This window comes from Anomaloglossus baeobatrachus, chromosome 5 (genome assembly GCF_048569485.1).
Source record: "Anomaloglossus baeobatrachus isolate aAnoBae1 chromosome 5, aAnoBae1.hap1, whole genome shotgun sequence".
NCBI classification, from domain to species: domain Eukaryota; kingdom Metazoa; phylum Chordata; class Amphibia; order Anura; family Aromobatidae; genus Anomaloglossus; species Anomaloglossus baeobatrachus.
In genome coordinates, this window is record NC_134357.1 from 110,213,406 (window position 1) to 110,501,763 (window position 288,358).

The window sequence follows — 288,358 nt, forward strand, 5'->3', positions numbered from 1 at the left end:
TGTCTGTTAGTGATGGCCATCATGCAACACAGCCACATGTCCTGGAGGAGCTGGACGGAAACAGGCGGGGGAGGTGAGTGATGCTGCTTGTGACTTCTCCATATTAACACCTGTAATGCGTCTGTGTCTGCATGTGTGTCAGTGTATATGACTGTGCATATATTTGTCTGTTTAAATGTATTTTTGTGAATTTGTCTTCAAATATGTATATGTACGTATGCCTGTATGTGTATGTGCGTGTCTGTGTGTGGATGGGGCCCACTGAGACTCAACCGGGGACCACAAAAACTTGGAGCCGGCCCTGGCTGCCTTAACATTGGGATCAATTAAAAATATGTGAGTAACTCTACTTTCTGTGTATAAGTGACGGCTGTGAGTGATCCTGGACTGTGTCTGTATTGTACTGTGTGTATAAGTGACTGCTGTGAGTGATCCTGGACTGTATCTGTATTGTACTGTGTGTATAAGTGACGGCTGTGAGTGATCCTGGACTGTGTCTGTATTGTACTGTGTGTATAAGTGACGGCTGTGAGTGATCCTGGACTGTGTCTGTATTGTAGTCCTGTAAATCTGAATGTGGCAGAACAGGAGAAGATAAATGTTCATTAAATTTATATCTAAATGCTACAGTTCGTGCTCTACTGTTATGGCTAAAAATGTTAACGTTTATGGGGCCCCCACCAGATTTTCTGCCCAGGGGCCCCCACCAACCTTAATCCGGCCCTGCCTCCAGGTATCAGTGATGTAGCAGCGTGGGTGGGCAGGGAGAGTAAGTGGAAGAGGAGAGAGATAAGGGAAAGAGACAGGAAGGAGTGAGGAGTGTGGGACTGCAAAAGATGGAGTAGGAGTGTAGCACCCCTAAGGTCATCAGGGAGCTACAAGGTACTGCATCCCCACCAGGATGCAGGGCCTACCCCCAGGAACCCAGAAGACCAGTGTCGGTAACAACACAAACATTCCAGATAATCCCTATTTTTCCCCAAATCCCCCATAGAATGGTACCAAGCTAGGGTTGGATAAATGGATGGCCACCTAGAGGTGGAGCCAATCCAGTCCACTAGACCACCAGGTGAGAGGGGCAGACAGTGGACAGTCAGACAGTAGTCGGCAGGAGTCGGTGACAGAGTGAGGAAGCGAGCAGACACACTGACAGGAGTGAAACAGTGACCTGAGGGCCCAGGCGGATGGTTGCCGGAGGAGTACGGCGGAGTAGTCCCGGCACCACAGCACCGACGGGGTACAGATTCCTAGGTCAGGCAAACGCTCCAGGCAGACCTGATAAAATCCACACAGTGAGGGGACCATCAAGGACCTCACTGACCTTGAAAATCGGGACACAGTAGCAACGGGAGAACCGGGGAAAAGGACAAGAGACTCCTACCCCACAGGGTTCACGCTAACGTCATACGGACTGCCGTTAAGAGACTACCAGGAGGGGACCCCCAGCCGCTCGAAGCCACGGGCCCCCACCAACCAAAGAAATGTGCAGGGGAAAGAAGCCACCAGGTCACTAAACCGGCACTGGAACTAAGGGGACCTGTGGTGAATACCAGTCTTCCTCAGGTGACCAGTTTAGATCTTGCCGTGAGTAAAGGAACCAGTTACACTGCAACCTCTTGTGTGGCCTATCTTCTTTCAACACCCATCTATATCACCTATCCTCTGGGGCCTGGCCCTGCTTGCGGAGGGCCTAACATCCAGGCTTCCACTAACACCAACCCCAGTAGTGAAAACTGTGCAGCGGCGGCTCCATCCACATAGCCGCAAACCGCAAGTGGCGTCACGTGATAAACTCTTATTTAATTCCCTTGTAAATATTCCCTTTTTCAAAGAGCACCCAGGGCACGGAAACGGGCAACAGCCACCAAGTGACATTCCCCAGTTATACACCGCCTGAGACCGAGTACCCCATAACTCTGGGCGACACAGGAGCATGTCCCTGAAGAGGGTTCCTGACCCTATGGGTCACCCTTGCAACACACGTTTTCCGAAATGGATTGTGGAGCCGTGTACCCTGGGAATGGGCTTTTAGTGTGGCAGTCTGAAGTTCAGGGCCTGCTGGCGGTGACAGACGAAGACCCTCACCCAATGGAAACGTAAGTGCGCCCCCCCCTGGAGAGTGGGGTGGGTATGACTGGATGGCCTGCCACCTAGGGGAGACCTCTGCACAGAAGCGGACCCCGGGTGACCCTGCGGCGGAGTGAGGGCACTGAAAGGCCTTAAGACAAGTATGTAGCATCCTGGTGCCAGAGGACTGACTGTGATAGCTGAGACGTGCTAGAAGTGTTCCCCTTTAAGAATGCCGGTACCGTGAAGTGCAGATCGAGGCTTGTGACGCTGATATGGAAGAAAATAAAGTTGGAATATTGTGCAAGAATTGTGACTGTTGCTGAACTTTATTACCTTGAGAAATGTGCCCACCAGAGACCTTAGCGGAGTCCGTCCTGTGAGTGGTCTGGTGAAGGCGAGGAGTTAACTGCAGGGTGTGCTGAGCCCTGTAGTTACCCGAGCTGCCATGACTACACCTGAGGCCTGCCCTGTATCAACCACAACAGACGGCTGCAATTTCTACTCTGCATATTTCTTTTACCTCTCAGATCAGTGCTTCAAAATCCTTTTTACTTAGTAGATGTTTAAAATGAACCTGTCAGGTGCAATATGCACCCACAACCATGAGTGTGGCACCCCTGACCTGGTCAGGCACCACTAAGTACTGCACCCATGCTGGGACAGTGCTTCCAGGTAATTCCAAAAGGCCAGAATGAGAGGTGTGTACGCACAGACACAGCAACCAGGTCTCCCACACCTTTAGAGGGGCCCCTTGGGTAGCCTCTGGAAGAGGTTAGCTTTCAATTCTCAGCAACGGGTGTAGTGGAGGGGCTCGAAGCTAGGTTGCAGTGGCAGTCAGAATAGGAGGAGGAGCAAGCCAGTCTGGAGCAGTGTACAGAAGTTGCTGAAAGAGGCAGACGTACAGCCACGCTAGTCAGACCCTGTATGTGTAGTAGCTGTTAGCGGGAGAGAACAGTTACCGTAAAGTCAGTCTGAAAGACACCTGAAGAGAGGCAGTCGAGTACGGGGACTGCTGGTGACTGGACACTCACAGGGAACAGGTCCCTAGAGCCAGACATCCATTTACTGATCTGCTAAACCTGCCAGTGAGGGGACTAGAGGTTCCTCACCAAAGATACAGAGTTAGAGCCTCAGCAGCAACAGGGGGACCCATAAGGAGATAGGGCCAGAAGCTATCTCACCTGGTCCACATTACCGGCAAACGAGCCAGAAAGGGGAGAAAAGGCAGTAGCGACTTCCCTGGATAAATCCCACGATACTGCAAGTAAGTGGTTATCCGAAACAAAAGGAGTGCTAGGAAGGCGAGTTAACGGCTACCCTCAGTTCGGCCTGAAGGGGTTCCTGTTTCCACCTTGTTGAATCTCAACATCGCCCGGGCTCCTCACAACAAAACATCCAACAGTGAATAAACAAGTTGAAAGACACTTTGGACTGCGACTGAGTTATTCTGCGACCTGTTGTTCCACACACCCGAGCCCCTGGGTCCAGCCTCACTCTCGGGAGGCCACACCATCCGACTGCAGATTCCATCAGCCCCAGACGCTCATTAAACTGCAGTGGCGGTCACCTATAACCCTGACCGCAAACCGAGAGTGGTGTCACAACTCAGAAGTAAATAACCTGACATACCTGTTGCCAGCGGTAATCAAGTAGAGCCCCTGTGTCGTGCCAGAAGGTGGAGTAACGTCCCTGAGGCGACCACTACAGGTGGGCGACACACGAGCAGTTCTGTGTGCATATGACATGCCCAAGGGGTCGGGGGCTACTCCTTACCGGCCCACGGTGCTTCTACTGGGACGCCGCGGTGGCCTTGCCCGGTTCCGTGACCCAGGGTGTCGATAAAGGCTTTGGGATGGGGATGATGGGGGTAGTTGTTTATGACGCTGCCTGTGGAGCGTGGCCAATATGAGCCGCCATTGCGGGTGCTTTTTGTGTTGGGGCGGATGACTACGCAGCTCGGATGTTGTAGCTCTCCACAGGTAGAGCTTGGCCCCAGGGAGGATGATGGGGTGGTAATCTCTCAGACACTGATAGCGCTGGTGGCACGATCGTGGGGCGCCGGCAGTAACAGTGATGCACTTCAAGATCTCTTTACTCACTGCTCACACATTCAGCCATTGGAAAGTGCCAATCCCCGGTGTGATGGGCTCCAGGCGATCCCGGATACTTCGGAGGTCATGACCGGTGGTCCCTTCCATTATTCTCCTTTCAATGGTCTCCCTCCACCCCAGCTCCTGGGCCGTGGAACGGGTCATAGGTGCCTGCTGCACTCTCCGCGAACCCTGTGATTCCCCTTCTTTTCCTAAGAACCCGGGTCGAGCCTCCAGCTTCAGACTACGGGCCCCGAACCGTTCATTGTCTCCTGCTACTCCCAAGTGCGACCTCACACTGACACTGTCAGGTGCAGACTGCCTATTGTGTGTAGGATGGCTCCTAACTTCCCCCTGTGGGTGCCCCGCCTCCTGGGTTCCTGACTAGTTGGCATGAGGTCCCATACCTCGTGATGGCTGCCCCAGCACCTACCCTAGCCCGGTCCCAGTGACAGAACCCCCGTGTTATGTGTTGGTTTGAATGTGATTGTGGTTGTTACCGGTGATGACCTCCTCCGTATCCAAGATGAATACTGCATTTTAAGTGAGGTACAGTACCATGTGGCACCTGAACCCACAGGGGCACCACACATATTGCTAATTCCTGCATAACTGTCCCTGTATACACTAGCATAGATAAAGAGATCTTTAGAAAAACTATTTCTAAAGATCTTTTATCTTATGCTAATAAGCGAAGGGACTAGTCCCCTGGGCATTATATCCCCCGACTAGCTGCCCTCTAATCATATTAGTATACCCAAAGGGGTGTGCTAATATGCTATTCAATGCAGCGTCACCAGCGGTGACGCTGTGTACCTGTGTTCGATGTGATCACGCTTCTGAATGCCGGGCACTTGCGGTCATGACCGCATGACCAAAAGCCTGGGACTTTCAGCTTTGCGTTCACCGCCGACACAGGTACACGCGTTACTGCTGGTGACACTGCATTGATTAGGATGTTAGTACGCCCTGTGGGGCATTCTCACCGGAGTCCACTCCAGCGACTTCTACTTTGATCACCAGGCGACGCCGTGTTCCTGCTGTGGATAGTGCTGGTGATGAGAGAGAAGTCGATGCCAGTGGCGCTGGTGGGCGCAGGCTCCGCTCATCCACTGGACTGGGTTTCCATGGGATCTGCAGTACCACTGGCTGACTGTAGGTGGCGTGTGTCTTCCAGCTGAAGTTACCATCATTCAGCTACAACTAATGGGAAGACACCACACCCTTCTTAATTTTCTTTCTTTCTGCTGACCACTGCCAGAGATAGTTCTGTATTCCTGTTCCTTTCCCGCCCTGTTCTGTTTAGTGATTCTGATGTTCTGACTTCTGCTTGTTTCCTGACTACCCTCCTGCCTGCTATTTATGTACCTCACTGCCTGATCCGGATTTGACCTCTGCTTTATTTTCTGATTACGTCCTTGCCTGCCGATTCTGTCCCTACTTTGCATTTCCCGATTCAACCCTACTTGACTACTACTCTCATCGGACTGCAGCCTTCCACAGGTAGTGATCACCTTGGGCCCTGGGTAATTCCAAATCCCTGTATAGGGGTTAAAGGGTTTCAGGTTTCTAGGGGTCCTGCTTGGTGAGTGGTTCCCCTCTAGTCCAGGGGTCTCAAAATCAGCTGGGGGAATGGGCCACACATAGAAAAAAAATTGAGCGGGGCCACATTCTTTGCAGGACAAAGTGACATTTTTCATGATTTCATGTTTTTTTTCTATATACCTTTGGATCACTATTTTGAACATTTTTTGTTTGATTATAACAAACCTGCACTTTTTTGTTTAGTTAAGTATGTATATATATATATATATATATATATATATATATATATATATATATATATATATATATATATATATATATATATATATATACATACACATATATATATATATATATATATATATATATATATATATATATATATATATATAAAAAACATTTTTAATGGCAAAAAAAGTTATGCTTTATTTTGAATGTTTTTTTACATTTTATCCCCTTTTAATATTGGTTTACAATTAACAGCATCATACAGTCATCTTAGCAAACCTCTTGTAGTAATGTCCCCCATCATGTAGTAATGTCCCCCTTGTGTCCTGTATAATGTGCACATCCTCGTGTTCTGTAGTTATGTCCCCCATACTGTAGCAATGTCCCCATCCTTGTGCCCTGTAGTAATGTCCCCCATATTTGTCCCCCGTAGTAATGTCCCCATCTTGTCCTCTGTAGTAATGTCCCCCATCCTTGTGCCCTATAGTAATGTGCCTCTTCCTTGTATCCTGAGTAATGTGCCCATCTTTGTACCCTGTAGTATTGTGCCCATCTGTCACGCTCTCTGGCTCCCCTGTCATGCTCCCCGGCTCCCCTGCCACGCTCCCCGGCTCCCCTGCCACGCTCCCCGACTCCCCTGCCTCGCTTCCCGGCTCCTCTGCCAGGCGTCCCCCGCTCCACAGCCTCCATGCCCCATCACCTGCGGTCCCCAGGCAGCCCGGGGTCCACTCCCGGCGCCCGTCGGCAACTCTGCTCCAGCCCAGCTCTCCTGCCTCCTGTTCACCGCTCCCTGCTCTGGCTTCTCGCACCCGGGCCTCGCGCATGCGCATTAGGGCGCGCGCGCGGTCATTGACCCTCTCTTAAAGGCCCAGTGTCCTCCAACAGGATATTGAAGAATCAGGTACAGGGTATATAGGGAGATCCTTTCCAAGTGGGCGGGGCCTGTTCTTCGTGTTTTGCTAAGCTAGGAGTCAGGTCTCCTTGTGTCTTGTGGTATACTTACCTATCTCTCTCCTAGAGCCGCTCCTGCCTCGCCAACCGGTCCTGACGATACCCGAACCCCGAACGGTGACGGTCTGCCATCCCGTCTTCTCGCTCCGTCGGTTCCGGACTCTGCCTGACGTCATCTCGGACTCCGAACCTGAGCTCCGTCACCCGGACTACCTTCAGTGACTCCGTGGTCCCAGGGACTTCTACACTCCACTACTCTGAACGGACTGTTCTGCTACCCGTTGTGCTCCGGCTACCGGGCACCTTGCCTTCGGTGAGGTGTTCAGCCCAGTGGATCCACCTCCTGGGTCTGCCCATCCACCTGGCCCTAACACCATCCTTGTAGTATTGTCCATACTTGTGCCCTGTAGTATTGTGCTCATCCTTGTGCCCTGTAGTATTGTGCCCATCCTTGTAGTATTGTGTCTATCCTTGTGACTTGTAGTACTGTACCCATCCTTGTAGTATTGTACCCATCTTTGTAGTATTGTGCCCATCCTTGTAGTATTGTGCCCAATAGTATTGTGCTCATCCTTGTAGTATTGTGCCCATCCTTCTAGTATTGTGCTTACCCATGTAGTATTGTGCCCATCCTTGTAGTATTGTGCCCAGTACCTTGTAATATTGTGTCCATCCTTGTAGTATTGTGTCCAGTACCTTATAGTATTGTGCTCATCCTTGTAGTATTGTGCCCATCCTTGTAGTATTGTGCCCATCCTTGTAGTATTGTGCCCATCCTTCTACTATTGTGCCCATCCTTTTACTATTTTGCTCATCCTTGTAGTATTGTGCCCCCATCCTTGTAGTATTGTGTCCCCATCCTTGTAGTATTGTGCCCATCCTTGTAGTATTGTGCCTATCCTTGTAATATTGTGCCTATCCTTGTAGTATTGTTCACATTCTTGTAGTATTATGCCCATTCTTCTAGCATTGTGCATAGCCTTCTAGTGTGGTGCCTATGCTTGTGCCCTCATCCTTGTCCCCTATTATGCCGCTGTTCACAAACGCAAAAAAAAAAAATTCTCACCTTTCCTCCGTTCCCTCAGGGCTGCGTGCTGATCAGTGTTTGCAGCGTTTTGGAGGCAGCATGTTTCAGCTGAGTCCAGAGCGCTGGGTTGTACACTACAAGCAGAGTGGATGGGATTTCTAGAAATCCAATCCACTGTGCATGTGCGGCCCACAGCAAACACTGACCTGCAGCTTTCAGAGTCACAAGTGTCCTCCGTACTGAGAATACAGCGAGGAGACCGCAGCGGCCCAACCCTGATCGTTGGGATGAGCTGCTACAGTCTCCTGCATTCTCCAGCGTAGGAGACTCATGGCCCCGGAGTCAGGACCTGCAGCATGCAGGACACAGCGGGTCCTGATCATGAGCACATACCTGCTTTTTGCAGCCGCAAACCCTGTGACGATCGCAGCTCCATTGCCGCTGTCGGCAGGTAGGGTTTTACTACAGTTGAATCATTTGTGGTGCCGCGCCAAGGAGCTCTGAGCACTATAGCAATAGCTGCCGCCGGCCAATCAGATGCAAGGAGGTGACGTCATACAGCGACATCACCTTCTTACATCTGATTGGCCACGTCATCCATTGGTGTAGTGCTCAAGGCTCCTTTGCGCGACACCGCAAATAATTCAACTGTAGTAAGACCCTGCCTGCCGGTGCCGGCTCCTGGCATAGAGCTGCAATCGTCACTGGGTCTGCGGGCCGCAAAAAGCAGCCTCAGGGGTTGCATGTGGCCTGCGGGCCACGTGTTTGAGACCTCTGCTCTAGCCTGTCCATTACAGCCCTTCTGAGTCTGTGGATCCAGGCAGGTGTTACAATTAGAAGGCAGACTAAGATCATTAGCATAAGATAAAAGATCTTTAGAAATACTTTTTCTAAAGATCCCTTAATCTATGCTAGTGTATACAGGAACGGTTAGGCAGGGATTAGAAATACGCACCCAGAAATGCTCGTGGTTCTGGGTGCATATTGCACCTGACAGGTTCCCTTTAAGGTAATGTTTCCACTGACAGCATTTAGGAATCACATCTATGGCTGATTTAGGAGCATCTGCAAATGATTTAGAGGAGGAGTCCCTTGGTGGTTGAAAAGATGCTATATTTGATAGTACAGTGGGTGCTTATCAAGTCAGTACTTAGAGTTAAGTCCATGCAGTGAGTTTAAACTGGGATGAGGAATAGGCTTTTTCGATAATTGAAGAGGCTTCCACATTTTGGTATGGCATTATATAACAGGAAACCAATATGAGCTTTATAATAGCACTGAAAAAAGGGAAGCTGGTTTTTATTTCTGCTTTCTAACCTCTTGCCAAAGATGTATTAAGCAGTGATGGGCGATCCCGAACTGTAAAGATTGGGGATCGTACCGATCACATAGTGATCGTGTACATGATCCCGATCACGACTCGACCTTTCCGGGGAAGCTCGTGTTACAGATCAGGTCCAGATCGGGTCCAGGGGCTGTAAAAAAAAAAGCATATTATTAAAAAACATTGTTATTATACTTACAGGTCCCGCGACAGGTCCTGCAGACTCTACCTCCCAGACGATTCTGCCTCGAGTCTGATCATTGCTGTGCCCCCGGGTTAAAGGACCTTCTGTGACGTCATGGCTATGTGACCAGTCAGGTGTGAATGTTGTATTACCTCGTTGGTTACAGACTGGTCAAATGACTATGACGTCATCAAAGGTCCTGTTGTTAACTGAGCGACTGTGTCTGTACAAAGTGATGAAGCTGACATTGCTGTCCCTGTGGATTACATCGGACTAAGGATTTTTTTATAATAAAGATGGAGTCTATAAATGTTTTTTTTGTTTTATTTCTAATAAAAAAAATGTTCTCTGTGTTGTGTTTTCTTTTTTACTGTTTACTAGAAATTCATGGTGGCCATGTCTAATTTGACGTGACACCACGAATTTCGGTCTGAGAATACAAAGCTGGAATTAATCTCTTTATTACCCTTTATGCCACCGCATTAGGGCCACTGGACGAGCCGGATAAAGCGCCTGGAAATGACGCTAAGAAACAATGCGCCATTTCCATGGGCAGCTGTCTAGTTTTATCTGACTGGTGATCAAAATACGGCGGGAGCCTATGCATTTTTTTTATTTTTTTTTTTTTTAAATTAAAAAAAAAATACTTAATGGCTTCCCTGTATTTTGATTGCCAGCCAAGGGTAAAGCCAGGCAGATGGGGGTGGCAGCCCGTAGCTGTCCGCTTTATCTCCACTAAGAATCAAAAATACCGCAGAGTGCTATGTCATTTTCTTTTTAATGATTTATTTATTTTTACAGTACTGTGATGTCAAGCAATCACAGACCCGGCACAGAGAATGTGCGTCTGTGATTGTCTGTTGGAGCAACCTGAAAACAGAAAAAATGAAAATTTTGCAGTGGTCTTTTAATTTTTGCAAGAGCTGTGTATATATATATATATATACATATATATATATATATATATATATATATATATATATGTATATATATATATATATATAATGTACACAATATATAGTTGTATAAAAAATAAATAATTTAACATTGAAGTGCTTGAAAAATGCTTCAATTCCAAAAAATGTGACGCTGATCTCCAAATATATTATAACAGAAGAAATCCAACTACTGTGTCTGGAAAGGGCAGGGGCTCAGTTTCAATGTGTGGTAAGCATGCATGAGCGTGATGCCCCCTGCTGAAGAGAAGAGAAGACTGCAAAGATAAGGTTACAATAAATTATTTACATAATAGGATTGGTTGGCACTTCGGAAAAAAAATGGGTTTAGGGCTACAGTTTGGGCACTCGGCCTGTGAAAGGTTCGCCATGACTGGACTATATGTTATGTTTTTTTTTCCACTTTGAATAGTGGGCGCTACGAAAATCAAGGTAACCATTTGTGTCAACTTTCTTGAAGTGTGTTTTTGTCACTATATTCTTCTGCTCGTGACTAATCTCCAAATCCAAATATATTATTTTTTCTTTATTAATATTTGACACAAAACATATCCCCCAGTCATTTTTATTGAGTGACTCCACAAAAAAACATGCTTTTTCGGACCCTTTCCAGATGATTATTAAATCATCGATTAAACGTTTGTACAATTGGATTTCATTCATATATTGTGGCCCCTGCAGTGGCGAAGATGACTCAAACCACCCCATGAATAAGTTTGCGAGACTTGGGGGCGACCCTCGTCCCCATTGCGGTGCCAAGTCGCTGAAGGTATAGATCCCCCTGAAATTCAAATAGATTATGTTTTAAAATAAAGTTCAGACCTTCCAGCAAAAAGCAAATTCATGCACATTTCTTAATCATTATTTACGCATTTAAACTACTACATTTAGAGTGGTGCTGCATGTGTCCCTTTTTATTTTAAACCCCTCAAGGTTTACCCTCGTACATAATTTAAAAAAATGACGTAGCACTCCGCAATATTTTTAATTCTCAGCGCAGATAAAGCGGACAGCTACAGTCTGCCACCCCCATCTGCCTGGCTTTACCTTGGCTGGCAATCAAAATACATGGAAGCCCATTATTTTTTTAATTATTTAAAAAAATAATTAAAAAAAATGTGTGGGCTCCCGCTGTATTTTGATTACCAGTCAGGTACAACTAGGCAGCTGAGGACTGGGATTCTCGGCAGCCCGCAGCTGCCCCTGGAAATGGCGCATTGTTTCTTAGCGCCATTTCCAGGTGCTTTACCCGGCTCATCTAGTGGCCCTAATGCGGTGGCACGCCGAGTAATAAAGAGGTGAATTCTAACTTTGCATTCTCAGATGGTACTAAGCCCAAAATTCATGGTGTCATGCCAAATTAGACATGGCCACCATGAATTTCTAGTAAACAGTAAAAAGGAAGGGCCGTCCACCTGGCCCTAACATGATGCAATATGATATTCCACAGTGACAATCAAAGTTCAGTTAACAGCAGGACCTTTGATGACATCATAGTCATGCGACCAGTCTGAAACCAACGAAGTAATACAACATTCACACCTGACTGGTCACATGGCCATGATGTCACGGAAGTTCCTTTAACCCGGGGGCACAGCAATGATCAAGCAGAAGTGGCAGAAGAGTCTGCAGGATGCATCACGGGACCTGTAAGTGTAATGACAATGTTTATTATTAACTATATTCTTTATTTTACAGCCCCCCCGCCCCATCCCATAACTGTAAAGCCCGAGATCGGTGATCAGACGCAAGTTCATGTTATCTCAATCCCGATCCCAAGCTTTACAAAACGATCGGGCGACTCTCCAGATTCCGACCTTCGGGGGGATCGCCCATCACTAGTATTAAGGGCTTCTGTATCTTGATACACATCAGAAAATCAGGCATTGCTCCCGACCGTTCCAGATTCAGAGACACTGTCCCGATTTGGAGGAGCTGTCCCACTGTCCCAGAAGATCAGGGGTATTTCCCACCTTTCACTTGTGTTGTCTGCACTGTCTCCTGTGCTGAAGGCTACACTCGTCTTCACTACAAGTGTTCCTCCTCAGTGGACTCTAGGGGTGAGGGCGGCATCTCTCTGCTCTGCTTATACTTACAGTCATCTAAATAAATAAGTCTTCTTTTTTCATGAATTCTGGTCCCCCCGGGTATCAAATCTACCACCTTTATCAGTGAAGGTACTAGCAAAACCCAAAACCTAAAAATCACAAGCTGCAATGTAGAAATAGGAGAATTTACTGTACTTCAAAGTGCAATGTATTCTGCAGCACTATAAGCTCACTGTACTGGTGTATAGAGAGATAAATATTCATATACCGGTGCATTACTATAAAAAAAATTAATTACAATAATATGACATTTTTAATGCACATTTTTAAAGAGTGTGATGGTGTGATATTGTGGGTTGTGTTTCATTTTGTGTATATTTGGCGCCCCTGACCTGGTCAGGCGCCACTGAGTACTGCACTCATGCTGGGTGAGTGCAAACAGGTAATCCTGAAGGCTGAATAGGGTGTGTACGCACAGACACATAGTGACCAGGTCTCACACACACTTTAGAGGGGACCCCTTTGCAGACCCAGGAGGGGGCGTGGCCTCCACATCTCAGCTAGTGGTGAAGGGAGGGACTGGAAGCTAGAGTGTTGCAGTGGCAGTCAGAGAGAAAGGAGTAAGAGAGGAGCAAGCCGAGTCTGAAGCAGTCAGCGGGCATGCAGACACGCTAGTCAGACCCTGCAAGTGTAGTGGCTGTTGGCGGGGGAGAATAGGTCTCCAGAAGTTAGACAGAAAGATGCTGAGGAAGCCAGTTGGTCTGGAGGACACTGAGGGAATCAGCTGGTCGTGTACGGAGACTTCTGGAGGGCTAGGCACGCACGGGGAACAGGTCCCTAGAGCCAGACATCCATTTAGTGGTCTGCTAAACCTGCTGGTGGGGTGGACAACAAGTCCCACACCAACCAACACAGAGTCCGAAAATCAGCAGCAATGAGGAGGCCCATAAGGAGGATCGAGCCTGAAGCTATCCACCTTGGTCCACGCTGCCAGCAAACGGGCCAGAAAGGGGAGAAAAGGCAGCTGCGACTTCCCTGGATGAATCCCACGGTACTTTAAGTCAGGGGTTGTCCGAAACAAGAAGTGCTAGGAAGGCGAGCTTACAGTCACCCCTACATCAGCCTGACGGATTCCTGGTTCTCACCTGGTGTATCTCAGCATCGGCCGGGTTACCTCACAATGCCAACTGAAAATGAGTAAACAAGTTGAAAGACACCTTGGACTGTGCTTCAGTTATTCTGCGACCTGTCATTCCACACACACACACCCGAGCCCCTGGGGCCAGCCTCACTCTCGGGAGGCCATACCACCAGACTGCAGATACCATCAGCCCCAGACGCTCGTTAAATTGCAGTGGCGGTCACCACCCTGACCGTAAACCAAGAGTGGCATCACGAATCTTAAGCAAGTGAACCTGACATACCTGTTGCCAGAGAAGATCCCAAAGAGAAGTCCCTGCGGCGTCCCTAGAGGTGGAGCGGAGTCCCTGAGGTGACCGCCGTGGCATGGGGCAACACATTCTAGCATCACAAACAGGATAAGGACTAGACCTGCTAAGACAGGTGACCATGCGCCTTGGCGGTCCGATTGAAAAGTTTGAAACGCCGCCATATTGCCACCGCAGAAAGCGCACCAAAGAAACAACAGCAGCCCGTGCAAATAGAAGTAACCACCCACGAAGGGGCGTGGCTGACCTAGAACCACTGGAGCACTCTGGACCCGTGAGAGAAGAAGATGGGGTGGAACTGACTCTAGATGGCGGGAACGTCCCAGTCTGGGGGAAGAAACGAAACTGAGCAGTGTGTGAGCAGAACCTGGCGAACAGTGAGCAAGGCAAGATGGCATCTGCAAGAGGTGACCAGGACGAGTATGGTTGGACCAGGCCAATGACCGCCGCTGAGCTAAAGGCTGAAGTCGGGAGAATGGCCTACAGGATGCAGGAGCGGAGCAGGCGGGAGATAGCCGTGTGAAGGAAGGAGATGGTGCTTGCCATAAGAAACCTGCAGAGATCGGTGCAGCGAGGCCCGCGTGGAGGTGCCGCCCATGCCCATCTGGAATCACCACCGGCGATAGCGACCCTGCTGCGGAATATCTCCAGCCTAACCCTGGGTGAGTCCCACACTGCCCTTGCCCATCCGGGTGCGCTGGCTCCACCGGCATTGCTACCAGAGGCCGAAGCGATCCCTGATGCGATCCCTGAAGCGATCCTTGCTGCGATCCCGGATGTGGTCCCTAATGCGACGTCCGGAGCGATGCCTACGGCCAGACCAGGCCGCAATGCCTCCTGGCCAGGCCAGACCAGGTCACAACGCATCCTGTCCCAGCCAGACCAGACCAGGCCGCAATGCCTTTAGTCCCGCCAGACCAGACCAGGCCATAATGCCTCCTGTTCCAGCCAGACCAGACCAGGCCGCAATGCCTCTTGTCCCGGCCAGACCAGACCAGGCCGCAACGCCTCCTGTCACGGCCAGACCAGACCAGGCCGCAACACCTCCTGTCCCGGCCAGATCAGACCAGGCCGCAACGCCTTCTGTCACGGCCAGACCAGACCAGGCCGCAACACCTCTTATCCCTGTGCCCCGGCATGAAGCGGACAGAGAAATGATGCGGATAAGGAGAGAGCTGGAGGTTCAGTTCCCCAGGCACCTGGTAAACATGTACCTGGTTCCTAAGCTGCCATGCCGACCTGAAGCAGTCCCAGCACCCTCTCCGCTGGAGAGGGATTCACCGTCCTGCCAGAGTGATGAGAGCTCGTCCCCGGAGCCGCTGCCAGACCAACCGGAGGAAGATTCAGCACTCTCAAAGAGAGGGAGAGGTTTGGATGCCGAGCCAATGCTTCCCAAGTGACCGGAGGAGGTGAGAGCATTTCTTGCCGAGGAGGAAGAGTTAACTGCCTATATGCCCAGCATGTATGTGACCTGGGAGCCTACAGACGACCAAGTGATAGTGATGCAGCGACCAGCCCGCAGAGGACAGTGGCGTGTGAGGACAAGACACTCCCTTGTGCAAGCTACCCCTGAGAAAGAGCGAGTGGAGGCCAGGGACCTGAAGGAGAAGCAGTCCCTGCAGCAGACCGGGATTCAGGCCAGAGGTCCTCTCCACCGTGGGTTAGTGGAGGAATTTAACCATCGTACAGGATATGGCTTCATCGTAGAGTCCGGAATAAAAGAGGGCATCTTTGTCTCAAGAAGGGATGTACAGTCTCACCTCCAGCGAGGACACCCCGATCGAGACCTCTATGCGGGAGATGTTGTCAGTACACTAGGCACATGGGTGAAAGAGGCTGGTATGCCTTAGATGTCACGCAGTGCCCTAAGAACACCATGGCAAGTCCAAGCTTCATCCCCACTGCTGCTACCACGTCCCCAAAGTCACCACCACCAGGGGACACTCCACAGCACACCCAACAAGCCCAAAATGCTACAAAGCCAATCTCCAGGTTCCAGAGCACTGAGAGTGTCAGCCCTCGTCTTGAAAGAAGAAACTCCATTTAAATGTCTTCATAGTAAAAGTACTGTTAACCTGTTTTAAAGTTAAAGCAACATTCAAGTGAATTGTACCCACAAGAACTTTTGTGAGAACTGTTTTAGCATCCACCTGTTTACGCACCTGGTTTTTGTGAACTTTAAAATACGGACCATAAGGCTATGAACTGGCTATAGCCACAAATTCTCGCAGTGTATAAAGTTACCCCAGCGGTACCAACTCAGAGCACGCCTGTTTATGGGGCCTGGCTCTGCACCACCAGGAAGCACGCCTGTTAATGGGGCCTGCTGTCCAAAAGCTCAGAGTACGCCTGTTTATGGGGCTTGGCTCTGCACCACCAGGAAGCACACTTGTTGATGGGGCCTGCTGTCCAAAAGCCCAGAGCACGCCTGTTTATGGGGCCTGGCTCGACAACGACAAGGGATCACGCCAGTTTATGGGGCCTGCTCTCCAACACACGGAAGCTGGTACGCCTGTTTATGGGGCCTACCCTGCACCACCATCCTCAGGAGAGAAAGAGTGGAGCAAAGGTCTGGGATAGAGCTGGCCCAGACCTGGTCACTAAAAGGGACTGGTGACCTACCTCCTGAGAGGTTTTTGGGTGGGTTCAGGACTTGTGGGTGGTGCGTGGTGAAGAATGGTACCTGGTATGTTTTAAGTGTTTTATGTGAATGCCTCCCCTGTGTGGGAACAGTTGTATTAAAATGTTTTATTGTCTTTGCAGCCCGCGGACGTGCTGATGATAACCAAGGGGGAATGTGGCGCCCCTGACCTGGTCAGGTGCCACTGATTACTGCACCCATGCTGGGTGAGTGCAAACAGGTAATCCTCAAGGCTGAATAGGGGGTGTACGCACAAACACATAACACATAACACATAACATAACAGTCACCCCTACATCAGCCTGACAGTTACCTGGTTCCCACCTGGTGTATCTCAGCATCGGCCGGGTTACCTCACAACGCCAACTGAAAGTGAGTAAACAAGTTGAAAGACACCTTGGACTGTGCTTGAGTTATTCTGTGACCTGTCGTTCCACACACACACACACACACCCGAGCCCCAGCCTCCCTCTCAGAAGGCGATACCACTAGACTGCAGATACCATCAGCCCCAGATGCTCGTTAAATTGCAGTGGCAGTCACCACCCTGACCGCAAACCGAGAGTGGCATCACGAATCCTATGCAAGGGAACCTGACATACCTGTTGCCAGAGAAAATCCCAAAGAGAAGTCCCTGCGGCGTCCCTAGAGGTGGAGCGGAGTCCCTGAGGTGACTGCCGTGGCATGGGGCGACACATTCATTCATATTTTAGGAGCATTGCTTCATACATTCTGTGTATTCCTTGTCTTGTCTGCAAGTTAATTAACTTAGCTCAGTTACCATTTGCTTTCCTTTTGTTAAACCCTAAAGGATATTTCCTGACTGTCCATTGTTTACTCCCCAGTTCTCCAAATACTGGGGATCACCCCTTACAGTGCTTCTGTCCCTAAGTCTGGGGGAGAGCGGCCTGGAATTCATTCAAACTCTCGGCTTACCTGGGGGATTATTCAGTCTATCTGAGAAGGAGAAGAGAGAAGAAGGAAGGTTTATCCTCTGTGGGAGAAGTGGAGGCTCCCCAGAGAGACCTGGACATATTTTGCTTACTGGACTGTATCTGTGTTCCTGGACTATTTTACCCTCTGTGTGGTGGATTATTTTATGGACTGTTTGATTTTGCTTGGAAAAAATGTTCTTTGGATTGTTCGTCCATCTCTCGCTCTGTTAATTGTGTGATATCAGAGAAGGACCCATGACAAAGAGAAACATGACAAACGGCAAATAACAAATATTTTGCTTCCCTGTAATTTAACAACCTGTACAATATTAAACCTTTATGAGTATTGCATTTTTAATGCCTTTTCACCATTATTTGATATGATTTTGATGCTGATTTGAAGCAGGATTTTTAATGATTTGTTACATGTGAAAAAAGTGAAAGAAAAGGACCAAAACCGCACATTTCAGCAGCATCTTTAGAGGAAACAGTGGGCAGTTTGTATGAAATCATATCCACTTTGCTTAGACAGTTAGTCCATGTTCACATGTAGTGTAAATTCTGTTTTTTTTCTGCTGCATTTTTTGCACAAAAAAATCTGCTACATTTAGCTGTCCAAGCAAAATGATTTCATGAAAACTGCACCCACTGTGCTTCTAAAGACGCTGCTAAACTGCGTTGTTTTTTTTTTTAAAACAGATCATTTTTTATTGTGAACAGAAAGATACCAATCACTAAAATTTTCCATTTTAAACCAAAGACAAAATTAAAATACATCATATTACCAAACAAATACCAGTGTACGTTATTTTGGTTTACATATGCCAGAATGTCCTATGTTATATGCTTAGGATTACGAATGTCCAAAAAGCTAAATGTGAGAAAATGGACAAGTATCCAGGTAGGAGATATTTTCTGTATCATGAAAAAAGTAGAGCATCAAAACGACAACACGCTCACTACCCATTCCTAGAAGAAGGGAATTTTGTTTACTTACCGTAAATTCCTTTTCTTCTAGCTCTAATTGGGAGACCCAGACAATTGGGTGTATAGGCTATGCCTCCGGAGGCCGCACAAAGTATTACACTCAAAAGTGTTAAGCCCCTCCCCTTCTGCCTATACACCCCCCGTGCTCCCACGGGCTCCTCAGTTTTGGTGCAAAAGCAAGAAGGAGGAAAAAGAATTATAAACTGGTTAAAAGTAACTTCAATCCGAAGGAATATCGGAGAACTGAAACCATTCAACATGAACAACATGTGTACACAAAAAAACAGGGGCGGGCGCTGGGTCTCCCAATTAGAGCTAGAAGAAAAGGAATTTACGGTAAGTAAACAAAATTCCCTTCTTCTTTGTCGCTCTATTGGGAGACCCAGACAATTGGGACGTCCAAAAGCAGTCCCTGGGTGGGTAAAATAATACCTCATAATAGAGCCGTAAAACGGCCTCTTCCTACAGGTGGGCAACCGCCGCCTGAAGGACTCGTCTACCTAGGCTGGCATCCGCCGAAGCATAGGTATGCACCTGATAGTGCTTCGTGAAAGTGTGCAGGCTCGACCAGGTAGCCGCCTGACACACCTGCTGAGCCGTAGCCTGGTGCCTCAAAGCCCAGGACGCGCCCACGGCTCTGGTAGAATGGGCCTTCAGCCCTGAGGGAACCGGAAGCCCAGCAGAACGGTAGGCTTTGATAATTGGCTCCTTGATCCACCGAGCCAGGGTTGATTTGGAAGCCTGTGACCCTTTACGCTGGCCAGCGACAAGGACAAAGAGTGCATCCGAGCGGCGCAGGGGCGCCGTACGAGAAATGTAGAGTCTGAGTGCTCTCACCCAATCTAACAAGTGCCAATCCTTTTCACATTGGTGAACTGGATGAGGATAAAAAGAAGGTAAGGAGATATCCTGATTAAGATGAAAGGAGGATACCACCTTAGGGAGAAAATCCGGAACCGGACGTAGAACCACCTTGTCCTGGTGAAACACCAGGAAAGGGGCTTTGCACGACAATGCTGCTAGCTCAGACACTCTCCGAAGAGAAGTGACTGCTACTAGAAAAACCACTTTCTGCGAAAGTCGTGAGAGGGAAATATCTCTCATTGGCTCGAATGGTGGTTTCTGAAGAACCATCAGAACCCTGTTTAGATCCCAGGGTTCTAACGGCCGCTTGTAAGGAGGAACGATGTGACAAACCCCCTGCAGGAACGTGCGTACCCGTGGAAGCCTGGCTAGGCGCTTCTGGAAAAACACAGAGAGCGCTGAGACTTGTCCCTTAAGGGAGCCGAGCGACAAACCCTTTTCCAGTCCAGATTGAAGGAAGGACAGAAAAGTGGTCAAGTCAAAAGGCCAGGGAGAAAAACCCTGAGCAGAGCACCACGACAGGAAAATTTTCCACGTCCTGTGGTAGATCTTGGCGGACGTTGGTTTCCTAGCCTGTCTCATAGTGGCAATGACGTCTTGAGATAACCCAGAAGACGCTAGGGTCCAGGACTCAATAGCCACACAGTCAGGTTGAGGGCCGCAGAATTCAGATGGAAAAAACGGCCCTCGAGATAGCAAGTCTGTTCGGTCTGGTAGTGTCCACGGTTGGCCGACCGTGAGATGCCACAGATCCGGGTATCACGACCTCCTTGGCCAGCCTGGAGCGACGAGGATGGCGCGGCGGCAGTCGGTCCTGATCTTGCGTAACACTCTGGGCAACAGTGCCAGCGGAGGAAACACATAAGGGAGCTGAAACTGCGACCATCCTGAACTAAGGCGTCTGCCGCCAGAGCTCTGGGATCTTGAGACCGTGCCATGAACATTGGTACCTTGTTGTTGTGCCGGGACGCCATGAGGTCGACGTCCGGCACCCCCCAGCAGCAACGGATCTCCTGAAACACGTCCGTGTGAAGGGACCATTCCCCTGCGTCCATGCCCTGGCAACTGAGATAATCTGCTTCCCAGTTTTCCACGCCTGGGATGTGAACTGCGGATATGGTGGATGCCGTGGCTTCCACCCACATCAAAATCCGCCGGACTTCCTGGAAGGCTTGCCGGCTGCGTGTGCCGCCTTGGTGGTTGATGTATGCCACCGCTGTGGAAATGTCCGACTGAATTCGGATCTGCTTGCCCTCCAGCCACTGCTGGAACGCTTTCTGGGCAAGATACACTGCCCGTATTTCCAGAACATTGATCTGAAGCGAGGACTCTTGCTGGGTCCACGTACCCTGAGCCCTGTGGTGGGGAAAAAACCGCTCCCCACCCTGACAGACTCGCGTCCATCGTGACTACTTCCCAGGATGGGGGTAGGAAGGATTTCCCCTTCGATAACGAAGTGGGAAGAAGCCACCACCGAAGGGAAGCTTTGGTCGCCTGAGAGAGGGAGACGGTCCTGTCGAGGGACGTCGGCTTCCTGTCCCATTTGCGTAGGATGTCCCATTGAAGGGGACGCAGGTGAAACTGCGCGAAAGGGACTGCCTCCATTGCTGCCACCATCTTCCCCAGGAAGTGCATGAGGCGCCTCAAGGGGTGTGACTGGCCTTGAAGGAGAGATTGTACCCCTTTCTGTAGTGCCTACTGCTTGAACAGCGGAAGCTTCACTATCGCTGAGAGGGTATGAAACTCCATGCCAAGATATGTCAGCGATTGGGCCGGTGTCAGATTTGACTTTGGAAAATTGATGATCCACCCGACACCCTGGAGAGTCTCCAGGGAAGCGTCGAGGATGCGTTGGCATGCCTCTTGAGAGGGTGCCTTGATCAGCATCCAAGTACGGGATCACCGAGTGACCCTGCGAGTGTAGGAGCGCTACTACAGTAGCCATAACCTTGGTAAAAACCCGTGGGGCTGTTGCCAGGCCGAACGGCAGTGCCACGAATTGCAGGTGTTCGTTTCCTATGTCGAAGCGCAAGAAGCGCTGGGCTCTGGAGCAATCGGTACGTGGAGATAAGCATCTTTGATATCGATCGATGCAAGGAAATCTCCTTGGTACATTGAGGCGATGACGGAGCGGAGGGATTCCATCCTGAACCGTCTGGTTTTACATGTTTGTTGAGCAGTTTCAGGTCCAGGACCGGGCGGAAAGACCCGTCCTCCTTTGGGACCACAAACAAGATGGAGTAAAAACCGTGGCTCAGTTGCTGAAGAGGAACCGGGATCACCACTCCTTCTGCCTTCAGAGTGCACAGCGCCTGCAGAAGAGCCTCGGCTCGCTAGGGAGGCGGGAATGACCTGAAGAATCGAGTCGGGGGACGAGAGGTGAACTCAATCTTGTAACCGTGAGACAGAATGTCTCTCACCCAGCGGTCTTTTATTTGTGGCAGCCAGGTGTCGCAAAAGCGGGAGAGCCTGCCACCGACCGAGGATGCTACTAGAGGAGGTCGAAGTCATGAGGAAGCCGCTTTGTTAGCGGCGCCTCCGGTGGCCTTTTAAGGACGTGACTTAGACCGCCATGCATCAGAGTTCCTTTGTTCTTTCTGAGACCTTTTGGACGAGGAGAATTGGGACCTGCCCCGCCCTGAAAGGACCGAAACCTCGACTGCCCTCTCCTCTTGTGTGGGCGCCATGCTATTGTTTTCCCTGAGTAACACACTAGGGTATATAGCCAGAATGAACTGTGCTCATACAGTGTAAAATATATACTATAAACAATGTATCAATACACTACAGCACCATGGGGCTAGCACCACAGGTGCTGCTTACCATCCGCCTAAAGCGGTTATGAGGCCACCAGAGACCGTGTCTGGGTCTCCCAGGGTTAATCCCTCTCTGCAGCGTCGGAGGAGCTGACAGGAATGGCTGCGGCGTCCTGACGAGAGGAGGGAGCCGTGGGCGTGGCCGAGGTGCTCACACTGTGCACAGTGAGGGGGGTGGAGTATGGAAATCATACTCCAGCCCTCAGTGCTGCTCGTTCCGTGCAGCGTCCCGCCCTTCCCCTGCCTGTCAGGGCTGAGGGCGGGAGAAAGGGAAACTAGGCCGCAAGCAAGCCGGGGACTCGAGTATATGCGTGGCCGCCGTAAAAGCGCGGCCGACGCCGAAGTCCCCGGCGAACTACAAGTCCCAGCCGCGCCGCAGTTTCCCATGGCAGCGGCGGTTAGCGCGGTAGCCCCTACATATAAACACACTCAGCGACGCTGAGTGTGTAATGGCACAGTTTAACCCGGTCAGCGCCGCGGTCCCCGGTGCACTAGCACACCCAGCAAAGCTGAGGTGTTGCCGTGCGCGGTCCCCACAGGGATACAGAGTACCTTCACGTAGCAGGGCCATGTCCCTGAACTGTACCCGGCTCCTATCCAGCAGGCTCCACAGGAGTTGTGGATGAAGCACGGTCTCAGTGCCTGGAGACCGATAGGATCCCACTTCACCCAGAGCCCTGAGGGGGATGGGGAAGGAAAGCAGCATGTGGGCTCCAGCCTCTGTACCCGCAATGGATACCTCAACCTTAACAACACCGCCGACAAGAGTGGGGTGAGAAGGGAGCATGCTGGGGGCCCTATATGGGCCCACTTTTCTTCCAACCGACATAGTCAGCAGCTGCTGCTGACTAATCTGTGGAGCTGTGCTGTGCGTGTCTGACCTCCTTCGCACAAAGCAAAAAACTGGGGAGCCCGTGGGAGCACGGGGGTGTATAGGCAGAAGGGGAGGGGCTTAACACTTTTGAGTGTAATACTTTGTGCGGCCTCCGGAGGCATAGCCTATACACCCAATTGTCTGGGTCTCCCAATAGAGCGACAAAGAAAGATGCTTTTTTTCAGCATTCTCTATCCTGTATGCCCATATTAACAGTTTAAAAAGGTCAAAGTGGTGACAGATTTCCTTTAATGATGTTGGTTACAGTACTGCACTGAAAGATTATACAATAGGATAAAGAGTTGCACACTAGTCACAATGTATAGGGGAATGTATAGGGGAATAATGAAAAGCAGAACTGCTATGAGAATACTAGAATGAAAAATACAATGAACTATCTGCAAAAATGAAAAACATGAAAATGGAATATGCATAACTGCTATGAATAATAGGAATATAAGAGATGTTTAGCCATTGTATTGATCAATGCAAAAGAGCCCCAAAACCAAACGCCAAGGTAATGGTCCCTAACCTATGTGTAACCTCACCTGCAGTTAAAAACTTGCTCTGAATGGGAAGCAAAGGACCAAGCTATATATGTGCAACTCTTTATCCTATTGTATAGTTATATGTTTTTTGAGTCTTGCATCTTGTTCACAACATTGGAGTTCCAGACATATACTCTTTAATTAGTATGCACATTCTGTCTGAGAACCCTGCCCCACCCAAGCTATATATGTGTCTTATTTCACATATATAGCTTTTTCCTTTGCTTCCCATACAGAGCAAGTTTTTTTAACTGCAGATGAGGTTACACATAGGTTAGGGACCCCAAAAATAGAGATTACCTTGGCGTGGTTTTGGGGCTCTTTTGCATTGATCAATGCAATAGCTAAACATCTCTTATATTCCTATTATTCATAGCAGTTATGCATATTCCATTTTCATGTTTTTCATTTTTGCAGATAGTTCATTGTATTTTTTATTCTAGTATTCCCATAGGAGTTCTGCTTTTCATTATTCCCCTATACATTATGACTAGTGTGCAACTCTTTATCCTATTGTATAGTTATATGTTTTTTGAGTCTTGCACTTAAAGATTATGTTATGGAAAAAAACCAGCCGGTCTGTTATAGTCATTCTCAGGCGGGCTTTGCACGTTGCGACATCGCAAGCCGATGCTGCTATGTCGCACGCGATAGTCCCCACCCCAGTCGCAGGTACAATATCTTGTGAAAGCTGGCGTAGCGAAAATTATCCCTACGCCGGCTTCACATGCACTCACCTGCCCTGCGACCGTCGCTCTGGCCGGCGACCCGCCTCCTTATTAAGGGGGCGGGTCGTGCGGCGTCACTGCGACGTCACATGGCAGGCGGCCAATAGGAGCAGAGGGGCGGAGATGAGCGGGATGTAAACATCCCGCCCACCTCCTTCCTTCCGCATATCCTATGGAAGCCGCGGTGACGCCGGTAGGAGATGTTCCTCGCTCCTGCGGCTTCACACACAGCGATGTGTGCTGCCGCAGGAGCGAGGAACAACATCGGACCGTCGCGTCAGCGTAATTATGGATTCCGCCGACGCTGCACCGATGATACGATTACGACGCCTTTGCGCTCATTAATCGTATCATCTAGGCTTTACACACTGCGATGTCGCATGCGATGTCGTATGTGCGTCACTTTCAATTTGACCCCACCGACATCGCACCTGCGATGTCGTAGTGTGCAAAGCCCGCCTTAGAAATCAGGATGCATCAAGGAAACTGCATAGGTATGGAGCAAAAATGCAATATTCAATGAAGATTTGTATTGCTTTGGTGCCAACAGCTGCAAAACAGTGGCAATAAAAAGCAGCAGAAAAAAGCAGCATTTACACTGTGTGAGCACGGCCTTACGGACACATTTTGCAAAATGGAACTTAAAAAAACTAGTTCTCATCTTGCACAAAAAAGCAAGAGCTCATATAGTGAAGTGTACATAAAAAGGAAAAGGTTTGACTTGTCTCTCACTTCTGTAAAAGTTCAAAGGTATGAATAAAATCAATCTTGGTACCATGCTTCCTAGTGGATTTAAAAGCTATGTTGTATTTCAGAGTTTCACACGTATGTAGGATTGATAAGCTCCAATAGATGGCAGTATGATATCAAATAAATGCAGTTTTAAATACAAAATTGTATTAAAAAAAGGAAAATCTGCAGCTTCGGGTTGCCAGCAGCTCCTTTGTCATCTGGAGCACGGTGGGCCCCGACTGGTGATTGGGATATTTACCACCTTATCCTGATCTGCCAGTTACCCCATAACACCCCCATAACTCCTCTTTGGTCAGACCTCATCTGGAATATTGTGTCTAGTTCTGGGCACCACATTTTAAAAAAGACATCAATAAACTGGAGCAAGTTCAGAGAAGAGTGACCAGAATGGTGACTGGTCTGCAAACCATATCCTATGAAGAACAGTTACAGGATTTAGGATTGTTTAGCTTGCAAAAAAGAAGACTGAGAGGAGACTTAATAGCTGTCTACAAATACCTTAAAGGCTGTCACACTGTAGAGGGATCAGTTTTATTCTCATTTTCACAAGGAAAGATTAGATGTAATGGGATGAAACTGATGGGGAGGAGACACAGATTAGATATTAGAAAAAAAATTTGACAGTGAGGGTGATCAACGAGTGGAACAGGTTGCCACAAGAGGTAGTGAGTTCTCTTTCAATGGAAGTCTTTAAAAAGAGGTTGGATGGACATCTGTCTGGGATGATTTAGTGAATCCTGCTTTGATCAGGGGGTTGGACTAGATGAACCAGGAAGTCCATTCCAACTCTATCATTCTCTGTTTCTATGATGGTCTCATCTATCCACAAGATTCTTTTCCAGAAGGATTTTGGCTTACTCATATACATGTTGGCAAACTGCAGTCTGTCATTTTTATGTCTCTGTGTCAGCAAAGAGGTCCTGGGTCTCCTCCCATAGTGTTTCAAATATCGAGAGATAGTTTGGGCTGACACATTAATGCTCTCTGAGCCTGCAGGACAGATTGAATTTCTTTGGAATTTAAATGAAGCTGCTTATCTACCATTCGTACTATCCTGTGTTGCAACCTTTCATCAATTTTTTTCTTGATTATGTTATCCAATGTGGACAAAGGAACATCAAGATCTCTGGAGATGGACTTGTAACCTTGAGATTGTTGATATTTTTCAACAATTTTGGTTCTCAAGTCCTCAGACAAATTTCTTTTCCTCTTTCTGATCTCTATGCTTAGTGTGGCATACACAGAAAGACTAAAGGCCGCTTTACACACTGCGACATCGCTCAAGCGATTTCGTTGGGGTCACGGAATTTTTGACGCACATCCAGTCGCTTTAGCGATGCCTTTGCGTGTGACACCTATGAGCGATTTTGAATCGTCACAAAAACGGTCAAAATCGCTCATCGGTGACATGCCCCCCTATTCTCGAATATTGCTGCTGCTCGGTGTACGAAGTAGTTTGTCGCTCCTACGGCAGCACACATCGCTATGTGTGATACCACAGGAACGAGGAACTTCACCTTACCTGCGGCCGGCCGCAATGAGGAAGGAAGAAGGTGGGCGGGATGTTACGTCCCGCTCATTTCCGCCCCTCCGCTTCTGTTGGGCGGCGGTTCGGTGACGCTGCTGTGATGTCGCTGTGACACTGAACAAAACACCCCCTTAGAAAGGAGGAGGTTCGCCGGTCACAGCGACGTCGCAGAGCAGGTATGTGTGTGTGACCCTGCCGTAGTGATAATGTTCTTTTTATGCTGTTTTTATAGTACTGGAAAGAATTGATATCTGGCCAGGAGAATACTAAGGCATGGGACTTCAGTTTCTGCATCATCAGGGTTAATTCGGAGGTTGGGAATAGCTTACGGTCCCCTAGCATGAGGGGACATTGTGACAGGTAAAATATGAAATGCAATAAAAACAATTAAATAGCTGTTTCTTAAATATTTCAGTCAAACATTTTTATTTAAGTGTAAATTTCAAAAATACATAGAAATATGATGGTAAAGAAGCACAAGATGTTCTTAACAGTAATATAAAACATTGCACAACTTGTGAAACCATATAAAAAAATTGGACAATAAGTAAGTAATTAAGTAAAAGTTAAGTAAATGTTCCAAAATTAACAAGCAAACCTACTAAAAAAAAGTAACAAAGGGTTGCAGGGCATTGCATTTAAGAGCAAAAAGCCAGCACTACGTTCCTTAAAATCTGGAGCTTTAGTATAACCATAAACACTGTATAATCTCTGATGCAATGCATCTATTTAAAAAAAAATATTATACATGATGATTACAAAAGCATTAAAATTGTGTTTCTCACCAGCATGAATATGGATGTGACTGTGGAAACAATGGTGGAATGACATTTTTCATGTTTTAAATAATTCTATAAAATTCATAAACTGAAAGCTAGATACTTATACAGATTTCGTTCCTAATATGGACCCTGTGAGTTACCAAACAGATTTAACTGTATTCAGAAATTTATTAGGTTTTTTTTTTATCTTTATACCATCACTGGACTGAATTTTGGCTTTCAATTGATAACTAAATTTACATCAGTCCAAATTGACATTATAATAAATGACTGCTCTCTAGGGCACATACCACCGACAAAAATTGTTTTTTTTTTAGTTGATGTCCCCATTATACAGAAAATTGCATTTAATAATTCCACCTACAGGTTTTGCATGCTGTTATTTCCCTCATAGGTGGTAGAAACTAAAAATTGGAGTAAATGAAAGCATATACAGTATATATATTGAACTTATTTAAGTACTACTATTTTGGCATAGACTAAGAGGTCCAGCAGCTGAGTGCAGGGAACAGCAGCCTCTCCCATCCACATCACAAGTATCAGGCCAAGTGGGAATTTTTTCTTTCTCAGCCAGTGTAGCGTATTATTTTCTTGTCTGTTCAGCTCACTGACTGAGCAGGTTTCCAACTTGACTTTATATTTTATCTGGATAGCTTATCAAAAAATCATAGACAGGCAATACTTTTTACAGACACATTGTAAGTTATCAGAAGTCAAAATAATTTTTTATAAGTTTCTTCAGCTTAAAAAAAAATCACTGATGCCTTAATTTTTTTTACAGACAGGGCAACAAAATGTGCTATTTATACAAACTGTCCTGGAATTTATGGATGGTTGGTACCCCAGTAACTGAGTGTTCCATGACATGTGGGGCTATAACACCTCTATGTACAGCACAGTAGCCCAGATTTTACTAACATGCTACTAAAACGCTATTGTAGTCTAGCTATAGTGTAGTGTTACTAATAACTATTCTCAGTGTGGCCCAAAAGTGCTGCTGCCCATCTGCATCTTTTGGCCACTTTAAGTAGGTTTTCTTGTCTAAGATCTTGGTGAGCTTATGGTAATGCTGAAGTTCTTCTCTAGGGATGTCATCCAGGAACACCAGGATAAGGGAATCCTTACTCTCTGCTACAAGTCTGTAAGTTGCCATTCTTATCTCCAGGGAGCACCAGTTACTCTGGAGGTAACTACGCGTGATAACACAGATGGTCCACCGGCTGCTAGATATACTGTCCACAATGTTCTCTACAATGTCTCTGCCGATCTCAAAGTCTCGGTTATGGATACACGCTTTAAAGAAAGGAGGACCGTTCTGCTCCAAGTTAGGGAGAAGCTGCTCTGTTACCCATTGTTCATCGTGGGCATTATATGATACAAATACATCGTAATCATAGTGGTCCCTTTTTTTGTGCCTATTATTCAGCCAACATTTGATTGTATAAAACATGTACAGTATATACCACCAGATACTTTCATATAAGATAGAAATAAACATAATTATCAAGGTACTGACAAGTGTAACTAAGAATAAAATGAAACCTAGCTCAGTATTGCAGTTCTGTTCTAAGAAGGAGATTAAGTAGGAATACTGTTCTTGAGTATTAACAAAACAATGTTGATTATAAAAGTCAAGGAAAAAAGCTTGTGTTTCATATTTTACCCACTGATCCAGCCATGAAAACTCACAGTTGCAAAAAAAACTTGTACCTGGAAGAAAAACATATTTTAGACTTGTCATATTAGCCAATACATTGTCTGGAAACCCGTAAATATTTTCATTTTCTATCATTAAAAATCTGACTGATTTTAAATCTCGGAACAACACATTAGAACCATAGTCCTTTATTCCTGAATTTACTAAATGCAAAATTTGTAGGTTTTTCAACCCCAGAAAGAGTTTTTTCACATCTAATGCTGGGAAATCATCCAATTTATTAGAAATTTCAAAGTGAAAAAAAGAAAGTTTTGTTAAGTTTTGTAAATTAGAATGAAAGATGTCTGTGTTTGGTCCCGGACGTACTTCCGTGATCAAATAGATCTTCTCCAAATTTGTAAATTTTTCCAGTGCCGTTCCAAATTTTGCATTAAAACAGAGAAGAGCATAGATATTTGTTAAATGCAATTCTTTTACTTTGTAAAATGGAAATTCATCACAATTATCTATTAACACGTGAGGAGATTCAATGCTCAAACTTTCAAAGTTACTAAAAATATTGAAATATTCAGATTGAATTGTCAGCATTGTGTCAAGTGTTTTCAGGGACATTTTTTTCAGTGACTCCATATTCTGTGACCATGACATTCTCATGATCTCTGTATTTTTAAATGCAAGCGCAATCTCTTCAAGTTTTCTTAGATCCTTAAAGGCCAAGTCATTAACTTTTTCTAAGAAATTTTCATTTATGAGTAATTGTTTTAATGAAAATAGACTTGCAAATGTATATTCAGCTAAATTGTATACATAATTATTCTGTAGATGCAGAACTTCCAGAGTCTTCAAACCACGAAAGGAATATTTACTGATTGTCACAATCTTATTGTCATTCAGTGAAAGTGATTTCAGTTTTTCAAGGCATTTAAATCCATCTTCTGTTAGGGAAGGTAAGTAGTTAAATGACAAGTTAAGGTGAACAAGCTCCATGGAAATATTCTCAGAACAAATTTTAGTTGTGGTAATTATATTGTTTGACAAGTTTAGCTCCTTCAGGTTTTGTAAGTTCTTCATTTGAGATGCGGCCACACTTTTTATCAAGTTGCGTGATAAATCTAGAATGCGCAGTAAGTTGCAGGACCCATTGGATGTATGGATATATGTAATGAAGTTTTTTGCCAGTTGGAGTTCTTGGATCTTAAAAAGTGATACATACATACAGATGTTGAAAATAGGAAATGCAGAATTGGAAAATGAAAATGAGTCGACTTCTTGGATCCCAGAATTTTTCAAAGCTGTTACAGCTGAATAATGTAGATCAAGTTTAAAAAAGGATAACTTTGGAAAATTACATAACGAACTGTTTTGCAGTTTATTAATTTGTATTCCATCTATTTTCAAGTAGGTAACATTAAAGTGAATGAAACTGTTATTACCTGTTGGGTTTTCATTCACCAGACAGTCTGTTTCTTTGAGTTCTGTTAAATTGTAACTAATTAGAATTAATCTTTGCAGATTTTCTAGTTTAGGAAGATACCGCGTTACTGATGAAAAAGTTTCAATGCTGTTGTCATCCAGAATAAGATGTTTCAGTTGATGAAGATTGTCAAATATTGATTTGTTCAGTGATGAAAAGGGGAATCCTTTTAATTTAAGCTCTTGTAGCGTATAAAGTCCTTGTAAATCAAGTTCATTAATAGTTGACTGTGCATGATAGAGCCATAAAACAGAGAGTTTCTCAAGTCCCCAAAAGGCCATTCGTGACATCGCAATATCGCCATATATAAAGATATAAATTTATTTTGTAAGATTGGAAAAACCTTGTGGCTTAATGGTGACATTAAATATCTCCAGAAACAGCCAGTCTGAAGTCACAGGAACTTCTTCTAATTCTTCTATAGAAGTGTTATAGAACGTACAGACCGATGCAAGGATGAAGTTTCGTTGGTCAAATCCGGCAAAGCCAAAGTACTTTCTAGTACTGTAAGTATCAAAATATTCATGCTCTATAATGTCACAGTGCTTCTTTATCATACCAAGACATGAAGAATAAATAGATATGAAGAAGGCTAAGCAAACCAGGCGGAGAATAGTATCCATGTCATCAGATCTCTTCATGAAGTAAAATGAGCTGAACATGTTATTTTCACTCGAGTTTTACTCTTACAGATTTTTGTTTCACATTTCCTGCAACTGTGCCTCAGATTTTACTTCCGATGCCTCAGGCTTTGTGTCAAACAATGCTGCTTACTTCATGTTTATTAAATGCTCAGGTTTCCTTTTATATTGGTAGTCAGTGGATAATTCCATCCAGGGAGGTATGTTACCACTGAGGGCTCTCTTTAGTCAAGGATATAATACGCAGGTGGACTTGGATCATTAAAAAAGATAAGCAACAATCTTGGCATTGCATGTAGTATCACAAAGCAGAAAAATGTAGTCTAAGGGTATGTGCACGCGATCAGGACCACTGCATTCTTGACGCGGCAGGTCCTAACCTGTGGGGCACAAGTGCTGTCCACAGGAGACTGCAGCTGCCCATGCCCACGATCCCGGCTCGGATAGTTGTGGTCTCTCTCTTCTGTTCTTCCTGTGGAGAACGATTGCGTGTCCGCACCAAACAATTGACATAATGCGGCTCGGAAAGCCACACCACAGGTCAGTTTACACTACGTGCTGCACACATAGTGGGCATGGGATTTCTAGAAATCCCATCCACGGTGCTTGTACTGTACATCGCAGCATTTTGGACGCAGTTAAAACATGCTTCATCCAAAACGCAGTGAACACTGATCGTGGGCACACAGCCTAAATGTTCATGTAGATTAAGTGCAAAGGGATGTCCTCACAGCAACTCTGTTGGTTTCCACATAGTAGTCCTAATGCACAGCAATCTCTGCCCCAGTAAGATTGGGCTGGCGAGTTCTGCTGTTTAGCATCATCTGTATCATTATTACTGTGGTTCTTCTCCCTGCAGCAGTGCTCTATTCTCTCTCTCCGATGTGGTCAAAACTGCTTCAGCCTTTTTTCTGTGCTCACAGCAAGTAGACTTTAGATCTTCAAAACCATGGGACGAAATTACATTGCATTCCCCTTCAACTACTCTTTAAGAGATACACTATATTTCTTGAATTGCAGTCTATTTGTTTTTTCTTGCTGTACTGCATATTAAGTTACTGGATCCTTGTAAAACTTGAAAAACTGTGCTCTGCAATGTTTTTGTTTTACAGGTTTTGCAGGATTAACAAGGAAAAACATTGTATGGCGCATTTATGTTTTTCAAATTGTCTATCTGCCTGTCTACCAGGGACGCCACTAGGCACTTAGATCCGGGGCTCCAGGTTTTATGAGTAATGCCCCAAATCTCCAGCGACTTTTTAAAACTGAAAAAAATGTATTGCTCAAGGAGAACTTGATGACAGCCAGCCTGAGTTTGGCCGACGTAGCCCTGCATAGTGCTTCCCACGTGGCTCCTTCCCCTGGCTCCACAGTCCCTCTATAAGATGCTATGGTACTAAACTGAGTTTTTTAAATAGGGACAGACAAACTGTACAATGAAGGGAGGTGAGGTGTGGGGGCTGATGAAGCCTTAGAATACACTAATCCAGTCTGGACTCTCCTGCATCACCTATATAGTGCAGACAATGAATATAAAAACAATTTTCACATTTTTTACAAGAAAGAGTTTCATGCAACATGTTTTTGAACTAATAACATTAAAGTTAGGTTAATAATATAACTTTCATTACAAAATCTTGTTTTACTCAAATTAATTGAACGAAAAAATGAACACACCGCCAATCAAAAACTACTACATCTAGTATTTTGTATGACCACCATAATATTTCTCACAATTCCATTGTGCAGAACAGTGTGTATTGTTCTGGCATGCTCTCCTGCAGAGTCGGTATATTTTGCCTATGGTGCAGAGCGTTCTGCAGGATGAAAGCTCTGCTGGTTGTTTCACAGAACTGGGTTCAATGCTGGTCTGGGAGATGCTCTCGCAAATGCTTCTCGTTCCCGGTGATTGCTCTACTTCTTTAGGGAGTGTGTTAAGGCAGGACACTACCAGTCGTACTTCCTGTTTGCAGTTGTGCTATTGGCTCCCATGGTGCTCAGTGTTCAGAACATGGCATCTCGACTCCAGACTGCTGTTTACCCATCTCTGCCTCTCCTCCCCTGTTTCTGTTGTGACTTCCCGGCTTCTTACCTCGGACTTCATCATGACCGCGTCTTCGCCTGCTCCCTGTATTTCGTATGTACTCTCCTGGAACCCTGACCTTCAGCTTGTACTTTGACCTCATCTCTGTCTGCCCCCGTGTACTGTCATGCCCTCCTGGCTTATGATACCTCTCCATTTACTGTATACTAGTAGTGTTTAGCGCCACCTTGTGACAGTCATCACAATATGTATGGACGGCACCAGGTTTTCTAGGCATGGAATGAACAAGTTGGTGACATTGCAACATGTATCTTTTCCACTCTTCAAGAACAACCTCATTTAGAGCCTGGATGCTGGATGGAGAGTGAAGACAACTTGTCTCTTCAGAATTTCCCATAGGAGTCTGGTTGGGTTTAGATCAGGAGACACTTGGCCATGGAATCACTTTCACCCTGTTCTTCAAAAATCGCAACAGATGTGTGTTTTGTATTATTTTCATGTTGGAAAAGAGCATATCTACCAACGGTATGGACTGATGGTAGAATATTTTCTATTAAAATATTACAAAAATGCATTCAGAAGAATGCATGGTGCTTACCCGTGAAATATGGTGATAGCAATGTCCTTATGTGTGGCTGCATGAGAGCTGCTGGTGTCGAGGACAGACATTTCATTGATGGTTTCATGAATTCACAGATGTATTTGTATTTTAACAGAATAGTTTGAAAATTTTTTGTAACATACGGCATTTTTACTCTTCGGGTCCCACAATCACAATCTTTTTACAACAGAAATGCCTGGAAAAGAAGCAGAATTGAACCCCAGCTCACGACTGGAGCACACTTTCTTATTTTGGCATACAAGCGGCTCAAAACTGTGCCAAATTCATTAAGAGGAGAGCACTTCTTAATGAATTTGGCACACCTTCCTCCAGAATACTTTTCATCAAACCTGAAATATAAAATGCCAGTTCTCTCATAGTTTTTTTTAACCCCTTAATGGTCTTGCACCATTGGTTTTCAGTGGCCATGCTAATATAAAGCAGTACAAACACAAAAATGTATGCCGCCGCTGGTGCCCATGTTTTAGACAGCTCAGCACCCAAGAGTCTACGGTTTTGAATCGGTGTCCTTGATCTATGTATATATAGAGCACAGTGAATACTAAGATGACAGCAATCACCTAGATAGCAGTCATGTATGACACCTGTTGGGTTTAATAGTCTGTGTACAGCCCAGGAGATTATCAGATGGTTTCCAGTATATATAGGACTGCTATAGAAAAATCACATATGAATATTTCATATGCGATTTGTCATTACTGCATAAAAAATGTAAAGTGCTTACTTAAAAGTTTTGCCACAGAACAAATATTTCATAGATATCCAGGGGAGGTGATATGTACCTTGGCGACCCCCAAGTGTGGACCCTTCACCGTTACAATGAATTGGAATTTTCTGTTCTGTTTGACTATACACTGGAGATTAAAATTAGAGGACAATGTATGATCAGTTGCTTTTTTCCAAAATAATGTAATCTACATTGATCAACATTTGAAGGTTTTTTGTAAGGTGTGCACTATACCAGTAGAACAGTGTTTTACAAAAGGTTCAAAGTTTATCAATTTAAAACCTTTATTTTGCTCAATCATGATGATGATAATTAGAGAACAGTAATGATTGTGGCACAGAAAAAGATTATAACTAAATTTTCTTAAGGTAACAACATTTACCAATCAGTAGGACGTGTAAAGGCCTTTGCTTTGAATGGCTTCAGCACCTCTGCGGTCACAGGACATCACTAGTCTCTCACACTGCTCTGGTGTGATTTTGGTCCACTCTTCTTCCTGTCTCTTCCACAATTCTTTGACTGTTATGGCTTTGTTAGCCATACGTTTGTCACCAAGGATTTTCCACAGGTTTTCTATTGGCCTTAGATCAGGACTCTGGGCTGGTCATTTCATTGTTTCCATGTTCCATCTTTCAAGGAACAGTTATACCCATTTTGCTGTGTGACAGGGGGCATTGTCCTGCATGAAAATTGCCGACTGATTGAGTGATGAACCCAAGTAAGGAACACGTGTTGTTTAAGAAGGTTCTGATACACACTTGTATTCACTCTGCCATGTAGGTGTATGAGAGGTCAAACTCCTACTGTAGAAAACATTCCCCAAACCATGACACTTCCTCCACCATCTTCCACTGACTTCTTAACACACTTTGGGTTCAGTCTTTCCCCTGTTTTCGAAGAACATAATGTTTCCCATCAAAACTAAATAAATTAAACTTGTTTTCATCACTTAAATGAACTGAGGACTAGAGATGAGCGGTGTTGGAATCGAACCGTTCGCCAATTTCAAATTCGAGTTGTTTTGGGCGATGTTCGAGTGGTTCAACGAACTCAAACGATTTACTTCACGTTTGACAGTTCGAGTTAACGTTCGATAATAGTTTGAACACCAAAAGCGTGGCTTTTCACAGTAAGGCTATGTGCACACGTTGCGTATTTGCATGCATCCTGCGTCTCCAGCACAATCCCTCTCTCTTTCCTACTCACCAATCAGCTGCACGGCTGTCACAAAGCTGCGGCGACTTTTCCTCTTTTGAAAATGGCTGCTGCTCATTATTCAATCTCGTGTTCCCTGCTTTCCCCGCCAACCGGTGCCCATGATTGGTTGCAGTCAGACACGCCCCCACGCTTTGTGACAGCTGTCTCACTGCAACCAATCACAGCTGCCTGTGGGCGGGTCTATATCGTGCAGTAAAATAAATAAATAATAAAATAAAAACTGCGGTCCCCCCCCAATTTTGATACCAGCCAAGATAAAGCCACACGGCTGGAGGCTGGTATTGTCAGGATGGGGAGCACCACGTTATGGGGAGCCCACCACCCTAATAATATCAGCCAGTAGCCACCCGGAATTGCCACATCCATTAGATACGACAGTCCTGGGACTCTACCCGGCTCATCCCGAATTGCCCTGGTGCAGTGGCAATCAGGGTAATAAGGAGTTAAATGGCAGCTTATAGCTGCCACTAAGTCCCAGGTTAATCATGGCAGGCGTCTCCCCGAGATACCTTCCATGATTAATCTGTAAGTGAAAGTAAATAAACACACACAATGAAAAATTCTTTATTTGGAATAAAAGACAAAAAAAACCCTCATTTACCACTTTATTAATCCCCAAACACCCATCCAGGTCCGAAGTAATCCACACAACGCTTTCATCTCTGCTACATGAAGCTGACAGGGAGTGCCGTAGAACACGACCGCTCTGTGTCAGCTCCACGCAGCAACTGAAGTGAGCCGCGCTGTCACCGGAGACTTCACTCAGATAGTGCCGGTGTGTGAGGGGATGATGGAGGCCGGTGTGTGCGGGGATAATGGAGGCATTGTCTGCTGGAATGATGGAGGCCGGTGTGTGCAGGGATGATGGGGGCCGGTGTGTGCGGGGATGATGGAGGCCAGTGTGTGCGGGGATGACGGGGGCCAGTGTGTGCGGTGATGATGAAAGGCGCGGTAGTGCTTGCATGTGTGCGGTGATGATGAGTGTGGTAGTGCCGGGGTGTGTGCGGTGATGATCAGTGTGGTAGTGCCAGGGTGTGTGCAGTGATGATGATGGGGCGGTAGTGTCGGTATGTGCGGTGGTGATGATGATGGGGGCGGTAGTGCCGGTGTGTGCGGTGATGATGAGTGCGGTAGTGCCGGGGTGTGTGCAGTGATGATGATGGGTGCGGTAGTAGGAATCCGTTGCCTTTATATCACACTATTTACAACGCATCCGTCACATGTGTCACACAACGCATTGTGACGGATGCCGTTCAACGTAAGTGTGAAAGTACCTTCTGCTGTCAGCGGGCATGGAGCTGAGCTGAATGGCAGAGCAAGCATCCAGCGCGCATACATTCTGCATCAATTCTGCAGTCACAGTACATTCACATGTGCTGGCAAATCACTGCAGAATTATAAAAAAGTTTGTTTAAAAGAACTGAGAGTCCTCAGTGGTTGATACCTTTTAATGGCTAACTGAAAAGATGATAATAATTGCAAGCTTTCAAGACTACTCAGGTCTCTTCATCAGGCATGGTATAACACAAAATCTGAAGAGTGTTATACCATGTGTTATACCATGCCTGATGAAGAGACCTGAGTAGTCTCGAAAGCTTGCTATTATTATCATCTTTTCAGTTAGCCATTAAAAGGTATCAACCACTGAGGACTCTCAGTTCTTTTAACCCCTTAACGACCTTGGACGTACTGAGTACGTCATGGTGACATGGTGCTAAACGACCCATGACGTACTCAGTACGTCATGGCGAAATCGCGGTCCCGGAGCCCCGGGGAGTGAAATTTATTTACTTAAACGGTAGATTCGGGAAGGAGGGGACCTCTGCCTGACCTCAGGAGGGGTGGTGCCTCCTCCCCGAACCTACAGAGGCTGTGATTGGCTGACGAACGCCGCTCAGCCAATTACAGCCACTGTAATGTTCCAGCCATTGAAAATGGCTGGAACATTGAAATCCAGCCCTGATCAGTGCTGCTGTAGCACTGGCCATTGGCTGGAGCTGGGTGATCGATGCTTCACCCGCCCCCAGCTCTGATTGGAGAGACCGGTCTTGTGACCGCTCTCTCCAATCAATGTGGATCTGCGGCCTGTGATCGTCCCTAGAAGCCGAGGAGAGCGGTTAGTTGTTGTCCCCGCCGCCCGCCCCTGTCCCCGATCGCCCCGCTGCTCGCCCCTGTCCCCGATCGCCCCGCCGCTGCTCCCGCTTCACCGCTGTCCCCGCCGCTGCTCCCGCTTCACCGCCGCTGTCTCCGATCGCCCCGCCGCTGCTGCCGCTTCACCGCTGTCCCCGCCGCCATGCTCCCGATGCACCGCTGTCCCCGCCGCCATGCTCCCGCTGCACCGCTGTCCCCGCCGCCACTCCCGATCCACCGCCGTCCCCGCCGCCATGCTCCCGCTGCACCGCTGTCTCCGCCGCCATGCTCCCGCTCCACCGCTGTCCCCGCCGCCGCTCCCGATCCACCGCCGTCCCCGCCGCCATGCTCCCGCTGCACCGCTGTCTCCGCCGCCATGCTCCCGCTCCACCGCTGTCCCCGCCGCCGCTCCCGATCCACCGCCGTCCCCGCCGCCATGCTCCCGCTGCACCGCTGTCTCCGCCGCCATGCTCCCGCTGCACCGCTGTCCCCGCCGCCGCTCCCGATCCACCGCCGTCCCCGCCGCCATGCTCCCGCTGCACCGCTGTCTCCGCCGCCATGCTCCCGCTGCACCGCTGTCCCCGCCGCCGCTCCCGATCCACCGCCGTCCCCGCCGCCATGCTCCCGCTGCACCGCTGTCTCCGCCGCCATGCTCCCGCTCCACCGCTGTCCCCGCCGCCGCTCCCGATCCACCGCCGTCCCCGCCGCCATGCTCCCGCTGCACCGCTGTCTCCGCCGCCATGCTCCCGCTGCACCGCTGTCCCCGCCGCCGCTCCCGATCCCCCGCCGTCCCCGCCGCCATGCTCCCGCTGCACCGCTGTCTCCGCCGCCATGCTCCCGCTGCACCGCTGTCCCCGCCGCCGCTCCCGATCCACCGCCGTCCCCGCCGCCATGCTCCCGCTGCACCGCTGTCTCCGCCGCCATGCTCCCGCTGCACCGCTGTCCCCGCCGCCACTCCCGATCCACAGCCGTCCCCGCCGCCATGCTCCCGCTGCACCGCTGTCTCCGCCGCCATGCTCCCGCTCCACCGCTGTCCCCGCCGCCGCTCCCGATCCACCGCCGTCCCCGCCGCCGCTCCCGATCCACCGCCGTCCCTGCCGCCATGCTCCCGCTTCACCGCTGTCCCCGCCGCCGCTCCCGATCCACCGCCGTCCCCGCCGCCATGCTCGCCACTGTCCCCGCCGCCGTCGCACCCACCTATTTCAGCCGCTGCTGCCCCTGATCGGCGGCGGCCGCCGCCGCCTCCTTCATCGGCTGCTCCTTCTCCATCGCCACACCACCTATCCCTCCATGTGCTGCAAGCCACCCTCCCCCCACGTGGGGGGAGGGTGGCTGGCTTGCAGCACATGTGGGGGGAGGGTGGCTGGCTTGCAGCACATGTGGGGGGAGGGTGGCTGGCTTGCAGCACATGTGGGGGGAGGGTGGCTGGCTTGCAGCACATGTGGGGGGAGGGTGGCTGGCTTGCAGCACATGTGCTGCAAGCCACCCTCCCCCTACATGTGCTGCAAGCCAGCCACCCTCCCCCTACATGTGCTGCAAGCCCCCCTCCCTCCCCCTACATGTGCTGCAAGCCCCCCTCCCTTCCCCTACATGTGCCATCTCTCTCTCGCATCAGACTCTGCCCCCCTCCCCGATCTGCTGCCTGCTCTCTCCCATTTTCCATCTACTGCCCCCTCTCACCCTCCTCGATCTGTTGCCTCCTTCATCTGCTGCCTCTTCTGTCTGCTGTGATCCTGCTGCCTAGATCCATCCTGTAAGGTAGGTATCCCCATCTCACCCCCCCCCATCCTCTGCCGCTCCTCCATCCGCTGCGCCATTTCCCATCCATCCGCTGCGCCATTTCCCATCATCCATCCGCTGCGCCCTTTCGCATCCTCTGCCGCTCCTCCATCCGCTGCGCCCTTTCCCATCTTCCATCCGCTGCGCCCTTTCTCATCTGCCGCCCCGCCCTCTCGCATCGCATTATCCAGCGCAGTTGCTCGCTTCCAGACTGCAGTGGATGATGCGATGCGAGACTCGTGCATTGCTCTCACGTTTGGCACTGGTCTTCGTGGCAGGCGCTCTTTTTTTTTTTTTTTTTTTACTGATGTCTGTATTTTTTATTTCGCCAAACTAATTTTTTTTGTATGGGGGGGGTCTAGTTTCCAAAATGGGATCACATGTGGGGGAGCTCCATTGTTTAGGCACCTCAGGGGGTCTCCAAATGAAACATGGCGTCTGCTAATAATTCCAATCAATTTTACTGTGAAATGGCGCTCCTTCTCTTTTGAGCCCCGCCGTACGCCCAAACAATTGATTTCCACCACATATGAGGTATCGTCGTACTCAGGAGAAATTGCACAATACATTTTATGGTGCATTTTTTTCTGATACCCTTGTGGAAAAAAAAGCTACCTGTTTGAAAAAACAATTTTGTGGTAAAAAAAAGAATAAAATATTTTCACGGCTGAACATTACAAACGTTTGTGAAGCCTCCAGGGGTTCAAAGTGCTCACTAAACAGCTAGATAAATTCCATGAGGGGTCTAGTTTCCAAAATGGGGTCAATTGTGGGGGAGCTCCATTGTTTAGGCACTTCAGGGGGGTCTCCAAATGAAACATGGCGTCCGCTAATAATTCCAACCAATTTTGCTGTGAAATGGCGCTCCTTGCCTTCCGAGTCCTGCCGTGCGCCCAAACATTTGATTTCCACCACATATGGAGTATCTGCGTACTCAGGAGAAAATGCACCATAAATTTTATGGTGCATTTTTCCTGATACCCTTGTGAAAATACTAATTTTTATGGCTAAAGTAACATTTTTGTGTTAAAAAAGTAAAATTTTCATTTTTTCGTCTACATTGCTTTGGTTGCTGTGAAGCTCCTAAAGGGTTAATAAACTTCTTGGATGTGGTTTTGAGCAGAGTGAGGGGTGCAGATTTTAGAATTGGGTCACTTTTGGGTATTTTCTGTCTCCTAGGTTTCTCAAATCACTCCAAATGTGATGTGGTACCTAAACAATTTTTTTTTGTAAATTTTGTTGGAAAAATGAGAAATTGGTGATGAACTTTGAACCCTTCTAACTTCCTAACGGAAATTTTTTTTTTTTTCAAAAATTGCGCTGGTGTAAAGTAGACATGTGGGAAATGTTATTTAGTAACTTTTTTGTGTGACATATCTCTCAGATTTATGGGCATAAAATTTTAAATTTTGAAAATTGCAAAATTTTCAAAATTTTCGCTAAATTTCCGAAATTTTCACAAATAAACGCAAAACATATCGGCCTAAATTTACCACTGACATGAAGTACAATATGTCACGAAAAAACAGTCTCAGAATCGCCAGGATCCGTTGAAGTGTTCCAGAGTTATAACCTGTCAAAGTGACACTGGTCAGAATTGCAAAAAATGGCCGGGTCTTTAAGGTGAAAACAGGCTGGGGGCTGAAGGGGTTAAACAAACTTTTTTTATCTCTACTGGCTAACACGGTATAAAGATATATTTTACCTATATGCAGAATTATATGCATGGACACTACGCAATGTGCGCAATGTTAATAATAATATCCAAATTCAGTGTATAGCGTGCGGGGAGGGGGGCGGGGGGGTTCCTGAAATAATGGCGATCTCCATTTTTTTTTTCCTAACCGCGCGTACAGTGGGGCGGTGCAGGCTGTCAGCCAATCACACACACACACAGCAAAGTGCATTTTTTGCACACAAGCAAGGGCATGTGTCGTTGGCTGTGTATGTCACATGTCCTTGCCCTATAAGGACTTTTGAGTAGTTTCACTTTTGGACACCGTAGAAGGAGTTTACTCTGTGTATATGTACTTCATACCAGAACTGGCTCATCTGGATCGATCCATGCACCTCCGGATTTGTCCTGTGGCTTCTACGCTGGTAAGCTGAAACTTTTTTTTGTGTTTTCTATGTGTTTGTATGTGTTTGCCTGCCATTGTTTTCAATGGGGTTCAAAGGTGTTTGTCGAACGTTCGTCGAACGTTCGACGAATACACCCGGCGTTCGACGAACCGAAATCGAACACTGGGGGGGTGGCTCATCTCCACTGAGGACCACTTCTCCTCTGTCCACACAACACGTTCCTCACCAAAGGTGAGTCTAGCCTTTTGATTCTTTCTGCTAATGAGAGGTTTGGTCACTGCAGAGTGGGCTTTCAGTCAAAATGCTCTTAAACATCGTGACAATGTATGGCGAAACAGATCCTTACCCTGTTCAGTGCTGAACTGGCGAGCAATTCCAGCTGCAGTGTTCAAACGATTACCCACGGAGAGGTGACCAGCCTTCTTGGGGGACTTGAAAGAGTTTGTGATGTTGTAAAAATGCAATATTCTCAAAATCACAGACAACCAACTTGTCTTGCTATAGCTGATAGGGTCACCCCCTTGGCCCTCTTCTGGACACCCTGCTGCCAGAGTGTTTCAGTCATTTTGGAACGGCACACCATTTTGCTAACTGGAAAGCTGGGCTGCTAGTTTACTCATGTTAGGATATAATCACATAGGACTACACAATGATCTTAACATTTAGGAAATTGTGTGTTATTCTCTAATTTTGATCTCCAGTGTAGCTGTGGTTACACATGCGCATTATGATCCAATTAATAACCAAGGGACTGATAAAGATAAATGAGCACACAGTCTTTGTGAAATAACAAGCCTTTCTTCATAATATATACAGTACAGTATTTAGACTAGAAATCGGAGGAAAGAATATGTACATCGTGACACATGCTTATAATGGACATCATCGCTGACCACCACAGCGGGGATTTAGAATGACAGTTGTTGTTAATATTTTATTTGATTGCATTTGCTGATGTTTGTAAAGAGTTGAAAAATCTTGAACAACCAAATGACATGCCTGATAACAGTGTTTTCCTCCAAATGATATAATAAGGGAATTTACTAAGCATAGCGTATCCTACACCAGTCCAAGGTTACATTGACACATCCTTAAGCTTTCCGTTTTTAAACAGACGGCACATTGTCTCAGGGTTTCATTGAACCATACACACATCTGTTTTAAAAATAGATCCATGAGCCCCAACCGGGACACCCAGAGCTCATTCTATTCTCATGCGTTTTGCAGATCAGATTCAGCCATCATAGGCTACATAATCTGCTAAAAAACGGATCAAAAATGTCACATATTTCAGCGTTCCATCCGTGTTTCATCTGTTTTTGAAGTTTTGAAGAGTACCTATCATCAAGAATGATTGTTATTTTTGATTATTTTAATAAATTACAAGCAAAAAACTATAAGCTTTAAAAAGAAATATAATTTTTTTTACATTTGCTAAGTTAAGTCATATGCACATCAGCAAATTGTGCATATATGACTATCTGCTGAATGTCACTGCCAACTGTTAGCATTCACAGCAGCAATGTATCACTTTAAGGCCTCCGCCACACATCCGTCAAAACCACGTCTGTGTAAAACGGGCCGTTTTTCGGGTCCGTTTTCCGTTTTTTAGGTCCGTTTTTATGGTATGTGTGGCCTGCGTGTGTATCCCGTATGCTAGCCGTATGTGCGTGTGGAATATCCGTGTGTGCGTGAGTGAAATAACTGACATGTGTGTGTGTTGTCCGTGTGAAATGTACGTGTGTGATGCAAAATGTCTTTACTAGTACATGTCGGAAGACAGAGTAGCGGGATGAGAATGAACTCGGGAGAACTTCACCCGACTTCATTGTCATGCCGCGGCTCTATCTTTGTGCCGTGTACTGATTAGCGGTCACCTGTGAATGATTCACCGGTGACCGCTAATCCCCTGAGTGACTGAAGTGTCCCCCCCCTCTCTCATACTCACCGATCCCCGATCAACGGCGCTGCACGGCATTCACACTGCTCCGGCGGCATTTTCTAATTTGAAAAAGCCGGCCGCTCATTAAACAATCTCGTATTCCCTGCTTTCTCTCCCCACCGGCGCCTGAGATTGGTTGCAGTGAGACACGCCCACCACGCTGAGTGACAGGTGTCTCACTGCACCCAATCACAGCAGCCAGTGGGCGTGTCTATACTGTGCAGTGAAATAAATAAATAATTTAAAAAAATGGCGTGCAGTCCCCCCCCCATTTTAATACCAGCCAGATAAAGCCATACGGCTGAAAGCTGGTATTCTCAGGATGGGGAGCTCCACGTTATGGGGAGCCCCCCAGCCTAAAAATATCAGTCAGCAGCCGCCCAGAATTGCCGCATACATTATATGCGACAGCTCTGGGACTGTACCCGGCTCTTCCCGATTTGCCCTGGTGCGTTGGCAAGTCGGGGTAATAAGGAGGATGCATCAAGCACATTCAAAAATACGTCAGCCTTAACTGCCCCCTGGATGACACCGGGGTAGCAAAGTCCTTGCTGAACCAAGACTTGTTCATCTTGGATCATTTTTAAAAACACAGCAAGGGGACTCCAAGCAGAGTCTCCCTTTTTTCCAAAAATTGGGCCACACACACCACTTCAATGGCATCACTTGTACCCCAGTTGCAAACTTGACATGTTGATTTGCATCAAGCACATTCAAAAATACGCCAGACTTCACTCTCCCCAAGATGACACCGGGGTAGCAAAGTCCTTGCTGATCCATGACTTGTTCATCTTGATGAACGTTAGTCTGTCCACATTGTCACTGGACAGTTGCGTGCGCTTATCTGTCAGCACACACCCAGCAGCACTGAAGACACGTTCAGAGACAATGCTAGCTACGGGATAGGACAAGATCTCCAAGGCGTAAGTGGTGAGTGTGGAGACATGGGGCTCAGTGGGTGCTCTCGTCCACTAAAACCCACCGCCTTTAAAAAGACAGCGTGGCTCGGGGCTCATCCCAACTGAACGCCGGCCTCCTTAATCATGGGCGTAACACTACTCAGACAACACAGGGTGAGGGAACCACAATAATTAGACTTTATTGGATCCCCAAACAATTAACGGCACATAACACATAACCAGCAAAACACACAAATGTAACAGGCAACAGAGTCTCACCCTTCCGCTGGCTCACCAGGGATTTAGAATGTCCATGCCTCACAGGTTCCAGGGCCACTTACTCCAATCCAGCAGCACCCCGCTTTCGGCGGGCACCCACGGTGACTGGAATAACGCCAGATTTAGGAAGCTGGCTGAGGTCTGCAAAGTCTGTAGCCAGGTGACCAAATTGTCCTAACCTGGGTTTCTTCCTTAAGTAGTCCTTGGTATGATGATACAATCCTGGCAGCCGGGGTCGAAATCCCTAGACTGTGGATATGGTCTCCAACCGGAACCGGAGTCAGTAGATTGAAGCCATAAGAAATCCTGATCCTCTAGTCAGCTCCGAAGAGCTTAGACTGGATCCATCAGCATCCATCAACCTTCATCAATCTGGTGGCTTAACGAAGTCCCTTTTATAGCCACAGCCTTCCACTTAGATACACTGCGTCCTCATCGATTGGTTGGACAAGATTGCTTCTCCCATTGGATGAATTTCAAGCTGCATGGATAATGTTCATTTAAATGATGTGCATAGAAAGACTCAGTATATCTACATGGAGTCTGCAAGTAATCGACTAGACAATGGCTACTAAGGTAATTACATTATCAATTCACAACTACAATACAATGAATACTCTGAAGGGTCTGGTCCCAAACAATAGTTAAGCAAACATGAGTTACCACACAGTAGAACAATACGTCTGGCTGAATTTTAAGAAACTTTAACCCCTGAGAGTCCATGTCGTCACAGTGAGCCCAGGCCATTTTTCAAGATTGGAAGCCCAAAATGAACAAAGTTCCAGTTGCACAGTGATAGCATCGATGTTTATTTGGAGATACTCCTGTATCATCCTCTCCAGCCATTGACTATGTGTCAGACTTCTTGTCTCTTGTGTGGCCTTGCAAAGGATGGTCTAAAAAAATTATGAAACGATTCCATAAAACTGCTGTTACCACCAGATACGGTGTTGCTGGTACGGTTTGACTGATGATGACGAGACAGTCCCATGCTTGGCAAGTTAAAACTGGGAGATTCACTCTGTGCACCACTGGTGTTTGGTGGAAAAGCCGAGCTAAGATTGCATAACAGCTTCTGCTGATACTCCTGCATATGTGCGTCCCTTTCTATGGCTGGAATTATTTTGCTAAATTTGGACTTGTACCGGGGATCTAAGAGTATGTCAACCCAGTAGTCATCATTACTTCTAATTCGGACAATCCGAGGGTCATGTTGTAGGTAGTGCAGCAAGAAGGCGCTCATGTGTCATGCACATCCATGCGGACCAAGTCCTTGCTGTGTTTGTGGTGGCGAGGTGATAACCGTGCTTCCTTCCTCTGACATCTCCCCCTAACCTCGAACAACCGAAATTTGACCAAGGTCTCCCTCATCTGCTGAGTCTTCCATGCCCATCGCCAGTTCGTCCTCCATTTCTTCCTGGGCTCCTGCACCTTCCTCAACAGTTTGGCTTCTACCATGCACCCTTGTTAATCCATCTCCACCACCGTCCCATGACTGCCACCTTGGTGATGCTAAACGTCTGGACCTTGTAGATCTTGGTATCCCTTCCGCATATGAATCCTCCTGTACTTCCTCCCCTTCCTCTTGTCCCACCTCCTGACTCCAAATAGTGTTTAGAGTGTGCTCCAGTATTCTAATGACTGGAATTGTCATGTCAATCCAGCAGCGTGATCTGCCCCACCTCTGCATCTCGTTGAGCCAGGCTATATGTCATAACGTATTGCACCAGGGCTCGGCGGTGCTGCCACAGACGCTGCAACATGTGGAGAGTCGAAATTCAAGCGTGTCGCCACATCGCATTTCAGGCGGTGCACCAACAGGCCGAAGACTCCTGGAGCGATGCAAGTTGGTCAGCTGCGCTAGGTGAACGGCGGAAGTGAGCAGAGAGTGACCGTGCCCTGTGCAGAAGCCCATCTAGGCCGGGATAGTGGGTTAAAAATTGCTGGACAACAAGGTTCAACACGTGAGCCATACAAGGCACGTTTGTCACCTTGCCCCGGCGAAGGGCCACACCCAGGTTTGCAGCATTGTCGCACACGGCCTTCCCTCGCTGCAGGTTGAGTGGAGACAACCATTTACTAAACTCGCTCCCCAGAGCTGACCACAACTCCTCAGCTGTGTGACTCTTATTTCCCAGACATTTCAAGGTAAAGACCACGGTCCACGGTCCCCTGAGGAAGTCACACGAAACACGTGTTGGGACTTGTCCCCATGTGTGTCCACATGCAAGGTGTTTTATCCTGGTAAGCTCCCTCACTTTAAGTGTAGTGCTGTGGTGATACTCATGCTTTACTGTCTTGCAGCATGCAGCTCTCTGACTTTGTTCAGTGTATGTAGTAAGGTGCTTTGCTGCAAATGGCTTTCTTACTTGTATATGTGATTTTCTCACTCAGCACTTTATCAGGGAGCAAGTACATACATTATCTTGACATGTGGCCCCACATGGGGTGTTTTTCACCTTTTTGTGTCATTTTCTTGGTCATTATATATTTCTCTGTACTTTTATATCCCATGTACTCTATGTTCAAATAAATTTCTATGTTCATTATAGAGTTTTTTCCTGTTTTACTTTGTGATCATGGGATGTATGGATATATTTAGGCAAATTTAAAGACTTCTGTCTTTTCTTATAAATGCAAGGTAAAGACCGCCTGATGCCGTTGAGCTCTGCTGCCAGCATAGTAAGGAGGTGTGCAGGATTCCTTGTGCGCAGTTACAACACGGGTGGCCTGACCAGACAGGCTTTGGGTGGAGGTGGAGGACCCAGACGAGGTTGAGGAGGCAGAAGCAGTGGAGGAACTTCGACATACAGAGGATTGACGTAAAACTCGTGGGGTCGGCAAGACTTGTACAGCAGACCCTTCTCCATCTCTCACCATAGTTACCCAGTGCCCAGTCAGCAACATGTAACGCCCCTGTCCATACTTACTGGTCCAAGTATCGGTGGTGAAATGCACCCTGTCACACACAGAGTTTCTCAAGGAAGCGGTGATGTTGTGTGCGACATGCTGGTGTAGCGCAGGCACGCCTTTCTTGGAGAAGTAGTGGCGACTGGGCATCTGGTACTGGGGCACAGCGACGGACATAAGGTCTCGAAAATCCTCTGTGTCCACCAGGCGGAAAGGCAGCATTTCTGTAGCCAACAGCTTGCAGAGGGTGAAAGTCAACCTCTTAGCTGTGTCATGGCTAGGAGGAAATGGTCTTTTAATTGTCCACATGTGAGGGACCAAGATCTGGCTGCTGTGCAGAGACGGCGTTGAGTATGGTGTCCCTGAAAAACTGCTGGTCTGTGAGGAAAGTGCAGGCGGAGACATGATGTTGCCTTCATCCAAAGTTGGTGCTCTCGATGTCTGAGAGAGATCTACACCAGCACCTGTTTCCCCTTCCAAAACAACTGAAAACCTGCCAATCAAACTGCGGTTAAAGAGGTGGAAGGTCTGCGTCGAAAAACATGTGTGACAGCTGTCCCCACAGTCATAGAGGATGAAGAGCGCGCGGATGCACTTGAAAGGGCAGACGGTGGTTGGCCTGCTCCGCTAGGCCGCATTGTAGCACAGTGAACTTTTCACTGGGACTTATGCTTGTTATTCATGTGACGGTTCATGGACGAAGTAGTCAAACTAGTGAGTTTTTGGCCTCTACTTAGAGATTGGCGACAAATCTTACAGATTACGTGAGTTGGGTGATCCTTTGCGATGTCAAAAAAGGACCAGGCTAGGCAACTATTAGAGCACATGTGACCTGCAGAGCCACCCCGACTTGTGCTCAGAGGCAGAGTTGTGGCTGAGGATGCAGTTGTTGACATGCTTCCAGTACTCCTTCTTTGTCCAGGAAGGCGCAAGCTAACCTCGTTATCAGTCATATCCTCCTCCATCGCCTCTGCTGACCTCCTCGAGTGCCTGACTGTGGGTTGACAGTAAGTGGGATCTACAACCTCATCATCAACCTGTGTGTTTGCACTCCCCTCGCCCTCAGATCTAACCTCTTCCTGCCCTGACTGAATAGTTAAGTTGTCATTCCAATCAGGTATCTGAGTCTCATCGCCATCAGCCTGTTTCTCATTGTCGCCACCAAGAGGAGTTACAGTTTGGGAATGAGGATCTACATTATGCTCAGAAACTTGGTCAGCAGGGCCTGAATCTGACTCACAAAGCTTCTGGGCATCACTGCAGATCATTTCCTGGTCTGTACTCACTGTAGCATGGGAGCAGACCTCTGATTCCCAGGCTAGAGTGTGACTAAACAGCTCTGCAGACTCACCCATCTCTGTTACACCATACTCTGCAGGGCGGGTGGAGACTTGAGAGCTGGTAGAAAGCAAGTGCGATTGGGGTGACAACTCAGAGGACTGTTATTTTTTGGATGTTGAAGTTGAAGTGGAGCAGAGGCCACTTGTTGGAGCACTTGAGATCCATTCAAGCATGTTCTTTTTTTGTGCATCATCTACCTTTGTTAGAGTTGTTCGGTTCCGTAAAAAAGGGATTACATCAGATTGTCCACGGAAAGTAGTAGACATCTTACTTTTGCTGGAAGATGGCCTTTCTTCAGCAGATGTTACTGTAGCTTTACCACCTTCCCCACGGACACAAACTTTTTTTTCCCTTTCCAACACGTCTGTTCCCCTTTCCACCATCATCTGTACTTTTGCCACTCATTTTGTTTGTGACAAGATTGGACACTTAAAATGTAGCAAAAATGGAGAGGTGGTGTACAATGAAGAGGTGGTCTAACTTTATTGACAGCTGAAGAACCAACACTGACTATCTCTGACAATGAAACTATGGCCTTAAAAGTGGCAGCACTTTTTGCAAATTAAATTAGCGTAGCACAAATGGACAGGTGCTGTACAAAGCCGTAAAATGCTCGGGTGCTCGATGTTGATTTTTTTTAAAAAAAATCATTAAAAAATAAAAAAATTAAAAAACCCAAACACATAACCCTAACGTTAGGGGTAAAAAAAATGATGTGGGCTTTGCCCAATTTTTGTGTCCAGCCAGGTACAACTAGGCAAATAAGGAATAACGTTTAGAACTCCATTCTATTTCTGAACTGGGTGCAAAAACCTAAAAAAACATCACTATATGGAGATAAGGTATGCACACCAGTGACTAGGCAAGGGGAATACATGTAATAGCAGAAACTGCTGTGTGAATACTGACATGAAAAATTCAATAGCTATATGCAAGAATGAAATGTGAAAAATGGAACCTGCATTACTGCCATGAATATATGAATAAAGAGAAATTTAGCTACTGAATTGATCAATGCAATAGAGCCCCAATACTACGCCAAAGTATTTCTCTACGTTGGGGTCCCTAGCTTGTGTGTGTCCTCTCATGCAGTTAAAAAATTTACCGTGTATGGGAAGCTGAGACCCAGGCTATATATACGTATCATGTGGATTGGCAATAGGTGTGAGTGGGGTGGGTTGACAAACTAAAAACTACTAACAAATAAGGAATAAAGTTTAGAACTCCATTCTATGTCTGAACTGGGTGCAAAAACCTAAAAAACATCACTATATGGAGATAAGGTATGCACACCAGTGACTATGCACTATAAAGAGAAATTTAGCTACTGAATTGATAGTGAACCCACCCCACTCACACCTATTGCCAATCCACATGATACGTATATATAGCCTGGGTCTCAGCTTCCCATACACGGTAAGTTTTTTAACTGCATGAGAGGACACACACAAGCTAGGGACCCCAACGTAGAGAAATACTTTGGCGTAGTGTTGGGGCTCTATTGCATTGATCAATTCAGTAGCTAAATTTCTCTTTATTCATATATTCATGGCAGTAATGCAGGTTCCATTTTTCACATTTCATTCTTGCATATAGCTATTGAATTTTTCATGTCAGTATTCACACAGCAGTTTCTGCTATTACATGTATTCCCCTTGCCTAGTCACTGGTGTGCATACCTTATCTCCATATAGTGATTTTTTTTAGGTTTTTGCACCCAGTTCAGACATAGAATGGAGTTCTAAATGTTATTCCTTATTTGTTAGTAGTTTTTCGTTTGTGAACCCACCCCACTCACACCTATTGCCAATCCACATGATACGTATATATAGCCTGGGTCTCAGCTTCCCATACACGGTAAGTTTTTTAACTGCATGAGAGGACATACACAAGCTAGGGACCCCAACGTAGAGAAATACTTTGGCGTAGTGTTGGGGCTCTATTGCATTGATCAATTCAGTAGCTAAATTTCTCTTTATTCATATATTCATGGCAGTAATGCAGGTTCCATTTTTCACATTTCATTCTTTCATATAGCTATTGAATTTTTCATGTCAGTATTCACACAGCAGTTTCTGCTATTACATGTATTCCCCTTGCATAGTCACTGGTGTGCATACCTTATCTCTATATATGTACAACTAGGCAGCTGGAGATTGCAAGTCGCAGAACAGGGTGGCCCAAGCTCTCTGGGCCCCCTCGCTGCGAATTGCAGTCTGCAGCCACCCCAGAAAATGACGCGTTCATAGAAGCGAAATCTTCTGGTGCTGTATCCAACTCTTCCAGTGGCCCTGGAAGGGGTTAATACCAGCTTTGTTTTGCCAGCTGATATTAACCCCTTCACGACCGCGGGCAGTAAAATGACGTCCTATTTTAACGTGACTTAACGACCAGGGACGTAATTTTACGGCTTAAAGTTCATTTGATTGCCGTGGCCATAGCAACGGCTTTCAAATGATGTCCCCTGCTGTTTCTTACAGCAGGGGACCTTTGCTTCACCCCAGGGGGGGTGGCATCGCCACCCCCCATCGATGATCGATGTGATTGGCTGTTCAAATCTGAACCGCCAACCACATCTTTCGCACTGATTTTGGTAAAAATAATGCCGGAAATAGTGCGATACTGTGAGATCCGGCTATGATGTGCTGTAGCAGGTACAGCAGATCATAGGTGGATCTCAAACATGCCGCCCCAAGCCCCTGCAGCACTGATTGGAGCGATCGTGCTATGACGCACAATCGCTCCAATCAGTGTGCAGTGGGGCGGTCTGATCTGCCGGTGGCCGCCCTCCCCAGGCCTGTGCTGGTCTAGGGACCCTCCCCCAACATGTCTGCAGCGTGCAGCACTGGCTGGTATTAGTGGTACCACGCCACCGCTGCTGCTGCCACGTCACGGAGCAGGAGCGGTGAGTATTGTGCTCACCTTGCAGCCCCTGCGCGCTTCCGTAATGGCCCCTGCTCGTGCCCCCCTGCGATCTGCCCCCCCGACATCCCGATCTGCCACCCCGACATCCCGATCTGCCCCCCGCCATCTCTATTCTGCAGCTCCTCCGGTATCTCCCTCCTCCTCTGCTCTCCTTGCAGCCCCTGTGCGCTCTTGTGATTGCTCCTGCGCGCTCCCGCAATGGCCCCTGCCCGTGCCCCCCTGCGATCTGCCCCCCCGACATCCCGATCTGCCCCCCCGACATCCCGATCTGCCCCCCGCCATCTCTATTCTGCAGCTCCTCCGGTATCCCTCCTCCTCTGCTCTCCTTGCAGCCCCTGCGCGCGCTTGTGATTTGCTCCTGCGCGCTCCCGTAATGGCCCCTGCCCGTGCCCCCCTGCGATCTGCCCCCCCGACATCCCGATCTGCCCCCCCGACATCCCGATCTGCCCCCCCGACATCCCGATCTGCCCCCCGCCATCTCTATTCTGCAGCTCCTCCGGTATCTCCCTCCTCTGCTCTCCTTGCAGCCCCTGCGCGCTCTTGTGATTGCTCCTGCGCGCTCCCGTAATGGCCCCTGCCCGTGCACCCCTGCGATCTGCCCCCCCCGACATCCCGATCTGCCCCCCGACATCCCGATCTGCCCCCCGACATCCCAATCTGCCGGCCTCCGACGTGATCTCTATTCTGCAGCTCCTCCGGTATCTCCCTCCCCCTCTGCTGTCCCCCTCCCCCTCTGCTGTCCCCCTCCCCTCTGCTGTCCCCCACCCCCCTCTGCTGCCCCCCCCCCTCTGCTGTCCCCCCGACGTCCTCTTACCTGTCTTCACCGGCCGATCACATCTGCCTCCATCCCTGGGTCCTTCTTCCTGGGTCTTCTGCTGAGCTGTCCAATTTCCTGCCTGCGGCTCCTGTACAGCTGTCTATCTCGCTTGCCTTCTGTTCCTCCTGCTACTCCTCTGGGTACTGTGAGTATAACTTTTTTTTTTTTCTTTTTTTCCTCTATCCCCTGTCCATTTTTACACCTCGTGCGTCCCGCCGAGCGCTATTCAGGGATGCAGATAACGTATCTGCATCCGTGGTCAGTTTTCGGCGGGACTTTTTTTTTCCCGTATCCCCGACGCTTTCTGTATCGCATCAGTCCGTGCGTCGCGCCGAGCGCTGATCAGGGATGCACATAACGGATCGGCATCCCTGCTCAATTTTTGGCGTGACAAAAAGCATCGGGGATACGGAAAAAAAAGTAACGCCAAAAATTGAGCAGGGATGCCGATCCGTTATGTGCATCCCTGATCAGCGCTCGGCGGGACGCACGGACTGATGCGATACAAAAAGCGTCGGGGATACGGAAAAAAAAAGTATCGCATCAGTCCGTGCGTCCCGCCGAGCGCTGATCAGGGATGCACATAACGGATCGGCATCCCTGCTCAATTTTTGGCGTGACTTTCTTTTCCGTATCCCCGATGCTTTTTGTCAAGCCAAAAATTGAGCAGGGATGCCGATCCGTTATGTGCATCCCTGATCAGCGCTCGGCGGGACGCACGGACTGATGCGATACAAAAAGCGTCGGGGATACGGAAAAAAAAGTATCGCATCTGTCCGTGCGTCCCGCTGAGCGCGGATCAGCATCCCTGCTCAATTTTTGGCGTAACTTTTGTTTTTTTACCGTATCCCAGCGCTTTTTGTATCTCATCCGACCGTGCCTCCTGCAGCGGCCGATCAGTGCACTGCGTCTGTGCGTTTGAAAAGTCAAATGGTGTTCCTTGTCTTCTGAGCCCCGCCATGCGCCCAAACAATTGATTTCCACCACATATGAGGTATCTGCGTACTCGGGAAAAATTGCACGATACGTTTTATGGTGCATTTTTTCCTGATACCCTTGTGAAAAAAAAGCTACCTGGTTCAAGTAACAGTTCTGTGGTAAAACAAAAGAAAATTGTATTCATGGCTCAACATTATCGACTTCTGTGGAGCCCCTTGGGGCTCACCAAACATCTAGATAAACTCCTTGAGGGGTCTAGTTTCCAAAATGGGGTCACTTGTGGGGGAGCTCCACTGTTTAGGCACCTCAGGGGTTCTCCAAACGTGACATGGTATCCGCTAATGATTCAAACATATTTTGCTGTCAAATGGTGCTCCTTCTCTTCTGAGCCCCGCCATGCGCCCAAACAATTACTTTCCACCCCATATGAGGTATCGTCGTACTCAGGAAAAAATGCACTATAAATTTCATGGTGTATTTTTTCCTGATACCCTTGTGGAAAAAAAAGCTGCTTAGTTGAAGCAACAGTTTTGTGGTAAAAAAAAAAAAAATCTTTTCACAGCTCAACTTTATAAACTTTTGTGAAGCCCCCAGGTGTTCAAAGTGCTCACCAAACATCTAGAAAAATTATTTGAGGGCTCTAGTTTCCAAAATGGGGTCACTTGTGGGGGAGCTCCATTGTTTAGGCACCTCAGGGGGTCTTCAAACCTGACATGGCGTCCGCTAATGAGTGCAGCTAATTTTGCGTTCAAAAATTCAAATGGCGCTCCTTCCCTTTCGAGCTCTGCCGTGTGCCCAAACATTTGATTTCCACCACATATGAGGTATCTGCGTACTCAGGAGAAAATGGACAATACATTTTATGTTGCATTTTTTCCCGATACCCTTGTGAAAAAAAAAGCTACCTAGTTGAAGCAACAGTTTTGTGGTAATTTTTTTTTTTTCTTTTCACGGCTCAACGTTATAAACTTCTGTGAAGACCCCAGGTGTTCAAAGTGCTCACCAAACATCTAGAAAAATTATTTGAGGGCTCTAGTTTCCAAAATGGGGTCACTTGTGGGGGAGCTCCATTGTTTAGGCACCTCAGGGGGTCTTCAAACCCAACATGGCGTCCGCTAATGAGTGCAGCTAATTTTGCGTTCAAAAATTCAAATGGCGCTCCTTCCCTTTCGAGCTCTGCCGTGTGCCCAAACATTTGATTTCCACCACATATGAGGTATCTGCGTACTCAGGAGAAAATGGACAATACATTTTATGTTGCATTTTTTCTTGATACCCTTGTGAAAAAAAAGCTACCTAGTTGAAGCAACAGTTTTGTGGTAAAAAAAATTGTTTTTCTCTTCACGGCTCAACGTTATAAACTTCTGTGAAGCCCCCAGGTATTCAAAGTGCTCACCAAACATCTAGAAAAATTATTTGAGGGCTCTAGTTTCAAAAATGGGGTCACTTGTGGGGGAGCTCCATTGTTTAGGCACCTCAGGGGGTCTTCAAACCCAACATGGCGTCCGCTAATGAGTGCAGCTAATTGTGCGTTCAAAAATTCAAATGGCGCTCCTTGCCTTTCGACCTCTGCCGTGCACCCAAACAATTGATTTTTACCCCATATGGGGTATCAGCGTACTCAGGAGAAAATGCACAATAAATTGTAGGGTGCACTTTCTCTTTTCTCCCTTGTAAAAATGAAAATTTTATGGCTAAAGTAACATTTTTGTGTTAAAAAGTAAAATTTTCATTTTTTCCTTCCACATTGCTTTGGTTCCTGTGAAGCACCTAAAGGGTTAATAAACTTCTTGGATGTGGTTTTGAGCAGTGTGAGGGGTGCAGTTTTTAGAATGGGGTGACTTTTGGGTATTTTCTGTCACCTCGGCCTCTCAAAGTCACTTCAAATGTGATGTGGTCCCTAAAAAAATTATTTTGTAAATTTTGTTGGAAAAATTAGAAATTGCTGATGAACTTTGACCCCTTCTAACTTCCTAACGAAAAAAAAAATTCTTTCGAAAATTGCGCTGATGTAAAGTAGACAAGTGGGAAATGTTATTTCGTAACTATTTTGTGTGACATATCTCTCAGATTTATGGGCATAAATTTTCAAAGTTTGAAAATTGCGAAATTTTCAACATTTTCGCAAAATTTCCTAAATTTTCACAAATAAACGCAAAAAGTATCGGCCTAAATTTACAACTGACATGAAGTACAATATGTCACGAAAAAACATTCTCAGAATCGCCAGGATCCGTTGAAGCGTTCCAGAGTTATAACCTCTCAAAGTGACACTGGTCAGAATTGCAAAAAATGGCCCGGTCATTAGGGTGTTTTAGTGGCCGGGGGTGAAGGGGTTAAGCCAGAGATTCTCAATGTCAGGCCAAGTTATACCCAGCCATTAAGAATCTCCAATAAAGGGTTAAAAAAAGACAACACACAGAGAAAAAATACTTTATTAGAAATAAATACACAGACACACTTAGAGACTCCAGCTTTATTACCCCCTTTCACCCCTCCACGATCCTGGTCTTGAGATATATATATATATATATATATATATATATATATATATATATATATATAAGAGAGAGGGAGAGAGAGAGAGAGAGAGAGAGAGAAAAGAGAGAGATCAGCTGATCGCTCTTAAAAGCCGTCCGCCGGCTGATCAGCTGATCGCTCATAAAAGACGGCCGCCGGCTGATCATCTGATCGCTCATAAAAGCCGGCCGCCAGCTGGTCAGCTGGTGGCCTGCTTTTATGAGCGATCAGCTGATCAGCCGGTGGCTGGCTTTTATGAGCGATCAGTTGAGACTCTGTTCACGCCAGGCAGCTTCAGAGCATGCTCTGTAGGACAAACTGGATCCGTTCGTGATGGATGCAACCGCATTTGAAAAGCGTGATCCGGCACCCATTCACATACATTACAGCTCCAGCCGCAAGCTGCAGGATCCGTTCAGATGCAGTCTTTTGACCAAGGTCAAAAGCGCAATATGTTGCGTTTTGGGACCTAGGTAAAAAAACGCTAAACAACGGATCCGGTGTGTGCCTCACCCAACTGCATGCAACCGCATCTTACCGCAATTCCATTGAAAATGCATTGAAATCAGGGCAGGATCCAGTCACATGCAGTTTGCGTTTTTTTGCCAGTAGGCAAAAAAACGCTGATGTGAAACCAGAGTTTAAAAGGATTCAGCTAGTCAGTTTTTAATCACTGAACTGATATCATAGAGCTAATAGAAAAGAAAATAATTAACTGCATAGAAGGGTAAAATAAGCAAATATAAGTACAGAGTGCTATATAATGTGATGCAATATTAGGAAAAAAAATGATGGTAGTGCTTCTTTAAACCTATAAAAAAAAGTTATAAAATAGTAACGCTGAGGCCGTATTTAAGTGTAGCGTAAATGATGTGTTTTTTCAACTGCTTTTTTTTCTGCATGTGTCCACACCACACAACATAATAATCTTCTTTGATTATTGCTTTTTCCCCTTTATTTCATGAGGTTTTCGTGCGGATCTGAAGAAGTCCTTTGAATGCTTTTAAATAGTACAGAAAAGCTGATATTCTAGTCAGAGGTGTTGTCCCCTGAACGAAGTACATTCTAATCAATAGATCTTATTTTTATTATGCTTTGCTTATATAGCACCATCATATCCAGCAGCACTTTACAGACTTCATCAACACTTTCTTATAATTTACATTCCATATTAGTATGACTCTAGAGTGTGAGAGGAAACCGGAGTATATGGAGAAAACCCACACAAACATGGGGAGAACATACAAACCCCTTGCAGATGTGGTGGGATTTGAACCCAGGACCTCAGTGCTGTAAAGAGATCACTGAACCACTGTGCTTCCCCAATCTTAGAATAATAAATAATAGGTTTAAAAGCAAAGCCTCAGGAAAAGGAATAAAAATTACTCTAAGAAAACTAAAAATATAACACAATAAAGAAATGACAACCTTATTTACCTGTTAAGGTCACAGAGACGAATGCACTATTGAGGATGCAGCAGGCCACCTTGAGAAAGATGGAGGCACACAGATGCAAAATAGTCATCAAGAAAAACACAACATATCTAGTATTTAGGTTGCACACAAATAAGGCTTGTATAGGTGTCATCCCTCAGGTTCGATCCGGTGATCTTGTGCTACATAGTCAGTTTTTTTTCCTGCTAAGCCACACACAGGTCAGACCCTGTCCAAGCGCTGATGGTCTTTTACCTTCGCTTCTGTCTTTTTGGATTGCAGTTATAAGGTGTTCTCATTTGCTCATTTTCTCTGTCCTAATACATCCCAGGTGGGGCTATTTGTACTTTCCTGATACTAGCCTTGTCTGCTGGGTATATTCCTATGTGGATTCTTCCAAGGAGTTCTAGACCTGCTGCTAGGGATTTTCCAGTTAGGGTGCAGTCACATGGCAGTATAATACAGATGATAATCACATCGCAATGCATGGCTTGGATGGCGGCTCTCCTGACCTGAGCGTGAGACCTGTCTACAAATACATGCTGCCATGCTCAGGTCAGGAGAGCTGCCAGCCTGGCCATACATTGTGATGTAGCGCCCCTGAAAGCCTCATGGCACTACAAGGAGCTGCATCCTCTTGAGGATGCAGGACCTACCCCCTGGGACCTGGAGTAGCCGTGCCGATTCCACCAACACACATCTAAAATCCTAGTTCTCTTCTCCACACTGGGCATAAAGGGTTAGCCATGTAAGGGGATGGTCGCCATGGGAATGAGTCCCTGGCTATAGCCAGCCTGGTGGGAGGGGTCAGGCAGTGAGTCAGAGGGCAGTCTAGAAGAAGGGAGCACACAGGAGAGGTGTGCGGACATGCCTGAGCTGGATCCGTGTAATGGTGACCCCGGGGGCATAGGAGAGAGGTCGCCAGGATGGGTACCGAGATACCGCTGGGACCTGAGCATGCACGGGGCACAGGGCCCTAGGTCAAATGTCAAGTTTCAAACTGTTTGGCAAATATCTGCACGGTAAGGACACCTTCACAGACTTCATCGAACTAAATAATCCGGGGGCATCAGCAGTAAACTAGGATCGGGGTTCGGACACTTACCTCACTGCAGGGTCCGCACTGCCTGCCGTACGGAGAAGGAGACTGTACCCCAAAAGGGACAGTCGGGGTTCCCAAACGCTCCACGCTACGGGGACTCAATCTACAGAAAGTGCCCAGGATAGAGCAACCTGAGTCACTACATTGCCACTGATACTCCTGGGACCGGAACCAGCAAGCCGAGGGTCCATGTGAGTAGAGACTGTTAAAGTTAACCTGGTGTGGTCTCCATCATTATACACTATAGATCTCCCAGGCACAGCCCTACCTGCGGAGGGTCTACCATCATAGCTGCCACTATCACCATCCCTGGGAGTACCCACGTTGAGCAGCGGTGGTTCTCCATTCTTAACTGCAACACGCAGGTGGCGTCACGAACATTAACTCTATTATCTCCTGTAAATACTCCCCTTTTATTAAGCGTCCCCAGGGCCCAGGACCGGGCAACGGCCACCTGAAGTGACATTCCTGTTTGCAACCGCCCAGGACCGAATACCCCCTTCCCTGGGCGACACATAATCGTTGTAAGTGTTATACAGCATGTTACTGCACCCTTAGACAAAGACCAGTGTGTTATTTGCTCTGTGCTTTCTCATTTATCTAAGGGTACTTTCACACTTGCGTTGCTTTCCTTCAGTTGCAATCCGTCGTTTTGGAAAACAGCGGAATCCGTTAATGGATTCCACTGTTTCCCATAGACATAGACATAGTGCCAAAAGTACCTGCAGTGCTTCCGCTGGCCGACGCTGCGTTGCTTCTGCCGAGCAGAAGGAATGCCGCATGTAACGTTAATTGCTTGCGTTAAAATGAAGTCGAGCGGCGGATTCCGTTACATCCGTCAATAGTTATAATGGATCCCTATGGTGGCGGATTCTGTTGCGAAGTGCTTTACAATGGAATCCGCCGCTGGATTCTGCTAATTTCTACTGAGCATGCCCAGAATGAAAAAAATGGAAAAAGAAAACAAAAACGGAGCCGATGCATTCCGTTAGAGGGACGCCTAACGGACTCCAAACGGATGCAACGGATGCATCGGGTCCGTTATTTCACAGGAATCAGCTAACGGATTCCTGTGAAATAATGGACCTGTTGCATCCGTTGACAACACAAAGATAACGGATGCGTCAAAACGACGCAGCAACGGACCCAGCGGATTCAACCCAACGCAAGTGTGAAACTAGCCTCACCTACACATTTCTCCTGTTTGCTGTTAAGTTGTAGGAGGCTACCCTAGCCTGCATTTACTATTTCACCTTTTTCACTTGTGCTCGTCTTTTATGTTCCCTCACTTTGAGTACCCTGCTTATCTCTACACTTTTCTGATCTTAGTTTGTAGTGCATAGCAGCCTCCCTTCTACTTCCTTAGGAGGCATGAGGAACAACTTGCCTTTTATGCAGACTGGTCTGAGTTGTGGGATTCTAGTGTTGCAGGTAGGGTTAATTCAGCCTGTGCAGGAGCCATTAGGAGCTGTGCAGCTAGGGATACTAGTCTGTACAGAAACCAGAAGAGTGCAGAAGCTGCTGCATTGACATGCTTTATTTCCTCTTTTACCCATGTCGGAATACATAAGTGCATAACAATAGTGTGCTGTTCACACACATGTAGTGTTCAGAGTCTGGCTCACAGCCTATTACTGACATCAATACTTTTAGATTAGGTGGGCTGAACAGCATTATACAAGTGCACTCCAACAGGACAGACACTCTAGTTTACAATGCCAACATAGCCGCACCTCGGTGCAACCTGCATAACAATAACAGTACAAAATTATATATATATATCTACACATACACACAATATATGAAGTATCAGTCGCTATTTTGGCCAAACTACGCAAGTTCGCAACCCACGTCAAGGGTCCTCACTTTTCTTGACAGTCCCTACCCTAACATGAAAAGCAAAGCAACTGAAAAAAAAGTTAAAATTCCTCAAAAAAATTAAAACTATAACACAGCAAGAAAAAAAAAAAAAGGTAAAAATATTTACCTGACCAGGTCAAAGAAACTTATGCATTGGCAGTATATAAGTATATAGCAGCCCAACTTCATAAAGTAGGTAACATAGGTGCAAAATACTGATGAGACAACCGCTCACATCCTCAAAACCCTTCCAAACACTGCACCCTATACAAGCCTTATCTGTGTACAATCTCTATATTAAGCAATCACTTTCTTCATGAACTGGAAGGCTGTGAGGGGTTGTCTCAATCTTTATCAAGGACGCAGAAAAATTGCAACCACCGAGTGCTGGCAGGGACAGATCCAGCAACCCGACCAGTGGTCACCATCCAGCTGAGACTAAAGCCTGCTTTACATGGTACGACCGATTGTGCGATTTCACAATCGATCGTACCCGCCCCCGTCCTTTTTGCGTCACGGGCAAATCGCTGCCCGTGTCGCACAAAGTCAGTAACCCCCGTCACACATACTTACCTCTCGTGCGACCTCGCTGTGGGCGGCGAATGTCCACTTCCTGGAGTGGGAGGGACATGCGGCGTCACAGCGACGTCACACGGTCGCCGGCCAATAGAAGCGGAGGGGCGGAGATGAGCGGGACGTAAACATCCCGCCCACCTCCTTCCTTCCACATAGAGCCGGCGGCGGCCGCGGGAGGCAGGTGAGCTGCTCATCGTTCCCGTGGTGTCACACGGAGCGGCGTGTGCTACCACGGAAACGATGGTCAACTAAAATAAACGATATTATGGAACCTAGCGAGCAGTACACGACTCACGATTTGTGAGCGATACTGCGTCGCTAGGAGGTGTCACACAGGCCGGCATCGCCAGCGATGCCGGATGTGCGTCACAAAAACCGTGACCCCGACGATCTATCGCATGATAGATTGTCTGGTGTAAAGCAGCCTTTACACACTGACCCAATCAGTCTATCCGGGTCCCAGTGGGGTGCAGTGCTGGCAGATTTATCGCCTGGAACCTCATGATGGGACTGCGGGTGAGATAGTAATGCTCTTATCCTTGAAACCAGGGGTTCTGGGAGGTCGCTTGAGCACTGTTCCGGAGGGGACCCTGTTGCTGACCCTGCCGGTTTAGTGATCACGCCAAGCCAGGGGGTCGGGACCGGCCCTCTGGAAACACGTGCAACCAAGCAAGAATAATTGTTAGGGTATGTGCGCACGTGTGCGTATTACATGCAGTTACGCTGCGTTCTGCACCGCAGCGTAACTGCATGCGTCCTGCGTCCCCTGCACAATCTATGGAGACTGTGCAGGAGCCGTGCGCATGTGGCATGTTAGAACGCAGCGATTCGGCTGCTTGCCGAATCGCTGCGTTCTAAGAAGTGACATGTCACTTCTTTCGTGCGTTCTGCATGCTGTCTATAGGGAGAGGCAGCATGCAGAGCGCACGAATCTGCCGGCACCATGCGCTTCAGAACGCAGCTTTTCAGCTGCGCTCTGAAGCGCACATTTTCGGTGCGGTGCAGAGCGCACACGTGCGCACATAGCCTTAATGTTTTTCATATGCAGAATGTTTTCTCATTGCTGATATTTTCTGACTTGAAATGTTTTGATGACCTGTGACCGGTACGGTTGAACATGTTTGAAACGTTTTGAAAGTATTGCTACCTCCCAAAAAGGGAAAGATGTTTTTCTTGTTAACCTGTTACATGCATATATAAAAATTGCGGTGTTATCTGTGTTTTGTTGCAGCCCGGGAGTGCTGCCATTTGCTGTGGGGAAATGTGGCGCCCCTAAGGCTCTGGTCGCCACAGGGTACTGGACCTCAATTAAGGTGCGGTATCTATCTCAGGTAAGGAGGGGGTGAATCACCGGTGTTCCACATTCACACACTACACACAGCTCAGGAGCCTTCACACAAAGTGGGTTGGCTCAGGGTAGGCAGGGGGGTGGCCCATACGAACATGGACTTCCCGGTCACTGAAGCCATTCACCTGGGGGGTGGGTTCCACTGGGAGTACAAATAGGCACAACACATGCACATCGAGAGCAGACCCGTCAGGACCATAGTTCTGCCACGACTTTACTTGGACTTGGACTTTACTGAGCCCAGGGGCTTGGAGCGGGAGCTCAGCCAGGGTACCTAACTGCGGAGGGGGACACCCTAGAAATAGGACTCTCACTCCTTCTCTCTCTCAAAACACAGGTGGTGACCCCTTACCAGATCTGGGATTGACCTGAGCCTATCACGGCAGTGACCAGTGTGACCGGGCTGGCAGCTGAAGTTGTGAGTAAACTACACCCTGAACCCGCAGAGACTGTGTTGGCTCGTACTTACCGGTGCCGCCACCCAGCACTTAGGCTCCAACGGCCATTACTACCCTCCTCATCCACCCGGGGCCCGCTCCACCTGTGGGGAGCGACACCATCCCGGCTGCCTTAACACCTGAACCGGAGAGGAACCCGGCAGCGGCAGCTATTCCCTGGCCGCATACCACTGGTGGCGTCACTACAAACTTTCCCCAATACCCCGCTTTCCCCACCATTCACTGTACGCCTCGGCGCAACGGAATCGGACAAGACCACCCCGTGACATCGCCTGACCCAACCCGAAACAGCCCAGCAACGAGTAGGTTAAACACCTGCCCCGTGGGGTGCTACAAGTACATGATATTTATATGCCTTTATGATGTATTATGTTAGGCTATAGTTTGTACTTTTTATGTCATTTGATCGAAATACTGCCATGAAGGGGTTAATGGGAGTGGGATTCCTCTGTTTGGAATTTTTCCTCATTTTAAAGGGAACCTGTCACCAGATTTTTACCTATTAAACTAAAAGAATCCCCTTCTGCAGCTTCTGGGCTGCTTTCTATGAAGGTGCACCTTGGCCCTGACTCCCCTTCCAGACCCCAAAAATAGCTTTATAAAACTTGGCCGTTAGGTATGCCAATTACCTGTGTTGGCCAGAGGGGCAGGCTCATTTTCTGCTCCTTTATCCCCCTCCTGCCGCTGATGGCCGTCCTCCTTCCTTGATTGATGGGATGACGCCCTCCATCATCCTCGTCGCATTTTCAAATCTCGAGCCTGTGCAGTTAGGTCTGCTCGCGCAGTTCGCTCTACCATAAGGCGGCCAGAGCAGAAAACAGCTGCCCTTGCTTGCGCCGGTGAGCTAAATGCTCAGGCGCGAGATTATGGGCGGGTCCAAGCATGGTGCTGGTGAGGTCATGCATAGCGCCGACCTCACCAGCGCCATGCTCGTACCCGCCCATAATCTCGCGCCTGCGCATTTAGCTCACCAGCGCAAGCGAGGGCAGCTGTTTTGTTCTCTGGCCGCCTTATGGCAGAGTGAACTGCACCTGCGCCAGCAGACCAAACTGCACAGGCGCGAGATTTGAAAATGCGACGAGGAGGATGTCGGAGGGCATCATCCCATCAATAAAGAAAGGAGGACGGCGATCAGCAGCAGGAGGGGGGAAAGGAACAGAAAATGAGCCCGCCCATCTGGCCAACACAGGTAATTAGCATAACGGTCAGGTTTTATGTTATTTTTGGGGTCTGGAAGGGGAGTCAGGGCCAAGGTGCACCTTCATAGAAAGCAGCCCAGGAGCTGCAGAAGGGGAGACTTTTAGTTTAATAGGTAAAAATCTGGTGACAGGTTCCCTTTAACGTTTTACCTTTACACCATTAAATGATTGCACTTTTTTGACACAGTGTGTTGTACCCTTTTCATATTTAATGACATTATTGTATTGTTATTTTGGATGGCAGTGCAGGTACAGCAGGTTTCGTCACTATGGCGGCCCCGCCGTGACTCTCCCGCCCCCGCCTGCACATTGGCCGCGGAAACGGCAGGAGGAAGCCACAGCGTGTGACCACCTGGTCTCCAGGGGGAACATCACACTTCCGGAAGTCAGCCAGGGGGCGGGGCGGGGCTGCGAGCGACGTGCGCGTGCAATGTGATGGTATGCGCTGGCGTGGGCGCGCACAGCCTGTGTTTTCAGCGTTACGTCACGTGACAGCTCTTGCCTGCCTCCGCTTGTCCCGTCCCCGCTCCGTGTCGGTGCAGAGTCCTGTCCCGGGGCGGAGGGGCCGCTTGGCAGAGAAAAGGTTACGGAAGGGGATGGAGCGCAGTCACTGCTGAGAGACGGCCCATACCGTGGGACGACACGGCGACACGCGGGGGCCAGGTGCGGGCAGACTCCCCCGGTGATGGCCTCCGGGTGTCGGTGACGCGCCCGGGAGTCGGTAAGGGGGTCTGCGGCCTGGGAGCTCAGGCTCTGCACGGTACTCCGGCTCCTCCTTCCTCCGTGCACACAGGCGGGGACTGCTGCTGGTGGAGGATGTCAGGCCGCCGCTGTGCCGGGGCCTCTGGCTCTGCTGCCGCCCACGGAGACACCGGAGGAAGCGGGGAGCCGGCCCGGGAGCTGTTCGAAGCCTGCAGGAACGGGGACGTGGAGCGGGTGAGGAAGCTGGTGACGGCCGACAACGTGAACAGCAGGGACACGGCGGGCAGGAAATCCACCCCGCTACACTTCGCTGCAGGTGAGAGGCCGGGGAGGGCACAGTGCGAGGGGGTGGGGGAGAATGTATATAAGGGGGGATGGAGTATAAGTGGTGGGGGGCACAGTGCGAGGGGGTGGGGGAGAATGTATATAAGGGGGATGGAGTTGAAGTGGTGGGGGGCACAGTGTGAGGGGGTGGAGTATAAGAGGGGTGGCACAGTGCAAGGGGTGTATGTGGGGAGAAAGTATATAAGGGGGGATGTAGTAGAAGTGGTGGGGGGCACAGTGTGAGGGGGGGGTATAGGTGGGGGCACAGTCCGAGGGGGTGGGGGAGTATGTGGAGAGAATGTATATAAGGGGGGGATGGAGTATAAGTGGGGGGGCACAGTGTGAGGGGGCGGGGAGTATAGGTGGGGGGCACAGTGCGAGGGGGTGGGGTGGGGAGTATGTGGAGAGAATGTATATAAGGGGGGATGGAGAATAAGTGGTGGGGGGCACAGTGTGAGGGGGTGGGTGGAATAAGTGAGGGGGAGAGTATAGGTGGAGGGCACAGTATGAGGGGGGAGTATAGGTGGGGGGAACAGTGCGAGGGGGTGGAGTATGTGGGGAGAATGTATATAAGGGGGGATGGAGTATAAGTGGTGGGGGGCACAGTGAGGGGGTGGGTGGAATGTGTGAGGGGGGGGAGTATAGGTGGGGGGGCACAGTGCGAGGTGGTGGTGGGGAGAATGTATATAAGGGGGATGGAGTATAAGTGGTGGGGGGCACAGTGTGTGGGGGGAGGGCACAGTGTGAAGGGTGGAGTATAGGTGGGGAGCACATTGTGAGGGGGTGGAGTATAGGGGGTGGGGGTACAGTGCGAGGGGGTGGGGGGGGGGAGTATGTGGGCAAAATGTATATAGGGGGTAAAGTATAAGTGGTGGGGGCACAGTATGAGGGGGTGGAGTATAAATGAGGGGGCACAGTGTGAGGGGGTGGGGGAATATGTGGGGGTGAAGTATAAGTAGGGGTGGGCACAGTGCGAGGAGGTAGGGTTGCAGTATGAGTGGGAGCACAGTGCAAGGGGGTGTGGGTGGAGTGTATGGGGGTGGAATGTATATAGTGGGGGGGCAGTGTGAGTGGGTAGTGGAATGTTTATAAGTGGGGGAATGTTTAATGTGGGGGGTGGAGTATATGTGGAGGGATTTATATATTGGGGGTGGAGTATAAGTGGGGGCATGTAAATAATGGGAGTGGAGTATATATGGGGTTTGGGGGGCATGTATATAGTGAGGGTGGAGTATATGTGATAGTGGGGGAGTGTATATAAGTAGGAGTGGAGTGTATGGTGGTGCAGTGTGGGGGGAGTATGGGGTTGGAGTATGTTGGTGGGGGAGGTGGACACACTGTTCACAGTTGAGAAGAGACGTTTGGGGTCAGGACTTGTCCCTTCCTGCAGCTTCGCCTCTCCGTTACGCCTGGGCTGCACTCTGTAGCAGTGTCCTTTCTCCTCTGTAGCAGTCCTCAGTAGCAGCCAGACATGTCAGTCTGTCCGGACAAATATCTGCTGTCCTTGTGCAGCAGCATAAAGTGAAGCTGTGTGTGGATCCATTCACTGATGTTCTCCGCCAGATCTCCTCCAGGGACGCGGGCGATTTCTGTACTGCACGTTCCTGTTTGTGTTTGGACTCATCCTGACATCGGGCTTCTGGTGAGCCTGCTGTGTGATACTTTGCTGTGTCAGTGAGACATACTGCCCATTCAGCGCTAATGAAGCTGGGAGACCTGCAGATGTAAGGGCCGCTGTGTGCTTGTCTCATCGTCTGTGACAGCAGTAATGTATCCCGCAGCTCCTACTGTTACAATAAATGGGATGACGTCAAATCCAACGTGAAAACAGACCTTTAGAGATTTCACTTTCCAGGCGGAAATCATTTTGCCAATAAAGTAAAAATTGTCAGCTGCTTGTTGTAGCAGTGTTTTGTCATTGCCATGTACAGTAGGTTTTAATTACATTGCAAAATTCATCTGTAAATGAAATGTTTCTCAGGGCCCAACTGATTGGGGGCATTTATTACACAGTGGGGTGGTCTATGGCCATAGACATCGGACTGGTCCAAAGTGCCTGAGAGGCCACTAGTGATCACTGGAGCTAACGTTTACAAGGGCATATGATTGGCAGTCATCAGCCCACGTAAATGGGCCTTTGTATATGAATCTTATCACTAGGAAGTAGCTGTGGCCTCCACCTCTAGTTTTCAGCTGCTTTATTTCAGAGGGTGTTATTTTACAATTTTAGGTTAATGCTTCCTTAAAATTTGCTGTGAAGACTTTAGTGATTCGGAGTATGATGGATTAGACTCCGATGTGAATCATGAGACATAATAGGCTCCTTATGCCCATCACAAGGTATTGCCCCAGGTTTTGGTTTTTAACCGTTCCAGACTTCTGGAACATTTTTAATAACGAAAGTGTTCATCTTCAACTGCATTGGCATTTTTTTGTCTTGCTATAAAGAAGGCTAGGAAAGGAATGAGATTTATACTCCCATGAACCCCTTTATGACATTTGATGTACATTTGTCATGGTCGGGAAGGGTTACCCACAAAATTACATAAATGCACGCCACTAGGATCGTGCGGGCATGGGCTGTAGCCGCATGATCGTTGCTGGTCACTCAGTATTAGTTATAGCAGAGCTCCGGCTGTCACTGCCAGGGAAGGTCCCCGCACCGCCCTTGGATGTTTAACCTCATAAATGCTGCGATCAATAGCGATGGGTCACGACAGCCTCCTGGTCTGCCATATGAGGCTACATGCGCACGCTGCTTTTTTGGCTGCAGTTTTGTTGTCAGAACTTTCTGACATTTGACTTCCCAGCAAAGTCTATGAGAAGTCAGATTTGCTATGCGCACGTTGCAGTTTATTTATCAGCGTTTTATTTGTCAAAAGTTTGTGACAAATAAAATGCAGCATGTTCATTCTTTCTGCGTTTTTGTCAACATTTGTCACAAAAACGCAGCAAAAACGCAGGGTGTGAAAAACGCACCGAAAACGCACCTAAAATTACATGCATTTTTTGTGACATTTCCAGGCTCTCTGACAAGGTGCAGTTTTGGCTGCAGTTTGTGAACACAAAAAGATGCAGCGTGCACATGTAGCCTAAGGCATGCCTGGTAGATCATGCCAGGAGCATGGTCAATGAGGCTTCTGTCAGTACAGTCAGAGTAATAAACAGTAATGTCCCAAATGGGGAATAAGTAGAAAAGTTAAATTGTAAAAATATTTTTTTATAAAATCAGAAAAGGACAAAAAGAAAAAAATATATTATACCAATAAATGCTTATTTTGTTATTTAAAAACAAAAAAAGTACACATTTGTTAGCGTCGCGTCCGGAACAACCCAATCTGTAAGGCCTAAGCCACACGGCGAGAAAAACGGTGCAAGTGGAGTGCGATAAAAAATCGCATTCCACTCGGACCAATATTAGCCTGTCAGCACACATGAGCAATTATTTTCTCAGCCCTAATCGAGCCGAGAAAACAATAACAGCATGCTGCGAGTGCAATGCGATCCTTGTTTCTCTCGCACCCATTCAAGTCAATGGGGCGAGAGAAAAATCACACTGCACTCGCAGAACACCGGTGTACCGCGAGTGCAGGGCGAGAATGGCAATAGCCGGCTACGGAGTAGAGAGGGAGATAAATCCCTCCCGCCCCTCCTCAGTGCCGGCCCGCCTCCCCCCCGCATCTGAGGTCTGCTCGCACTAACGGACCTCAGTCGCAGGGACACTTGCATGACACTCGGCTCTGCTGTACTGCCAGCGTGAGCCGAGTGTCATGCGAGGGGCTCGCAGTAATCCCCGTGTGGCCCCAGCCTTAAACTCACACTAGTTAACCCCTTCTGTGAACACCGCAAAAAATAAAAAGTTAGCAAAAGCGGTTTTCATCATACCGCTGAAAAAAGGTGGAATAAAACACGATCAAAAAGTCATATGTAAATAAAAATGGTACTGCTGAAAACGTCATCTTATCCCCCAAAGAAAAGCCACCATACAGCTCGCTCAGCGAAAAAATAAAAAAGCTATAGCTCCCAGAGTACAGCAATACAAAAACAATTTTGTTTTCTATAAAATGTTCATGGCTTATAAGCGGCAAAACATAAAAACAATGGTATCATTATAATCGTATTGCTCTGAAGAATAAAGCTGTCTTATCACTTTGAACACGCAGTTTCTTCTTGGTTCTGCCTCATAAAAAGCAGAATAGAAAACGATCAAAATATATTATGTGCCGCGAAATGGTACCAATAAAATCTCCAACTTGTTCTGCAAAAAACAAGCCCTCACATGACTGTCAGCAGAAAAATACATAAAAAACAGTAGCCTTTAAAATTTGGTGACTTATAGAGCGCTATTAATTCCACAGTGCTTTGCAGACACCATCATCACTGTCCCCATTGGGGCTCACAATCTAAATTCCCTCTCAGTATGTCTGTGTAGTGTGGCAGGAAACAGGAGAACCTTGAGGAAACCCATGCAACATCTGCAAGGAGTTTGTATGTTTTCCCCGTGTTTGTGTGACTTTCCTCCCACACTACAAAAGCGTACTGATTGGGAATTTACATTGTGTGCACCAATAGGGATAGTGATGTAAAGTGCTGCAGAAAATGATGGCTATATAAAAAAAATATATACATACACAGTGGGTGAAATAAGTATTTAACATGTCACCAAGGTTCTAAGTAAATCTATTTCTAAAGGTGCATCCCATTCAATTCACACCTTAGATGTCCATAAATTACCGGAGTAATGAGAAATGACTATGAACAGGTAAAGAGTATGGAACATGCTTACTGAAATGTGTTCAATACTTTGTACAAATGTTTGTTGGTAATGACCGCTTCAAAACTCCTCAGGTATGGAGAAACTAGTCATATGGATTGCTCTGGTGTGAGTTTGGCCCATTCTTCCAACACACTCTTCAAATCCTGAAGGTTCTATGGGCTCCATCCGTGACCTCTGAGCTTTAGTTCCTTCCATAAATTTTCTATTGGATTCTGGTCCGGTGATTGGTTCGGCCTTTCTAGTAGCTTTCGGCCTAAGCCACACGGCGAGAAAAACGGTGCGAGTGGACTGCGATAAAAAAAATTGCATTCCACTCGGACCAATATTAGCCTGTGTGTCAGCACCCATGAGCGATTATTCTCTCAGCCCTAATCGAACCAGCATGCTGTGATTGTAATGTGTCTTGTTTTTCTCGCACCCATTCAAGTCAATGGGGTGAGAGAAAAATCGCACTGCACTCGCGGTACATCGGTATACCACGAGTGCAGTGCGAGAATGGCAGTAGCCGGCTACGGTACGGAGGAGAGGGAGATAAATCCCTCCCTCCCCTCCTCCGTGCCGGCCCGCCCCTCCTCAGTGTCTGCCCGCCCCTTGCAGCTGAGGTGTGCTCACACAAACGGACCTCAGTCGCAGGGACACACGCATGACACTCGGCTCCTGCTGTGCTGCCAGCGTGAGCCGAGTGTCATGCGAGGGGATCGCACTAGTGCCCCGTGTGGTCCTGGCCTTATTTTCTTTGTCTGAAACCAATTTCGTTAGCTGGGTGTTTGGCATCATTGTCTTGCTGACATGTTCACCCTTGTTTCATCTTCATCATCCTGGTAAATGGCAGCAGATTTTTATCAAACATGTCATGATACATTTGTCCATTCAACCTTCCTTCAATTAGATGAAGTTTGCCAGTGCCGTATGCTGAAAAACTGCCCCATACCTTGATGTTCCCATTTCCAAACTTCACTGTTGTATGGTATTTTTGGGGTGATTTTACCTTTTGGCCTCCAAAGATGGTGTGGCATCCAAAGAGTTCAGTTTTGGTCTCATCTGATCAGATTCTACAGTGGAACCTTGCTTAACGAGAACAACCCGTTCTGGGAGTGCGCTTGTTAACCAAGTTACTCGTTCAGCAAAGCAAGATTTCCCATAGGAAATCATTGCAATGCAGACAATTCCTTCCACAACTAGTTAAATGTCCCATCCTGGTCCCCTTTTCTCCATTCCATACACGCACACGCACATATTATATGCTCACCTTACCTTCCGTTCCATCTCTGGTCTCCTGGGATTTGCTGTTCTCTGGTACGGGCCGTGTATCGGGTTACCATAACGATGAGGGAGGAACTTCCTGCCAGAGTGCTGACGTCAAAGGCAGAGCCGCTTGCTTCTGATTGGCCAGCGCGCTGCCTTTGAGTAGTGGTGACAGGAAGTTTCTGCCTCGTCGCTATGGATGCCGATGCACAGCCTGGAGTGGAGCAGAGCGGCGAACTACAGGATCCAGGAGGCAGGCGTTGAAATGGAAGGTACACATATTATATGCTCACCTTACCTTCCGTTCCACCTCCGGCCTCATGGTACTTGTAGTTCGCCGCGAGCATGTCGCGATGTACCCGGGAACTACAAAAACCATGAGACCGGCGGTGGAACCGAAGTTAAGGTGAGGATAATACTGTGTTGTTGTTTGTGTGGACTGCAAGTGCGGGTCAGAGCGCGGTGGATGTACGGAACCGGAAGTGTGTGCGGTGAGGATTTTGCTCGCACAGCAAAGCTTTCTCGTAAACCGGGTTACAAATTTACAGAAAGCTTTGCTTGTTAAGCGAAATTCTCGTTAAGTGGGTTACTCGTTAAGCGAGGTTCCACTGTATTCTCCCAGTATTTCAGTTTTGTCTAAATGTTGTTGAGCAAACTTTAAACACACTTGAATATTTTTTGTTCAGCAATGGAGTCTTGTGTGGTGTGTACACACAGGCCAATGGAAGCTGATCTGCATAACTTATTGTTTTCTTTGAAACAAATGTAGCTGCTGACTCCAGGCCTTTCTGCATCTCTGCACAGGTGGTCATTGGCTCTTGGAGAACTATTCTGCGAATTCTTTTTGCTCCTGTGTCTAAAATGTTGTGAGGTAATTATGTAATATAGCTCCGGCATACTCCAAGAAATGTAGAGAAAAAATGTGATGCTTCAGTGTATTTTATTTTATTTGTGCATAGGCAAAAGTCCCAACATTTCAACCATAAAGCTGGTCTATATGGTTGAAATGTTGGGACATCTATCACAATCTATCACAATCTATGGTTTATAACTTACGTTATCTTCTGTAAGTCAAGTGAGGTATAGATCTGTGTTCATTTACTCAAAGGCACCTAAAATCGATAGCCGTGATTTTTTTCCATTGATCAAAAGAACATTTCAGTTTATGGTTTCACATTGATTTTTCCAGTTTTTTTTTTTTTATATTCCCTTTTGCTTTTACAATGTTCTGTACAAGTAACCAGTCTAGTATGTGATTAGAGTACAAGATTGTATTACCGTAAACGACATTGTATGTGTTCATATAGACATGGAAAACTGGCACTTTACATCTAAGCCCCCTGTCATGTACTTGACTTCCGGTACCTTCACCTCTTACAGACGCCACGCCGGTCTCGTGGTGCCATCTTATGCTGGTAACTTCTGATCGTCCAGAAGTTGTCACAAGCGCTAAAGGCATCTCTTTGAGGCCAGAGCGAGGCTCTCATAGACTTGTATTGAGTTTCGACCTCCAGCACACTCCATGAAACACTGAAGCCATTCAGCAAGACGCAAATTGCCAGACACCGACCGCAGCAACACTGGAAACAGATGATGATACTGTAAGGCTACTTTCACACCTCCGGTTTTTGCTCTGCGGCACAATACGGCGCTCTGCAGAAAAACCGCAACCGTTTTTTTTGCCGCCGGTTGCGTTTTTTTTTTTTGCATAGACTTACATTAGTGCCGTATTGTGCCGCATGGGCTTGCGTGCGGTCCGGTTTTTGCCGCATGCGGCAGATTTAGCCGATGCCGCGGCCGGATGGAACGTTGCCTGCAACGTTTTTTACTCCGGCAAAAAAACCCGCATCGCGCCGCATCCGGCCGCTGTGGCGCATTTTTTCAATGCATGCCTATGGACGCCGGATGCGGCACGATGCGGAAAAAACCGCATCCGGCCGCCGCATGCGGTTTCTTCCACTGCGCATGCTCAGTAGCGTGCCGCAACCGGAAAACAACGGACAGGCCGCATGTAATAACTTATGCAAAGGATGCGGTGTTTTCGTTGCATAGGTTTCACAGCCGGATTGAGCCGCAGTGCTCAAACCGGATGTGTGAAAGTAGCCTAAGTGAGTTTAAGACGGGGGCAGGGGATTTAGATAGAAAGCTTCACTGCAGCAGTCCAATAAATATACACACTGGAGTGGTGCTATAATATTGATTATTTATTAATTTTCTTTGTTTAGTATCTAATGAAGGTGAAAGCTTTGGGTTCAAAACATATTGATTTTCTTGTCTGCCTAAAATAAAATTCTGCAAGTGCTTTCTTTTCGAGTGCCAAGTGCTTTAATTTACTTATAACTAGTGATGGGCAGACCCACACTATAAAAGTCCAGATCCGCACAGGTTCAAAAGAACCTGAACACCGACCCCAGGCCCAGAGTTCTCGGGCAACTCCGGATAATGATCTGGGTCTGGCCACCCGAGTAATTTAAAAAAAACTAGCTAAGAATGAAGCAAGAGCTTTATACTTACCGGTCTCCGTGCGGCTGTAACTCTATTTCCAGGCCGCGCACTCTACTTCCAGGGCCGCTCAGTATCTTCAGGCATATGCACTACTTTCCCGCACTGCTTTCCTGCCCGCTGGCAGTTCCAACATCTCTGCTTGCAGTCAGACAGCACTTCCAGCCTGTGTGACAGCGTGTCTGACTGCAACCAATCAGAGGCGCTGTGTGTGTCTAGATAAATGTAAAAATAAATAAAAATTGGCGTAAGGTCCCCCCATATTATGATACCCAGTGCAGATAAAGCATATGGCTACAGGCTGCAGCCCTCAGCCGTATGCTTATCTTGGCTGTGTATCAAAATAAGAGGGACTTCATATGGCTTTTTTTTTTTTTTTTTTTTAAATAATAAAAAATGAAATGACGGGTTGTCCCCACCCCCCTTCCCCAATTTTGATAGCCAGCCATTATAAAGCTGGGAGCTGGTATTATCAGGCTGAGGAGGCCCATGGTTATTGCAGCGAGCCTCAAAATAGCAGCCTGCAGCTGCCAAGGATTGTCGCATCCATTTAGATGCGACAATCCTGGCACTTTACCCAGCTCATACCGATTGCCCTGGTGCGTTGGCAATCAGGGTAATAAGGGGTTAAATCAGCTGACAGCTGCCACTGAACCCTAGATTAGTAATGGGAGGCGTCTGAGACCCCCCCCATTGCTAATCTGTAAGTGAAAAGAAATAAATACAAACAACAAAAAATACTTTATTTGAAATAAAATACAAAAAACCCCACAACCTCTTTCAACCCTTTAATAACCCCCAAAACACCCAGGTCCGACTAAGCCACATGAGGTGTCATGACAATTCTAGCTCTGCCATGTCTGAATTGTCAGCGCACAGGCATAGGACATGACCGCCCACTGTGAGCTTTAGGCAAAGACTGAGGTGCAGCTATGAATAGTGACTCACTCATTTTATTTGCGGTCACAACTGAGGTTCCCATGGTCCTCTACCTGGGATTGCAAACAACCTGAGGGACGTCACCGCTCATCGCCGTGGCTAAGTCATTCTCTGCTTGAAGCTCACAGTGGGTGGTCATTTTCTGTACCCACGCTGTCGCCTCAGATGTAGCAGAGCTGGAATAATCATGGGAGCTTGTGTAGATTACATTGGACCTGGGTGTTTTGGGGGTTAAAGGGAACCTGTCAGCAGAAATTTTGCCCAAAACCTAAAAGATTCCCCCTCTGCAGCTCCTGGGCTGCATTCTAGCAAGGTTCCTGTTATTATTGTGCCCCCTGTGAGACCAAAATAAGACTTTATAAAGTCTTACCTTTTTGTATGGCAATCTTTTTTTATAGTCACGGGGGCGGGCATTCTGGCGTCCGTTATTCTCCCTCCTGGTCCTTATTGTCGTGCCCCATCGCTCCTTTGCATAGCTAATGACGCCGCCCACTGCTCCTGCGGTCCCCGCGCATGCCCAGTGCCAGTCTCACGGGACTGAGCACAGTGTGCCGCTGGTGAGGTGTGCGCGGGCACGACATTATGGGCGGCACTGTGATTGTCATCAGCAAGTACCCGCCCATAATGTCGTGCCCGCGCTTTCCCCTCTGACTCCACCGTTCTGCGCAAGCGCTAGCCATATGGCCCCACATCACCTCCCATCTATTTTCTGCTCCAGGGAAAGATGGGTAAGAGGTGACGTGGGGACATATGGCCAGCGCTTGCGCAGAACGGTGGAGGCAGAGGGGAAAGCGCAGGCATGACATTATGGGCGGGTACTTGCTGATAAAAATCACCGCCCATAATCTCTTGCCTGCGCACACGTCACCAGCGGTCACACTATGCTCAGTCCCGTGAGACTGGCACTGGGCATGCGCGGGGACCGCTGGAGCAGTGGGCAGCGTCATCAGCTATGCAAAGGAGCGATGGGGGACAGCAATAAGGACCAGGAGGGAGAATAACGGACGCCAGAAAGCCCGCCCCCGTGACTATAAAAAAAGATTGCCATACAAAAAGGTAAGACTTTATAAAGTCTTTATTTTGGTCTCACAGGGGGCACAATAGCAACAGGAACCTTTCCAGAATGCAGCCCAGGATCTGCAGAGGGGGAATCTTTTAGGTTTTGGGCGATATTTCTGCTGACAGGTTCCCTTTAATAAAGGGGTGAAAGAGGGTGTTTTTGTTTTATTTTTTCAAATAAAGAATTTTTTTCCGTGTTTGTGTTAATTTCTTTTCACTTACAGATTAGTAATGCAGGGGTCTCTTAGACCTCATTCCAGCCTGAGAATACCAGCTGTCAGCTTTATCGTGACTGGGTATCAAAATTGGGGGGAGGGGGAGAACGCATACTATTTTTTAAAATTATTTAAATTAAAAAAACAACGCATGTGGTTCCTCTTATTTTGATACACAGCCACGATAAGCGCATGGCTGGGAGCTGAACCTGTAGCCATATGCTTTATCTGTGCTGGGTATCATAATATGGGGGGACCCATACACCATTTTTTTTTTTATTTTTACACCAATCTAGACACACAGTGTCTGTGTGCAGTCAGACACACTGTGACACCGGTTGGGGGCGCAGTCTGACTGCAACAAGTCAGATGCTGGGACTGTCGATGGGCGGGGGAAGCAGTATGAAAGATGGGTGGCCTCGGAAGTAGAGAGAGTCCTGGAAGCAGTTTCAGCCGCACAAAAGCTGGTAAGTATAAAGCGCTTGCTCTATTCTCCCTATCCCTTCTACCACCATTTGGGACCCCACAGACTTATCTGGCCGGGCGCCGATCCCTTTATATCTGGGATCAATTCCGGGCCTGAACAGAGGTTTTTTTTTACCCGGTTGGAACCGCTGATCTGGGGTATTTGCGAGTCCACCCATCACTACCATATAATTGAGTGGAATCCTTTTTGAGCAATAGAAAAGAAAAAAAAAATATCAGAAAAATAACACAATAACTCTAATACCTCCCGGCAATGTTGAATAATTCTACACAGACCATATCTTTATATAGTGTACGTCACATTACAAGGGTTACAAATACATAAATTGTATATTGAGATTCCGAGGAGCCAGGTAACTCTTCCTGGCAGTTTTCTGCACTAGGCTTGATCAATACTGGATTTTCAGGTAAGTTCATTTAGATCCTAGTAGTACTGTACATATAAATAACAAGAAAAGTCAACAAATGGGAGTCATTCTTATACACTGTACTACTGCGATCTTGGTATAATTACCTGAGAATCCAGCATTGATCTTCAATTATGCATAAGGCAGAAATTGCCAGGAAGAGTTACCTGACTCCTCTGTATCTCAATGTGCAATGAATGCATTTTCTCTGAAACCCTTGTAATGTGACCTGAGCTATATAAAAATATTGTAGGTTACACAATTATGTCATAGCATGCACTATGGCCAGGAGGTGTTACCCAAGCATATGCTTTCCTTCTAATATTTAAAAAAAAATTGTTTAAAAGAACAGAGTCCTCAGTGGTTGATATCTTTTAATGGCTAACTGAAAAGATGGTAATAATAGCAGCTTTCGAGACTACTCAGGTCTCTTCATCAGGCATGGTATAACACAAAATCTGAAGTCACATATTTATACACAACAGGACATAGAATGGGGCAGTAAAAAAGAAAAAAAAGAAAAACCAACCACCAAGTTATATAAAACAGAACTATCACTATGGCAGGGGGCAAACTGTTGTGGCCATAAATTTTGCTGCAGTTCAGTGTGAAAGTTTTATTGTCCTCTGATAAGGGTCTGGTCCGGGCTGTGACACGCTCGGATGGTCTCAGGAGCACATCTTTTAACTGATGTAAAAAGACATGAATCCATGAGACACATTCATTCCTGCTCTGAATGTGTCAAAGGTCATCATAAGTTTGTACTCCCATAGTCTTCTGTCTCTGGGACTTGAAATTTCCTTTCAATACCAGCAATTTCATGTCCATGATGCTGTGGTCTGAGTTACAGAAATGTTTGGCCACAGGTAGATCCATCCTTTTTTCTCTAATTGTGTGGCGGTGAGAATTCATCCTTGTCCTGAGCTGTTGTCCGGTCTCCCCTACATACAGACCCCCAGTTGGACATTTGGTACATATAATTAAGTACACCACATTGGTTGTGGTGCAGCTTGAAGGTACCTGGGATCTTGTAGTCCTGATGTGATCTGGGAATCTTTATCTTGTCCGTTGTCAATATTAATGGACAGGTCTTACATTTTTTCTGGTTTCTGGTTCTGATGGATACACGCTACTATAAAAAATTGGAGTCTGACCCTACACAGAACTATTACAAGGAACTTAACAAGTTGGCCTCTTGTCTGCCTGACATATCCATAAGAACTGATGAACTGATACCGGTGAGTTCAAGAATAGGCACATTCTACATGCTTCCCAAAATTCACAAATCTGGAAACCCAGGAAGACCCATCATTTCATGTGTGGGCACCCTCACTGAACAAGTCTCTGGATGGGTAGAGGGGGGTATCCTTAAACCCTTGGTGAGGGATACCACCAGCTACATCCAGGACACTACTGACCTATTGAAAAAACTATCAGCAATAGGTCCTCTTCCAGAGGGAACCATCCTTGCCACCATGGATGTGGAATCCTTGTACTCGAACATTCCACACCAGGTTGGATTAAATGCCTGCAAAATTTTCCTGGAAAATACAGGAACTGATGCCGATTCTGTGGTGAAGCTTACAAAATTCATCCTCACCCATAATTACTTTGCATTTGACAATGTCTTATATCTACAGGAGACTGGGACTGCAATGGGAAGCAAAATGGCACCACAATATGCTAATCTTTTCATGGCCAAGCTTGAGAGTGACTTTTTATCCTCTTGTCCTATCAGGCCTCTGGCCTACTACCGTTACATTGCCGATATTTTAATCATCTGGACAGAGTCTGAGGAGCAGCTGAAGACCTTCCATGAACACTTTAATCAGTTTCATCCCACCATCAACCTAACACTTAGCTACTCCTGCACTGAAATCAACTTCTTGGACACCATCATTAAACTACGGAACAATGAAATAGAGACATCCCTGTACAACAGGGGTCAGGAACCTTTTTGGCTAAGAGAGCCGTAAACGCCACATATTTTGAAATCTAATTCTGCGAGAGCCGTACAATATGTTTAAAGGGCCATTGACAGATCAATCGCTCCAATGTTCACTTAGTACAGCAAGGAATGCTCCTCCCTGCTGTATAAAGCCACAACTGGACTGAAACAATGGTAATTAGCAGTAAAAAAATCAAATAAATAACTTACATTGTGAACTTGCGATGCATGACATCAGTCCAGCAAGTCTGGCTTCTTCTTTTTCCTGCGCATGACTGGAAGCTGGCATTCTTCCCACCTGATGTTGAGAGAATGCCAGCTTTGAGGCATTCGCAGAAGAAAGAAGCTGGAATATTGGACATGTCACACAACGCATTGTCAGTTATGTCACTTATCTATTTTATTATTTTACAGCGAATTATTGTTTAGGTCCAGCGGTGGCTTAGTGCAGCAGAGAGGAACACTCCTTTGTCTACTAAGTGACCGCTGGAGCAATTGTATCTGTCAGTGGCCCAGACACCCTGCTTCCCATACAGCCTGCACCCCCCCATATCACACACACACACTGCTCCCCATACAGCCTGCACCCCCCATATCCCACACACTACACCCCCATATGTCGCATACCCTGCTCCCCATACAGCAGGAACCCCCATATCACACACACTACACCCCCATATCTCACACACCCTGCTTCCCATACAGCCTACACCCCCATATCACACACATTACACCCCCATATCTCACACACCCTGCTTCCCATACAGCCTACACCCCCATATCTCGCACACCCTGCTTCCCATACAGCCTGCACCCCCCATATCACACACACACACTGCTCCCCATACAGCCTGCACCCCCCATATCCCACACACTACACCCCCATATCTCTCACACCCTGCTTCCCATACAGCCTGCACCCCCCAGATCTCACACACTACACCCCCATATGTCACATACCCTGCTTCCCATACAGCCTGCACCCCCCATATCACACACAATACACCCCCATATGTCACACACCCTGCTCACATATCTCACCCTGCCTGTACCCCAACTTACCCCTCTCAAACACTCTGCACCCCTTCACATGCTTCTGTCACAGTCTGCAGCCCTCATATGCCCCTCACCCTGCAGCCCCCCTCACCCTCATGTCCCCTCTTTTCTTATTACCAGTCATGTGTCCAAATCTCCTTCAGGATTCAGTTCTCTTGCTTTCTGCCTGGCATCCTGTGTCTCCTCCCACACAGTCACATGGGCGTGACATCATCGCAGGTCCTGCAGGATGGAGATTCCGTCTGCTGTGCAGGTCAGGACTAGCACTCCTGCAGCTCAGACATGGCTGGTGGCCTCTCCAGGTCAGGGGCCCCTCTACTGACACTGGGCTCCCCTGACTCACAGTTCGGCCACTACACAGCAGCACTACACATAGACGCAGAGCGGCTGCCGGGCCCCTATGTGTACTAGTGCCGCTGTGTAGTGGCCGGCCTGTGAGTCAGGGGAGCCCAGTGTCAGTAGAGGGGCGGCTCACTTCTCGTTCCCCCGCTGATCCGGTCTCCTCGGCGCATCGTCCATTGCTGTCGCTCGCTGACCTCTCAGCAGGCGCGCAGTGATGACGTCACCGCGCTCGCTGCAGAGCTGTCAGAAGAACGCCGACAGTCACAGCGGGGAGAATGATAAGAGAGAGAGCGCGCCGCTCACTCTCTCATCATTGCTCTCAATTGTATCGGCACCTGCGATGCCGATGCAATTGAAAGCTCGATCCTCGGCGGGGGGCGGTGACAGCGCGGCCACCGGGCCCCCCTGAGTAGCGGTGCGCCACTCCTGCCACCGCGAGTGGGCCCCCCCGGCAGCTGACCGGGTTTGCCGGGTGCTGGCGCCGGCCCTGATCCTTCCCATAGACAGGTAGGAGCCCTGTCTGCGAGCCAGATACGGCCATCAAAAGAGCCATATCTGGCTCGCGAGCCATAGGTTCCCGACCCCTGCTGTACAAGAAGCCAATTGACCGTCCAACATACCTGAAATGGGACAGTTTTCATCCAAAACACATAAAAATCTCTATTGTATACAGCCAGGCTATCAGGTACAATCTGATATGTTCTATATCTCCTACATTATAAAACTAAATCCACATCTGGAGGTGTTAAGAGGAGCTGCACAGAAACTACAACCATTACTGCAAAAAGATGCATGGTTAAAATCTATTTTTCCAGACCCCCCACTTCTGTGTTTTAGGCAGCCCCCAAATCTAAGAAGCATCATTGTCAGAAGCTCCCTGTCCTCTCCAACACCAACAGGAACATCTCCCTGCAACCAGAAAAAATGTAAGACCTGTCCATTTATATTGACAACGAACAAGATAAAGATTCCCAGATCACATCAGGACTACAAGATCCCAGGTACCTTCAGCTGCACCACAACCAATGTGGTGTACTTAATTATATGCACCAAATGTCCAACTGGGGATCTGTATGTAGGGGAGACCGGACAACAGCTCAGGACAAGGATGAATTCTCACCCCACACAATTAGAGAAAAAAGGATGGATCTACCTGTGGCCAAACATTTTTGTAACTCAGACCACAGCATCATGGACATGAAATTGCTGGTATTGAAAGGGAATTTCAAGTCCCAGAGACAGAAGACTATGGGAATACAAACTTATGATGACCTTTGACACATTAAGAGAAGGAATGAATGTGTCTCATGGATTCATGTTTTTTTACATCAGTTAAAAGATGTGCTCCTCTGACCATCCGAGCGTGTCACAGCCCGGACCAGACCCTTATCAGAGGACAATAAAACTTTCACACTGAACTGCAGCAAAATTTATGGCCACATCAGTTTGCCCCCCTGCCATAGTGATAGTTCTGTTTTATATAACTTGGTTGTTGTTTTTTTTTTTCTTTTTTACTGCCCCATTTTATGTCCTGTTGTGTATAAATATGTGACTCTTCAGATTTTGTGTTATACTGAGCCTGATGAAGAGACCTGAGTAGTCTGGAAAGCTTGCAATTATTACAATCTTTTCAGTTGTCCATTAAAAGGTATCAACCACTGAGGACTTGAGTTCTTTTAAACATTTTTTTTTTTATCTCTACTGGCTAACACGGTACAAAGATATATTTTACTTGTATTCTAATATTTATTCATTTTTCTGTGTAGTATCTGATTATGGTCGAGTCTTTGGGCTCAATACATTATATTTGTTTTCTGGATTGCCTACTATAAAATTCTGCATGTAATTTCTTTTTGGGTGCCAAGCACTTTGATTTACTTATAAGAGTGGCCTCCTCCTTGAGCAAATATATCTGCAGAGCTAAAAGTAAACCGCGCCCGACCAATTCTACTTGTATTCTTAGAGCATTAGTTCATGGCTGCGCTTCATACAGAAATCCAGCTTTTTTTGTTCAGAATAATCACTATTTTTCAGACCTAAAAATCCCCCTTTAAAATAAAATTCTTTTAGTTTCTCCGCACTTGAAGCAGTTTAATTGATTTAGTGATCTGGTAAAAGTAGCAATGCCCTGCCTAATAAACCTAAAATAAAACTTTTTTTTTTTCTCCTTTAATCATTTGATCAAATTGCCCTTTTCTTCAAAAATGTTCAATGGTTTCTTATGTCTTACTTTGGTGGCCTAACATCTTGTGGTGTTATATACAAGGTGGAAGCAAAGCCGAACTTTGGGATCTGAAAAAACGCAGCAAAAACTGCGTATTGGCTGCAGCTTTTGTACTGCCAGACAGAAAAAAAGCGACAAACAAGCAATGTGTGAATATAGCCTAATATCTGGAGGAGGCTGCAGATTGTTTTTAATTTTTGCATTGCTATGCTATGGCCTATGCAGGAGAGCTGTGTGTTCGTATGGCTTTTTTTTAGGCTACGGTGTACTGAATACCTCAATGGAGGGGTCAGATAAAGGCAAAAAGCAATATTGCAATTGTGTTTTGGATGTAATGAAGATTACAGTGGGACCACATTTTGATAGTTTATATGATGGATGATGATGATGATGATGGTGGTGGATGATGATGATGGTGGTGGATGATGATGATGGTGGTGGTGGATGATGATGATGATGGTGATGGTGGTGGATGATGATGATGGTGGTGGATGATGATGATGGTGGTGGATGATGATGATGATGGTGGTGGCTGATGATGGTGGATGGTGGTGGTGGATGATGATGATGGTGGTGGTGGTGGTGGATGATGCTGGTGGTGGTGGTGGATGTTGATGATGATGGTGGTGGTGGATGTTGATGATGATGGTGGTGGTGGTGGTGGTGTTGGTGGATGAGGATGGCGGTGGATGAGGATGGCGGTGGATGAGGATGGCGGTGGATGAGGATGGCGGATGATGATTGAATAAAAACTGTTGTAGCTTATTATTTACAGCTATACCATATATTTTTCTGTTACCGAAGACCTTGTTGTGTGAGGTCTTGCTTGCAAGATATGCAATAGTTTTCATTGTACCCAATGTGACTTTAACACTAGAACTACTGGACTCGTGACACCTATATAGAAGTACATGGTGCAAAGTAGTCAAAATGACTACCTCAGTAGTTCTAGTGTTAAGGCCTTTTTCAGATATCTGTTTTTTCCACACACAAAGAAAAACAGATTTTTCTTTCTTTTTTTCTTTCTTTTTTTTTTTTTTCTTTTTCTCTTTTTTTTTTTCTTATCAGTGTGGCTTAGTGTCGTCAGTTTTTAATCATACGTTGAGAAAAGCGTTTCTGCACCCTTGCCTTTTTAGCAGTCCATGAAAATTGGCGGATTGCACTCAGATGTCATTTGAAAGCAGTTTATTTTTTTTCCCCGTTATCCCATTGACTTGTATTCCTGATTTTGATCCGACCCTCAGATCAAAATTGGAGATACCTCTGCGATTTTCATGGACATGTGTATGGTACCATAGATGAGTGATATCCGTGATAACCATAAATGGTTCTTGGATGGGATAAACTGGCGTGTGAATTGGGCCTATCTGGGGATAGTTCTCATCCTGGCCGTGTATGTTTGACTCCAGCTTTTGCCGCAGAGTGACAGGTGTGCAATACACATCCAGCACCCGCTTACACCGGGGCAGACATGGTGTCTGCTGCACCTTCTCCACACCATACATTTTCTGTGTTTGTCATTAACCACATAGTGTCAATGACTTAAATGCACTGTATATTGTGTGAATGTGTTAAAGCACCAGTCCGCTTTTTTTTTAATTCGAAGTCTCCCGCCCTGTCTTATTCTTACCCTTCAGCATCTTTATCTGTTTCCAGCGTCGTTTCGATTTGTCTCCAAAAGTTTCTGACCTGCCTGCTGCTACTATGTTTCCTGGAGTACTCCAGAGGTCATTCTTCAATACAAGTCTATGAAAGCTTTGTTCTGGCTCTCATAGACACTTGTGACGTAACTTCTGACTTCCGGCCAGTCAGACATTATGGGGACAAGATGGCGCTGATTGACCGGAGTGGCACCAAATAACGTGAAAAGACCGGGGCAGGGGGCTTAAATTAAAAGTGCCATACCAGTGTTGAAAAACGCTGGCGTGGTTCTTTAATAGACCACAGATTGGCTCTTTTATTATCCTCTTTGGGTGCCCTCACTGTGTAGACGCATTGCAAGCTATGTTGAGAGAAGCTGATATCACCGGGTACAAATGTAAAGCGCTGGCTGGAGTGGCGTATAGTGCGTCATCGCTTAATCACTTCACTCTCTGGCAAATCAATCTGGGTTTGGTAGTTACCAATGTGATGCAAGTGCCAATGTATAGTTTGATGGGGAGGAATAATGGCCTGGAGCAGATTAATAGTTGGCATGGGTCGATGATCCCTCGTTACTGGAAAACGCAGTGTTACTGTATACAGTGATAGGTTTGGCCGCGCTCACATCAGCGGTATTTTGCTGCAGAACCGGATTTGACATAATGCTTTTCAGTTCCATTCATTTACAGCCCTGGCTGCCGGCAGTGTTTTCTCTGGCTGGTCTCCCCGAGATCAGTGATTGTTTTGTCTTGCTGGTCTACTAGGCATTGCTCCCAGCTAGCCAGAATCCTACTCCACACTGATGAGGGGCAATACCCCGAAACAGTTGTCTGTGCATGGATCCCTGGCCTTAGTATTTCCCTTGTCATATCTTTAAACTCGTCAAAGAGTTGGATATTGACTAAAAGCACACTTAATATGGTGGTTATGGTGGTCTCCTAAAAAGAGCCACTCCTTGGCTAGGTCCTTCCTGGAGGGATATCTGGCTATTTTCCGTGTCGAGACTCCTAATAGAGGCTCCACGGACCTTTTTTGATTAGCATTCATTTACAGTGAACTCGTGGCAAGATGCGGTGACATGCGGTTGCATGCGGCATACACAAGAGCACGTCACCGCATCTTGCCGCGATTCCATTGTATGGAACTGATGTGGTTTTGCGGCCAAATACCGCTGATGAGAGCGCTGCCTAAGAGAGGTTTGTGGCATTTTTTTGGTAGGGGTTCACCATTCTGTATTGGGGCATAGTGGATTTGTAAACGTTGGATATAAGCGGAGCGCTGGTCCTGAGGGTCAGAGGTTTGTCCTGTGTCTACATGAGATTGGTTCTGCACAGCGGAGGCTCCTTGTGAGGCCTTCTGTTTTCATGTCTGTACAACATAGGCGAACAATGTATTTGTAACGTTCCAGAACTTTCCTGTTAATCATCCTGCAACCGCATTTCATAATTAAAACACAGGCAAATATTGAGTGTTTTTTTTATTTCTTTTTCTCTTTTGTCTCCAAGGATTTGGCCGTAAGGACGTTGTGGAGTATTTACTGCAGAGTGGTGCCAATGTCCATGCTCGTGATGACGGCGGTCTTATTCCTCTACACAATGCCTGCTCCTTTGGTCACGCTGAAGTTGTCAATCTCCTACTGAGACATGGCGCTGATCCAAATGCCCGTGACAATTGGAATTATACCCCTCTCCATGAGGCCGCCATTAAAGGCAAAATAGACGTCTGCATAGGTATGCCAATCTGAGAAATGGCAAATACCCGCCACAGATTTTACCATAACTACCTAATGGGTATTTTGATTTTCCTTTTATACTATAACATCTATATTTTACACTGTATTTGAGTTAGACTAGTTTTGTATTGTTATAAAACCTGGGCAGAATGTACATAGTTTGGGATAGCAGATGTTGTAATAATCCACAAATATATGTAGGATTCTATAATTTAGTATAATCCCGGCCAGCTCATTATACAGATTTTCTTTTCATTTTCATAGTGCTGCTTCAGCATGGAGCAGATCCATTGATCCGAAATACAGACAACCGGACAGCTTTGGACTTGTCGGATCCATCGGCAAAAGCCGTGCTGACAGGTAGTGGTCTCAAGGGTTGTGAGGGTCTTCATTTTGCAGTGTGTGTCTGCAGATCTTCAGTCTTGCAAGTCAGGTTATTTGTAATCTGTTTAGAGCACTTAAGGCAACCTGCCAGCTGCTTCTCCACCCCTAAAGTGCCACCACCTTGGCCGGCAGCTTCTCACCCAACTTCCCCATACAGCGGAGCAACTGCTTATGCGTTCTCTGAGAGTGCCGCTGCCAGAGCAAAGGAATCTGCACTCCGAAAATGGACATCATGGATCCTGATCTCCCCCTGTCATCAGCTGCTTTCCCAATACATGTTAAACTGTCAGCTGGATCTGATATCTGCAAGTCATGAGAAATCTACTCTAGAAGTCCTATGTAAATTGGCCTGGTGGCTTCTTCCAGGCACAGTGACGCCCCCTGTGCACTCACTACTCGATTCGCATATGGCTTTTATGCTAGATTCCTCTTTGCTGACACATCCGATCTCTTCAGATTTATGTTTAATGGGTGACAAGCGCCATACCACGATTTCCATATGTGGAAGGTCACGGGTTACCTTTTATGTTGGACTGTCCTATAATTTATTGATTATAACATTTTTCATATCTTTGTATGTTGGCTAATTTTTTTTTTTTTTTTGTTTTATTTTTCTTAGGGGAATACAAGAAGGATGAGCTGTTGGAAAGTGCTAGGTGTGTATGATCCACTCAGTATGAATAACACATATATATAGAGAGAGAGAGAGAGAGAGAGAGAGAGAGATATAATATATTACACACACCTATGAAAATATAATAGAAAGGGTTCCTCTCTGGACTATAGGGCTGAGCCACCAGGTAGCCGCTCTATATGAATGGCTGCCTGCAGGCACCACTACAAGCTCCGTTCTGGACAAACTCCAAGAAAAAGATACAAGTCTGGGCCCAACCGCCGGTCTAATGAACCGTATCATAAAGATTTGCAAATCTGTCATTAGAGCCACCATAATGCTTGAATAAGAGCTGTAACACAGGTACAAACAAACATGCCGTCTTAAAGGGGTGGTCCAAATGCTGGACAAATTTCATTCTAAGGGTGCGTGCCCACAACCAGTATTTGCAGCGGTTTGGACGCAGCATACGTCGGTATACGTCCAAACCACTGCGTTGTACAGTACAAGCATAGTGGACAGGATTTCTATAAATCCCGTGCCCACTGTGCTTGTTTTTCTGCAGCAAACACTGACCTGCGGAGCGGCTTTCCAGACCGCAGCATGTCAATTGTTTGCTGCAGAATTGCCTGCGTCCTCCGTAGGGCAAACACAAGTGAAAGACCGCAGCGCACAGAACCCTGATTGTGGGTACTGATAGCTGCGGTCTCCTGCGGAGGAGACGCGTGGCCCCGCAGGTCAGGACTCGCTGCGTTCTGAACACATAGAGTCCTGATCGTGGGCACATATCCCTAAGTGTCTATTTATTGCCCCAATCTAAACTAATTCTAATGAGTGTATTAAAAATTCCCTCTTTTTCCGTGACTACTATTGATTCCCCCCCTTATTCTTGTTTGACGCTTCACGTGAGAATCCCATCACATGCTAGGATACTCAAATCCTCATCAGAGCAGGGGTCAGGGGCTGTGTTCACTGTTACAACCTCTGCTTTCTTCCTAAAATGAAATGTCATCAGTGACTCTTGTATCGGGGGCTGCTCTGTCCATTCTCTGTCCATCCTTGCTCCCTGTGCATTTTGCGTTATGCACAGTGACAGCGTCCGCTCTGTTGCTGGCTCAGATCAGAACAGTTGACAACACAGATCAGCGTGCACTGTCAGTGTGCTCAGAGTACCCAGCGGTGTTCAGAGAACAGTGCTGTCCCCTCAAATTATGTAATTGGGGCTGCGCTGGTGTCTGTGCACTGTTGGGTACTCTGAGCACACTGATAGTGCATGCTGATCTGTGTTATAAGCCCCTGAAACTAGTGTCACTAATGATGCTTTGTTTCAGAGAGGGGGCAGCGGCTCTGACAGCAGCCTTAGCCCCTTGCTCTCATGATGCTTTAAGTATCCCAGCATGCACTGGGATTCTCAAACAAAGCGTCATCATGGAGTAGAGAAACAAAAAATCAATAATACTTAGATGATGTAGTGAGGGAAGGGTAGGAAATATTTAATATATATTAGAAATGAGTTTAGATTGGGATTTAGATTGAAATTTCAGCTCAAATTCTCTTTGCTAATTTATCTTTTTTACTGAGGTCTTTGTAGCTAGTGACACCTTGTGTTCCCTTGTTAAAAGAGTTGTTTGTGACTGTTTTTTCTTTTTTTTTCCATCAACCTTTTTCCTAAATCTTTTGTATTTTTTTTAGAAGTGGAAATGAGGACAAAATGATGGCTCTGCTAACGCCCCTTAATGTTAACTCCCATGCCAGTGATGGAAGAAAGGTAACCACTCATACATTACTGATGTCTCTAGTTATTGTACAGGTATCTGCATCCAAATCGCTGGATGTTTCATGCATGCAATCACTTCAACTTATGTCACGGGTAGACAATTTCCTTTTCAGACTGATCTCACAGCTGCTTTACTTTTTCAGTTCTTGCTGAATCTTTAGTTTTAGCAAAAAAAAAAAAAATTAGCAGAAGCAAATAGGTTCCATCAATGACGAGCAGAAAAACCCATACATGTCAGACACTATGGATTTTACACCAACTGAAAAGGCAGCTGTCTGCATGGGCAGGAGTGACCTCTGTATCTGTAGATTTACCCTAGTCGCACCCATATCTTGGGTTGGAAGTTACAGGAACAAATTACCATAAGTTAGTTTTGATCAAAATTAAGTGTGTGTGTGTGTGTGTCTGTGTGTGTGTGTCTGTGTGTGTGTGTGTGTCTGTGTGTGTGTGTCTGTGAAATATGTCCATGTAATTAAACACATGCACTCAGATTAAGATATCATGAGATATATATAATATATATTTTTTTTTTTATCTTTTATCTACAGTCAACCCCACTTCACTTAGCTGCTGGCTATAATCGTGTCAAAATCGTACAGCTGCTACTTCAACATGGAGCTGATGTACATGCCAAGGATAAAGGGTAGGGGTGCACTCATTTTTAATTGCTCTTATCCAAGAACAATAGTAGGATAGTTATTATCTGTGATTTGTTAGCAGATGTTGCTTCTTTATTACTTTTTTTGATTATAAGACGCACTTTTCCTCCCACAAATTTGGGAGGAAAATGAGGGGTGCGTCTTATAATCCGAATGTTGTTTACTGGGGATGGTGGAAAGGGGTCGCAGGAGTAATGGCGCTGTGCTGGGGCTGTGGGTCGTGACTGCTGTGCTGGGGGTGCGTGCTCTCAGCTCAAGATCTCATTTACGCACGCCCATTGATTTCTCAGCAGCGGATTTAAGGAAAACGGCGCCCAGAGGTGGCGCATGCGCAGATGATCTCTTGAGCTGGGAGCTCCCTCTGCGCACGCACTGACTCCAGGCGCCATTTCTTTGAAACCTGCACCGCCGACAGTTTCTGGAAGTTGCCTGCCTCACTGCGTCCGCAGTGAGCACCTGGGACACTTGCCGCACCGCCCGCGGCATCGCTCTGCTCCACCACCGCCACTGCTACAAAATGGTATTAAAATGGTTATTCTACCAAACTATTACTAATGTCAAATCATTTGAAGACAAGTAATTTTTTGATTGAAATTTTTTATAAGTATTGTCTCTTAAATGAATGTGTGGAGCTGTGGTAGGCACGCCTGCGCGGCTCGTCTTGGTCTGCTGGCTCTTTGGTGTGCACGGTGTCTGATGATGCAGGAATATAATTTGCCGTGCGCTCTGTTTCGGGAGGTGCAGCTGCGCTCTACCCTCTGACCAGGACACATCTCACGTTGGTGCTGCCGGCCTTTCAAAGCTTTTTTTTTTGGCAAAATAGCACAATTTTGTTGTTATCATGGCAATGTTTTGTTTCTTTATCGTTCCTATGGGAGACCCAGACAATGGGTGTATAGCTTCTGCCTCCGGAGGACACACAAAGTACTACACTTAAAAGTGTAGCTCCTCCCTCTGAGCTTATACACCCCCTGGAGAACCAGACCTAGCCAGTTTATCGCTTTGTGTTCAGGAGGCATACATCCACACATGCATTCTCATCTGTTTTGTGATTTTTGGAAAGAGTTTGAAGAAAAGCGGGTCCAAGTCTGGACCCCCGGCATGTCCCTTCTCACCCCACTGTGTCGGCGGTGCTGTTAAGGTTGATTCCAAGGCTGGAGCCTTACATGCCGTGCTCCTTCACCATCCCTCCTGGGCTCTGGCTTGAAGTGGGAGCCAGCACTGTTTTCCATGCTTGGCAGGAAACCGGTCTCCATCCGCAGCCCTTTAGGATCCTGCTGGACCGGAGCACTCATCCCTAGGGACTTGGAACCCTGCGTCTCGGCAAGCGAAGTACCTCAGACGTTTATATTGGGGGGGTCCCTGTACTTTATTGTTGTGGGAGAGTGTGCTGAGTGTATTTTCTGACATTTCCGGCGGGTTCTCTGGCTGTCGCCTGAGAAACGCGCCGATGGTGCCTGCGCGCTGGCCGCAACGCTCAAATTTAGGCCCCGGCTTCGCCGGAGGCCTAGTTTCGTTTTCACTGCCCTCGCGTGTCATTCATGCAGAGGGACAGCGCGGCTCCGCCCAGCGGCCGTTCTGCACAGGGGAGGGACACTCCTCACTGAGTATATGTCTCCTCCCCTGTAGGTCTCTATGGCCCTCCAGATCCCGCTCTCAGAGTAAGTCCCGCCCCCTCTCTTCACTCCGGCGGCCATTTTCTCAGCGTTTTTCCCTGGATCAGCGCTGGTCTGCAGCATCCCTGCTGAGGTGCTTGGGGGTCCGGGCTTCGGTATCTGGAGGGCACACAACACCGCTCCAGCGGTCTGGTAAGCCACAACCTCTGGTTGTGGGCCTCTGTGTATACTCTCTGGGGGTCATTCTCTGGCAGAGTCCCCACTCCCGCAGCATGTCTCACACGAGGAGCAAGGCTCCAAAGCTGTATTCAGTATGCACTGCATGTAAGGTCGTGCTGCCTGAACCGAGCACATATCCACATTGTGATGCCTGCTCTAACCTGACGGTGCCTCAGCCTGGGGTCTCACCCCCAGTGGTCTCTCAGGCTGCTCTTGCTCCTGTGGCTGAACCCCCGGCTTGGGTAGAATCCTTTTCTAGGTCTATCTCCCAGTCTTTTGCCGATTCCATGGAACTTCTGTCCAGGACTTTACTGAACATGCATCAGCCCCCGTCGCAGTGTGCCTCTGCTGCTAAGGCTCTCTCAGGACCGGAGCTCACAGAGGATTCATCATCTGGTCCCAGACCCCGTCCTTCTAAGAAGAGACGCAGGGTTCCCTCTCCCTTTTCCTCCCGTGGCTCTGATTCCAGAGCTGACTCGCAGGATGAGGAAGATGCCTTTACAGGGGGCTTGGAGGCTAACTCCATGTGCCCCATTGATCTGTCCGAAAGTGACTCAGATGTTAGTGATTTGATTGCATCCATTAATTCTGTACTGGATCTCAATCTGCCAGTATCTGAGGAACAACCCTCTCTGGCAGAAAAGCACCAGTTTACCTCGCCTAAGAGGGCAAGGAGTGTGCTCTTTAACCACTCCAGTTTTCAGGCCGCTGTGACCAAGCCTAGGGCCTGTCCTGACAAACGCTTCCCAAAGCGTGGTTCTGATGACCGTTTTCCCTTTCCACCTGAGGTGGTCAAAGAGTGGGCTCATTCCCCAAAGGTAGACCCTCCGGTGTCTAGACTCTCAGCCCAGACCGTTGTATCAGTGGCTGATGGCACCTCTCTTAAGGATTCCACCGACCGCCAAATCTGTATACGAGGCGGCAGGGGCCTCGTTCTCCCCGACTTTTGCAGCAGTGTGGGCTCTCAAAGCCATCTCTGTTTCTCTAGAGGCCAGGGAATCTATGCCCGAAATGGTTTCCTTAACTTCCCAAGCTTCAGCTTTTTCGTCCTATGCCATGTCTGCCATGCTGGAGGCTTCTCACCGCACTGCGGTGGCTTCGGCTAATTCCCTCGCTATCCGCAGGATCTTGTGGCTCCGAGAGTGGAAGGCAGATGCTTCTTCAAAGAAGTACCTTGCGGGACTCCCTTTTGCTGGGTCCCGGCTGTTTGGTGGACAGCTGGATGAAATTATTAAGGAAGCTACTGGCGGGAAGAGTACTTCCATGCCACAAACCAAAACCAGGAAACCTGTCCAGGGCAGGAATCAGTCGAGGTTTCGTTCCTTTCGTTCCTCCAACTGGTCGTCCTCTAAGCCCTCGGCCTCGTCCACTAACTCAGCCAAGGACCAGAAATCCAGCTGGCGCCCAAAAGCGCGTCCACAAAAGACCGCAGGAGGTGCTGCCGCCAAGGCAGCCTCCTCTTGACTATCTGTCCGCGCCAGCAACGTCCTTAGTCGGTGGCAGGCTCTCCCACTTTGGCGACGCGTGGTTTCAACACGTCTCCGATCAGTGGGTGCGGGATATCATCTCCCACGGCTACAGGATAGAATTCTCTTCCAACCCTCCAGACAGATTTTTTTCTGTCAACTCCCCCCTGCTCCAAGGCTGCCGCCTTCTCTCAGGCCGTGGCATCATTGCAGGCCAACGGAGTAATTGTACCGGTTCCCACCCGGGAACGGTTCAGAGGTTTCTACTCAAATCTCTTCCTAGTCCCCAAAAAGGACGGTTCCTTCCGACCCATCCTGGATCTCAAGCTTCTCAACAAGCATGTTCAGGTGCGGCATTTTCGCATGAGTCTCTGCGATCAGTCATTGCTTCAATGACCCAAGGGGATTTCCTGGCATCCATCGACATCAGAGATGCCTATCTGCATGTGCCTATTGCAATTTCACACCAGCGTTGGCTACGTTTTGCAATCAGAGAGGAACATTTCCAATTCGTGGCTCTCCCATTCGGGTTAGCCACGGCCCCTCGGGTATTCACCAAGGTCATGGCAGCAGTGGTTGCGGTTCTGCACCTCCCGGGGTTGGCAGTGATTCCTTACCTGGACGACCTTCTAGTCAAGGCTTCATCCAGCGCAGACTGTCAGCGGAGTGTCTCGCTCACTCTCACCACTCTAGCCCAATTCGGGTGGCTTGTCAATCTGCCCAAATCCACTCTGACTCCGACCCAGAGGCTCACGTACCTAGGGATGCAGTTCGAGACTCTGCCGGCACTTGTGAAGTTGCCCTTAATCAAACAGCAGTCCCTCCAACTGGCGGTGCGCTCTCTGCTGAGGCCCCGCCGTTATTCCATCAGGCACCTGATGCAGGTGCTGGGTCAGATGGTGGCGTCAATGGAGGCTGTTCCCTTCGCCCAGTTCCATCTGCGTTCACTGCAGCTGGACATTCTCCGCTGTTGGGACAAGCGGCCTTCCTCCTTGCACAGGTTAGTGGCTCTGTCGCCACAGACCAGGAGCTCTCTTCAGTGGTGGCTTCGGCCCCTCTCTCTGTCCCAGGGGCGCTCCTTCCTGGCCCCGTCCTGGGTGATCCTCACCACGGATGCCAGTCTATCCGGCTGGGGAGCGGTATGTCTCCACCACCGAGCGCAGGGCACTTGGACTCCGGCCGAGTCAGCACTCTCGATCAATGTGCTGGAAACCAGAGCCGTGCTTCTGGCTCTCCTAGCTTTTCACCACCTATTGGCGGGCAAGCACATTCGAGTCCAGTCAGACAACGCGACAGCGGTTGCCTACATCAATCACCAAGGCGGGACACGCAGCCGCCTGGCAATGTTGGAGGTACAACGCATCCTTCAATGGGCGGAGGACTCAAAGTCCATCGTATCCGCAGTCCACATCCCAGGCGTGGAAAACTGGGAGGCAGATTATCTCAGCCGTCAAACCGTGGACAGTGGCGAGTGGTCCCTGCACCCGGCAGTGTTTCAGTCAATCTGCCGCAAGTGGGGCACTCCGGACGTGGACCTAATGGCATCCCGTCACAACAACAAGGTTCCGATTTACGTGGCTCACTCCCACGATCCTCAGGCATTCGCCGCGGACGCTCTGGTTCAAGACTGGTCCCAGTTTCGTCTGTCCTACGTGTTTCCCCCTCTAGCTCTCTTGCCCAGAGTCCTGCGCAAGATCAGAATGGAGGGCCGTCGAGTCATCCTCATTGCTCCGCACTGGCCCAGGCGAGCTTGGTACCCAGACCTGCTCCATCTGTCCGTAGAGGTGCCGTGGCATCTTCCGGACCGTCCAGACCTTCTCTCACAAGGTCCGTTTTTCCGCCAGAATTCTGCGGCTCTCAGATTGACAGCGTGGCTCTTGAGTCCTGGATCTTGACGGCTTCTGGTATTCCTCCTGAAGTCATCTCCACTATGACTCGGGCCCGTAAGTCTTCCTCTGCCAAGATCTATCACAGGACTTGGAAAATTTTCCTGTCCTGGTGTCGCTCTTCCGGCCATTCTCCTTGGCCTTTTTCCTTGCCGACCCTTCTGTCCTTTCTACAGTCCGGTCTGCAGCTAGGACTGTCCCTCAACTCTCTCAAGGGACAAGTCTCGGCTCTGTCAGTGCTGTTCCAGCGGCGTATCGCCCGGCTGGCTCAGGTCCGCACCTTCATGCAGGGCGCGTCTCACATCATTCCGCCTTACCGGCGGCCCTTGGATCCCTGGGACCTCAATTTGGTCCTCACGGTATTGCAGAAACCCCCCTTTGAGCCTCTTAGGGAGGTTTCTTTGTTTCGTCTTTCACAGAAAGTGGTCTTTCTAGTGGCCATAACTTCCCTCAGGAGAGTCTCTGATTTGGCTGCGCTCTCTTCGGAGTCACCTTTTTTGGTTTTTCATCAAGACAAGGTGGTTCTCCGTCCGACTCCGGACTTTCTTCCTAAGGTGGTCTCTCCTTTCCACCTTAACCAGGACATTACCCTACCTTCCTTTTGTCCGGCTCCTGTTCATCGCTTTGAAAAAGCATTGCATACTCTGGATCTGGTGCGGGCGCTCCGGATCTATGTGTCTCGCACCGCTGTTCTTAGGCGGTGCACCTCTCTTTTTGTGCTAACCACAGGTCGGCGTAAGGGCCTCTCTGCTTCTAAGCCGACCTTAGCCCGTTGGATTAGGTCGACCATTTCGGATGCCTACCAGTGTTCTCAGGTGCCTCCCCCGCCGGGGATAAAGGCACACTCGACCAGAGCTGTCGGTGCCTCTTGGGCTTTCAGGCACCAGGCTAGGGCTCAGCAAGTCTGTCAGGCTGCCACTTGGACTAGCCTGCATACCTTTTCAAAGCACTACCAAGTGCATGCTCATGCTTCGGCAGATGCGAGCTTGGGCAGACGCATCCTTCAGGCGGCTGTCGCCCATTTGTGAAGTTAGGCCCCGCCTACTTCTTAGTTTTTTTCTGTTTATTCCCACCCATGGACTGCTTTGAGACGTCCCATTGTCTGGGTCTCCCATAGGAACGATAAAGAAAGAGAATTTTGTTTACTTACCGTAAATTCTTTTTCTTATAGTTCCGTATTGGGAGACCCAGCACCCTCCCTGTTGCCTGTTGGCAATTTCTTGTTCCGCGTGTTATCACCGGCTGTTGTCGTGGACAGAGTCTCCGGTTGTTCCGGTTCTTGCTCTGTTTTTACTTGTGGGTGGCTATTCTCCTTCAGCTTTTGCACTAAACTGGCTAGATCTGGTTCTCCCGGGGGTGTATAAGCTCAGTGGGAGGGGCTACACTTTTTAGTGTAGTACTTTGTGTGTCCTCCGGAGGCAGAAGCTATACACCCATTGTCTGGGTCTCCCAATACGGAACTATAAGAAAAAGAATTTACGGTAAGTAAACAAAATTCTCTTTTTTCCATTGGACCATGTGAGTTCTTAGTGGCTGCATGTGGGAGGCCCAATGGCTTTTTGAGTGATCAGATGTTTTGCCAACCGTAATAATGGGAAGATCTGCAAAACCATCAAGAATCATCTGTATACAGGATGCCATGGGAAGCAGATCAGTCAAGGCTCAGTCGTTTTTTGCTAAATATGCTTGAAAAATTACTGTCTAGACCAGAAGATTTCTTGGCAGAACTAGTATCACAATCTCCTTTTTTTTTTTTTCCTTTAATTCTCATGGTTAAGATTCCCATATTTAAGTTCAAGTCCCTTTATGCAGTGTTGCTGCGGCCAAAAGTGTCCTATACTTGTGCTATAATCTGTTATCATATATGCTGTCAAGTGCCTGCACGGAGCAATGGCCGGAGCGATCAATATTCTGCCATAATTGTTTACACATTCTGTCACAAACCACCGGGGGGGGTCACTCAGAAATCCCCCGCGCTGGCTACCAGTACGTCACAATCGGGGGGTAACAAGTGGGGGTCACCCCTCCTTTATACCTCCCGACCGACAGACAGAGCACGTGACGCGCTCTCTAGCGCCCCTCTTATAGTCAGGCCAATTATGGAATTGCCCGACCATAAGCAAGGAGGCCGCTATACTACTTATGCCGATTATTGAAGGGTCCCCGGTGAGAGTAAGGTATATATTCCCCCGACCTCCGCGGGCGGAATATATAAAATCTCCCCGAATCTCACTGGCCTCCCCCCAATAATCCTTGGCACAATTCGCTGCCACCAACCGATTTACGGTAACTATTAGCCGAACACACAGACGTGGGATTCAAGATCGAGATAACAGAACAGCCCAAGATTAATTATATAATTTAATCAGCCTAAAGCACACTAGAAACTACAATATATACAATAGGGAATCTACAGAATATACATATGTCAGAGTACAGTTACAATCAAAGCATGGGTTACAAACAGGCATACACAGTTCAATCAGTTACCTTGTGCGTCTGGCCACAGGGGGGCGCTGTAGACCAGGTTTCCAGGAACTCCCTCACAGGTCTTTCCCAACCAGGCCCCCGAGCAGAAGAACCCTGGAAAATGGCCGAAGTAGGGTTATCAACCTGGGCAGATCCAGGTCCCCTCCTACCTTAGTGACCTCACAGGGAAGCACTGCCACTCCCCCTGCATGGATCAGAATTATCCAGCAAAGGGGATATTGGCCATAACTTTGCCTGGGAGCGTCGTAGGCGGACGCCAATGCTCTCATTGTGACAGTTATGAATTTAGCTACAGAACGAGGGGACTCATGACCTGTCTACGAGTTCCCATATGGCTGATATCACGCCTGGGGTATTTCCCAAGCTCCCCCTTCCATAAAAAAGGTGTGCCAGCATCGTCCGCCTGCGCAAACACCATTTTTATGGTTGCCATATTTATCGGAGATATGGCTTGCGAGATATGAACCATTTTTTACTGGAGTCGTTCTGTCTGGCTACTTCCAAGCCTTGCTAATGAGATACAACTCTTGTTACAGGGTGACGGCAGGGAGTCATCCTGTGTCCATTGTCCTCACATCATCTCATCTCCATATCAGAGGAGATGGCTGTTGGAGGTGTAAGTGGGATGTGACACCTCCACAGATGCTGGACATTTGAGAACAAGAAGGGAGGGGGGGCACTGCCAGGGAGTGATGAGAGCAATTATGACTTCTAGTCATAATTCCTCTTCATATCCCAGGATTTACCTCACACCTCCCCCCTTTTGAGGGCGCTAGGGGGCAGCACACTCCGGTGTTCCCCCGTGCGCCCGTCCGCGACCTCTCCTTGTCGGGACAGCCCGTCTGCGTTACCGTGGTCACGGCCCCTTTTGTGGCGAATGGTGAAGTCGTATTGCTGGAGCGCAAGGCTCCATCGCAACAATCGCCCATTCGTCCCAGAGACGGTGTGCAACCAGCTGAGGGGATTGTGGTCCGTCTCCACGATGAAGTGGCGCCCGTATAGATAGGGTTGCAGACGCTGCAGGGCCCACACTATGGCCAGGCACTCCTTCTCCATTGTAGAATAGGCCACTTCCCTTGGTAACAGCTTCCTGCTCAGGTACAAGACTGGGTGCTCTTGGCTCGCAGAGTCCACCTGGCTGAGCACCGCACCGAGGCCGAAGTCACTGGCGTCGGTCTGTACTACAAACGGCCGCGTGAAGTCGGCTGCCTGTAGCACGGGCGGGCTGGACAGGGCGTCCTTTAGGGCCCGGAAGGCTGTCTCGCAGTCCACTGTCCAATCGACTGCAGAGGGCAGCTTCTTCTTGGTGAGGTCCGTCAAGGGCTTTGCCAGGCTACTATAGCATGGAACAAACCTCCTATAGTACCCAGCGGTCCCCAAGAAGGACATCACCTGCTTCTTGGTCCTGGGGGTGGGCCAGGATGCGATGGCCTCCACTTTCTCAGGCTCGGGCTTCAGCGTTCCCCCACCTACCCGGTGACCGAGGTACTGGACCTCGCTCATGGCCAGCTGACACTTTCCCGGCTTGATGGTCAAACCTGCCCGGTGGATCCGCCTGAGCACCTGTGCTAGATGCTCTAGGTGGTCCTCCCAGGTGGGACTGAAGACGGCAATGTCATCCAGGTACGCGGCCGCGTACCCTTCAAGTCCCTTGAGCAGGGTGTTGACCATCCGCTGGAAAGTGGCAGGGGCATTCCTCATCCCGAATGGCATCACCGTGGACTCGTACAGTCCAAATGGGGTAATAAAGGCAGAGCGTTCCCTGGCCTTGCGAGTCAGGGGGATCTGCCAATATCCCCGGCTCAGGTCCATGATGGTCAGGTACTGAGCCCCGGCCAACTGATCGAGCAGGTCATCGATGCGTGGCATTGGGTACGCATCGGCGACCGTGACAGCATTGAGCCCCCTGTAGTCCACGCAGAACCGAGTGGTTCGGTCCTTCTTAGGGACGAGGACTACAGGCGAGGCCCAAGCGCTGTTGGATGCCTGGATCACCCCCAGCTCCAGCATCTCGTCAATCTCCTGGCGCATGTGTTGCTGCACCTCCAGGGAGACCCGATATGCTGAACGCCGGATCGGGGGATGATCCCCAGTGTCCACGTGATGGACAGCCAAGTCAGTCCTTCCGGGCTGGTTGGTAAACAACCCCCGGAAGGGGAGGAGGGTGGCCCACAGCTGGGACCGTTGGTCCTCCAAGAGCTGGTGGCCAACCTCCACATCCTCAATGGATCCGCCTGCCCTAACCTGGGCTAGCATATCCAAGAGGGTTTCCGCTTCTCCCTCCTCGGGCAGGTTGCACACGGGGAGCGCACATGCCTCCCGCTCATGATGTGCCTTCATCATGTTCACATGGAAGGGCTTTCGCCTTCCACGGGCGGGGTCCAGGGTGACCAGGTACGTTACAGGGTTGAGCTGCTGGTACACGAGGTATGGGCCTTCCCAGGCTGCCTGAAGCTTGTCCTGTGGTACGGGGACCAGTACCCACACCTTTTGACCCACTTGGTAGGTCCTCTCACAAGCGTTCTGGTCGTACCAACGCTTCTGATCGGCCTGGGCTTGAGCCATATTGTCGTGTACCAGTTGCGTCAAGGCCTGCATTTTGTCCCGGAAGCGCATGACATACTCGATGACCGACACTCCAGGGGTGGCCAAATCCCCTTCCCAAGCCTCTTTCACCAGAGCCAGGGGGCCCCGCACACGTCGCCCGTACAGGAGCTCAAACGGTGAGAATCCTGTTGAGGCCTGTGGAACCTCCCGGTAAGCAAATAACAGGTGTGGGAGATACCGCTCCCAGTCACGCCCATGGGAGTCGACCAACATCTTAAGCATCTGCTTTAAGGTGCCATTGAACCGCTCGCACAGGCCATTAGTCTGTGGATGGTACGGGCTGGCCACCAGATGTCGCACCTGGACTTGCTTACAGAGGGTCTCCATCAGCTGGGACATGAATTGGGTCCCCCGGTCGGTGAGCATTTCCTGGGGAAAACCCACTCGGGAGAAAATCTCCAGCAATGCGGTGGCCACCTTGTCAGCCCGAATGGACGACAAGGCCACTGCTTCTGGGTACCGGGTGGCATAGTCAACTACCGTCAGTATGAAGCGTTTCCCGGAGCTGCTGGGGATGGCCAGCGGGCCGACCAGATCCACAGCCACCCTCCTGAAAGGCTCATCGATGATTGGCAGAGATACTAGTGGGGCTTTGGGGTGTGGCCCCGCCTTCCCCACTCTCTGACAGGTTTCACACGAACGGCAGTAGGCAGCCACATCGGCCCCCATTTTTGGCCAGTAGAAATGCTGGTTTAACCTGGCCTTGGTCTTAGCGATCCCTAGGTGTCCGGCCATCGGAATCTCATGTGCGATCCGCAACAACTCCGTCCGGAACGGATAGGGTACCACCAACTGTCGGTCCCTGGGCCACGCCTCCGGTGAACCCTGCTGGACCGTGGCCCGGTACAGCCGTCCTTGGTCCCAGACCACTCGCTCCGGGTCCGAGTCCGAGGGAGGCTGTGCCGCCTGCTCCTTTAGAGCTTTCAGGCTGTCGTCAGCTTCTAACGCTGCCTGAAACCCCTGACCAGATGTGGCCAGAATCGACGAGACTGTCACATCTTCGGTCAGTACCCCGGGACCTGTGTCCTGGCCTCCACCTGACTCGGCTGCCACTTGGTCAGAAGGGGAAGAGCTATCGGACCTCCGGGAGGCCCCTTGGCTTCCAGCACTCCCACTGCGGGTGACAGCGGCCACAGCCGCTGCGACCGTGGGTCGTGCCTGCTCCTCCTCCGTTCCTGACCAAGTCGCCGGTTCAGGCAGACCTACCTGGCTTCCTGACACCCCGGTTGTGGGGGAACCATGCACCGAGATCTTACCTGGGAGCACTTCCGCTCCTGGACCGGCCCCAATCTCACCTGCCTGTTCCCCTCCTGCAGCAACAGAACCCCGCTGTGAAATCTCTGGGGACCCCACATTTGCTGTGGTAGCCCCCACCCCACACACTGGTCCTCCCCCTGCAGCACCCTGCTCTCTGTTTATCCCTGCAGAGGGCAACAGATCCCAGCTCACAGGCTGGTTACTTGTAGAGGCATCGTCACACCTTTCTCTGACCCCCTCCCCTCCTGTCACAGCTGCAGCTGCGAGTGTGTCTATGGTGTCTGTGCAAGCAGAAATATCAGAGTTCACTCCCTCCTCCCTTACATCATTCATAGATAACACATTAACATTGTCAGGAGTCATGTCAGTACTGGCTGAAGGTTCAGCCCTTGGTTGGGGCCCAAACTGGGAGGTTATCTGCCCCAAATCTGTCCCAAGTAGCACGTTTGCGGGGATCCGATCAGTTACCCCCACCTCCCTCACCCCTCGCCCTGCGCCCCAGTCCACATAAATGTCAGCAACAGGCAGCGCCGGGTCAATGCCTCCAATCCCGGAGACAGCGAGGGTTTTTCCAGGGATCAAGTCTTGGGGGGACACCATCTCAGGCCGCACCAGAGTCACCTCCGAGGCGCTGTCTCGCAGTCCTATGGTCACAGACCGGCCGACGGTGACAGGTTGGAAGCTGTCCAGGGACCTACCACCACCCCCACCCACACAATACACCTTGGGCGGCCCTTGGGACGGGGACGGAGCCGGGGCCTTGGGACGCTGAGGGCACATGGCCTTGAAGTGTCCAGGTAGGTTGCACTGGTGGCACCGTCTTGGTTCTGCCACGGGCCTGGAGAGGGGAGTTGAGGGGGACACCCCCTGCAGTCTAGGGGCAGGTGGGGCAGTCGTAGAATTCATCTTACCCCCTCTCCAGGTGCTGCTGGTGGCTGCTCTCCTGGCCTCAGGAGCACGATTGTTGGTGTAGTCATCGGCCAGGGCAGCTGTAGCCGTGGACCCCTTTGGCTTCTGGTCTCGGATGAACTGGCGGAGATCCTCAGGGCAGTTCCACAAGAGTTGCTCCGTGATGAACAAGTCCAGGATCTCCGGTCCGGTGGAAAGCTGCAGGCCTTGGGTCCAGTGGTCGGCAGCTCGGGCAAGTGCCCGCCTGTGGTCAGCCCAGGAGTCCTTTGGTCCCTTCTGTAGGCTCCGGAACTTCTTGCGGTAGGACTCCGGGGTGAGGTTGTACTGTTGGATCAGGGCCCGCTTGATGGTGTCGTAGCCCTGATCTGCCTCAGCAGGCAAGTCCCCAAGGATATCCAGGGCCTTACCCCTTAAACGGGGGGTCAGGTATTTGGCCCACTGGTCCTTGTTCAGATGGTGCTGCAAGCAAGTCCGTTCAAAAGCAGTCAAGAAAGAGTCCAAGTCTCCATCCTTCTCCAGCACTGGGAAGTCCTCAACACGGACCTTTGGAAGTTTGGTGTCTTGAAGGTCACGTGTGGCTGATGAGGGCCGGAGCTGAGCTAGCTGCAGCTGGTAGTCACGCTCTGCCTGGCGCTCTTCACGCGCTGCCTGCCGCTCCGCAGCCTCAGCCTCACGCGCTGCTTGCCGCTCTGCCCTGCGCTCTGCCAGGAGTCCCTTGTAGCCCTCCTGGTCTCCAGCCTGGAGAAGGGCCATAGCCATTTGAAGAAGGCTATCCGAGCCTCCCAGGCTCGGTGGAATGGCACGTGGTGATCTGCGGCCCGCTGCGGAGCCTGGTGATTCACTGTCCATTGCAGAGCGGAGGGCTGGCATCTGGCTCGTTGAGGACCCTTGGGTGAGCTGCTCCTCATCTTGTCCATAATTGCCAGCTTGTGCGCTGTTCTCTGCAGAACGGTTTTCTGGCGTCGAGCTCCTGGAGGACTCGTGGGCAACCTCCTCATTACTGCCCACAGCACCGTCCTCCCTCTCTTCGGCTCCTGCTTTAGCATTGGCCAGTTGCATAGCTCTGCTCCTGGTGCCATCAGCCATTCTTGCAGACTTTTGGTCACTGACACAGAACTGACACCTGATGCCTCCACACACCTTACAGTATCTGCACTCTGACACTCTAGTGTTGAGCTAGTCTGAAGACCCCAGCAGCCACAGCTGCTGCAGGCAGTCTTTAGTGTCTGGGAGTATGGGTCTCACACTCACACACACTATTATCTCGATCCCACCGCTATGCCACCAATATGTCACAAACCACCGGGGGGGGTCACTCAGAAATCCCCCGCGCTGGCTACCAGTACGTCACAATCGGGGGGTAACAAGTGGGGGTCACCCCTCCTTTATACCTCCCGACCGACAGACAGAGCACGTGACGCGCTCTCTAGCGCCCCTCTTATAGTCAGGCCAATTATGGAATTGCCCGACCATAAGCAAGGAGGCCGCTATACTACTTATGCCGATTATTGAAGGGTCCCCGGTGAGAGTAAGGTATATATTCCCCCGACCTCCGCGGGCGGAATATATAAAATCTCCCCGAATCTCACTGGCCTCCCCCCAATAATCCTTGGCACAATTCGCTGCCACCAACCGATTTACGGTAACTATTAGCCGAACACACAGACGTGGGATTCAAGATCGAGATAACAGAACAGCCCAAGATTAATTATATAATTTAATCAGCCTAAAGCACACTAGAAACTACAATATATACAATAGGGAATCTACAGAATATACATATGTCAGAGTACAGTTACAATCAAAGCATGGGTTACAAACAGGCATACACAGTTCAATCAGTTACCTTGTGCGTCTGGCCACAGGGGGGCGCTGTAGACCAGGTTTCCAGGAACTCCCTCACAGGTCTTTCCCAACCAGGCCCCCGAGCAGAAGAACCCTGGAAAATGGCCGAAGTAGGGTTATCAACCTGGGCAGATCCAGGTCCCCTCCTACCTTAGTGACCTCACAGGGAAGCACTGCCACTCCCCCTGCATGGATCAGAATTATCCAGCAAAGGGGATATTGGCCATAACTTTGCCTGGGAGCGTCGTAGGCGGACGCCAATGCTCTCATTGTGACAGTTATGAATTTAGCTACAGAACGAGGGGACTCATGACCTGTCTACGAGTTCCCATATGGCTGATATCACGCCTGGGGTATTTCCCAAGCTCCCCCTTCCATAAAAAAGGTGTGCCAGCATCGTCCGCCTGCGCAAACACCATTTTTATGGTTGCCATATTTATCGGAGATATGGCTTGCGAGATATGAACCATTTTTTACTGGAGTCGTTCTGTCTGGCTACTTCCAAGCCTTGCTAATGAGATACAACTCTTGTTACAGGGTGACGGCAGGGAGTCATCCTGTGTCCATTGTCCTCACATCATCTCATCTCCATATCAGAGGAGATGGCTGTTGGAGGTGTAAGTGGGATGTGACACCTCCACAGATGCTGGACATTTGAGAACAAGAAGGGAGGGGGGGCACTGCCAGGGAGTGATGAGAGCAATTATGACTTCTAGTCATAATTCCTCTTCATATCCCAGGATTTACCTCACACATTCCCTATGTTTTCTGACGTTTTTTTCAATATAAATATCTCCAGTTTCTTGATTGCTTGTGGTCATGGCTGCCATAGGATGGCAGAATATAATTGACAGCCAGCACTGCTGCCACATGTCAATCAGCTGGTGTAGGACGGAGCTAGGCTGCGGATGGCACTGGTAGCAAGGCAGTGCATGTTCTCCATCCTGCCCAGACCACTGCACACTCCTTTACATAGTGGTGCAGGGTTTTTATTTTTTAAAAACTATGGATTCATTTTTAGTTTTCTAACCTATGCAATGGTGTAATTGGTTTGAGTGGGTAGATTGAGCTGATGGATTCCCTATAGTATTTAATGATGGAAACCCTGTAATATTATAACAAAGCTGCATCATATTTTTCATCTGAAATCTTGTCTCACGGCTATGAAGCTTCAGGAAAATATCCCGTATGTTAAGATGTAGACCCAAATAGTATACAAAAACGGATGCGGTTCTGCACCACCGCGTTACACCTTGAAATGGTATGGGGAAGGACTAGGTAATGCTCGGGTCTTTATCCAATAGCACACTTGTCACTCACGGGTGCACATTGAAGAGGGAATATAATGCCAATATGAGTCCCAGGAGATCAGAAGACAACGGCACAATCCATTCGGTAGCCAAAACGTGCTTTATTTAATCGAAAAAGTCCATTAAAAAGCGGGGAGAGAGCCGGGTGCAGGCCTGTGGAAGCACTAGGAGGTGCGAAACGGCCGTCGTCCCCTGGGGGCCTGCACCCCGCTCTCCCCGCTTTTTAATGGACTTCTTGGATTAAATAAAGCACGTTTTGGATATCTGATGGATTGTGCCGTTGTCTTCTGATCTCCGGGGACTCGTATTAAGATGTAGACCCAGATTGAGCATCTTGTAGTGAGCACGATGTGTATGGATAATAATGTGCTGCGCATCGTGCTGATTACCTGGATACAGATTCCCCTCCCCCCGTATTCCTAGGGGAGCTCAGATTTAGGTCAGCTGTAAATGTGTGATGTCCCCGTAGAAATGGAGACCACAGCACATTTCTCCATCTGTTTATTTCAGCATTTTCTGAAATTATTGTAGTTTAACACTGACTTTACCCACAAGGATTAGGGCTTTGTGGTTATAAAATAGCCGGGAATAATTGTAGCGTTACTGACAACTATTACTGTAAGAGATTCCATCATAGAGCTGGAAAGTGCTGCATTGCTATGTTGGGTGCATGAATTGTGCTGTACGGAGATCAGTGCTTATTCCCTTTGCTTTTTCTAGGGATTTGGTGCCTCTTCACAATGCTTGTTCTTACGGCCACTATGAAGTGACAGAACTTCTTGTTAAGGTAACTGTGATTTATTGTTTGTCACTTATTGAGAACCTGCCATGGTGAGAATGTTATCTGATCCGCAGGCAGGGTGATATAGAGGGTGAGCACGGGGCACTACTGCGATCCTCGCATGACACTCGGCTGACGCTGGCAGCACAGCGGGAGACGAGTGCCATGCAAGTGAGGTCTGATCATGCGATCGGACCACAGCTGTGGGGGGCGGGCCGGCAGTTGAGAGGGAGGGATTTATCTCTTTTCTCCGTTACCGGCTATTGCCATTCTCGTCCTGCACTCGCATTACACTGGTGTACTGCGAGTGCAGTGCAATTTTTCTCTCGCCCCATAGACTTAAATGGGTGCGGCAGAAACAAGGATCGCATTGCACCCCCAGTATGCTGCGACTGTTTTCTCGGTCCGATTAGGGCTGAGAAAATAATCGCTCATTGGTGCTGGCTCATAGAGTAATATTGGTCCAAGTGGATTGTAATATTTTATCGCATTCCACTCGCTCCGATTTTCATCCCGTGAGTCTTAGGCCTTATACATCAATACAGACATTGTTCTAACTCAGAGCTGCGCTCCCCGGACCCCAGTGACCAGCATGTTGTCCACTATCCAGGGGCGAGGTAATAGCTTAAGTTCAGACCACCGGTTTAACAGTACTGAATGATGAAGGGGATTTCAGAGTCTATGAAATAAACTAAGTGTAGGAATACAGAATACAACTTGTAAAATCCCTTACTTTTCTAGAGGTAAAGTGCTCTGATGCCTTTGCTTACTTTCCTTGAGTGATGGCATGCTGTATATCCTTGTAGCCTCTCTGCAGCCAATCACCAGTCTCATTGGGGTACTGTTGTGTATGGCTTGGGACAGCTAAGACCAGTGACTGGCTGCAGGGGTTGCATGGATGTACAGCCATACATTATATATAACTAGTCATGCATTTTGTCTTTCAGCATGGTGCCTGTGTGAATGCAATGGACCTGTGGCAGTTCACTCCTCTGCATGAAGCGTCCTCTAAGAACCGTGTGGAGGTCTGCTCCCTCCTGCTCAGTTATGGCGCGGACCCCCACATGATTAACTGTCACAATAAAAGTGCTGTTGATTTGGCCCCAACACCACAGTTAAAGGAGCGATTAGCATGTGAGTTCTGACGTTTCCATCGTTCTCTCACCATATATACTGTATATACCCTATAGATTTTATAGGGTTAGCGGACTGTAGGTTATTTCTGGGGCTAGTGTGTTTGCTTAAATTTCCTACCGTAGAAGAATTTCTAGTTGTTAAAGGGGTTGTTACAAAAATCAATAAGCTTGTACTCCCTCCGGTGCGGCCATGGTTCCAATGATGTCTGAAGCCACGTTCCTGGGGTCCACGTGACGTTATGAGACGTAGGCCCCGCTACCAATCAGCGCCGGCTTCTCCCCACCTTTGGATGTTTGAGCAGGAAGTCAGTGCGGCGCTCACATCCTGCTCAAATGTCCAGAGGCGGGGGGGATACAGAAGCGCTGATTGGTAGTGGAGCCCACGAATCATAATGTCACGTGGACCCCGGGAATGCGGCTTCAGACATCACTGAAACTGCGGCTGCACCAGAGGCTTTTTTCTTTTTCTGTTTCAGAATATGGGGAATGAGTAGGGGTGTTCAAGTAGTGGACAACCCCTTTAACTTGTAAGTGGATGATTTGTTCTGGCAATCGTTCGTGGCACAAAACTACTAGGTTACTATAAGCTATAAGAAATGTGTATGTATTACGATGAAGGTGCTACCTCTTGGCCATATCCTCTAAGTACACCACTATTACCCTCTTCAGCACTTACTGTCCATCACAGCATTGAGTTATGGCAGATCTGTCATCAAACTTGTAGTAAGGAAGCCTAATGCTGGGTGGGATAGCTACAGAGACGATGTTCAACGCTCAGCCATTATTGTTCCTTGGTTCTATACTGCAGTGAGCCCTCCACACCGGATGTTAGACAGTGGAAGAGTTTACCTGGACGGATGCTTAATACCCTGCTACATAAAGCATATACTGCTCATCTTGTTGGCTCGGTATATCCGGTTGCTCACACTTTTATTTAATCTATTCTTCTTTCACCGTAGATGAATTTAAGGGTCATTCTTTGCTACTGGCAGCAAGGGAAGCAGATGTTGCCCGCATGAAGAAGCATCTATCATTGGAAATAGTAAACTTCAAACATCCCCAGACCCATGAGACTGCACTGGTAAGTCCATCAATATGTTGTTATAAGTGAGCAGAACACATATAAAAATGAATCTCCGTACTTCTTGTTGTACATTGCTTCTAGTAAATGCAGACTGTTTTAATGTTTATTTTCTGATACCTATTATACAATCAGTTTTAAAGAAATTCATTATATATTTATATGTATGTGTGTGCGTATATATATATATATATATATATATATATATATATATATATATATATATATATATATATATATATATATATATATATATATATATATATATACTCTATCTCTCTCGATCAGTAAGAAATGGTGACTAGTTTGGCTTAAATACTTTCTTCAAAGATAGCTGTGTGACTTTTTTAAAAGTATAATACAGATGGAGAACCTTTTTGTTTTTTGTGAGAGAATCACAATCTAGGGGTAGAAAGCCTGATTACAGGGATGTCACTTAAAGTGCACCAATCACCTGGATTTTCCTATATAACCTAATGCCAGTGCTATACTGGCACTATCAGGCTGATACTATACATAACTTTAGTTGTCAGCTAGGATGTATACATTTTGAAACACAAGCAAGTAAAGTTTGTAAAATGAGCAACTTTTGGAATGACAGCAGCTGCCAATCAGCTGATAGCTGGGGTGGGTGTTCATAGTGATTCTCGCCCCCCCGCCTATCCATCGTCCCCCCTGTTATTTATCCTTATTCTATTATAGAATCGTTTTACGAACTGAATAGAAGGACCTGTGCTGATGTCATAGCCATGTGACCAAAAGGGGCGGGGCCTCAGCCAACATAGCTGATTCCAGGAAGCAACATTGTTACTGTTGGCTGAGGCCCCGCCCCTTCTGGTCACATGGTTATGACATCTCAGGTCCTTCTAGTTAGTAAAACAATTTTACAATAGAAAGAGCATAAATAAATAACTGGGAGGATGGACAGGCAGGGTTGTGGGAATCACTATGAATACCCCACCCCAGCTATCAGCTAATCGGCAGCTGCTGTCATTCAAAATGCTGCTCATTTTACAAACTTTAATTGTTTGTGTTTCAAAACCTAAACATCTGAGCTGACAACAAAAGGTATGTATAGAATCAGCCTGATAGCGCCTGTATATCACTGGCTTCAGGTTATATAGGAAAATCCTAGTGATTTGGTGCACTTTACATATCAGGAAATTGTCATTTCTGAAACTCTCTGTATTTAGAACATGACATCACACAACACTGTCTCAATGAGGAAACAGGTGGGATACATAGTTTTTCATCCTGCGAACGAGCCGTATTGGCTGGGGCGCCATTCATACTGGACTCCATATTTCTGACTTGGGTTCCCTAAAGGTACCCCGCCGGCTGACACTGAACTGTGGTACGTTACATGCGGTAATACACAATCAAACTTTGTGCTGCATGTTAATTAGTGAACATGATCTGTGATTTGTTTAATCCAAGTACCCTCTAGGTTTGATCAGATGTTGCAAAGATGTATCTTTTATATGTGTTTTAAGTTCTTTTAAGAGAATATTTTGAAGGGTTTAAGAAGATTTATCTGCAAGTTAAGAGGCTGTCATACATACCCATTATTTCTAGTACTACAATATAAGCACACTTGGTTCAGTAACTCTTTGGCGCAAATGATTCATCCTTTTGGATTCGTCACTTATTAGACTGCTTGGTGTTTCAGTACAATCAGTGTTTTATTAGCAGGAGATTATAACTGCCAGACTAGGTGTTTTGTGTCTCCTAGCCAACTGTTGCGTATAATACCGCCCCCACCATTGATTGACAGCTTGCGGACTATGTACAGTGTACACAGCTGCCGATAAGGGGTGCTGGTGGCGTTATACAGGGTTCCACATTCTGAGAACTGCTACATCTACAGCAGGGAACATAGGGATTTTATCAGAACTGCACCAAGCAGTCCAGTAAGTGTCAATCGCTGGAATCAGGCTCTTTGTTCCTACATCATGCTGCTCTTAGATTACATATCAAAAGCCTGCTGACAGATTCCTTTAAATCTGTAAGTGGAGTAGCAGATGTATCTGCATTGCAGTTATTTATCATATTTGCATACCCATCCTGCTGTAGGTTGTTTTTTTTGTTTTGCATCTGTATGGAGCATTTTCTGTCACATAGTGATAATCGCTTGAGTTTATTAGAACTGTTGTTTGTTTGATAAGTAAGGAGAAACATTTTTAATCTTCAGTCTGACAAGTAGTTAAATGTTCCCCTTAAAGCACCTCAATTGAATTTTTTTTTTAACTTTCCCATGAGAGAATTCCACAACGCCTCCACTAAGCCTGGAAAATCGATGTGTGTCATAGTCTGTAAAATGAAAAAACCCAGATTCCACATTTTTCTACAGTAAGCTATTCACAGGTCATCGGTCTGACCTCACTTCCCAGTAAAATGAGACTCCGGGGAAAACATGCTTATCTTCAGTCATTTCCATCAAAAAAGCCATGTAAAAACTGTCCATAAAGGAACCTTTTAGGATACAATTTATTTCTTCATTTTTGCAGGTTTGCACTCAATTCTACATTCTATAATCACTGTATATACGACCTCTCTTCTGGCATAAAAATACTGCTGAGTGAGGCGGCACGGTGGCTCAGTGGTTACCACTGTTGCTTCGCAGCGCTAGGGTCCTGTGTTCAAATCCCACCAAGGACACCCTCTGCAAGGAGTTTGTATGTTCTCCCAATGTTTGCGTGGGTTTCCTCCGGGTTCTCCGGTTTCCTCCCACACTCCAAAGACATACAGATAGGGACTCTAGATTGTGAGCCCCAATGGGGACAGTGTTCCTGATGTATGTAAAGCGCTGTGGAATCAATAACGCAATATAAATGAATAAAATTATTATTATTAGTGATGTATTTGCCTTCCTCTCACTAACACTGTCCATCCTCATCAGCCAGTACTAAATAGACAAAAAAGTTGTAAGGCTGCTTTCACACTACGTTTTTTTTTTAGCATGCGTCATGAACGTTTTTTTGCTGCAGAAGCGGATCCTGTTTTTGCAGAGAAAAACGCATGTGTTATTTTGCAGGATACTGTCACTTGAAGTTTATGGGCGGGCATTGGAGTCGTGATCGGGAGTGAGGGTAACTGAACGTGAGACTGGGAGCCGGCATTTGACAGCTGCAGAGGCTCGTAACCAAGGTAAACAACGGGTAACTTGCTTGGATACCCGATGTTTACCTTGGTTACAAGCGTCTGCAGCTGCTAGGAGCCGGGCTCCCTGCACACGGTACCAAGGTAAACATCGGGTAACTTGCTTGGTACCCGATATTTACCTTGGTTACGAGCTCTCAGGTGGGGGGGATAGAGGGAGGGGGAGAGAGAGAGAGAGAGACTGATCACACCAGGCTGGTTTCTGGGCATGCTCAGTAGAGCAAGCAGGATCCTGTCTATCAGCATGCCAGCGTTCACATACGTTTGCATGCAGTATAGTCAGGATCCAGCAATTTGCAGTATTTGGTAGCGTTTTTGAAAAAATTAAAAAACTGCAAATCACTGGATCTTCACTATAACGCACGCAAATGCAGGTGAACGCATGTTGACGCAAGTCCATTGCAAATGCATTGAAATGAAAACGCATTTGCACTGGATCCGTTTTTGCGTTAAACCGTTCAGGACGCATGTTAAAAAAACGTGTGAAAGCAGCCTAAGGTCCTCTTTTCATTCAATTGATTGACACTCTAAGATTTTTTTTTTTCTTCATTCGTGAGTTGAAGCTTCCATTTCTCTCGGCCTATTGTCAGCTTTCTTCATGATAAAATAATAGAGGAAACTGTCAGTCATTGTCAGCATGGCCCACTATTCATGAATATCTTGGGGTCCAAAGTTAACAATACTCCCAGTGTGTCATCTAGATTATTGGGGTTTCTTGCATTAATCTTGAAAAAGACACCGTACTTAGATGCACCAAATTCCTTAAACAGAAGCTTATCTGATTCACGCTTCTGGCCACCGGCTGTATATCAATCTTGCTGCAGTCATAAATGTTTTACTCCAAAACTTTGCCCTTACGTCTCACGGAGACTGGCAAGTCCCTCCCTATTCACTCACATACAGAAAGACTTGTCAGTCATAGGGAGGAGCTGTTGGGTTCTTTCCTTGGACAAGTCATCCGAGAGACCCAGTCCCTGACCAGCTTTTCAAAGTATGTGCTTTGCACATAGTTCAAGCAGCATGAATCTGCTGAAAGGTTGCATTTTAAAGGGAAGTTGTCTTCAAAAAAATTTTTTCAACAAGAACTATTTAAAGTTTTATTGTTTTGAAAAAAAAAACCCAAACATTTGTTTTTAATAGAGTAAAATATGAAAAATAATTTAATAAGATTTGATTTTTTCCACTTTTAAACATTCGAGGCAGTAGCTGCTGAAATTTGCCATCAAAAACCTAGTGTACTGCTAATTCTCATAACGACTGCAGTAAAAATGTCTCACGTGTCTGACATCACTCCTCTCTTCCCCTTCTGGATGTTTGCAAAAGGTTAAAGGAGTTGTCCAACATCAGCTTAAAATTTTTTTTAGCGTTCATCTGTGCTGTATTGTCATATAAAACACCCTAAGGCTATGTTCACACTAGAAAAATGATTTTTCTTAAGAAATTTCTTAAGAAATTTCTTAAGAGTGCACCTGTGTTAAAAAACGCACCAAAAACGCACCTGCGTTTTTGCCGCGTTTTCGGTGCGTTTTTGGTGCGTTTTCGGTCCGTTTTTGGTGCGTTTTTACCGCTGGTTGCTCCCTGCGTTATTGTGCCAATTATCTATGGCAAAAAACGCAGTTAGCTGCAGAAAAGAAGTGACATGCTCATTCTTTTTCTTAAGAAAATCTACTGAAAGAATTTTCTTAAGAAAAAAACGCAGTGTGTGCACAGCTAATTTTTTTTGCCATAGGTTTTGCTGGGGAATGTCTGCAGAAAGGTTACAAGAATTTCTCAAGAAATTTCTGCAGCAAAAACGGACCCAAAACGCAGGTAAAAAACGCAGTGTGTGAACATAGCCTTAAGGCTACATGCGCACGCTGCTTTTTTTCCTGCTTTTTTGCTGCTTTTTTGGCTGCAGTTTTGTCAGCTGAACTTTCTGACATCTGACTTCCCAGCAAAGTCTATGAGAAGTCAGATTTGTCATGCGCACACTGCAGTTTATTTGTCAGCGTTTTTTTTGTCAAAAGTTTGTGACAAAAAAAATGCAGCATGTTCATTCTTCCTGCGTTTTTGTCAACATTTGTCACCCATTAAAATCAATGAGGGCATCAAAAACGCAGGAAAAATGCATGCTAATCACAAGTGGTGCATTTTACCTGCCTTTTACCTGCGTTTTTGCTAGCAAAAACGCAGGTGATTTGTCAGGAAGTGAGGTCAGGCAAGTGGTCCCGTCCCGTCCTCCATGTGTTCCCCGAAGTACCGCTGTCCCCAGGGGAGATGATGTGGAGGACGGGACTATCAGCAGCGGCAGCGAGAGGGGGATGGACATTGGCAGCTGAAAACATTGATTTTTCCCTCTCGCTGCTGCCGCCGCTGATAGTCCCCGTCCTCCACGTGTTCCCCGAAGTACCACTGTCCCCAGCGTGCACGCACAGGGGAGATGATGTGGAGGACGGGACTATCAGCAGCGGCGGCAGCGAGAGGGAAAAATCAATGTTTTTAGCTGCCAATGTCCATCCCCCTCTCGCTGCCGCCGCCGCTGATAGTCCCGTCCTCCGTGTTCCCCGAAATACCGCTGTCCCCAGCGTGCACGCACAGGGGAGATGGACCCCTCTCACTGCCACCGCCGCCGCCGCTGAAAGTCCCGGGCTCCACGCTCCTGCCGGCTCCACGCTCCTGCCGCCGGCTCCACGCTCCTGCCGCCGGCTCCATGCAGTAGCGCGATCAGCTGAGCTGTCACTGAGGTGGCCGCGGGTAACCTCGGTGACAGCTCAGCTGATCGCGCGGCTGCCTTCATTAGCTGCATGGAGGTGACCGGAGCGGCGGTGTCTGCTGCTTCTCCGGTCACCTGCATGCAGCAGAGCTGGATGCGACGCTGGAGCATGCTGGATTACGCCGGACATGGAGGGTTTGTCGGGGTTAATAAATTGGTAATGAGGGAATGTGTTTGTGTTTTTTATTTATAATAAAGGATTTTTCGGGTGTGTGTGTGTTTATTTACTGTAATTTACAGATTAATTATGGAGGGTGTCTCATAGACGCCTGACATGATTAATCTAGGACTTATTGGCAGCTATGGGCTGCCAATAACTCCTTTTCTTTGTCGCTCCATTGGGAGACCCAGACAATTGGGTGTATAGCTATTGCCTCTGGAGGCCACACAAAGTATTACACTTAAAAGTGTAAGGCCCCTCCCCTTCTGGCTATACACCCCCAGTGGGATCACTGGCTCACCAGTTTTGTGCTTTGTGCGAAGGAGGCAACACATCCACGCATAGCTCCACTTTTTAGTCAGCAGCAGCTGCTGACTATGTCGGATGGAAGAAAAGAGGACACATATAGTGTCCCCAGCATGCTCCCTTCTCACCCCACTGTATGTCGGAGGTGTTTGTAAGGTTGAGGTACCCATTGCGGGTACGGCGGCAGGAGCCCACATGCTGATTCCTTCCCCATCCCTTTTTACAGGGCTCTGGGTGAAGTGGGATTTACCGGTCTCCAGGCACTGAGACCGTGCTCCATCTACAGCCCCTGGAGAAGATGCTGGATGGAGCGGAGTACATCAGGGACATGGCCCTGCTTCCTCAAGGTACTCTGTGTCCCCGTGCATTTGGCGCTCACACCGCAGCATGCTGGGTGTTGTAGTGCGCCGGGGGACATCAGCGCTGCGGCGCCTGTGCCATGGCCTCATTCAGCTTTGCTGAAGCAGGCTCACTTATGGGAATTGGTCGCGCCGGCCGCTGGGACTGCGGCGCGGCTGGCACTTGTAGTGCGCCGGGGACTTCAGCGCGGCCTGCGCTTTTACGGCGGCCGCGCTGATAACTAGAGTCCCCGGCTTTTGCGGCCTGCTTCCGTTCGTTCCCGCCCCCAGACCTGCCAGTCAGGAGAGGGGCGGGACGCTGGCCACTTCCAGGAATCGGTCGCGCCGGCCGCTGGCAGCGGCGCGGCTGGCACTTGTGGTGCGCCGGGGACTTCAGCGCGGCCCGCGCTTTTACGGCGGCCGCGCTGATAACTAGAGTCCCCGGCTTTTGCGGCCTGCTTCCGTTCGTTCCCGCCCCCAGACCTGCCAGTCAGGAGAGGGGCGGGACGCTGGCCACTTCTATGAATCGGTCGCGCCGGCCGCTGGAACTGCGGCGCGGCTGGCACTTGTGGTGCGCCGGGGACTTCAGCGCGGCCCGCGCTTTTACGGCGGCCGCGCTGTTAACTCGAGTCCCCGGCTTCTGGGCCTAGTCTCCCTTCGTTACCGCCCACAGCCCTGACAGTCAGGGTAGGGGCGTGACGCTGCATAGAGCAGAGCTGAGAGCTGGAGTATGTTTTGCATACTCCACCCCTCTCACTGTGTGCACTGTGAATCCGGATTCCCGCACTTTCTCAGGCACGCCCACGGCTTCCTTCTCTACAAGGACACCGGCAGCCATTAGTGTCAGTTTCTGTACGATACAGAGACAAGTGTGGAAGACCCTGGCATTCTGATAGTCACACAATCGCTGTAACAGGCGTTAAGCAGCACCTGTGGTGCTAACCCCACTAGTGCAGAAGTGCACTTATAGATATGCTTGTACTATATACATTGCACTGTTTGGTCGCACGTTGTATATACCCTCCTGGATTATGCGGAGGAGTTATCAGCATATTCTCTGTGTAAAACAAAGGTGCAGAACCACATGTTTTTCTATACAGCTGGTACAGCATGTACGGCTATACGGCCGGCAGGTACATAGACTCCCATTGTATGCACTAATGGCCAGGGGATGAGGACGGTGTCTGCAGTATTTACTGACAGTTTTTCTGAGACTATGGCTATGATACTAGAAGCCTAGCAGTCCGGACATGTCTCTCACAATATGGGCACTGTTGAATCATTGATCCATGGCCCCCCTCAGTGTGAATAACTAACAGCTCCGGGAATGTCACACGCATCCCAGAGTCACGGCTCTGCACGGACGTCAGTCCCAGACAGCCTAAGTGGGCTCGCTATGAGCGGCCTCGGTTTCATCAGGGTCCTAACAGAAGGACTCGCTGTGTAATGAGGCGGAAGTAGCGGCTCAGGATTCTGATCCTGAGACCGCTCTCAATCTGGATACACCTGATTGTGACGCCATAGTAAATAATCTTATAGCGTCCATCTATAGAATGTGGGTTATTTCTCACAGCTCCTCCAGTGGAGGAGTCAGCTTCACGTATTTTTCTGGACCACTCTGCCTTCAGAGAGGCAATCCAGGAACACCACGCTTATCCAGATATGCGCTTCTCCACACGGCTTAGGATACACGTTATCCCTGTCCCCTGACTTGGTCAAGGACTGGACCCAATGTCCCGAGCGGCATCCTCCAATCTCCAGGCTTGTAGCTAGATCCATAGTTGCAGTGGGAGATGGAACTGCAAACTCAAAGATGCCACTGACAGACAGATGGATCTCTGGTCGAAAGCCATCTATGAGGCTGTCGGCGCACCGTTGGCTCCGGCATTCTCTCCCTTGGGGCACTACAAGCTATTTCAGCTTGTCTTACACAGATTGACACGGTTACACGTACATCTGTGCCGCAGGTGGCATCCTTAACCTCTCAAATGTCTGCATTTGTTTCTTACGCGATTCAGGTTGTCCTGGACTCTGCGAACCGTGCGGCGGTAGCCTCCGCTACTCCGTGTTTTTAAGCAGAGCCTGGTCTGCTCGTTAAGTGAATGGAAGGCAGATTCTGCTTCCAAAAAAGGTTGCCTAACCAGTTGCCTTTTTCTGCTGACCGACTGTTTGGTGAGCGTTGGATGTAACCATCAAACAGTCCAGGGGTAAGGATTCATCCTTTCCTCAGCCCGGACACAACAAACCCCAACAGAGCAAGAGGCAGTCGGGGTTTTCGGCCTTTTCGAGGCTCGGGCAGGTCCCATTTTTCCTCGTCCAATGTGGACTCAAAAGGATCAGAGGAGCTAAGATTCTTAGCGGGCTCAGTCTCGCCCAAAAAAGCGACAGTCTGAAAACCCGCTTCCAAGGCGGCTTCCTCATGACTTGCGGCCTCGGTCGGTAGCAGGCTCTCCCGCCTTGGCGATATTTAGCTGCCATAGGTCAATGACCATTGAGTGTGAGACATTCTGTCTCACGGGTACAGGATAGAGCTCACTTCTCGTCCTCCAACTCGATTCTTCAGAATTTCTCCACCTCCCGGCCGGGCCGCTGCTCTTCTGCAAACAGGGTGCACTCTATAGGCAGAAAGAGTGATGACCCCCGTTCCTCTTCAGGAACAAGGTCACGGTTTTTACCCCAAATTCTTTGCGGTACCTATAACAACGGGCCGTTCCGTCCCGTTCTGGATCTAAAAATGCTCAGCAAGCTCGTGGACACCAGGCGGTTCCGGATGGAATCCCTCCGCCATGTCATCGCCTCAAGGTCCCAAGGATATTTCCTAGCATCATTAGGCATCAAGGATGCTTATCCACACGTGCCGATTGATCCAGAGCACTAGCGTTTCTACGCTTCGTTATAGGAGACGAACACCCTCTGTTCGTAGCTCTACCTTCCGGCTAGCGACAGTCCAACTGGTCTTCGCCAAGGTCAGGGCAGCAGTAGTCACAGTCCTGCACTCTCAGGGTCACTCTGTGGTCCCGTATTTAGACGATCTACTTGTCAAGGCACTCTCTTAGGAAACATGCCAACACTGCCCGAACGTTGCGCTGGAGACTCTCTAGAGTTTTGGGTGGATCATCAACTTTTTAAAGTCAGATCCGACCCCGACCCTATCGATAACATATCTAGGCATAGAGTTTCTTACTCTCTCAGCGATAGTGAAGCTGCCGCTAGACAAACAGCATTCACTACGGGCTGCAAGCTCTTCTTTAAGAACCAGTCGCACACATTGAGACGCCTCATGCACTTCCTACGTAAGATGGTAGCAATGGAGGCAGTTCCTTTCGTGCAGTTTTACTGCGTCCACTACAATGGGACATTCTCCGCCAATGGGACGAGGAGTCGACGTCCCTCAACAGAGTCGTCGTTCTTTCTCAGGCGGCCAAGGAATCTCTACGGTGGTGGCTTCTTCTCACCTCTTGGTCAAAAAGAAGGTCCTTCCTATCCCCGTCCTGGGCGATAGTTACGACAGACGCGAGTCTATCAGGGTGGGGAGCAGTTTTTCTCCACTACAGCGCTCAGGGTACGTGGACTCAGCAAGAGTCCACTCTTCAGATCAATGTTCTTGAACACAGAGCAGTGTATCTTGCCCTACAATCCTTCCAACAGCGGCTGGAAAGCAAGCATATCCGACTTCAGTCGGACAGCTCCACAGCGGTGGCATACATCAACCACCAAGGAAGAACGCGCAACCGGCAAGCCTTCCAGGAAGTCCGGCAGGTTCTGATGTGGGTAGAAGACACGGCATCCACCATATCCACAGTTCACATCCCAGGTGTGGAAAACTAGGAAGCTGACTTCCTAAGTCGCTGAGGTGTGGCCGAAAGAGTATGGTCTCCTCACCCGGACGGGTTTCAGGAGATCTGGCGCCGCTGACAGAGGCCGGACGTCGATCTAATGGCGTCACGGCACAACAACAATGTGCCAGCTTCATGGCACGGTTTCACAATCATCGAGCTCTGGCGGCAAACGCCTTAGTTCAGCATTGGTCGCAGTTCCAGCTACCTTAGGTGCCACCTCTGGCATTGTTGCCCAGAGTACTGCGCTAGATCAAGACCGACTGCGGCCGCGCCATCCTCGTCGCTACAAATTGGCCGAGGATGTTGTGGTACTCGGTTCTGTGGTGCCTCACGGTAGGCTAACCGGGGGCACTACCAGACCAATCAGACTGGCTGTCTCAAGGGCCATTCTTCCATTTGAATTCTACGGCCCTCAACCGGATGGTGTGGCATTGAGTCCTGGAACCTAGTGTCGTCAGGATTACCTCAGAACGTGGTTGCCACCATGAGACAGGCTAGCATACCAACGTCCGCCAAGATTGACCACAGGACGTGGAAGAGGTTCTTATCTCGGTGCTCGGCGCAGGGTGTTTCTCCCTGGCCGGTTGCATCGTCTATGTTTCCTTCCTTCCTGCAATCTAGGTAGGAAAATGGGTTGTCGCTCAGTTCCCTTTAGGGACAAGTCTCAGCGCTATCTGTATTTTTTCAGAAACGACGACTTCCTCAGGTACGCACGTTCCTACGGGGAGTTTGTCTTCTCAGCACTCCGTACAAGCGGCCGTTAGAGCCCTGAGATCTGAACAAGGTTCTAATTGCTCTCCAGATGCCGCCTTTCGAGCCTTTGAAGGATGTCTCCCTTCCCGTTTTTCACGGGAAGTGGCCTTCTAGTAACGGTCTCGTCTCTTAGGAGAGTTTCCGAGCTAGCAACGCTCTCATACAAACTCCCTTCCTGGTCCTTCACCAGGACAGGGTAGTTCTGCGTCCGGTTCCGGAATTTCTCCCTAAGGTGGTATCCCATTTTCATATCAATCAGGATATCACCTCACCTTCTTTGTGTCCTCGTCCAGTCCATCATTTTCAGAAAGATTTGCATCTGTTGGTTCTGGTGAGAGCACTCAGGTTCTACTTCCCGCATGGCGCTCCTGCGCCACCCGGATGCACTCTTTGTCCTTGTCGCTGGTCGGCGTAAACAGTCGCAAGCTTCCAGATCCACCCTTGCTCGGGGGCTCGAGGAACCAATTCTTGAAACCTACAGTTCTACTGGGCTTCTGGTTCTCTCAAGGCCGAAGGCCCATTCTACCAGAGCCGTGGGTGCATCCTGGGCATTACGGCACCAGGCTATGGCTCAGCAGGTGTGTCAGGCACCCACCTGGTCGAGTCTACTTACTTTTACCAAGCATTATCAGATGCATACCTACGCTTCGGCAGACGCCAGCCTAGGTAGATAAGTCATTCAGGCGGCGGTTGGCCACCTGTAGGAGAGGGCCGTTTGACGGCCCTATCATGAGGTATTCTTTTACCCACCCAGGGATTGCTTTTGGACATCCCAATTGTCTGGGTCTCCCAATGGAGCGACAAAGAAGAAGGGAATTTTGTTTACTTACCGTAAATTCCTTTTCTTCTAGCTCCAATTGGGAGACCCAGCACCCGCCCTGTTTTCTCGGGGTTTTTCTGTTTTTTCGGGTACACATGTTGTTCATGTGGTATGGTTCAGTTCTCCGATGTTTCCTCGGATTGAATTGGTCTTTAAACCAGTTATTGGCTTTCCTCCTTCTTGCTTTGGCACTAAAACTGGTGAGCCAGTGATCCCACTGGGGGTGTATAGCCAGAAGGGGAGGGGCCTTACACTTTTAAGTGTAATACTTTGTGTGGCCTCCAGAGGCAATAGCTATACACCCAATTGTCTGGGTCTCCCAATTGGAGCTAGAAGAAAAGGAATTTACGGTAAGTAAACAAAATTCCCTTCTATTACCCCGATTTGCCAACGCACCAGGGCAAATCGGGAAGAGCCGGGTACAGCCCCAGAACTGTCGCATCTAATGGATGCGGCCATTCTGGGCGGCTGCTGACTGATATTGTTAGGCTGGGGGACTCCCCATAATGTGGGGCTCCCCATCCTGAGAATACCAGCCTTCAGCTGTATGGCTTTATCTGGCTGGCATTAAAATTGGGGGGGACCGCACGCCAGTTTTTTTTAATTATTTATTTCTAATTTTTTTTTTTCAATTCAACAAGCTTTATGGGCTTGTTTGAACTGAAAAATACATGAAACAATTGTTGACAAAACTGCAGCCAAAAACGCACCAAAAAAGCAGCAAAAATGCACCAAAAAAGCACCTACATTTTTTGTGACATTTCCAGGCTCTCTCTGACAAGGTGCAGTTTTGGCTGCAGTTTTGGCTGCAGTTTTGGCTGCCCAGACCATGGGTGTATAGCTTCTGCCTCCGGAGGACACACAAAGTACTACACTCAAACGTGTAGCTCCTCCCTCCGGGCTATATACACCCCGTGGATGACAATCTAACCAGTTCAATGCTTTGTGTTTCAGGAGGTCACACACACACATGCATTCTCTGATTTTTGATTTTTTGGATTTCAAAGATTTGGAAGAAAAGCGGATCCAATCTGGACTCCCGGCATGTCCCTTCTCACCCCACTGTGTTGGCGGTGCTGTTAAGGTTGATTTTACAAGGCTGGAGCCTTCACATGCCGCGCTCCTTCACCATCCCCTGGGGCTCTGGCTTGAAGTGGGAGCCATCACGGTTCTCACTGCTTTGCAGGAGACCGGTCTCCATCCGCAGCCCTTTTCAGGATTCTGCCGGACAGAGCGTTTAACCCCCCCCCAGGGACCTGGCCCTGCGTCTCAAAAGCTAAGTATTGAAACGTTTTTACCACAGAAAGTGGTCTTTCCAGGGGTCCCTTGTACTTTATTTATTGGGGGGAGTGTGTTATATGACTGTGGTAACATTTCCGGCCGGTTCTCCAGTTTTCACTGGAGAACCGCGCCAATGGTGCCTGCACGCTGGCCGCATGTTTAAATCTAGGCCCCGGCTTCGCCTGAGGCCTAGTTTCGGTTTCACTGCCCCTGCATGTTAGTCATGCAGTGGGACAGTGCGGCTCCGCCCAGCGGCTGCTCAGCACAGGGAACGGACACTCCTCACTGAGGAAAGATTCCCTCCCCTGTGTACCTCATTTGCCCGCCCCCTCTCCTCGCTCCGGTCGCCATTTTCTCAGCGTTCTCAATGTCTGCATAGGCACAGAGATACCACATTGTGACAAATGGGGGCCTGGGCTGGGGGACTGGAGGGCACAGAAATGTATGTTAAACGGTCTGGCAAGCCACAACCTCCAGTTGTGCAGCTGCTTATATTCTCTGTTTATATACTCTGCTGGGGGTCATTCTGGAGATGCATTCCCTCACAGAGCCCCCACTTCTGCAGCATGTCTCATATCAGAGCAAGGCTGCAAGGCTGTTCTTAATATGCACTGCATGTAGACTCGTACTGCCTGTACTGAGCACATAAACACAGTGGTCCCTCAGCCTGGAGGCTCATCAGTGGTCCCTCCAGCTGCTCCGGTGGTGCTGAGCATGCATTAGCCCCCTTCTCAGGGCGCTTCTGCTGCTACGGCTCGCTCAGCAAAGCTCTCAGAGGACTCTTCATCTGGTCTCAGTCCCCGTCCTCCTAAAATGGAGACGCAGGGTCCCCTGTCCTTCTCCGTCCCGCAGCTCTGATTCACGAGCTGACTCACTGGACGAGGAGGATGTCTTTACTGGGGGCTCGGACGCTACTTAATGTACCATTGATCTGTCCGAAGGTGATGCAGATGCTAATGATTTGATTGTGTCCATTATATTTGTACTGGACCTCAATCCGTCTGTATCAGGGGAGTATCCCCCTCTGGCAGAAAGGCATCAGTATACCTTAAAGAGAACAAGGAGTGTGTTCCTTAACCACTCCAGTTTTCAGCCCACTGTGACCAAGCCCAGAGCCTGTCCTGACAGACGCTCCCAAAGCGTGGTTCTGGTGACTCTTTCCCCCTTCCACCACAGGTGGTCAAGGAGTGGGCTCATTCACCAAAGGTGGTCCCTCCGGTGTCTAGTATTTCAGCCCGGATAGTTGTATCAGTGGCTGACGGCACCTCTCTAAGGATCCCACTGTACATTAATTCTGTACTGGACCTCAATCCGCCAGTATCAGAGGAGCAACCCTCTCTGGCAAAAAGGCACCAGTTTATCTTGCCTAAGAGAACAAGGAGTGTGTTCCTTAACCACTCCAGTTTTCAGGCCATTGTGACCAAACCCAGGGTCTGCTCTGGCAAACGCTTCCCAAAGCGTGGTTCTGATGACAGTTTTCCCCTTCCACCAGAGGTGGTCAAGGAGTGGGCTCATTCACCAAAGGTGGTCCCTCCAGTGTTTAGACTCTCAGCCCGGACCGTTGTATCAGTGGCTGATGGCTCCTCACTTACGGCTTTGCTGTCCACCAGGTTGTCCTTCTGGCCAAATCTGTATGGAGGCGGCAGGGGCCTCGTTCTCCCCAGCTTTTGCAGCAGTGCGGCTTTCAAAGCCATCTCTGCTTCTCTAGAGGAGATGCATTCCCTCACAGGGACTCTTTGCCCGAAATGGTTGCCTTAACTTCCAGACTTCAGTCTTTTCATCCTATGCCATGTCTGCCATGCTGGAGACTCTCACCGCACTGCGGTGGCCTCGGCTAATTTCCTCGCTATCCGCAGGCTCCTGTGGCTTCGGAAGTGGAAGGCGGATGCTTCTAAAGAAGTTCCTTGCTGGGCTCCCTTTTGCTGGGACCAGACTATTCGGGAACAACTGGATGAAATTATTAAGGAAGCTCTTGGCGGGAAGAGTTCTTCCATGCCACAAACCTAAACCAGGAAACCTGTCCAGGGCAGGAATCAGTCGAGGTTTCGTTCTTTTCGTTCCTCCATCTGATCGTTCTCTAAGCCCTCGGCCTCGTCCACTGGCTCAGCCAAGGATTGTAAACCCAAATGGCGCACGAGAAGACCGCAGGAGATGCTGCCACTAAGTCAGCCTCCTCCTGGCTATCTGGCCACGCCAGCAACGTCCTTGGTCGGTGGCAGGCTCTCCCACTTTGGCGACGTATGGTTTTAACACGTCTCCGATCAGTGGGTGCGAGATACCATCTCCCACGGCTACAGGATAGAATTCTATCCAGCCCACCAAACAGATTTTTTTCTGTCAACTCCCCCCTGCTCCAAGGCCGCCGCCTTCTCACAGGCTGTGGCATTCTTGCAGGCCACTGGAGTAATTGTACCGGTTCCCGACTAGGAACGGTTCTGAGATTTCTGCTTAAATCTATTCCTAGTACCCGAAGAGGACGGTGCCTTCCGACCTGGATCTCAAGCTTCTCAAGCATGTTCAGGTGCGGCATTTTCGCATGGAGTCTCTGCGATCAATCAATGACCCAAGGAGATTCCCTAGCATCCATCGACATCAGAGATGCCTATCTGCATGTGCCAATCGCAGTTTCACACCAGCGTTGGCTACGTTTTGCAATCAGAGTGGTCCAATTCGTGGCTCTTCCCTTGGGGTTAGCCACGGCCCCTCGAGTATTCTCAAGGTCGGGGCAGCTGTGATTGCGGTCCTGCACCTCTAGGGGTTGGCAGTGATCCTTTTGTCCTGGACAGCCTTCTAGTCTGGGCTTCATCCAGTGCAAACTGTTAGCGGAGTGCCTCGCTCACTGTCGCCACTCTAACCAATTCGGGTGGTTTGTCGTTCTGTCCAAGTCCACTCTGACTTCGACCCAGAAGTTCACATACCCAGGGACGCAATTTGAGACTCTGTCGGCACTTGTGAAGCTGCCCTTAGTCAAACAGCAGTCCCTCCGCTGGCGGTCGACGTCGTTCCATCAGGCACCTAATACAGGTGCTGGAGCAGATGGTGGTGTCAATGGAAGCGATTCCCTTGCCCAGTTCCATCTGCGTCCTCTGCGGCTGGATATTTTCCGCTGTTGGAACAAGCGGACTTCCCCCTTCCACGGGGTGGTGGCTTCGCCACAGACCAGGGGCTCGTTTCAGTGGTGGCTTCGGCCCCTCTGTCTCAGGGACGCTCCTTCCTGGCTCCGTCCCGGGTGATCCTCACCAAGATGCTAGCCTATCCGGCTGGGGAGCAGTATATCTCCACCATGGAGCGCAGGGCACTTGGACTCTGTCCGAATCAGCCCTCTTGATCAATGTGCTGGAAATCAGAGCTGTGTTTCTAGCTCTCTAAGCCTTTCACCATCTGTTGGCGGCCAGGCACATTCGAGTCCAGTCAGACAACGCTACAGCGTTTGCCTACATCAACCTCCAGGGCGGGACACTCAGCCGCCTGGCAATGTTGGAGGTTCATCGCATTCTTCAGTGGACGGAGGACTCCTAGTCCACCATATCCGCAGCCCACATCCCAGACGTGGAAAACTGGGAGGCAGATTGTCTCAGCCGTCAAACCGTGGCTCCACGATCCTCAGGTTTTTGCGGCAGACGCACTGGTTCAAGTTTGGTCCCAGCTTCGTCTGTCTTACGTGTTTCACCCTCTAGTTCTTGCCCAGAGTCCTGCGCAAGATCAGACAGGAGGGCCGTCGGGTTATTCTCATTACTCCAGACTGACCCAGGCAAGCTTGGTACCCTGACCTGCTCCGTCTGTCCGTAGAGGTGCCATGGCATCTCCCGGACTGTCCAGACCTTCTCTCACGAGGTCCGTCTTTCCGCCAGAACCTGCGGCTCTCAGATTGACGGCGTGGCGTTTGAGTCATGGATCTTGACGACTTCTGGTATCCCTCCTGAAGTCATCTCCACTATGACTCGAGCTCGGAAGTATCCTTTGGCCTTTTGGCCTTGCCGACCCTCCTGTCCCTTCTACAGTCCGGTCTGCAGCTAGGACTATCCCTCAATTCCCTTAAGGGACAGGTCTCGGCTCTGTCAGTGTTGTGCCAGCGGCGTATCGCCCGGCTGGTCCAGGTGCGCTCCTTCATGCAGGGCGCATCTCACATCATTCCGCCTTACCGGCGGCCTTTGGAGCCCTGGGACCTTGATTCGGTCCTCACGGCTTCCGGAAACCCCCCTTTGAGCCTCTTGGGGAGGTTTCTTTGTTTAGCCTTTCACAGAAAGTGGTCTTTCTAGTGGCCATAACTTCCCTCAAGAGAGTCTCTGTTTTGGCTGCACTCTCTTCGGAGTCCTCCCTTCATCAAGACAAGGTGGTTCTCCGTCCGACTCCGGACTTTCTCCCTAAGGTGGTTGCTGCTTCCACCTTAACCGGGGCATTTTCCCTGCCTTCCTTTTGTCCGGCTCCTGTTCATCGCTTTGAAAGGGCGTTGCATACTCTGGATCTGGTGCGGGCGCTCCGGATCTATGTGTCTCGCACCGCTGTTCTTAGGCGGTGCACCTCTCTTTTGTGCTGACCGCTGGTCAGCGTAAGGGCCTCTCGGCATTTAAGCCGACCCTGGCTCGTTGGTTTAGGTCGGCCATTTCCGATACCTACCAGTGTACTCAAGTGCCTCTCCCGCCGGGGATCAACAGAGAGCACAAGAGAGTGGTGTTTAATGCCGCGCCAATAGATCACTTCAGATGATGTTCAGACCAGTGTTACTTTATTGTTTTCCAGGTCAACGCGTTTCTGGGGCATCTGCCCCCTTCATCAGGACCACCAAAGAAACAGATAACATCCAATCTGTCTAGTACAGACAATGTATGTAATATATAGACACATTGACGTCACAGGCACAACCCCTAAAGAAAAAAACGAGCGGGAAGGACTGCCACGTTGCATGGAATGACGTCAAAAGAAAAAAAAAAAAAAAAAAAAAAAAAAAAAAAAACCACTTAACAAAACAAAAAAAAAATTTTTTGAATAAAGATTAATCCCTATTTGACATGTATTAACATATATTTCCTTATACAGGGATCCATATTATTTTACATATTTGTCAAAAGAATAAATATATATATATATATATATATATGTGCGTGAAAAAAGACAAATAAAGAAAAGTGTGTAAAACCATTCATCCGCAATAGTGCGTGAAATAAATACGTGTATGCCCATGGAAATTAAACTTGTCTTATACGCCGGACAAGTTAGTGATTACCCAAGGGAGGGATGAGAACCCTCGTTGTAATATGTGTGTTCCACTTTAGACATTTCAAAGCCACGGCATTATAACCTGCCGCCACCTGTGCTTTTACATCTTTCAACCACCACCATGAAACAGCAGGTGCAGTGTGCCTAGCGAAAGAACTACAGAGATTCAGAAGAACCGCTTCTGATCTGTGAACTCAGACCGCAGTTCAACCCAGGACAAGACCGTGGGAAAAAGAGCCAAAGAGCATGCGCCGAAGCAAAGTACAGGTAATGAGCCGGCACAAGTTCACGGGAGTGCAGGAGCGTGGGAACCAAAACCATTACGCATGCTCAGCCAATCTCATTAATAAACGCCCTGCAACAACCTATAGAACCCGTACACCCTCAGACTTTGAGCCGACCATGAGATTACTCATGATCGCGCTAAGAACATACTAGGGTCAAAGAAACCACCAAACTAACAATAGAGATTTAAAAGCACCTTGCCTGTGAAACGGCGAGGATCAAAAACCCCCGTGTGGGACGAACAGATAGAATATGGTACAACCTTAAAAATCAGGGTATTTAACCAACATATAAATATAAAACATTTGCATAAGAAACCATAAATATACACATATACAAAAGTAAAACTGGTGGTCCACTAAAATCGATACACAGAATTTATAACAATAAAAACAGATTAAAATCGCCTACAAAAGCATAAAACATACACCAAACAAATATTAAAATACATCAGTGAAACAGGTCTGTGACCTCATTGAGGCCATGGGGTTTTAAAGTATTAAGTTTATAAATCCAGTACGTCTCTTTCTTATTTAGGGTCTCCATCCTGTTTGCAACTGACAACGGTACATGCTCAATAGGAGTCACTTTCAAGGCGATTTTCTTGTCATGGCAAATGGTGGTATGACGGGACAAACCATGTAACATATACCCTATTTTAATATTATGTCTATGAGAATTGATACGGTTATGGAGGGCTTGGATCGTCCTCCCCACATACCGTTTGTCACAGTCACATTCAATCAGATATATCACAAAGTCCGATTGACACGTGAGATGTCCTCGTATACCAAACTCAATACCTCCAGGATCACATCCGAAGCTAACCCGCCCGTGCTGGATGGACCTGCAACAAAGGCAGTTTTTGGTCATACATTTATATGATCCCATGGGTTTGTTTGTCCCTACACAACTGGGGGGACCCCTTAACCTGCTCGGAGCCAGCTGGTTCTTAATCGTCATGGCCCTACGAAAGGTCACCCCCGGTCGGGATGGCAGAACGCCCTTAAGGTAAGGGTCATTACATATTACTGGCCAATGTTTTCTTAAAATCCCCTTAATGACCTCTCCATCACAGCTAAACGTGGTTAAAAAGTTGGATGAAAAACTACCGTTGGTGGGGGTGAGTACCGCTCTACCAGATCCATTGTCACTATCAAGGCTCAATTTCCGTCCTTGGCCTCTAGCTTCTTGATATGCCTTCTTAACTAACGCTAGCGGATATTTCTTCTCCAAAAATCTCTCTCTAAGAATCTTTGCCTGATTATTGAAATCACTGTCCAACGTGCAGTTCCTTCGTATCCTTTGGTATTGATTCTTAGGCACATTCCGTAACCATTTATCATAGTGGTTACTATTGTAGTTAATGTACCCGTTGCTGTCAACTTTTTTAAAAAAGGTTTTCGTAAGGAGAGATCCTTCTGCATGTGAGATGGTGAGATCCAAAAAATTAATAGCAGTTTTCTCCACCGTGGGGGCAAATTTTAAGCCCCAACTATTATTTACAATCCCTTCCAGGAAATTTAAATAATTATTTCCAGCATTATCCCAAATAATGAATAAGTCATCAATATACCTCTTATAGATAACTACATGTTTATACAGGTTCGAAGAGTAGATATGCTGTATCTCAAAAAGTCCCATTACCAAATTTGCAAAAGTTGGTGCTGCCTTAGAACCCATAGCCACGCCACACCGCTGATGGTACATCTTGTCCTGGAACATGAAGTAGTTGTTTTTAGATATGAATTCCATACTGTCCAGGACAAAGCTTTTTTGTGTAGCAGGTAAGCGCTCATCCATCTCTAAATATTGTTTAACACATTCCAATCCTAAATTATGCGAAATATTAGTGTACAGGGATGCAATATCTAGGGTTATAAACAAAAATGACTCCTTCCACACAACCTCCTTGAGAATACTAATGAGGTGCGGGGAGTCTCTCAGAAAGCTCTTCAGATTTGTCACATGAACTCTTAGAATAGAGTCAACGTATGCCGCCAAGTTTTCGGTCAGGGCCCCAATTCCTGATATAATGGGTCTCCCGGGAGGGTCAATTAAGCTCTTATGGATCTTTGGTAGATGGTAATAAAAAGCTGTTCCAGGGTTTTTTATATCCAAAAATTTATACTCATTCTGGTTGAGAATCCCCTTGTCAAAGGCATTCTTTATAAAAATTCGATATACCCCAATAGAATCCTGGTAAGCAGAACATTGCACCACCTCATAGTGTGCTATATTGGACAGCATTCTCAGAGCTTCCTGTACGTAGCTATTCCTGTCCTGTAGGACAATGCCCCCTCCTTTGTCCGCACCACGGATGACAAGGTTGTGGTTATTCTTCAGGGACACTAATGCCATTTTTTCTTCGTTAGTTAGATTGGCTTTAGGAGGAACTCTATTAGTATTGATCCTCTTAAAATCTTCTAAAACCAGGTCATTATGTAATTTTATGCAATGTCATCTTCTAGTGGTCTGTCATGACTCATGAGTGCCTGTGTGATACGTTAGCCGACAACTGATATGACTCACAGTGTCTCATGATAAACCATAGGTGCTTACTGAATGTTAACTAGCCCTGTGAATTTTTCCTCTTCACCACCTCCTCATCAGCACGGTAGATTTATGCAGGTGCAAACTAGTGTGTTATTTGCACGCTGTTTACAGCATATTTAATAATGCACACATTATCTGGTGCTGAGGGGTAGGTGATATTATCTTGAACTTTCTCATGAATGTTGCACCTAATGGTTTATATCGAACTATTTTGTCATCTGCCGGCTGAGACAGCAGAGATATTCTAAATTGGCTTATGTGTGCCTGAGGAGACTAATAGATCTCTGTTGTCTCTGTTATCAGCCATATAGTGTTTCATGATAGACCATGGGTGCTTACTGAATGTTAATTAGCCCTGTGAAGTTTTTTCTCTTCACCACCTCCCCATCAGCACAGTAGATTTATGCAGTTGCAAACCAGTGTGTTATTTGCACGCTGTTTATAGCTCATTTAATAATGCACATGTTATATGGTGCTGATGGGCAGGCGACATGATCTTGAACATTTTCATGAATAGTAGCACCTAACTATTTTTCTATTTACTGGCTGATATAGCATTGATATTCTAAATTGGCTTATATATGCCTGAGGAGACCAATAGACTTCTGTTGTCTCTGTTATCAGCCAGTCGTGGCTATATATAAATATACCTGTGGATGTATCCTTGTATATATTTCTCTGAGGGTTATTAACTGGGGATGATGTGCTCCACTTTGAGGGCTTTTTTCCTGTTTTTACTTGTGATTTTGTAATAAATAAAGTTTTGTACTTTTCAAGAATTACTATGCATTCAGCTCCACTTCTTATCTGAGCATTATAGTGCCCAGATTGTTGTTATAGATCAGTGTTTGAAGTGTGTTCATTAAGGACAATTGATATTTAAATGCCACTTGGACTAGTCTGCATACCTTTTCGAAGCACTACCAAGTGCATGCTCTTGCTTCGGCAGATGCGAGCTTGGGCAGACGCATCCTTCAGGCGGCTGTCGCCCATTTGTGAAGTTAGGTTTCGCCTACTTCTCAGTTTTTCTGTTTATTCCCACCCATGGACTGCTTTAGAACGTCCCATGGTCTGGGTCTCCCATAAGGAACGATGAAGAAAAAGAGAATTTTGTTACTTACCGTAAATTCTTTTCTTATAGTTCCGACATGGGAGACCCAGCACCCTCCCTGTTGCCTGTTGGCAGGTTTCTTGTTCCGTGTGTTATCACCGGCTGTTGTTGTAGACAGAGGTTCCGGTTGTTCCGGGTTTTGCTCTGTCTCTACTTGTGGGTGGATGTCCTCCTTCAGCTTTTGCACTAAACTGGCTAGGACTGGCTACCAGGGGGTGTATATGCTAGGAGGGAGGAGCTCCACGTTTGAGTGTAGTACTTTGTGTGTCCTCCGGAGGCAGAAGCTATACACCCATGGTCTGGGTCTCCCATGTCGGAACTATAAGAAAAAGAATTTACGGTAAGTAACAAAATTCTCTTTTTTTCTTTGTTTGACTCTTCTTCCTATTGAATTATCCCTTTTTTTTTTCTCTGCAGACAGTTTATTTACCTGCACCTCAACCAATCATGAAAGCTTCCTATACCAAACCTCACAGCCAAAGCTGGCACCGCCTGGCTTCACTGTCCAGCCCCTCCCTCTGCACACTCATTGGCTGTCAGTAGTCTGCCAAGCACTGACCTCTAGCAGAGGACAACATGGGCACATATAATGTAATAATGTGCCCCATCATTGTGCCCATCTTGTAATAAATGTGCCCATCCTATAGTATTCTGCCCAAATCCTTCTGCTCATTTTATAGTTATGTCCCCTCTCCTGCTCCTCTTCTTGTAGCAATGCTCTGTCCTGTAGAATTGTCCCCTATTGTGCCATTCTTCACACACACACAAAAAAACACAAAAACTCCACATTCTTATTTGTTCTCGTTCCCTCGGTGGCTTGTTTGTTTCTTGTGGCCTTAGCCCCCTTGATGAACGCTGCCGGTGCCACAGCTGACAGCGCTTTATATCAGAGGACAGATTCCCGGGCGCTGCGCATGACATGCTCTCTATACAGCTTCTCCAGTGGTCCGCTGCTGACCTCTGATTGGCCGGCAGCTGATCATTGCAGTAGCTGTATACAGAGCTCGGTCCTGCGCAATGCCCGGCAATCTGTCATCTGATATTAAGCGCTGACTTTGTGGCTCCAGCACAGGCCGTGATCAGCAAGGGCCTGCGCACCGCAAGCAGCATCAGGGGCCGCATGCAGCCTACAGGCAGCGACTTTGACACAACTGCACTACGGAATATGTGGGATGGTGCGGGGAAAGGTGGGCGGGGACTCCACACACTACCCACCCACAGGGCGACAACATGAAGTCAGCTGTGATGCCAGTCACCAAGCTTCTGCCCCTGTTGACGTGACGTTACAGGAAGCAGCAAAATCACAGCAAGAGCATCTGAGCCGGGGGAGAGGGGCTGACAGCAGGGCAGGTAGGTAGTCACTATCTACTTACTTGCCCCAATGTAGCCCAGTAGTGAAATGACATAAAAAATGCAAAATAAGCCGGATAACCCCTTTTTAAGGGTCGATGAAGTTTAGGATCACAGAGTAGAGCCATTTTATTGGTGACTGCAAAGTAATACTAACAAGTAGACAATGTCACGGAGGACCGATGTCAGCATTGATACCTTTAGTTGGGGCAGCTCGATGTACCATGAGCTGGGTTTAGAGACGCTTCGAGTAAGACACGCTGTAATTAGATACAGAGCTCAACGGCGTATATTACACAAAATGGGATTAGATACGCAGTATTTAATGTATGTAATGTTTATCCTGTACAGTCCACTACATTACTACTCCCATAGAAGTGGATGGGGGGTGGGTCACACGTTACACCACTACTCCCATAGAAGTGGACGGAGCGGTGTCACACACCACTGGTCACATCACTGGAACGGGCAAGGCACACATTAAACTACTGCTCCTTTAGAAATGTCACCCCACTGTGTCTACTTCTTTGGGAGCAGTGGTGTATTGTAGTGGGCAGTAAATACACGGCTCTGGTGGGTATCACCCGGGGCATACTTAGTCCTCACTACCATACGCCCCCAGTTACACGCAGACTTCAGCTGCCAGAATATTCACTGCTTCCCACGCCTGTGATTATGGGTGTGGGGAGCAGTAAATATTCATTCTCTTTAATATAGGACACACGTGATCACTCAGCTACGGCAGTAATCGGTGGCTGGTGATCACCTGTACTCCATTAAAGAGAATGAATATTGACTGCCCCCCATCTCTATAATCTGGCTTATCTCTTGGCGTTTGATTAAGTGCAGAGAGGACGGGATTATGGGTGTGGGGAACAATGGATAGTTGTGTTTTTTTTTCCCGTGGATACATGTGGTTGCTCCCATGCCAGCTCCTACCTCCTATGACCCTCTCCATCCCCACGCCCCAAGCCACAGCCAGGTACGTCCGGACCATAAGATGCCTCCGTGGGGAAAAAGTGCGTCTTGTAGTCTGAAAAATTCAGTAATAATCTTGAACAATAGACAAGAACTTGTAGCTTTTTAGCTACTGTATTCCAATTTTTGCTTAACTAAACTCCCCCCTCCCTGATCCTAGTTTAAATGCTACCCCATTTGTCTGACCATTTTTCCCCCAGCACAGCTGCACCCTCCCCATTGAGATGACCCCGCCTCTACCGTAGAGCCTGTAGCTGATGGAGAAGTCGGCCCAATTTTTCATGAACCCAAACTCTTGCTTCCTTTGTCAATTTCTAAAGCCTGCTTTACACCTTACAATTTTGCATACGATATCGTATGCGATGTGACCCGCCCCCATCGTATGTGTGGCACGTTCAGTTTGTTGCCCGTGTCGCACAAACTATTATTTCCCCGTCACACGTACTTACCTTCCATACGACCTCGCTGTAGGCGTCGAACGTCCACTTCCTGGAGTGGGAGGGACATTTGGCGTCACCGCGACGTCACACGGCAGCCGGCCAATAGAAGCGGAGGGGCGGAGATGAGCGGGACATAAACATCCCGCCCACCTTCTTCCTTCCGCATTGCCGCCGGCTGCAGGTAAGCTGAGTTCATCGTTCCCGGGGTGTCCCACATGGAGCGATGTGTGCTGTCTCGGGAACATTGAACAACCGGACATTCAATTTTTAGTGATTGGAACGACGTGCATGCAATCAACGTTTTAACGTTCAATCGAACGCAGGTTTCACACGCTACAGTGTAACTTATGATGCCGGATGTGCGTTACTTACGATGTGACCCCGCCGACACATTGTTAGATAAATTGTAGCGTGTAAAGCCCGCTTTAGCCACTTATCACCTTTAACTCCCACTGTCTTTATCTTTTTTTTTTTTTTTTAATTAAACTAATTTTATTAGGCACAATATAGTCATAACAGATCATGGCATCATCAGAATGCAATATACATCACGGTTCACAATATTCTTTATATAACTAAAAACAGTCCATCCTAATGATGCCTTTGGCCCTGGCTGCAGTACTGAAAATACCACCTTGGAGGTCCTGGACTTCAGCTTCTCTCCTGTTCCCTTTATTCATTTTTAAGGACCTTCTACCTCCCTCTAACTTTGTCATTAGTACCAGTGTGCACCATGACCGCTGTGTTTTCCCCACCCAGCAATCTGCCTACCCGATCATCAATATGCTGAACCTGAGCTCCTGGAATACAAGATACTATTCGGCATTCACATTCTCTGACAGATGATCGTGCCTGTCCACCTAATTATAATCTTCTACTACCACCATCATCTGTCTGGCCTTTGCTGGACTTTTATTTCCGTCCTTCCTACAGCAGTGGTTTTCTTGGTTGCTGGGAGCAGCAGTGTAGTGCTGTAGTGATCCTAGTCCTGGGCCTGCATCTCTAATATTTGCCAAAATCAGGTCAAAAATATGATTGTGTGAATTAACGTCAAACTGTCTGTAATCTGCATGTTGTGTGAAATGGTTGTGCGGTCTCAAAACACCAGAAAGCAAAATTTCATGTCAGATAAAATATTTTTTTTTTAAATTTTTTTTTTATGTATTTTAGCATTTTGCTGCATTTTCTCCGTATCCCAAGCGAAAACAAATTTGTGAACTACTACTTAGGAAAGGAGCCAATGTCAATGAAAAGACTAAAGAGTAAGTCCGGTTCTAAGTCTAAGTGGGATTTTTGTGTTCGTAAAATCCTTGTTTTCAAAATCTAATTTTCTTCCTTTTTTGTGCGTTAAAGCTTTCTGACACCGCTCCACGTCGCAGCGGAGAAGGGTCACAACGATGTTGCAGAGGTTCTGCTAAAACACGAGGCAAAGGTAAGGGTTCTGCCAGTCAGAGATGGTGATCTGTCCTTCTCCTGTCTATACAGTTCTCTAATGATAGATTTACACTCTCTGATTCTGAATCTCTTTATTCCTCTGTTATAATAGATGAATGCAGTGGACAACCTGGGGCAGACCTGCCTCCACCGTGCTGCACATTGTGGCCATTTGCAAACCTGCCGAATTCTCTTAAACTCTGGGTGTGACCCAGCCATCGTCTCACTACAGGGCTTCACTGCCCTTCAAATGGGGAAGGAGAGTGTGCAACAGCTCCTCCAAGGTACACAGATCTCATGTGTTTTGTGTAGTTTATCAAATGTTCATTCATTTTTACTATTAGGTTTTGTTCTATTTTTTTTTTTTTTAATGATGTTAATGACAAGTGCATTAATGTTTGTTTCTTTTAACCAGAAGGCTTATCGTTCAGTAATTCAGATGTGGATCGACAACTGCTAGAAGCTGCTAAAGCTGGAGACATGGAAACCATAAAAGTGAGTGGTTGTGTGTCTTCTGGTCTAGAATAATATTTGTCAGCAGGGTTTTGCTATGTAATCTGAGAGCATGTAGGGACAGAGACCAGGATTACAGGAATGTGCCACTAACTGGCCTGTATTGATGATTTTAATAAAATCAGTCTTTTATCAGAAGGAGATTATCACTACAGGACTAGGTGTCTCCTGCCTCCCAGTCAACTACTATTTAACCCCACCCCCACCACTGATTAGCAGTTTTCTGTTAATGCACAGTGTACCCAGAAAGCTGCTGGTCAGTGGTGTGGGAAGGTAATATAGAGCTAAGAATTCAGAGCACTGATAGATCTGCAGCAGAGAAAACTGTCATGGTATCAAAAAGGTAGAATGCAGACCTGTGACACATTACTAGAATCATGGTCTCATCCCCTACATCTTGCTACTCTCAGATTGCATGGCAAATACCTGCTGAAAGATTCCCTTTAAAGGGTTATTCCCATCTCCAAGATCCTATCCCAATATGTAGTAGGTGTAATAACAATATTATCATCAAACCCCTCCAATTAAAAATGTTGTATAGTTTTGCTGATATAGCCATGTCACTTCATCTGCAGGGCATTGCAGCTTGGGTATCTGTGGTTACAACCACTTATCGTAACCATGGATACCTAAGCTGCAGTGTCCTGCAGATGAGGTATATATCAGGAGAACTATACAGTGGAACCTTGGTTTGCGAGAACAGTCCGTTCTGGGAGTGTGCTTGTAAACCATCTTACTCGTCTAGCAAAGCAAAATTTCCCATAGGAAATAATGGAAGCGCAGACAATTCGTTCCACAACTTGTTTGATGTCCCATCATGGTCCCCTATTGTGCCATTACACACACACACACACACACACACACACACACACACACACACACACACACACACACACTATGCTCACCTTATCTTTCGTTCCATCGCCGGCCTCCTGGTTCTTGTAGTTCGCCGGTACAGGATGTGTATCGGGTAACCATCGCAATGATGGAGGAACTTCTGCTGCCAGAGCACTGACGTCAAAGGCAAGAGCCGCTTGCCTCTGATTGGCCAGTGCGCTGCTTTGGAGTAGCGTCTGACAGCGGACGTTCCTCCGTTGACGCGATGAGCGTGTGTGTGTGTGCACGTGCATGTTTGTGTGTAATTCAAGAGCGGGTCAAAGCACGGTTTAAGTATGGAATCGGAAGTGTGTGCGGTGAGTACTGGCTCATACAGCAAAGCATTGCTCGTAAACGGAGTTACAAATTTACAGCAAGCTTTGCTTGTATAGCGAAATACTCGCAAACCGGGTTACTCGTAATCTGAGGTTCCACTGTACTACATTTCTAATTGGATTATTACACATTATAGGTAAGGATGATTGACCTTAGGGAGATCAACATCCAGCACTGCGGAGCACCATCACGTGTTTTCTCAACGGAGTGATTCTAGAGCAATGCCCCCCTGGGAAATATGCAAAACAAGGAAGCCGCGGAGACACCATCACATGTTTCTCAACGCTGGCAGGAAACTAGCCAGGTCTTTCACAGGGAAGGAAACCAGCCAACGGTGAGAAACATGTGATGGTGTCTCCGCGGCTTCCTTGTTTTGCATATTTCCCAGGGGGTATTGCTCTAGAATCACTGCGTTGAGAAAACACGTGATGGTGCTCCGCGGTGCTGGCTGTTGATCTCCCTAAGGTCAACCATCCTTACCTATGTAGTCTTCTACTAGACATTGCTCCCACTAGCCAGTTTCCTACTCCACACTGATGAGGGGCAAATACCCCAAAACAGCTGTCTGTGGATGGATACCATGTTTTGGTATAGGTGGTTTCCTTGACTGGAGACTGCCCTTCCCGTGGTTGTTCCTTCCCTGTGAAAGACCTGGCTAGTTTCCTGCCAGCGTTGAGAAACATGTGATAGTGTCTCCGCGGCTTCCTTGTTTTGCATTTTACCTATTACACATTGGGATAGGATCTTTAAGATGGAAATAACACTTTTAAGTTCTCAAGTATTAGGCTACTTTCACACTTGCGTTGAGCTGCATCCGTTGCAATCCGCAGCCTTGAATTACGGTAACCCTTGCGGGAATCAGTTTATTCCTCATAGGCTTCTATTAAGGACGGATTTCAAGGGATGGTCTTGCGTTGCATCCACCCCCGCGGCGCATCAGTCGTTTAGTGACTGACCGTCGGGCGGGAGGAACGCGCACTGTAACATTTTTTGTTGCTGTAAAAAAAAAAAAAATGCACTCCGCAGGATTCCGTCGGGATCCGTGAAGAGGCATATTGAATGTCTATGGTGCTGGATTCCACCGTCATGCGTCTGGCGACAGGTTTCAGTGCTGGATTCTGTCACATTCTACTGAGCATGCTCAGCAGAACGTTATCGTGTAAAAGCGCTTCTGATCTCTTTCTATCTCCTTTTCTTCCTTCGGAGCCCTTTCCCGGCTGAGGAAACATAAAAAAACAAACGCAAAACGTTCTTTCACAGGAACCCATTACCTTTATTACCACACTAATTGCAACACATCAGTCACATCTGTCACACAACGCACTGTGATGGATGCTGCACAATGCAAGTGTGAAAGTAGCCTTAAGCCGGTTTCACACATTCGGCTTTTCGCCGGTTTGCCGGATTCTGCGCACTCCAGTACAGTGTGTACAGTACAATGGCAGCGCGACAACTTCTGGGTCACATGCTCTGGTCACATGACAGCATGTGACTGGCGCTTGTCGCACTGCCATTGTTCTATATTGCACTGTACTGGCGTTCGCCGAATCCAACAAACCAGCGAAAAGCTGGATGTGTGAACCTAGCCTTAGCTTCAGCCATTCACTTCAATATATGCTGAGCTCCTATCTCAGAGAGGCTAAGGCACAGCGTATGGAGCAATGGTGTTTCACTTCTGAAAACTCGCATTTTGGCAGTGTCTGGTCCTGATCACAACTGATCACTTATTGATGAGCTGTCCAAATAGTCCATCAATATCAATGTTCTGGACAACCCCTCTAAATTGCCTTGTCATATCTGATGTATTTCTCACACTTGTCCCTACTGAGTTTGACACACGTTTTTTTTTACCCTATAAATTGCTATACCCTTATAATGTGAATAGCAGCTTCTCTTTACTCCAGCTAATACTGCAGACGTGTCTATGTGGAAAGTACCGTACAGTTTATGTGAGCAAAGCGTTTTTCTCCATCGTTTCATTGGGGGACACAGGACCATGGGTTATGCTGCTGTCACTAGGAGGCTGACACTAAGTAGACATAAAAAGTTAGCTCCTCCCCAGCAGTATAACCCCTGAGCCGGAGGCGGACTCAATCAGTTTTTGCTTAGTGTCGTAGGAGGCTGATGTGGGCCGGCTGGGCCCCCTTCAGCCACTTGATTTTTTTGCGTATTTTTTAAATTTTTTCTCGGCGACGCTCGTCGATCTCATCTGTGGTACTTCTGTCTCTACAGGTATCGTTTCTCTACCTCAGCTCTCGCAGCCCGTGTGGGTACCACTCCCCTGGGTCGCAGAGGCTTGAGACGTCGGGCCCTCTCCCCCGTCCAATTTCCGTGGTACCACTCCCGGGTCGGCACGCGGGGCAGAACCTTCCGGGGCACCCCCTATTCACCCTGCGGTATCACCCCAAAGGGTGTAAGGGGCATACAGCAGGGACTGGACCTCTGCAGCGCGTCTGGATGTATGCTGGGGCCCGCAGCGCTGCTACGTTTACAGGGGGCTCCCACCCCCCACTGGCGTCCACCTCCCTGCCTTCCTATTTCTTCTCCCTGGTGCCGCAGCCTTTCCTCCAGGGTGCGGAGCACACAGGAACAGGTGCAGAGCTCCACGCCTGCACACTGGACAGGGGCGCCGCCGCCGACCAGGTAGGACACCCTCTCCTACCTTCCCCTCCTCGGCCGGCGGCGAAATTTAGGCCCCGGTCTGGGCCTAGTCACCGGACGCCCCGATCCACATCGGGCGACAGAGTGCAGCGGCGTGCACGGAGCTTCCGGCCGGCATCCGGTCATCGCGGCTGCGCCGCCGCCTCCGTTCGCTGGCAGGGCAGCCGGTCGGTATCTTCCCTGCACGGGCAGCTCAAAAATTTAGGTCCCGGCTTCGGCCCTGTCCCCGGCGTCCTAGGCCCGCCTCCTGCCGCAGCGCTATTGGCCGCCGGCCGCTCGGTCGCCACCCCCCTCCCAGCCCCAGGCATCCCAGGGGGGGCGGTGGAGGGTTTTTTCCCGCTCTCCTAGGCCCGCCTCCAGCCTCCTCAGCATCCATTTTATATAACGAAAAAAAAAAAAAAAAAATAAAGTAGAAAAGAGGGATTATAGCAGTCCCCTGTTCTGCGGAGTGCTGAGGCTGCAGCAACCCTCATATCTGGGGAAAAGTTGACCAAAATTAGCCACCTTCATTTAACGATAGTGGTTGTTTTTCTTTTTGCTGGGCTCAGTTTATTTCAATACGTAAAGATAGATTTATATATATATTTATTAACTCTTACAAGCACTCCTTCGGGTTCTTGGTTAGCATCAGAGATACAGTTAGTATGGGCTGTTCCCTCTGTTGTGAATTACCCAAATGATGTTACATTAGTGTTTTACAGCTACCGCAGCCCCTGGCACTGCACGCCCCTGTATCCCGCCCCTGCCGGCGGGTTAGCGCCCTGTCTCAGGCCCTACATCCCCTCGCCTACGTCCCTCGGGTGGGTGCGCATGCGCTGCGTCCCCGGCCGACGCTCTGTCGTACCATCCGCAAGACTGGCGCAACCGGGGAGATGAGTCCCGTACCAGGGACCTTTTTCCTCTGCCCAAGGCGGACCCGCCAGGTCTCGTCGTCTGCGCCCCCAGTTTTCACCTTAATCCCCAGGTCCAGACTGCCTCTCCTCTGGTAGCCTTTCGACCTCTGGGGGATGGCCCAGGCGTTCCACCTCTGCTGGACTTCGAGCAGGAGGACCCGGATGTTTGGCGCAGGACTAATAGCCTGGTAAAGATGGTGAGTCAAGCCTTAAAGGTACGGACAGTCCTTTTCTCTCCGGCACGCACCGGGGGAGGTGAGTCCCGTACCAGGGACCTCATCCACTGCTCGAAGCGGACCCGCCAGGTCTCGCCTTCGGCGCCTCCCCCTGGTTTTTCCTTCATTCCCAGGTCAAAAATTCCCGCTCGTCCAGGAGCCTTCCGACCTCTCTGGTGATGACCCAGACGTACCACCTCTGCTGGATTCCGAGCAGGCGCCGAGGTTCGACGCATGGCGATTAGCTGGGAGGAAACGGTGAGTCAGACCATAAGAGCACGGATAGTTCTCTTCTCTTCTCTGAGCACACAGGTCTCCTTTAAGACTTTCCTAGCGGACCCATGATGTTTGCAGTGGACATCCAATAGTTCGCAGAGTTACTGCTCCTTCACAGACACCATCCAGACAGGACGTTACCATCGGTAAATTTTGTTATTGTCTTTATCCATTCTCCAAGGGGCTCCGGGGAGAAGGGGCATGCCCCCCTGTGATCCACCCGCCTGGTTTCCTCTTAGCTTATCATCCCTAACGTGACGTCTCTCAGGGACTACACGGACACCCTACGCAGCGGACTACATTCCATCTCTGCCGATTCAGAACTGGTGGACATCTGCGGTAAGTACCTTCTCATCATAGCCCTGGCGTTTTACCAGCCGCACGGCCTGAGCCTGTAGCAGCAGTGTGACTCCCGTCGAGGCCTCTGACTCAGGAGCTGGAACGCGGAGACGACATCTAAGGAGTCGCTGACTTTCCTTCCGCCTGTAGGTGACCGTCCCTTCGGAAATAGGTTAGTCCAGTGGATCCCTTAGGCTACATGAGGGAAGCGTACATCTTCCCCTAGGCTACGTGAGGGAAGAGCACTTCTCTTCCCAGCATCGGCCCAGACGCTCAGGATCGTCGCCTCACGCTCGGTCCAGTCCGTTCGACCCGCAACCGTCAGGGCGCCTCTATCTCTCAAACAGTCCCTCCGCCTTGCATTGCAGCGGCCAATTCCAGTTTTTAAGAGCGCTTGCGGGGATCAGGGCGCCTGTTCCTGCACATCCTACTCTGCAGGGCCGTTACGGTCACTCCGCCCATAAACGACCTGGGGGTCCAGACTTCTTCCTTCAAGGATCCTCGTCTTGGGGTTTAGACCCCGTCATCGTCACTTTTTCGCTACTAGGGTAGTTGATCTACCGGTTGGAGTCCTTTCAGACACCGGCCCGGTAGATCATCCCTTTAGGCATGTTATTCGAGACCGCCCAAGGGAAGTTACTCTTCACGCAGGAGTAGTTTTCTTTCCCGCACCAGGTCGGGTTCGGTAGGCGAGTCCGCAGTGGTTGGTGGAGGTGATAGCGGCGGTACACTTACCAGTGTACATCCTTGCCCTTCCAGAGGTCCCCACGGAAGAACGGAGATAAATAGCTTCCGTTTGTCCCGGGGACCCGCCATTCCCTTCCTAGTGGACCTGTCTTCGTAACCGTTCCCTGGGAAGATCCCCTCTCCGTCTCCTCTGGAGAATAGCATCAGCCGTTACCAGTCTCCTATGCTAGGGTGGGCTTGTCCACCTTTCCACAGCTCGGTCCCGAGGGACACCCCTTGAGTGTGGTCTCCCCTTCAGCATTCCGGAATTCAGATCCATCCGGTTAGACCGGTTACGTTTTTTCTTCACTGGGGCGAGGTTGCCCGATCAGGTTCCAGTCGAACCATGCCACAGCGGTGGCGTGCATCATCCACCAGGGAGGCGCAGGAAGTGTCATGGCAAAGGAACAGGTCAAGAAGTTCTTGCTCCGGCCGGATCTTGTCGCGCTCTAATCTCGGCAGTACACATCCCTACCGTGGACGTTTAGACGGGGAAGGGCCTCGCCTAGGCAATTGGCTCCTCAACAGGGAGGTCTCCAGCCAGATCTACGACGAAAGAAGACGTCCAGTAGTGGTCCTATTGGCCCCCGATCCAGCTTTCTAGTCAACGGCGCGTCTAGGGTGCCCCCCTCTCTGCGCTAGGTGACGACGCCCTCGGCCGGCCGTGAGGCCAGTTCATTCTCTCCGGCATCTTCCCACGGCTTCCCATGATCTCGAGCGTTCTCAAGATGGACCAAGGCAGAAGGTGCCTATGGAGGGGCCCAGGCGAGCATAGTTCACAGAACTCACTCAATCCACTCGCGGATGCCATGTGGCGCTTTCCAGACCGTCCAGTTCTTTCGTGTCGCGGCCCTCTCTTCCACCGGGACTTAGAAGCCCTAGGTTTGACGACCTTAATAGCGGATCCCGGGTTCTAGCTTGCACAGGCCGATTGGCAAAAAGGATGCAGACAATGTATAGACCGGGAAGCCGGTTCCCTCGAAGATGTATTACCACACGGGTGGAGTTCCTCCGGGGTGTAAGGAGCACTTCTTCTTTTCTCTCTCTCTCTTCCTTCCTGCACTACTGCCAGGTTGGCAGTCAGAGCGGGATGCGGCTTCTAGCGCGTCCCTCTAGGTGCCAGGTGTCGACGCGGTTATTCCGGTTTCAGAGACGTATCACTTCTCGTTCCACGATCAAGAGTTTCACGCAGAGAAGCGTCCATCTGGCTCGGCGGCATCACCGTCCACTAGGAACGTGGGACCTTAATCTAGCGATGGGTTCATTTCACGGCTCTCGGTTTGAACCTTTCCGAGTGCTTCTTACTCCCACCTGTTTTGGATAGGTGGGCTCGTCGTGGCCGTCTCCTTTTTTCAAGGGGCATCAGGGCGGACAGCTCTCTCTTGTTGCCTTTGTTCCCCCCTTTTTTTCCGGGTCCTCCAGCAGGGCAAAGGGGGGTGCTCCGGCCACTACCCTCCTTTCGGTACAAGGCAGCCCGCCTTCCTTCCAGATAAGGAGATTGGGTTTTCGGGTTCGGTCCTAGTACCTTCTCATCCTGCAAAGGGCCTAATTCGTTCCTGAGCTGGTTCGAGCTCTCAGTAGTTGTGTCCTCTGGACCGCACTTTTCGGTTTTCACCGACAGTCAGTTCATCTTTTCAGGACAGTTCATCCTTTCACCCGGTCCCAGGAGGCGCATGCCGGCGCCCAGGGCTAAGATTTCCACATGGATCCTTTCCGCCATAGGTGAAGTCTATCGCATGGAAGACGGACCTCCGCCGTTTTTTTCTACCGTCCAAGGGGAGTCTCCTGGATGATTGGACTTCAGACGTCGATGGTCCGATGTCTGCCGGGCCACCACCTGGTCTAGTCGGCAGACCTTACTAGTTCCTAGCGGGTTCACACCCGGGCTTGGCAGAGGCCAGTCTTGCCGTTATCCTTGTGGGCGGCGGTGGCACGCCTGTAACAAGGTAGGTATCTGTAGGTCTGGGTCAAGCCCGACAGGAGGAAGCGGTTTCCTACCGATCTATGGTGATGGTTCTCTTCCCACCCACGGACTGCTTTTGGACGTCCCATGGTCCTGTGTCCCCCAATGAAACGATGGAGAAAGATAGATTTTTGTGTACTCACCGTAAAATCTCTTTCTCTGAGTCTTCATTGGGGGACACAGCACCCGCCCTACTTGTGTTTTTTGGGTTACATTTTACATGTCTGTTGCCTCAGTGGCCTTATTCACAGGCCATTGTTCGCACGTCTAATTGGTTATAGTTTGTTCCTTGTCTTATCTAAGATTGTTTGGTTCTCCTCCTACTGCTTGTGCACTAAACTGATTGAGTCCGCCTCCGGCTCAGGGGTTATACTGCTGGGGAGGAGCTAACTTTTTATGTCTACTTAGTGTCAGCCTCCTAGTGACAGCAGCATAACCCATGGTCCTGTGTCCCCCAATGAAGACTCAGAGAAAGAGATTTTACGGTGAGTACACAAAAATCTATCTATATTAAACGACCCTGTTCCTTCTACTCCTAGAAATTGTGTAACACACAAACGGTTAACTGCCGGGATGTAGAAGGGCGTCAGTCTACACCCCTCCATTTCGCTGCAGGATACAATCGAGTGGCTGTTGTGGAGTACCTGTTGCAGCACGGCGCTGACGTCCATGCAAAAGACAAAGGGTAAGCGGTGCCCAGGCTGTGTGTCCAGCGCGGCAGCTACAGTCTTTCTGTTTTATTAGGGGTTTGAGATGAAAATAAATGCAGCATCTTTTTTAAATAACTTTTGTAGTAGAGCACTTTCTTTTTTGCTTTTCTTAGTTTACAGATTTGAGTGAAATATTACTTACAGATGCCGCTTATGATCTGCTGTTAAGATGATACATTTTTTTTTCTTTAAGATGATTCCTTTTTTGTTTATTTTTCGACCATTTGGCTATTTACCTCCCTCTTCTTTTTTTTTTTTTTTTTTTTTTGGGGTCCACTTCTGTTGAGCCCCCAAAACTGCATGTATAATCCTAGTCTAAATCAAATATTTTCTCCATATTCACTTGGTGCCACCATATGGCACCTATGTGAGCAGCTAGTCTTAGGGAAGGACAATGTGGCACTGCCACCTATAGAATTGGAGGTACACTGTGAGCGTGTAGTATTGCTGTGTGCGGGATTTGTAATCCTGTCTTCTCCCATATATGAATGCTTAAAATAATCTGCCAGCCAGCAGGGGTAATGCTTGAGCATGTTTTTCTCTCTCTCCAGGGGCTTGGTTCCGTTACATAACGCTTGTTCATATGGACACTACGAGGTGGCGGAGCTTCTCGTCAAACATGGAGCAGTTATCAATGTTGCAGATTTGTGGAAATTTACACCTTTACATGAGGCCGCCGCAAAAGGGAAATACGAAATTTGCAAACTGCTCCTTCAGGTACGATGGTTACAAAAGTGCACAATTGTGTAAATTCCTCTTTTGTTTTGCTTAAATCTTGTCTGATGCACCGCTCTGCAGAGGCCACGGGGCTTCCCTCAGATCTCCACATCACTAACACCTTCACACGGTGTGATAAATTACAAAGAGGAGTAGAAATAAACGCTTTCATGGCCATATATTACATACTGGTAATGCCAGCTCCAGCATGACTTGTCAGCCAGTTGGGTACATTCCCACTGTGTATCTTGTGTAAAAGCCGCTTTACACGCTGCAATATCATGACCTATATCGCTACCGTGGGTACCCACCCCCATCGGTTGTGCTACACGGGCAAATCGCTGCCCGTGGCGCACAACATCGCCCGGACCCGTCACACTACACCTGCCCTGCGACATCGCTGTGACCGGCGAACCGCCTCCTTTCTAAGGGGGCGGTTCATTCAGCATCAAAGTGACGTCACAGCAGCGTCACTGAACCGCCGCCCAATAGAAGCGGAGGGGCGGAGATGAGTGGGACATAACATCCTGCCCACTTCCTTCCTTCCGCATTGCGGGCGGGAGGCAGGTAAGGTGAGGTTCCTCGTTCCTGTGGTGTCACACGGAGCGATATGTGCTTCCGCAGGAACGACAAACTGCATAGTTACTGCAGCAGCAACGATATTAGAGAATGGACCCCCATGTCACCGATAAGCGATTTCTTCATCGTTCCTTATGGGAGACCCAGACCATGGGTGTATAGCTTCTGCCTCCGGAGGACACACAAAGCACTACACTAAAAGTGTAGCTCCTCCCTCCGAGCATATACACCCCCCGGATGACAAATCCACCCAGTTCAATGCTTTGTGTTCAGGAGGTCACACACACTCATGCATCCTCTGAATTTTGATTTTTGATTTCAAAGATTTGGAAGAAAAGCAGGTCCAGTCTGGACTCCCAGCAGGTCCCTTCTCACCCCACTGTGTCGGCGGTGCTGTTAAGGTTGATTTTACAAGGCTGGAGCCTTCACATACCGCGCTCCTTCACCATCCCCTGAGGCTCTGGCTTGAAGTGGGAGCCATCACGGTTCTCACTGCTTTGCAGGAGACCGGTCTCCATCCGCAGCCCTTTCAGGATCCTGCCGGACGGAGCGCTCATCCCCCAGGGACCTGGCACCTGCGTCTCACAAGCTAAGTACTGAGACGTTATTACCACAAAAAGTGGTCTTTCCAGGGGTCCCTTGTACTTTATATATTGGGGAGAGTGTGTTATATGTCTGTGTTAACATTTCCGGCCGGTTCTCCAGTTTTCACTGGAGAACCGCGCCGATGGTGCCTGCACGCTGGCCGCATGGAAAAATCTAGGCCCCGGCTTCAGTTGCGGCCTACTTTCGGTTTCACTGCCCCTGCATGTCAGTCATGCAGAGGGACAGTGCGGCTCCGCCCAGCGGCTGCTCAGCACAGGGAACGGACACTCCTCACTGAGGAAAGATTCCCTCCCCTGTATGCCTCATTTGCCCTCCGGATCCCGCTCTCAGAGTAGGCCCCGCCCCCTCTCCTCGCTCCGGCGCCATTATCAGCGTTCTCAATGTCTGCATAACCACATTGTGACAAATGGGGGCCTGGGCTGGGGGATCTGGAGGGCACAGAGATGTCTCTATGTTAAACGGTCTGGCAAGCCACAACCTCCGGTTGTGGACCTGCTTATATACACTGTTTATATACTCTGCTGGGGGTCATTCTGGACAGAGCCCCCACTTCTGCAGCATGTCTCACATCAGAGCAAGGCTGCAAGGCTGTTCTTAATATGCACTGCATGTAGACTCGTACTGCCTGTACCGAGCACATAACCACATTGTGATGCTTGCTCTAATATAGTGGTCCCTCAGCCTGGAAGCTCATCAGTGGTCCCCCCAGCTGCTCCGGCTCCGGTGGCTGAACCCCCGGTTTGGGTAGAATCCCTCTCTCCAGGGGACAGCTGTCCCGGACACTGCTGAGCATGCATCAGCCCCCTTCTCAGGGCGCTTCTGCTGCTACGGCTCGCTCAGCAAAGCTCACAGAGGATTGTTCATCTGGTCTTAGACCCCGTCCTCCTAAAATGGAGACGCAGGGTCCCCTTTCCTTCCTCGTCCCGCAGCTCTGATTTACGAGCTGACTCGCAGGACGAGGAGGATGCCTTTACTAGGGGCTCGGACGCTACTTCATGTACCCCATTGATCTGTCCGAAGGTGACGCAGATGCTAATGATTTGATTGCGTCCATTATATTTGTACTGGACCTCAATCCGCCTGTATCAGGGGAGCAACCCCCTCTGGCAGAAAGGCATCAGTATACCTTAAGAGAACAAGGAGTGTGTTCCTTAACCACTCCAGTTTTTCAGGCCACTGTGACCAAGCCCTGAGCCTGTCCTGACAGACGCTTCCCAAAGCGTGGTTCTGATGACTGTTTCCCCCTTCCACCAGAGGTGGTCAAGGAGTGGGCTCATTCACCAAGGGTGGACCCTCCGGTGTCTAGACTTTCAGCCCGGACAGTTGTATCAGTGGCTGACTGCACCTCTCTAAGGATCCCACTGTCCGCCAGGTTGACCTTCTGGCCAAATCTATATATGAGGCGGCAGAGGCCTCGTTCTCCCCATCTTTTGCAGCAGTGCGGGCTCTCAAAGCCATCTCTGCTTCTCTAGAGGAGATGCATTCCCTCACAGGGACTGTATGCCCGAAATGGTTTCCTTAACTTCCAGGCTCCAGTCTTTTCATCCTATGCCATGTCTGCCATGCTGGAGACTGTCACCGCACTGCGGTGGCCTCGGCTACCTCCCTCGCTATCCGCAGGCTCCTGTGGCTTTGAGAGTGGAAGGCAGATGCTTCTTAAGAAGTTCCTTGCTGGGCTCCCTTTTGCTGGGACCAGTCTATTCGGTGAACAACTGGATGAAATTATTAAGGAAGCTTTTGGCGGGAAGAGTACTTCCATGCCACAAACCCAGGAAACCTGTCCAGGGCAGGAACCAGTCGAGGTTTCGTTCCTTTCGTTCCTCTAACTGGTCGTCCTCTAAGCCCTCGGCCTCGTCCACTATCTCAGCCAAGGTCCGTAAACCAACTGGCGCATGAAGCCGCGTCCTCAGAAGTCCGCAGGAGCTGCTGCCACCAAGGCAGCCTCCTCTTGATTATCTGGCTGCGCCAGCAACGTCCTTGGTCGGTGGCAGGCTCTCCCACTTGGGCGACGTGTGGTTTCAACACGTCTTCGATCAGTGGGTGTGGGTTACCATCTCCCACGGCTACAGAATAGAATTCTATCCAGCCCGCCAAACAGATTTTTCTTCATCGTTCCTTATGGGAGACCCAGACCATGGAGTGTATAGCTTCTGCCTCCAGAGGACACACAAAGCACTACACTCAAACGTGTAGCTCCTCCCTCCTAGCATATACACCCCCTGGTAGCCAGTCCTAGCCAGTTTCAATGCTTTGTGTTCAGGAGGTCACACACACACACATGCATTCTCTGATTTTTGATTTTTGATTTTTTGGATTTCAAAGATTTGGAAGCAAAGTGGGTCCAGTCTGGACTCCCGGCATGTCCCTTCTCACCCCACTGTGTCGGCGGTGCTGTTAAGGTTGATTTTACAAGGCTGGAGCCTTACATGCCGCGCTCCTTCACCATCCCCTGGGGCTCTGGCTTGAAGTGGGAGCCATCACGGTTCTCACTGCTTTGCAGGAGACCGGTCTCCATCCGCAGCCCTTTCAGGATCCTGCCGGACGGAGCGTTTAACCCCCCCCCCCCCCAGGGACATGGCCCTGCGTCTCAAAAGCTAAGTATTGAGACGTTTTTACCACAGAAAGTGGTCTTTCCAGGGGTCCCTTGTACTTTATTTATTGGGGAGAGTGTGTTATATGACTGTGTTAACATTTCCGGCCGGTTCTCCAGTTTTCACTGGAGAACCGCGCCGATGGTGCCTGCACGCTGGCCGCATGTTTAAATCTAGGCCCCGGCTTCGCCTGAGGCCTAGTTTCGGTTTCACTGCCCCTGCATGTTAGTCATACAGTGGGACAGTGCGGCTCCGCCCAGCGGCTGTTCAGCACAGGGAACGGACACTCCTCACTGAGGAAAGATTCCCTCCCTTGTATACCTCATTTGCCCGCTCTCAGAGTAGGCCCCGCCCCCTCTCCTCGCTCCGGTCGCCATTTTCTCAGCGTTCTCAATGTCTGCATAGGCACAGAGATACCACATTGTGACAAATGGGGGCCTGGGCTGGGGGACTGGAGGGCACAGAAATGTATGTTAAACGGTCTGGCAAGCCACAACCTCCGGTTGTGCAGCTGCTTATATTCTCTGTTTATATACTCTGCTGATGGTCATTCTGGAGATGCATTCCCTCACAGAGCCCCCACTTCTGCAGCATGTCTCACATCAGAGCAAGGCTGCAAGGCTGATCTTAATATGCACTGCATGTAGACTCGTACTGCCTGTACCGAGCACATAAACACAGTGGTCCCTCAGCCTGGAGGCTCATCAGTGGTCCCTCCAGCTGCTCCGGCTCCGGTGGTGCTGAGCATGCATTAGCCCCCTTCTCAGGGCGCTTCTGCTGCTACGGCTCGCTCAGCAAAGCTCTCAGAGGACTCTTCATTTGGTCTCAGACCCCGTCCTCGTAAAATGGAGACGCAGGGTCCCCTGTCCTTCCCCGTCCCGCAGCTCTGATTCACGATCTGACTCACTGGACGAGGAGGATGTCTTTACTGGGGGCTCGGACGCTACTTCATGTACCATTGATCTGTCCGAAGGTGATGCAGATGCTAATGATTTTGATTGTGTCCATTATATTTGTACTGGACCTCAATCCGCCTGTATCAGGGGAGTATCCCCCTCTGGCAGAAAGGCATCAGTATACCTTAAAGAGAACAAGGAGTGTGTTCCTTAACCACTCCAGTTTTCAGCCCACTGTGACCAAGCCCAGAGCCTGTCCTGACAGACGCTCCCAAAGCGTGGTTCTGATGACTGTTTCCCCCTTCCACCACAGGTGGTCAAGGAGTGGGCTCATTCACCAAGGGTGGTCCCTCCGGTGTCTAGTATTTCAGCCCGGATAGTTGTATCAGTGGCTGACGGCACCTCTCTAAGGATCCCACTGTACATTAATTCTGTACTGGACCTCAATCCGCCAGTATCAGAGGAGCAATCCTCTCTGGCAAAAAGGCACCAGTTTACCTTGCCTAAGAGAACAAGGAGTGTGTTCCTTAACCGCTCCAGTTTTCAGGCCACTGTGACCAAGCCCAGGGTCTGCTCTGGCAAACGCTTCCCAAAGCGTGGTTCTGATGACAGTTTTCCCCTTCCACCAGAGGTGGTCAAGGAGTGGGCTCATTCACCAAAGGTGGTCCCTCCGGTGTTTAGACTCTCGGCCCGGACCGTTGTATCAGTGGCTGATGGCTCCTCACTTACGGCTTTGTTGTCCGCCAGGTTGTCCTTCTGGCCAAATCTGTATGGAGGCGGCAGGGGCCTCGTTCTCCCCAGCTTTTGCAGCAGTGCGGGCTTTCAAAGCCATCTCTGCTTCTCTAGAGGAGATGCATTCCCTCACAGGGACTCTATGCCCGAAATGGTTGCCTTAACTTCCAGACTTCAGTCTTTTCATCCTATGCCATGTCTGCCATGCTGGAGACTCTCACCGCACTGCGGTGGCCTCGGCTAATTTCCTCGCTATCCGCAGGCTCCCGTGGCTTCGGAAGTGGAAGGCGGATGCTTCTAATGAAGTTCCTTGCTGGGCTCCCTTTTGCTGGGACCAGACTATTCGGGAACAACTGGATGAAATTATTAAGGAAGCTCTTGGCGGGAAGAGTTCTTCCATGCCACAAACCTAAACCAGGAAACCTGTCCAGGGCAGGAATCAGTCGAGGTTTCGTTCTTTTCGTTCCTCCATCTGATCGTTTTCTAAGCCCTCGGCCTCGTCCACTAGCTCAGCCAAGGATCGTAAACCCAAATGGCGCACGAAGCCGCGTCCTCAGAAGACCGCAGGAGATGCTGCCACTAAGTCAGCCTCCTCCTGGCTATCTGGCCACGCCAGCAACGTCCTTGGTCGGTGGCAGGCTCTCCCACTTTGGCGACGTATGGTTTTAACACGTCTCCGATCAGTGGGTGCGAGATACCATCTCCCACGGCTACAGGATAGAATTCTATCCAGCCCGCCACACAGATTTTTTCTGTCAACTCCCCCCTGCTCCAAGGCCGCCGCCTTATCACAGGCTGTGGCATTCTTGCAGGCCACTGGAGTATTTGTACCGGTTCCCGACTGGGAACGGTTCTGAGATTTCTGCTTAAATCTATTCCTAGTACCCGAAGAGGGCGGTGCCTTCCGACCTGGATCTCAAGCTTCTCAAGCATGTTCAGGTGCGGCATTTTCGCATGGAGTCTCTGCGATCAATCAATGACCCGAGGAGATTCCCTAGCATCCATCGACATCAGAGATGCCTATCTGCATGTGCCAATCGCAGTTTCACACCAGCGTTGGCTACGTTTTGCAATCAGAGTGGTCCAATTCGTGGCTCTTCCCTTGGGGTTAGCCACGGCCCCTCGAGTATTCTCAAGGTCGGGGCAGCTGTGTTTGCGGTCCTGCACCTCTAAGGGTTGGCAGTGATCCTTTTGTCCTGGACAGCCTTCTAGTCTGGGCTTCATCCAGTGCAGACTGTTAGCGGAGTGCCTCGCTCACTCTTGCCACTCTAACCAATTCGGGTGGTTTGTCATTCTGTCCAAGTCCACTCTGACTTCAACCCAGAAGTTCACATACCCAGGGACGCAATTCGAGACTCTGTCGGCACTTGTGAAGCTGCCCTTAGTCAAACAACAGTCCCTCCGCTGGCGGTCGACGTCGTTCCATCAGGCACCTAATACAGGTGCTGGATCAGATGGTGGTGTCAATGGAAGCGATTCCCTTGCCCAGTTCCATCTGCGTCCTCTGCGGTTGGATATTTTCCGCTGTTGGAACAAGCTGACTTCCTCCTTCCACGGGGTGGTGGTTTCGCCACAGACCAGGGGCTCGTTTCAGTGGTGGCTTCGGCCCCTCTGTCTCAGGGACGCTCCTTCCTGGCTCCGTCTCGGGTGATCCTCACCAAGAGGCTAGTCTATCCGGCTGGGGAGCAGTATATCTCCACCATGGAGCGCAGGGCACTTGGACTCTGTCCGAATCAGCCCTCTGGATCAATGTGCTGGAAATCAGAGCTGTGTTTCTAGCTCTCTAAGCCTTTCACCATCTGTTGGCGGCCAGGCACATTCGAGTCCAGTCAGACAACGCTACAGCGTTTGCCTACATCAACCTCCAGGGCGGGACACTCAGCCGCCTGGCAATGTTGGAGGTTCATCGCATTCTTCAGTGGACGGAGGACTCCTAGTCCACCATATCCGCAGCCCACATCCCAGACGTGGAAAACTGGGAGGCAGATTGTCTCAGCCGTCAAACCGTGGCTCCACGATCCTCAGGTTTTTGCGGCAGACGCACTGGTTCAAGTTTGGTCCCAGCTTCGTCTGTCTTACGTGTTTCACCCTCTAGTTCTTGCCCAGAGTCCTGCGCAAGATCAGAAAGGAGGGCCGTCGGGTCATTCTCATTACTCCTGACTGACCCAGGCTAGCTTGGTACCCTGACCTGCTCCGTCTGCCCGTAGAGGTGCCATGGCATCTCCCGGACTGTCCAGACCTTCTCTCACGAGGTCCGTCTTTCCGCCAGAACCTGCGGCTCTCAGATTGACGGCGTGGCTTTTGAGTCCTGGATCTTGACGACTTCTGGTATCCCTCCTGAAGTCATCTCCACTATGACTCGAGCTCGGAAGTATCCTTTGGCCTTTTTGCCTTGCCGACCCTCCTGTCCCTTCTACAGTCCGGTCTGCAGCTAGGACTATCCCTCAATTCCCTTAAGGGACAGGTCTCGGCTCTGTCAGTGTTGTGCCAGCGGCGTATCGCCCGGCTGGCTCAGGTGCGCTCCTTCATGCAGGGCGCATCTCACATCATTCCGCCTTACCGGCGGCCTTTGGAGCCCTGGGACCTTAATTCGGTCCTCACGGCTTCCGGAAACCCCCCTTTGAGCCTCTTAGGGAGGTTTCTTTGTTTAGTCTTTCACAGAAAGTGGTCTTTCTAGTGGCCATAACTTCCCTCAAGAGAGTCTCTGTTTTGGCTGCACTCTCTTCAGAGTCCCCCCTTTTTTGGTTTTTCATCAAGACGAGGTGGTTCTCCATCCGACTCCGGACTTTCTCCCTAAGGTGGTTGCTGCTTCCACCTTAACCGGGGCATTTTCCCTGCCTTCCTTTTGTCCGGCTCCTGTTCATCGCTTTGAAAAGGCGTTGCATACTCTGGATCTGGTGCGGGCGCTCCGGATCTATGTGTCTCGCACCGCTGTTCTTAGGCGGTGCACCTCTCTTTTGTGCTGACCACTGGTCAGCGTAAGGGCCTCTCGGCATTTAAGCCGACCCGGGCTCGTTGGTTTAGGTCGGCCATTTCCGATACCTACCAGTGTACTCAAGTGCCTCTCCCGCCGGGGATCAAGGCACACTTGACCAGAGCTGTCGGTGCCTCTTAGGCTTTCAGGCCCAGGCTACGGCTCAGCAGGTCTGTCAGACTGCCACTTGGACTAGTCTGCATACCTTTTCGAAGCACTACCAAGTGCATGCTCTTGCTTCGGCAGATGCGAGCTTGGGCAAACGCATCCTTCAGGCGGCTGTCGCCCATTTGTGAAGTTAGGCTTCGCCTACTTCTCAGTTTTTCTGTTTATTCCCACCCATGGACTGCTTTGGAACGTCCCATGGTCTGGGTCTCCCATAAGGAACGATGAAGAAAAAGAGAATTTTGTTACTTACCGTAAATTCTTTTTCTTATAGTTCCGACATGGGAGACCCAGCACCCTCCCTGTTGCCTGTTGGCAGGTTTTCTTGTTCCGTGTGTTATCACCGGCTGTTGTTGTAGACAGAGGTTCCGGTTGTTCCGGGTTTTGCTCTGTCTCTACTTGTGGGTGGATGTCCTCCTTCAGCTTTTGCACTAAACTGGCTAGGACTGGCTACCAGGGGGTGTATATGCTAGGAGGGAGGAGCTACACGTTTGAGTGTAGTACTTTGTGTGTCCTCCAGAGGCAGAAGCTATACACCCCATGGTCTGGGTCTCCCATGTCGGAACTATAAGAAAAAGAATTTACGGTAAGTAACAAAATTCTCTTTTTTCTGTCAACTCCCCCCTGCTCCAAGGCCGCCGCCTTTTCACAGGCTGTGGCATTCTTGCAGGCCAGTGGAGTGATTGTACCAGTTCCCGACTGGGAACGGTTCGGAGATTTCTACTCAAATCTCTTCCTAGTCCCCGAAAAGGACAGTGCCTTCCGACCTGGATCTCAAGCTTCTCAACAAGCATGTTCAGGTGCGGCATTTTTGCATGGAATCTCTGCGATCAGTCAATGACCCAAGGAGATTTCTTAGCATCCATCGACATCAGAGATGTCTATCCGCATGTGCCAATCGCAGTTTTACACCAGCGTTGGCTACGTTTTGTAATCGGAGAGGAACATTTCCAATTCGTGGCTCTCCCCTTCGGGTTAGCCACGGCCCCTCGTGTATTCACCTAGGTCATGGCAGCAGTGGCTGCGGTTCTGCACCTCCAGGGGTTGGCAGTGATTCCTTACCTGGACGACCTTCTAGTCAAGGCTTCATCCAGTGCAGACTGTCAGCGGAGTGTCTTGCTCACTCTCGCCACGCTTGCAAGTCCACTCTGACCTCGACCCAGGAACTTACGTACCTAGGGATGCAATTCAAGACTCTGCTGGCACTTGTGAAGCTGCCCTTAGTCAAACAGCAGTCCCTTCATCTGGCGGTTCGCTCTCTGCTGAGGCTCCGCCGTCATTCCATCAGGCACCTCATGCATGTGCTGGGTCAGATGGTGGCGTCAATGGAAGCGGTTCCCTTTGCCAGTTCCATCTGGGTCCCCTGCAGCTGGACATTCTCCGCTGTTGGGACAAGCGGACCTCTTCCTTGCACAGGTTAGTGGCTCTGTCGCCACAGTCCAGGAGCTCTCTTTAGTGGTGGCTTCGGCCCCTCTCTCTGTCCCAGGGACGCTCCTTTCTGGCCCCGTCCTGGGTGATTCTCACCACGGATGCCAGTCTATCCGGCTGGGGAGCAGTGTTTCTCCACCACCGAGCACAGGGCACTTGGACTCCGTCCGAATCAGCCCTCTCGATCAATGTGCTGGAAATCAGAGCTGTGCTCCTAACTCTCGTAGCTTTTCTCCACCTGTCGGCGGGCAAGCACATTCGAGTCCAGTCAGACAACGCGACAGCAGTTGCCTACATCAATCACCAGGGCGGGACTTGCAGCCGCCTAGCAATGTTGGAAGTTCAGCGTATCCTTCAGTGGACGGAGGACTCCAAGTCCACCATATCCGCAGTTCACATCCCAGGCGTAGAAAACTGGGAGGCAGATTATCTAGCCGTCAAACCGTGGACAGCGGCGAGTGGGCCCTGCATCCGGCAGTGTTCCGCTCAATCTGTCGCAAGTGGGGCACTCCGGAAGTGGATCTAATAGGCATCCCGGCACGACAACAAGGTCCCGGTTTACGTGGCTCGCTCCCACGATCCTCAGGCCTTGGCGGCGGACGTGCTGGTTCAGGATTGGTCCCAGTTCCGTCTGGCCTACGTGTTTCCCCCTCTAGCTCTCTTGCCCAGAGTCCTGCGCAAGATTAGAATGGAGGGCCGTCGGGTCGTACTCATCGCCCCAGACTGGCCCAGGCGAGCTTGGTTCCCAGACCTGCTCCGTCTGTCCGTAGAGGTGCCGTGGCATCTCCCGGACCGCCCATACCTTCTCTCACAGGGTCCGTTTTCCGCCAGAATTCTGCGGCTCTCAGATTGACGGCGTGGCTCTTGAGCCCTGAATCCTTACGGCTTCAGGCATTCCTTCCGAGGTCATCTCCACTATGACTCAGGCTCGGAAGTCTTCCTCGGCCAGGATTTACCACAGGACTTGGAGAATTTTCCTGTCCTGGTGTCGCTCTTCCGGCCATGCTCCTTGGCCGTTTTCCTTGCCGACCATCCTGTCCTTTCTACAGTCCAGTCTGCAGCTAGGACTGTCCCTCAATTCCCTCAAGGGACAGGTCTCGGCTCTGTCAGTGTTGTTCCAGCGGCGTATCGCCCGACTGGCCCAGGTGCGCACCTTCATGCAGGGCGCATCTCACATCATTCCGCCTTACCGGCGGCCCCTGGATCCCTGGGACCTTAATCTGGTCCTCACGGCCTTACAGAAACCCCCCTTTGAGCCTCTTAGGGAGCTTTCGTTGTTTCGTCTTTCACAGAAAGTGCTCTTTCTGGTGGCCATAACTTCTCTCAGGAGAGTCTCTGATTTGACTGGGCTCTCTTCGGAGTCACCCTTTTTGTTTTTTTCACCAAGACAAGGTGGTTCTCCGTCCGACTCCGGGCTTTCTCCCTAAGGTGGTGTCTCCTTTCCACCTTATCCAGGACATTTCATTGTCTTCCCTTTGTTCGGCCCCTGTGCATCGCTTTGAGAAAGCGTTGCATGCTTTAGATTTGGTGCGGACGCTCTGGATCTATGTGTCACGCACCGCTGTTCTTAGGCGGTGCACCTCTCTTTTTGTGCTGACCACAGGTCAGCGCAAGGGTCTCTCGGCTTCTAAACCGACCCTAGCTCGTTGGATTAGGTCGGCCATATCCGATGCCTACCAATGTTCTCAGGTGCCTCCCCCGCCGGGGATTAAGGCGCACTCGACCAGAGCTGTCGGTGCTTCTTAGGTTTTCAGGCACCAGGCTACGGCTCAGCAGGTCTGTCAGGCTGCCACTTGGTCTAGTCTGCACACCTTTTCGAAGCACTACCAAGTGCATGCTCATGCTTCGGCAGATGCGAGCTTGGGCAGACGCATCCTTCGGGCGGCTGTCGCCCATTTGTGAAGTTAGGTTTTGCCTACTTCTCAGTTTCTGTTTATTTCCCACCCATGGACTGCTTTGAGACGTCCCATGGTCTGGGTCTCCCATAAGGAACGATGAAGAAAAAGAGAATTTTGTTTACTTACCGTAAATTATTTTTCTTATAGTTCCGACATGGGAGACCCAGCACCCTCCCTGTTGCCTGTTGGCAGTTTTCTTGTTCCGTGTGTTTTCACCGGCTGTTGTTGTAGACAGAGGTTCCGGTTATTCCGGGTTTTACTCTCTCTCTACTTATGGGTGGATGTCCTCCTTCAGCTTTTGCACTAAACTGGGTGGATTTGTCATCCGGGGGGTGTATATGCTCGGAGGGAGGAGCTACACTTTTAGTGTAGTGCTTTGTGTGTCCTCCGGAGGCAGAAGCTATACACCCATGGTCTGGGTCTCCCATGTCGGAACTATAAGAAAAAGAATTTACGGTAAGTAAACAAAATTCTCTTTTCTTCGGCGCTCCATTGGGAGACCCAGACGATTGGGTGTATAGTACTGCCTCCGGAGGCCACACAAAGCATTACACTAAAAAGTGTAAGGCCCCTCCCCTTCTGGCTATACACCCCCAGTGGGATCACTGGCTCACCAGTTTTCTGCTTTGTGCGAAGGAGGTCAGACATCCACGCATAGCTCCACTGTTTAGTCAGCAGCAGCTGCTGACTATGTCGGATGGAAGAAAAGAGGGCCCAAACTAGGGCCCCCAGCATGCTCCCTTCTCACCCCACTTTTGTCGGGTGTTTGTTAAGGTTGAGGTACCCATTGCGGGTACGGAGGCTGGAACCCACATGCTGTTTTCCTTCCCCATCCCCCCTCAGGGCTCTGGGCGAAGTGGGATCTTACAGGTCTCCAGGCACTGAGACCGGGCTCCATCCACAGACCCAGAGAACCTGCTGGATATGGAGCTGAGTATCGTCAGGGACAGGCCCTGCTACATTAAGGTACTCTGTGTCCCCGGGCAAGCGCGCACACACACACCAGCATTGCTGGGAGTGTTAGTGCGCCGGGGGCAACAGCGCGGAGCGCTCGTGCTATTATTCACTACAGCTTTGCTGGGTGACTTTATGTATTGAGAACTGCCGCGCCGGCCGCTGCTGGGTGTTTTTTACATTGTGGCGCGGCTGGGACTTATGGTGCGCCGGGGACTTCCGCGCTGGCCGTGCACATGGACGGCCGCGCTTATTACTCGAGTCCCCGGCTTTGCGGCCTAGTTTTCGTTTCGTTCCCGCCTCCAGCCCTGCCAGTCAGGGGAGAGGCGGGACGCTGTACAGACAGTCAGCGCCGAGGGCTGGAGTCTGCTTTGCATTCTCCAGCCCCCTTCACTGGACACAGTGGGACGCCAGTTTCCCGCTCGTGTCTGGGGCACGCCCACGGACCGCCCCTCGTCACACGAGCTGGAGAAGGACGCCGGCAGCCATTCCTGCACGCAGTCCAAGCTGGGGAACGGAGACATGCTCTGGGCAACCAGTCACAGGGCTCTGGCAACCACACACCCGCGTTATAGGCGGGCGGTAAGCAGCACCTGAAGTGCTGACCCCACTAAATACCGAAGTGTCCATTTGTATTTTATGCTTGTATGCTATACACTGCACTATACGGTCGCTATCTTTGGCTATATGCCCTCCTAGATGGCGAGATAACAGCAGCAAAAAAGCAAGGGTGCTAAGGCACAGTTTTTCTAGGCTGCTTGTATTGCATGTGCTGAAGTGTTCATTTGTACTTATGCTTGTATGCTATACATTGCACTGTACGGTCGCTACTCTTGGCTATATTCTCCTAGAGGGCTGGACAACAGCAGCAAAAAAGCATGGGCGCCAAGGCACAGGCTTTATAGGCTGCTTGTATTGCATGTGCTGAAGTGTTCATTTGTACTTATGCTTGTATGCTATACATTGCACTGTACGGTCGCTACTCTTGGCTATATTCTCCTAGATGGCTGGACAACAGCAGCAAAAAAGCAAAGGTGCCAAGGCACAGGCTTTCTATGCTGCTTGTATTGCATGTGCTGAAGTGTTTATGCTTGTATGCCATACATTGCATAGATGGCTAGAATACAGCAGCAAAAAAGCAACACAGGCTTTCTATGTTGCTTTTCCTACATGTGATACTGTTCCACCGGCAGGTTCCACTGACCCCCATTGTGTGCAATGCTCCCCTGTAGCACTTGGTCAGCCGGGGTCTCTACTAGAGGTGGCCAAAGGAACCACCTGTGAACCCTGTCCAGGGACAGGGACGGAGTTGCAGTTTCGGCTGATAGATTGTCATGGGATAGAGACTTTGCAGTCCAGACAGGCCATGGGCAATCTTGATTAATGCTCCCTGGCCACCCTCATTTGGAACATAATCAGTGCTCCGGGGGGGTCCCAGGCATTCCAGGGTGAAGGCTCTGACACGGACGGCAGTCCCAGACAGCCTAAGCTAGCTCGCTGGGTGCGGCACTCGGCTTCATCACTGGTCAAGGTCCCAGCGGGAGGACTCTCTGTATGATGAGGCAGACGTAGCTGATCAGGGCTTTAGTCCTGACACCGCTCTCAATCCGGATACACCGGATGGTGACGCCATAGTGAATGATCTTATAGCGTCCATCAATAGAATGTTGGATATTGCTCCCTCAGCTCCCCCAGTGGAGGAGTCAGCTTTACAGCGGGAGTAATCCTTTTTCAGTATCTCATGCGTATATTGAGTATTTTTCTGGCCACGCTGACTTCAGAGAAGCAGTTCAGAAACACCACGCTTACCAGATAAGCGTTTTCTCCAAACGTATTAAGGATACACGTTATCCCTTCCCCCTGACGTGGTAAAGCGCTGGACCCAGGGTCCAAAGGTGGATCCCCCAATCTCCAGGCTTGCGGCTAGATCCATAGTTGCAGTGGAGATGGGACGTCACTTAAGGATGCCATTGACAGACAGATGGACCTCTGGTTGAAATCTGTCTGTGAAGCTATCAGCGTGTCGGTTGCTCCGGCATTCGCAGCCGTATGGGCACTCTAAGCTATTTCAGCTGGTCTTGCGCAGCTGGTCTTGAGCACATGTACATTTGTGCCGCAGGTGGTGTCCTTAACCTCGCAATGTCTGCATTGCGACTTACCCTAGTAATGCTGTCCTGGAGGGACAGTCGAGGTTTCGGTCCTTCCCAGGCTCGGGCAGGTCCCAATTGTCCTCGTCCAAAAGGGCTCAAAAGGCTCAGAGGGGCTCAAATTCCGGCCGGGCTCAATCACGCCCAAGGAAGGCTGTAGGAGGAACCGCTACCAAGGCGGTCTCCTCATGACTTCAGCTCTCTCTCTCCGCATCCGCGGTTGGTGGCTCTCCCGCTTGGCGACATTTAGCTGCCGCAGGTCACAGACCGGTGGGTGAGAGACATTGTGTCTCACGTGTACAGGATAGAGCTCTGTTCTCGTCCTCCGGCTCGATTCTTCAGAACTTCCCCCCCCCCCCCCCCCACCGAGCCGATGCTCTTCTGCAGGCAGAAGGAGTGGTAATCCCTGTTCCTCTTCAGGAACAAGACACGGTTTTTTCCTCCAATCTGATTGGGGTACCAAAAAAAGGGTGGCTCTTTCCGTTCCGTTCTGGACCTAAACCTGCTCTCCAAGCACGTGAAGGCCAGGCGGTTCCGGATGTAACCCTCCGCTCCGTCATTGCCTCAATGTCTCAAGGAGATTTCCTAGCATCAATACATATCAGGATGCTTATCTCCACGTGCCGATTGCTCCAGAGCACCAGCGTTTGCTACGTTTCGTTATTGAAGACGAGCATCTTCAGTGCGTAGCCCTGCCCTTCGGTCTGGCGACAGCCCTACGGGTTTTCACCAAGTTCAGGGCAGCAGTGGGAGCAGTCCTGCACTCTCAGGGTCACTCTGTGATCCTTACTGGGACGATCCACTTGTCAAGGCACCCTCTCAAGAGGCATGCCAACACAGCCTGAACGGGGCGCTGGAAACTCTCCAGAGTTTCGGGTGGATCATCAACTTTTCAAGGTTACAACGGGCACCGACCCAATCGCTGACATATCTGGGCATGGAGTTTCACACTCCCTCAGCGATAGTGAAGCTTCCGCTGGACAAGCCGCGTTCACTACAGACGGGGGTGCAGTCTCTCCTTCAAGGCCAGTCACACCCCTTAAGACGCCTCATACAGAGGCAGTCACTTTCGCGCAGTTTCATCTGCGTCCACTTCAATGGGACATGCTTTGCCAATGGGTTGGGGAGTCGACGTCCCTAGACAGGAACGTTTCCCTTCTCAGACGGTCAAGGACTCTCTTCAGTCAGAGGAGTCCATCCTTCAGTTCAATGTTCTGGAAATCTGGGCAGTGTATCTTGCCCTGCAAGCCTTCCAGCAGTGGCTGGAAGGAAAACAGATCCGAATTCAGTCGGACAATTCCACAGCGGTGGCAGACATCGCCCACCAAGGCGGAACACGCATCGCCAAGCCTACCAGGCAATCCGGCGGATTCTGACGTGGGTGGGGGACAGAGCATCCACCATATCCGCAGTTCACATCCCGGGCGTAGAAAATTGGGAAGCAGACTTCCTCAGTCGCCTGGGCATGGACGCAGGGGAACGTTCTCTGCACCCAGAATGGTGTCAGGAAATCTGTAGCCGCTGGGGGATGCCGGACGTCGACCTAATGGCGTCTCGGCACAACAACAAGGTCCCGATTTTCATGGCGCGGTCTCACGAGCAAAGAGCTCTGGCGGCAGGCGCCCTAGTTCAGGATTGGTCGCAGTTCCAGCTACCCTATGTGTTTCCACCTCTGGCACTGTTGCCCAGAGTGCTACGCAAGCTCAGCTCCGCTTGCCGCCGCGCCATCCTCGTCGTCCCAGACTGGCCGAGGAGGTCGTGGTTCCCGGATCTGTGGCATCTCACGGTCGGCCAACCGTGGGCACTCTCAGACCGGCCAGACTTACTGTCCCAAGGGCCGTTTTTTCCACTGAATTCTACGGCCCTGATCCTGACTGTGTGGCCATCGAGTCCGAGATCCTAGCGTCTTCAGGATTATCTCAAAGACGTCATTGCCACCATGAGACGGGCTAGGAAGCCGACGTCTGCCAAGACCTACCACTAAGGCACGGCAAAGCTGTGGAAAGATAAGGCGCAATAGGGTCTTACCCGGTAGACAAAGGGTGGCGAATGTCAGGAGAAACACTCACCTGGTAGGGTTGTGACAGTCACAACTCCTTTAAAAGCATGTAGATAACGTGGACGGCAGCGGACCCGCAGCAGGAGTGGTTTAAATCAGCAGAGGAAATGCAGGATTAAAATACCGCGCCAAACCACAGGAGTCCAGGTGGAGATAGTAAAACTCTTTTCTTTATTTTCACAGGTCTTTACACAGGTCTACGCGTTTCAAGGACATATCCGTCCTCTTCCTCAGGACAAATGTGCAGAGAATACTATCAAATAATAAATAGTATTCTCTGCACATTTGTCCTGAGGAAGAGGACGGATATGTCCTTGAAACGCGTAGACCTGTGTAAAGACCTGTGAAAATAAAGAAAAGAGTTTTACTATCTCCACCTGGACTCCTGTGGTTTGGCGCGGTATTTTAATCCTGCATTTCCTCTGCTGATTTAAACAAGACCTACCACTAGACGTGGAAGTTATTCTTATCTTGGTGCTCTGCTTCGGGAGTGTCTCCCTGGCCATTTGCATTGTCTCCTTTTTCCCCCCTTCCTGCATCTGGATTGGGAAAAGGTTTGTCGCTCGGCTCCCTTAAAGGACAAGTCGCAGCGCTGTCGGTATTCTTTCAGAAGCGCCTAGTACGACTTCCTCAGGTACGCACGTTCCTGCAGGGGGGTTATCACGTTGTCCCTCCGTACAAGAGGCCGTTAGACCCATGGGATCTGCACAGGGTATTAATTGCTCTCCAGGAGCCGCCCTTCGAGCCTCTGAGGGATGTTTTCACTTTCTCGACTTTCACAGAAAGTGGCCTTTCTGGTAGCGGTCACGTCTCTTCGGAGAGTGTCCGAACTTGCAGCGCGGTCATCCAAAGCTCCCTTCCTGGTGTTCACCAAGATAAGGTAGTGCTGCGTCCGATCCCAGAGTTTCTCCCTAAGGTGGTATCCCCTTTTTATCACAATCAGGATATCTCCTTACCTTCCTTTTATCCATTTCATCGATATGTAATGGCTTTGCATTGTTGGATCTGGTGTAGAGCACCCAGAATCTACATTCCCGCACGGCGCCCCTGCGCCGCTCGGATGCACTCTTTGTCCTTGTCACTGGTCAGCGCAAGGGATCGCAGGCTGCAAAAATCCACCCTGGCTCGATGGATCAAGGAACCAATTCTTGAAGCCTACCGTTCTGCGGGGCTTCCGGTTCCATCAGGGCTGAAGGCCCATTCTACCACAGCCGTGGGTGCGTCCTGGGCATTACGACACCAGGCTACGGCTCAATAGGTGTGCCAGGCAGCTACCTGGTCGTGTCTGCACACTTTCACCAAACATTATCAGGTGCATACCTATGCTTCGGCGGACGCCAGCCTAGGTAGAAGAGTCCTGCAGGCGGCAGTTGCCTCCCCGTAGGGGAGGGCTGTCTTTGCAGCTCTAACAGGAGGTATTTCTTTACCCACCCAGGGACAGCTTTTGGACGTCCCAATCGTCTGGGTCTCCCAATGGAGCGCCGAAGAAGAAGGGAATTTTGTTACTTACCGTAAATTCCTTTTCTTCTAGCTCCTATTGGGAGACCCAGCACCCGCCCGGTTTCCTTCGGGATTTTTGGTTGTTTTTCGGGTACACATGTTGTTCATGTTGAATGGTTTTCAGTTCTCCGATGTTACTTCGGAGTGAATTTGTTTAAACCAGTTATTGGCTTTCCTCCTTCTTGCTTTTGCACTAAAACTGGTGAGCCAGTGATCCCACTGGGGGTGTATAGCCAGAAGGGGAGGGGCCTTACACTTTTTAGTGTAATGCTTTGTGTGGCCTCCGGAGGCAGTACTATACACCCAATCGTCTGGGTCTCCCAATAGGAGCTAGAAGAAAAGGAATTTACGGTAAGTAACAAAATTCCCTTCTTTTTGCATGTTTTTGCGACGATGTAAAATGGTTCATAGGTGTCACACACAATGGCATCTCTAAAGCGACCGGATGTGCGTCACAAATTCCGTGACCCCCCCCAACGAGATCGCTTTAGCGATGTTGCAGCGTGTAAAGAAGCCTTAAGGCCGCTTTCACACTGCACGCCCTTCCCCGTCCCGTCGAGGCTTCCATCCAAATCACCTACAAAACTGTTTTTGGGCATATGCGCCATCAGGGCCACTGACTATAATAGTGCACAAGTAGTCAGCGTATGCCCTATCATGCACCATTTTCGGGAGTATACACTTTCTGAATGTGAACACTCAGACGCAGTCTACTATGTCTGAGTGTCCGCCTCCAGTAAGTATAATCCCAAAAATGGTGCACGACAGGGCTCATGGTTATCCTGTGTGCACCATTATAGTCAGTGGGCCCGTCGGCACATGTGTCCGAAAACTGTTTTGCGGTGGGGGGAGTTCAGTCAGAAGCCCCAATGGGACTACTGAACGGGGAGGGGAATGCAGTGTGAAAGAGGCCTTAGAAGTTAAGAGGGAAAAGTTTGCAGAAATATCAGTCTAGCTGTCAACAACATGTTTATTGCAATTTTTCCCTACAAATGTGATTTCTGTGGTCCTTGAATACACGGTTTACCAGCTGCCTAACCTCTATGTATGGGGAGGGCCAAGAACTACGCCATGATTACAATAACTGCAAATCCCGGCATCCCCTGCTGCCCAAGCCGAGTATCTCGTATACTGGAACATGTCGTCTCAGAAGTGAGTGGGAGAGGCAGGCGAAGGAGCCACAGGACTTCTGGCAACACAGGGAGGCAGATACAATCTCACAAAGACGCTCCATTAGCAAAAAGGAAAAGAAATTGGATGATTATTATAAAACTGGCCTTGTTCCCATACAATCCCAGCCACCGAGAACAGCCTATGAAATCAGGCTGAGCCTTAGGGCACATTTTAGTACTGGACTGTTTTAACCTCTTCGCGATGAGGCCAATTTCCGTGTTTACATTTTCTCCTTCCCTTCTTCCCACAGCCGTAGCTCTTTATTTTTTTTTTTTTATCCACATAGATGTATGAGGGCTTGTGTTTTGCTGGACAAGTAGTTTTGAAAGACACCATTCATTTTACCACATAATGTAGTGGAGAGCAGGGAAAAATTGTGTTCGTTTTTTTCACAATTCTGTTTTTCTTTTTCGCTCCTAATTGGGAGACCCAGACAATTGGGTGTATAGCTATTGCCTCTGGAGGCCACACAAAGTATTACACTTAAAAGTGTAAGGCCCCTCCCCTTCTGGCTATACACCCCCAGTGGGATCACTGGCTCACCAGTTTTGTGCTTTGTGCGAAGGAGGCAACACATCCACGCATAGCTCCACTTTTTAGTCAGCAGCAGCTGCTGACTATGTCGGATGGAAGAAAAGAGGACACATATAGTGTCCCCAGCATGCTCCCTTCTCACCCCACTGTATGTCGGAGGTGTTTGTAAGGTTGAGGTACCCATTGCGGGTACGGCGGCAGGAGCCCACATGCTGATTCCTTCCCCATCCCTTTTTACAGGGCTCTGGGTGAAGTGGGATTTACCGGTCTCCAGGCACTGAGACCGTGCTCCATCTACAGCCCCTGGAGAAGATGCTGGATGGAGCGGAGTACATCAGGGACATGGCCCTGCTTCCTCAAGGTACTCTGTGTCCCCGTGCATTTGGCGCTCACACCGCAGCATGCTGGGTGTTGTAGTGCGCCGGGGGACATCAGCGCTGCGGCGCCTGTGCCATGGCCTCATTCAGCTTCGCTGAAGCAGGCTCACTTATGGGAATTGGTCGCGCCGGCCGCTGGGACTGCGGCGCGGCTGGCACTTGTAGTGCGCCGGGGACTTCAGCGCGGCCTGCGCTTTTACGGCGGCCGCGCTGATAACTAGAGTCCCCGGCTTTTGCGGCCTGCTTCCGTTCGTTCCCGCCCCCAGACCTGCCAGTCAGGAGAGGGGCGGGACGCTAGCCACTTCTAGGAATCGGTCGCGCCGGCCGCTGGGACTGCGGCGCGGCTGGCACTTGTGGTGCGCCGGGGACTTCAGCGCGGCCCGCGCTTTTACGGCGGCCGCGCTGATAACTAGAGTCCCCGGCTTTTGCGGCCTGCTTCCGTTTGTTCCCGCCCCCAGACCTGCCAGTCAGGAGAGGGGCGGGACGCTGGCCACTTCTAGGAATCGGTCGCGCCGGCCGCTGGGACTGCGGCGCGGCTGGCACTTGTGGTGCGCCGGGGACTTCAGCGCGGCCCGCGTTTTTACGGCGGCCGCGCTGTTAACTCGAGTCCCCGGCTTCTGGGCCTAGTCTCCCTTCGTTACCGCCCACAGCCCTGACAGTCAGGGTAGGGGCGTGACGCTGCATAGCACAGCAGCGCTGAGAGCTGGAGTATGTTTTGCATACTCCACCCCTCTCACTGTGTGCACTGTGAATCCGGATTCCCGCACTTTCTCAGGCACGCCCACGGCTTCCTTCTCTACAAGGACGCCGGCAGCCATTAGTGTCAGTTTCTGTACGATACAGAGACAAGTCTGGAAGACCCTGGCATTCTGATAGTCACACAATCGCTGCAACAGGCGTTAAGCAGCACCTGTGGTGCTAACCCCACTAGTGCAGAAGTGCACTTATAGATATGCTTGTACTATATACATTGCACTGTTTGGTCGCACGTTGTATATACCCTCCTGGATTATGCGGAGGAGTTATCAGCATATTCTCTGTGTAAAACAAAGGTGCAGAACCACATGTTTTTCTATACAGCTGGTACAGCATGTACGGCTATACGGCCGGCAGGTTACATAGACTCCCATTGTATGCACTAATGGCCAGGGGATGAGGACGGTGTCTGCAGTATTTACTGACAGTTTTTCTGAGACTATGGCTATGATACTAGAAGCCTAGCAGTCCGGACATGTCTCTCACAACATGGGCACTGTTGAATCATTGATCCATGGCCCCCCTCAGTGTGAACAACTAACAGCTCCGGGAATGTCACACGCATCCCAGAGTCACGGCTCTGCACGGACGTCAGTCCCAGACAGCCTAAGCGGGCTCACTATGAGCGGCCTCGGTTTCATCAGGGTCCTAGCAGAAGGACTCGCTGTGTAATGAGGCGGAAGTAGCGGCTCAGGATTCTGATCCTGAGACCGCTCTCAATCTGGATACACCTGATCGTGACGCCATAGTAAATAATCTTATAGCGTCCATCTATAGAATGTGGGTTATTTCTCACAGCTCCTCCAGTGGAGGAGTCAGCTTCACGTATTTTTCTGGACCACTCTGCCTTCAGAGAGGCAGTCCAGGAACACCACGCTTATCCAGATATGCGCTTCTCCAAACGGCTTAGGATACACGTTATCCCTGTCCCCTGACTTGGTCAGGGACTGGACCCAGTGTCTCAAGCGGCATCCTCCAATCTCCAGGCTTGTAGCTAGATCCATAGTTGCAGTGGGAGATGGAACTGCTGTTGGCTCCGGCATTCTCTCCCTTGGGGCACTCCAAGCTATTTCAGCTTGTCTTACACAGATTGACACGGTTACACGTACATCTGTGCCGCAGGTGGCATCCTTAACCTCTCAAATGTCTGCATTTGCTTCTTACGCGATTCAGATTGTCCTGGACTCTGCGAACCGTGCGGCGGTAGCCTCCGCTACTCCGTGTTTTTAAGCAGAGCCTGGTCTGCTCGTTAAGTGAATGGAAGGCAGATTCTGCTTCCAAAAAAGGTTGCCTACCAGTTGCCTTTTTCTGCTGACCGACTGTTTGGTGAATGTAACCATTAAACAGTCCAGGGGTAAGGATTCATCCTTTCCTCAGCCCGGACACAACAAACCCCAACAGAGCAAGAGGCAGTCGGGGTTTTCGGCCTTTTCGAGGCTCGGGCAGGTCCCATTTTTCCTCGTCCAATGTGGACTCAAAAGGATCAGAGGAGCTCAGATTCTTAGCGGGCTCAGTCACGCCCAAAAAATCGACAGTCTGAAAACCCGCTTCCAAGGCGGCTTCCTCATGACTTGCGGCCTCGGTCGGTAGCAGGCTCTCCCGCCTTGGCGATATTTAGCTGCCATAGGTCAATGACCATTGAGTGTGAGACATTTTGTCTCACGGGTACAGGATAGAGCTCACTTCTCGTCCTCCAACTCGATTCTTCAGAATTTCTCCACCTCCCGGCCGAGCCGCTGCTCTTCTGCAAACAGGGTGCACTCTATAGGCAGAAAGAGTGATGACCCCCGTTCCTCTTCAGGAACAAGGTCACGGTTTTTACCCCAAATTCTTTGCGGTACCTATAACAACGGGCCGTTCCATCCCGTTCTGGATCTAAAAATGCTCAGCAAGCTCGTGGACACCAGGCGGTTCCGGATGGAATCACTCCGCCTCAAGGTCCCAAGGATATTTCCTAGCATCATTAGGCATCAAGGATGCTTATCCACACGTGCCGATTGATCCAGAGCACTAGCGTTTCTACGCTTCGTTATAGGAGACGAACACCTTCTGTTCGTAGCTCTACCTTCCGGCTAGCGACAGTCCCTCTGGTCTTCGCCAAGGTCAGGGCAGCAGTAGTCACAGTCCTGCACTCTCAGAGTCACTCTGTGATCCCGTATTTAGACGATCTACTTGTCAAGGCACTCTCTTAGGAAACATGCCAACACTGCCCGAACGTTGCGCTGGAGACTCTCTAAAGTTTTGGGTGGATCATCAACTTTTCAAAGTCAGATCCGACCCCGACCCTATCGATAACATATCTAGGCATAGAGTTTCTTACTCTCTCAGCGATAGTGAAGCTTCCGCTAGACAAACAGCATTCACTACGGGCTGCAAGCTCTTCTTTAAGAACCAGTCGCACACATTGAGACGCCTCATGCACTTCCTACGTAAGATGGTAGCAATGGAGGCAGTTCCTTTCGCGCAGTTTTACTGCGTCCACTACAATGGGACATTCTCCGCCAATGGGACGAGGAGTCGACGTCCCTCAACAGAGTCGTCGTTCTTTCTCAGGCGGCCAAGGAATCTCTACGGGGGTGGCTTCTTCCCACCTCTTGGTCAAAAAGAAGGTCCTTCCTATCCCCATCCTGGGCGATAGTTACGGCAGACGCGAGTCTATCAGGGTGGGGAGCAGTTTCTCTCCACTACAGCGCTCAGGGTACGTGGACTCAGCAAGAGTCCACCCTTCAGATCAATGTTCTTGAACACAGAGCAGTGTATCTTGCCCTACAAACCTTCCAACAGCGGCTGGAAAGCAAGCATATCCGACTTCAGTCGGACAGCTCCACAGCGGTGGCATACATCAACCACCAAGGAAGAACGCGCAACCGGCAAGCCTTCCAGGAAGTCCGGCAGGTTCTGATGTGGGTGGAAGACACGGCATCCACCATATCCACAATTCACATCCCAAGTGTGGAAACTAGGAAGCTGACTTCCTAAGTCGCTGAGGTGTGGCCGAAAGAGTATGGTCTCCTCACCCGGACGGGTTTCAGGAGATCTGGCGCCGCTGACAGAGGCCGGACGTCGATCTAATGGCGTCACGGCACAACAACAATGTGCCAGCTTCATGGCACGGTTTCACAATCATCGAGCTCTGGCGGCAAACGCCTTAGTTCAGCATTGGTCGCAGTTCCAGCTACCTTAGGTGCCACCTCTGGCATTGTTGCCCAGAGTACTGCGCTAGATCAAGACCGACTGCGGCCGCGCCATCCTCGTCGCTACAGATTGGCCGAGGATGTTGTGGTACTCGGTTCTGTGGTGCCTCACGGTAGGCTAACCGGGGGCACTACCAGACCAATCAGACTGGCTGTCTCAAGGGCCATTCTTCCATTTGAACAGGACGTGGAAGATATTCTTATCTCGGTGCTCGGCGCAGGGTGTTTCTCCCTGGCCGGTTGCATCGTCTATGTTTCCTTCCTTCCTGCAATCTAGGTAGGAAAATGGGTTGTCGCTCAGTTCCCTTTAGGGACAAGTCTCAGCGCTATCTGTATTTTTCAGAAACGACGACTTCCTCAGGTACGCACGTTCCTACGGGGAGTTTGTCTTCTCAGCACTCCGTACAAGCGGCCGTTAGAGCCCTGAGATCTGAACAAGGTTCTAATTGCTCTCCAGATGCCGCCTTCCGAGCCTTTGAAAGATGTCTCCCTTCCCGCTTTTCACGGGAAGTGGCCTTCTAGTAACGGTCTCGTCTCTTAGGACTGTGTCCGAGCTGGCAACGCTCTCATACAAACTCCCTTCCTGGTCCTTCACCAGGACAGGGTAGTTCTGCGTCCGGTTCCGGAATTTCTCCCTAAGGTGGTATCCCACTTTCATATCAATCAGGATATCACCTCACCTTCTTTGTGTCCTCGTCCAGTCCACCAATTTCAGAAAGATTTGCATCTGTTGGTTCTGGTGAGAGCACTCAGGTTCTACTTCCCGCATGGCGCTCCTGCGCCACCCGGATGCACTCTTTGTCCTTGTCGCTGGTCGGCGTAAACAGTCGCAAGCTTCCAAATCCACCCTTGCTCGGGGGATCGAGGAACCAATTCTTGAAACCTACAGTTCTACTGGGCTTCTGGTTCTCTCAAGGCCGAAGGCCCATTCTATCAGAGCCGTGGGTGCATCCTGGACATTACGGCACCAGGCTACGGCTCAGCAGGTGTGTCAGGCACCTACCTGATTGGGTCTGCATACTTTTACCAAGCATTTTCAGGTGCATACCTACGCTTCGGCAGACGCCAGCCTAGATAGATAAGTCCTTCAGGCGGCAATTGCCCACCTGTAGGAAAGGGCTGTTTGACGGCCCTATCACGAGGTATTCTTTTACCCACCCAGGGACTGCTTTTGGACGTCCCAATTGTCTGGGTCTCCCAATTAGGAGCGAAAAAGAAGAAGGGAATTTTGTTTACTTACCGTAAATTCCTTTTCTTCTAGCTCCAATTGGGAGACCCAGCACCCGCCCTGTTTTCTCTGGGTTTTTCTGTTTTTTCGGGTACACATGTTGTTCATGTGGTATGGTTCAGTTCTCCGATGTTTCCTCGGATTAAATTGGTCTTTAAACCAGTTATTGGCTTTCCTCCTTCTTGCTTTGGCACTAAAACTGGTGAGCCAGTGATCCCACTGGGGGTGTATAGCCAGAAGGGGAGGGGCCTTACACTTTTAAGTGTAATACTTTGTGTGGCCTCCAGAGGCAATAGCTATACACCCAATTGTCTGGGTCTCCCAATTGGAGCTAGAAGAAAAGGAATTTACGGTAAGTAAACAAAATTCCCTTCTTTTGGGAACCGTTTTTACAGCGTACGTTGTGTGGTAAAAATTACATCACAATATGATCCTACTCATAAGTACAATTACGGTAATGCCAAATTGTCCAGTTTTTTTTTTTAGTTTTTTTGAGTGGTGGGAAAAAAAAATAAAATTAGTTTTTTGTCACCATTTTTTGATCTTTTAGTCAATGAATCCGTGTGATGGCTTATTTTTTCACAAGACGACTTTTTTTTATTGATACCATTTTGGGAAATATGACATTTTGATCGCTTGTTACATGATTTTTTGTTTTATTTGATCGCCCTACCCCCCCCCAAAAAAAATTTGGTGTTCTTTAATTTTTTCGTTGTCTAGAGCAACCCATCAGCAACCTTCACTCGTCATGGGTGCGCTGATGGGTGCAAAGAATGAAGCATCAAAGATTATGAGCAAAGATTAGCACACAGTTTTGCTTTAAAAGAATTCCTGCTGCTCTCTGCAATCAGTCCTCATGTATGTACAGATCAAAAAGTAATGGCTGAGAATGCTGAAGACACAGGGCTTCTTTGTGGAGCACCATGTTCTGTACTAGTAGATTGCCCATTCCCAGATGGGCATAGTGTAATAGAAAATGCATCCACTTAAGGGTCTAGTTCTTGGGACAACGACTGCAATCTACATATGTAAATATCCAAGTATACTAAAATTACTTAGTGCAATTAGGAGCAATAGTTATTTTGTAAAGGCATCAGTCACTTCGTACACTGAGGACAAAGCGTGGTTTGGTGTAGAAGGAGCTGCGCTCTGCTACACTAAGTGCAGGGTGCAGTTTGAGTGACAAGGCTGACTTCGTCATCCTCCTCCCCCTGCACTTTGATATAGGCTGGATCCACTGGCACACCAATCTGGGAGGCAAGCACTCTCCAACCCCCCCCCCCCTACTCACACGACCATCCCACCTTCTTCACCCTTCACCCATTCTTGCCATAGGAGGCTCTTACCATTGACCCAGTTTCTATGTACCCTTGTCATGCTGTACGTCTTTATACAGCGCTCTGATGAGGGTGGTGAATGCAGCAGGCGCCGCTGGTCACACGTTGGTAAAGTGGGAGCAGCTGAGTCACGTTCTTGGGTTAGTCTAGTGGGAGCCACTCTCCACCACACTACTGAGTGCACAGCCCAGAGGAGTGACGTTTGGATGAGACTGCTTCCTCCTTCCCTGCTGCTTGATACCGCACACATCACACTGTACATCCCTGTATACCTCTTTAATGGGCGCTGACTGTGAGTGTAACCGGAGCCGCAATCAACTGCACTCGTGCGAGGTTGGCATCACATTGGTTTCTCTCAACCATCAACCCCATGGGTGAGCCAGAGTCTTCTACAGGGCAAATAATTTGCTCTCAAATCTCCCTTTATTGGCCACATACTTCAATGCCTTAGTGTGTATTGTAGTCATTATTATTATTATTATTATTATTATTATTAATAATTATGATCGTGCCATTTGTTCCATGGCACTTTACATGTGAAAGGGGTATACAAAATAGGGACAGGTACAATAATCATGAACAATACAAGGCACAGACAGGTACAGGAGGAAAGAGGACCTTGCCCGCGAGGGCTCACCGTCATCCAACCAATATTTTGGTGATAAACAGACACAACATTATAAAACCTATCAGGCAATATACAGAATATTATATATTATGTATAGTCTTCCTTTGTACATATAGTGATGATATGTGGATTATTTACAAATTAAAATCACATCAGTATCCAAGATTTAAGTAACACTGAGTTTTTCTTCTCCTCCCTTGTGAACAGCATGGAGCTGATTCATCAAAGAAGAACCGAGATGGGAACACTGCTTTGGATCTGGTGAAGGACGGAGATACAGACATCCAGGATCTTCTGCGAGGAGATGCTGCCTTACTAGATGCTGCTAAGCGAGGCTGCGTGGCCCGAGTTAAAAAATTGTGCACCCTGGAAAATGTCAACTGCAGGGATACACAGGGCAGGCATTCGACTCCATTACATTTAGCTGGTCAGTATTGGTGAGCGGGAATCATCCCTTATGTTAAGTTGCTGAGTACACGGTTCTTGGTTCTGTATCCCTCAGGATCATTTCTTCATATGTGCTGTAGCTAAATGATGTAGTAACCTCTTTATGTAATGTCTGTACATGGCTGTAAATCTGAGACTGCTGTGATACAGAAGTATGATCTTTTTTTTTTTCTGTTTTTACAAGCTGGCTACAATAACCTAGAGGTTGCCGAATACTTGCTCCAACATGGCGCTGACGTAAATGCTCAAGATAAAGGAGGACTAATCCCATTGCACAATGCAGCGTCTTACGGGGTACGTCTCCAAAGTGTGACTAGAATTCTGTGGAGATTATTAAAGTCCATTACTTAGGCACATATTCACACAGGCACACGTTCAGTCTAGACTAATCTGCTCAGTGCCCATAAATTCTGCTAATGCCAGATTTACCAGTTATAAAGTGAAAATATACATGTATTTTATTAGCCAACAGCATTTCTGGCTTAAAAGAAAAAACACCGCCACAAATACCATATTTGATGGGCAGATGCAGCCATGCCCCATCTCCTCCCAGTTTGGCAGAACTGGTGTGAAAATGTCTGAAGACATTTATGGGCACCTCTGAGTTTTCTAAGCGATATATGACAGTTTTTTGGCATAAAGGTGTCCCTGAATAACCCCCTTTGGTGTGTGAATTCAGTTAGTTTATGCTTTTGAACAAATAATACTTATATTAATCTATGATACTGTGCGCTATAGGTAGTTCTGTTGTACTAACCATCCGGATGTTGTTGTTTGCAGCATGTGGACGTGGCCGCTTTGCTTATAAAATACAATGCATGTGTTAATGCCACTGACAAGTGGGCTTTCACCCCTCTGCATGAAGCTGCTCAGAAAGGAAGGACGCAGCTCTGCGCCCTGCTCCTGGCACATGGGGCAGACCCTACTCTGAAAAATCAAGAGGGACAAACCTCATTAGACTTGGTTGGAGTAAGTATTAATAATGTTACTGAGACTGTGTATTCCTCACAAAATGACAGCATTTTGTAAGAATGAAAACACCTGAGGTTCTTCACTACTCTTAATCTATCATATTGTAAATGTCGCAGTAGGTGATGCGTGCTCTTTTTTTTCTGTTTACTTATTACCAAATTATTTTTCATCAGAAATGTCGGGGGTTTTTTAATACCGGATTTTTTGGACTATAAGACGCACCCAAGTTTTAGAAGTGTAAAATAGGGAAAAAAATTTCTAAAGCAAAAAATGTGGTAAAATATTTAATAACCTAAATAACATACTGGAATATTTCACCAACGTAACTAAACAATTCAACAGTAGTATTATCAGGGGGATCTGCCGCTGACACTGTTATGGGGGATCTGCTGCTATTATGACCTCTTTCCCCAGCAGATCTCATCCCATGTGCTCCTTTTTCCCCTGCAGATCCTGCCCCATGTGGCTCTTTTTCCCACATAGTTCCCTTCTTATGCGGCTCCTCTCCCCTGCAGATCCCGTCCCATGTGGCTCCTTTTCCCATATAGTTCCCATCTTATGCAGCCTCCTCTCCCCTGCAGATCCTGCCCCATGTGGCTCCTTTTCCCATGTAGTTCCCATCTTATGCAGCCTCCTCCTCTCCCCTGCAGATCCTGTCCCATGTGGCTCCTTTTCCCATATAGTTCCCATCTTATGCGGCTCCTCTCCCCTGCAGATCCCGTCCCATGTGCCCCTTTTTCCCCATATAGTTCCCATCTTATGCGGCTCCTCTCCCCTGCAGATCCTGTCCCATGTGGCTCCTTTTCCCACATAGTTCCCATCTTATGCGGCTCCTCTCCCCTACAGATCCTGTCCCATGTGGCTCCTTTTCCCATATAGTTCTCATCTTATGCGGCTCCTCCTCTCCCCTGCAGATCCTGTCCCATGTGGCTCCTTTTCCCATATAGTTCCCATCTTATGCAGCCTCCTCCTCTCCCCTGCAGATCCTGTCCCATGTGGCTCCTTTTCCCATATAGTTCCCATCTTATGCGGCTCCTCTCCCCTGCAGATCCCGTCCCATGTGCCCCTTTTTCCCCATATAGTTCCCATCTTATGCGGCCTCCTCTCCCCTGCAGATCCTGTCCCATGTGGCTCTTTTTCCCATATAGTTCCCTTCTTATGCGGCTCCTCTCCCCTGCAGATCCTGCCCCATGTGGCTCCTTTTCCCATATAGTTCCCATCTAATGCGGCCTCCTCTCCCCTGCAGATCCTGTCCCATGTGGCTCCTTTTTCCATATAGTTCCCATCTTATGCGGCCTCCTCTCCCCTGCAGATCCCGTCCCATGTGCCCCTTTTTCCATATAGTTCCCATCTTATACGGCTCCTCTCCCCTGCAGATCCTGTCCCATGTGGCTCCTTTTCCCATATAGTTCCCATCTTATACGGCTCCTCTCCCCTGCAGATCCTGTCCCATGTGGCTCCTTTTCCCATATAGTTCTCATCTTATGCGGCTCCTCTCCCCTGCAGATCCTGTCCCATGTGGCTCCTTTTCCCATATAGTTCCCATCTTATGCAGCCTCCTCCTCTCTTCTGCAGATCCTGTCCCCTGTGGCTCCTTTTCCCATATAGTTCCCATCTTATGCGGCTCCTCTCCCCTGCAGATCCCGTCCCATCTGCCCCTTTTTCCCCATATAGTTCCCATCTTATGCGGCCTCCTCTCCCCTGCAGATCCTGTCCCATGTGGCTCCTTTTCCCATATAGTTCCCATTTTATGCGGCCTCCTCTCCCCTGCAGATCCTGTCCCATGTGGCTCCTTTTCCCATATAGTTCCCATCTTATGCGGCCTCCTCTCCCTGCAGATCCCGTCCCATGTGCCCCTTTTTCCATATAGTTCCCATCTTATACGGCTCCTCTCCCCTGCAGATCCTGTCCCATGTGGCTCCTTTTCCCATATAGTTCTCATCTTATGTGGCTCCTCTCCCCTGTAGATTCTTGTCGCCCTTCATTTTCGGCTCACTGAGCGCTTCCCTGCTCCAAGCACCGGCGGCCTTTTCTCTGTCTTCCTCCGCGGCACTCTGCAGGCACACTGACTCTGGCAGGCGGCCGCAGGATGAGCAACCTCACCACGCTGCCGTGACCTCTGCAGCGTCAGCAGTCGCTGCACGCCAGGTCAGGGAGCAGACCGGCTCCGCTGAATCCAGAAGTGCGGCGTATACAGAGGTACGGGGATTCATTTGTGTTAGTGTCTTAAAGACACTAACACAAGTGAATACAGAGAACCGGATCGCCGGAGCCACAATCATATATTCAGATTAGAAGACGCACCCCCCACTTTCCTCCAAAATTTGGGGGGAAAAGTGCGTCTTATAGTCCGAAAAATACGGTACTTAGGAAACTGCGCCCTTATTAACTTCTTTGTTTCTTTAATCAGGCAGATGATGTACGGGCCCTCCTGGCAGCAGCTATGCCTTCAGCTGCTCTACCAACGTTTTATAAACCACAAGTGATCAATGTCTCCCAGCCCACAAACCCATCGGCGGCAGCTTTGTCATCTGCACCCTCCAGTCCGCCAACTCTCTCCGCTGCCAGCAGCTTGGACAACTTGGCTGTCAGCTTCCCTGATGTGCCATCTGGAAGTAGTGGCGTTGCAGAGGGAGCTGTTGGTTTAGAGAGAAAAGAAGATGGTAAGTGACTGTGCAAATAATGCTGGTGAAGATACATAAAGGGGCTGTCCACCAGATAAAGATACAATGTGATTACAATTAAATTGTTTAAACTGTTTGGTATACTAAATACTGTGATAGCATTGTTTGATACCATCTGAGGTGGCAGAGCCATATGATTTATATATGACTGTCCCAAAGACGAGGAATGGAGTGGAGGTTTGCATGTGAAATTGTGCCTCATCTCAAATGTGACACTTAAAGGGAACCTGCCCCTTGGAAAAATGTTATTAACCTGCAGATATGAGGTTAATAGCATTCTTAACCTCCCCGGAGCCTGCACAGTAAACCCTGCTCCCGGGAAGAAGAGAACTTAAATCCCCCCCTTTCCCCCTTGCAGAATTCCAGTTTGTCACAGGGCCGCGGTGTCTGTGCTGGTTCAGTCACTGCTGTTTATGGAGAGTGGTGGTTGTAACTGTTTTCCCCTATGCTGACAAACAGCTGGTTTTAATGCTGAGCTGGCTGTCAGTCAGTGTGGGGTGCGGCTACAGCTGCCACTCTCCATACACTGAGCAGTGACTGAACCAGCGCCACCCCTGTGAGTGAAACCGAAACTCTATCAGTAATATTAAAGTTAATTTCTTCCCCCCAGCGTGGTTAAGGCTCTGTGCCCACGTAGTGTATTTTCATGCAGTTACGCTGCGTTCTGCACCGCAGCGTAACTGCATGCGTCCTGCGTCCCCAGCATAATATATGAAGATTGTGCCTAATCCATGCCCATGTGGCGTATTAGAACTCAGCGCTTCGGTTGTTGCCGAAGCGCTGCGTTCTAAGGAGGGACATGTCACTTCTTTCATGCGCTTTGCATGCAGCCCCCGCTCTGTCTATGGGAGGGGCTGCATCCAGAGCGCATGAAGTCGGCTTTTCAGTACGCACTGTTTCTGTAGCGATTTGAAGCGCACTTGTGCTGTTCAAATCGCTGCAGAAATTTTTGCAGGGACAGAACGCAACGTGGGCACATAGCCTTACTGTGCAGGTGCCGGGCAGGTTTAGAATGCAATTAACCTGCAGACTAACCCCATATTTGTAGGATAATAGCATTTTTTTTATAGGTGATAGGTTCCCTTTAAAAACCGCATTGTCTACATTGGTAGACCCCAGTAAGGTGATACCTTACATACTTGGATATAGCGAGTACTGTTCAGATTCCTAGCATATGCCTAGCAGTATTTAGACTTGGTTGCACAGATAATGATAAAGGTGTTAACCTTTTTGTTTTTTTCCTCTTTTAAGTGCCTGGCATGGATTTCAGTATCAATCAGTTTTTGAGGAACCTTGGACTTGAGCACTTAATTGACATCTTTGAGAGGGAGCAGGTAGGTAGTAAGCCCAATATTGTACCGTTACCAGATGAAACCTTCTACATCGGCTAAATTCTTACACTCATCCGATCTATTACAGCGTCACCATTGTATTATTGGGCAGGTTTTATAACCATAGTAAATTTAAGGAATACTGACATGCAATTTACTAAGTTACTGTATAAATGGCTTGGCCCATCTTCATCAGGAATGCACTGCCTCGCAGCATCTTACTAAGGGCCGTTTCACATTTGCGCTATTTTAACGGATTCGGGCTCCGTCACAAATACAGTACAGTTAATTTATTTACAGTGGAAGCGCGACATCGTGTGGACACAAGCGGGTACTGCATGACACACACACATGCCATAGTAACGCGCTTCAAATGTAAATAAATGAACTGTACTACATTAGTGACTGATTCCATTTGCGTCAAAACAACGCAAGTGTGAAACTAGCCTTACCAGTGGGCTCCTGGATCGCTGGCCCAAACCGCACACAGATGGAGCTTTCCCTCTGCAGCATCGGAGGAGCGCTCAATCCAGAGAATTGTACAGCTTCAAAGCAGAACTTACCAGCTCTATTGGAAAGCGCTTATATGCACTCTGCTCCTTACCTTTGAGATCGGCCACCACTGATTAGACTACAGAGGTGGTCGGTAACCGAGGCAACGAGCTGTACACAATCAAATGTAACACAACTGTGTTCTCTGAGAATGGAGACTATTTTCAATAAAAAATACATTGCAAAGTTCCTTGTTTTCACACTCGTGTTGTATGGAGATGAATAATTCCAGCCCACCAGCAGCTTTATCCATGTTACGTTCTCTATACTGTCTGTTTACAGATAACACTAGATGTCGTTATTGAGATGGGACACAAAGAATTCAAGGAGATCGGTATTAATGCGTACGGACACAGACATAAGATCATAAAAGGCGTAGAGAGGTTGATATCAGGCCAACAAGGTAATGGGTAACCTCTTTATGGTTTTTGTGCAATGAAAAGTTTAGAATATTGACTAATGCAACATTGAGCTCATGACATTCAGCTATGATCAATGTACGATCTCATGTCCATATATTGATGATGTTTTATAGCAGAAGTGAATCCTGTGTATTATTGGTTTTGATGTTTTGCCTTTTATTGGTTTGTTTAGTTTCGGGTAGATTTTTGGTCTCTGACATTGTGTGATGTACACGTGTCACATTCACTGATTTATGATCTCGGATTTCTAGGCTTGAATCCATACTTGACACTGAACACTTCAAACAGTGGGACTATATTAATCGACCTTGCGCCAGATGATAAGGAGTTTCTATCTGTGGATGAAGAGGTATTTGTTTTATTAGTGATCCCTCCTTAATTTTATATACATATATAAGGTATTGGTAAGTTACTTAAAAAATCAGTGAAGTCCCCTGCTGCAGGGAGCTCGAAATACAGCTAAATCTTATGTTCCTGGTTATGGTTGCCCTTTTACCGTGTAAGCCTTGCTGTAATAAGATTTATGATGCTGCCGGTGGGTTATCATGGCACGTGTTTCTTCCATTACTAAACATTGACCAGAACGGGGACAAAAAGCAAAGACTTACATGCCAAAGCTTGCAACTAAAAAGACAAAACAGCAAAAAAATTCTAAATATTTTTTGAGGTATTTTCCATATCAATATGGCCATAATACCTGTCCAGTAGCCACGTCACGGCATTGTATTGGGCCCCACTAAAACGACATTTCTTCAGCGCTCTATTGGGAGACCCAGACGATTGGGGTATAGCTACTGCCCTCCGGAGGCCACACAAAGCACTACACTAAAAAGTGCAAGGCCCCTCCCCTTCTGGCTATACCCCCCCGTGGTATCACGGGTTCTCCAGTTTTCAAGCTTTGTGCGAAGGAGGTCAGACATCCACGCATAGCTCCACAGATTTTAGTCAGCAGTAGCTGCTGACTATTTCGGATGGAAGAAAAGAGGGCCCATATAGGGCCCCCAGCATGCTCCCTTCTCACCCGTGGATGGTGTTGTAAGGTTGAGGTACCTATTGCTGGTACAGGGGCTGGAGCCCCACATGCTGTTTTCCTTCCACATCCCCTTGTAGGGCTCTGTGGAAGTGGGATCCTGCCGGCCTCTAAGCTCTGACGCCGGGCTCCATCCACAGACCCATAGAACCTGATGGATTCGGAGCATGAGTACAATCAGGGACATGGCCCTGCATCATACAGGTACTCTGTGTCCCCGGCAGGCACAGACACACTCCGGGCTGGCTGGGTGTTGTAGTGCGCCGGGGACCGTGACGTGGGAGTTAGTGTCCCTACAGTTTACTGGGGGACTTTGTAGTGTGGGAACGCAGCGCCGACCCCCACTGGACCGGGCGGCGCTGCTGTGACTTGTGGTGCGCCGGGGACACGCCGACCGCGCTTTTACGGCGGCAGCGTTTATAAATCCAGTCCCCGGCTTTTGCGGCCTAGCTCCGCTTCGTTCCCGCCCCCACCCTGTCAATCAGGGTAGGGGAGAGACGCTGTTTCACCGCAGCGACGAGGGCTGGAGCCTGATTTACATGCTCCAGCCCTCTCACTAGGCACAGAGGGAAGCAGGCTTCCCGCTCTTAGCCAGGAACGCCCAGGGCCCGCCCTCCTCCTCTCTCAGAACGCCGGCAGCCATTACATGCAGTCTGGCTGGAGGAAGGACGCAAGGCTCTGGGAGACCTGGACTAGGGGGCTTTTGGATACCACACACCCGCTCTTAAGCGGGCGGTAAGCGGCATTTCAGCTGGCCCCTCTAGTGCCTCACTGTGTATTGGTGTACTGTGTCACCAGATATATATATTTAGTGATTTCTTGCACTGTGAGGTCGCTTCCTGGCTGGATACCCCAGATCGCTCTGAGGAGGCAGCAACATGTCATCCACAAAACGCAAGGCTGCCAAGGCTAGGGCTGTGTACACTGCGTGTGCTGCATGTGGGGCTGCTCTACCAGCAGGTTCCAAAGACCCACATTGTGTGCAATGCTCAGATCCGGTGCTGCTTCGCCAGCCGGAGTCCGGAGGGGTAGTGACCCAGGCTGAGACGCTTGTAAGTCCTGCCCCGGTGTCAGGGACAGACTTTGCAGCTTTTGCTGATGGAATGTCTGTGACTATGGCAAAAATCCTTGAAACTTTGCAATCCATGACTGGGGCTCAGTCTATGGACACGGCGAGGTCTCTGTCCTCTAATCCCCCTCAGTTGGAATTAGTCCAGACTGCAAGGGGGTCCCCGGCTTCCCAAGCTGAGTATTATGACTCAGATGATAGCCCCAGCCACCCTAAGCGAGCTCGCTGGGAAAGACCCTCAACGTCATCACACTGCTCAGGGTCTCAGCGCAATCAGTCGCCCTGTGATGCGTCTGAAGAGAGTGATCAGGAGTCTTATCCTGGAACCCCTCTCAATCTGGATACCCCGGATGGGGACGCCATGGTAAACGATCTTATCTCAGCCATCAATAGGCTGTTGGATATTTCTCCCCCAGCCCCTTCTGCAGAGGAGGCAGCTGCAGAGCAGGAGAAGTTTCGTTTCCTCTATCCCAAGCGTAAATTGAGTGCTTTCTTGGATCACTCTGACTTCAGAGAATCAATCCAGAAACACGACGCTCATCCAGAAAGGCGTTTCTCTAAACGTTCTAAGGATACACGTTTTCCTTTCCCCCCTGATGTGGTCAAGCGCTGGACCCAGTGTCCAAAAGTAGACCCCCCGATTTCCAAACTTGCAGCTAGATCCATAGTTGCAGTGGAGGATGGCGCTTCACTTAAGGATGCCAATGACAGACAGATGGACCTTTGGTTAAAATCTGTCTATGAAGCTATCGGCGCGTCGTTTGCTCCAGCATTCGCAGCCGTATGGGCACTCCAAGCTATTTCAGCTGGTTTAGCAAAAGTGGATGCTATCATACATCCAGCGGCGCCGCAAGTGGCGTCCCTTACCTCGCAGATGTCTGCGTTTGCGTCTTACGCTATCAATGCGGTCCTAGAATCTACCAGCCGCACCTCAATGGCGTCCGCCAATTCGGTAGTTTTGCGCAGAGCCTTGTGGTTAAAGGACTGGAAAGCAGATGCTGGTTCCAAAAAATGTTTAACCAGCTTGCCTTTATCTAGAGATAGACTGTTTGGCGAGCCATTGGCTGACATCATTAAACAGTCCAAGGGTAAAGACTCTTCCTTACCCCAGCCCAGATCAAACAAACCTCAGCAGAAAAAATGGCAGCAGAGGTTTCAGTCCTTTCGAGGTTCGGGCAAGACACAATTCTCCTCGTCCAAAGGGACTCAGAGGACGCAAAGAGTCTCAGATTCCTGGCGGGCTCACGCACGCCCCAAGAAAGCAAATGGTGGAACCGCTTCCAAAGCGGCTACCTCATGACTTCCAGCCCCCCCCCTCCGCATCTCCGGTTGGGGGCAGGCTCTCCCGCTTTTCCGACATTTGGATGTCACAGGTCAAAGACCGGTGGGTGACAAACATTTTGTCTCGCGGGTACAGAATCGAGTTCAGTTCTCGTCCTCCAGCTCGGTTCTTCAGAACCTCCCCACATCCAGACCGAGCAGATGCCCTGCTGCAGGCGGTGGACTCCCTAAGAGCGGAAGGAGTAGTGGTTCCTGTACCGCCTCAGGAACAAGGGCGAGGGTTTTACTCCAATCTCTTTGTGGTTCCAAAAAAGGACGGCTCGTTCCGTCCTGTTCTGGATCTAAAGCTGCTCAACAAACATGTGCACGCCAGACGGTTCCGGATGGAAACCCTCCGCTCTGTCGTTGCCTCAATGTCTCAAGGAGACTTCCTTGCCTCAATAGACATCAAAGATGCTTATCTCCACGTGCCAATTGCTACAGAACATCAACGTTTTCTACGTTTTGTGATAGGAAACGACCATCTTCAGTTCGTAGCTCTGCCATTCGGTCTGGCGACAGCCCCCCGGGTCTTCACCAAGGTCATGGCGGCGGTGGTAGCAGTCTTGCACTCTCAGGGACACTCGGTGATCCCTTACCTGGACGATCTACTTGTCAAGGCACCCTCTCAAGAGGCATGCCAACTCAGTCTACATGCTACGCTGGAGACTCTACAGACGTTCGGATGGATCATCAACTTTCCAAAGTCGAATCTGTCACCGTCACAGTCGCTAACGTATCTTGGCATGGAGTTTCATACTCGAGCAGCGAGAGTGAAGCTTCCGCTGAGCAAGCAGCGGTCCCTACAGACAGGGGTGCAATCCCTCCTTCAAGGCCAGTCGCACCCCTTACGGTGCCTCATGCACTTCCTCGGGAAGATGGTGGCAGCCATGGAAGCAGTTCCCTTTGCGCAGTTTCATCTGCGTCCACTTCAATGGGACATTCTCCGCCAATGGGACGGGAAGTCAACGTCCCTGGACAGGAAAGTCTCTCTTTCCCAGACGGCCAAGGACTCTCTACAATGGTGGCTCCTTCCCACCTCATTGTCTCAGGGAAGATCCTTCCTGCCCCCATCCTGGGCAGTGGTCACGACAGATGCGAGTCTGTCAGGGTGGGGAGCAGTGTTTCTCCACCACAGGGCCCAGGGGACGTGGACTCCGCAGGAGTCCACCCTTCAGATCAATGTTCTGGAAATCAGGGCAGTGTATCTTGCCCTACTGGCCTTCCAACAGTGGCTGGAAGGAAAGCAGATCCGAATCCAGTCGGACAACTCCACAGCGGTGGCATACATCAACCACCAAGGAGGGACGCGCAGTCGGCAAGCATTCCAAGAAGTCCGGCGCATCCTAATGTGGGTGGAGGACACAGCCTCCACCATATCCGCGGTTCACATCCCAGGCGTAGAAAATTGGGAAGCAGACTTCCTCAGTCGCCAGGGCATGGACGCAGGGGAGTGGTCCCTTCACCCGGACGTGTTTCAGGAAATCTGTCGCCGATGGGGAGTGCCGGACGTCGATCTAATGGCGTCCCGGCACAACAACAAGGTCCCGGCATTCATGGCGAGGTCGCGCGATCAAAGAGCTCTGGCGGCAGACGCATTAGTTCAAGATTGGTCGCAGTTCCGGCTCCCATACGTCTTCCCACCTCTGGCACTCTTGCCCAGAGTGTTACGCAAGATCAGATCCGATTGCAGCCGCGTCATACTCGTCGCCCCAGACTGGCCGAGGAGGTCGTGGTATCCGGATCTGTGGCATCTCACGGTCGGTCGACCGTGGTCACTGCCAGACCGACCAGACTTACTGTCCCAAGGGCCGTTTTTCCATCAGAATTCTGCGGCCCTGAACCTGACTGTGTGGCCATTGAGTCCTGGATCCTAGCGTCCGCAGGATTATCTCAAGGAGTCGTAGCCACAATGAGACAAGCTAGGAAGTCAACGTCTGCTAAGATCTACCACAGAACGTGGAAGATTTTCTTATCCTGGTGCTCTGCACAGAGAGTATCCCCTTGGCCATTTGCATTGCCCAAATTTCTTTCCTTCCTGCAATCGGGGTTGGAAAAGGGCTTGTCGCTCAGCTCCCTTAAAGGGCAAGTCTCGGCACTATCCGTGTTTTTTCAGAAGCGTCTAGCACGTCTTCCTAAGGTGCGCACGTTCCTGCAGGGGGTCTGTCATATTGTGCCCCCGTACAGGCGGCCGTTAGATCCATGGGATCTGAACAGGGTACTAGTTGCTCTCCAGAAGCCGCCTTTCGAGCCTCTGAAGGAAGTTTCCTTTTCTCGCCTGTCACAGAAAGTGGCGTTTCTTGTTGCGATCACATCGCTTCGGCGAGTGTCGGAGCTGGCAGCTCTGTCATCCAAGGCTCCCTTCCTGGTGTTCCACCAGGACAAGGTAGTGCTGCGCCCCATTCCGGAGTTTCTCCCTAAGGTCGTATCCTCGTTTCATCTTAATCAGGATATATCCTTGCCTTCCTTTTGTCCTCATCCGGTTCACCGGTATGAAAAGGACTTACGTTTGCTAGATCTGGTGAGAGCACTCAGAATCTACATTTCCCGCACGGCGCCCATGCGCCGTTCCGATGCACTTTTTGTCCTTGTCGCTGGTTCGCGCAAGGGGTTGCAGGCTTCTAAAGCCACCCTGGCTCGATGGATCAAAGAACCAATTCTAGAGGCCTACCGTTCTGCGGGGCTTCCGGTTCCTTCAGGGCTAAAAGCCCACTCAACCAGAGCCGTGGGTGCGTCCTGGGCATTACGACACCAGGCTTCGGCTCAACAAGTGTGTCAGGCAGCTACCTGGTCGAGTCTGCACACTTTCACCAAGCATTATCAGGTGCATACCTATGCTTCGGCGGATGCCAGCTTAGGTAGAAGAGTCCTGCAGGCGGCAGTGACACCCCCGTAGGGGAGGGCTGTTTTGCAGCTCTAACATGAGGTATCTCTTTACCCACCCAGGGACAGCTTTTGGACGTCCCAATCGTCTGGGTCTCCCAATAGAGCGCTGAAGAAGAAGGGAATTTTGTTACTTACCGTAAATTCCTTTTCTTCTAGCTCTTATTGGGAGACCCAGCACCCGCCCTGTTGTCCTTCGGGATTTTTTTGTTGTTTGCGGGTACACATGTTGTTCATGTTGAACGGTTTTTCAGTTCTCCGACGTTATTCGGAGTTAATTTGTTTAAACCAGTTATTGGCTTCCTCCTTCTTGCTTTGGCACTAAAACTGGAGAACCCGTGATACCACGGGGGGGTATAGCCAGAAGGGGAGGGGCCTTGCACTTTTTAGTGTAGTGCTTTGTGTGGCCTCCGGAGGGCAGTAGCTATACCCCAATCGTCTGGGTCTCCCAATAAGAGCTAGAAGAAAAGGAATTTACGGTAAGTAACAAAATTCCCTTCATCTTTGGGAAAAGAGAGACCCACCATTAAAGGATAAAAACGCCTGTTACTAATGGGGGAGGAGGACTTGAAAGCACGGTCAGTCAAATGGACATAAACCACACACATATAAAGATAAAAAAAGAAAGACTTACATGCCAAAGCTTATAACTAAAAAGGTTCTGAAATGCAAAACACCTCAATAAATATTTTTTTTTTGTTTTGCTTTTTTTTTTTTTTTTTTTTTTTTTAGTTGCAGAACTTATTAGTGCAAACTAACAGTAAAAATGCTTGCCTAAATATATATAAAGTGTGTGTGTATATGTATATATATATATATGTGTGTGTGTATATATATATATATATATATATATATATATAATAATATAATGTATATGTAGGTAGAGAGATAGATAGAGATGTATAGATATATATATATATATATAGATGTATATATATGTATATAGATATATATGTAGATATATTATAATATATATATATATATATATATATATATATATATATGTGTGTGTACATATATGTAAATACATTATAGATATACAGATAGATAGATATAGATTATATAGATATATATATATATATATATATATATATATACCGTATATATATATAGAGAGAGATATAGATAGAGAGATATAGAGAGAGAGAGAGATATTATTTATTTATTTTTATATATATATATTTATATATATATATATATATATATATATATATATATATATATATATATATATATATATATATTATATAAACAAAAATATATAAAAAAAAATGTGCATATGTTAATGTTTAGATGCAGAGCACAGTCCGGGAACATAGAGACGGGGGACACGCAGGTGGAGTGTTTAACAGATATAACATCCTAAAGGTAAGCTGCTGCGTCTTCAGGAGTTTTGTGCACGATGTAGACCTGGATGATTAGAAGGTAATTGTCATTCCCTGGACTTGTCTAGATTCAGAAGGTTTGCAATAAAAAGCTCTGGGAAAGATACACTCACCGGAGAAAAGAAGTTACAGAGGAAAACCATAATCACGCTAATGAAAGAATGCTTTTTCACGGTAAGTCTCAGCCATTCTCATATGTAACTTGTGTCTGGGGAAAATGAAGAACATAAAAGATGACCGGTTACTGTCCAGATCTGCTGACATGGCAGCTTGGTGTGAAGTAGCCAGTTGCATCTCTGCAGGTGGAAGAGAGCGTTATTAATGAAGATATTACAAATGTAGATTAATGAGCTGTAAACGCGTCCATTCAGTATTTCTACTTTAGTTCTGAGCATTTTCTACATCAGCTAATTTATACTGCCAGTTCTGTTTGTCCTCAATGGTATATTATAGGAAGGCAGACACTAAAGTGGTTATTTATTAACGTTAATTTTGCTAGAAATCCTGTAAAACCCTTAAGTCGCAATATTTTTGTGCAGCTCTGAAGTTATACAATAATATTGCAACTTCTGGTGTTTACTCGTCAGTCCCTGCGAGCTGCACCAATAGGAGAGTAGCGTGTGTGGGACGGGGAGCAGTGCTACCCATTTATCAAATTTATCACAAGCTACTCATAACTTATTCCAGAAATGTACACCAACCCACAGCTGGCGCACGTTTCTGGCACACTGGGTGTCAGACGTTCCTATGTCATTAAGCAGTGCATGCTGCCTGAGTCAGGTTAGTGTACTCCAGTGACCGCTTCGTTAAGACTGCCATGCATTACGCCTGTCTTAATATCTTAAATCGCCGCCTAAATGTGACTGCTGTTAAGGAGTTGACACTTCGGCCAGTTTTCACACATCCACTTTCATATCTGAAAGTACAGGTAGCAATGTAGACAGGCAAGGGGACTCCTGACCAAAACTCAAAGCCACATAGGCATATATGAGACTGTTGATTTTGGGTCAGTGAACCACCTGGTGTGTCCATATATTGTGGTACGTACTTAGACCAGGTCATTATTTCTTTTTCGCTCCTAATTGGGAGACCCAGACAGTGGGTGTATAGCTACTGCCCTCTGGAGGCCGCACAAAGAACTACACTTAAAAGTGTAAGGCCCCTCCCCTTCTGGCTATACACCCTCCCGTAGGAGTACAGATTCCTCAGTTTTAGCTTTGTGCGCAAGGAGGTCAGACACGCACGCATAGCTCCATTGTTTTTAGTCAGCAGCAGCTGCTGACTATGTCGGATGGAAGAAAAGAGGGCCCATACAGGGCTCCCAGCATGCTCCCTTCTCACCCCACTGTATGTCGGAGGTGTTTGTAAGGTTGAGGTACCCATTGCGGGTACGGCGGCAGGAGCCCACATGCTGATTCCTTCCCCATCCCTTTTTACAGGGCTCTGGGTGAAGTGGGATTTACTGGTCTCCAGGCACTGAGACCGTGCTCCATCTACAGCCCCTGGAGAAGATGCTGGATGGAGCGGAGTACATCAGGGACATGGCCCTGCTTCCTCAAGGTACTCTGTGTCCCCGTGCATTTGGCGCTCACACCGCAGCATGCTGGGTGTTGTAGTGCGCCGGGGGACATCAGCGCTACGGCGCTTGTGCCATGGCCTCATTCAGCTTCGCTGAAGCAGGCACACTTATAGGAATCGGTCGCGCCGGCCGCTGGGACTGCGGCGCGGCTGGCACTTGTGGTGCGCCGGGGACTTCAGCGCGGCCCGCGCTTTTACGGCGGCCGCGCTGATAACTCGAGTCCCCGGCTTTTGCGGCCTGCTTCCGTTCGTTCCCGCCCCCAGACCTGCCAGTCAGGAGAGGGGCGGGACGCTGGCCACGTCTAGGAATCGGTCGCACCGGCCGCTGGGACTGCGGCGCGGCTGGCACTTGTGGTGCGCCGGGGACTTCAGCGCGGCCCGCGCTTTTACGGCGGCCGCGCTGATAACTCGAGTCCCCGGCTTTTGCGGCCTGCTTCCGTTCGTTCCCGCCCCCAGACCTGCCAGTCAGGAGAGGGGCGGGACGCTGGTCAGTGCATCAGCGCCGAGGGCTGGAGTCGTTTTTACATACTCCAGCCCTCACAATCGGCACAGAGGGGACACTGTTTCCCGCACTTTTGTTTGGGAACTCCCACGGGCCGCCCCTCTCCACAGACGCCGGCAGCCATTCCTGCTGACACGCTGAGCTGCAGAGGGGAGCCGGGGAGACCCAGACAAGGAATTCTGCAGTGCCAGTAGTATTCTTAGTATTTTGTTTCTACAAATACTTTGTATTGCATAGCGCTGGTCGCCCTTTGGCTATAGACTCTCTCACATTGCAGAGAGCCAGCAGCATGTCGTCCGTAAGACGCAAGGGTGCCAAGGCACAGACATTATATGCTTCCTGCACCGCATGTGGGACTTTTCTACCGGCAGGCTCCACGGACCCCCATTGTGTGCAGTGCTCGGCCCCTGCGGCGCTTGCACAGTCGGGACCTCTGCTGGACGTGACCCAGGGTGTACCACCTGTGAATGCTGTCCAGGTGACAGGAACTGAGTTTGCAGCTTTTGCTGACAGAATGTCTCTCACTATGTCACAAATTCTTGACACATTGCGAGCTAGGCCTGTACTTCAGGCCACGGACACTGTGCAATCATTGCCCCCTGGTCCCCCTCAGCTCCAAGCTCCGGGACGGGCATATACACCTCAGGGTGAAGACTCTGACTCGGACGATGGCCCCGGGCAGCCTAAGCGGGCTCGCTATGACGGGCCTTCACATTCATCTCAATGGTCAGGATCCCAGCGAGATGAATCTATGGGTGATGAGGCGGACGTAACTGATCAGGATTCTGATCCTGGGACCGCTCTCAATCTAGATACACCAGATGGTGACGCCGTAGTTAATGATCTTATATTTAACATCAATAAGATGTTAAATATTTCCCCACCAGCTCCTCTTGTGGAGGAGTCAGCTTCGCAGCACGAGAGAATCCATTTCAGATACCCTAAGCGTACTTTAAGCACTTTTCTGGACCACGCTGACTTTAGAGACGCAATCCAGAAACCCCACGCTTATCCTGAAAGGCGTTTTCCTAAACGGCTTAAAGATACACGCTATCCTTTTCCCCCTGAGGTGGTCAGGGGTTGGACCCAGTGTCCAAAAGTGGATCCTCCAATTTCCAGGCTTGCAGCTAGATCCTTGGTTGCAGTTGAAGATGGAGCGGCACTTAAAGATGCCACTGACAGGCAGATGGAGCTCTGGCTGAAATCCATCTATGAAGCGATTGGAGCGTCATTAGCGCCTTCTTTTGCAGCCGTATGGGCACTCCAAGCTATCTCAGCCGGGCTTGCGCGAGTTGACTCCGTCACACGTGCATTTGCCCCGCAGGTAGCACCATTGACCTCGCAAATGGCGGCATTCGCGTCGTACGCGATTAATGCTGTTCTTGACGCTACAAGCCGCACGGCAGTGGCGTCAGCCAACTCCGTTGTTTTGCGTAGGGCCCTGTGGTTGAGACATTGGAAAGCAGATTCTCATTCCAAGAAGTGCTTAACCAATTTGCCTTTTTCTCGTGACCGATTGTTTGGAGAGCGTTTGGATGAAATCATCAAACACTCCAAGGGTAAGGACTCATCCTTACCGCAACACAGACAAAACAGACCCCAACAGAGGAAGGGTCAGTCTGGTTATCGGTCCTTTCGAGGACCGGGCAGGTCCCAATTCGCCTCGTCAAAAAAGACTCAAAAAGACCAGAGACGCTCAGATTCTTGGAGGTCTCAGTCACGCCCAAAAAGGACAGCCGGAGGAACCGTTGCCAAGACGGCGTCCTCCTGACTTGCGGTCTCCGATTCCCACACCCGCGGTCGGTGGGAGGCTTTCCCACTTTGGCGACATCTGGCTGTCACACGTCAAAGACCGTTGGGTGAGGGATATTCTGTCTCACGGGTACAGGATAGAGTTCAGTTCTCGTCCGCCAACTCGTTCTTCAGAATTTCTCCACCACCAGACCGAGCCGATGCTCTGTTGCAGGCGGTGGCCGCTCTAAAGGCGGAAGGAGTGGTGACCTCCGTCCCTCTTCAGGAACAAGGTCACGGTTTTTACTCCAATCTGTTTGTGGTCCCAAAAAAGGACGGATCGTATCGGCCCGTCCTGGATCTAAAGTTGCTCAACAGACACGTAAAAGTCAGAAGGTTCCGGATGGAATCCCTACGCTCCGTCATAGCCTCAATGTCTCAAGGAGATTTTCTAGCATCAATAGATATCAAAGATGCGTATCTCCACGTGCCGATCGCACCAGAGCATCAGCGTTTCCTACGCTTCGTCATACACGACGAACACCTGCAGTTCGTAGCGTTACCTTTCGGTCTGGCAACAGCCCCCCGGGTCTTCACCAAAGTCATGGCAGCAGTAGTAGCTGTTCTGCACTCGCAGGGTCACTCGGTCATCCCGTATCTAGACGACCTGCTTATAAAGGCACCCTCTCAAGAGGCATGCCAACACAGTCTGAAGGTGGCACTAGACACTCTCCAGAGTTTCGGGTGGATTATCAACTTTCCAAAGTCTCATCTAACCCCGACCCAATCTCTGACTTATCTTGGCATGGAGTTTCATACTCTCTCAGCGATAGTGAAGCTTCCACTGGACAAGCAGTGCTCGCTACGGACTGGAGTGCAATCTCTCCTTCAGAGCCAGTCGCACTCACTGAGGCGCCTCATGCATTTCCTAGGAAAGATGGTAGCAGCAATGGAGGCAGTCCCGTTCGCGCAGTTTCATCTGCGCCCTCTACAATGGGAGAGCCTATTAGGGTGGGGAGCGGTGTATCTCCACCACAGGGCTCAGGGGATGTGGACTCTGGAAGAGTCCACCCTGCAGATCAATGTTCTGGAAATCAGAGCAATCTATCTTGCCCTGCGAGCCTTCCAACAATGGCTGGAAGGCAAGCAGATTCGGATTCAGTCGGACAATTCCACGGCGGTGGCGTACATCAACCACCAAGGGGGAACACGCAGTCGCCAAGCTTTTCAAGAAGTCCAACGGATTTTGACGTGGGTGGAAAGCAGAGCGTCCACCATATCCGCAGTTCACATCCCAGGCGTGGAAAACTGGGAAGCAGACTTTCTCAGTCGCCAGGGCATGGACGCAGGAGAATGGTCCCTTCACCCGGACGTGTTTCAGCAGATCTGTTGCCGCTGGGGGACGCCGGACGTCGATCTGATGGCGTCACGGCACAACAACAAGGTCCCAGTTTTCATGGCACGGTCTCACGATCACCGAGCACTGGCGGCAGACGCCTTGGTTCAGGATTGGTCGCAATTCCGACTCCCCTATGTGTTCCCACCTCTAGCATTGTTACCCAGAGTTCTCCGGAAAATCAGGTCCGACTGCCATCGAGCCATACTCGTCACTCCAGATTGGCCAAGAAGGTCGTGGTACCCGGATCTGTGGCATCTCACGGTAGGCCAACCGTGGACACTACCAGACCGTCCAGATTTGCTGTCTCAAGGGCCGTTTTTCCATCTGAATTCTGCGGCCCTGAACCTGACTGTGTGGCCATTGAGTCCTGGATCCTAGCGGCCTCAGGTTTATCTCATGAGGTTGTTGCCACAATGAGACAGGCTAGAAAACCATCCTCAGCTAAGATCTATCAGAACAAGGTTCTCATTGCTCTCCAGAAGCCGCCTTTCGAGCCTTTGAAAGAGGTTCCCCTTTCTCGGCTTTCACAAAAGGTAGTTTTTCTTGTGGCGGTCACGTCTCTTCGAAGAGTGTCCGAGCTAGCGGCGTTATCTTGCAAATCTCCCTTCCTGGTGTTTCACCAAGACAAGGTAGTACTGCGTCCAATTCCAGAGTTTTCTCCCAAGGTGGTTTCTTCCTTTCATCTCAATCAGGATATCACTTTGCCATCTTTGTGTCCGCATCCAGTTCACCAATTTGAAAAGGGTTTACATCTGTTGGACCTGGTGAGAGCACTCAGGATTTACATTTCTCGCACGGCGTCCCTACGCCGTTCTGATGCGCTCTTTGTCCTAGTCGCTGGTCAGCATAAGGGATCGCAAGCTTCCAAATCCACCCTGGCGCGGTGGATCAAGGAACCAGTTCTTCACACATACCGTTCTGCTGGGCTTCCGATTCCATCTGGACTGAAGGCCCATTCTACCAGAGCCGTGGGTGCGTCCTGGGCATTGCGGCATCAGGCTACGGCTCAGCAAGTGTGCCAGGCGGCTACCTGGTCGAGTCTGCACACGTTTACCAAACACTATCAAGTGCATACCTACGCTTCGGCAGATGCCAGCCTAGGTAGACAGGTCCTTCAGGCGGCGGTGGCCCACCTGTAGGAAGAGGCTGTCTGACAGCCCGTTCATGTGGTATCTTTTTACCCACCCAGGGACTGCTTTTGGACGTCCCACTGTCTGGGTCTCCCAATTAGGAGCGAAAAAGAAGAAGGGAATTTTGTTTACTTACCGTAAATTCCTTTTCTTCTAGCTCCAATTGGGAGACCCAGCACCCGCCCTATTTGTTCTTAGGGTTTCGTTTTTTCGGGTGCACATGTTGTTCATGTTGTTTCTTGAGTTCTCCGATCGTGTTATCGGATTGAATTTGTTTTTGAAACTGTTATTGGCTTTCCTCCTTCTTGCTTTGGTACTAAAACTGAGGAATCTGTACTCCTACGGGAGGGTGTATAGCCAGAAGGGGAGGGGCCTTACACTTTTAAGTGTAGTTCTTTGTGCGGCCTCCAGAGGGCAGTAGCTATACACCCACTGTCTGGGTCTCCCAATTGGAGCTAGAAGAAAAGGAATTTACGGTAAGTAAACAAAATTCCCTTCTTTTAGACGTTGTATATTATGTCCCAGATTGATATCCCCTATTCCATTACAGACATCGGGCAGTTGTAGTGCGGCCATGTTTAACCCGGTTTCCCGCTGTGCCCTCACCAGAAACTTGATGGGATTTGGCTGATCTGCAAATTACATTTTACTGCTTTAAAATGGCTTGTTACAACATTTGGTGAATTTACAAAGACTTAAACAGAAGCTTACTGGCATAAGATGCACCAAAAGATGTGCTTGCCTTTTCATAGTTGTGGTGCTTCTTGTCTGACCATGGACCACAAACGGACATCTGCTCCATGTGTGAACATTGGCCTGGCTTTCTGCTATGTATTTAAGTAAATTGGTCAGGTCACACTCTTGTGCCCTCCTACTGAGTAGATGGAGTGGCCTAAAAAGTAGAGAGTTGCTAAATTGAGGAAAAAAGTGACAAATGCTGGCACATAATAAGCATGCGCCAAAATATACCACCATTTTCTCAAAAGTGGCTTAATTACCGTATTTTTCGTTTTATAAGACACACCAGATTAAAAGACCAACCCGAAATTTAGAGGAGGAATATAGGAAAAAATAGTTTTTAATGTTAAAATGAGGGTCTGTCTTACAATCCTAGTGCGTCTTATAATATCTCACCAGCGGCGGTGGTGGAGCGGCTCAGGAGGTTCACAGGAGGCAGGGTCGGCGATGCTGCGGGCTCGGAGGAAGGGGTGTCACGGCGCAGGAGAGTAAGTGGACGGAGAGTCGGCAATATTGTAGGCTCGAGGGTGTCGCGGTGTTTGCCATTGATCTGCCAGCGGACTGTGGACTCCATTGAATCGCCCGCGGTTGATGAGATTGACTTCCAAGAAAATGGCTGCGGAGGTGGCATGTGCACAGATAGGATTCTGTGGCCATTTTCTTGAAGTCCATCGCGTCAAGCTGCATATGCGCCGCCTCCGTGGCCATTTTCTTGAAGTTCATCTTGTCAACCATGGGCAATTCAATGGAGCCCGCTGTCAATCAATGGCGCCCGCCGCATCGCTGACCCTCCTGAGCCCACTCCACTGCAGTAACGCCCCTCCTCCAAGCCCTCTGTATAGCTGACCCTGCCTTCTGTGACCCCACTTCACCAACGCCACTCCGGTGTGCCATATCCGGATCATAAAACTCCATTCCATTTTACCCCAGTGCGTCTTATAATCCAGAAAATATGGTAGCTTAATGACTCTCTGCCATTGATGTGTGATGTGCTTAATCTTTCACAGGTTCTCCTTTTGTAAATGCCATTATTCACAAGGGGTTTGATGAAAGGCACGCTTACATTGGTGGCATGTTTGGAGCTGGCATCTACTTTGCCGAAAACTCTTCAAAAAGCAACCAGTATGTTTACGGCATTGGTGGAGGCACGGGATGCCCGATTCACAAGGACCGATCTTGTTACATTTGCCATAGGTGGGTACACGTCTGTAATACTTTACATGAGTAGTGTAGCAATAACATGTGTTATGGGTGATTTGCTGCAGCATTCTTATTCACCACATTTAGAGGAGTATATATTTAATAAACGTATAATGAATATTTGATTTATTCCTTGCGAAAAACTGAAAAGAAAGTAAACCGATAAACTGGTTAATCACTATGTGCTATTAGTTTCCCTCCACTAGAGGGCAGCCTTATCTTAGTTCAGACTAAGCGAAAGGTAAAATAACACAAAAATGCACATTGTCTCTTCAGTGAGGCAGTAGATGAACTCTAGCGCCACCTACTGGAAGCAGCAATCCTAAAAGTCCAATGTGACCCTTTGACGAGCCTTTTCATATGACTTAGGATTGATGCCAGATTAAAACCTCAGTTTACAGACATGGTGTTTTGGTATGGTTGTCCATCGTCAGTGCAAAGTATAAGATCTGATCTGACTGTATAAGAGGCTAAGACTTTATCTAAATGGGGAAGCTATTCTCCTTGCGGAGACTGACACACCATTCCAGCATGCCAGTGGTGAGGAGACTTTAAGCCGCAATGTTCCTCGAAAGTGTAGATGAGCCAGGAACTCGCTTAACATCCGCTTCTGACCTCACAAATGCTCTTTTAGATGAATTTGCAAAAAATACCCAGACAAACATTAAAATCTTGTAGAAAGTCTTCCCAGAAAAGTGGAAGCCATTGGGATGTCCCAAAAACTCCTTTAGGCTACGTTCCTACTCAGTATTTGGTGAGCTTTGACGCAGCCTGTTTTCAGTGCATTAAAACCATCGTTGGCTGTGTGCACACATTGCATTTTTTGATGCTTTTCTGAGTGTAGATTTGTCACAAAACCTGATGGATATCCTGATGCCAGCAAAGTTAATGAGGATTTTGAAGTGTAGTGCACACGGTGAGTGTAGCAGCGTTTTTGCAGCAATTTTTCATCCATTCACTTAAATTTGAAAAATGCAGCAAAAACGCATGTTAGCCGCTGTTCTTCCTGCCAAGAGATGAAGAAATGATGCAGTTATTTCTGAAACCAAATACTCAGTGTGCACATACCCTTAAAATTCCAGCAACGTGGATGGGATTAATAGAGATCTCCTGCCCACTGCTTCTTTTTCACGTTCTGTAAACTGACCTGCGGACCATTTTTCCAATTTACAGCGTGTCCATTTCTTTTGCGGGTACACTGAGTTTCTTCAGCGCTCTATTGGGAGACCCAGACGATTGAGACCCAGACGATTGGGGTATAGCTACTGCCCTCTGGAGGCCACACAAAGCACTACACTAAAAAGTGCAAGGCCCCTCCCCCTCTGGCTATACCCCCCCGTGGTATCACGGGTTCTCCAGTTTTAGCTTTGTGTGCGAAGGAGGTCAGACATCCACGCATAGCTCCACAGATTTTAGTCAGCAGTAGCTGCTGACTATTTCGGATGGAAGAAAAGAGGACACATATAGTGTCCCCAGCATGCTCCCTTCTCACCCCTGGATGGTGTTGTAAGGTTGAGGTACCTATTGCTGGTACGGAGGCTGGAGCCCACATGCTGCTTTCCTTCCACATCCCCCTGAGGGGCTCTGAGGAAGTGGGATCCTGCCGGCCTCAAAGCTCTGACGCCGGGCTCCATCCACAGACCCATTTGAACCTGCTGGATACGGAGCTGGAGTACCGTTCAGGGACATGGCCCTGCACCATTACAGGTACTCTGTGTCCCCGTACACACAGGCACAGCACACTCCAGACTTGCTGGGTGTGCTAGTGCGCCGGGGACAGTAAAGGGTTACAGTCACTGCAGCTTTGCTGAGTGACTTTGTGTTTTGGGAACTACCGCGCCGGACGCTCCGGGAGCGGCGGCGCGGCTGGGACTTGTAGTTCGCCGGGGACTGGGCGCCGACCGCGCTTTTACGGCGGCGGCGCTTATAACTCCAGTCCCCGGCTTCTGCGGCCTAGTGCCGCTTCGTTCCCGCCCCCTCCCTGTCACTCAGGGAAGGGGACAGGCGCTGAGCAATCAGCAGCGCCGAGGGCTGGAGCCTTTTTACATGCTCCAGCCCTCTCACTGCACTCTGTCGGACGCCGGATTCCCGCTCTGCCTTGGGGGCACGCCCACGGCCCGCCCCTACTCACACGAGCTGGGGAAGAAGCCGGCAGCCATTACTGCAGCTCGGGGCACCAAGGCAGGACAGTGGCGATCATACACCCGCTTATAGGCGGGCGGTAAGAGGCACAATAGTGCTGACCACGAATAACTGCAGTGTATACATGTGTTGTTTTTGACTACATAGGTCGCTATATGCCCGCTTGGGGAGCGACACATCAGCAGCAGGAAAGCAGGTGTGCTAAAGCACAGGCTTTCTAGGCTGCTTGTTTTGCACGACTGAGGTGTTCATTTGTGTTTATGCTTATATGCTATACATTGCACTGTACAGTCGCTAGTCTTAGCTATATTCTCCTGGAATGGCTAGACTACAGCAGCAGAAAACCAAGGGTGCTGGGGCACAGGTTTTTTTTCTATGCTGCTTGTATTGCATGGGCTGCAGTGTGCATTTGTACTTGTGCTTGTATGCTATACATTGCACTGTATGGTCACTCTTCTGGGCTATATTCCCCTAGATGACCAGTCTACAGCGGCAGAAGAGCAGAGGTGCCAGGGCACAGGCTTCTATGCTGCTTGGATTGCATGTGCTGCAGTGTTCATTTGTACTTGTGCTTGTATGCTATACATTGCACTGTAGGGTCACTCTTCTGGGCTATATTCCCCTAGATGACTAGTATACAGCAGCAGAAGAGCAGGGGTGCCAGGGCACAGGCTTCTATGCTGCTTGTATTGCTTGTGCTGCAGTGGTCATTTGTACTTTATGCCTGTATGCTATACATTGCACTGTACGGTCACCAATCTTGGCTATATACTTCTAGATAGCTAGTCGGCAGCGGCAAAAAAGCAACACAGTTTTCAGTGCTGTTTTTACTACATGGGATGCTGTTCATGACACCGTCCCATTGTGTGCATGCTCCCCTGTAGCACGTCGTCTGCCGGGGTCTCTAGCACTTCGTCTGCCGGGGCTCTACTAGTTGGGGCCAAAGAAACCTCCTGTCAACCCTGTCCATGGACAGGGACGGAGTAGTCATGATATAGAGACTTGCACCCATGGGCAATCTACTTGAACAAAAGGCAGCTCTTCAGGGCTTTGATACTGACATCGCTCTCAATCCGGATACACCGGGTGGTAACGCCATACGGAATGATCCTATACCGTCCACCAATGGAAGGTTGGATCTTTCTCCCTCAGCTCCCCCAGTGGAGATAGGAGACGAACAGGAGAAGTTCCTTTTCAGTGTCTCACGCAGATATTGAGTATTTTTCTGGCCACGCTGACTTCAGAGAAGCAGTCCAGGAACACCACGCTTACCAGATAAGCGTCTTCTCCAAACGTTTTTAGGATACACGTTATCCCTTTTTTCCCCTGACGTGGTCAGCGCTGGACCCAGGGTCCAAAGGTGGATTCTCCAAATTCACAGACAGATGGACTCTGGTTGAAATCTGTCTAGGAGGCTATCGGCGTGTCGGTTGCTCCGGCATCCACAGCCGTATTGGCAACCTAACCTTTTCTGCTGTTCTTGCGCAGCTGACCTTGAGCAGGGACATCTGTACCGCAGAGGCGTCCGTAACCCCGCAATGTCTGCACTGCGACTTACCCTGTTAATGCTGTCCTAAAAGTACAGTCGAGGTTTCGGTCCTTCCCAAGCTCCGGCAGGTCCCAATTGTCCTCGTGCAAAAGGGCTACAAAACCTCAGACGGGCTCAGATTCCGGCCGGGCTCAATCTCGCCCAAGGAAGGCAGTCGGAGGAACCGCTACCAAGGCGGTCTCCTCAGGACTCTCAGCTCTCTCTCTCTCTCTCCGCATCCGCGGTTGATGGCAGACTCCCCCGCCTTTGGCGCCATTTAGCTGCCACAGGTCACAGACCGGTGGGTGACGGACATTGTGCTCACGTGCACAGGACAGTGTTCTGTTCTCGTCCTCCGACTCCATTCTTCAGAACGGCCCCACCTCTCCACCGAGCAGATGCCCTGCTGCAGGCGGTGGACGCTCTAAGAGCAGAAGGAGTGGTGATCCCTGTCCCCCCTCAGGAACGAGGGCGAGGGTTTGTACTCCAATCTCTTTGTGGCTCCAAAAATGGACGGTTCCTTCCGTCCTGTTCTGGTTCTGAAACTGCTCAACGAGCATGCGAACGCCAGGCGGTTCCGGATGGGATCCCTCCGATCCGTCATTGCCTCAATGTCTCGAGGAGACTTCCTTGCCTCAACAGACATCAAAGATGCCTATCTCCACGTGCCAATTGCTACGGAGCACCAACGTTTTCTACGTTTTGTGATAGGAGACGAACATCTTCTGTTCGTAGCTCTGCCATTCAGGCTGGCGACAGCCCCACGGGTGTTCACCAAGGTCATGGCAGCAGTGGTAGCAGTCTTGCACTCTCACGGACACCCGGTGATTCCGTACTTGGACGATCTACTCGTCAAAGCAACCTCCCTCGAGGCATGCCAACGCAGCCTGAATGTTACGCTGGAGACTCTCCAGACTTTCGGGTGGTTCATCAATTTGGCAAGGTCAAATCTGTCTCCGACTCAATCACTAACGTATCTCGGCATGGAGTTTCATACTCTATCAGCCATAGTGAAGCTTCCGCTGAACCAGCAGCGTTCACTGCGGACAGAGGTGCAGTCTCTCCTTCAAGGCCAGTCGCACCCCTTAAGGCGCCTCATGCACTTCCTAAGGAAGATGGTGGCAGCCATCGAGGCAGTTCTCTTTGCGCAGTTTCATCTGCGCCAACGGCAATGGGACATTCTCCGCCAATGGGATGGGCAGTCAACCTCCCTGGACGGGAAGTCTCCCTTTCCCTGACGGCCGAGGACTCTCTGCAATAGTGGCTTATTCCCACCTCATTGCCATAGCCCCCATCCTGGGCAGTGGTCACGACAGATACGAGTCTGTCAGGGTGGGGAGCAGTTTGTCTCCGCCACATGGCTCAGGGGACGTGGACTCAGCAGGAGTCCACCCTTCAGTTCGATGTGCTGGAAATCGGGGCAGGGTATCTTACCCTATTAGCTTTCCAAAAGTGGCTAGAAGGGAGCAGATCCGAATCCAGTCGGACATCTCCACAGCGGTGGCATACATCAACCGCCAAGGAGGGACACGCAGTCAGCAGCCTTCCAGGAAGTCCGGCGAATCCTCATGTGGGTGGAGGACACAGCATCCACCATATCCGCAGTTCACATCCCGGGCGTAGAAAACTGGGAAGCAGGCTTCCTCAGTCGCCAGGGCATGGACGCGGGGGAATGGTCCCTTCACCCGGACGTGTTTCAGGAAATCTGTTGCCGCTGGGGGGGGGGCCGGACGTCGACCTAATGGCGTCTCGGCACACCAACAAGGTCCCGGCATTTATGGCACGATCGCGCGATCACAGAGCTCTGGCGGCAGACGCCTTAGTGCAAGATTGGTCGCAGTTCCGGCTCACATATGTGTTTCCACTCTGGCACTCTTGCCCAGAGTACTGCGCAAAAATCAGATCCGATTGCAGCCGCGTCATACTCGTCGCACCAGACTGGCCGAGGAGATCGTGGTACCCGGATCTGTGGCATCTCACGGTCGGCCGACCGGGGTCACTACCAGACCGACCAGACTTACTGTCTCAAGGGCCGTTTTCTCCATCGGAATTCTGCGGCCCTGAACCTGACTGTGTGGCTTGTGTGTCCTGGATCCTAGCGTCTTCAGGATTATCCCAAGGGGTCGTTGCCACCATGAGACAGGCTAGGAAGCCCACGTCTGCTAAGATCTACCACAGAACGTGGAAGGTTTTCTTAATCTGGTGCTTTACTCAGGGAGTGTCTCCCTGGCCATTTGCATTGCCTATCTTTCTTTCCTTCCTACAATAGGAGTTAGAAAAGGGCTTGTCGCTAGACTCCCTCAAAGGGCAAGTCTCAGCACTATCCGTGTTTTTTCAGAAGCGTCTAGCACGTCCTTCTAAGGTGCGCACGTTCCCGCAGGGGGTTTGTCATATCGTACCCCCGTACAAGCGGCCGTTGGATCCATGGGATCTGAACAGGGTTCTAGTTGCTCTCCAGAAGCCGCCTTTCGAGCCTCTGAAGGAAGTTTCCTTTTCTCGCCTGTCACAGAAGGTGGCGTTTCTCGTTGCGATCACATCGCTTCGGCGAGTGTCTGAGCTGGCAGCTCTGTCATCCAAGGCTCCCTTCCTGGTGTTTCACCAGGACAAGGTAGTGCTGCGCATCATTCCGGAGTTTCTCCCTAAGGTAGTATCCTCGTTTCATCTTAATCAGGATATCTCCTTACCGTCCTTTTGCACTCATCCGGTTCACCGGTATGAGAATGATTTACGTTTGCTAGATCTGGTGAGAGCACTCAGAATCTACATTTCACGCACGGCGCCCGTACGCCGTTCCGATGCCCTTGTCGCTGGTACGCGCAAGAGGTTGCAGGCTTCTAAAGCCACCCTGGCTCGATGGATCAAAGAACCAATTCTGGAAGCCTACCGTTTTGCAGGGCTTCCGGTTCTTTCAGGGCTGAAAGCCCATTCAACCAGAGCCGTGAGTGCGTCCTGGGCGCTACGACACCAGGCTTCGGCTCAACAGGTGTGCCAGGCAACTACCTGGTCGAGTCTGCACACTTTCACCAAACATTTTCAGGTGCATACCTATGCTTCGGCGGATGCCAGCTTAGGTAGAAGAGTCCTGCGGGCGGCAGTGACATCCCCGTAGGGGAGGGCTGTTTTGCAGCTCTAACATGAGGTATCTCTTTACCCACCCAGGGACAGCTTTTGGACGTCCCAATCGTCTGGGTCTCCCAATAGAGCGCTGAAGAAGAAGGGAATTTTGTTACTTACCGTAAATTCCTTTTCTTCTAGCTCTTATTGGGAGACCCAGCACCCGCCCTGTTGTCCTTCGGGATTTCTTGGTTGTTTGCGGGTACACATGTTGTTCATGTTGAACGGTTTTTCAGTTCTCCGACGTTATTCGGAGTTAATTTGTTTAAACCAGTTATTGGCTTCCTCCTTCTTGCTTTGGCACTAAAACTGGAGAACCCGTGATACCACGGGGGGGTATAGCCAGAGGGGGAGGGGCCTTGCACTTTTTAGTGTAGTGCTTTGTGTGGCCTCCAGAGGGCAGTAGCTATACCCCAATCGTCTGGGTCTCAATCGTCTGGGTCTCCCAATAAGAGCTAGAAGAAAAGGAATTTACGGTAAGTAACAAAATTCCCTTCTTTCTGTGCAGATATTCCCCATAGACTTGCATTAAATGCGGAGATTCTGCAACTAAAAAACCTGTGTTTTTAGTGCTTTTACAAGGCAGAAATGCATGAATTGTGCACCTAAGAATGTCAATAAAGCTTTGTCAAAGCCAAATACCAGGAAGTTAAAAAAAAAAGCACCTTTTATTTAAAGCATGACACACCAACAAGACCAAAAATCGCAGCTTTAAAAATGTAAGTAACTTAATGAGCATAATATTCCGAAATTTAGCAACATCAAAAAGACACTAAATAATGCTGGTGGAAACGGAGCCTTAGGATATGTGCCTACAATCAGTGTTTGCGGGGTTTTGGACTCTGCGTGTTTTTGCTTCATCCAAGACGCTGCGTTCTACAGTAGAAGCACAGTGGATGGATTTATAAAAATTCCATGTCCACTGTGCTTCATTTTTCCACAGCATAAATGGACATGCAGCGTGACTTTCCAAGCTGAAATGTTAATTTATGCTTGCGGAGACACAAGTGTTCTCAGCAGCCTGATCACAGCGAAAATCCGCTGCACCCAGAACCCTGATCATGTGCACGGATGCTGCGTCGTCCTGATTGGGGGACGCTGCGTCGTCCTGATTGGGGGACGCTGCGTCGTCCTGATTGGGGGACGCTGCGTCGTCCTGATTGGGGGACGCTGCGTCGTCCTGATTGGGGGACGCTGCGTCGTCCTGATTGGGGGACGCTGCGTCGTCCTGATTGGGGGACGCTGCGTCGTCCTGATTGGGGGACGCGGCGTCGTCCTGATTGGGGGACGCGGCGTCGTCCTGATTGGGGGACGCGGCGTCGTCCTGATTGGGGGACGCGGCGTCGTCCTGATTGGGGGACGCGGCGTCGTCCTGATTGGGGGACGCGGCGTCGTCCTGATTGGGGGACGCGGCGTTGTCCTGATTGGGGGCACATAGACTTGGGTGTCTCAATGCTTTTGTGCTTTACATTGTACTCACACCCTCTGGTTTCCGTTCATACAGACAGCTGCTGTTTTGTCGAGTGACGTTGGGGAAATCCTTCCTTCAGTTCAGTGCGATGAAGATGGCTCATTCTCCTCCGGGCCATCACTCGGTCACTGGCCGGCCGAGTGTGAATGGGCTTGCCCTGGCGGAGTATGTGATCTACAGAGGAGAACAGGTAGTTGTCTCGCTGTCCCTCCTATGATGTATTCTGTAGATGTGTGTGCTGCTGGAGTATTTGGTAACCTGTGTATTGTTCTGCAGGCATATCCAGAATATCTAATTACCTATCAAATAGTAAAGCCTGACGCTGCCGCGGAAGGATGAGCCGACTTCTGGACGACGTAACCTCTGTGCAAACCGTACCGTCACCCGGGGAGAGACTGACACAATGTGAACACATTGTACCCTTTTCAGAGACGTCAAGCTTTAAGCAAACCTTTAGTATCTTTCCTGGACATTCACAAGCGTACATTATCAGCACTTTAACAGACGCCATTCTTGATGTAAATGGGTTTGTCTATATTTAATTCTACACAAAGAAATGTATTGCATTAACTTGAATTTTAGTTTTTCTTTTTTAATACAGCGCATTGGAGCATCTAACTGAATACCTGTAACAATGCAATACTAGAATTGTGTATTTTCTAATGCAGCATTGACACTGAATCCAGTTCGTTTGTACAACTGTAAATAAGAGCTTTTTCTACTCGCCGGGTATTTATTTACATTGCATTGTAATGTAATATAGTCTTTTCAAATTGCAACTTGTACAAAGGAGAAAAAATGCACATGTAATTGTATTTGGATGAGGCTGTCCTTTGTGTACCACGATGCTGGCCGTTATGTACCAAAGAGCAGGATGGGCTAAAACATTGCATAGGACTGATTGCTCTAAAAAAATGGACTTGTTTTTCTCCCACAGTATGTAGTTTAAGGGTCTTGCACGCTCACCCAACCCTTATTTTGGGATGAAGGTGGAAAATCAAAATACATTTTTAATTCCAAAAACAGCCATGTTCCCCATGAGGGGCATAGACGTTCTATAGACTTCATTACATTCTGCACTTGACCAAGTGCCGCCATACTGTAAGAGTATGTGCCCACGATCGTGACTCACTGCGTCCTAGACGAGCGGGTCCTGACCGGGGCCGCGAGTCTCCTCCGCAGGAGAATGCAGCTGCTCGTACCCACGATCAGGGTTCAGTGCGCTGCGGTCTTTCGCTTTTGTTCTCTCTACGGAGGACGCAGGCGAATCCGCAGCAAACAATTGACATGCTGCGGCTTCGAAAGCCGCACCGCAGGTCAGTGTTTGCTGCGAAAAAAGAAGCACAGTGGCATGGGATTTCTAGAAATCCTGTCCACTGTGCTTGTACTGTACAATGCAGCGTTTTGGATGCAGCAAAAACATGCTACATTCAAAAAGCTGCAAACGCTGATCGTGGGCATGCACCCGAATACCTAAATATAAGCTCCTGAAGGGAAAGTATAGTAAAGGGTTGTCCCATAAGTGACATTTATCTGCTGTTCACTAATAACTGTGTCATCTCTGCTGGAACCAGCTGTGATCACAATAGGGGTGCTGAGCACTAGTTCTTCCTAGCTGTGGTCACACATGCAGCAACTCCATTTATTACAGCGGTCCCTACCCTGTTGCTCAGGAGCCACCTGTTGTTTTTGGATCTGTGATGTGTGACTTTGTCTGTCTGCCAGCATGGTACGTTAGCAGGTCTCCAGATGGTGACTCTTGTGCGTTGCCCCATCCAGAATGCCAGATCTGGAGGCACATACGGGTGGGGAGAGAAAAAGGGTAAGCCAGAGCTAGGATGGAAGCACCAGTTGGAGGGTGGCTTCAAGCAGGGAGCTGTAGTGAAGCAGCAGTGCTTAATGTGGCATGGTGGAACAAGATCTATGTGTGATTTTTGCAGGGAAGCTTTGTCTATCGTTATCTCTGCAATGGGAGGCACTGGGGGCAACTACTGGGGAGGGCGGGAGAACTGGAGGGCACTGCCCAGAGGGCTCTGGATGTTGCTCACAACCATTTGTCAGAGCTGAATGTGGCTCTAAAGCCCCCGGCCCAATTAACGACTTACCAGCAATCCCGAAAACGATGTGACCTGATAAGGATCGCTGGGAGGTCGCTGGTGAGATGTCACACAGTCAGATCTTACCAACGACACAGTAACGATCAGCGACCTATATAACAATCTCGGCGGGTGTTGGGACTGTGTTAGGATGTCCTTGGTAGGCGTCAAACACAGCGATGCTTCCTGCATCACCTTTAAAGAAAATGGTCCCAACCATTCAGCAACGACTAGCGATCTCACAGCAGGGGCCTGATCGCTGGTAGGTGTCACACATAACGAGATCGCTGCTGCGTCATGAAAACGGTGCCGCTGCAACGATCTTGTTAGCGATCTTGTGTGTGACAGGGACTTTAGATCTCGCTCACACTATCTTGTAACTCAGACAAGTACAATCTGATAAAAGGATTGCACTAGAACCATTTATTCAATGAGACAGTGCAGAACTGGTTTTGTTTTTTCCTACCTTTTTTCTCAGCTATATTTGGCCAAAGGAAAAAAAAGAATCACAGCCTGCTAAGGATGGGTGTGTAAAATTGGACCAGACCTGCCTATTCAAGTCTATGGGTGCGAGAGAAAAATTGGATGTCACACAGCCATCCTCTTGACATCCGTTTTTCACAGATACATTACCATTGTGTAGCATGTGTGCACACTGACCTAACGTGAACTAAAATCGGCCGAATTTGTTTCATGCAACTTGCACCGATTTTACACGCATAAGTGTGTTTCCAGCCTAAATCCCGACCTCTGATCAGTCAGCTGTGTGCGCAGCAGGCACCGGTTTTTTACCATGAAGTTACTGAAAAGTGCAATGATTGAAGTGATTACTGACCATGAGCTGGTAAATTGACTGCAGTTATTGGATCAGATCTGAGCTCTGGTGTACGCCTCTGGTACAAAGATTACTAACCATTGCAAGTATTTATTCCACTTCTGAGGGCAGAGGTGCAGAGCGCACTAAAGGTTGCTTTACACGCAGCGACATCGCTAGCAATGTCGCTGGTGAAAGCACCCGCCCCCGTCGGTTGTGCGTCATGGGCAAATCGCTGCCCGTGGCGCACAACATCGCTAGGACCCGTCACACGGACTTACCTGCCTAGCGGCGTCACTGTGGCCGGCGACCCGCCTCCTTTATAAGGGGGCGGTTCTTGCGGCATCACAGCGACGTCACACGGCAGCCGTCTAATAGAAGCGGAGGGACGGCGAGCAGCCGAAAGAAAGTGACGCCCACCTCATTGCCGGAGAACGCAGGGACGGTGTTGTTCCTCATTCCTGCGTGTCACACATAGCGATGTGAGCTGCCTCAGGAACGACGAACAACCTGCGTCCTGCAACAGCAACGATATTTGGGATTATGAGAACAAGGAATTCCCAAAGGATAAACAAGCAGGAAAACCAAAGCATGGTACCTACAAAACGCACTCAAGACATTGGAAAGCAGGAGGACAAAAAGAGTAATGTGCAAGTAAATAATTTATTAAAAGGCAACTGGCACAAAAAGGATCGGCAGCAAACTACACCGGGTGTGTAGATAATAAATATAAGTATAAAAATACAAATTGATGGTATAAATAGAAGGGTAAAGCTGACAATCTGAATCCTAATAGATGCAGATCATAAAATTTGGTGGCAGAGAGGCACTACATATACAAGGATCATAAACATAATCATGTTGTAAATGAACTATTTGCAAGAAAATAGTGCAGACCAATGCCAGATTAAATGTAGTAGACCGTAGTCACACTTAGAGTGGCAGGACACCATATGTACAAGAACATAATTATGTTAATATGACAATTTACAAAGCAAGCAGTGCAAACCAATGCCAGGTTAAAAGTACAATAGGCAATGATCACTCATGGAGTGGCAGGACAGCACTACATATACAAAAATATGATAGTATTAGAGATATAATAGTTATCCAAAAAGTAGTGCTGACAGGTGCCTAATTAGACATATAAGCAATAGTCACTCAGGGAGTGAAGGTAACACTAGGTTGAAGCAGCAAAAAGGACACCAGTTGTAACAGACAAATCAGGTCATAGTGTGACGCCCTGGACCCCCAGGGGTCACAGTACACTAACATCACACACACACCCCCTCCCTTGGGTAGGTGACACCAGTCAATCAAAATCCTTGTTGCCACCCTCCAGGCTTGATGTCCACATCAGGTGGGGGGAGCCAGGTGGTTGACCCCACCCACCGAGGAGTTCACAGGCCTGGAGGCGGGAAAAGACAGTAGTTAGTTGGTGGTAGACAGTGACAGTGAGAGGAGTGAAAACTGTTGGTGTCTGGGTTGGAGCCCAGGCACGTTCAGCAAGGTCGGCAGAGCAAAGGATACAGTAAATAGTCCTATAAATGATTGTAAGTGAATAAAAGCTGCTAAGAAAAAAAAATGGATTGCATACAGACAGCACACCTTCCGGATGAAAATTGGACTGTTTTGGGGACCCCTGGCCTATAGGATGGACACAGCTGAGTACAGTGTGTATGCAACCAAGTCACTCACTGCAGATGTGACTGCAGTCTTATTAGACAGTGGCAGAGATAAGAAAGTCTCTCCCAAGAGTCAATGTATTCATTTTCATACAATCTGGTCTATTCACGTACTCTGCATCATTAATGGGGGCCATAATAAGGGAAAAAACCTGGAGGAAGAAATGGAAAAATGTTGAGCAAACTGTATATAACTAGCTTGATGAAGGGTCTTATTTAAAGAGAACTTGTCTGTCCTTTCTGACATGACTTTAGAGTATTTCACATGAAATCATGCTACAGAGTCTTACATTGTACTTTTCCTCTGTTACTCCTCCTGGAAATGTATGAATTTGCATGTTGTGAGCATCCATTGGATAACCTTATTGAGAGGAAATGTTACCCTACAGTTGTCAGTTTATTCATACATTTACAGGAATATTAGAGGAACTGTGCTACATTGGAAGCGTGATTGGAATGACTATCAATGTTGTAGACTTAGATTTCACTCACCTTTTAAAAGTAGTTTACCGTAGTTGTGAAGATAAAGCTATTGTCGGATGTAGATCGTGTCATGTACAGATGAGAACCGGATTCTTTGGCTGCATTTAAAAGCTTCTCTACCACATGAGGTTGAAAGCTGCACCGTTTGTAGGGACAAATAAGGGCTCGAGTACGCAGGGATCAACTAAGTGTTGTCGCAAGTTGATGCGCTCAGGCGTGTCTGCAGATGGGCATCACAGTCCTAGCTATGAAGCTCCCTTACACGTGAGATGAAAGTCAACCTGACCATTTCAGCTGGGCTGCCCAACCATCTGCCATGTATGAGGGTCCTCCCAATGCCCCTCAACATCATCCGAGAAGGATTGAACAGTTGGAATTTCAATGCTCAATTCTTTTTTTTTCAGGGAAAGTAAGCCACTGCCATAGGTGTCTGGCAGCGGCTCTCTCCTCATTTCCCATTGAACACACTAGCCCTATGCGGAGTCCTCGTGTAGGGAAGTCAGGAGAGATGGCCGTCTGCCAAAGATTAATTTGCTCATCTTGAACATGGCCAGCTTAAGACCTACTACCGGTGTGATGTGATTTACATTGCCCATTGTCATATTAACATGGGAATTTTTCATGTTCTGTAATGTAGCTTTTATCTCCTGGTAGGTACAGAGATTATATGGGGATTAGTGAGTAGGTGTTGGATTCGGGGGTGGGGGAGGGGTTGGTTCTGATTTGCTTCCAGCCTTCCGCTATTCATGTTTTGTTCTACTTCTAAAAATATCACCCTGTATTGTAATGCTACTTATCCAGCTACATGAAGGTTGGGTTAAATAAAATCTTTAATCCCATAATGACTTGGAACTGGAATCCCTAAATGATGTGCTATACAGCCGATGTGATTGACATTACATACTGCTCTACTGCCATTGATGTCCATTACTGAGCAATAATGAAAAAGGTTTGTGTGAAAATGTTTTGATCATGTGACATTTTTTCTTAGTCATATATCAATAGGTGTGCATTGGTCTGCCATCCAAATTCAATGGAATATTACATTGATACGCCATGGCTTAAGACATAAATGACCTGTCCTTAGAATACATCATCAGTACCAGACCCGTGGGTGCGCTTGACTCCCACCAATCAGCTGTTCAGCGCCGGTGGCGACTGGATGTAAACTGTGTCCGGAGCCGAAGAGCTGAGCGCCGTTCATTGTGTAGTGGTCATTCTCGGGTACTGCAGACCGGCTACCATTTACACACTGGTTTATGGTACGCAGAAATAACTACTATACATGGAGTACAGGTCGGCTTTTTGGTTTTGTTTGGTTTCGCTGTTTACACTGGACGGTGCTGAAACTGCTGATTGATGGGGTGTCGGACCCCCTGATTTGTTACTGATGACCTATGCGAAGAGAAGTTAATCTATTTGATAAGCCTGGAAAACCCTTTTAAGGCAAGAGTCACAAGTGCAGATTTTGTTACTTAAACCTATGGCTCTATACAGCAGAGAGCAAAAGTATAAAGGAAAGACCTTTTTTTTAAAAAGGACATGTAGACACGCTGCTCTTTGGTAGTCATTTGATTGGCAGCCCATGTAAACATGCCGGTAATCACCCCGCTAGTTGTGTCCCAGAAGGACAGGATTGCTGGTTGGCCGGGTGTCCAGAAAGAAGAGTGCTGGCCGGTCCCAGGTGAGATGAGCGCAGGATGTAGTTTGTATTATTTCAGCACCACAGGAAAATATACAAATTCCAATTCATTAGCCCCTTCCCAAACAGGCGATGTCTGCTTTTGTGCCCTTTCGGTTTTCCATAACTTTATATTTTTCAATCCACATGGTATTATGAGGGTTTTTTTTGTTTTGTTATACATGACAAGTGTTATAGTTTGAATCCTAAATGAATGGTGCCATTCTAAAGAATTGGAATTTTTCCTGCTTTCCAGTACTTCAAAGTGCATTGAAATTGAGGGGAAAAAAAAAAACGCAATTCTGCAATTGTGTGGTGGTGAAAAATTAACAAATTAAAAAAAAAAAATCACTTGTTCCTTCATTTTCCAAAACAAGTAGCGTTTTCATTTATCGGTTGATGGCCTGTGGAATGAGCTGAGAATAAAACTTTTTTTTTTTACTTTTTTTTTTTTTATACCATTTTTGGATTTGATATGTGTTTTGTAGTATAGGCAGGCAAAAAAAACCTACAAACTTTTGATGTTTCTAACTTTATTTCTCATTACAAGTTCCATCATTGGGTTAATTTTATATTTTGATACATCAGACTTTTAACACCCTCGCCACCTAGCGAATTTTTTTTTTTTTCTTTCCTCACAGAACTTTATTTTTCCGTCAATATAGCCATGTGAGGCTTGTTATTTGCGGGAAGAGTTGTACTTTTGAATATCATTCATTCTGCCACATATTGTCCTGGAAAAAAATTCCAAGTGCTGTGAAATTGCAAAAACAAAAATGTAATTCCTCAAAAGGTCGCGGATGGGTGCGGGGAATGACTTACTCCCCGCCGGTGAATGTTATATCCGAGATTAAGAGTGGGATTTAACTAACAAGCATGGGTGGATCGCCGACCTGCCTGCTGCTGTTAGGCTATGTCCGCACGTTGCTTTTTACCTACTTTTTTGCTGCTTTTTCAACTGCAGCGTTTAATGCCAAAATGGTTGTGTTCTGCTTTTCAAGCAAAGTCTATGGGAATTTGGGTTTCTTGTCCGCACTATGCTGTTCAAACTGCAGCCTTTTTGTTGCAGAACTTTGGTCAAAAACTCAGCTTTGCAGTGCAAAACCCAAATGGCAAAAACAATTCACATGTCAATTGTTTTTGAACTGCATAGTGCGGACAAGAAACCCAAATTCCCATAGACTTTGCTTGAAAAGCAGAACACAACCATTTTGCCATTAAACGCTGCAGTTGAAAAAGCAGCAAAAAAGCAGGTAAAAAGCAACGTGCGGACATAGCCTTAGAGAGACATTTTGGCTGATCTGATCAGCCAACATGTAATAGGAGAGGTGCAAGACCGCAGCAAAGGGAGTGAAGTGACCTATGATGTACGTCAAAGATCGGGAAGAGGTTAAAGACACTGCAATACCAAATGTGTTGTGTGTTTTGTTTATTATCACCTTATTTTTATCTGCTAAAAAAATTATCATTTGTATTTAGTATATAATAAATATCATGATTTACCTTGAATGTCAACTGAAGACCTTATCATGACTGCAGACCCCTGCGTATCATGGGAACAAAGGTTGTGAGGTCCTGGCGGATGAGAACAGAATGAGGGAATTTGTTTGGTTCTCACCTGTCAATGGCGGTCTGAGTGAACCACTATCAATTAACTGGTCACCGGTGGGAATGGACCATAAGGCTAGGTTCACATTTCCGTTGTTTTGCATCAGTCACAATCCGTCGCCTTGAGGAATTACGGTATCCTGCAAAATATTTTGTAGGAATCCAGTTTTTCCCCATAGACTTCTATTAGTGACGGATTGCGACTGATGATGCTGAGTTGCATCCGCTGCGCCGCGGTCAGTCGTTTTCTAACTGACCGCCGGGCGGGAGGAACGCAGCCTGTAACGTTTTTTGAGCAGCGCAATCCGTAGGATTTTGCTGCGCATGCTCTCTCTGGCTCCCTGCACCCGTAACCAGGATACACATCGGGTAACCAAGCAAAGCGCTTTGGTTAGTTACCCGATATTTACAGTGGTTACGTGTGCAGGGAGCCAGCGCTAAGCGGTGTATGCTGGTATCGAAGATAAATATCGGGTAACCAAGCAAAAAGTGTTTTGCTTTTAGTTACCCGATATTTACCCTGGATACGTGTGCAAGGAGGCCGACATTTCCCCACTCTGCTCCGCCCCTTCCCACACTCCGCATGTGTACACACACACACACACACACACACACTTGTCCCCAGCCCTGCAGTCCCCGCGGCACTGACGTCCTCAGCGCCATGGCCCCGCTCGGCTCCGCCCCCGCACACAACGGAGTCCGATAATGATTTCTGTTCTTTGTCATCTGTTGTACAACGCATCAGTCACATGCGTCAAGCAACGCATGTGACTGATGCAAAACAACGGAAATGTGAACCTAGCCTTACACGTCTACCTTTTTCTATTCACACCTATGATTGCCACCAAAAACTGCAAGTTTGAACCCTGCCTTGAAGTTCTTTCTTCAGTGTATAATATACTTGTAATATGCAGTCTTTTTTTATTATTTTAAGAAGTCATCAACGGAGAAACATTAAAATCAAAAAGGTGTTCAGTATATGTGAAGCTTTTATGGCTTCTGTCTACTAACACGTTTCCTCCAATGTCTTCACCTTGTGTATGAGTTGGCATCGTCCACGTTCTGCTCCTTCCAGAAGGTGTATGCAGGTGGCTGTGATTTGGTTTTGTACCATTCTACATGAAGACGTGTGTTGATGTTAGACCGCTGATTGTTGTGTTCCGAGCACCTTTTTTAACCAATCTTTGTATTGATGGGCATTTTGTGGCACACAGGGTCTGAGGCTATTCCTAGGGTCTGTTACACTACTCTATCATTCGTGGAGGGGAGGGCGGGTGCTCAGGTACATCGACCTATTCTGGTCCATCGTTGTATACAAACTTTCCATGCACAGTGGACAACATTACATAACTTGAGCTGTACATCTATATATACTGTATACACTTTGCTTGGCATTTAGTCTGTAGCAATGGATGATTGTGTTTTGTGCTTTTTTTTTTGTGTTCATAAAAACAAATGTGGATTTGTCAAACTGATGAAAATTGTGACGTTGACAAGAACTTTTATTGTGCATCTATGGACGAGGATACGGACTTTTTACAGTTATACCTGCCTGCTCTATTAAATTTTTGTGATGTTTAAAATGAATTTATTTCTTGTCTTGAAATCTTTCTTACGGAACCACGGTGTGTGTAGATTTAATATCGCCCTGCAGTATCAGGACCACTGGCTTTATTTCATGATGCACTTATGTTGCTTTTTGCGTGACACGTTACAGGGGCTGTGGAGGAATTTATACTGGTACCCCCAAGCACACATTATCTCACTAAAGTGTATCCATCAAACCAACACATGCTGCTTACCTGGATGTTGTAAAATAAATGGTAACACTTTTTAAAACAGTCTATTTATACAGTGTGTCCACCGCCATTAACTTCAGAACGGCGGCAGCTATAGGCATAAAAGTGGTGTCTATGTATAGTAAAGTAGCCATGCGCTACACAATGAAACCACCTATATTGCCACCTGGTGGAAAACAATGGAGTTAGCATGTTTATCTCGAAAACGGAACCAGATAGATAAAAAAATGAATGACAAAGTTGCAGGGCATCATCAATTCAATACGAATCAACACCTTGCACACAGAAATGCTATGATATGAAACCCATGACCCCCCCCCCCCCCAAACATTAAAAGCTGGTCACTCATATGGCGCTCATTTAACTTTGATGCTCAAAGTGGCCACCGTCAGCTGCAATGCACATCTGGACTCTGGACAGCATACTGTATCTTGCTGCACGCTGTGCAATATGGTAGGTGACACGTTTGCACAAGCATCTGTGATACGTCATCATAGGTCCTGCAATGTCGGTGGAGGGGTCGCATACACCTGCTGTTTGATGTGACCTCACAGAAAAGTCCAATGGGGTCAGGTCAGGTGAGCGGAGGCCACTCCACGCAGTCACCATACCCAATGACTTGTAGGAAGGTCTCCATGAGGTATCGCTTCACGTCCGCAGCCTTGTGAGTTTTACACGTTCTAATCATAGCATTTTTGTATGCAAGGTGTCGATTCTCATTGAATTGATGCTCTACAACTTTGTAATTCAGTTTTTTCTCTATCTCGTTCTGTTTTCCAGATAAAAATGCTAACTTCATTGTTCTCCACCAGGTGGCGCTATAGGTGGTTTCATTGCGTAGCGCATGGCTACTTTACTATACCTAGACACCACTTCTATGCCTATAGCTGCCACCGTTCTCAAGTTAATGGCGGTGGAGAGGATATGGGTGGACACACTGTATAATTCTAGTGCACAACTGGGGGACTGTGCCAGCAACAACACTATATAAAGTACATCCTTAAAAGCAATGATCATGTGGGTTTTCTCTTAAATTTTTTTTCCTTTTTAATCAGTGCTGTCAATGCCTATAATCTATATTTGAGCCATAATTAGAAATACACCCTGCCCCCTCTTCTGTTAACCGCCCCACCCAACTTAATATGGTCATCTGTCTGAAATGTCCTCCCCCCCCCCCCCCCCCGATACCTGTAATCTGTTGTTTGACTGAAAAATTGCAGTTTTAAAGGGAATCCATCATTGGGATTTTGACACCTAATCTGAGAGCAGCATAACGAAGGGCCAGAGATCCTGAGTCCAGCGTTGTCACTTACTGGGCTGTTTACTGTAGTTTTGATAAAATCACTGTTAAATCAGCAGTAGATTATCATTAGAGGAACACTTGGTAGTCCAGCATATTCATGAGATCTATATAACTGCTATATCTGCAGAAGAGAAAACATTGATTTTATCAAAATGAGAGCAAACCGCTCAGTGACACATCGCTGGAATCAGGATCTCTATCTCTAAATTATGCTGTTCTCAGATGGGGGAGCAAAAACCTGGTGACAAATGCCCTTTACCCTGCTGTTCTGTTCACACTTATAATGTTCTGGTTATTTTTGAAAAAAAGTAAACCAAAAACAAAAAATACCAACCCATACTAAGTACCCCTCAAATGAGGAAAAGTCAAATAACCACAAGTTTCAGAACCGCATAGTGATTATAAAAAAAAAAAAAAAAAAAAAAAAAAAGTGGTGTCTAGGTATAGTAAAGTAGCTATGCGCTACGCAATGAAACCACCTATTGCGCCACCTGGTGGAAAACAAAGGAGTTGGCATTATTTCAAACGGAACGAGATAAAGAAAAAAAGTGAATTACAAAGTTGTAGGGCATCATCAATTCAATATGAATCGACACCTTGCATACAGAAATGCTATGATTAGAATGTGTAAAACTCAAGGCTGCGGACGTGAAGCGATACCTCATGGAGCCCTTCCTACATGTCATTGGGTATGGTGGCTGCGTTGAGTGGCCTCCACGCTCACCTGACCTGACCCTATTGGACTTCTTTCTGTGAGGTCACATCAAACAGCAGGTGTATGCGACCCCTCCACCAACACTGCAGGACATACGACGATGTATCACAGATGCTTGTGCAAACGTGTCACCTACCATATTGCACAACGTGCAGCAAGATACAGTATGCTGTCCAGAGTCCAGATGTGCATTGCAGCTGACAGTGGCCACTTTGAGCATCAAAGTTAAATGAGCGCCATATGGGTGACCAGCATTCAATGTTTTGGGGGTTGTCATGGGTTTCATATCATAGCATTTCTGTATGTAAGGTGTTGATTCGTATTGAATTGATGATGCCCTACAACTTTGTAATTCACTTTTTCTCTATCTCGTTCCGTTTTCGAGATAAAAATGCTAACTCCGTTGTTTTCCACCGGGTGGCGCTACAGGTGGTTTCATTGCGTAGCGCATGGCTACTTTTCTATACCTAGACACCACTTCTATGCCTTTAGCTGCCGCCGTTCTCAAATCAATGGCAGTGGACAGGATATGGGTGGACACTGTACAATAACAGTTCCCTCTTGGACGTAAAGAAAAGACTGTAGCCAGTCTGCTTTACCTAAGAGAATGGATATATGATTTCTGCTAGGGATTTTGAAAATGAGTTTTCCAAACCTGACAACCGCTATAAATATAATTTTAGTGCTCCGGTCCAGCAGGGTCCTGAAGGGCTGCGGATGGAGACCGGTCTCCTGCCAGGCATGGAGACCGCGGTGGCTCCCACTTCAAGCCAGAGCCCAGGAGGGATGGTGAAGGAGCACGGCATGTAAGGCTCCAGCCTTGGAAATCAACCTTACAACACCACCGACACAGTGGGGTGAGAAGGGACATGCCGGGGGTCCAGACGTGGACCCACAGTTCTTCAAACTCATTCCAAAAGGGAAAAAAATCATATGAGAATGCATGTGTGGATGTATGCCTCCTGAGGACACACAAAGTACTACACTAAAAAGTGTAGCTCCTCCCTCTGAGCTTATACACCCCCTGGTGAGCAGACCCAGCCAGTTTATCGCTTTGTGTTCAGGAGGCATACGCCGCTCAAATTTAGGCCCCGGCTTCGCCGGAGGCCTAGTTTCGTTTCACTGCCCCAGCATGTCACTCATGCAGAGGGACAGCGTGGCTCCTCCCGGCTTCCGTTCTGCACAGGGGAGGGACACTCCCCACTGCTGTGCGTATCTCCTCCCCTGTAGGTCTCTATGGCTGTTCTCTCAGCGTTGGTCTGCGTTCTGCATCCCTGCTGAGGTGCTGTGTTTGAGGGTCTGGGCTTCGGGATCTGGAGGGCACACAACACCGCTCTGCACAGCACAGCGGTCTGGTAAGCCACAACTGGCTCTGGTTGTGGACCTCTGATATACTCTCTGGGGTTCATTCTCTGGCAGAGCCCCCACTCCAGCAGCATGTCTCACACGAGGAGCAAGGCTCCAAAGTTTTACTCTGTATGCGCTGCCTTGGCGGTGCCACAGCCTGGAGTCTCACCCCCAGTGGTCTCTCAGGCTGCTCCTGCTCCTGTGGCTGAACCCCCGCCCTGGGTAGAATCCTTTTCTAGGTCTATCTCCCAGTCTTTTGCTGAGTCCATGGGACTTCTGTCCAGGACTTTGCTGAATATGCATCAGCCCCCCTCACAGGGTGCCTCTGCTGCTAGGGCTCTCTCAGGACCGGAGCTCACAGAGGATTCATCATCAGGCCCCAGACCCCATCCTCCTAAGAAGAGACATAGGGATCCCTCTCCCTCCTCCTCCCGCGGCTCTGATTCAAGAGCGGACTCGGAGGATGCCTTTACAGGGGGCTCGGAGGCTTACTCCATGTACCCCATTGATCTGTCCGAAAGTGACTCAGATCTTAGTGACTTGATTGCTTCTATTAATTCTGTTCTGGATCTTAATCCGCCAGTATCAGAGGAGCAACCCACTCTGGCAGAAAAGCACCAGTTTACCTCGCCTAAGAGGGCAAAGAGTGTGTTCTTTAACCACTCCAGTTTTCAGGCCGCTGTGTCCAAGCCCAGGGCCTGTCCTGACAAACGCTTCCCGAAGCGTGGTTCTGATGTCCGTTTTCCCTTTCCACCTGAGGTGGTCAAGGAGTGGGCTCAGTCCCCAAAGGTAGACCCCCCCGGTGTCTAGGCTCTCAGCCCGGACTGTTGTGTCGGTGGCTGATGGCACCTCCCTTAAGGATTCCACTGACCGCCAGATTGACCTTCTGGCCAAATCCGTATATGAAGCGGCGGGGGCCTCGTTTTCCCCGACTTTTGCAGCAGTGTGGGCTCTCAAAGCCATATCTGCTTCTCTAGAGGAGATGCATTCCCTCTCCAGGGAATCTATGCCCGAAATGGTTGCCTTGACTTCCCAAGCTTCAGCTTTTTCATCCTATGCCATGTCTGCCATGCTGGAGGCTTCTCATCGCACTGCGGTGGCTTCGGCTAATTCCCTCGCTATCCGCAGGATCTTGTGGCTTCGAGAGTGGAAGGCAGATGCTTCTTCAAAGACGTACCTTGCTGGGCTCCCTTTTGCTGGGTCCCGGCTGTTCGGAGAACAGCTGGATGAAATTATTAAGGAAGCTACTGGCGGGAAGAGTACTTCCATGCCACAAACCAAAGCCAGGAAACCTGCCCAGGGTAGGAATCAGTCAAGGTTTCGCTCCTTTCGTTCCTCCAACTGGTCGTCCTCTAAGCCTTCGGCCTCGTCCACTAACTCAGCCAAGGACCAGAAATCCAACTGGCGCCCAAAAGCACGTCCACAGAAGACGGCAGGAGGTGCTGCCACTAAGGCAGCCTCCTCGTGACTATCTGCCTGCTCCAGCAACGTCCTTGGTCGGTGGCAGGCTCTCCCACTTTGGCGACGCTTGGTTTCAACACGTCTCCGATCAGTGGGTGAGAGATATCATCTCCCACGGCTACAGGATAGAATTTTCTTCCAGTCCACCAAACAGATTTTTTCTCTCAACCCCCCCTGCTCCAAGGCCGCCGCCTTCTCACAGGCCGTGGCATCCTTGCAGGCCAACGGAGTAATTGTACCGGTGCCCGCCCGGGAACGGTTCAGAGGTTTCTACTCAAATCTCTTCCTAGTCCCCAAAATGGACGGTACTTTCCGGCCCATCCTGGATCTCAAGCTTCTCAACAAGCATGTTCAGGTGCGGCACTTTCGCATGGAGTCTCTGCGATCAGTCATTGCCTCAATGACCCAAGGGGATTTCCTGGCGTCCATCGACATCAGAGACGCCTATCTGCATGTGCCAATTGCAGTCTCACACCAGCGTTGGTTACGTTTTGCAATCTGAGAAGATCATTTCCAATTTGTGGCTCACCCCTTCGGGTTGGCCACAGCCCCTCGGGTATTCACCAAGGTCATGGCTGCAGTGATTGCGGTTCTGCACCTACAGGGGTTGGCAGTGATCCCTTACCTGGACGACCTTCTAGTCAAGGCTTCATCAGCGCAGACTGTCAGCGGAGTGTCTCGCTCACTCTCGCCACTCTAGCCCAACTCGGGTGGCTGGTCAATCTTCCCAAATCCACCCTGACTCCGACCCAGAGTCTCACGTACCTAGGGATGCAGTTCGAGACTTTGCCAGCACTTGTGAAGTTGCCCTTAGTCAAACAGCAGTCCCTCCAACTGGCAGTGCGCTCTCTGCTGAGGCCCCGCCGTTATAACCTCAGGCGTCTGATGCAGGTGCTGGGTCAAATGGTGGCGTCAATGGAAGCTGTTCCCTTTGCCCAGTTCCATCTGTGTCACTGTGTCCCCTGCAGCTGGACATTCTCCGCTGTTGGGACAAGCGGCCTTCCGCCTTACACAGGCTGGTGGTTCTGTCGACACAGACCAGGAGCTCTCTTCAGTGGTGGCTTCGGCCCCTCTCTCTGTCCCATGGGCGCTCCTTCCTGGCCCCGTCCTGGGTGATCCTCACCACGGATGCCAGTCTATCCGGCTGGGGAGCGGTATGTCTCCACCACAGAGCGCAGGGCACTTGGACTCCGTCCGAGTCAGCCCTTTCAATCAATGTGCTGGAAACCAGAGCCGTGCTTCTAGTTCTTCTAGCTTTTCACCACCTGTTGGCGGGCAAGCACATTCGAGTCCAGTCAGACAACGCGACAGCAGTTGCCTACATCAATCACCAAGGCGGGACACGCAGCCGCCTGGCAATGTTGGAGGTACAACGAATCCTTCAATGGGTGGAGGACTCCAAGTCCACCATATCCGCAGTCCATATCCCAGGCGTGGAAAACTGTGAGGCAGATTATCTCAGCCGTCAAACCGTGGACGGCGGCGAGTGGTCCCTGGACCCGGCAGTGTTTCAGTCAATCTGCCGCAAATGGGGCACTCCGGACGTGGACCTAATGGCATCCCGTCACAACAACAAGGTTCCTGTTTACGTGGCTCGCTCCCACGATCCTCAGGCATTCGCCGCGGACGCTCTGGTTCAAGACTGGTCCCAGTTTCGTCTGTCCTACGTGTTTCCCCCTCTAGCTCTCTTGCCCAGAGTCCTGCGCAAGATCAGAATGGAGGGCCGTCGAGTCATCCTCATTGCACCGGACTGGCCCAGGGGAGCTTGGTATCCAGACCTGCTCCATCTGTCCGTAGAGATGCCGTGGCATCTCCCGGACCGTCCAGACCTTCTCTCGCAAGGTCCGTTTTTCCGCCTGAATTCTGCGGCTCTCAAATTGACGGCGTGGCTCTTGAGTCCTGGATTTTGACGGCTTCTGGTATTCCTCCTGAAGTCATCTCCACTATGACTCGGGCCCGTAAGTCTTCCTCCGCTAAGATCTATCACAGGACTTGGAGAATTTTCCTATCCTGGTGTCGCTCTACCGACCATCCTCCTTGGCCTTTCTCCTTGCCGACCCTTCTGTCTTTTCTACAGTCCGGTCTGCGGCTAGGTCTGTCCCTCAACTCTCTCAAGGGACAAGTCTCAGCTCTGTCTGTTCTGTTCCAGCGGCGTCTCGCTCGGCTGGCTCAGGTCCGCACCTTCATGCAGGGCGCGTCTCACATCATTCCGCCTTACCGGCGGCCCTTGGATCCCTTGGACCTTAATTTGGTCCTCACGGTTTTGCAGAAACCCCCCTTTGAGCCTCTTGGGGAAGTTTCCTTGTATCGTCTTTCACAGAAAGTGGCCTTTCTGGTGGCCATTACTTCCCTCAGGAGAGTCTCTGATTTGGCTGCGCTCTCTTCGGAGTCACCTTTTTTGGTTTTTCATCAAGACAAGGTGGTTCTCCGTCCGACTCCGGACTTTCTTCCTAAGGTGTTCTCTCCTTTCCACCTTAACCAGGACATTACCCTACCTTCCTTTTGTCCGGCTCCTGTTCATCGCTTTGAAAAAGCGCTGCATACTCTGGATCTGGTGCGTGCTCTCCGGATCTATGTGTCTCGCACCGCTGCACTTAGGCGGTGCACTTCTCTTTTTGTGCTAACCACAGGTCGGCGCAAGGGTCTCTTTGCTTCTAAGCCAACCTTAGCCCGTTGGATTAGATCGACCATTTCAGACGCCTACCAGAGTACTTAGGTGCCTCCCCCGCCGGGGATCAAGGCACATTCGACCAGAGCTGTCGGTGCCTCTTGGGCTTTTAGGCACCAGGCTACGGCTCAACAAGTCTGTCAGGCTGTCACTTGGACTAGCCTGCATACCTTTTCGAAGCACTACCAAGTGCATGCTCATGCTTCGGCAGATGCGAGCTTGGGCAGACGCATCCTTCAGGCGGCTGTCGCCCATTTGTGAAGTTAGGTTCTGCCTACTTCTTAGTTTATTCTGTTTATTTCCCACCCAGGGACTGCTTTGGAACGTCCCATGGTCTGGGTCTCCCAAAGGAACGATAAAGAAAAAGAGAATTTTGTTTACTTACCGAAAATTCTTTTTCTTATAGTTCCGTATTGGGAGACCCAGCTCCCTCCCTGTTGCCTGTTGGCAATTTCCTTGTTCCGCGTGTTTTCACCGGCTGTTGTCGTGGACAGAGTCTCCGGTTGTTCCGGCTCTTGCTCTGTTCTACTTGTGGGTGGCTATTCTCCTTCAGCTTTTGCACTAAACTGGCTGGGTCTGCTCACCAGGGGGTGTATAAGCTCAGAGGGAGGAGCTACACTTTTTAGTGTACTACTTTGTGTGTCCTCCGGAGGCAGAAGCTAAACACCCATGGTCTGGGTCTCCCAATAAATAAGAAAAAGAATTTACGGTAAGTAAACAAAATTCTCTTTTTTATGCAGCTGGGCACTGTCTGTAACTCTTGATTATGCAATCAAAAAAGAAAAATATGTTCTTAGTTTTGAAATGAATTGCAAGAAATCCAGACAAGATGTTTTCCATCCAAAAAGTAACTTTTATTAGCACAAATTTAACAGCAGTAAAAACTGATTGCTGTAAATTACCAGCACAGTGCTTCAATAAGCAATTATACTGGAGAACGCTAGCAATATTCCGTTAACCGGTAGACAAGTAACAAATAGGTCAATAGTTTGAAATCCATATTACACATGGGGAAAAGGATCATTTAAATGTTATGTATTTTACCCACTTATATAGCGCTATTAATCCACAGCTCTTTCCATACATTATTATCACTGTCCCCATTGGGTCTCATAATTGTGATTCCCCAGCTGTCTGTCTTTGGAGTGTGGGAGGAAAGTCACTCAATCAGAAGGATAGCATACAAAATCAGTGCAGCTGTAAGTCTACAGTCAGAGATCATCAGAATAAAGGTGGCTTTACACACTGCAACATTGCAAACGACAGCTCTGTAACGTCACCGGTTTTGCGACGTAATAGCGACCTCCCCAGCGACATTGCAGTGTGTGAAACACATCAGCGACCTGGCCCCTGCTGTGAAGTTGCTGATCGCTACAAATCGTTCAGGACCATTCTTTGGTCCTTCATTTCCCGCTGTGCAGCAAAGTCTCAGTGTGTAAAGAGGACTTAAAACACTGGAAACGAGTGATGTGTCACAGTATCTGTCAATCACTATTCTCTGTCAGTCGGTCTCTGCCTCTCGGTCTCTATTCACACTGCTGCGGCTGCTTTTCCTCTTCTGAAAAAGCCGGCCGCTAATTAAACAATTTCGTATTCCCTACTTTCCCCGCCCACAGGCGCCTATGATTGGTTGCAGTGAGACACGCCCCCACGCTGAGTGACAGGTGTCTCACTGCACCCAATCACAGCAGCCGGTGGGCGGGTCTATACTGTGCAGTGAAATAAATAATTAAATAATTTAAAAAACCGGCGTGCGGTCCCCCCCAATTTTAATACCATACCAGATAAAGCCATACGGCTGAAGGCTGGTATTCTCAGGATGGGGAGCTCCACGTTATGGGGAGCCCCCCAGCCTAACAATATCAGTCAGCAGCCGCCCAGAATTGCCGCATACATTATATGCGACAGTTCTGGGACTGTACCCGGCTCTTCCCGATTTGCCCTGGTGCGTTGGCAAATCGGGGTAATAAGGAGTTATTGGTAGCCCATAGCTGACAGTAAGTCCTAGATTAATCATGTCAGGCGTCTCCCCGAGATACCTTCCATGATTAATCTGTAAATTACAGTAAATAAACACACACACACACGAAAAAATCCTTTATTAGAAATAAAAAACACAAACACATTCCCTCATCACCAATTTAATAAGCCCCAAAAAGCCCTCCTTGTCCGGCGTAATCCACGGACCTCCAGCATCGCTTCCAGCTCAGCTGCATGCAGGTGACAGGAGCAGCAGAAGACACCGCCGCTCCTGTCACCTCCACGCAGCTAATGAAGACAGCCACGCGATCGGCTGAGCTGTCACTGAGGTTACCCGCTGTCACTGGATCCAGCGGTGGATCCAGCGGTGGATGCAGCGGTGGCCACGAGTAACCTCAGTGACAGCTCAGCTGATCGCGCTACTCACCGCCGCTCCGTTCAGCTTCACGCAGCAACTGAGGTGAGTAGCGCGATCAGCTGAGCTGTCACTGAGGTTACCCGTGGCCACCGCTGCATCCACCGCTGGATCCAGGTAACCTCAGTGACAGCTCAGCTGATCGCGCTATTGCCTTCATTAGCTGCGTGGAGCTGACAGGAGCGGTGGTGTCTTCTGCTGCTCCTGTCACCTGCATGCAGCAGAGCTGGATGCGACGCTGGAGGTCCGTGGATTACGCCGGACAAGGAGGGCTTTTTGGGACTGATTAAATTGGTGATGAGGGAATGTGTTTGTGTTTTTTTTTTTCTAATAAATGATTTTTTTCAGGTGTGTGTGTTTATTTACTGTAATTTACAGATTAATCATGGAAGATTTCTCGGGGAGACGCCTGCCATGATTAATCTAGGACTTCTTGGCAGCTATGGGCTGCCAATAACTCCTTATTACCCCGATTTGCCAACGCACCAGGGCAAATCGGGAAGAGACGGGTACAGTCCCAGAACTGTCACATATAATGTATGCGGCAATTCTGTGCGGCTGCTGACTGATATTGTTAGGCTGGGGGGCTCCCCATAACGTGGAGCTCCCCATCCTGAGAATACCAGCCTTCAGCCGTATGGCTTTATCTGGCTGGTATTAAAATTGGGGGGGACCGCACGCCGTTTTTTTTAATTATTTAATTATTTATTTCACTGCACAGTATAGACACGCCCACCGGCTGCTGTGATTGGGTGCAGTGAGACACCCGTCACTCAGCGTGGGGGCGTGTTTCACTGCAACCAATCATAGGCGCCTGTGGGCGGGGAAAGTAGGGAATACGAAATTGTTTAATGAGCGGCCGGCTTTTTCAAAATAGTAAAAGCCGCCGCAGCAGTGTGAATGCCGTGCAGTGCCGCGCCGGGGATCAGTGAGTATGAGAGAGGAGGGGAAAATGACCGACAGACTGTGAGAGAGGGACAGAGATAGTGACGGACCGACAGAGAGAGAATAGAAACCGAGAGGGAGAGACCGACTGACAGAGAATAGTGATTGACAGATATTGTGACACATCACTCGTTTCCAGTGTTTGACTAGCTAGGTCGTTCTGCAGGTCCGGATCGCTGTTGCGTCGTTGGCCAGGTTTGCCTGTTTGACAGCTCACCAGAGACTCACCAGAGACATTGTAGCGATCCCGGCCAGGTTGGGATCGCTGGTGGGATCGCTGAAAGTCTCAGTGTGTAAAGGGGCCTTAAGACAGGTGGAACTCACTGACAGCAGTACACATGACATCACTGGTGCAAATAACTCCCTGATATGGTAGTGATCAGATCACTAATCTACCCTATGCAAAGCACGTTCTGTTAAATGTATGTGACTACAATGGGATAAATTTTTGCCATCTCTGAAAATTTTTCTGCAGCTAAAAATCTTCCCACCACACTCTGTAGACATCCATGGGCCCTGTGCAGACTTGCAAATGCTAAATCAACACTCTCCATAACTCAGTAGTTCAAACTGCCGCTCAGTGTGTTAACTTTTCATGCTGCATATCTTTCACTACAGATTTCACTCCTGCCACTCAGTGGCACACTGTGCGCATGCTTTACAGGATACAGGTTACATGCAGGATACATGCTGTTACATACAGGATACATGCTTTACAGTATACAGGATCCAGAAAATGTACTGATGCGCAAAACACCAGTCCCTGACATCACACATGTGGAACTTTACTGGATCTGTTGCAGCATTTATACATAAACACTCGGCATAGTATAACACATTGTATTACATAAAACAGAATATGGATTTGGCACATTTAGGCCCTGTGCGCACGCTGCAGATTTGCCGCAGAAAATGTGTCTAACATTGCTGCAGTCATTCCCCAGCAAATCCTATGGGTTTTAAAAAATGCTGTGCGCACACTGCATTTTTTTTTTTATACTTGCGGATTTTCCACTGCAGAATTAATGAGCATGTCACTTCTTTTCCGAAGGTACTTGCGTTTTTTGCAATAGATAATGGTAAAAATCTGCAGGGACCAACCTGCAGAAAATCCACGGTAAATCCATGGCAAACCGTGGTAAAACTGCATGCGGATTTCGCTGCGTTTTTTTACCGTGGGTGCGGGATTCTTTAAGAGGGTCTGGAGTTTTATTAAGAAAAAGGCACTTTCTAGCGCGCACATAGCCTTAAACAAAGAGCAATGGGGGACACAGCCACAGTCTGTGATATTGGTAAGAGGGTCGCAAACCCATGTCAGCCTACTTACAAATATAGCTGTGAAAAGCCTGCATATACCAAGACGCCCAAACTATTCTTCTGATTGCAGAATTCTACATAGTTTTTTCAATATGGTTTAGAACTAAGAAGAAAGAGTTGCTTACATATGAGATTTCTCTTTTGGGGCATCTGTAATTCCTGACTCCTTTCACTAGTTGGTGATATAATAATTACTGATGAGCCCCCTGTTCGGAATGCACCAGGAAATTCGCTCATCACTAATTATCTTCCAGAAATCATCGGTTTGAAAAATGAGTCTTCATCTCTCGATCGTAAGACTCCGAGCATATGTCCAATTCTCATCCGTTCTGCTGTTCAGACTTGGCCATTAAAGTCTATGGGGATCCACGAGACACGGATGTAACTAAAAAGACGATCTGTACTTCGGAGCTCCACCTAAGTTTCATTTGTTTTAAACATACATTATTAAGTCAATGGATAAAAACAAGTTCAGACAATTCATCTTTTAGATTTTTGAAAACGGATGAGAAAAAAAGTTGCAAAACAAGAAGTGTAGAAAAATATTCAGATGTAAAAATAGCCAAGGATGTGTGAATATGATCTGTAAAGCGCTGTGGAATTAATAGCGCTATATAAGTGAATAAAATAAATAAAACGACGTATAGGCTGGATGGACGCACACAGATCTCCAACATGAATTCCTTTATTGCGCACTAGGTGGCGATATTTAATAGCGCAGGGAGAAAACGAGGCGCTATCTTCTGTTCAGAAATCAAAACATTTTTGTCCTTCAAGTAAATAGCACTAGATAAAGTGAATTGCAGGTGGTCAACTAGTTACTCACCAGCCAACAGACTGCAATGTACTTTTTCAAGGACGCAGCCCTCATGAGAACTCCATGATTGGACACTTGAGTTGTGATTAATCAGCTTGATGGCCGTGTTGTGGACTCTCACGGAATCATTTATGATCAGCCAAACGTCCGTTCTCCAGGGGTTCAGGAACAAGTGTATCTATCTGACTTGATTATTTCATATTTGCACTTTGCTGAATTTAGATACTTTTCTTTTTTCAAGGTCTTGAAATATGAGCAAAAGTTCTATATCCTTCCTTATGCACATAGTAATGCTGTGTATACTGTGCCTGCTTGTCTCTAGGGTCACGTGCACACATTGAGTATTTGGGGAGTTTTTTTACTTCAGTATTTGTAGCTTAAAGCTACGGTGGCTCAGTGGTTAGCACTGCAGTCTGGGGGTCCTGGGTTCAAATCCCACCAAGGACAACATCTGCAGGGAGTTTGTATGTTCTCCCCGTGTTTGCGTGGGTTTCCTCCGGGTTCTCCAGTTTCCTCCCACACTCCAAAGACATACTGATAGGCACTCTAGATTGTGAGCCCCAATGGGGACAGTGTTCCTGATGTATGTAAAGCGCTGCGGAATATGTTAGCACTATATAAAAATAAAGATTTACATTTTTATTTATTTAAAAGCAGGAGTGGGTAAAAAAATGCAGATGTGGTGCTCGTGTTTTGTCTTACAGATACTGAGGTATAAAACTGACCAAATACGCAACGTGTGCACGTGGCCTAAAAGTCTGGATTCTTGTGCTATGAGTCCCGCCATTCTGGCACAGTGCAACTGCTCGGTGATGCAGGTTACCGCAATTTGTCATTTCATGGGCTCCCAGCAAATCAGTTCCTGGAAAACGCAGGTTTTTGCGCCTTTCTTTGCATAACGTCTTTTGAGCATTTAGCATATGATTGAGGTACATCTTATACAATCTCTAGGGTAAGTTCACGGTATTTCAAGCCTTTGCTGAAGACAAATAATGTTACTCTATGATTTACGTAGATGCTTGTGCACATTGCACACACTTCCTGTATAAAGAGACAGGTTCTGTACCTCATTTCTCTAAACCAGAGGTCTCAAACACGCGTCCCTCGGGCCGCATGCGGCCCGAGTCTACTTCTTACGGTCCGCATACAGCTAGACCCCGTGACGATTGCGGCCCGGTACATACTTGGAGCTGCCGCCGTCAGCAGTTTCCTTCAGATGAATATAACTTGCGTCACCGCGCAGAACAGCACGTCTCCACAAAGCTTTACTAATGGTAGCTGCTGCCGGCCAATCAGAGGCCAGCAGCTAACATGGGCGTATTCTGATTGGCCGGTGCGGCTGCCAATAGTAAGGATGTGAATAGAGCAGCAGTGCCGTAAATCGTTACCCAGAATAAAAACGCTGATGGCGGCGGCCCCGTGTACTAGACAGCAATCGTCATGGCCCTCACATGGTCTAGGTGTCTGCGGGCTGCAAGACACCGAGGGAACGGAGGAAAGGTGAGAAAAATCTTTTTTTGCTTTTTGTATGTGAAAAGCATCATAACAGGGGATATTACTACAGGATGGGACATTACTACAAGAGCACAATATTGGCACATTATTACAAGGGCACAATATGGGCACATTACTGCAAGATGGGGACAATATGAGACATTACTACAAGAGCACAATATGGGACATTATTACAAGGGGGCAATATGGACATTATGCTACAAGGGGACAATATGGGCACATTACTACAAGGGGGCAATATAGACACATTACTACAAGGGGGCAATATGGGACATTACTACAAGGTTACAGGACAGCATGGGACATTACTATAAAGAAACAATATGGGCACATTACTACAAAGACAATATGGGCACATTACTACAGGAGACAATATGGGTACATTACTACAAATAAACAATATGGGCACATTAGCACAGGAGACAATATGGGCACATTACTACAAAGAGACAATATGGGCACATTACCACAGGAGCCAATTTGGGCACATGACTACCGGGGGACAATATGGGCACATTACTACAAAGAGACAATACTGACACATTACCACCACCGGGGACAATATGGGCACATTATTACCACAAGGGACAATATGGGCACATTACTACCACAGGGGACAATATGGGCACATTGTTACCACAGGGGACAATATGGGCACATTACTACAGGATGGGGACATTACTAAAAGATGAGGACCAGGATGAAAATATTACTACAAAATATTGGCCAAAATTACTATATGGTGGTAATTGAAAAACAATATTACTTACAAGAAGGAGATAAAATGTAAAAAAAAAAATTCAAAATAAAAAATGATTTTATTTTTCCATTAAAAAATACTTCTTATATATAAATTGAAATAAAAAAGTGCACGTTTGTTATAATAAATGAGTGAAAAATGTTCAAAAAAACGTGATCCAAAGGTGTATAGAAAAAAATATGAGGTCACTAAAAATGTCACTGGGTTCAGCAAAGAATGCGGCCCCCTAAATTTTTTTTTTTTTCTATGTGTGGCTCGAGTTTGAGACCCCTGCTCTAAACCCTTCAATTTACATGGTGGGATAGTTTTTGAAATTGATCATGTTTTAAATAAAGCTGTTTTGTGTTTGTTACTTCCTGCTATTTGGCTTTGACAAAACTTTATGATATACTTAAGTGCAGATTACATGCGTTTTTGATACATTTCCACAGTGGAAACGCACTAAAAACGCATGTGCATTTTTTTATCTGCATTTTTTCAGCATCTAATGCAAGCCTATGGAGAAAATCTGCACAGAAAACTCAGCTCACCTGCAAAAGAAGCTGAGATGTGGATTTTAAACCATAGGTCAGTTTCTGCTGAGTATAAAAGAAGCCCAGTGGGCCGGAGATTTCTGTAAATCCATGGTGTGTTTTTGATGTAACAAAAATATGCAGATTCAAAAACTTACTAAAAACTCATTGTGGAAACGTAGCCTAAGAAAAAGAGAAAATGAGAATGGCCTAAGGGCTCACTCACACTGGCGAATACATCGGCTGATTGCTATCTGATGTTTTATTTGATAGCACTTGCTCCAGTGTTATTCTATGGGGCAGTGCCTACCAGCGATTTTTTTTTTCTAATGCTGATTTGTAATGAGAAAAAACTGGCCGCAAGCTGCGATTGGCAGCGTATTCGGACAACGCATATCCTTATGTACCACCCCGCGCTCGGATGCCGCCGAGCCGCTTGGATCCGGGCTTGGTGGGGGGCTCGAGCGCCTCCGGATCCGGGGTCACTTCGCTCTGAAAGGGTGCTGGCGCTACTTAGGGGGTTGGTAGGTACGTGTACGGCCGGAGCCGTGTTTGAGTTCGTGACACCACCCACGGGATGTGGTGAAGGTGTAGACACCATGCTGCGGTTACGGGGCACCCGGGGGAGATGGTGCTGCAGCAAGATGTTAACCCCTCCATGGACAGGGATGATGGCCCCGGGACCCGTTGGGGACAGTAGCTGGGTGGTGCAGGGCGGTGCGCGGCCGGATGGCACTGTTGTACTCACTGTTATTGACACACACAAGTCTCTGGTAAACAAAGTTGATGGTGGTCGGTGCCCGCAGCCGGCTGCGTCTGGTTTGCCTTTCTCCTGTACCATGTAATGTATGTGTAGACTGCCTGCGCTTCAGCGACAGGAGTCCGCTCCCCGGCTGTATATATCGGAGGAGCCGGTTTGCCCGCAGTTCGCTGGCCCGTGGGATCTCTCTGCATGTGCGGTGGCTTGCTATCCCCCTCGGTGGGCTGTTGTCTTCAGTCGGGACTTGGGTGGGAAAGGACCTATAGTCCAGACTGCAATCAGTGAATTAACTCAGTCCAATGGATTCTGGACCTCGTTTCAAGGTCCGAGTACCCCCCTGTGTGCTCCGGTTTCCAGTCGGTTCCCCGGGTCGGTACCGGCAAGCCACTAACCCTGTCCCGGTACACCATAGTTCCACCAAGCCGTCTTCCCGGCTCCTGCAGGCCTGGCCACCATATGCTGCCTAGCCAAGGTGTGCAGGCTACGACCCTCACACCTGTCAGTCTGTTACAGGCCTGTCACACGGGCCTGACCTCCTCACTCCTCAACACTCAAACTGCACCGACTACTGAACTAGACTGAACTTGACTTGACTTGCACTTCTTGCCTCAGGCCCTCTGAACTCCTCGGTGGGTGTGGCCAACAACCTGGCTCCGCCCCCCGGTGTGTCCATTAAGCGCTGAGGGAGGTGACTAGGATTTAATGTGGTTGGCTGGTGTTTCCTTGTGTGGTACTGGTGTTGTCCGGGGCGCTATCTGTGACTACCTGGCTAGTCTAGGGCATCACACTTACAAGTCTATGGGTGCATGTGAAACATAGGACTGCACTCAGATGTCATTAGTCCAGTCTGATATACACTGACTCTGACAAGGGAGGAGATGGAGAAATTAATCCCTCCATCTTCTCCTCATCTCTGCTCTGATTTTCACATGTGACAGAATCGGATCACAATGACACTCGGCCACGTTCGCAGCAGAATTTGAGCTGAGTGTCATTAGGATATCGCACCCAATTCTCTCGCATGATAGAATATGCACCTGTGTGACCCTGGCCTCTGACTCCATTCTCACATCCGTGTGAAATATCCATGTGCTGTTCAATCTATCAGACAGCAAATGGATCCATTGAGTAAAATCTATTCAGACATTATTAAACTCCCGGATCAGAGAGTGAGATCTGTGAAACTCGGAGCATGTCCTCATGTCCTTATACTGATCCAATGTTGAGGATCAGGACGTGCTCAGTGGATCTGGGTATTGTCTTATAAAAATGAGAGAACACACCACACTGACACTTCACACGGATGTTAGAATGAATCCTAAGGGGTACTTTACACGCTGCAACATCGCTAGCATTTGCTAGCGATGTCGAGCACGATTGCTCTCACCCCCGTCGCACGGCCGATATGTGGTGATCGGTGCCGAAGCGAACATTATCGCTACGGCAGCGTCACTCGCACATACCTGCTCTGTGATGTCGCTGTGACCGGCAAACCGCCTCCTTTCTAAGGGGGCGGTTCATTCAGCATCACAGCGACGTCACAGCAGTGTCACTGAACCGCCGCCCAATAGAAAAGGAGGAGCGCAGATGAGCGGCCGGAACATGCCGCCCACCTCTTTCCTTCCTCCTTTTCCGGTGGACGGAGGTAAGGAGATGTTTGTCGTTCCAGCGGCGTCACACATAGCGATGTGTGCTGCCGCAGGAACGACAAACCACATCGTACCTGTGGCAGCACCGATATTATGGAAATGACCGACGTGTTAACGAACAACGATTTTGCACGTTTTTGCGCTCGTTGATCGTCGTTCATTTGTGTTACATGCTGCGATGTCGCTACCGGCGCCGGATGTGCGTCACTAACAACGTGACCCCGACAATATATCGTCAGCGATGTCGCAGCATGTAAAGTACCCCTAAGTTAAATAAAATTCTGCTTGTGATTATGCATGCCCATAAAACCCGAGAACTAACTTTATAAGACATTGACAGACCGTGTTGGTGCATCATTTGCAAAATTAATTACTAGAATTACACATTTAATTGGAACATTTAAAGTATGTTACTTGAGGTCTTTGTTCCAGACATGTGGTTGACATGAAATTTCCCACAGCGTACATTGTGTACTTTGTTAAAATGCTGTTTTTTTTTCTAGCTCAAACAGCTTCCACTGAATAAAGTAGAAAAAAGTAGACAGCACTTCAAATAAAGAGCTGATTCATCAAGACCGGTAATCTTTGATGAGCGGGCGAGGTGGAGTAAGATATTCCTGATTCTTCAAGAGGTGAGCACCTCTTCATCAATCAGGATCGTCTGACGAGCAGTGTGCGCCTCTGTGCCCCGGCTCAGAACTCCTACACCAGTCCATAAATGGTGCAAGACTTCCTGTGTAAGCAACGACACAGGTCATCACGAATTGAATGATCCAAGATGTCATCCACCAGCTCCACCCATTTTTCCATAGCTGCGAGAAATATGTGAATATGCCTAAAGTCGCAAAACTTTTGCAACTTTTCAAAGCAATTTACCACAATGTTAAAGTGTACAAAAAGGTGGGGGTACTTTATTGACCCATGTTAATGCAATGTTTCGGCTCCAGAAAAATGACAGTGAGCCTTTCTCAAGCATCTATCAACCTATCTATCTAAATAGAACATTAGAGCAGCACTTTGGCATCCATGTTATTGGTGTGAGTGCCAAGCCTCCCGGGTAACCGTTCCAATACAGTTATACAATGCAAAAAGATGGAGGCAACACTCTGTTGCAAAGATGGTGTCCTTTAATGGCTCATTAGTATGACAGCCAGGTTTTGGTTCTAGCTTGAGAAACGTTCCTGGTGAACCGAAATGTGGCTGTCACACTAATGGGCCATTAAAGGACACCATCTTTGCAACAAACAGTGTTGCCTCCATCTTTTTTGCATTATCTATCTATCTATCTATCTGCAGCAAAATGCTGCAATTGAAGACGTCGCAGCACTCCAAGGAATCAAATGGGCCTGTTCACACAACTGTATTTTCAGTCTGAGTGCTGTCTGTAAAAAAAGGACCACATGCAGATCAATGTTATTCAATGGAGTAGTGCAGGCGAGTGACTTCTTTCACTGGCTGAATCTGCATGTAAAAATCAAATTCAGCATGCTCTAGTTTCTTTCTTAAATCAGATGAAACTCGATTATTCAATTCTATGGATGCACAAATAAAATTGGATGCCATACGTATAACAGAATTTTTTTACTGATACATTGCAATTCTGTTTCATGAAACTAAATGGTCTTGTAAATGATTAATAGATTCTGCTGTAGAAAAAAAAGCTGTTTGCATACAGACAGCACATTGTATGCAATTTTCTGGATGAAACTGGCAATTTTTTATATGGTTGTGATAACTTAATTTTTTTTTATCTATCCATCCATCCCTCGATCTATATCCGTCCATCTTTTTATCCATCCATCCATCCATCCAGCCATACATCTATTCATCCATCCATCTATCCAGTCATCTTTTCATCCATCCATCCATCTATCCATCCACCTCTCTATCTATATCCGTCCATCCATCTATTCAACCATCTGTTCCTCTATCCATCCATCCATCCATCCATCCACCAATCCATCCATCTATCTATCCATCCATCTATCTGTGACGCCCTGGCCTATCAGGTCATCACAGGGTATTGTGCAATCTGCCCTTCTGTACAATATCCATCTCCTCCTTGGTTACGGGTCCCTGACCTTTGGTGTTGCCAAGAACAAGCTAATCAAAACCCTAGGAACACTCTGCACCACACCCACCAGACACACCAGTGGACAGCCTGAGTGAAATAGGGTCGCCCACTTGGGTTGGTTAAGGGAAATGTCAGAAGTGTCAGGAGCAGAACAGAGTAGTGTTAGAGGTGAAAGTGAGAGGAGGTCAGGAGCTGGGCTCCTTGGAACTTCTAGGTGGCAGACGTTGGCCTGGTAGGAGCTGGACCCCGGTCGTAGGGGATTGTGACAAGGGGAACGGACTGTCGAGGAGGACAGCCGGCAGCCTTGTGCCATCACCGGGCAGGGGCCAGGGCACAACGGGGTACGTGGACCCTAGGTCAGGAAGTAGCTTCAGGCGTCCTGATAATTTACCCAACGAAGACGGAGCCTTCAAGATCCGTTCTCCACCCGCTCCAAAATCGGGGTACTAGCGCAACGAGGGGGATAGGACTTTCCACTCACACGGTCCAGAAAATCCCAAGCATGAACCCTGAGAGCAAGCTCACCCAGTTAGCCATACTGGTGAGCGGGACCCGACCAGTTTTATACTCAAGGGACCAACCAGAAAAACTAGGTGCCAAGGCAAAGGTCACAGACTAACAGGCAACACCAACGGGCACGGGATCCAGGTGTGCTGCCTCCCAGCGGCAGTGGTGTCAACAACTTTGGTTTACCACAGTTGTCGGTGTCAGCGTTATTGGACTGAGTGAGTACACAAGTGACCCTTACCGTCCCAACGGCACCTCCCCGTTACCCTCATCGAGTCCCGGGGCATCCCCCCTACCCGTGGAGGGGTTAAACACCTGGCTGCCCACACCATCGCCACCGGGTACTCCAAACTGCAGCGGTGGTACTCCACCTTGCCACACACCACAGGTGGCGTCACGAACTTCAAACATAACACCCCGTGTAAATATCCTCCCTTTATTCCGAGTGGCCGTGCGACCCCGGCCCCCGGGTCCGGAGATCCCTCGAGCCACCGCGTATCCGGATCCGAGCAGCCCGGCTGCCGACGCGGGGGCGGCGCACATCCATCCACCCATCCATCCACCCATCCACCCATCCATCCACCCATCCACCCATCCACCCATCCATCCATCTATCCATCTATCCTATTCTATTTCTTACCTTATTATGTGCACTTTTACAAACAGACTACTATTTCTATAAAAACTAGAAATGTACATTTTACATTCAGTGCAATCTCAAGGCGAAAGCAGCAGCATTTTAATTCTCTGATTATGCTAAGCAGATCCGTTTCTTATGTCTGTGGGGAAGACGCTGCTATTCCTCATCACTGATTGCAGTCACACACAGGGTTAGCCTCCGCTCACTACTCTACTAAATGTCTTGGAACAAAGAGTTCATCTTCCCATAATATCATTCATGGCTAATAATGCCAATCATTTCTTCTTACATTATACTGTAGAGGGGATAAGTTTCGAGGAGCCATGTAAATAATGGAATCATTTTCTTGAGGATGGATACATGATATTATTTTACCGCACACTATATACTTCAGGGCATGCAATCAGAGGTTATTTTTTGGAATGAAATGTCTCTTAGTGTTGTTCTTGTGTTTTGCCTTCGTGTTTACGCTTTTGGTAGGACATCTCTGGAGAATATGCCGAGCAAGGAAATTTTGTGTGTTCCCAGCTCAGTCTGTTGTGTTGGGAGAAGGTGGAGTTTCCTGATCTAAGGGGTGGTCATTGATGAGTAAAATCACACCATACTAATCAGGCCATTTTGTCTATTCATAGGAGTAGGGGGTGGGTTGAGTTATGGGGACTTAGTTCAGCCCCATGTCCTTATCCTAGAAGGCACAAGCATTATTAACCATCAGAATGCCTGACAACAAAATAACATTTCCCACGGTCTTTTACAGGGAATAACACTGATTCAAAGAACTTCACACATATCGTATTTCAGCCTTAAACAGATCTTTCAGGCACAATTTCAGTGTATTAGATTCTGAGAATTGAATGCATACCCTTTTAGGTTTAGCAACTGACACTTTGGTAGCAGAGATTTGTCTTCATAGCACTTATGTGTCGCCACCTTATAAGACTATGTTTATATGTCCTCTTATAATAAGTGCAAAAATATTCTTATCGCATCTGAATATTTCACAGGTTTTTTTCTATTATGTCTGGCTGTTTTTCAATGTCATCATTACAGTGATGTACCTCTAGTTCCATATTTGGGGAGCTGTTATGGGAAGTCAGTAATATGTCCCAGTTTCAGACAATTTTATAAGTGTCCTCAGGTCAAGGTTACAGTTGAACATATTGGTGGAGCAGGAGCCATCAGATCCCTGCTCCACCATTCTGTCTTTGGTAGAGCCTGAAGGAACCTCAAGGATCTTATTGTCCTGGGACTTTCCTAAACCACATGACTGAGAAGCAAAGGCCAACTGAATAGCAGAGGAGCAGGGATGTCACAGAACACACAGGCAAATGAGATACTAGAGAAGGTCATTGTAGGGATGTCATACTGTATGTTGGGATACTGTGTACCGCATACAATAATGTGGAGTTATGGTAACATCTTAATGTCTGGGAAAATGGTGGGATTATGCTCTTCGTGGGAAATGTATTCTGGGCATTATACACCGTGAAGGGGATATAATATGGGGCCAAAAAACTATGTGGGGTAAAAATTAAGTTACATGTATTAATGAGAAATGACACAGGTCAAAGTATTGAACACATGAAGGAAGAGAGATTTCAGCTGATATCATGAGTTACCATTGCCTTTTGCACCTATCAGGAATTACAAAGCAATTCTGCCACTTAGTGAAAAATAATATAATCTGGTTCAAATGATGGCCTATAAAAAGGTGTTTCATTACCAAGGTGCTCCACAAGAAACATTTCCTGATGGGTAAAACCAGTGAGCTGTGACTCTCAAGACCTCTGCAACCTTATTGTTGAAAACATACTGATGGCATTGGTTGCAGAAGAATTTCTAAACTACTGAACGTTCCAGTGATCACTGTTGGAGCCATAGTCAAGAAGTGCAAAAAATATAATTTCACCATAAACTGGCCACAACCATGTGATCTCTGCAACATTTCAGACAGAGAAGTGAAAGAATTATAAGAAGAGTTTTCCAAGAGCCAAGAACTACCTGTGGAGAACTACAGAAAGAGCTGGAATCAGCAGGTATAATTGTTTTAAAGAAAATAAGATAGGGTGAGATGGCCTTCGTAGATGGCTATTGCCATTCTCGCTCTGCACTCGCGGTACACCGGTGTACTGCTAGTGCAGTGCGATCTTTCTCTCGCCCCATAGACTTGAATGGGTGCGAGAGAAGCAATGATCGCATTACAATCGCAGCATGCTGTGATTGTTTTCACGATCCGATTGGGGCCGAGAAAATAATCACTCATGGGTGCTGACACATAGGTTAATATTGCAAATATGTTTAATAAATAGCAACTGGCACAAGGCCACCTCCCCCTGATGAAATAATCTTATAGCTGAGATTGTGAAACATATATGTTGGGGCTCTCTCCGGGAGGGGGGAAGGGGTTGTCTGCTCTGCTGCTTATCAGGCCAGCTTTGGGCACTTATGGGTATGTTTATATAACCTGCTGGGATTCTATTCATGCATTCATGTCTTTGTACTTAATCTGACTGTTCATTGGCATCTAATTAGCACCTCATGGTGGCTAAACTTGTTTATCTGTTTTTGACTGTTTAACTATTTGACTCTGTCACCTCAGAAGTTGCTGCTTCACCAGCATCTGTATCAAGCACTGTTTATTAGTGATTAGTGAGACTTGGATCCTATTTTATATATCTCTGTTATTTCAGAGTATACACTTTTATCATTGTGCTTATCCAATGCTGGGTTTTTCCATCTGTCTATGTGTAACAATTGTCAAAAATTTTACACCATGCTCTTTATGTGCAGGATGCCTTGTTCATGTTTTTGACCCAGTCTGTTATTCATTCATTTTTACTTGTGCCCTATATGTAATTGTCATCTAGTACATCTATATTGTATCTGCCGGCCTGTTTTTGCCGCTGATTCCTTTGTGCCCGTTGCTATTTATTAAACATATTTGCACTTTACTCCTTGTCCTCCAGTCTTTGTTTGATGTTCAGAGTGTGCTCAGACAGGTGCCATGCAGTGGCTTTCCTGCTTCTTTTTCATTGTTTGTTCCTCTTGCATATAGGTTAATATTGGTCCAAGTGGAATGCGATGTTTTATCGCATTCCACTCGGTCCGATTTTCATGCCGTGTGTCTTAGGCCTAACTCTCCCTTCATGCACACATTCTCGACCATGAAAATAACATGATTTTGAGCAAAGGGAGAATTATCAATCGCTGACACCTGATTATGATACCCGAAAGTAGAAACACTGTACCCACATGCAATAGCGAAATCACTGTCAATAAGATGTAAGGCAGAGCCTGAATCTACAAATGCAGAGGTGATAATGAACCCAACTTTAGTACAGAAAGAGAGACCTGTAGAGAAAAAAACCCTGATGCATGCATGAGAGATAATTTCAGACTCTTAGGGCCGCTTTACACACTACGACATTGCTAAAGCGATGTCGTTGGGGTCACGGAATTTGTGACGCACATCCGGCCGCGTTAGCGATGTCGTTGTGTGTGACACCTATGAGCGATTTTGAAACGTTCAAAATTGCTAATCGGTGACATGGGGGTCCATTCTCAATTATTGTTGCAGCTGCAGGTACGATATTGTTTGTCGTTCCTGTGGCAGCACACATCGCTATGTGTGACACCGCAGGAACGAGGAACCTCACCTTACCTGCGTCCGCCGGTAATGAGGAAGGAAGGAGGTGGGCGGGATGTTACGTCCCGCTCATCTCCGCCCCTCCGCTTCTATTGGCCGGCTGCTTAGTTACGTCGTGGTGACGCCGAACGCACCTCCCCCTTGAGGGAAGGATTGTTTGGCAGTCACAGCGACGTCGCTGAACAGGTATATGCGTGTGACGCTGCCGTAGCGATAATGTTCGCTACGGCAGCGATCACCACATATCGGCCATACGACGGAGGCGGGTGCTATCGCGCTTGACATCGTTAGCAAATGCTAGCGATGTCGCAGCGTGTAAAGCGGCCCTTATAACTTGTGTTATTACACCTTTAAAATCCCTTTTTTGTTTTTTTTTCTTTGAAAAAAGCAATTTTACTTAAAACACTGAATTACAATATGACCAGAACAATCACAATACAAGCAAAAAGGAGCAGAGGTTCCCAGTTCGGTTCCTTCCTTGGACTCTCAGCAGGCCCCAATTTGCATAGGTTCATCTGTATCCATAGAATGAGAAGATAGCTGTCTAATTTAATAGCCAGTGAAATTGCCTCTTTGAGTTATGACAGGGAGGGACTATAATAAGCCATCATGTCTCCGATCTTACTAGAAAGTCCCTGACAAAACTGACTGCAGAAGCTGAATCATTCTAGGAGGTGTCTACTGCCCAATTTCTGAACGGGGAGCAATAATCCTCAACTTTAAGATTACCCTGAACCAAACTGTGGATCGCTGACTCAGCAACTGCAACCTTATCGGGGTCATCATAAATGAAACCAGTGCAGAAAATAAAATGTCTACAGAGGTAAATATTGGAGAATCCTGAGGCAAAGAAAATGCCCATGTCTGAGGATCCCCACAAAGTAAAGACATAATAATGATCAAGAGAAGTGGAAAAAGCCAGCAACCATCTTGGAAAAACTCTGAAGCTTTATTGTGAAACATCCATAAAAAACATACAGTGGATAAAAAGTTCAGCGTGTAGACAAGGTCTACGCATTTCAGACCTAACATAGAACTGGCCCTTAACCATGACATTTTCATCAAATTTCTGATTTTTTCACAAGTAAAAGCAAAAATTATTGTCCGAAATTTACCACTGTCATAAAGTACAATATGTGACGAAAAACAATCTCAGAATTACTGAGATCTGCTGAAGCGTTCCAGAGTTATAACCTCATAAAGTGACACTGGTCACAATTGCATAAAAAAAATTGCCCGATCATTAGGGACAAAATTGGCTTAGTCCTTAAGGGGTTAATAAAGATCAATGCAAGGGAATGCTAATACACACAGGAATCCACATAAATACTGGCCACAATATAAACATATTTTATCTTATCTCAAGACTTTAAGTGTTGTTCCATCTAGACAGTCTCTACAAGAGACATCTTTCCGCCTGGTAGACAGCTGCGAGCTGTATGCTGGGTGGTCACTCCATGAATTCTTTTAGCTGGTGGGCCCCATATCTTTGATCAATACGTTCTTTTGTTGTTTGAACAATGTCTATAACAGACATTTACTTCTCCAGGGGCAAGACAAGAGCTTGTACTTTGGAAAATATTCTAGATGGAGGGGGAAGGGAGGGATCTGAATGCCGGGGCTGTATGCCACTGCTTCTTTGTAACCGCTTAAATATGTAACTTCTTTTCTTGACATTCCTGCACAAGACGCTTCTCGTGGGGACCATGTCATGAATATTGCATTTTTTATTGAAGGTGTCCCATATATAAGGCACTTCCCATGACTAACGTGTCCCCAATGCTCCATTTGTCTCAAAGTGAGTTGTACCACGTCTGTTTTACATATTCTTAAAATGATCTTTTTAAGTCTTGAAATCTCAGTTTCTTAAAAAATGGTACTGCTACTATTTAAGCTGTAAGTAAACATTGCCACAGTCACAATACTGCCCATAGTGCAATGACTAACCCGACATGCTTACCAATGTATATTTTTTTAAATAATGTTGCATTTACAAGGACAGATCAAAGCTGTCATATTCCTTGGCCTAAAAACTTTGATGGTGATTTAATGGTGCTCCTATTTCAAGACAAAACCACAATAAAGAAACCCCATAGGGTGTCTTCCAAACAGGAACAGTGTTTGTGTGCTATTGAATAAAGTAAAAAAAATAAAAAAAATAGGAAAATAAATTAGGCAAAATCTAGAGGACATAAAAAATAAAATTAAAAGTAAAATAAAGGTGAAATCAAGAGAATAAAGAAAAAAATTAAATTAAAATTATTAAATTATTATTTAATTTAATTTATTATTAAATTAAAATTATTAAATAGGGATGAGACCCTGGAATGGTAGCATGGGGAAGATTTTATAAAGAGAAACGTGTGCATTTGTAATCTTTAGGGCATGTGCGCACGTTGCGTTCTGCACCTTGCAGAAATAAACGCATCCTCTGGCAGAATTTGTCAATGTCAAATTTGGCTGGGCTCCTTGAGACTACTAGGTGGCAGACATTGGTCTGGGCCTGGTAGGAGCTGGACCCCGGTCGCAGGGGATCGTGACAAGGGGCACGGACTGTCGAGGAGGACAGCCGGTGGCTTTGTGCCATCACCGGGCAGGGGCCAGGGCACGATGGGGTACGTTGACCCTAGGCCAGGAAGTAGCTTCAGGCATCCTGGCAATTTACCCGAGGAGGACTGAGCCTTCAAGTTTCATTCTCCACCGGCTCCAAAATCGGGGTACTAGCGCAATGAGGGGGATAGGACTTTCCCACTATATGGTCCAGGAAATCCCAAGCGTGAACACTGAGAGCAAGCTCACCCAGTTAGCCATACTGGTGAGCAGGACCCGACCAGTTTTATACTCAAGGAACCAACCAGAAAAACTAGGTGCCAAGGCAAAGGTCACAGACTAACAGGCAACACCAACGGGCACGGGATCCAGGCGTGCTCCCTCCCAGTGGCAGCGGTGTCAAGAACTTTGGTTTACCACAGTTGTCGGTGTCAGCGTTTATTGGACTGAGTGAGTACATAAGTGCCCCTTACCGCCCAAACAGCACCTCCCCGTCACCCTCACCGAGTCCCGGGGCATTCCCCTCACCCGTGGAGGGGTTAAACACCTGGGTGCCCACACCATCGCCACCGGGTACTTCCAACTGCAGCGTTGGTACTCCACCTTACCACACACCACGGGTGGCATCACGAACTTCAAACAAAAACATCCCGTGTAAATATTCCCCCTTTATTCCAAGTGGCCGTGCGACCCCGACTCGCCGGGTCTGGAGATCCCTCAAGCCACCGCGGATCCGGATCCGAGCAGCCCGGCTGCTGACGCGGGGCGGCACATATGTCCTTAAGGCTGGGCCACACAGGGACTACTGCGATCCTTGCATGACACTCGGCTCACTCTGGCAGCACAGTGGGAGCTGAGTGTCATGCGAGTGTCATTGCGACTGTCATTGCGACTGAGGTCCGATCATGCGATCGGACCACAGCTGCGGGGGGCGAGCCAGCGCTAAAGAGGGGAGGGCCAGCACTGAGGAGGGGAGGGCCACCGCTGAGGAGGGGCGGGCCAACTCTGAGCAGGGGCAGGCCGACTGAGAAGGGGAGGGCAGTCGCTGAGGAAGGGCGGGCCGGCTCTTAGAAGGGGTGGGTCGGCACTGAGGAGGGACAGGTTGGCTTTGAGGAGGGGCGGGCCGGCGCTGTAGAGAAGAAGTAGCGATTTATCTCCCTCTCTCCTCCATTGCCGGCTATTGCCATTCACGCTCTGCACTCGCATTACACCGGTGTAATGCGAGTGCAGTGCGATTTTTCTCTCAACCTATAGACTTGAATGGGTGCGAGAGGAAAAAAGATTGCATTGCACCTGCAGCATGCTGTGACTGTTTTCTCGGTCCGATTAGGGCTATGAAATAATCGCTCATGTGTGCTGGCACATAGGTTAATATTGGTCCTAGTGGAATGCGATGTTTTATCGTATTCCACTCACTACGATTTTCATGCCGTTTGGCTAAAGACCCTGTTACACGCAATGACATATCTAACAATATATCGTCGGGGTCACGGATTCCTTAACGCACATCTGGCATTGTTAGTGACATCGTTGCGTGTTACACCAATGAGCGGCCGTTAACGATGGAAAATACTCACCAAACCGTCCATCGTTGACACGTCGTTCATTTTCAAAAAATAGTTGATTGTTGAGGACGCAGGTTGTTCGTCGTTGCCGAGGCAGCACACATCGCTATGTGTGACACCTCGGGAATGACGAACTACAGCTTACCTGCGGCCGCCAGCAATGAGGAAGGAAGGAGGTGGGCGGGATGTTACGGCTGCTCATCTCCGCCCCTCCGCTTCTATTGGGAGGCTGCTTAGTGACACCGCTGTGACGCCGCACGAACCGCCCCCTTAGAAAGGAGGCGGTTCGCCGGCCACAGCGACGTCGCTAGTCAGGTAAGTCCGTGTGACGGCTCCTAACGATATTGTGCGCCACGGGCAGCGATTTGCCCATGGCGCACAAACGACGGGGGTGGGTACGCGCGCTAGCAATATCGCTAGCGATATCGCTGCGTGTAAAGCCCCCTTTAGGCCTAAACCAGAGAGTTATGTCACATAAAATTGTTAATAAATTACGTTTCCCACATGTCTACTTTACATCAGCTCAATTTTTGTATCAAAGTTTTTTGGGGGTTAGGAAGTTAGAAGGGTTCAAAGTTCATCAGCAATTTCTTATTTTTTCAACAAAATTTACAAAACCATTTTTTTAAGGGACCTCATCACATTTGAAGTGACTTTGAGAGGCCTAAGTGACAGAAAATACCCAAAAGTGACACCATTCAAAAAACTGCACCCCTCACTGCTCAAAACCACATCCAAGAAGTTTATTAACCCTTCAGGTGCTCCACAGGAACTAAAGAAATGTGGAATGAGAAAAAAAAATATAATTTTACCTTAAAATGTTGATGTAGACCCAATTTATTCACTTTTAGAAGAAATAACACAACAAAATTGACTCCAAAATTTGTTACCCAATGTCTTCTGAGCGCGCTGATATCCCACATTTGGTCAGAAACCTCTGTTTGGACAAATGGGAGGGCCCGGAATAGAAGGAGCAATATTTGAATTTTGGAACACAAATTTGACTGAAATAGATTGCGGGCAACATGTTGCATTTCCAGGGCCCCTAAGGTACCTAAACAACAGAAACCTCCCCCATGTGACCCAATTCTGGAAACTAGACCTCTCAAGGATTTTATCTAGGGGTATAGTGAGCATTTTGAACTTACAAGTATTTCACTGAATTTGATATTAAGCTGTCACATTGAAAATTTTCATTTTTTTTTTCACAAAAATGTTGATTTAGCACCACATTTCTCACGTTTTCAAGTAGCAACACCAAAAAGTGGATGCCAAAGTTTGTTATCCAATTTCTTATGAGTGCAGGGATACCCCATATGTGGTTAAAAACCTCTGTTTGGACAAGCGGGAGGGCTTGGAATGGAAGGAGCACCATTTGAATTTTGGAAAACTTGAAATAAATTGCGGGCACCATTTCGCATTTCCAGGGCCCCTAGGGTACCTATACAGCAGAAACCCCCACAAGTGACCCCATTTTGGAAACTAGACTCCTTAAAGATTTTATTCAGGAGTATAGTAAGCATTTTTAAACCACAGGTACTTTGGAACAAATTTCTCACTTTTAGTGCTTTTGATCTGACGACACTGCATCTAGTGCCAGCCCTTCTGCAGAGAAGGGAGTCTTGTCCATGGGAGAATGCATCTGCCTGTGCCCACGATCCGGGTTCGGGCTACTGCGGACTTTAGCTCTATTCTCCCCTCAGAGAAAACTCTTGTCTCCACAGCAAACAATTGACATGCTGCGGCTCAGGAAGAACGCCGCAGGTCAGTTTATGCTGCAGAGAAAAGAAGCGCAGTGGGCAGGAGATTTCTAAAAATCCTTCCACTGCACTTGTACTGCACAATGCAACGTTATGGACACAGCAAAAACACTCTGCATCCAAAATGCTGCAAACCCTGATCATGGGCACATAACCTAAAAAGCTAAGATAGATGGATGGATAGACAGACAGAGGTAAAACACATATATAATGTCTCACTCCCATGCATTTTGTAATCTTGCACCCTTTAGTGACTTTCATTTGACACTAAAGGGTGTTTAGTCATGTATTTAGCCAAAAAATAAATAAATTATTTAAAAAAAACAAAAAACGACGTGAGGTCCAGCCTGCAGACCACAGCTATCAGCTTTACTTTAGCTAGTGATCTAATTTGGAGGTCACCCCACGCTGTATTTTTTTAAATTATTTAAAAATAAATAATTGAAAAAAAAATGTGAGGTCCCCCCAAATTGGATCACCAGCCACGGTAAAGCTGACAGTTGGGGTCTGGTATTCACATGGTGGGAAGGGCCATGGGTATTTGGCCCTTCCTAGCCTAAAAATAGCAGGCTGCAGCTGCCCCAGAAGTGGCGCATCCATTAGATGCGCCAATCCTGGCGCTTCACCAGAGCTCATCCCAATGTCCTAGTGTGGTGGCAAATCGGGTAATATATGGGGTTGATACCAGCTGTGTAATGTCACCTGGCATCAAGCCCTGGGGTTAGTGATGTCACGGCGTCTATCAGATACCTGACATCACAAACTGAGTCAGTAATAAAAAAGAAAAGTAGACAAAAAAAATGGATTTGAAAAAGTACTCCCCAACACATTCCCCCTTTCACCACTTTATTGGAAAAAAAATATGGTCCGCCGTAATCCACTTTGGAGGTCCCACAACGACTGTTGACTTTCCAGAATATGGGGTGCATGCTCAGAGAATGTATCCACCATTTTCTGGAATAGCAGGCACTCCATGTGAGCAGTGTGGCTGCAGTGACCTGACAATACTACACTCACACTGCCCCGGTCCAACCGAAGGCAGAATGACCTGCAGTAACCTCATTCCAGAATAAGGGGGGCATGCTCAGAGAATGCTTCCCCTATTTTCTGTAAGAGCAGGCTCTCCATGTGAGCAGTGTGGCTGCAGTGACCTGAGAATACTACACTCACACTCCCCGGTTCCAGAGCACAGTAATGTGAGTGCAGTAAGCTCCATGTCACTGAGTGCAGAGCAGCCTGAAAGCCGCTGTCTGCGCATGCGGCCAGCATTTCTTCTGATGACAAGGAGAAAGAGGGGTGGCAGGGGATTGACGCTGCAAGAGGTACTGACTGGACCAAGGGGACCGGGGATTGACAGTGGGTGTCCTGGTTGGACCTGGATGGACCTGGAGACGACTTTTCTGCCTCATCTGATATGTCCAGGGACCGGGGACATGTCAGATGAGGCAGGAATCAGAGGAGGAGGATGCGTGCAACACGTTCGACAGCCATTTTGGGCGATTGTGGGGTTAGGGGGGGTTGATCGGGGGTGGGGATACTCTGTCAAACCGGGGGACTGGGGGAGGAGATTTATCTCCCATCTGACATGTTTGATTATGCCAGGTGGGAGATAAATCATTTTTTACCGGCGCTTCCATTTTCAGCAACATGATCGCGATTATCTGGTGTGTACCGGTGATCACGTGACCAGGGACAGGAAAAAAAACAACCCGAATTGTGATCACCAGGGTCTCAGCTACCCCCGATAGCTGAAACTCCAGAGATTTTCCGATGCTGGGGGGCGCTATTTACTTTTTCTGACCGCCGTTTTAAAAGGGCAGATCGGAATAAGTACCCTCTTCTACCACCATTTTAGTCCGTACGGTTGTCGTTAAAGCTTATTCAGACATTGCGATTTTGCCGTGCATTTTTACTGAAAAAAAAAAATAACCCTTTCAGCATTTTTGCAGTGTTTTTCCATTCAAATAAATGAGAAAAAATGCATGTAAAAACACATAAAAAAAATTCACATATTGCACATACAGTGCCTACAAGTAGTATTCAACCCCCTGCAGATTTAGCAGGTTTGATAAGATGCAAATAAGTTAGAGCCTGCAAACTTCAAACAAGAGCAGGATTTATTAACAGATGCATAAATCTTACAAACCAACAAGTTATGTTGCTCAGTTAAATTTTAATACATTTTCAACATAAAAGTGTGGGTCAATTATTATTCAACCCCTAGGTTTAATACTTTGTGGAATAACCCTTGTTTGTAATTACAGCTAATAATCGTCTTTTATAAGACCTGATCAGGCCGGCACTGGTCTCTGGAGTTATCCTGGCCCACTCCTCCATGCAGATCTTCTCCAAGTTATCTAGGTTCTTTGGGTGTCTCATGTGGACTTTAATCTTGAGCTCCTTCCACAAGTTTTCAATTGGGTTAAGGTCAGGAGACTGACTAGGCCACTGCAACACCTTGATTTTTTCCCTCTTGAACCAGGCCTTGGTTTTCTTGGCTGTGTGCTTTGGGTCGTTGTCTTGTTGGAAGATGAAATGACGACCCATCTTAAGATCCTTGATGGAGGAGCGGAGGTTCTTGGCCAAAATCTCCAGGTAGGCCGTGCTATCCATCTTCCCATGGATGCGGACCAGATGGCCAGGCCCCTTGGCTGAGAAAAAGCCCCACAGCATGATGCTGCCACCACCATGCTTGACTGTAGGGATGGTATTCTTGGGGTCATATGCAGTGCCATCCAGTCTCCAAACGTCACGTGTGTGGTTGGCACCAAAGATCTCGATCTTGGTCTCATCAGACCAGAGAACCTTGAACCAGTCTGTCTCAGAGTCCTCCAAGTGATCATGAGCAAACTGTAGACGAGCCTTGACATGACGCTTTGAAAGTAAAGGTACCTTACGGGCTCGTCTGGAACGGAGACCATTGCGGTGGAGTACGTTACTTATGGTATTGACTGAAACCAATGTCCCCACTGCCATGAGATCTTCCCGGAGCTCCTTCCTTGTTGTCCTTGGGTTAGCCTTGACTCTTCGGACAAGCCTGGCCTCGGCACGGGTGGAAACTTTTAAAGGCTGTCCAGGCCGTGGAAGGCTAACAGTAGTTCCATAAGCCTTCCACTTCCGGATGATGCTCCCAACAGTGGAGACAGTTAGGCCCAACTCCTTGGAAAGGGTTTTGTACCCCTTGCCAGCCTTGTGACCCTCCACGATCTTGTCTCTGATGGCCTTGGAATGCTCCTTTGTCTTTCCCATGTTGACCAAGTATGAGTGCTGTTCACAAGTTTGGGGAGGGTCTTAATTAGTCAGAAAAGGCTGGAAAAAGAGATAAATAATCCAAACATGTGAAACTCATTGTTCTTTGTGCCTGAAATACTTCTTAATACTTTAGGGGAAGCAAACAGAATTCTGGTGGTTTGAGGGGTTGAAAAATAAATGACCCTCTGAATAAACTTTTCACAATTTAAAAAAAGAAAAAAAAAGAAATAACATTCCTTTTTGCTGCAGTGCATTTCACACTTCCAGGCTGATCTACAGTCCAAATGTCACAATGCCAAGTTAATTCCGAATGTGTTAGGCTATGTGCGCACGTCGCGTAAAAACATGCAGTTACGCTGCGCTTTGTAGCGCAGCGTAACTGCATGCGTCCTGCGTCCCCTGCACAGTCTATGGAGACTGTGCAGGGGCCGTGCGCACGTGGCGTTTAAGAGCGCAGCGCTTCGGCTACTGCCGAAGCGCTGCGCAAAAAGAAGTGACATGTCACTTCTTTCCTGCGCTTTGCCGGCAGCTCCTGCTCTGTCTATGGCAGGAGCTGCAGGCAGAGCGCATGGAATCGGCGCTCACTACAGACATTTCTGCAGCGATCTAAAGCGCACATGTGCTCTTCAGATCGCTGCAGAAATTTCTGCAGGGCTTGTACGCAACGTGCGCACATAGCCTAAACCTGCTAAATCTGCAGGGGGTTGACTACTACTTGTAGGCACTGTATTTTATTCAGTTTTTTCTTGCAACACTGGTATTTGTAGCAGAAAAATCAAATAACATCTGCACATGTCCTTCTTCTACTTCATTGCAGATGTTAGTGGGTATCATTTTTATATATAAAATTCTACCTTCTCATATAAATGAAGCCGCAGGTTGAAGGTGTGACAGAGGTTTGTTGATCTATTTTTGATCCATACCTTGGGTCACCTCTAGCCCTCCACACCCGCTGGACTGTTCAGGCCAATGGAAGTCTTTGATGTCACATGCATCTGTATATTCACTCCATTTTTTTCTCTACTTGATCACATTAACTTTTAACGTCTTATACTACGGGTATTCACATTTTACGATATGATTATCCTTTATGATCAGTGGCAGCCTGACCTCTGGGACCTCCAGCAATCCTGAGAATGAAAGAGATCACAGCGCTGATTTAGTGCTTTGCCCTCTTTACTCTTTGGCCACCAGCCCATCAGAGAAACTCTGGATGGCTTCGGTCAAGTGAATGGGACCAAATGCAGTTCCGGGCACATCTGGAGCTCACTGTGCAGGAATACCTTAGAAGAGTACACAGTGCTTAATCACTATTGCAGCCCAATCCTTCACAATCAATGTGGTTTCCAGTGGTGGCCACCAATCGTAACAAAGAATTATTCTGGATTCATTATATCACTTTAAAGGGGTGGTTTGCCCCTTTTCATTACTGACCAGATTGATATGTTGAGAAGCAAGGTTTGTCTCAAATACCTTGTGCCGCCAATATTGCTTGTGAGCGCCGCTATTGTGGTCTGCTTACTCCCTTCTCGCAATCCCTGGGTTCCGTGACCTCTGATGTTTGGTGATGTCATGTCAACTAAGGGGTATCACAGTCTTCCTGAGTGACTGGGCTGTGGGCAGCATTTCCCCGCTCATCACAGCCCAGCGTCTTGCACACTCTCTCCCTTTATTGCAGAGCACTGCAAGTGTACCGCCCCTGCAGCAGTCGGACTGCTCGGATCCGGGGTTGCCGTGGCTCGGGGTCACCCGAAAATGAAAGGGGGCTATTTACAGGGGATTAATGTTCGTGATGCCACCCGTAGTTCACGGTAAGGGGAGTACTGCCTCTGCCGATGCGAGTAGCCTGGGGAGATGGAGTGGGGCAGCCAGATGACGTTCCCTCCAAGGGTAGGGGAGGCCCTGGGACTCTGGACGGTGGAGGCGTAGGGGAGCGTGGTGCAGGCCATGCAGGGAGATTCAGGGGAGAACAGCGTACTCTCTCAGGCTGTATGGATGTTGGTGCGACCATTAAGCAGACTCTGACACAGAAGTAAACCAAATCTCTGGGTGCTGCTGCCGCTTCAGGGGGAGTTCGTCCAGGAAAGCGTCCCCGTGGGTATTGCTGATGGTTCTGGACCTGCCTCCATGCACTAATTCATAGTGTTCTGAGTGACCCCTCCTTTGAAGCTTTCGGGGTCTCGCTCCCAATGGTTAGTTAGAGGAGCTGTGCTCTCGGTGACTGACACTTGGGATCTCAGTGGGCCGCGTAAGTTGGAAAGCCCTATCCCCCTCATTGTGTTAATGCCTTTGATCTCTGAGCTCTTAGGGAAAGTTCATAAAGAGACTATCAGGTTGCGTGAAGCTACTCCCTGATCTAGGGTCCAGTACCCCGCTGTGCTCGGTACCGGTTCGGTTTCTAGGTTTTCCAGTGCCAATCGTTCTCCCAAACTAAGTCTGGCACCCCTCTGTAATAGCCAACGTCTCCCAGAGAGCTCCAACTCCCTCCAGCTCGTCACTCTCTGAGGTCTACCACTGTTCTGACTCAGCCCCTCCCACCAGTCTGCCTGACCCCTAGGCAGGTGGCCCTGTTCCAGCTAGACCACCCACTGGTGTGCCTTTTATTTTTCATTTTAAATTTTTATGAATTTTTTAAGATATTAAAAAAAGATTTGTTAGGAATGACAGGTTTTTGGATCTGTTCTTATGTAATATTTTGTGCTGCTTTGCTACCAAGAATATCACTTTGTCTATTTGAATATAATATTACAAACAACATGAGAAATGTCGGTGGTAAATGATGGTGTTTTGTTCCCCTATTGACAGGACTCTTGTTTGTATATTTCCTTCTCGTCCTGTTACTGTCAAATAGCAGATGAAAGGCTGGAATGTGAGCTGTGCTTTCTCATTGAGCATGAAAGTTAAATGAGGACAGGCATTATGCCACACAGCCAGAAACCTTTGAACTGGTATGCCAGTCCTTAATTGGGCGGAAGCCTATTCTCTAGCTCCTAGTATGAGAGAATCCCACACAAGTCTGTACTAGTAACCCAAAAAGTGCCGCTTCTCTTCTGCTGCCTGTTGCATAAAAGCATCTGCCAACATGAATAAGATCGATAATGAGCTTCAGAAAGTGACTTTTTTTTTCCCGGAGAAACAAACAGTTGTCACTTTAGTAATATTCTATTATATGCACAACTGTAAAATATTGATATAAGTGATAATTAGCAATAGTAGCTATTTAATCTATGAAGAATCGAATTTTAGTCCTCCCACTCTCGAGCAACTGGGCCAACTGGTTCCTCGCAAAGAGAGGATGTGACAGCACCACCACCAGCAGTGTCACCGAGTATCTCCACACCATCCCATGGAAGCGTTCAGCTGTCCATCCTCCAAAACACTGGAGAAAAACAATGGAGAGAAAGAGGAAGTACCCCCCTACCCACCCATGAGCCCTGATCCTGAATGGCAGCATTTCCAAATTCCTGACCCTTGAAATGCTGCCATTCCGGCTGGTGGAGCCATACACTTTTAAAAAACTTATGGCGGTAGCTGTCACGGTTCCCAACCGCCACTACTTCTCCAGGCGGGCTATCTCTGTCCTACATGAACAAGTTGTGGACAAAATCAGGTGTGCACCATTAGTGAAAATGTCCACAAAACCCTCTCACACGTGGAACAGTAGGCATGGGCAGGGACATTATATCTCCCTAACTGCCCTCAGGGTAAATGTAGTGGCATCTGAGTCTGGGGCAGAAAGATTTTTGGGGCATGCCTTACCACCACCGAGAATTGCTGGATGTTTCTCTGTTCATGTTACCTCCTCCTCCCACTCAGCTTCCATGACCTTCTCATCCAGCCAGTGTTAACACCTGCACAGCCAACTTCAGTACAGCCATGGTGAAACGACATTAGGCTGTTTTGAAACTCATCTGTTTGGGGTAAAAATCCCACGCTGCGCAGGAGCTGTGGACAGGGATCATGCAACAGAACAATGAGTGGTTGGTACCGCTGAAGTGACTCCATCATTAGCATTACTCTCCCACTTGTATGCCTCTTTCTTATATGCTTGCTTTAAAAAAACACTTCAGGCAATAATAGATGAGGTGGTGGCACGGGAGCAAGAGGATGAGGAACAGGGATTAGTCACAAGATTATTAGGCCAGTCATCCATACATGGCTCGAAGGGTGGGTTCTTGTACCAACAGCGGCAATGCATATACCGTATTTTTCGTTATATAAGACGAAACGAATTATAAGATGCACCTTAAAGAAAAATATTTTTTTAACGTTAAAATGAAGGTCTGTCTTACAATACTACTGCATCTATTAATCTCTCACCAGGAGGGAGCAGCGGTGGTGGAGTGGCTCAGGAGGGTCACAGGAGGAAGGGTCAGCAATGCTGCGGGCTCGGAGGAGGGTGTGTTGTGGCTCAGGAGGGTCAGTGAAACGGATGGTTGGTGATACTGCAGGTTCGAGGATGTCACGGCAGCAGGCATCATTGATCTGTTGGCGGACTCCAGGCTCCATTGAATCACCCGCTGTTGACTAGATTGACTTCAAGAAAATAGCTGCGGTGGCGGCGCGTGCACAGATAGGACTCCCCGGCCATTTTTTTGAAGTCCATCGCATCAGGCTGTGCACACGCCGCCTCCGTGGCCATTTTCTTGAAGTCCATAGTGTCAACCCTGGGTGATTCAATGCGGCCTACTGTCAGATCAATGAGGCGTGCTGTATTACCAAACTTCTGTCCTGTGACCCTACTGAGCTGCTCCACTGCAGTGACACCCCCTCCTCCGAGCACTCAGTATCGCCGACCCTGCCTCCTGTGACCCCACTCCACCACCACCGCTCCGATAAGCCATATACGGATTATAAGACGCACCCCCATTTTAGCCCCAGTTTTGGGGAAAAAAGTGCATCTTATAATCTGGAAAATACAGTAATTGTCCAGCCAGGGAACAGTTTTTCAGGATGAGAATGAGGACGATGAGGAGGAACCATGTTCACAGCACGGTTGCACTCAAAGCGGCTCAGGGGCATCACTGGAGCGTGGCTGGGAAGATACAGAGGACAGAGACGATACACATCCTACTGGTACAGATGAGTGAATACATGCTGCAGTGCCTGTGCAATGCCCGCTGAATTGGTCTGATTGTTACAGTGATCACAAATGGGTGTCTATACAATGTAATAATAAAAGTACAAAGAAATTCATCCCCCCCATTACAAAAAATAAATAATTATTACTTCAAAAAGGGCTTAAAAATCACTACATCGTTCAACCCTTTCAGTTTTATTGTATCCAATAACGTTATCCAATGAGCCTCCCTTTGAGCAAGGGCATTTTTGAGATATCCAATTATCCACCTCTTGCCCCTAGGTGGACTTTGTCAATCCCCCTAAATTTTAATATTCTCCAATTAAAGTTGTGAACCTCTTTAAAATGTTTGGGGATATTTTTAAATGCCTCAAATTCTTCTGTTTTTTTTTTTTTACTGTCAGCATTTTTTACATGCCTAAAGCCTGCTTTACACCTTTCAATTTCGCATACGATATCGTATGCGATGTGACCCGCCCCCATCGTATGTGGGCACGTTCAATTTTTTGACCGTGCCACACAATCGATTAAAAGCTGTCACACGTAGTTACCCGTCCACACGACCTCGCTGTGGGCGGCGAACATCCGCTTCCTGGAGTGGGAGGGACGTTCGGCGTCACAGTGACGTCACGCGGCAGCCGGCCAATAGAAGCGGAGGGGCAGAGATGAGCGGGACGTAAACATCCCGCCCACCTCCTTCCTTCTGCATTGTCGGCGGGAGCCGCGGATGGAGGTAAGCTGTCGTTCAATGTTCCCGGGGTGTCACACACTGCGATGTGTGCTGCCTCGGGAACATTGCACAACTGCACGTTCAATTTTTGAGGAATGAACGACGTGCATGCGATGAATGGATTTTCATTCAATCGCAATTGCACGGAGGTTTTATACGCTACAATCATACTTACCGGATGTGCGTCACTTACGACGTTACCCCGCCGACACAACGTAAGATTTATTGTAGCGTGTAAAGCGCCCTTAATATGTTCCAGCACCCTTGTTCTTAACTCTCTAGAGGTTAATCCTCTCAGCAGGACATCTACCTCTGCGCAGCCTACATCCCTCCATCAGAATCCCCATACTATAAGCCGGACATCTATGAGGACCTACGGAGGGAGGTAGCCCAATTCCAGTCCAAGGGCAGAGTTCTCATCTGCGGAGACCTCAATGCCAGGACAGGTACAGAGAAGGACTACCTGTCACCTGACGGAAATACATATGTAATGGGAGAGGGGCCCTTCTACAGTGACTCAGTACAGGCAGCAAGAAACAGCTTTGACAGAGTGGTGAATAAAAGCGGCAGAACCCTGTTGAACCTGTGTCGGAGCTTGGAGTTATATATAGTAAATGGGCGCATCAGGGGGGACTCATTAGGGAGATTTACACTAAACTCCCACATTGGCAGCAGTGTGGTGGATTATGCAATAACAGACATGGACCCAGCAAAAATAAATGCCTTCATAGTTACCCCCGAAACTCACCTGTCAGACCACAACCAGACACTGCTGTACATGAGATCAACGGACAAGCAATACACAGATAAGCCCCACCTGACCGGTCTCCACAACCTGACACCATCCTACAAATGGCCTAAACAGTTATCCACTGAATACACCAACATGAGCAACAGAACCGAGATCCAAGAGCTACTTGTAAATTTCAACACAAGACGCTATACATCAAACCAGCAAGGAGTCAACCGGGCAGTGAATGACTTTAACAACATCCTATATATCATGGCAGAGTTAGCAGGCGTCAGAAAGACCAACCCCAAGAAACCTTCAAACAAACAAGGCCAAAAATGGTTTGACAAAGAATGCAAGTCACTGCGCAACTCCCTAAGGGTAGCCTCAAACCAAAAACACAGAGACCCCAAAAACAGGGACCTAAGAGCAGCTTATGACACCCTACAGAGGCAATACAAGCGCATTCTCAAGGAGAAAAAAAAGAGGCACATCTCCCAAGAACTACAGAAGCTTGAGGACTCCCTCCAGGACAACTCATTCTGGAAAACTTGGAGTCATATTGGCACGAAGTCCAAGCATAGCACCTTCCACATCCAAAATGGCAACATCTGGCACAGCTACTTTAAAGGCCTCTACAAGAATATACCAGAAGAAGACCTAACTCCAGAACAGGAGCACCTAACCACTAAACTCAGGGACATGGAGGAAACAATCAAAGACTTCCAAAATCCTCTGGACATACCAATCAGTGTGCTGGAAATAAAAGACAGAACCAAATTTATGAAATGCAAGAAGGCCGCGGGCAGTGACGGCATCCTGCCAGAGATGATCAAATACAGTTCCCCAGATATTCATGCAGCACTGGCTAAACTATTCACCCATGTCCTGAGTGGTGGCTACTTCCCAAAGAGCTGGAATCAAGGTCTCATAACGCCCATCTACAAGGATGGAGACAGATATGATCCAGCAAACTACAGAGGGATCTGTGTTAACAGCATTCTGGGAAAACTGTTTAACAGCATTATTAATAAAAGGATCATCACCTTCCTCACCCAGCGGGACACCCTCAGCAGAAGCCAAGCTGGGTTCATGCCAAACCATCGCACCACGGACCACATTTACACCCTGCAAAGCCTCATCAAGACCCACGTCCACGACAAAAAACAGGGGAAAATATTTGCATGTTTTGTGGACTTCAAGAAGGCCTTTGACTCAGTGTGGCACCCAGGCCTGTTCCTTAAACTCCTGGAGAGTGGAATAGGTGGCAAAACCTACGACGTGATAAAGAGCTCATACTCTGAGAACCGATGCAGTGTGAAGGTTAATGGAAAGAGGACGGCCTTCTTCGGGCAGTACCGCGGGGTAAGACAGGGCTGCAGCCTGAGCCCAACTCTATTCAATATCTACATAAATGGACTAGCCTCAGCCTTGGAATCCTCCCCCGTCCCAGGTCTCAGCTTGCATGACCAAGAGGTGAAGTTCCTGCTGTATGCAGATGACCTCCTGCTGCTTTCCCCATCCGAGAAAGGCCTCAAAGATAGTCTGGCTGTGCTAGAAACATTCAGCACCACATGGGCTTTGCCCATCAACCAAAAGAAGACCAAAGTCATGGTGTTTCAGAAGAGGAAGTATAACGAAACCTCTACTCCCTCCCTCACACTAAATGGCACCACGCTGGAGAAGACCAGCAGCTATACCTACCTCGGTCTGGAGCTAAGCCAAACTGGGAGCCTTAAGCAAGCAGCAGAGACCCTGAAAGGGAAAGCATGCAGAACCTTTCATGCTATCAGAAGACAACTATACCACCTCAAACCACCGGTGAGAGTCTGGCTCAAGATATTCGACAGCGTCATCACCCCTATACTACTGTATGGCAGCGAGGTATGGGGCCCAGTGACCTATCCAGACCAAACAAAGTGGGATTCCAGCCCAACTGAAGTCTTCCATCTGGAGTTCTGCAAATATCTCCTCCAAGTCCATCGCAGCACCTCAAACATAGCCTGTCGGGCAGAGCTGGGCCGATTCCCTTTATGGCTCAGTATACACAAGCGGGCACTATCACACCAGGCACACATACAGAACAGCAACCCCAGCTCCTACCATCATAAAGCCCTGCTGAGCCGGAGCCCAGAACAAGCCAGGAACCCCGGCAGCCAGTACAGCCAAAGTCAGCAACGCACCCTGACAAAAGGCCAAATAAAAGAGGTCTCAGAGAGCTGCAAGATGCAATACATAGAGGTCTGGAAGAGTGAATTAGAGAACGCCCAGAAACTCACCATCTACCGGTCACTGCGGAGGGACTACACTCTGGCCCCATATCTGCAAAGGTTACGCCACCCCAAAGACAGGCAGACACTTAGCCTGTACAGACTGAGTGCCCACAGCCTAGAGGTGGAAACAGGGCGGCACCGACAGACATACAAGCCGCGGGAGAACAGACTGTGCCAGCACTGCCAGCAGGGGGCTCTGGAGGACGAGGCGCATTTCCTGCTGCACTGTGACAAATACTCAGCAGTGAGGGCCTCCCACTTCCAGAAACTTACCGCTCATATCCCGGACTTTCCATCCATGGACGAGGAGAGGAAACTCCGCATCCTACTGGGGGAAGAGGAATCAATGGTGGAGATCGCCGCCCAATATGTCTCCACTTGTCATAAGATGAGGGGTACTAAAGACCTCCAAATGGGCCATCACTCCCTAAATTGTGGCCCCAACACCCCATCCCCACAACCCTAACCCACTCCCCTTTCACACTTCTTTTTTGCTTTGGCAATGCTAATAGTTTTTTGGTCCTGCCAATAAAGCCTATTTGATTTGATTTGATTTGATTTAGATCAAGTTGCATGGGCATGTAGCCCAATATATGACACCAGTAGATCGAATTTAATAAAATGCAAGATCTTATATACAGTAGAACTGGAAGAGTTATAAAAATCGAAAGACTGCTCCATTTGTGGGCATGCACCACAGTCGCCACACGGGTATGAGCCCATCCTTGGACCCCTATTCATTCCAAATAAATTATGGGGAGGTGGAATATAATGGCTACTAACTACTAGATCTTTGATTGTTTTGCAACGTTTTGAGGTGATAGCTGGTTTAGGTGTCAAACTGGATGCAAGATTATTGTGAGACAACAATATTGGACAATACTTCTTGAACACATTAATCATTTCACGCCATTGAGCGCCAACAAAGACTCTAATGTGTGCAAGGCTTCCTGTTCCTCTTTCGAGAAACTCAAAGGGATACTAGAATCTTTTCAGGCAAAATATGTCTTGAGAAGGAGTTTGCAACCAAAGAGCTGAATATCTTTTATAACAGTGAAGACATCAAATTTTGCCACTGGAGAAAATGATAGTCCCAACTGAAGTACATGTAATTGATCTTCTGAGAGTATCTTATCAGTCAAATTAATTACCTTTAAGGCATCTTTGGAATTATAAAAATCCTTCCTGCGATTCTCCTAATTCTGCCTTTTTCTAGCGGTATTGACAGTCTCAATTCCTCTCCGTGATGGAATATATCTATTAAATTTTCCATTTGTTGTTCTTAGACTAGAGCCACCCTCACCTGACGATACCGAGTCAGTTATAGAGTGTGATGTGGATCTAGAGGTGGATCCTCGTGTACTATGTGTGTCAATGGGTGATTTCAATATCCCCATTGACACTTCCCACTCATCTGCCTCCAAACGTCTAACACTCGCTTCCTCCTTTGACCTCACCCAATGGTCTTCTGCAGCTACTCACAAAGATGGCCGCACGCTGGACCTCATCTTCACTCGCCTCTGTTCCATATGTAACCTCTCTAACTCACCTTTCCCCCTGTCTGACCACAACCTACTCACATTCTCTTCCCTCTCTTCTCCAAGTACGCAACCCCCCCTCCACAAACTTTCACACCCTCGCAGAAATATCAAACACCTTGATATTTACACCCACTTTCTCAGTCCCTTCTCCCTCTCACAGACATTGCATTTTTACACGATGCAGATGCTGCTGCAACTTTATACAACACTACAATCTCTGCAGCTCTCAAATCAGCTGCCCCCCTCACACACACCAAAACCTGCACAATCAACAGGCAACCCTGGCACATGAGTCAGACTAAAGAACTGAGATGGGCTTCCAGAATTGCTGAGCGCAGATGGAAGAAGTTTCATTCCACTGAGCACTTCATTGCATATAAAGAGTCCCTCACCACTTTCAAGTCCACACTCACTGCTGCAAAACAAACCTACTTCTCATCCCTCATATCCTCTCTCTCTCACAACCCTAAACAGCTATTCAACACTTTCAATTCTCTCCTCCATCCTCCAGCACCACCTCCCTCTCCTCTCATCTCAGCTGAAGACTTACAGGCTAACAGCTTTAGTTGTCAGATGCCACAAACCTAGTGATCAGCGGCCGCACATTTTCTCTACAGTGGCTACTAGAGGGGAAATATTTCTCAGCTGAAGACTTTGCCTCTTTCTTCAAGCAGAAGATTGACAACATCAGAGCAAGCTTTGGCCCACAATCACCACGGCCCCTCATCATAGCTACTCAGCCCTCTTCCTCCAAATCCAGCTTCTCCACCATGACAGAAAACAATCTTTCCACTCTACTCTCAAGATCACATCTAACCACCCATCGCACCTCATCCCCAACATCACTGCAGTACTGATCCCAGCCCTAACCCATCTCTTCAACCTATCACTAACAAGTGGTGTATTTCCCTCTTGCTTTAAACATGCCTCCATTACACCCATCCTCAAAAAGCCCTCCCTTGACCAATCCTCTGTGTTAAACTATCGCCCCATATCCCTTCTCCCCTATGCCTCAAAACTACTGGACAGCAAGTCCATCTTGAACTGCCCTCATACCTCTCCTCCTGCTCCCTCTTTGACCACCTACAATTTGGCTTCCAACCACATCACTCTACTGAAACTGCCCTAACCAAAGTCACCAATGATCTACTAACCACCAAAGCCAAGCGACCCTACTCTATCTTCCTCCTCCTGGACCTGTCCTCTGCCTTCGACACAGTAGACCAGGGGTGGGCAATTAATTTTCCCATGGGGCCGCATGAGAAATTGGGATTGGTTTAGAGGGCCGGACTAATATAATTACCTCAGTTCTACCCAATATACTACATTACTACACCCCCTCCATATACTACACCTGTAATAAACTACACCACTACACCCCTATATACTACACCTGTATTATACTACACTCCCTCCATATACCTGTAATATACTACACCCCCATATACACCTGTATTATACTGCACCACTATATAATACACCTCCGATATACTACATCATTACACTACACCCCTATATACTACACCTGTAATATACTACATCACTACACCCCATATACTACACCTGTAATATACTACACCTCCATATATCACACCTGTAATATACTACACCTCCATATAGTACACCTGTAATATACTACACCTCCATATAGTACACCTGTAATATACTACACCTCCATATAGTACACCAGTAATATACTACATCACTACACCCCATATACTACACCTGTAATATAGTACACCCCCATATAGTACACCTGTAATATACTACACCTCCATATAGCACACCTGTAATATACTACAACTCCATATAGTACACCTGTAATATACTACACCTCCATATAGTACACCTGTAATATACTACACCTCCATATAGTACACCTGTAATATACTACACCCCTATATACACCTGTAATATACTACATCACTACACCCCATATACTACACCTGTAATATAGTACACCCCCATATAGTACACCTGTAATATACTACACCTCCATATAGCACACCTGTAATATACTACACCTCCATATAGCACACCTGTAATATACTACATCACTACACCTCATATACTACACCTGTAATATAGTACACCCCCATATAGTACACCTGTAATATACTACATCACTACACCCCTATATAGCACACCTGTAATATACACCTCCATATAGCACACCTGTAATATACTACATCACTATACCCCCCATATACTACACCACTATATACACCTCCATATAGCACACCTGTAATATACTACACCCCCATATGTCACACACCCTGCTCCCCATACAGCCTGCACCCCCATATCACACACACTACACCCCATACAGCCTGCACCCCCATATCACAGACACTACACCCCCATATGTCACACACCCTGCTCCCCATACAACCTGCACCCCCATATCTCACACACTCTGCTACCCATACAACCTGCACCCCCCAGATCACACACACTACACCACGATATGTTACACACCCTGCCCACATATCTCACCCTGCCTGTACACCAACTTACCCCTCTCAAACACTCTGCACCCCTTCACATCCTTCTGTCAGTCTGCAGCCCTCATATGCTACTCACCCTGCAACTCCATCTTCCCTCATATGCCACTCACCCTGCAACGTCATCTTCCCTCATATGACACTCACCCTGCAACTCCATCTTCCCTCATATGCCACTCACCCTGCAACTCCATCTTCCCTCATATGACACTCACCCTGCAACTCCATCTTCCCACATATGCCACTCACCCTGCAACTCCATCTTCCCTCATATGACACTCAACCTGCAACTCCATCTTCCCTCATATACCACTCACCCTGCAACTCCATCTTCCCTCATATGCCACTCACCCTGCAGCTCCATCTTCCCTCATATGCCACTCACCCTGCAACTCCATCTTCCCTCATATGCTACTCACCCTGCAACTCCATCTTCCCTCATATGCCACTCACCCTGCAACTCCATCTTCCCTCATATGCCACTCACCCTGCAACTCCATCTTCCCTCATATGCCACTCACCCTGCAACTCCATCTTCCCACATATGCCACTCACCCTGCAACTCCATCTTCCCTCATATGCCACTCACCCTGCAGCTCCATCTTTCCTCATATGCACTTACCCTGCAGCCCCCTCCCTCTCATGTCCCCTCTTTTCTTATTACCAGTTATCATGTGTCCACATCTCCTTCAGGATTCAGTATCTTTGCTTTCTGCCTGGCATCCTGTGTCTCCTCCCACACAGTCACATGGGCGTGATGTCATCGCAGGTCCTGCAGCATGAATTATTCCGTCTGCTGTGCTGCTCCTTCTCCTGCAGGGAGGGCGGGAACTTTTGAAATGACACACGCAGCGCAGTACTGACAACGTCAGAGCGCGCGCGTGTGTCACTGACAATTAGTGCCGGCAGGGAACAGAGGAAAGACTCCTGCGTTCCGCTGCCTGCACTTACTGTGCGGACCTGCACAGGATCTCTCCCTGCTCGGCACGCTGCAGCCCGGCTCCACTGCACCGGCTGAAGACGGGCGAGCCGGTCACAGAGAGTAGGCATGCCAGATGTGGCCCGCGGGCCGCCCCTTGCCCAGGTCTGCAGTAGACCATTCCCTCCTACTACAAATTCTCTCATCTCTGGGCATCACAGACTTGGCGCTATCTTGGATCTCCTCATACCTAACCGACCGAACTTTCAGCGTCTCCCATTCTCACACCACTTCCTCATCTCGACCCCTATCTGTCGGTGTCCCCCAAGGCTCAGTTCTTGGACCCCTGCTGTTCTCCATCTACACCTTCAGCCTGGGACAGCTCATAGAGTCCCACGACTTTCAGTATCATCTCTATGCCGATAACACACAGATCTACCTCTCTGGACCTGACATTACCTCTCTACTAACCAAAATTCCACAATGTCTGTCCGCTATTTCATCCTTCTTCTCTGCGCGATTCCTAAAACTTAACATGGACAAAACAGAGTTCATTGTCATTCTTCCTCCTCACTCATCTCCTCCAACAAGCCTTTCCATCAAACTTGATGGTTGCTCATTCTCCCCAGTCTCACAAGCTCGTTGCCTTGGAGTAACCCTCGACTCTGCTCTATCCTTCAAGACACACATCCAAGCCCTCTTTACCTCATGCAGACTACAACTCAAAAATATCTCCCGGATCCGTGCTTTCCTTAACCAAGAATCAGCAAAAACATTAGTGCATGCCCTCATCATCTCCCGCCTCGACTATTGCAACCTCCTGCTCTCTGGCCTCCCTTCTAACACTCTTGCACCCCTCCAATATATCCTAAACTCTGCGGCCTGCTTAATCCCCCTCTCCCCTTGCTATTCCCCAGCCTCGCCACTCTGCCAATCCCTTCACTGGCTTCCCATCGCCCAACGACTCCAGTTCAAAACATTAACCATGACATACAAAGCCATCCACAACCTGTCTCCCTCCCTACATCTGTGACCTAGTCTCCCGGTACCTACCTGCACGCAACCTCTGATCCTCACAAGATCTCCTTCTCTACTCCTCTCTTATCTCCCCTTCCCACAATCGCGTACAAGATTTCTTCCGTGCCTCCCCCATACTCTGGAACGCTCTACCTCAGCATATCAAACTCTCCCCTACCGTGGAAAGCTTCAAGAGGAACCTCAAGACCCACCTCTTCCACCAAGCCTACAACCTACAATAGCCCTCAGTCCAGTACACCACTGCACAACCAGCTCTGTCCTCACCTATTGTACCATCACCCATTCCCTGTAGACTGTGAGCCCTCGCTGGCAGGGTCCTCTCTCCTCCTATACCAGTCTGTTTTGTACTGTTAATGATTGTTGTACGTATACCCTCTTTCACTTGTAAAGCGCCATGGAATAAATGGCGCTATAATAATAAATAATAATAATAATTACTATATTGATGATGATATCATTTGAATATTATTTTGATGGTCCACTAAATCCCGCTGAAACTTTCGCATTTTTGCATGTTTGATGTTAGTCTCCCATTTATCAAATTCTTCCTCCATCTCTATTTCAAATGATGCCAAGGCATCTTTGGATAATTGTTGTTTTATTTCTACATTTAAGGCCTCAATCTCCTTCTCCAGGTCCTCCAATCGCTGCTTATCCAGGTGAATTAGTTATTCTATCATAGTGCGTGAACATAATTTGCAAGCCTCTTCCCATCTCATTTTAAAAGTGTCGTCATCCACTGAGGATGAGGGGAAGACTTGTATACGCAAAGTCCCGAGGGGTGATCTCTTTACTCAAATATTGCTTCAGAGAGGCTTTGTTCCACCACGTTTTATTGTGTTTAAAAAGAAAATTTTTAAGTTTTACTTGTAATTCACGGCATTGCAACGGGGTGACTTTGTTTCCATGTTACCATCATTACCGAACACATCTGCTAACTGCGTGATCCAATTGGCGTCACGGCTGCGAAAATCCATGCCAGAACCTAGGTTCACCAAAGAGAAACACAATATGAGCCAACTTTGAATCCATAGACCCATGGTACAAACAATATATTACTACTGAAGACCCAGATAAAGATATCATCCGTAGTATTCAATAATAACAACAAATTAATAATATCCAAATTGATTTTTATGCTGAAAAATATTGTTTATTAAACCGACAGAACACAAAGTGCAGAATGTGAACCTCATAAAAACAATTGAAAAAGCACACGCATGGCAGTGTGGTCAAAACAGGATCTCAATAAGGACTAAATTGCCACATCATCCAGCAGTAAGGAGATCATATACAAAGTTATCTAATTGTAGAATAAATACAACATGAGAATATCACACATAAGGTGCTTTTGTATAGTACATAATTCCCCCCTTACACTGGAAAGTACCAAAATGTGGGCCCTCATTCATAAAATGTATATACAGCCACAAAGTAGCATGCTAAATCAGTAAGGACACAGATACAATATCATACAGCAAAGACGAGGATATGCACAAAAGAGTTACTAAGCATAAATACATATATAAAGTGCTTGTATATAGTGCATAACTACCCTCACCCACTGGGAGTACCAGTATATAGGCACTTATTCATCAGATGTATGTGCAGCCTCACATAACCTCCCAATGACTCACAGGTACTAAACATGTATTCAGGCTACAACAACATAGGTTGGTCAGTAGAAATAGGTACAGACCTGCAGTAGCAAGAGTACACAGACCACACAGCCCTGCACCTCGACGCGTTTCGCTTTGTGGCTCACAGCTTTCCCTACACTGCACATCCCTATTCGGCACTATCGCTCTCTTATCTATCTGAACTACCTATCATTAAAACTCTAGCTAAGCTAACTGTCTAGCTACACTGGCGGCAGCACCCTCTCTAACGTTTAACATTCACAAAATGACGCCAACGCCACATGCCCGCATTTTGTATGCAGACAGACATGTGACTGAGGCAGCCAGTAACACAAGTGTCTGAACCTTGTGGATGTTTGCTGCGCTGTGATTGGCTGCAGGTACATCCGCAAATAAAAGTTAAGAAAACAAAAATGGCGCCTCATGCCTCGGACTTCTCCTGAGTCCCCATACCCTCTACTCATTAAATACATCCCCCCACTCATCATACAGAACCATAATCCTATCCAAAGGCAAAGCATGTTATTATAAAAGCATTTTTGGAAAACATGATCAGTAATCGAACAAAACCGAACATTACCAACTTTTGGGGAAAGTGCTCGGGTTACCGAGGCCGAGCCAAACAGACTAAAGCTCGTACCGAATTTGAAATTGGCAAACCTTTATCGAACAGGTTTGCTAATCTCTAAATACAAGCGCAAGCTGGTAGATGAACTACTGACAGCAGAGGCTCAATAGAAGCACAAAGCAGAGGAGCAGGAGGAAGTCGCCAATATGGCTGGGGCACGGGAACCACCTTGGAAGGGAAAGTTAGCCTGGCTGAAATTTGGAAAAACTTCCTCAGCACGCCACAACATCCAGTATCAACATCTGATATGGTCCATTTCAACAACATAGTGGAAGAGTATGTTGTCATGATGTATTTTACCTTCTCACTGTATTTGCTGTAATACTATGTCAGGATGTGATGTCACTTTCCTTTGGTTGTACTTACTGAACACTTTGAAATGTCTTGGGATGTAAGTAACCATACCTTCCCCCCATCTCCTGTGTCTCTGGGCCCATAATGCAATTATCTCCTGTCCACACAGCCAGGGGAACTTCTCATTGTTTCGTAAGCAGTGGATAACGCCAACTACACAAACCTGTAGACATCTCGGAGACAACCTTCTAGAATCTTCTAGTGGGCCCAACCATTGCATAGACCCCTACCCTTGAGGGGCGGGCCCACGAGCTCAAACAATTCACTCCTGTTTCTAAATGCAGTTGGGAGTTGAGTTTTTGAAGAGGAAGGGAGCGAGATCTGAATCTGCGGACAGACCTCGCCGTCCAGTGGATTGTGTGGGATTTCTGGGACTCTGAAAAGGACTATTACGTTGTGATCTGGCACTTTGGATTATCGGGAGGTGCCCCCGAATCTGTTTTATTTGGACTTGTCGTGTGCTGTTCCTGTATTCCTGTTAGTAAACCTGTTGGATCATCCTCGGCCTGTTGTCTCTCTTTGCTCTGATGTACACCCCGTCACAAACTGGTGGCAGCGGCGGGATCAGAGCAGAAGAAATGGAGGACAACAGCCAATCGACGTCTGAAACCAGAACCTCAGGATACAGGAACTGGACTGTGGCGAGTCTACAAACAAAGGCCCGTGAATTAGGTGTCGGCTACAAAGGACTCTCTAAGGAGCAACTAATTGAGGCATTGGAACACGCTTGCCTGCAAGATGGCACCGAGGAACAATTTCCACAGCAAGGGGAGCAAAGACGGGAGCCGGAGGTGAATACCCAAAAAACTCAATGGGTTGTGTGGTACAAGGAAAAGATGGCACTGCTTGGAGATGAGGCCACCATAGAAGATAAGAGGGAGGCCATGCGTGGAGCTGAAGAGAAGGAGCGCAGGATGGAGGAGATGGCATTGCTGGATAAGCAGCTCGCTGTGGAAGCCGCGAGAGGTTCCAGACAGACTGTAACCCCAGCACCCATCATGAGGGAACTTCCCAGAGTGTCCCGCAAAGACTTCAAGCAGTTTAATGAGGCTGCTGGTGACATTGAGGGCTTCTTCCAGGACTTTGAGCATCAGTGTCGATTAATGGAAGTCCCAGAAAGGGAGCGCGTCCGGCATCTGGTTGGGCTCTTAGAGGGTGGAGCTGCTGCAGCCTATAGAGCTATGGACCCTCGGTGGAACTGTGAGTATGCGGATATTAAACAGACTATTCTAGAACATTATGCTGTAACGCCAGACACTTACAGGACTCAGTTCCGTACTCTAGCATGTGATGAGGAAGTGTCCTTCAAGATGTATGCCCACAAACTCAAACATCTGTGGCATCGTTGGTTGGAGGCAGAGGAGGCCTTAACCTTGGAGACCGTCCTCCAGGTCCTCCTAAAAGAGCAGTTTTACTTCAAGTGCCCCGCTGAGATCCGGGAATGGGTGCGTGAAAGGAGACCAGCCACTGTGGAGGAAGCTGCAGCTCTAGCTGATGAGGCTCTCACCATCAAGCCTCAGTGGAAAAAACTACTACCCAGTGAGAAAAAAAACACCAACCCCCCAACGCTGGTGGCCCCTGGTCCTTCTGGCCCCAATGTTCACCATCACCCTAGACCGTCAACTCATGGGGACCTTCGTGTGACTGTGCCTCGCATTACTCATGCTCCACCTTTGGGAATACGACGCGGAGGAAGAATCCCAGAGCGCAGGTGTTATGGATGTGGGCAGCCTGGGCACATGCAATTCCAATGTCCAGGTGTTCGTAGACAGAACAGCTACAGACCGCCTTTGCCTGTTCATTACCTACAGACACCTTCACCAGGAGAAGAGCTGGATTCTGTGCCTGATGACTTGCCAAGTGACTCAGATATCCTGGCTCCCCTACCCGGAGTCTATGGGGTGCGAGCTCCAGCCACCTGTTCTTCTGATCTTCAGGACAAACATCTACAGGAGGTCGTGCTGGATGGCCAAAAAGTTGTTGGCTTCCGTGACACTGGGGCTTTCCTCACCATAGCCGATCCCCGAGTAATTCAACCACAAGCAATTCAAAAGGGACCAGGAATTGCCATTGAACTGGCAGGAGGTACCCAGAGATATATTCCAAGAGCGAGTGTGACCCTGGATTATGGCTTTGGGGCAAAACAATGTGTGGTCGGTGTGATGAGCGGCCTCCCTGCAGACGTTCTTCTAGGAAATGATGTGGGGAATCTTCATTGCCACTTTGTCGGTGCGGTAACCAGAAGTCAAGCCAAGAGAGCAGCCCATGTGGACGTGTACAACCCATCCATGGAACTGAGGCCACCAGAACTGCCATTACAGCCGGTGAGTGATTCTTCTTGTGGGGATAATATGAATGTTACTTGGGATAAAGTTCAGTTTAGACAAGAAGTAGAGACTGACCCCACCCTTGCTAGTTTTAGAACTCGGGCTGAAATAGGGCAGCTAGGGGAAAACGGAGAAAGAATTATCAGAGAAAATGGACTTCTGTATCGGGTTGCCAATGCCGACTCCCTAGATAAGCCCTGGACTTATAGCAAACAGCTGATTGTTCCTCAGAAGTACAGAATTCCCCTATTACACCTGGCTCATGACATTCCTACGGCTGGCCATCAAGGCAAAACCCGCACCGAGAGACGATTGACTCAAACTTTTTATTGGCCGGGGATTTCCCAAGCAGTGGCGCATTTCTGCCGAACTTGTGACATATGTCAGCGTAGAGGGCGACCCGGAGATCACCCAAAGGCACCCCTGCAACCGCTCCCTATAATAGAAGAACCCTTTCAAAGAGTAGCTGTTGATATCATTGGACCTCTGGCTAAACCAAGTAAATCTGGAAAGCAGTACATTCTCACTATTGTGGACTACGCCACCCGATATCCAGAAGCCGTGGCCTTGTCAAGTATCTCTGCAGCCAAGGTGGCCGAGGCCTTGGTTATTATTTTTACCAGAGTAGGATTCCCCAGTGAGATCTTGTCGGACCAAGGCTCCCAGTTTATGTCAGAGTTGGTCCAGTGTCTGTGGCGCACCTGTGGAGTACGAGCGATCCGAACGACCCCGTATCATCCCCAAACAAATGGACTTTGTGAACGATTCAACGGCACTCTGAAGAATATGCTGAGGGCCTTCACGGACCGAGATTCAGACTGGGAGAAGTACCTACCCCATCTCTTGTTTGCCTATCGGGAAGTTCCCCAGGAGTCCACTGGGTTCTCCCCCTTTGAACTACTCTATGGAAGAAAGGTCCGAGGACCCTTAACCCTGCTCAAGGAATACTGGGAGGGGCAAGTTGAAGATACAGGAACCCCTGTTGTCCCTTATGTCCTAAAGCTGCGAGAAACCTTGGCCCAACTTGCTAGTTTTGCACAGAGTCATTTGCGTATGGCTCAAACCAGACAGAAGACATGGTATGACCGTAACGCACGCTATCGGGAGTTTGTAGAAGGACAACAAGTCTTAATGATTGTTCCCCATCGGCAGAATAAACTGCAGACCACATGGGAGGGTCCCTTCCGGGTTCTCAGAAAACTGAATGATACCAATTACCTTCTTGCTTTAGATGATCAGGGGCTAAGGCAAAAGACTGTCCATGTGAATATGATTAAGGAGTACCATGACCGGAACATTCCAATGATAGCAAGCTGTCGGTTGGCTTCAGAAGATGGTCAAGAGGATGAGGACTCTCTACCTGATCTCGTGGAAGCAGCGAGAGCCCCATCCACTGTGGAACAGGTTCCCCTGGGAGATTACCTGGACTCCTTACAGAAAATCCAGATGCTGGAAGTGCTTCAACAGAGACGGGCTGCTTTCTCATCCCAACCAGGTCGAACCACCGTCACCCAACATCATGTGGACACTCAGGGCATCCGTCCCATACAACTGGCTCCTTACCGGGTACCTGAATCAGTTCGAAACACCATGCAGCACGAACTGGAGGAGATGTTACAGCTTGGGGTAATCCAGGCCTCCCATAGCCCTTGGGCCTCCCCTGTGGTGTTAGTACCCAAGAAGGATGGGAGTACTCGATTTTGTGTGGACTATCGGCGACTAAACGACCATACCGTCAGCGATCCTTACCCAATGCCTCGTATTGACGAACTTCTAGACTGACTGGCTGGGTCCCGATATGTCACTACCTTGGATCTCAGTAAGGGATACTGGCAGATCCCTCTAACGGATGAAGGGAGAGAACGGTCCGCTTTTATAACCCCCTTTGGTCTGTATGAATTTCTAAGCATGCCTTTTGGAATGAAAAATGCCCCGGCCACCTTCCAGAGAATGGTGGATCAGATCCTCCGGGGATGTGATGACTTTGCTTGTGCCTACTTGGATGATATCGCCGTCTTCAGCCACACATGGGAGGAACATCTGAATCAAGTAGCCATTATTTTGGACCTGATTCTTGCAGCCGGCCTAACTATTCGACCCGATAAATGCCAATTGGGGATGGGGGAAGTCCAGTACCTAGGACATAGAGTGGGAGGAGGGAAGCTCCGACCTGAGCCTGCCAAAATCCAGGCTATTAGAGACTGGCCTGTACCCCAAACTAAGAAACAAGTTATGGCTTTTCTGGGCACTGCCAGTTATTACCGAAAATTTGTTTCTCATTTCAGTACTGTGGCCAAGCCTCTTACCGACCTGACCAAGAAAACAATGCCCCGGCTGGTGATCTGGACTCCAGCCTGTGATGAGGCTTTTAACCGGCTGAAGGATGCTTTGATCTGCGATCCTGTCCTGGCTGCTCCAGACTACAAGAGGAGATTCATTGTGCAAACGGATGCCTCTGCTTATGGACTGGGAGCTGTCCTCAGCCAGGTGAATGCAGCTGGGGACGAGCACCCCATCGCCTATCTCAGCCGGAAACTGCTGGACCGAGAAGTGGCCTATGCAACTGTTGAGAAGGAATGTCTGGCTGTAGTGTGGGCCCTTAAGAAACTACGGCCGTATCTGTATGGACGGGAATTCACTGTGGTTACTGATCACAATCCCCTCACCTGGCTGAACAGAGTCTCTGGGGACAATGGACACTTACTGCGATGGAGCCTGGCTCTGCAGCCCTATAACTTTACCATACAATATAGAAGGGGCAGCCAACACCAAAATGCAGATGGACTGTCCAGGCAAGAGGAGCCTTGAGTCCTGTCAGCCATGCCTGCGTGTACTTAACCAGCGACCTGTAGAGGTCCCTAGTACGTACACAAGTTGGGAGGGGAAGGAATTGTCATGATGTATTTTACCTTCTCACTGTATTTGCTGTAATACTATGTCAGGATGTGATGTCACTTTCCTTTGGTTGTACTTACTGAACACTTTGAAATGTCTTGGGATGTAAGTAACCATACCTTCCCCCCATCTCCTGTGTCTCTGGGCCCATAATGCAATTATCTCCTGTCCACACAGCCAGGGGAACTTCTCATTGTTTCGTAAGCAGTGGATAACGCCAACTACACAAACCTGTAGACATCTCGGAGCCAACCTTCTAGAATCTTCTAGTGGGCCCAACCATTGCATAGACCCCTACCCTTGAGGGGCGGGCCCACGAGCTCAAACAATTCACTCCTGTTTCTAAATGCAGTTGGGAGTTGAGTTTTTGAAGAGGAAGGGAGCGAGATCTGAATCTGCGGACAGACCTCGCCGTCCAGTGGATTGTGTGGGATTTCTGGGACTCTGAAAAGGACTATTACGTTGTGATCTGGCACTTTGGATTATCGGGAGGTGCCCCCGAATCTGTTTTATTTGGACTTGTCGTGTGCTGTTCCTGTATTCCTGTTAGTAAACCTGTTGGATCATCCTCGGCCTGTTGTCTCTCTTTGCTCTGATGTACACCCCGTCACATATGTGTCCACTCATCTTCATGTACTAAGTGATTGATCTGCCACATTTAACTTCTGTATCTCAAAACTGGACACATGGCCTGTGCTTGCCCTTTAAGCCTTGGAACTTGTTAGTGCTGGCCTGCTCTGCAGCAAGTGTACTGTTTGAATGTGTGTTTAGTGAAGTGATGAGCCAGGGGAGCCTCAGGCCTTGTAGTCGTGGCTATAGTTTTCAGGCTGGTCCCCGGCTTCACCACTACTTCACGGTCGGGGACTGACTTGGTGGGGCAGAGTGTGATGGTGCATTCGCCGGACGATGTACAAACGATCTTAAGACAAAGGGTGCTGGTAACAAACGACATCCTTTATTTGTACAACACGATCCGGCAGTAAAATCAGGCACTTTCGGTGGAGCTGGGGGCAGCCTGCCCTAACGCACCCTCTGGTGGGGATACGCCCGGGGTACTCCACTTCGCCGGGCTCCCACACTTTGGTTTCATGCACACCGGACCCACACCAGTTGCTTCACACCCTGAGGTTACGTTCTCCTCCTTGCTCTCCGGCGCCCCCTGGTGGTCCCGCTCACACACTCTGCCCCTCGATGTTCACACTCTCCCGTCCCGGATCCGACTCCCTCTCACACACACACACACTCCCCTGTGATTCAGCCGGCTCCTCCTCCCCGGTGGCGACAGCCGTCCCACCCGGCCACTAGGGGTGCCCTATCACAACATAAAATAATAAAAGTCAACATTTTTATTAATTACAATTCCGGGTTATCTATGCTGGTACTGGTAGGGGGTAGGCTCACCCACTACATGCCTCCCCTCTTAAAATCCGAGCCTCCCGGCAAGGCTCTGTCTATAAGCACATAACTGACAAACATGAACATAGCATAAAAAAATACCCTTCAGCCCAGTCCACAACAGGCACCGCGTACAAGAATAAGGGCACCAGTCCAGCGCCCGGCGGCTTAGCAGCGCTCCCGGTCTTTTGATGGCGCCCGGAGGCTCAACAGCGCGCCCGGTCTTATGATGGCGCCCGGAGGCTCAACAGCGCTCCCGGTCTTGTGATGGCGCCCGGAGGCTCAACAGCGCTCCCGGTCTTGTGATGGCGCCCGGAGGCTCAACAGCGCTCCCGGTCTTGTGATGGCGAGCAACAGGCATATAAACTTATAACAACTGCAAATACTTCGCCCTGCGGAGGAGTTCCTGACTCAGTCTGACAGCGAGCTCCCTCCGGGTTTTATCAACTGAACACAAACTTCTGCCGGTCTTTCAACAATACCGGTCTTCAAACAAGTCTACTGAGGTGGCCTATTCCGGAGGCCAGGACCGCTTCCATTCGGCCGCCTGGGCCTGGATGTAGGCGCCCAGGGACTGCCCAGGTTGGCGGCGGATCCTCCGGAACGATACAGGAGCAAAAGGAGGCTCTGATGGCGTGGCTTCTTCGGTTCCCGGCGGGGGCGATGGGGTCGCTACCCGGGGTGGTTGAGGCACAGGTTGTGGCACGTCCAGAACGATCACCGGACGATTGGTGACGCTTTGATTCACCGCCACCACCGGGGTACCCTTTTCCGGGTCAGCGGTCGGGGCAGACTGCACCTCCTGTGGGACCGCCAAGGTGCGCCGGGAATGGGAGGCATCCGTCGGCATCGGTTTTGGCTGGCTCCGGCGCCGCTCCTGGTGCTCCTCCCATTCCAGCTCTTGTTGCCATTGGGCCGCTTCCCGGGCGGTCGGCATCCGGGTCACTCCAACCGCGAACAGGCCGCGACTTCCCGCCTCGGGTAAGAACTGCACCTTCTCTCCCGGATAAAGAGTGTGAAGCCTCTTCGGTTACCCCTCCACGTCCAGGTGGACCCGATTATAAAAATAATCGTCTCCGGTGCTTGCTTCACGGATAAACCCGTAGCCCTCCTGCTGGTTGAATTTCACCACTATACCAGTGGTGAATTGCAGGGCCAGCTCCTCACCGCCGGGACCAGACAACATTTCCCGGACGATGGTCTCCGCAAGCAGCCGCTCTTGGACGGGGTCTGGTACCGGAGACGGAGCCCTTGGGTACGGTATGGAAGACGGGGTTACAGGGTCCCAAAAGAAGCCCCGGTGATCTTGTTCCAGCCGTTCGGCAAGCACTTCGGCCGGCTCCCTCACGGGGACAGATGGTGCTGCGGCTGTGACGACGGCCTGAGGTGTTTCCAAGGGGGAATAAGTAATCCCCATGGGCCGGTTCCCCACTGGTAGCTGGGTGGCATAAGTTGCCCGTACCTCAGTGGTCGTGCCTCCGGTTGTCGCGTCCCAGGTGGTCAGCCAGGTCACCTTTTCCGGACGTGCTGGGCCTCCTGGCCCGGTCGGAATGTCAAGCAGAGATGCACACGCTGCGGCAGCGTGCTTGGGGCGCTCCCGGCCCAGGCTGGTCAGAGCCATAGCGGTGGCGAGATCCTGCTGTTGGCCGGAAGTCTCCATCTCTTTCTCTTGCTGTGTTGCTAGAAATGGCGGCGGGGTCAATGCTGAGACTGGAGGAAGTGGAGGCGGGTCTATGTTTCCCGCTCCTGGACAAGCTCCGCCCCCAGCCTCACACATCATCTTGACTCCTCCGCGGCAGTTCTTCTTTTTCCTGAAAATACCGCCCACTTCATGTTTCTTTCTTCGTGCCCTGGGACTGACGCCTCCCCTCTTTGGGCGGAGTACTCCGTACTTCTTCTTCGGCACCGGCCAGCCCCAGGCTCTTCTTTTGGCGCCAATTCTGCGCGTGCTTTCTTCCTCAGCTTCACAGACGGCGGCCATTTTGCCGCCATCTTGTGCCCGGTCCAACGCCTTAGGCACTTCTTCCTCCCACCATGGGACTGGAAATCTTCTCTCATAGCCCGGATACGGTGCACTCGGCACCACTTGATCTCCGGCTTCTTGGGTCCCTGGCAGGGAATTCGTATCCTGCCGACTACGCCACATGAAGTGATGAGCCAGGGGAGCCTCAGGCCTTGTAGTCGTGGCTATAGTTTTCAGGCTGGTCCCCGGCTTCACCACTACTTCACGGTCGGGGACTGACTTGGTGGGGCAGAGTGTGATGGTGCATTCGCCGGACGATGTACAAACGATCTTCAGACAAAGGGTGCTGGTAACAAACGACATCCTTTATTTGTACAACACGATCCGGCAGTAAAATCAGGCACTTTCGGTGGAGCTGGGGGCAGCCTGCCCTAACGCACCCTCTGGTGGGGATATGCCCGGGGTACTCCACTTCGCCGGGCTCCCACACTTTGGTTTCATGCACACCGGACCCACACCAGTTGCTTCACACCCTGAGGTTACGTTCTCCTCCCTGCTCTCCGGCGCCCCCTGGTGGTCCCGCTCACACACTCTGCCCCTCGATGTTCACACTCTCCCGTCCCGGATCCGACTCCCTCTCACACACACACACACTCCCCTGTGATTCAGCCGGCTCCTCCTCCCCGGTGGCGACAGCCGTCCCACCCGGCCACTAGGGGTGCCCTATCACAACATAAAATAATAAAAGTCAACATTTTTATTAATTACAATTCCGGGTTATCTATGCTGGTACTGGTAGGGGGTAGGCTCACCCACTACATTAGCATGGCAGGGGATGTGATCACAGCAGTGGTGGACATATAGCCGGTGCAGTCGCTGAAACTGCACCGGGGCTCAGAGGGGAAGGGGTCTCTCGTAGCCAGGGTCTGACTGGCCTGGTGGCACAGCAGGGGATCCCCCGATGTTCCCAAGTCCTCGGTGGGCTCCATGGTTGTTAGAAAAGGCCTATGCAATATCAAACGTCACTTATGCACCGCACGGTGACGTCAGCATGCAGTGCAAAGCAGAGACATTTACTGGCTGCCAGCCTATCAAAAGTTGTGTGCGTGTTCCTGGAGCTGCCGTCAGCACACGGTGCATAGCAGTGATGCTTAATGGTAGTCATTGCGTACTGCATCATCCTGTGCTGTATAGGTGGCAATGACAGACTGGAGGCAGAAACTGAGAGCACATTATGGACCAGTGTGACATAGAGCAGCAATAGGGGGCACAGTATGAAGAAGGGGGAAATAGTATGGAGAGGTAAGAACTTGGGGGGACAGTATGGATGAGTGGGAACCTAAGGGACAGTATGGATAAGTGGGAGCATATGGGGAAGTATGGATAAATGGGAGCATAGAGGGAACAGTATGGATAAATGGGAGCATAGGAGGAACAGTATGGATAAGTGGAAGCATAGGGGGCAGTATGGACAAGTGGGAGCATAGGGGTATAGTATGGATAAATGGGAGCATAGAGGAAACAGTTTGGATAAGTGGGAGCATAGGGGCAGTATGGATAAGTGGCAGCATATCACGTGCATTATAGACAAGTGGGAGCATAGGGGGGACAGTATGGACAAGTGGGAGCATAGGAGCAGTATGGATAAGTGGGACCATAGGTGACAGTATGGATAAGTGGGACCATGGGTGATAGTATGGATAAGTGGGACCATGGGACAATATGGGTAACTGGGAGCATAGGGGCAGTATGGATAAGTGGAACCATAGGTGAGAGTATGGATAAGTGAGACCATGGGGGACAGTATGGATAAGTGGGACCATGGGTGACAGTATGGATAAATGGAACCATGGAACAATAAGGATAAGTGGGAGCATAGGGGGACAGTATGGATAAGTGGGAGCATGGGGGGCAGTATGGATAAGTGGGAGCATAGGGGAAAGTATGGGTAAGTGTCCACGAAAGGGAAAGTGGATAAGAATGAAGGGGTTGAGGATATTGGGAGTAGTAATTGTCTTGTGACGTCACCTGTGGTACACGGCCAGGGATTAGCTGCTGCTGCGGGTGCTGTCCTCTGGGGCGGATGCTGTTGCAGCTGGGATGGTTCAACTCCCCACAGGTAGAGCTAGTCCCCAGGGAGGATGATGGAGAGGTAGTGGCCATTGGCACTGGAGCACGGGGCACCGGCAATGATGGGGTGACACAGTGGTTGCGGTTCAAGGTCTTTTACTCACACTCTGGTTGTCACTCTTGTAGTGCCGGTCTCTGCCGTGATGGGCCCCAGCCGATCCCGGATAATTCAGAGGTCCCCGCCGGTGTTCCTACTGTGTGTCCTTTCTGGTTGGGGTCCCTCCAATCCCGTGGATGGAATGTGGAACTGACTGCGGGTGATTCCTGCACTCTCTGCAGACCCTGGAATCCCCTGTAGATGTGTAGAGCCTGAGCTACCTGCTCCAAACCATGGGTCTTGCAGTGCTCCAGAATTGTGAAGAAGAAAATGCCTGGACCGAGGTCCTGACTGTGCGCCTTACCACAAGTTGTGCCCTGGGTTAACTAACTAAGTGTGAAGATGCTACTTCCTTTTCCCCAAGTGGTGCCTGCCCCCAGGTAGTTGTCCTAGTGACCGTGAAAGTCCCATGCCTCATGATGACCACTTCCCTGTCTACCCTAGGCCAATCCCAGTGGGAAAACACCTGACTATGTGTGGTTTGTGAATGTGGTGAACACCAGCAATTAACCTCTTCCTTACCCGATATGAGTACTGCACCTTAAGTGAGATACAGTACCCTGTGGCGACTGAAGCCTCAAGGGCACCACACCTGCACCCCACAATTTGGTGATCTTATGGATATAAAATATAGAATCGTGGACACAAATGGTGAGTGCTACTGCTTCAATTCTTTTTATTTTTGCATTGTCATGAGTTTTTACTCTTAGGCTATGTGTCCATGTGTGTGCGCTCTCCACCGCAGCGTAAAGTCACTGCTTGTCCGCTTCAGAGCGCAGCTGAAAAGCTCCGTTCTGAAACTTTGGTGACTGCAGAATTCGTGCGCTCTGGATGCTGCCTCTCCCTATAGACAGAATGGAGACAGCATGCAAAGCGCATGAAAGAAGTGACATGTTGCTTTTTAGAACGCAGCGATTTGGCAGCATGCAAATCGCTGCGTTCTAAAATGCAACATGGGCATGGATTATGCACAATCTTCATAGATTGTGCAGGGTACACAGGACGCATGCAGTTACGCTGCAGTGCAATACGCAGCGTAACTGCATGCAAATACGCAACGTGGGCACATAGCCTTACAGCGCACCACATTCTTTTTATTATCAGTAACATTGTTGCCAAGTGGAGCTAGTGGCATGCGGTTAGTGCTGCACCTCTACATTGTTGCATTTATATCTATGGGCTTTGAGTAAAGATTAGTGCTAAGAAAGCCCTCGTCATCAATCAATATCAGGGCATTGGGAAAGAAAATTTGGATTGTGCTTTGAGTCAGTGTGCAACCGAGTTCCTGTATGTTGTTACAGGGAATTTGTCAGTAAGAATTCTCCCCTCAAAATATTTATATGCATATGTAGATTTCTCAAAGACAAGTCCAGCAATACCTTTACATTACATAGCCAGTCCGCTCCTCCTTCACTGAGAAAAAATAATTTTAATTTATACAGTTAGGTCCAGAAATATTTGGACAGTGACACAATTTTCGCGAGTTGGGCTCTGCATGCCACCACATTGGATTTGAAATGAAACCTCTACAACAGAATTCAAGTGCAGATTGTAACGTTTAATTTGAAGGTTTGAATAAAAAAAAAATTGTTATTTTCAATATTTTGTTGCGAATCCTTTGGAGGCAATCACTGCCTTAAGTCTGGAACCCATGGACATCACCAAACGCTGGGTTTCCTCCTTCTTAATGCTTTGCCAGGCCTTTACAGCCGCAGCCTTCAGGTCTTGCTTGTTTGTGGGTCTTTCCGTCTTAAGTCTGGATTTGAGCAAGTGAAATGCATGCTCAATTGGGTTAAGATCTGGTGATTGACTTGGCCATTGCAGAATGTTCCATTTTTTTGCACTCATGAACTCCTGGGTAGCTTTGGCTGTATGCTTGGGGTCATTGTCCATCTGTACTATGAAGCGCCGTCCGATCAACTTTGCGGCATTTGGCTGAATCTGAGCTGAAAGTATATCCCGGTACACTTCAGAATTCATCCGGCTACTCTTGTCTGCTGTTATGTCATCAATAAACACAAGTGACCCAGTGCCATTGAAAGCCATGCATGCCCATGCCATCACGTTGCCTCCACCATGTTTTACAGAGGATGTGGTGTGCCTTGGATCATGTGCCGTTCCCTTTCCTCTCCAAACTTTTTTCTTCCCATCATTCTGGTACAGGTTGATCTTTGTCTCATCTGTCCATAGAATACTTTTCCAGAACTGAGCTGGCTTCATGAGGTGTTTTTCAGCAAATTTAACTCTGGCCTGTCTATTTTTGGAATTGATGAATGGTTTGCATCTAGATGTGAACCCTTTGTATTTACTTTCATGGAGTCTTCTCTTTACTGTTGACATAGAGACAGATACACCTACTTCACTGAGAGTGTTCTGGACTTCAGTTGATGTTGTGAACGGGTTCTTCTTCACCAAAGAAAGTATGCGGCGATCATCCACCACTGTTGTCATCCGTGGACGCCCAGGCCTTTTTGAGTTCCCAAGCTCACCAGTCAATTCCTTTTTTCTCAGAATGTACCCGACTGTTGATTTTGCTACTCCAACCATGTCTGCTATCTCTCTGATGGATTTTTTCTTTTTTTTCAGCCTCAGGATGTTCTGCTTCACCTCAATTGAGAGTTCCTTAGACCGCATGTTGTCTGGTCACAGCAACAGCTTCCAAATGCAAAACCACACACCTGTAATCAACCCCAGACCTTTTAACTACTTCATTGATTACAGGTTAACGAGGGAGACGCCTTCAGAGTTAATTGCAGCCCTTAGAGTCCCTTGTCCAATTACGTTTGGTCCCTTGAAAAAGAGGAGGCTATGCATTACAGAGCTATGATTCCTAAACCCTTTCTCCGATTTGGATGTGAAAACTCTCATATTGCAGCTGGGAGTGTGCACTTTCAGCCCATATTATATATATAATTGTATTTCTGAACATGTTTTTGTAAACAGCTAAAATAACAAAACTTGTGTCACTGTCCAAATATTTCTGGACCTAACTGTATGTAAATGAAGATGAAGATCTGAGGCTTCTGTCACTCCAGCTCTATTACTTACCCAGCGCCTCTTCCTCCTGATTATATACGGATAAGGCTGCACATCAAACTTAGATAATGGTATAATGCCTCAAGCATATGGACAAATATTGGAATATACAATGAAAAATGCTACTTGCTAATTTGAACATGTGAATAATGAATTGCATACCTGCCATGAATATTAGGAAAAAGGAGATATTTAGCAATCGCATTGATCAATGTAACTGAGCCCCAAGGCCTCGTCAAGGCATATCTCTATTTTGGGGTCCCTAGCTCTGTGACCCTAACTGTGTGTCATCTCATTGCAATTAAAAACTGCTATGGGTGGAGAGGGGTAACTAAGGACTTTCTTATATAGGAGATGGAAAAAACATGGCCGAAAGGGGTGGAGCTGTGTTCACATTCAGAAAAAAACTACATATAACTGAATAGGATAACTGAAGTGAGCACTAATATATATATTATGAGTGCAAGCCAAAAATTACATACTATATACGGATAAGGCTGCACATCAAACTTAGATAATGGTATAATGCCTCAAGCATATGGACAAATATTGGAATATACAATGAAAAATGCTACTTGCTAATTTGAACATGTGAATAATGAATTGCATACCTGCCATGAATATTAGGAAAAAGGAGATATTTAGCAATCGCATTGATCAATGTAACTGAGCCCCAAGGCCTCGTCAAGGCATATCTCTATATTGGGGTCCCTAGCTCTGTGACCCTAACTGTGTGTCATCTCATTGCAATTAAAAACTGCTATGGGTGGAGAGGGGTAACTAAGGACTTTCTTATATAGGAGATGGAAAAAACATGGCCGAAAGGGGTGGAGCTGTGTTCACATTCAGAAAAAAACTACATATAACTGAATAGGATAACTGAAGTGAGCACTAATATATATATTATGAGTGCAAGCCAAAAATTACATACTATATACGGATAAGGCTGCACATCAAACTTAGATAATGGTATAATGCCTCAAGCATATGGACAAATATTGGAATATACAATGAAAAATGCTACTTGCTAATTTGAACATGTGAATAATGAATTGCATACCTGCCATGAATATTAGGAAAAAGGAGATATTTAGCAATCGCATTGATCAATGTAACTGAACCCCAAGGCCTCGTCAAGGCATATCTCTATATTGGGGTCCCTAGCTCTGTGACCCTAACTGTGTGTCATCTCATTGCAATTAAAAACTGCTATGGGTGGAGAGGGGTAACTAAGGACTTTCTTATATAGGAGATGGAAAAAACATGGCCGAAAGGGGTGGAGCTGTGTTCACATTCAGAAAAAAACTACATATAACTGAATAGGATAACTGAAGTGAGCACTAATATATATATTATGAGTGCAAGCCAAAAATTACATACTATATACGGATAAGGCTGCACATCAAACTTAGATAATGGTATAATGCCTCAAGCATATGGACAAATATTGGAATATACAATGAAAAATGCTACTTGCTAATTTGAACATGTGAATAATGAATTGCATACCTGCCATGAATATTAGGAAAAAGGAGATATTTAGCAATCGCATTGATCAATGTAACTGAGCCCCAAGGCCTCGTCAAGGCATATCTCTATATTGGGGTCCCTAGCTCTGTGACCCTAACTGTGTGTCATCTCATTGCAATTAAAAACTGCTATGGGTGGAGAGGGGTAACTAAGGACTTTCTTATATAGGAGATGGAAAAAACATGGCCGAAAGGGGTGGAGCTGTGTTCACATTCAGAAAAAAACTACATATAACTGAATAGGATAACTGAAGTGAGCACTAATATATATATTATGAGTGCAAGCCAAAAATTACATACTATATACGGATAAGGCTGCACATCAAACTTAGATAATGGTATAATGCCTCAAGCATATGGACAAATATTGGAATATACAATGAAAAATGCTACTTGCTAATTTGAACATGTGAATAATGAATTGCATACCTGCCATGAATATTAGGAAAAAGGAGATATTTAGCAATCGCATTGATCAATGTAACTGAGCCCCAAGGCCTCGTCAAGGCATATCTCTATATTGGGGTCCCTAGCTCTGTGACCCTAACTGTGTGTCATCTCATTGCAATTAAAAACTGCTATGGGTGGAGAGGGGTAACTAAGGACTTTCTTATATAGGAGATGGAAAAAACATGGCCGAAAGGGGTGGAGCTGTGTTCACATTCAGAAAAAAACTACATATAACTGAATAGGATAACTGAAGTGAGCACTAATATATATATTATGAGTGCAAGCCAAAAATTACATACTATATACGGATAAGGCTGCACATCAAACTTAGATAATGGTATAATGCCTCAAGCATATGGACAAATATTGGAATATACAATGAAAAATGCTACTTGCTAATTTGAACATGTGAATAATGAATTGCATACCTGCCATGAATATTAGGAAAAAGGAGATATTTAGCAATCGCATTGATCAATGTAACTGAGCCCCAAGGCCTCGTCAAGGCATATCTCTATATTGGGGTCCCTAGCTCTGTGACCCTAACTGTGTGTCATCTCATTGCAATTAAAAACTGCTATGGGTGGAGAGGGGTAACTAAGGACTTTCTTATATAGGAGATGGAAAAAACATGGCCGAAAGGGGTGGAGCTGTGTTCACATTCAGAAAAAAACTACATATAACTGAATAGGATAACTGAAGTGAGCACTAATATATATATTATGAGTGCAAGCCAAAAATTACATACTATATACGGATAAGGCTGCACATCAAACTTAGATAATGGTATAATGCCTCAAGCATATGGACAAATATTGGAATATACAATGAAAAATGCTACTTGCTAATTTGAACATGTGAATAATGAATTGCATACCTGCCATGAATATTAGGAAAAAGGAGATATTTAGCAATCGCATTGATCAATGTAACTGAGCCCCAAGGCCTCGTCAAGGCATATCTCTATATTGGGGTCCCTAGCTCTGTGACCCTAACTGTGTGTCATCTCATTGCAATTAAAAACTGCTATGGGTGGAGAGGGGTAACTAAGGACTTTCTTATATAGGAGATGGAAAAAACATGGCCGAAAGGGGTGGAGCTGTGTTCACATTCAGAAAAAAACTACATATAACTGAATAGGATAACTGAAGTGAGCACTCATATATATATTATGAGTGCAAGCCAAAAATTACATACTATATACGGATAAGGCTGCACATCAAACTTAGATAATGGTATAATGCCTCAAGCATATGGACAAATATTGGAATATACAATGAAAAATGCTACTTGCTAATTTGAACATGTGAATAATGAATTGCATACCTGCCATGAATATTAGGAAAAAGGAGATATTTAGCAATCGCATTGATCAATGTAACTGAGCCCCAAGGCCTCGTCAAGGCATATCTCTATATTGGGGTCCCTAGCTCTGTGACCCTAACTGTGTGTCATCTCATTGCAATTAAAAACTGCTATGGGTGGAGAGGGGTAACTAAGGACTTTTTGTCCATATGCTTGAGGCATTATACCATTATCTAAGTTTGATGTGCAGCCTTATCCGTATATAGTATGTAATTTTTGGCTTGCACTCATAATATATATATTAGTGCTCACTTCAGTTATCCTATTCAGTTATATGTAGTTTTTTTCTGAATGTGAACACAGCTCCACCCCTTTCGGCCATGTTTTTTCCATCTCCTATATAAGAAAGTCCTTAGTTACCCCTCTCCACCCATAGCAGTTTTTAATTGCAATGAGATGACACACAGTTAGGGTCACAGAGCTAGGGACCCCAATATAGAGATATGCCTTGACGAGGCCTTGGGGCTCAGTTACATTGATCAATGCGATTGCTAAATATCTCCTTTTTCCTAATATTCATGGCAGGTATGCAATTCATTATTCACATGTTCAAATTAGCAAGTAGCATTTTTCATTGTATATTCCAATATTTGTCCATATGCTTGAGGCATTATACCATTATCTAAGTTTGATGTGCAGCCTTATCCGTATATAGTATGTAATTTTTGGCTTGCACTCATAATATATATATTAGTGCTCACTTCAGTTATCCTATTCAGTTATATGTAGTTTTTTTCTGAATGTGAACACAGCTCCACCCCTTTCGGCCATGTTTTTTCCATCTCCTATATAAGAAAGTCCTTAGTTACCCCTCTCCACCCATAGCAGTTTTTAATTGCAATGAGATGACACACAGTTAGGGTCACAGAGCTAGGGACCCCAATATAGAGATATGCCTTGACGAGGCCTTGGGGCTCAGTTACATTGATCAATGCGATTGCTAAATATCTCCTTTTTCCTAATATTCATGGCAGGTATGCAATTCATTATTCACATGTTCAAATTAGCAAGTAGCATTTTTCATTGTATATTCCAATATTTGTCCATATGCTTGAGGCATTATACCATTATCTAAGTTTGATGTGCAGCCTTATCCGTATATAGTATGTAATTTTTGGCTTGCACTCATAATATATATATTAGTGCTCACTTCAGTTATCCTATTCAGTTATATGTAGTTTTTTTCTGAATGTGAACACAGCTCCACCCCTTTCGGCCATGTTTTTTCCATCTCCTATATAAGAAAGTCCTTAGTTACCCCTCTCCACCCATAGCAGTTTTTAATTGCAATGAGATGACACACAGTTAGGGTCACAGAGCTAGGGACCCCAATATAGAGATATGCCTTGACGAGGCCTTGGGGCTCAGTTACATTGATCAATGCGATTGCTAAATATCTCCTTTTTCCTAATATTCATGGCAGGTATGCAATTCATTATTCACATGTTCAAATTAGCAAGTAGCATTTTTCATTGTATATTCCAATATTTGTCCATATGCTTGAGGCATTATACCATTATCTAAGTTTTATGTGCAGCCTTATCCGTATATAGCAGTGATGGCGAACCTATGGCACGCGTGCCACCATGGGCACGCTGAGCCCATTCTGGTGGCACGTGTGCTGTCGCCCGACCCTGCAGTTTTGATCTGCTAGTGCAGTCGCGCCGGCAGATCAAACCTGTGTTGGAGCGGAGGAGACATTTCTCCTCCGCTCTGACACTCCTCCTCCCCTAGGCTGCAGTGTGTTGCCTAGGAGACGGAGGAGCGTCAGAGAGCAGCGCCGGCGCCGTCTGCTGGCCGCGTGGGAACTGAGGACCCAGCAGCGCGCAGCGGGGGAGCGTGTGCAGGTAAGTTGTGTGTTGCTTTTTTTTTTTTTTTTTTTTTTTTTTTTTATAACTCGTGTGCGGGAGCGGGTGCGGGAGCGGGGGGAACGCACATGGGAGCGGGGGGGGGAAGCGGGGAGCGGGGGGAACGCACATGGCAGCGTGGGGGGTGGGGAGAGGGGGAACGCACATGGCAGCGTGGGGGGTGGGAGAGGGGGAACGCACATGGCAGCGTGGAGGGTGGGAGAGGGGGAACGCACATGGCAGCGTGGGGGGTGGGAGAGGGGGAACGCACATGGCAGCGGGGGGGGTGGGGGTGGGAGAGGGGGAACGCACATGGCAGCGGGGGGGTGGGAGAGGGGGAACGCACATGGCAGCGGGGGGGTGGGAGAGGGGGAACGCACATGGCAGCGGGGGGGTGGGAGAGGGGGAACGCACATGGCAGCGGGGGGGTGGGAGAGGGGGAACGCACATGGCAGCGGGGGGGGGGGGGGGTGGGAGAGGGGGAACGCACATGGCAGCGGGGGGGGTGGGAGAGGGGGAACGCACATGGCAGCGGGGGGGGTGGGAGAGGGGGAACGCACATGGCAGCGGTGCGGGTGGGAGAGGGGGAACGCACATGGCAGCGGGGGGGTCAGAGAGGGGGAACGCACATGGCAGGGGGGGGGGGGGTGGGAGAGGGGGAACGCACATGGCAGCGGGGGGGTGGGAGAGGGGGAACGCACATGGCAGCGGGGGGGTCGGAGAGGGGGAACGCACATGGCAGCGGGGGGGGGGGTGGGAGAGGGGAAACGCACATGGCAGCGTGGGGTCGGAGAGGGGGAACGCACATGCCAGCATGGGAGGGGAACATGCATGCCAGGATGGAGAAAACATGCATGCCAGGATGGAGAAAACATGCATGCCAGGATGGAGGAAACATGCATGCCAGGATGGAGGAAACATGCATGCCAGGATGGAGGAAACATGCATGCCAGGATGGGGGAAAACATGCATGCCAGGATGGAGGAAACATGCATGCCAGGATGGGGGAAACATGCATGCCAGGATGGAGGAAACATGCATGCCAGGATGGGGGAAACATGCATGCCAGGATGGGGGAAACATGCATGCCAGGATGGAGAAAACATGCATGCCAGGATGGAGGAAACATGCAAGCCAGGATGGAGGAAACATGCATGCCAGGATGGAGGAAACATGCATGCCAGGATGGAGGAAACATGCATGCCAGGATGGAGGAAACATGCCTGCCAGGATGGAGGAAACATGCCTGCCAGGATGGGGGAAACATGCCTGCCAGGATGGGGGAAACATGCATGCCAGGATGGAGGAAACATGCATGCCAGGATGGAGGAAACATGCACGCCAGGATGGAGGAAACATGCATGCCAGGATGGAGGAAACATGCCTGCCAGGATGGGGGAAACATGCATGCCAGGATGGAGGAAACATGCCTGCCAGGATGGGGGAAACATGCATGCCAGGATGGGGGGAAACATGCATGCCAGGATGGAGGAAACATGCACGTCAGGATGGAGGAAACATGCATGCCAGGATGGAGGAAACATGCCTGCCAGGATGGGGGAAACATGCCTGCCAGGATGGGGGAAACATGCATGCCAGGATGGAGGAAACATGCCTGCCAGGATGGAGGAAACATGCCTGCCAGGATGGAGGAAACATGCCTGCCAGGATGGAGGAAACATGCCTGCCAGGATGGAGGAAACATGCATGCCAGGATGGAGGAAACATGCATGCCAGGATGGGGGAAACATGCATGCCAGGATGGGGGAAACATGCCTGCCAGGATGGGGGAAACATGCATGCCAGGATGGAGGAAACATGCATGCCAGGATGGGGGAAACATGCATGCCAGGATGGAGGAAACATGCATGCCAGGATAGGGGAAACATGCATGCCAGGATGGAGGAAACATGCATGCCAGGATGGAGGAAACATGCATGCCAGGATGTGGGAAACATGCATGCCAGGATGGGGGAAACATGCATGCCAGGATGGAGGAAATATGCATGCCAGGATGGGGGAAACATGCATGCCAGGATGGAGGAAACATGCCTGCCAGGATGGAGGAAAGAATACATGTCAGGATGGAGGAAACATGCCTGCCAGGATGGAGGAAACATGCATGCCAGGATGGAGGAAACATGCCTGCCAGGATGGAGGAAACATGCATGCCAGGATGGAGGAAACATGCATGCCAGGATGGAGGAAACATGCATGCCAGGATGGAGGAAACATGCCTGCCAGGATGGAGGAAACATGCGTGCCAGGATGGAGGAAACATGCATGCCAGGATGGAGGAAACATGCATGCCAGGATGGAGGAAACATGCATGTCAGGATGGAGGAAACATGCATGCCAGGATGGAGGAAACATGCACGTCAGGATGGAGGAAACATGCATGCCAGGATGGAGGAAACATGCATGCCAGGATGGAGGGAAACATGCACGTCAGGATGGAGGAAACATGCACGCCAGGATGGAGGAAACATGCACGCCAGGATGGAGGAAACATGCACGTCAGGATGGAGGAAACATGCCTGCCAGGATGGAGGAAACATGCATGTCAGGATGGAGGAAACATGCCTGCCAGGATGGAGGAAACATGCCTGCCAGGATGGAGGAAACATGCCACGATAGGGTACATGTATCAGGAAGGGGTACATTTACCTGGATGGGGTAAATTAACCAGGATTGGGAACATTTACCAGGAATGGGGTACATGCCGGGATGGGGGAACATTTACAAGGATGGGCAAGATGTCAGGATGGGGTACATTTACAAGCATGGGGGAACATGCAAGAATGGGTAACATTTACCAGGATGGAGGACATTTACCAGGATGGGGCCATGATGGGGACAAATATACCAGAATGTAGGAAATCTATATCAGGATGGGAGACATGTTTACCAGTAAGTGGCCAGGAAGGGGGACAGAACTACACAATGAAAGGGGAGGGGAGCAACTCGTACGTCTTTATGGGATTTTGAGATGTTCAGACTTTGAAATGTAGATGTGGATTAAAGGGTGACCTCTGAATCCATTCCAGCTAAAATCTCTGTCTAATATGCTGCAATTTTTTTTCCAGAAAGATCAATCCAACTGCTGTGTCTGGAAAGGGCAGGGGCTCAGCTTCCATGTGTGGTAAGCATGAGCGTGATACCCCCTGCTGAGGAGAAGACGGCAAAGGTAAGATTACAATCAATTCTTTATATAATAGGATTGGTTGGCACTTCAGAAAAAAAATTGGGTTTAGGGCTACAGTTTGGGCACTCGGCCTGTAAAAGGTTCGCCATGACTGGGTATATAGTATGTAATTTTTGGCTTGCACTCATAATATATATATTAGTGCTCACTTCAGTTATCCTATTCAGTTATATGTAGTTTTTTTCTGAATGTGAACACAGCTCCACCCCTTTCGGCCATGTTTTTTCCATCTCCTATATAAGAAAGTCCTTAGTTACCCCTCTCCACCCATAGCAGTTTTTAATTGCAATGAGATGACACACAGTTAGGGTCACAGAGCTAGGGACCCCCAATATAGAGATATGCCTTGACGAGGCCTTGGGGCTCAATTACATTGATCAATGCGATTGCTAAATATCTCCTTTTTCCTAATATTCATGGCAGGTATGCAATTCATTATTCACATGTTCAAATTAGCAAGTAGCATTTTTCATTGTATATTCCAATATTTGTCCATATGCTTGAGGCATTATACCATTATCTAAGTTTGATGTGCAGCCTTATCCGTATATAGTATGTAATTTTTGGCTTGCACTCATAATATATATATTAGTGCTCACTTCAGTTATCTTCTTCCTCCTGATTGACTGACAGCCTCTATGCTTTGTGATTTCAAGTAAAAGAGCTGTCTTTCAAGCAAGAGAAGGAAGTACTGAGAGTCTTTGAAAGATCACTATGTGCATATAAATAGTTTGGGGAGTGAAATCATGCTGACAGGTTCCCTTTAAGTGAATAAAGAGATATCAAAGTATCAAACAGGCCAGCCCATAACTTAACCAACAAGTAACATATTGGTTATATAGGTAATTTGTGTATATGTGATGGTCCTGAAAGGTGTTCATATAGGTGTTAGTGTACAAGGAGCCACATTGGAGCCCATAGCGATACCCAAATCTGGATATAGAAATTGTCCTCATAGAGCAAAAAGTTCTCATATAATATATGTAACATTCAGGAAAAATTCACTGAATCTGTAGTGAAATGTGTGCTGCTTAACAAGTTTCTGTTGTCTTGAGTGCCTTATCATGGGGGATGGTATCTATGTA

General features: G+C 48.4%; 2 protein-coding genes across 4 annotated transcripts; one reads left to right on the plus strand and one right to left on the minus strand.

The window, feature by feature from the left end:
• Positions 1 to 28,273: 28,273 nt before the first annotated feature.
• On the minus strand, positions 28,274 to 31,081 carry LOC142312675 (uncharacterized). Its single transcript, XM_075351670.1, is given in 1 exon segment — positions 28,274 to 31,081. A coding segment is annotated over 1 exon segment (2,808 nt).
• A 33,892-nt stretch (positions 31,082 to 64,973) lies between these two features.
• On the plus strand, positions 64,974 to 211,012 carry TNKS2 (tankyrase 2). Of its 3 annotated transcripts, none has more exons than XM_075348759.1 (27): positions 64,974 to 65,268; positions 85,623 to 85,847; positions 86,114 to 86,209; positions 86,853 to 86,889; positions 88,539 to 88,614; positions 89,172 to 89,266; positions 105,608 to 105,674; positions 106,616 to 106,802; positions 107,764 to 107,885; positions 134,401 to 134,492; positions 134,584 to 134,662; positions 134,777 to 134,948; positions 135,080 to 135,159; positions 144,002 to 144,147; positions 144,724 to 144,889; positions 172,853 to 173,072; positions 173,277 to 173,386; positions 173,873 to 174,061; positions 176,475 to 176,727; positions 178,000 to 178,082; positions 178,914 to 179,034; positions 179,305 to 179,402; positions 186,649 to 186,723; positions 186,809 to 186,914; positions 194,826 to 195,012; positions 203,307 to 203,463; positions 203,550 to 211,012. In XM_075348759.1, exons 1-27 carry the CDS (start codon positions 65,067 to 65,069, stop codon positions 203,610 to 203,612), a joined length of 3,504 nt encoding a protein of 1,167 aa, XP_075204874.1. In that variant the 5' UTR covers positions 64,974 to 65,066; the 3' UTR covers positions 203,613 to 211,012. The 3 variants fall into 3 exon arrangements, with proteins under 3 accessions (XP_075204874.1, XP_075204876.1, XP_075204877.1); XM_075348761.1 differs by having other exon boundaries at positions 135,083 to 135,159; XM_075348762.1 differs by lacking the exon at positions 173,873 to 174,061.
• Positions 211,013 to 288,358: the final 77,346 nt, after the last annotated feature.

Excerpts from the sequence above, each read along its gene's own strand:
- TNKS2 (XM_075348759.1), top strand. The coding sequence starts at position 65,067 with ATGTCAGGCCGCCGCTGTGCCGGGGCCTCTGGCTCTGCTGCCGCCCAC. Across the intron at positions 88,615-89,171 it reads ATGCCAGTGATGGAAGAAAG|TCAACCCCACTTCACTTAGC; the intron begins GTAACCACTCAT and ends TTTTATCTACAG. Across the intron at positions 107,886-134,400 it reads AGACCCATGAGACTGCACTG|CATTTTGCTGCATTTTCTCC; the intron begins GTAAGTCCATCA and ends TATGTATTTTAG.